Source organism: Schistocerca gregaria, chromosome 5 (assembly GCF_023897955.1).
Source record: "Schistocerca gregaria isolate iqSchGreg1 chromosome 5, iqSchGreg1.2, whole genome shotgun sequence".
In the NCBI taxonomy this organism is placed as follows: Eukaryota; Metazoa; Arthropoda; class Insecta; order Orthoptera; family Acrididae; genus Schistocerca; species Schistocerca gregaria.
Window position 1 is genome coordinate 110,971,379 of NC_064924.1, and position 288,358 is coordinate 111,259,736.

The window sequence follows — 288,358 nt, forward strand, 5'->3', positions numbered from 1 at the left end:
ACCATCTGAGCTACTGAAGCACGAGTCACGCCCGGTACTCAGAGCTTTACTTCTGCCAGTACCTCGTCTCCTACCTTCCAAACTTTACAGAAGCTCTCCTGCGAACCAGAAGAACTAGCACTCCTGAAAGAAAGGATATTGAGGAGACATGGCTTAGCCACAGCCTGGGGGATGTTTCCAGAATGAGATTTTCACTCTGCATCGGAGTGTGCGCTGATGTGAAACTTGCTGGCAGATTAAAACTGTGTGCCCGACCGAGACTCGACCTCGGGACATTTGCCTTTCGCGGCAAAATGCTCTGCAATCTCAGCTACCGAAGCACGACTCACGCCCCGTACTCACAGCTTTACTTCTGCCAGTACCTCGTCTCCTACCTTCCAAACTTTACCAGGCGTGAGTCGTGCTTCGGTAGCTCAGAAGGTAGAGCACTTGCCCGCGAAAGGCAAAGGTCCCGAGTTCGAGTCTCGGTCGGGCACACAGTTTTAATCTGCCAGGAAGTTTCACATCAGCGTACTCTTCGCTGCAGAGTGAAAATCTCATTCTGGACTGAATGCTGTGGTTGTTGTCGGCGGGGACAGGTCTGCTGATACAACCTTGCTGCCCGCAACCCGCTGCAGTTTCCCTTTCCGTAAGTAAACACCACGTCGGCAAGTTCGCGATTCGAATACGGAACCATTGTGTACAACACTGTATGGAATCCACTGCAAGGCTAATCAGCAAGAGAAGTGAATCGCACACAACATTACCAGTTATTACGGCAGAAGAGGGCGCTAGGGCATGCCGTATGAGGAACAGTGCCAGCCTCGAGTGGGAAACCATGCATACTGTAACCGTGGCTTCATGGCACAGCGTTGATTAGACCGCAGTCTCCGTAACAATATATGACTGAATAAACTGTGTCTAGCATGGAAACCATGCATTTCCGGACGTAAGTTCATTGGACCTTTTTTGTTCCGTGTCCTCTCATCGATCAATCCCTAGAATTTGTTCACAGTGGAAAAATTACCCTGTATAATAAAAGCATAGACACAAAGATCATGGATGTAATTATAATGTCACAGACTAATGTATGAGAAATATAGGTAAAATGAACTTTTTTTCTCCTACAGATATCATATGTTTTAATATAAGTTGACCATGAGAATTAGGGACTTGTGGGCGGTACAAAAGCGTTTAACAATGATAGTGAACAATGCGAGAAGCAGAATGTGAGGCAGCCAATAGAATGTTGGTTGGTTGGTTTGGGGAAGGAGACCAGACAGCGAGGTCATCGGTCTCATCGGATTAGAGAAGGATGGGGAAGGAAGTCGGCCGTGCCCTTTGAAAGGAACCATCCCGGCATTTGCCTGGAGCGATTTAGGAAAATCTCGGAAAACCTAAATCAGGATGGCTGGACGCAGGATTCAACCGTCGTCCTCCCGAATGCGAGTCCAGTGCAATAGAATGTGCGGCGACGCCCAGGGACGTAGCTTCGGAAGACGCAAATAGATCGCACTGTGAAGGAGACTTTTGATCGAGACGGCAACAGCGATACTTCCTAGTGGGTGAGTGAGCCGGGCATCTCGCGCCGGTAGCAGCCAAAGACGCACCAACCGCCGGATACGGCTAACGTGTAGCTCTGCGGCAGCGCCTCAAGTGTACATTTTCGGAACTGCAAGCTTGTTTACGTCACTGAGTGTGGAAGGTGATATTTTTGTCAAGCTGTTACTTACTCATACCGAAACTTCCGTGAGGCTAAGGTTCGTATTTATTTAGCAGTTATCGTTATCTTGTGCAGCCCGCCCGCTGTCGTTTGTGTCATGGCAACCACGATTTAAACACCCTACTAACCACACTGGGCATTTTGTAAGTGACGACTGTGGAATTATTATTTCCTTTTCTCATGAATAAATGTAATTAGTAAATTCATTTGAGTAACTGCGATCCAAAGGGATTTTGCTTTTGCCAATACATATACAGGGTGTTTCAAAAATGACCGGTATATTTGAAACGGCAATAAAAACTAAACGAGCAGCGATAGAAATACACCGTTTGTTGCAATATGCTTGGGACAACAGTACATTTTCAGGCAGACAAACTTTCGAAATTACAGTAGTTACAATTGTCAACAACAGTTGGCACTGCGGTCTGGGAAACTCTATAGTACGATATTTTTCACATATCCACCATGCGTAGCAATAATATGGCGTAGTCTCTGAATGAAATTACCCGAAACCTTTGACAACGTGTCTGGCGGAATGGCTTCACATGCAGATGAGATGTACTGCTTCAGCTGTTCAATTGTTTTTGCATTCTGGCGGTACACCTGGTCTTTCAAGTGTCCCCACAGAAAGAAGTCACAGGGGTTTATGTCTGGCGAATAGGGAGGCCAATCCACGCCGCCTCCTGTATGTTTCGGATAGCCCAAAGCAATCACACGATCATCGAAATATTCATTCAGGAAATTAAAGACGTCGGCCGTGCGATGTGGCCGGGCACCATCTTGCATAAACCACGAGGTGTTCGCAGTGTCGTCTAAGGCAGTTTGTACCGCCACAAATTCATGAATAATGTCCAGATAGCGTGATGCAGTAATCGTTTCGGATCTGAAAAATGGGCCAATGATTCCTTTGGAAGAAATGGCGGCCCTGACCAGTACTTTTTGAGGATGCAGGGACGATGGGACTGCAACATGGGGCTTTTCGGTTCCCCATATGCGCCAGTTCTGTTTATTGACGAAGCCGTCCAGGTAAAAATAAGCTTCGTCAGTAAACCAAATGCTGCCCACACGCATATCGCCGTCATCAATCCTGTGCACTATATCGTTAGCGAATGTCTCTCGTGTAGCAATGGTAGCGGCGCTGAGGGGTTGCCGCGTTTGAATTTTGTATGGATAGAGGTGTAAACTCTGGCGCATGAGACAATACGTGAACGTTGGCGTCATTTGGATCGCAGCTGTAACATGGAGAACGGAAACCCGAGGCCACTGTTGGATCACCTGCTGCACTAGCTGCGCGTTGCCCTCTGTGGTTGCCGTACGCGGTCGCCCTACCTTTCCAGCACATTCATCCGTCACGTTCCCAGTCCGTTGAAATTTTTCAAACAGATCCTTTATTGTATCGCTTTTCGGTCCTTTGGTTACATTAAACCTCCGTTCAAAACTTCGTCTTGTTGCAACAACATTGTGTTCTAGGCGGTGGAATTCCAACACCAGAAAAATCCTCTGTTCTAAGGAATAAACCATGTTGTCCACAGCACACTTGCACGTTGTGAACAGCACACGCTTACAGCAGAAAGGCGACGTACAGAATGGCGGACCCACAAACTGCATTGTCTTCTATATCTTTCACATCACTTGCAGCGCCATCTGTTGTTGAAAATTGTAACTACTGTAATTTCGAAAGTTTGTCCGCCTGAAAATGTACTGTTGCCCCAAGCATATTGCAACAAACGGTGTATTTCTATCGCTGCTCGTTTAGTTTTTATTGCCATTTCAAATATACCGGTCATTTTTGAAACACCCTGTATATGTCTCCTTGAATTCTTCCTGCTGGCGCTCCTAATCATTTTTATTGAATATGCTAATGCCTCACTCAAGTGAAATTTTATATAGCGTCAAAAAATGTGTGTGAATTCCCAAGGGATCAAACTGTTGAGGTCATCGGTCCCTAGACTTACACACTACTTAAACTAACTTATGCTAAGGATAACACACACACCCATGCCCGATGGAGGACTCGAATCTCTGGCGGAAGGAGCCACGTAGTCCGCGACATGGCGCCTCAAACCGCGCGGTCACTCCGCGAGGCATATATAACGTGTCAAATTGAAACAGATGGAAGTGGGACTTTAACCGATTATACTGAAATATGGGACCAAGGATCGAAAAAGCATATTTTTGTTGTGTTATGGACGTACACAGTGGACACCGCCTAACAGCAATACAGTACATGGTAAATGTTCAACGCGATGACCGGCAGTCTCGATGTATATATTGCAACGGTGCATGCAGGTCTGCCGCACTCTCGCGAAGATCCCGGTTGGCTGCTGTGTACTGGAACAGGCAGCGGGCGATAAAGAGCGTACACAGCTGACCACCAAACAGATATATTGTACACAACGTAGCTCATTTCACATGTGTTACGCGACGACCATATCAATCGCGCCGCGGCATTAACGTGTGCCGCACGCACACCGCTATCCTTGGTATCAGCTGTCCATTGCATCAGGCAGCTTGTGATGTGTCCATGATGAGGAGCATTTCTCTGTACAGCGTAAGACGCATAGTCAAAGCTCGAACGTTACTCGTCACGACAATTGGCAGACATGCATTTAATGTGCGGCCAGGCAGGATTTAGTGCCCGTAAAGCAGCACGAATGTACACGGAACACTTTCCAGCAGAAATCTTCCTAGCTGGAAGTTTATCTCGGACACTAACTTATGAGAGACGACAGAGACGGCGATGTTCACGCCACAGAGAGCCGGCCAAAGTTCCTGCCACAGATATGTCCCAAGACCAGACTTTGAGGAGACGGTGTCAGATGGTATGGCCGACTACCCTCCAATAAGCACCCGTCGACTTACCCTTGAAACGAACGCTTCGAAGGATACAGTGTGGAGATTCAAATGGCTCTGAGCACTATGGGACTTAACTGCTATGGTGATCAGTCCCCTAGAACTTAGAACTACTTAAACCTAACTAACCTGAGGACATCACACACATCCATGCCCGAGGTAGGATTCGAACCTGCGACCGTAGCGGTCGCGCGATTCCAGACTGTCGCGCCTAGAACCGCTCGGCCACTCCGGCCGGCCAGTGTGGAGATTACCGGTGGATCAAGTACTGCACTCCTATCATAAAGAACGTGTGTCTGCGTTGGGAAAAACGGATTTTGAGTATCCCATTCACTTCTGTCAATGGATTATACAGCATAGTGCTGTAGTACTGAACTTCGCACCGTTTGTATTGTTGGCGGATGAGGCCTCATTCACCCGTGATAGTGTTTTCAACAGCCGCAGCAGTCATATTTGGAGTGAGGACAATCCGCACGCCACCCACATCGGTGGCCACCAACAAAGATCCTCTGGCAACGTATGGGTGTACATTGTCCGAGATCACCTAATAGGACCTTATACGCTGCCTCCCCGTTAGACTGGTCCACATTACCTGGTGTTCCTGAAAACTGTGCTGCCATCGTTCTTAGGGACTGCGTTCCTTGTTGTCCGTGCAAACATGTAGTTTCAATACGACAGTGCACTCTGATGTTAATGTCCGCGAGCACTAGAACAACATCTGGAAACGGAAGTCCTCTTCCATGGCCAGCGCGATCACCGAATATCACACCTCTGAACTTTTTCCTCCGGGGCTATGTCAAGACGTCGGTGTACGAAAAACCCGGAGAAACGGATGAAGACCTGCTTGCTGGTGTTCAAGTTGCCTGTCTCCTGGTACAGGAGACACCAGAGCTGTTTGAGAGAGAGTGCGGCAGAAATCATGCTCCGTTGCCATGCATGCACTGAGACAGGTGGTCGTCACTTTGAATAATTACAGTGAGCTACGCTGTTTTGATGCTGCGTATACTGTGTATGCCCATAATACAGTAAATATGCATTTCCGACCATTGGGTCCCTGTCTTAATATAGTCTGTTGTGGACCCACTATCACCTGTTGGGCCTTAAAATTTCGACTACAACCTTAATAACTGAGCCCAAATTATTGTATGAAAAACATGCCAAAAATTACACTCACTTCTCACCTGAACTGTAGTTTGCACACACCATGAATTAAACGTCTCGTTGGGTAGTCGTCGCTGCACTCGACACTTTTTTTTAAATCTCATTTTGTTCGTTATTGATCGTTCTATTTGTTCAGGACGGACGTCGCACGAAGTTTGTTCGAGTTCAAAAAAATGTTCAAATGGCTCTGAGCACTATGGGACTTAACAACTGAGGTCATCAGTACCCTAGAACTTAGAACTACTTAAACCTAACTAAGCTAAGGACATCACACACATCCATGCCCGAGGCAGGATGCGAACCTGCGACCGTAGCAGTCGCGCGGTTCCAGACTGAAGCGCCTAGAACCGCTCGGCCACACCAGCCGGTTTGCTCAAGTTCATCGTTGATCCATTCACTCAGTTTTTTTTTTTCACAGAGGGCGGCTAACCTTCCGACCAAAGACTCTGAGCTACCATGCCGGCAACACTTTGAAGGACATGGATATCGCGACTCGTTGGAGCACAGTAAACGTCTCCAGCCAGCCAATGCCAAGTTTCTGTGTTGTCTCGCTAACTGGCTGCTTTACGTGCTGTTGTGAGAGATGATGCTCATGAATATGATGATTTTGTGTTTAGATCTCGAGATAGTTTTGTCACTGTTGTCGTAGTGTTTCATTATGAAATTAGTAAAGCAAAAAGAACTAAGAAAACATTTTTTTTAAATGTAAAGCCCGTTAAGACACAAACACACTTCTAGAAGAAGACTGGTTTGATGCAGCTCTCCACGCTAGTTATTCCTGTACAAGTCTCATCACCTCTAAATAACTACTGCATCCTGCATCCACTTGCATCTTAATTACATCTTCAGCAATGCTTCATTCGTCACTCGACCTTTCCATCTAATTTTCAAGATTCTCGTGTAACACCACATTTCAAAAGATTCAGTTATTTTCTTCTCCTATACAGAAATCTGGAAAGATTCTCCTCATAGTAAATGACGTCACCACAGTTCCGACAGACCAGTGTCGTCAAGGAGTTTGACAGTTTCTCGCTTCGGATGATCTAATAGCTCCGTTTATAATGCAAAAACGAAAGACATTATGAACATGTAAAACCGAAGTACACATGGCAAAAATCCAATCGGAACCATAAGGCGTTCGTTTTCGTTCGTTATTTATGTTATCTACGTTGTCGCTTCGTGGCCGAAGAAATAAGTGTTAGATTCCAAGGTTAACTTCACGTCAGGTAATTCCTCAGAGATTGGGTTGAAGACAGTTTTCTGTCTTATTCGTGCATGTTTGAGGAACAAAAAATTCGTATCCTATCAGTTCAGGTGTCTGTCTAGTAACGCCAGACCGTATGACGTCTTTCTTCTGATGACTCGATGGTTTTTAGTGTTTTTTAAGCTCAATAACAAGTGTTCATTTATCTATTATACTCAAAACTTACTTAACACGGATTTTTCGTCGGTCCATGGAAGAAAGTGATAGAAATCACCAAGGCAAAAAAAAGCATTTTTTTATTTTTCTGTAACAATTTCTGTTTCTTCATGAACCCATTTTCGGGTTCTTAAACCATTCTAAGGTGCCATCAAAGTCTAACAATCGCAGATAAAATAATTTTTAGACTAACGGAGGTGTCATGTAAGGGAATAGTTACGAGGTTTACACATATAAAGCTTATCATAAATATAGATTTCATAAACAAGTAAATTGAAAGTGCCTGGCTGATTAAAAGTGCGTGATTCAAACCCAGAACTTTGTCTGTCCAAGCATGTTGTTTTCTTTTAGTGTCAGTCCTCTGTACTGCTGTTATTTTATATGCTATAATGAAGACCAGTATTCAAGTGGTACAATTTAAGAAGCCGAAAGGACGTTCGTGAATAAATAAAAGTTGTTGCAAACATAAAGATAAGTGCTGCTGCAATTGACACGTTATTAACTCGATATATTTACATCACGACGAGCTAGTTTTAGCAATTTTTGCCATTTGCAAGTGATACCGCAATGATGGTACAATGTTTTGTCGTTCTCCGACTTAATACGCGCTGCGGGCGCACCAAAAAAATTCTCTTTTAAATGTTTTTAAAGTGTAAAACTGTATGTATGTCTCTAAGACGTCAATTGACTACACCCGAGTATGGTGAAGTATCGTGCGCAGCGTTTCCGCTTATGGTACGCTCTTTCGTCTTCTTCTGCATCTTCTTTTTGCATATTTTTTGCGGTTTAGCATCTGGCATGAAATTGCGGTAGTGCCATAGAATACATTTCCTTGAATCATGAAGTCTTTGTCACCTTCTACGGCAAATATTTCATTTTCCACAGAAATTTAAATTGCCGATCGTGAAACCTTAGTTACATACGGTAACTTTCACGTTCATGTTTTTGTGGCTGCGGATGTATTGTTTTTACGTGACAGGTTTCCTCAGCTTAGAGTAAGAGTTCGTGTTGCATCCAGTCGTTAAAGTCTCCAGTAGCGAGATAACGCAATCTTTTATTCCTGTCTAGATAGTCACTGTTTTGTTTTTAGTTTAGTGAATTCGACTATCGACAAACAGCTTTGCCTGATGTTGGAACTGCTCCTTATCTTCACGCTGAGAATATTCAAGTAGTTCCAACATTTTTTCAGAAGTTTTGATAGTACTTGTCCGAAAAGTCTATTAGGAAGTGCCTAATGATAACTTAACAGATGAAAGTGACTGTCATCCCACTCGTATGTAGTCAACACCCGTTACTCTCTACCACATACTGTCATCCCACTGACTACCTCCAATTTGACGCGGAAACGCATTGAGAACGTCTGCTGCGTACATTTCCTTTCCTGGGAAATTTGAACGAAACTTTTTGAACCGCTTTTTAGATCACTCGTTTAGTTGGTCCTTGTAGGTAAGGCATTTTTGGAAATAGTAAACATGGAGTGGGGGCTGATGGGTTGATGCGGTGTACGACGTTAAGTGAGGCACTGTAGGAAATGTAATTAGTAGTTTTTGGGGATATTGAGTGTATCTGGACAAGGGGAATCATGTCGCAGATGGCTTTTCGGATCTGCGACTAAGGAATCACGTTCAGCCTCATCAACAGTAAATTTAGGGTCTACCCTGTTGGATACATTGTTGAGAGCGTGTGGATTGCTTTTGTTTTGAATGTGAAGGACCATCTGGAAGTAAGAATACATATGGGACGAAGCTTATGGATGAGAGCTTCCGTAAGAGAACGAAGTGGAAAATAGAAACTGTAGACTTCATGACTACAGAGCCTTTGCGTAAAGGAGTTTGGTGATGTTCAAATTAGGGAGATACTCTTTTATTTGATAGGATATAGCTTTGTCTGGATGTTCCGTATTGTATCCAGGTTTTACACACCAGGTACAGTACGCCATACAAGAACGGTCAACCATTGGAGCCATCTTTTGGCGGTACGCAGCAGACGTTCTCAATGCGTTTCCGCGTCAAGATGACAGTATGTGGTATCCAGTAACAGCTGTTGACTACATACCAATGGGATGAGAGTAAGTGACAGCCAATAACGTCTGTTGACTAAATATGTCTCCCTCCCGCCAACATACGAATTAATTGTATTTTTTACACGGCTTTTGTCACATACTGACATTTCTGTATGTCGAACAAATTTGTTGAACTTTTATTGTTTATGATTTCGTCTGAAATACGAATCTTGATTGTGTTGAGGAAATGACATGACTTACTCGCGTTGCGTGTACGGCTCTTTCTTTATTTTCTACTTCTGCCACTTACGGTCATTTCTGTTATTGATATGAGCAACACTTTTGCACTATCTTTGTTACAATATTACTAATGTTTTCATCTCAAAGGTGGAATCTACGTTGTGGTGACTGACTGATCGTTAGTGTAGCCTAAGATCTAAGTTAGGATGGAAGATGACAATCTAATTTTGAGTTGGTGGAGCGAAAGAATGTAAAAGTGAAATCAGGTTGCGGTGACAGATTAACCTGCCTAAGCCAGAGGCTAGGAAGCTGATATTTTTATTTTCCATTATTTTTTATTTACTTGTGACCAGTCGCTGTATATAAAGGGTGAATAAACACGTATGCAAAATATCAGAGTGTTCAGATGAGGTAAAAAGAAACATAAAAAATATATGAGAAAAATGTCACAGGTGTACCGTTTCCATGTCTTAGGGGTCCATGAAGATTTTGACGTTAGTGACGTCCAGAGACGGTGGTTAAGCTATCGTCTGATGAATACGGTTTTAGAGACGTCGTTGAAAATATCGTCCACTTACATTAATGCCGAACTGCCATTTGCATGATAATATTTGCCTAACATGCACAAAACAACCACGTGTTTAAAGAAAAATCTCTGGAGCTTCAGATAAATGGACAACCAGGTCTTCTGCCGTATCGCTAATGCTGGAGAAGATCGAAGGCACTAGAAGAAGAGGACGTCAAAGGATGAGACGGACCGACAGTATCACAGCAGTGATGTGTTCCAACCTGGGAAGCCTACGGAAGAAAGTGCACGACAGTAGAAATTTGGCGTGCTTTGGTTCATAGGGTCAGGGGTAGTCGGAACCGACTAAACAAATAGAGAGAGAGAGAGAGAGAGAGAGAGAGAGAGAGAGAGAGAGAGAGAGAGGCCGTAGTGAATCTCAAATTTCAGCTCTTGCATCACACTCAGACGGCAGACTATTATTTTCATATCTTTTAGTGCAAGAATGACACGATGTAGGAGACACACAAACCTGCTGCGCTAGCTTTCATAGGACTCGTGGGGGACTTTTCTTCATGTCCGTGAGAAATTATGTCCATAGTTTCAGGGGTCCTCACTGTTGGCAGCCTATTGTTCTGCACATTCTGAACAAATCCTGCAGCCCACCATTTCTTATGCAGTTCTTGAATAGGGCTGGTCATGGGGAGTTTCCTACCAGGATACTTCGCTTGAAACGTTTCTTTACATTACTTGATGGAGCCTGGCTTTATGTAACACTCTAAAATATCAATTCGTTGTTCTAATGCTAACTGCCCCATTTCTGTAACAGTTCTACAATACGAGCTACAATACAGAGAGATCTGTGCCCAACTTTCTGATAAAATGCAGTGTAGCCAACTTTTGCGAAAATATTGCCACTTCACAAGCAATTGGATTAGAGATGACTAACTCGTATGTGAGGCGTACCACCCTGCATTTTGGAGATTAATACGGGGCATATTCGGAAAGTAAGATCCGATTAGGCGCGAAATGGGAACCACTGTGAAAATCTGATGGAACTTTACACAGATGCGTTGGGCAGTGTCTTTAGTGTGCCCGTCGAACGCTCCACTTCGCTCTTTTCAGATCAGAGCGCAAAGTAGTCACGTATAAATGCCTAAAACAACAGTGTCTCTCGCCAAGTATATGGATTTGGTGAGCAATTTCGCCTGAAGGTATGCCGACATAACTGTCATGCGTTTCTTTCTTCAAGACAATTTTCAGCCGCATTCTGCAGGGGCAGTGAAGACACTCCTGCAGCGTTTTCGATGGGAAGTGTTTGCTTACCCACAATGCAGCCACTAATTGGCTCCTTCTGTTGTTCATCTCTGCTCACACGAACCGCTGGTGACGAAGACAACATTTTGGCGCAACCACCGAAAGGCAGACCAGCACAGAGAATTGGCGGCGACTATATAGAGAGGTAGCTAGAAGGTGTGGTTAACTGTTGCGAATAGCCGGCCGCTTCAGTCCGGAACCGCGCTGCTGTTACGGTCGCAGGTTCGAATCCTGCCTCAGGAATGGATGTGTGTGATACCCTTAGGTTAGTTGGTTTTAAATAGTTCTAAGTCTAGGAGCCTGATGACCTCAGATATTAAGTAACACAGTGCTCAGAGTCGTTTGAACCACTTTCTTTTGCGATAAAAAAGTTTTTGATTTTCACTATGGTTTTAATTTCGCATCCCATCTGACCTTACTTCCCGAACAGTCCTCGTATATATAATAGTGATCATCGACGAATTACGATAGAAGTATTCGGCCAATAAAGGAGCTGGGAAGAATAACATTGCTATAATGCGGATGATCCCCGGATATGCGATTGATGACACTATTCGCGGCCACCGCGCTCTACAGAACTGCTAATGCGAGGACTACACAGGTGCGTGCGTGTGTTTGCGTGTGCGTGTGTGAAGTGGCTCGCGCCATTCCCACGGGACCTGCGGACAGCGGCGCGAGATTTAAAAGCCAGCGGACGCAGAGGCGCTGATGCTGGATGACATAATGTGTGGCCGCGCGGCCAGGCTGGCAACACTGCACCACCGCCAGCCCACAAAAGCGAGGCGCGGGTTGCGCGCCGGCCAGTTCATGGTCAGACACTCAGACTGACGACGACAGCGACAGCGGCCTGTGCTGTGCTCCGGGCTCCGTGCTGCGCTCCCTGACTCCGAGCACTGAGGTAGGTCAAGTCAGGCAGCCAGCTGTGGCGTCGTATCCGGCGCCAGGAGAGCTTCCACATGTTGCCTGAAATCCGTTCCACGTTGCGTATGCGCTCCACATTTCGGACAGCACAAATACTCACGTCTGATTTGTTCGAAACAGAGGGCGGGCGTCATACCGCATTACGTCCCGGATTTGATCGGAGTCTGTTTAGCAGACGACATTTAGCTAGTACTCATGGGTTTTTCGTTGTGCAGTGAAGTGTGATTATACTTTAAGGCGATTTATGTGCAGTGATGTCTGTATTTCCAAACAAAGCACAGTGAAATTTATAGATGTCTACAGCCAAACAGAGGTCATATACAATACCGCTTCGAAAGAATATCTGAAGAGGCTGGCAACAAAACACGACCTCTGTTGTGGTTGATCCTGGGCTGAGTGAAGTCGTGTCGACATCTTTTTTTTTTTACATAAAATAAAATACTAACGACTTAATGGGTGCTAACTAACCTGAGCATACGGGAACCACCAAGAATATACCTTAAGTTTTTCGCAGTTTCGGAAAATGTCACTGAAAGGCTTTGTTTCTAAAAGTGAAATAAATAGCGCAGTATGGCATATGACTCGCCGATTCTCAGATAATAGGTAATAAAATGTTATTGCCAACCTTATGGCTCCATAAATAGCATTTTATGCAAACGGCATATTGCAAGAGGTAAAGTTATGTTTCCGTAGAAGAAAATTAAAATCTTACCGTGACATCCTCCAGAAATTTTCAGATAAGACGTCATTTCCCTTCGTATTTCATGCAATTTAGTACCTGTACTATTTAGATACAATTTTGCCATTAGCCACCTTTTTTTCTGTCACCATTCACCTACTAAACGCAGCACAAATGCCGAAGGATTAAGTAGATTCTAGCAGAGTGCTTGGATAGTGAGGCAAGGTATGGATAGACTCGATACTGCACATGCGTAGTATACGTCTTTTTGCTTAGTCTACTTTTTGCGCACGTGATTTTGTCTCCATGCGTCTGTGCCTGCGCACGAGGGAAGAGGCATCGTGGTATATTATTTTTAAGTACCTGTGTGTGCGTTTTGCCATCCATCGAAGGCATTTTTCCGTAACGCTCTGCATTAATGCACAGTCGATGTCGGAATGTTAACGAACCGGACTATATAAGAAAAAAGTGTAACATACAATAATTGTTACCAGTAGATTCACAAGAGTCCTGAATGAGAAATAATACGGTAAAAAGCTAAACATTAGCTTGAAACTATGTACAGGATGTAGCAAGTGTAACTGCACCTATTTCTATTGTGGCAGAGGACGGTGTACTTAACATCATTACATCAGTATTTACATCATTTTCAGACAAGTAATTATAGCTATTGCAGGTTGTATGTTTTTAAGTTGGGTAGTACTTCCAAGTAAAAATGGCAAGAGCAAGACATAAATGCGTATTCTCCCCTGAGAATCAGGTCAGTTATTGAAGTGTGGACACAAAATGGTTAGTCTATATTGACAGGCGTTATCCAGTTAGTGGCACAGTTCCAACAGTGCTGAAAACACTAGGCTGTAACGTTTTTGTCAAAAAACAACCAACACATTGACGTGCACATATTAAGGTATCAAATATAAAAATATCTGCACTTATACACGTTAATCCCTGTATGTCAACACATGCAATTCTGTCATATTTCTCAAAATAGGATTTCTATGTTGTCTTATATCATTAAAGTATCTTGTTCGTTGACCAACAACAAATGTTGAGTTTCAGTGAAGTGATTAGAATACAACGGAATGGAACACCTTTCACAGGGGAGAATATGCACATAAAATATCTTTTTGTGTGTCAGCACAGCAGCAGCTGAATATCAAAAGCCACAATGGTCACATCATCTACATCGACATCCTAGCAAATACTTTGCCACGCGTGTGTAAACATATCTCTTGTATCTCAGTGCAAAAATCTGGTTGTAGATAACAGAGAGAAGACGTATGACGAATTGTCATGTAGCGTGAAATGCAGTTTGTCAGTTTGCAAGAGTACAAAATGAGCAAGACGTGTGGTAGCCTCTGTGGGTGGTACAAGAGACACATCTCTGTATTTGAAAATCTTTTTTATTGCGTTTTATCCGTTCGAATTGGAGTATATCTCTTGTGAATGACGTGTGTCAATTAATTAACATATACTACTGCTTCAGTAAGTCTGGAATTCCACGCCTACTCCCCTTTCCTAGCCCATTCCGCCTTCGTATTCTATCACAAATACAATGAGACGAGAACATCGCCATAGCTCAAGGACGTGGCGAAGACATTTGAACATGCACTCCAGCAAGGAGGTTAGTTTCGGTACATAGTTCTCATCATTGTTTCCCGAAATGACACTTTCGATTTGCAGTAAGATCACTGTCTCCAGAGAAGTAGCAAGCCTGACTTCTTTTGCGTACACAACTTGACTCAGAGCACTGCTTGGAGTCGATTTTAAGAATGTACATATACTGCGCTAGTGATCTACACAAGTAGTTGGACATTATTTACCCAAAAGAAGACGCCAGTTCTTGGTATAATGTCATGCAAAGCAGCAGAAAGTGCTTGGAAAAAGTAAGTGTTAAGAACGGTAAAATTTTAAGGTCGTTATCTGGAGCAAACAGGATGTAAAGAAACAGGAACGTACGTGGCCGGAGTGGGTTGGTGTTCTTAGGAAACCCTGTGACGTCAAAAGGTTCTCGCAACGCAAGGAAAGCGCGTGGCGCGCCGGCGTAAAATATTTTTTTCAAAACTATTGATTTCCCGGGAGCCTGTACAGTCAGTATGCAACAAGTGTTCCCGCTTCTCTATTTGCTTTCAAGCATTTACAAGCTTACAGAATTTGCGCAGTATATTCAAACTGAACGCAAGTTAACATAAATTGTTATGATACATACGTACTATGTAGTCAAGAAACTTGCGGCTGACTTCTGCAGTAATCTGGGGTATGGAGTGATCTTTTCAGACCAACAACAGTATTTTTCTGAAATTAACTGCGAATGTCCTAGTTTCGTAATTCAGTCGAGCATATAACGGTGAACCAATTTTTGTTACCTAATTAGTCACAGTTTTCATTTTGAGTTAATGGCACCATGTGTACATTTCACCGTCTTTTTCATTTCTACCTTCAGATAACATACAAACACTGCTCCTGATCATATTGTACATTCTGCTTTTAAACTGCCAGTACGCTATTTTTTTCTCAGATCCGTTGTGTGCCGTGAGAGTGGTGTAGCCTGGCCAAAACAGATGCAGCCAACCGTCGACAACCAGTGTGGTGACGAGTTTCCCTTCTCTGTAGTGAGCAACGTCGAACAAGGCACACTATGCAGTCCTTCGGAAGGTCTATCCATCCTTTGTTACGTTTGTTTCCTTGTGAAGCCGGGAAATCTAAGACACAAGCGGAACTGTATTTTACAGTCACACGTATTCATGGTTATGACACTATGTGAAAGAAGGCAAAGAGGTAGTGGGACGTTACGGGACCAACCACCAAGTTCGCTATATGGTAAGCTCAAGGCATTGAGAGGAGAAAGCGGTAATAAACAGAAGCTCATTAAGAGGCTGAATTAAGATGTAGTAAGTGTAAATTTTAATCCTTCATCCTCTAAACCGTTTCCCAACTATTAACCTATTTTTCGACCATATTGTTCCAGGTTGCAGTCTTAGATATACAGGGTGTTTCAGAAGTGGTGGTCGCTATTCAAGGATATGACATGGATAATCATTCGAAACAAAAACAGTCAAGTAAACATGGGGTCTAAAACGCATATATTAAGAGCTATGAACAATTCTTCTACTGCAAGCTCTTTGCTTTCCATATTTTGGGAAGTGGTAGTATGGACTAAAACAAGAAAAAAACTAATTTTTTCTCGAGAAGGCGAGTATAAGATTTCTTCGGAACACTTTGGAAGACTGCAATGGATTTGATAAGGAGGACCTATACAAGAAGCTTTAAAAATCTATTCATGAATTGTGCTCCAGTATCTGGTGTTATTGTCAGATAGACGGAAGACTTGTAACAAATTTGTAAGCACGCTGGGAAATCGTGACTGTGTGGTTTAGCGCACGCAAACGTGTAACACATCTTCAGCAAACCAGAATGGAAATCGGAAGAAGACGGCATTCGTTGTTCTCTATGTCCTGTTTAATAAATCCAGAAAATCGGTTGTCGAGTTGGGCGATGCAGAACTTCTACTACTTCCGTTGTACACCTCGAGTACATTTAATGACAATAAGATAAAAAGCGGTTAGTGTACGCTCCGTACATGCATGGAATATGACAGCAAGTGGCTAATGATGCTATGAAGTATTTTCGACCACGCACTGTACAGTGACTTGATGAACGAGCAGGTAGAGTACGTACCGCTCAGGTTTCCTGTCTCCGTGTTTTCCTTGTTAGACTGTGGAAACGTAGGCTTTGATAGCTGCGACGTCCTGCATTTTTTTTTCTCCTTGCTCGTTGCTGTGTCCTATCATTATTTCTCTTTTGGTGACCGTCAATGATTATGCAGTTTTTATTCGTGCCGTCCTTCGTGCGAATTGATTTAATGAGAACACATTCACGGCTACATATTCTGGTATTCCGTTTCCGAATTTTAGTGTTGTGCTTCTGTTAATAATTGGTATTACGAGAGGGCAGACAAAAAACTGATTTTGCTATTAGTACGCGATACCTTACTGCTCGGGCCATCAAGTAGCCTCCCTCTGTCAGTACGTTTCATACAAACAAGAAATTACTAAAACGGTAATCATTATAAAGAACACGCTAATTCATGAAACATTTGTCTGCCGACTTCCTACAGATTCTTAGCCCTTAGCTCAACTATACTTCTTGTTCATTGTCTTTATTCCCCATAAAAATTACTTTTTCAATTTTTTCTTTTTAATTTTTTTTCTGCTATAACCCGTCTGAAGCTACATGTTTTAGGTCTGGCAAATATCCTTTCGCAGTCCGCTTAATATCACTACTTGTGATTAAAAATTTGAGGCTTATCCTTATTATAGCTTCGCCGATGGTTATATGCGTTTAATGTTTTCTTAATAGTCCGATGAACTACTCTAGTTGTCTGTAACGCGACTTATCTGTCTCCGCACTGCATACAACTAAAGCTGGTTCGTGCTTATCTTTCGGCGGCGATAGCGTAGCAGCAGAGCTGCTGATACAGATCTGAACGCGTTATCAGTTTACTGCCCGGCACGTCAACAAAGCTGTTTGTCTTGGGCTCTCTAATAATATTCACGGATAGATTGACTCAGTAAGAGGAAGCGAAAATGGGGCGATTCATGTTTTAGAGTGCAATCAATAGCGAGGCAATTACAGATGGACCTCAAGCTCCAAAGTGGAATGGGTGTCTCAATAAATAGGAAATGTTATTACAAAGCAATTGCGTGAATAGATTGAGAGCTTGAACCCTATTCGTGTCGAATACGAGAAAAGTCTTAATCATTTGCCCATTAACTGCATGTAGGAGTAATGTCTACCAATATCAGCCTTATTCCATGTGCCAACGGACCGAGCGCGAAATTTCCGTTTACGTGGCTCTGTGCGCGCCCTTTACTACTGTTATGTTCTCATATTTCTTACTCGCAAGTTCGCATTCACGTGCAAGTCATCTAGCCTTAGCTTAGGGATCTCAATACCAAAGTGACCGGACCACGAAACTTCAAAATGAAAAATAAAGTGTTTTTTTAAAATTTCTTAAAATATTAAAAAGGGTACTCATAATTATTTTGTATGTGGGATTCGGCTTAATTTTTTAGTAGATTCTCTTGTTTCTGGCCCCGTTTGCCTTTTTTTTTTTTTTTTTTTGCATTTCAACGCTACGGGTTTCAATAGTGAGCAACAAAACAGGGCACTACTGCAACACAAAGGCAAGCAGCCAGCCAGTATGATCGCGTCGTATCTCGCTTTAGATGATCTGCTTCTGTGAGCAACCGACTGATGCTAGAGAGCTTATCCAGTACAGCAACTGCAGACGCCGACAACCTGACATTCAGCGTGAAGCAGCTACTTTTTGTGTCGCAGATACTGATTACTAGAATCCACTTTTAACGTACGGAATACCAGAGGCCGGCCGGTGTGGCCGAGCGGTTCTAGGCGCTTCAGTTTGGAACCGCGCGACCGCTACGGTCGCAGGTTCGAATCCTGCCTCGGGTATGGATGTGTGTGACGTCATTAGGTTAGTTAGGTTTAAGTAGTTCTAAGTTATAGGGGACTGATAACCTCAGATGTTAAGTTCCATAATGCTCAGAGCCATTTGAACCATCTTTGAATACTAGAGGCAGTCTAACAGTAAACTCCTCTACCATTACCACAGTATAAGCAGTAACCCAATATGAATAAGAATAAAATGGTAGTGTAGATGCTACCGACCAACTGTGAATCCTTCCAGTGTATGAAGTTTGCTAGTGGGTCTTGATGGGTACGAATTTAAGGCAATAGGTGTTAAGATGTACTCTTGGTATTGGCTAAGGAGGGAACATTCTTACTTGTGAAGATGTTGACGGAACTTGACAAGTATGTATAGGGGTCAAAGTAATGCAATAATTTTTTTTTTTTCATTTTTACTCGATTTCACTTTCAACGGGTAAAGCAAGCTCTGGAAGGTAATTTGACTTAATAGATTTTGAGGTATATTTTAAAACAATGGGGTATACAAAATGTTTCATATAGAAGTTAAAATGTAACAGACGTTCAATAAAACTGTATGAATCAATTTGCTGATAATCTGAAATTTTGCAAAATGCTACTCCACCATTAATTCTGCAAAATGGAATTTTTTCTGATCACGCAAGTTAAAGAAGCTTTCACGCCACATACATCCATGTGTAATATAGCTGGTTTCCTAAATACCATTTCTGGAAAATAAGCTGTATGCAATGCGCTGTTGGAGTGTTTTCAACATGTCTCATTATAACACCTAGAAGTTTATTATTATTCTAATGATTTGTTTTACTTATTTTTGTTTTTTATTGATGTTTCAAGTTTCAAAATATTTTTTTTAGTTCGCAATTTCACACACACCTCTCTCTCTCTCTCTCTCTCCCTCTATTACACACACACACTTTTAATAGGAAATAACTCATTATTACGATACAAAATGAGAAATGAGATTTTCGAAGGAAATGCTTAAAGCAACGTTTATTTTTCAACATGTGCATAAAATGAAAGAAATTTCTTCACGTAATACACACAGCGGTCAGTAGGGCTCGCAAATGTGACGGCAGATGCTCTAAATGTATAGACTTGTATCAAACATATTTAAGTACATTGGGAAACCTTCACAAAGAGAACTGATTATGTACTAGTGACAGCAGCTTGATGATATTATTTCTGAAGTGGAGACTGATGTCATCAGAACTGGATCTGAAAATCATTTCACATTTTCCCATTTTTTTCCGACGTCGAACGCCATATACGTCCATAGGCTGTTCTGCTGATCTTCTCGGGATTACCACGTGAAAAAAGTTACTTTTCCTGGGGTACGACTCTCAAAACGTTTCTTTCATACTGACCACCCCAAGAATCTTACAGTAATGAAAGTTTTCCTCCCGCAATGGGAAAGAAAACTTCTGTTAAATATCTTTTAACATGGTCAAACGTTCGGTTACCATATTTCGATGCTGTCACAAGAACATTTGGGGCTTCAAATTAAGCTTCTCTAATTCTCGGTTGAACTCTCCATTAATTTCTTTTAGAACTATGGAAAGAGGGTGGCCAATGTGAAAACTGTTTTGAGCGTCACACTTGAGAGCAGGTACAGTTATTGAACGTATATAGCTTTCGATTCTGGAAGAACATTTTGAGAATATTTTCAGATTTAACTCTGCTAAATGTTTATGATTGTCAGTCTCCATATGGGAAATAATATAATCAGCCTACAGTCACTTGTGCGTAATTGATTCTCTTTGCCAAAGTTGTCCTATGTACTGAAATATGCCTGGTGCAGATCAGGATTTGAGATGATCACCAACCACAATTTGATGGCCTGCTGAATTTTGTTTTACATTTTGATGTTCGTCGTGTGTATTATGTGAAAAAAATTCTTTCATTTTATGTGTATGGTGAAAAAAAGTTGTTTCAATCATTTCTTTGGCGATTATCGTTACTGTAATGATTTTGTTAATTTTGCAATTAACAGAATACATGAATGTGAAAGTGCAAACTAAAAGAACATAAATATAAGCCGTAAAGTAACAATTTAAAAAAATAGCAAAATAAGTCAAACAAATAATGATAGACATTTAGACATTATAATTAGGTATGTTGGAAATACTCCGGTAGTATATTGTGTACAGCTTATTTTCCAAACATGGTACTCCAGAAACAAGCTTTATTACGCCTGGATAGAGATGGCGTGAAAACTTCTTTATTTATAGAATGAGATTTTCACTCTGCAGCGGAGTGTGCGCTGATTTGAAACTTCCTGGAAGATTGAAACTTTATTTATGTTCTTATAAAAGTTTTTATTTTTAAAAATTAATTAAATGTGTTGAAGTATTTTACAAAGTTTCAGATTAGTACCAAAGTTGATAATCAGTTGTCAAGAACGTAAACTACATTCTAATTTCTATATGAAACATTTTTTTTATATATCTTGTCTTCGAAGGTATTCCCTCTAAGCCTTATATGCTAAGGGTCTGATTTACCCCTTAAAAGTGAAATTTGGCAGAAACGAAAAAATATTTATTGCATTATTTTGTCCCCTCTATACACCGGCCAAGTTTAATCAATATCGTTTATTTGTACCTGGAAATGTTCCCTTATCACTGTCAATCATGCTTTAGGTGTTCAGCAGCAATTTTGAATTGTACGACGCAGTGCATCACTATCGCGTCGTAATGGCAGCCCCTAAGAATTATTTAACTAAATTTGCTACCCATGCATTCCACAAGTAGAACATTTCCAGTCCAGAAGTTTCCCAGAGGAGCAACTTCACATGCTGCTTGGGACGACGTAGATAGCACTACACAGAAAAAGGTAGGAGGATGTTTACGCGTCGATTCTCAGAGTTATCTAAGTTGTTCTGCACATCCTCCAGCGACTATGTTTTTCTGAAAACGATAGCATCGTCGGGGAACAATCTGATAAGGCTGCTCACTTCGTCTTCTTATTCGTGAGCGTATTGAGAACGCTTCTCTGAGACACACACACGGTTATTTTAATTTCCTTTGAACGTTTGCAGTGCAGCAAAACTTACTGCTTTTTACTAGTCAAAAATTCGGGCCAGTCTCGTACGTGGAGACACTGCTTTTTATTTTATCTTGGTTAGTAATTGACAGTGTGATAGAACGCACTCGGTCTCAAAGACTTTTGTCACCTTCTGCGTCTACATACAAATTATATTCTACATCTACATGCATAATAGGCCTGAATCCCGTTTCCCAACGGAAGGAAAGAAAGAGACGGTGGTATAGAGAAGTAACAGATGAAGGACAAGCAAATGAGGCTGGTGTATGTAGAGCGAGGTCTGACAGAACGGGGAAACAGAAAATTGAGGATACAGTGCATTTCTTTTCGTGTTATGTCAGATATTCATGAACATTCAGGGGGACGAAGAATCTAGTAACGTAAAAATAGTTGGGTGTGACTGGTTTCAGGGCGTATTTCTTGCGGAATATTTCGTAAAATTATAGTAAGAATGCAGGTTACACTATGAATGTCTACAGCAACAAAACGTTTCAGCATCTAGAGGATGGTGATCTAGGTGATAAGTCAGCTGCCAGATTTGAAGATTTCAAGTTCTAAATTGTCAAAGACCATTTCATATTCGTATCATCTTGTCCAAATATTGTGTGCTGCAACTGTGGCAGGTTTGTCTGCGGTACGCTTTGTATCAAGGAGTGCGGTTTCCTGATAAGAGGTACTGACACCCCCCCCCTCCCCCCCCCCCCCCCCCCCCCCCCCAGCTTTTAAACGCCTTGGCTTTGCAGCGTTTGAGGCTTTATTTTGTGATTTTATTGAAAGCTGTAGTACATATTTCAGAATAAAATTCTGAAAAAGTTGCAAATACATTCTTACTTCGCTTTACCGGTTTCGACAAATGCTAAACTTCTGAAGATGACAAAATAATTTGTCTTAACTGGTAAGGCGAAATGAAAATATATTTTGCCCTGACGACTGAATTTTATACTGAAATTTTATATTTTGAAGCATGCTGTGCCACTATCAACTTTTATGCACAAACTGTCATCACACACACACACACACACACACACACACACACACACCAGCTTGAACAGTTATTTATAAAGAAATGTTAATGCCTAAACTCACTAGCCATGTTTATGAACCATAATAAAAGTTATCTCTAGGAGTTATTGAGGCACAAGGCACTTGCAGCCCAGCATAACCCCTGACATTCAGATCCGTGTAGGCCGCTTCAGCTTGAAGGAGTAAGAAAGATACACACAAACGTTCGCATTTATGGTACATATATATGGGATATATATTCTTACATAACGTCATACTCGTAGGTCGTACGATTAATCTTGTGTAAGCAAAGTTCCTAGGTATATTAGACTTTTTCACCAAACACTTTAACAGATTCATATCCATCATCTATCTCCCTATAGCAATCTCTAAAGTATATGATCACCTTTCAGGTTTACAAATACAGCCATTACAAATGTTAGTACAAGTCCTCAAATTAACTCCTCTCTAATCAAATAAGTGCAAAGACAACAATGTAAATTTAATATTAAATACAATATTTAGTTTTACGAGAAGCCTGTGCTCTTCAGAATGTCTTACTAAGATCTTTATTAGCAGTTATTAATTCAATTAGTACTGCATGTGCAGTGTAATGATGTGCAGTAAATGGCCAATGGTTTCTCCTAAATCGTGCTAAATCCATGCATAATTTAAAAGAAACGTTGTTTAGTAAGCGAAACTACGGGAAACAGTCAGAACATACTGGCAAAGGGAAGGAGTATTAGTGATTAGATACGGAGTACAAGTTCAGATTGGGAAGGAAAAGCACACTTTCCTTTTCATAGCAACGGTTCCGACATTTTTTCAGGTAGTTTAAGGGATTCACTGAAAATCTAAATGTAGATAATGGAACGGGTGGTTTGTTCTGCCATAAAAGAGACGGCGCTTCACGGTGTTCGTGCTCTTTATTTCTTTCAAGACATGATCATTTATTGGTTGTCCACTGCTGTAGACGTGCTCAAAATTTTCGTCCCACACGGTGCATTATTTGTGAGCGCCGCATTTCTGGAAAACGTTAGCGTGTTGGCAGCAGTGCTGTGGACAGAAGGCGCACGTGGCGCGCTCCGCGGCTGTTTACGCAGACGCGCCGTGAGGTCGGAGCCGCCGGCTGGAACGGTGCCTGGAGGAACGAGCGGTGCCGGTGTCACGGTCCGGGGCTCCAGCGCTCCAGGAAGCCCGCAGCAGAGCTGGTCGCCGACCCGCAGGCGTCTTCTCCAGTGGCAGCCTAGCGAACGGCACTTCTAACAGTCCGCTCAACAATGAGCGGAAACGTATTGTGCTCCTACAAGGCGGAAGTAGCTTGATCGTGAGCTGATACAGCACTCGTCTTGGGCACGATTGGATCAGTGTCGAACCTCAGTTCTTTTTGCAACATCTGGAGGCTGGAGATTGGCTTCAATTTGTACCCTGTAAGTCACGCTGTCATCAATCCAATTTTTTTTTTTTGGACAGCGCAAAGCTTCTCTATGCATGGTCCTATAGCGGAGGAGTGCCGTTGCCTTCCTCCGGCCTTTGAATAGACTCGCCGAGTTGAAGGAGGACGAAGGAGGACCTAGAGCTTAAGGTGAATTCAGAAATATGGTGTAACTAGGCTTTTTTCACATGGACATATGGAGGCGTGCTGAAAAGTAATGCCTCTTAATTTTTTATTTTGATCTCAATATCCGTTCAGTTATTATAAGTCATCCATATTACTCGGTCATCATTCTCGTTTCGCTGGCGCAAGTTCCAGCCCACTTCTACTAGAGGGCTCCAAATTGCAGCGTGTAACATGGCGGTGCGTAACGTAACCATGTCGGTGATTGAGAAACAGCGTGCTATATTGGAGTTTCTAACCGCAAAAGAGTTTCTCCACACATCGAGCGTCCCCAAGCGTGACAATGCCAGATGCATAAGAGCGTTGCGTCATCTGCAACAACTCGACGCCTTTGCTTCACTGTCATCGATCGTCCTCCATATAATTCCACTTGGCCCCATCCAAGATTCATCTGTTTCCAAAACGTAAACACACCTTCGAGGAGTTCACTTTAATAGTGATGAAGCGGTGCAAGCACAGGTGAGGTTGTGGTTCTGTAAACAAAGTTAAACGTCCTACAGTGACGAGACAAAGAAACTAGTCTGTCGGGAAAAATGTATTCATCGCCAGCGTGACTGTTGAGAAATAAATATGTAGAAATGAAGGTTAAAAATGTAGTGTGTTAATAACCTTTGTTTTATTTAAAAAGGGTTTAATAATTTTTTCATAAATTCGGAGGCATTACTTTCCAGCATTCTGTCGTACATTGCCAGAGGTAAAACAAGTGATAAATGTTACATAGAAATCTAGAATCGACCGGAAATCGAAGGCGGGACCTTTGGAATTGAAGTCTGGCATTTTTAGATGGACGACCGAGCCACCTAACATAATCTATTCAATGCCTCCATCACAGAATTTTAGATATTTTACTGTACTGTAGTCGTAACTGAGATTTAGATACTCTGCTCTTACTCTGGTTTCCAGTCCGAGGACTGGTTTCTTGCAGCTCTGAGCTCTAGTCTACCCTGAGCAAGCTTCTTTATCTCTCAACAACTGTGGCAACCTACTTGTACATAAATGTGGACCAACTTACAGTAGTAGATTTTTGGTCCTTGTAATTTTTGCTATCCCCACTTCCATGGATTACTAAATTGACTAGAATGTATTCATATCAAGTTGCTCCGTAATTTTCTTTCTTTCCGATATGGTTTCCATTTAATAATTAGCATTCTTTTGTAGCACCACATTTAAAAAGTTTGTATTTCGTCCCTGTCTGTAATGGCCATTGCCAACATTTTACTTCCGTACAAGACTACAAGTTCAGACAAATACTTTCAGTAGAGACTTCTTAACACTTAAATTTGCAATAAATTGTTGATGGTGGTCATCGAAGGCGCCGTAACGGCTGTGCGATACGTAAATTCCATCCTCTTGCCGACAGTGCAACCATATCGGGAGCGTATTGGCGAGGCATTCGTCTTCATGGACGACAATTCGCGCCCCCACCGTGCACATCTTCTGAATGACTTCCTTCAGGATAACGACATCGCTCGACTAGAGTGGCCAGCATGAACCGTATCGAACATGCTTGGGATGGATTGAAAAGGGCTGTTTATGGACGACGTGACCCACCAACCACTCTGAGGGATCTACGCCGAATCGCCATTGGGGAGTGAGACAATCTGGACCAACAGTGCCTTGATGAACTTGTGGATAGTATGCCATGATGAATACAGCCATGCATCAATGCAAGAGGGCGTGCTACTGGGTATTAGAGATACCTGTGTGTACAGCAGTCTGGAGCACCACCTCTGAAGGTCTCGCTGTATAGTAGTCGAAATGATGTTTACGTTGACCTCTATTCCATTTTTCTGTACAGGTTCCGGAACTCTCAGAACCGACGTGATGCAAGAATTTTTTTGGTGTATATTACCAAATGGCTTATGCCGTCAACCGGTCGCAGTGGAAGTTTTTCCTATATAACGGTTCCCAGAGGGAGCAGAAATCTGATTTTCAGTATTTCGTACAACTATTGACGCAATTTAACGTTGGAAGCTGTTCTATCTATGCAGTTGAATTCCTTAAGGAATATCTTTTTTGATGGGAAGGGGGTTGGCGGGGGATGTTACTGGTACCGTTAAGGGCTAGGCCGTGCACCCAGATACGCAGAGCTCTGCTAAAAGTGGGGCGCGTCAAGAACCGACTCGCCGACTTCACGCCCAGCTGCGCGCGGCATGTCGCCTGCTTCCAGAGCCGGGGTCAGGAAGCGGATAAACGTTACACCGCGGTCACGGCTCGTAACGGAACCCGAGATGCGTTTTCTTTCTCGCTTATTCGTGTGGTTTTGCACTGTTGCGGCACCATCTCGTCTCTTCACTCACTGAAGAGGTGTAAACGACAAGCTTATGGGAGAAAAGAGGCGTACAGAACCAGCGCGAGCCAAGTGACGTTTCCATGACGCCACTCGTTGCCCTGCACCTGTCTGAAATAAACTTGCAGAAAGTCTTGACAGGAAGTCGCTTTCTCCAGAGAAATGCTGTCATTAAGTGTGGAAGAGTTGTCGCGTTGTGTTCGTGAGCTGATGGGCTGAAATGCTAGAACGTGAAAATAATCGCTGCATAGAGCTGCTTTGAGCTTGAAAAATAGTCAACCAGCAGCCCATTTTGGTGTAGGAGTTACGCCGCGTGCTCTGTAGGGGCTGAGGTGGCATTCCAGTACTACAAATACTCTCTCTCTCTCTCTCTCTCTCTCTCTCTCTCTCTCTCTCTCTCTCTCTGCTCATTTGGCAACCAGAATGACGAACCAAAAAAATTAGTACACCCGCCTAATATCATGTAGAGCCCCCCGCAATCACGCAGAAGTACCGCAACAGGACGTGGCATGAACTCTATTAATGTCTGAAGTAGTGCTGAAGGGAACTGACACCATGAATCTTGTAGGGCTGTCCATAAATCCGTAAGACTACGAGGGGATTGAGACCTTTTCTGAACAGTTCGTGCTTGGGGAGTTTGGTGACCAGCGGAAGTGTTTAAACTAAGAAGAGTGTTCCTGGAACCACTCTGTATCAATTTTGAACGTGTGGTATGACGCGTTGTTCTGCTGGAATTGCTCAAGTCCATCGGAACGCACAGTCGACGTGAATGGATGCAGATGATCAGAAAGGATGCCTATCTACGTGTCAGTGTCAGTGTCGTATCTAGACGTATAAGGGTTTCCATACCACTCCAATTGCACACGCCCCACACAATTACACAGCCTCCACCAGCTAGAACAGTCCCCTGCTGGCATGCACGGTCCATGGACTCATGAGGCTGTACCCATACCCGTATAAGTCCGCCCGCTCGAAACAATGTGAAACGAGACTCGTCCGACAAGGCAACATCTTTCCAGTTATCAACAGTCCAATGTCGATGTCGACGGGCTGAGACGAGGCGTAAAGCTTTGAGTCGTGCAGTCATCAAGAATACACCAGTGGGCCTTTGGCTCCGAAAGTCCAATCGATGATGTTTCGTTGAATAGTTCGCACGCTGACACTTGTTGATGTCCTAGCATTGAAATTTGCAGCAATTTGCGGAAGGGTTGTATTTCTGTCACGTTGAATGACTCTCTTCAGTCGTCGTTGGTCCTGTTCTTGCAGGATATTTTTCCGCTAGCAGCTATATTCACCTTACACCCGTGAAATCGTCATACGGGAAAAGCCCTACTTCATCGCTACCTCGAAGATGCTGTGTCGCTTAGCTCGTGCGCCGATTATAACACCACGTTCAAACTCACTTAAATCTTGATAACCTGTCATTGAGCAGCAGTAACCAATGTAACAACTGCGCCAGACACTTGTTGTCTTCTTTAGGCGTTGCCGACCGCAGCGCCGTATTCTGCCCATTTACATATCTCTGTATTTGAATACTCATGCCTATACCAGATTCCTTGTCGCTTCAGTGTAAAAACTTTAAAAAGTGCTTTCATACGTCACGTATTCGTCAAAGTATACGCTATAAGTTACCGAAGAGAACGCCTCGATGTGTATCCTGGTCCTGGGTACACACTACCTGATTAAAACTATCTGAACAGCCGTAGGTGACGCGGAATTGACCATTAGATGCCGCGATAAGCTGACACGTCAGCATCAAAGGAGGTGGGGAACATTGAACTGTCGTTAGACAAGCAGTAACAGCAGACTGGGTTGGTAACAAGAGCAGAGAGAGTTAGAACGTGGAATGTTAACTGAGTAACAAACCCACCACAGACATTTCAACTCTGATGTGATTGTGAAGTGTCAAAGTGAAGGAACAACTACAACAGAACCACAACCAGACACGCCTCATGTACTGGCGGATAAGATGCAAATTATTCAAATGGCTCTGAGCACTATGGGACTTAACTTCTGAGATCACCGGTCCCCTAGAACTTAAAACTATCTAAACTTAACTAACCTAAGGACATCACACACATCCATGCACGAGGCAGGATTCGAACCTGCGACCGTAGCGGTCGCGCGGTTCCAGACTGTAGCGCCTAGAACCGCTCGGCATCTCCGGCCGGCGACGGATAAGGACTGTCGAGCATTACGGATGACGATTGAGAGAAATGGCTTGAAATCAGAGGAAAGAACCAGTCGTGATTTTCAAGCTGCTAGCAGCAGTGATGGTAGCACAGTGAGTGCGCCTAGAGAGTTCACGTATTTCTGTAGTCAGTGCCCGTAGCTGCCTAGATGAGTACTTGAGGCATTTTCGGTACTTTTTCTGTGACTCGACTTCCTTTTCTTCCAAACATTCAAGACTTTTCTTTTTAATGCGACTGGTGTTCTCTTCAATCGCTGAGTGCAGCATGTAGTTGTCGTCAGTCGTTTTGTGACAGATCGTAAGGGAGAACAGCGAAATGGTATAAGCCAAGGGTGGTTGTGAAAAACCTTTGAAATAAAGCGAAGTGCGACTGACTCTTCGTTTGTGTTTTTGGTAAATTTCGTGATATATTGGGGCATTTTGTAATTCCAATCCCAAAGAAATCAGGTGTCGACAGGTCTCAAAATTATCAGTTTAATAAGTCAAGGCTGCAAAATACCAACACGAATTCCTTACAGACGAATGGAAAAAGTGGTATAAGCCGACCTTGGGGAAGATCAGTTTGGATTCCGTAGAAATGTTGGAACACGTGAGGCAATACTGACCCTACAACTTATCTTAGAAAATAGTTTAAGGAAAGGCAAACCTACTTTTCTAGCATTTGTAGACTTAGAGAAAGCTTTTGACAGTGTTGACTGGAATACTCTCTTTCAAATTCTGAATGTGGAAAGGGGTAAAACACAGGGAGCGAAAGGCTATTTACAATTTGTACAAGAGCCATTGAGGTTTGCCGATATCGCTGTAGTTCTGTCGGAGACAGCAAAGGACCTGGGAAAGCAGTTGAATGGAATGGACAGTGTCTTCAAAGGCGGATATAAGGTGAACATCAACATAAGCAAAACGAGGATAATGGAATGTAGTCTAATTAAATCAGGTGATTCTAAGGGAATTAGAGTAGGAAATGAGACACCTAAAGTAGTAGATGCGTTCTGCTATTTGGGGAGCAAAATAACTGACGATTGTCGAAGTAGAGAGGATGTAAAATGTAGACTAGCAATGGCAAGAAAAACGTTTCTGAAGAAGAGAAATTTGTTAACATCGAGTAACGTGGACGATACATAGTTTAGACAAGAAGAGAATAGAAGCTTTTGAAATGTGGAGCTACATAAGTATACTGAAGATTAGATGGGTAGATGACGTAACTAATGAGTAGGTACTGAATAGAATCGGGGAGCAGAGGAATTTGTGGCACAACTTGACTAGAAGAAGGGATCGGTTAGTAGGACACGTTCTGCGGCATCAAGGGATCACCAATTTAGTGATGGAGGGAAGCGTGGAGGGAGACCAAGAGATGAATACACTAAGCAGATTCAGAAGGACGTAGGTTGCTGTAGTCACTCGGAAATGAAGAAGCTTGCAGAGGGTAGAGTAGCATGGAGAGCTGCATCAAACCAGTCTCTGGACTGAAGACCACAAAAATAACAACATTGGGGCATTGTCAGCACAACATTATAATGTAGTGCAAACTCAGAAATACAATCCTGGAAATTGAAATAAGAACACCGTGAATTCATTGTCCCAGTAAGAGGAAACTTTATTGACACATTCCTGGGGTCAGATACATCACATGATCACACTGACAGAACCAGAGGCACATAGACACAGGCAACAGAACATACACAATGTTGGCACTAGTACAGTAAATATCCACCTTTCGCAGCAATGCAGGCTGCTATTCTCCCATGGAGACGATCGTAGAGATGCTGGATGTAGTCCTGTGGAACGGCTTGTCATGCCATTTCCACCTGGCGCCTCATTTGGACCAGCGTTCGTGCTGGACGTGCAGACCGCGTGAGACGACGCTTCATCCAGTCCCAAACATGCTCAATGGGGGACAGATCCGGAGATCTTGCTGGCCAGGGTAGTTGACTTACACCTTCTAGAGCACGTTGGGTGGCACGTGATACATGCGGACGTGCATTGTCCTGCTGGAACAGCAAGTTCCCTTGCCGGTCTAGGAATGGTGGAACGATGGGTTCGATGGCGGTTTGGATGTACCGTGCACTATTCAGTGTCCCCTCGACGATCACCAGAGGTGTACGGCCAGTGTAGGAGATCGCTCCCCACAACTTGATGCCGGGTGTTGGCCCTGTGTGCCTCGGTCGTATGCAGTCCTGATTGTGGCGCTCACCTGCACGGCGCCAAACGCGCATACGACCATCATTGGCACCAAGGCAGAAGCGACTCTCATCGCTGAAGACGACACTCCATTCGTCCCTCCATTCACGCCTGTCGCGACACCACTGGAGGCGGGCTGTACGATGTTGGAGCGAGAGCGGTAGACGGCCTAACGGTGTGCGGGACTGTAGCCCAGCTTCATGGAGACGGTTGCGAATGGTCCTCGCCGATACCCCAGGAGCAACAGTGTCCCTAATTTGCTGGGAAGTGGCGGTGCGGTCCCCTACGGCACTGCGTAGGATCCTACGGTCTTGGCGTGCATCCGTGCGTCGCTGCGGTCCGGTCCCAGGTCGACGGGCACGTGCACCTTCCGCCGACCACTGGCGACAACATCGATGTACTGTGGAGACCTCACGCCCCACGTGTTGAGCAATTCGGCGGTACGTCCACCCGGCCTCCCGCATGCCCACTATACGCCCTCGCTCAAAGTCCGTCAACTGCACATACGGTTCACGTCCACGCTGTCGCGGCATGCTACCAGTGTTAAAGACTGCGATGGAGCTCCGTATGCCACGGCAAACTGGCTGACACTGACGGCGGCGGTGCACAAATGCTGCGCAGCTAGCGCCATTCGACGGCCAACACCGCGGTTCCTGGTGTGTCCGCTGTGCCGTGCGTGTGATCATTTCTTGTACAGCCCTCTCGCAGTGTCCGTAGCAAGTATGGTGGGTCTGACACACCGGTGTCAATGTGTTCTTTTTTCCATTTCCAGGAGTGTATTATGGAGAGGAAACCCAAATGCTGAATCCGAAAACAGATTTCGCACAGGGATAAATCAAGGGAAACAGACAGATTCATAAAAGAAATAACACTCAGAGACAAAAATGCTGCTTGCAAAGGCAAACTAGTCAACAGCTGACATGTAAATATCATCTCAGACACGCCATTCTTCCAAGACTTCAGAATATGATTGTATTCGGTGATATACGCATTTCAAATAACAAATTTTTAGTTTAACGGCTGCCACATAACTGTCTGGAGCGATTTCCTGAATTTAATTCACAATTTATACAATGCTTGGTTGCTCTCACAAATTACGTAGTTTATACGACTTGCTTTTTTGGTTACATATATTAAGTTTATTTATTTATTTCTTCGTGGGATACGTCATTGGTTTGCAAATATTGTGAATGCAGGCACACACACACACACACACACACACACACACACACACACACACACACAGACCACTCACACTGCTGCGGAAAATCAAACATAGGTTGCTGCTCTTGTAATTCCGGAAGCTGCGGAAGTGTAACTGCTGACCACTGTTTTCGCGTTTTTCAGGAATAAAATCAAAACACACTCAAGTCGAATGGAGTACACCAGCAATTACTGCAGGATAACTGAGACAGAATGCTCGTGTTTCGCAGTATTGCCGCCAGGGCGCAGTGGTTTTAGTCAGCAGTAGTTGTAGATACCAGTATTATGTTTCGTATTTTCGACAGGTTAATATTACCTCAGTTGCTTTTCTGAATACTGCAATATGCGACTAGCTGTGGTGACAATTTTGTTGTGTGTGTGAAAACGACTTCGTGCGCTTGCTTGGCACAGTGGGTGAGTATGTAAATGGAACCGAAAGAAGTTCACACAGTTGGTACAGTCTGAAGTACCCTGTGTCACGCACTTGAGTGACCTGAAGGATGTGGATGTAGTAGACGTCGATTTAGAACATGCTTCCTATTCATAACGGCAATTCCACATTAGACCGGCGAAACGGTCGATGATACAAATCAGGCTGAATCTAGCCGCTGGTATTTCCAGATGCGAATAGTGGAGCGCGTGGCCGGCTCTCCCGTGACAAACAGCAATCGTAGAAAGCGAGCGGGCGGGTGAGTGGTGTGTAGAAACCGGCGCCTAGGCAGGCGGGCGGGCTGCTCCACTGGGCGGCTGGGTTTCTGCGTGCAGTGGTCCGGCTTCACTTTCCCCGCGGCTTCGCGTGGGCGCCTACCTCCCGCCCCCTACCTGCTGCCCTCAGCTGTATACAGCGGTGCTCCTCGCCTCGCCCTGCCGCCTCGCTTTCGCTCACCTCCCGCGTGAAACCCACGCGCCCGGCGCCTCCCCGCTGGCGATGGCAGACGCCGGCACACGCAGCCAGTTTCTAATGGCGTGATACCACTCGAGTTGAAACAGTACAAGGCAGTACCTAATTTTGTAAAGTGTCGACAAACTTCATAAACTCCCCCTAATGCATTTACAGTTACATTAAGCGATGATGTAAGGATTTGAATGACCGAGCTTACGAGATGCGTAGGGGTATCCCTGAACGAACATTGTAGTTTCGCATTCTTAGCCACGCACTGTTCGGGAGTGGAACAGGGTTGGAGGGATCAGATAGTGGTACAGTAAATACCCTCCTCCACACACCATTAAGTGACTTGCAGAGTATGATGTAGAAGTACATAAGAAGGTATAAACGTGGTGAACAAATGTATAACAATCACAAATTGACAATTTCGACTTCCCTTGAAAACAAATAGAGAACACTAACTGCATTAGCATCTGTTGTAAGATATACGGTGCGAGTGTTTTGGGTCACATATTAAAGCTTTTGAAGCCAGCATATGGATTACATGCACCATACAACAGAAAGAAACACCTCGCCCGTTATTTAGAAATCTACAGCTATTAACCCTCCCAAACTTATGCATTCATGAAAGTATTAGCATTTTGTGCACCAGAAGGGAATTATTTAAGGAAACAAGGGCACAAGAAACAAAAACCACTTTGTGCTTGCCACTCAGTTGTTTGGCAGGGTCCTTAATGCATAGGAATAACATTTATAGGAACTTAGAAGGGAACAAGTTAATGTAGATGAAGTTACAGCCACTAATGTAGATGAATTTACATCCACTGAAAAGAAAGCTATACGAGGCACTTACACAGAAATGCTCTCACTCAGTAGATGAATTAATAAAGGACGTACTGGTCATTTGAGTTGGATATAACTTGTTACTTATCGCACTACGATTATCCAGCATTTTATTAATAAAAACATCATTTTAGTATTGGCATCATTTTATGGTACTGTAAAAAAATGACGTGGATTTCTGACGTAAAACGCAGTCAGGTGAAACTTTATTTTCACCTAACGTCTTATGGAACTTGCTCTTTGAAGTCTTAACGATATTTAGAAAAATTTAATGTTTGCTAATACCCAGTGCGACGTTAATGAAACGAAAAGACTTAATAAAACGCCAGCTTCATAAAAGTTTACTCCATCATTTACAACTTCAATTGCATCGAATTTTAATTGCCAATAATTTCTGCTGGCAAAATGCTGTCTATCAGTACTAAAAAGATTTGTGCTGTGCCATCAGCATTCATTAAAAGCACTCTATTCCCATACGAAATTGTTGTCAAGAGACCGTAAACTGGCAGTGATGAGGTGCTGTTAATCGTATTTTTCCGACCGGTTGGATTCATCTCTTATACTGCTTTCCAATTAAGAATTTAGTATCCATTTCATTTCATTGTTCTTTATCACTGTGGTCGCTGGCTGTCACTACGGAATATTCGAACGAATGTGAAAGTATTAGCAGAATTGGTACTAAATCTCCAACCTACGTCGTTGTAAACGAACTTTAGTGCTATGCGCATTCGTGACGAAAATGGTGTACTGAGTACTTGTAGCCGGCCGGTGTGGCAGAGCGATTCTAGGCGCTTCAGTCTGGAACCGCGCGACCTTTACGGTCGCAGGTTCGAATCCTGCCTCAGCTATGGATGTGTGTGATGTCCTTAGGTTTAAGTAGTTCTAAGTTCTAGGTGACTGATGACCTCCGATGTTCAGTCCCATAGTGCTTAGAGCCATTTGAACCTTTTTTGAATACTTACAACAGTTTTGCAGTGAATACTGGTGTTGCCAAGTCACCAATCTGTTCTTTATTATTACCTGCTTCCTCAAATCAACAATATCAGTGAATCGCAGTACACTGTTTCTTTCCTTATTTTTCAGTTCCCTGACAGGGGAAAGGACTAGCGGCAGCAATATGGCCGCATACATCCAACTACACAAAAGCTACGAAAACTAATTCAGACACCTTTGAAAAAGGTCGTCATAATTTTCGAAGAGTGTGGTCTACGGTCGAAACATATTGCGCTGATAAAATGTCGCTGGTGCTCTTGTAAATCGACTGGAGATTATATTCGTCATACGCTCGGGTAAACCGCTGGATGGATTAGGTTCATAAAAAGAAGATAATAAACACGGAAAACCAGATCTATGAGAAAAGTGGAAAACCCGAAGCAGAAAGGCGAGGAATTAATAGTGGAAGAGGGAGAAGCAAATCTTGCGATACTTATTGGCACAGTTTGTTCTGTTTTAGGGCGCAGACGCGCCCAAGTCTGAACCGTAGAAAACGAAAACGAAAAAGGAGTTAATAGCGACTACACTTAAGCCCAATCGACGGAAGGAAAGACAGCTAAAAGCAGAGACTTGGAGAAAGGTCCTTAAAATAATCCATAGAGACAACGAAGGTCCTGAACTAAAGATTAAATGTCCTTCGTCATATAGCTACGACGGAAAAAAAATAAAACATGGTCGATACTCCGTGCGTCGTTCGCTAAAACGGCCGATAACTCAGAGGGCAAACATAAATGAGAACGTAAGTTGTTAAAAAAGGGCATTCCGTCGGAAAACGGAGAACCGTTAACGGTTGAGGGCGATGACCACAAAGTGGTGGGGCATCACCACTTTAAAAAGAGGGTACCCAATACGCAACCAAGCTAAAATAATCTCCTCGTGGCGAGAGAGCGGAGAAGAGGTCGGCACTTTGGAGCCACTGCCGACCGGGATGGCCGAGCGGTTCTAGGCGCTACAGTCTGGAATCCCTCGACCACTACGGTCGCAGGTTCGAGTCCTGCTTCGGGCATGGATGTGTGGGATGTCCTTAGGTTAGTTCGGTTTAAGTAGTTCTAAGTCCTAGGGGACTGATGACCACAGAAGTTAAGTCCCATAGTGCTCAGAGCCATTTGAACTATTTTCGAGCCATTGTTGAGGCAATTAGCTAACATACTCAGCTGGTCGCCAGTGTAATATTTACGAGGATATAGGGGCGCTGTAACGAGTGGATATTTTAGAAGTTTCTGAAAACACGACCGACAGTCTCTTCAGCGATGGAAGTTGGTCACAGGCAGCTGACAGTGGTATACCAAGAGTGAGGGAAAGGTGGGGGGTCAGATCAGATTATGTGTGGTAGAGAGGATTCGAGTGTGGACTGAAGATTTTTAAAACTATTTCAGACTTAAAACGGAAAGGGTGTTTCCACTGATGAGTTGACATGAGGAGTCACTTTTTGTAAGGCACTCAGTGTAGCAGTGTCGTTGAATATGTACATAAATGTGATTAATTTATTCTAAATTCTCAGGCTGTGTGTGTACTTAAATTATACAACATGTTCATTTTTGGGCCTATGGTGGCACTACATTTATGTGAAGAAGATATTGACATTTTGCGAAACGATTATTACAGTTCTGAAGGTGACAGACTGTTGGAAGCAGTAAGGTGAATAAATTTCCTAATTCTGCAGCCCTAATATGCACCACAGTTGCTGAGAAAAGAATAGATTTGAATGCGAGGTCTGTTTGGAAAGTAAGGTCCGATTGGGTGCGAAATGGAAACTATTGTGAAAATCTGATGAAGCTTTGCACAGATATGTTGGGCAGTGTCTATTGTGCACATCGATCGCGTTGCGTCACTCTTTTCATCTCTGAGCGCACAGTGAGCACGTAAAAATGCTTAGAACTATAGTATCTCCGGCCATGTTTGAGGGCGTGGTGTGAGATTTCGCCTGATGTCATGCAGCCCACATAACATAGCTGTCACGCGTTTCCTTCTGCATGACAATTCTCGGCCGCACTCTGCAAGGTCAATGAAAATGCTCCTGCAGCGTTTCCGATGGCAGGTGTTTGATCATGCACAGTAGAGCCTGTAATTAACTCTCCCTGAGTTTCATCTCTGCTCACATGTACCGCTCGGTATGAAGACAATGTTCTAGCACAGACAAAAAGCTATAGACCAGCGTAGAGAATTGGCAGGAAGCACAGCGGGCTGCCTTCTATGACGATGGTGTTGGAAAGTTGGTACAACGCTCCTGCAAGTGCCTAAATCGGAATGGCGACTATGTAGAAAAGTAGCTGGAAGGTGTAGCGAACTGTTCCAAATATTACATTTTTTTTATTTTCACACAGATTTCCATTTTGAGACCGATCAGACCTTACTTTCCGAATAGGCCTCGTAAAATCGTAAAGCATTTACTGACTGCCTTGTAATCAGCCTCCAAAATGGCGCACTCTGGGCAGTGTTACGCTATAACGGAACGCCTGAAAGTCTGTGTAAGCCTTATCCACGAAGGTGGTAGCCTCCAAAGACCGCATTACCCAGAGAGACGCTGTGAAGGGACGGAAGCTTTTAGGGTTTTTATCTGATCTCTCGCTCTGAGGCGATTGTTGGCTGACCTGAATTTGCCCGTGAAGAGAAGTGGAGCTGAGCGAAAGTAGCGCTGACGGAGGTTCGGTGGCGCCTGGTCTCCTAGAGAGTCAGTGTCAAGGCTGGGTAGGCGCTATCGCAACAAAGGCGCGCCTCTCTCTCTCTCTCTCTCTCTCTCTCTCTCTCTCTCTCTCTCTCTCCGGTACAAACTGTTATGCTCCGGTCACGACCGCCGCTGATTCACCGGCCGCTTCTCACGGATCCTTGGAAGGCGGACGACTATATCTCTTCGGATGACGCTCAGGTTGTCAAGAGGCGACAATAGCTGGTGACGTGATGGGAAGGAGAGGCAGACGGATGTGAAAGCCGGTACTGCCATGTTCACAGTCAGTTGCTCGCAATTTTTCTAGTGTACGGGCAGTGTTTACATCCGTATCCACACTCCGCTAGCCATTTTACTGTGTGTGGCGGGGAATATCACCGTCATTTTTCCCTTCCCTGTTCCATTCGCTTATTGTACAAGGGGAGAACGACTTCTGGCTATCCTCCGGATGAGCTTTAATTTCACTGATTTTTTTTTCCGTCGTGGTCATACTGCAAAAGGAGGAAGTGATATGTTTTTGGATACAGGTTACGCCTCTTATCCAGAACACGGTTCTTTTTTTACCCAAATACGTTTCGGCACGAAACTTTCTGGCAGATTAAAACTCTGTGCCGGACCGAGACTCGAACTGGGGACCTTTGCCTTTCGTGGGCAATGTCTAGCATCTAAGTTACCCAAGCACGAACTTTCATATCAGCACACACTCCGCTGTATGAAAATTTCATTCTGGAAACATACCTCAGACCGTGGCTAAGCCATGTCCCCGCATTATCCTTTCTCTCAAGAGTTCTAGTTCTGGAAGGTCTGCAGGAGAGCTTCAGTGAAGTTTGGAACCTAGGAGACGAGGTACTGGTGGAATTAAAGCTGTGAGGAGTAATCGTGAGTCGTGCTTGGGTGGCTCAGATGGTAGAGCACTTGCCCGCGAAGGCAAAGGTCCCGAGTTAGAGTCTCGGTCCGGCTCAGTTTTAAACTGCCAGGAACTTTCATATCAGTGCCCACCTCGATACAGGGTGCATTCTGGAAACGTTTCGGCACATCTGTAATCAGTAGGTTTTGTTTACTGAACAACTTGATTTTACATTAAGTGGTTTTGCAGGAGCATCTGTATAGTACATGCGCAGATAGTTTGTCATGTTTTGTTGTGACTGGTCCTTCTTCTTTCGTATTCTGATGGCATTTCGCACACATATTAAATCTACTTTATGTAATTTCTGTTTAACAATGCCTTTTCCTTTCAGAAACCGCTGTGTACACGATATGTTGCTGGGCTATTCTAGAAATGTATGTTCCCTGAAACTGAAAAGTAAACTTCTGTGATACACAAACACATCTCTTGCGGAGTTTCTTGAGTGTCTCCTTGACGCTTTGGCTATTACTAAGCAATCCCTTGACGAAGCATGCCTCTCTTCTTTGGATCTTTGTATTTCATCTACTACTCCAACCAGTTTAGGATCCTATATTGATGGAGAAGTGTTTCGTAAGACACTTCTACGCGAATGAATTACATTCCATGTTCTTCCATTGAATCTCAAACTGGCATATTATGATTTTTCTACAACTAGTTTTTTATGTGGTCATTCGACTTAGGGATTTTCCGGTATTTAGTACACTACTGGCCTTTAAAATTGATGCACCACGAAGATAACGTGGTACAGACACGAAATTTAACCGACAGGAAGAAGGTGCTGTGATATGCAAATGATTAGCTTTTCAGAGCATTCACACAAGGTTGGCGCCGGTGGCGACACCTACAACGAGCTGACATGAGGAAAGTTTCCAAACGATTTTTCATACACAAACAGCAGTTGACCGGCGTTGCCTGCTGAAAGCTAGTTGTGATGCCTCGTGTAAGGAGGAGAAATGCGTACCATCACGTTTCCGACTTTGATAAAGGTCGGATTGTAGCCTGTCGCGATTGCCGTTTATCGTATAGTGACATTGCTGCTCGCTTTGGTCGAGATCCAATGACTGTTAGCAGAATATGGAATCGGTGGGTTCAGGAGGGTAACTCGTATCACTAGCAGTCGAGATGTCAGGCATCTTATCCGCATGGCTGTAACGGATCGTGTAGCCACGTCTCGATCCCCGAGTCAACAGACGGTGACGTTTGCAAGACAACAGCATCTGCACAAACAGTTCGACGACATTTGCAACAGCATGGACTATCAGCTCGGAGACCATGGCAAAACGTCAGTTTTTCGGATGAATCCAGGTTCTGTTTACAGCATTACGATGGTCGCATCCGTGTTTGGCGACATCGCGGTGAACGCACATGGGAAGCGTGTATTCGTCATCGCCATACTGCCGTATCACCCGGCGTGATGGTATGGGGTGTCATTGGTTACACCTCTAGGTCACCTCTTGTTCGCATTGACCGCACTTTGAACTGTGGAAGTCACATTTCAGATGTGTTACGACCCATGGATCTACCCCTCATTCGATCCGTGCGAAACCCTACATTTCAGCAGGATAATGCACGACCGCATGTTGCAGGTCCTGTACGGGCCTTCCTGGATACAGAAAATGTTCGACTGCTGCCGTGGCCAGCACATCCTCCAGATCTCTCACCAATTGTAAACATCTGGTCAATGGTGGCCGAGCAACTGGCTCATCACAATACGCCAGTCACTACTCTTGATGAACTGTCTTATTGTGTTGAAGCTGCATTGCCAGCTGTACCTGTATACGCCATCCAAGTTCTGTTTGAGTCAATGCCCAAGAGTATCAAGGCCGTTATTACGGCCAGAGGTGGTTGTTCTGGGTACTGATTTTTCAGGATCTATGCACCCAAACTGCGTGAAAATGTAATCCATGTCAGTTCTAGTATAATATATTTGTCCAATGAATACCTGTTTATCACCTGCATTTCTTCGTGGTGTACTAATTTTAATGGCCAGTATTGTATTTCCAGTGATTTGTGGCCAGTAGTGTACTCGGTGACACTCTCAAGAGTCGACAGGAGCATTTTGTCTTGTGTTTCCACAGGTATTTACAATTCCATTTTCAAAGTGCGTAGCAGGAGTTAGCCCCGACGAATACTGCTCATAAAGTCTTTCAAGTGACGCCTGATGTCGACAGAAAATGTCGGTTTGTTTCCCATTACTAACAATGATTTTTAAAACCGAATTTTACGTGTCCACTCGTTAGAGCGATCAGAAATTAGTGCAGCGCACCAGTAATTTTATCGATATGTATTAAATTTTGCAGTAAAATAAGAACAATAATCAGCTCTCTAGCAGCGATAGCCCTGGCCCGCGCGCCGTGAAGCAGCGCTGCTCGGGCGCTGCTGGAGTGCTCGTTGTACTTAGTGTTTTACTGTCCCTGATAATACTAAAGTTTCTGAACATAGTCACGTATCCAATTCCTTGAATGCTTCTTGCTGGCTGTCTTACTGTTATTTGAGCGCCGGTTCTGCTTTTCTCTGTCAACTTTTGCTACATTTCGGCATACGACCACGACCGCGTTGCCATCATCCGGCGAACTGACGAACAGACTGCTGATGGAAGTACGTGGAGCTTTTTCACACGCATCCCCCACTTGCAAGCCGCTGCACGTTCGTAGCTGTTCCGTCTGCGGTTATTGCCCAGCGGTGCGTATGGAGCTGTCTTCGAGGTAAGTGGCCAGGATCGCGTGCAGCGCCTGTGAGGAGTCAGTTCATCAGAGCATCTGGTGGCGCCAAAGTAGTCACCTGCCCAAATATTAACGCCCGTTTGAAACAGAGCGTCGGCTTAACATATGTAAAATTTCTTCATCATTTACTACGGCAGAAACTGTAAAGCCACGAAATTTATTGTTCGGACAGAGTACTAGTTCTGCTGAGTAAGTTTGGAGGAAGGATACAGAAGTGAGCAGGAGGCATTCTAGGGGAATATCAGTGTGGATTTCGACCAGACGGAGGAACAACTGATCAAATATTTGTGATAAGACAAAGAATTGAAAAGTTCTATGAATATGATATAGATCTGCATTTCCTATTCATCGACTTCAAACAAGCCTTTGACAGCATAAATCGGCAAAAACTATACAGCGTACTGAAAGAAGTTAGTATATGTGCTAAACTATTAAGACTAATCAGAATGACAATGACAGAGAAAAGAGTAAAAGTAAAGGTCCTTAGCAGAACAAGTGAAAGATTTGACTTTAAGGTGTGAAGCAAGGTGATAGTCTCTCCACTGCCCTATTCAATATAGCCCTGCATAGTGTAGTAAATAAAATCAACAAAAGAGGCACCATATTTATGAAAACTAGCCAGATATGTGCATACGTTGATGATATTGCTATAGTAGGAAGAAATACCAGTACACTCCTAAAAACATACCGGGCAATGGAAACAGAAGCCTTAAAAATTGGCCTCATAGTAAATGAAAACAAAACAGAATATATGGTAATGTCGCAATATGAGGCAAGAAGAACCCCTAAAAACCTAAACATCAATGGGAAATGCTTCAATGGAGTGTCCTCTTTTAACTACTTGGGAGCCCTAATAACAATTGATAACAGTATTGGAAAGGCTATAAGGGAAATAATACAAGCAGGAAACAGAGCTTACTTTGCAAACATTCAACTTTTCAAAAACAGCCTTGTTACAAGAAAACCTAAACTACTAATACATAATTCCCTACCCCGCCCAGTTATCACATACGGGTCAGAGGTATGGACCTTGACAGAACACGATAAAAATGCACTAAGAACCATTGAGCGGAAAATACTACGCAAAATCTATGGGCCAATAAGGGAGGAAGAAGACTGGAGAATACGCTACAATGCCGAATTACAGAAGTTAATACTAGGCAGGGACATAGTAAAATTTGGGAAATCAAAGCGAATACGATGGCTAGGACACTTGGAGAGAATGGCAGAGGATAGAATTCCAAAGAAAATGATGAAAGGTGTGATCCATTCAGTTAGGCGTAAAGGGAGTCCTAGAAGAAGATGGATCAACGAGGTAATAATGGATATCACCAGTATGGGAAACCGGGGTTGGAAAAGAGCAGCAAAAAAACCGAGAAGTGTGCAAGAAGATTGTTGAAGAAGCCAAGGCTCACCACGGGCTGTAGCGCTACTGAAGAAGAAGAAGTTTGGAGGAGAATTCTTTTGTTTTTTTGTTTGTTAAAGGAAGCCATGATGCATTTGCCTCCAGTCATCTTGAAAAAGGGAAGAAAATCTTGTTGGTTCCATTGCGACAATGTCTTATTCTGAAGGATAAGTCCACTCAGTCGTGTTTGTTCCGAAACTGCTAGCAGATACACAAAAAATAAACACAGCTGAGCGGATACAAACTTTATTCTTCGTAGAAAGAAAATAGGTAGCGAAAATCAGGAAGGTTGGTCGGCGATTTACACTGCATTGTTTCTAATTATGGGGATGTTTTCTATTAACATCGAGCTGAAATACCCTGGCAGTTCTTCGAATATGATAGCAGATCTGTGGACAGTATACAGTATCCGGCGAGAGGAGCCGCAGACACTGATGAATGGAATTACTGCTCGAAAATATTTTTGGGAAACTCAGTCCGCAGTTCGTGGTCGTGCGGTAGCGTTCTCGCTTCCCGCGCCCGGGTTCCCGGGTTCGATTCCCAGCGAGGTCAGGGATTTTCTCTGCCTCGTGATGACTGGGTGTTGTGTGATGTCCTTAGGTTAGTTAGGTTTAAGTAGTTCTAAGTTCTAGGGGACTGATGACCATAGATGTTAAGTCCCATAGCGCTCAGAGCCATTTGAACCATTTGGGAAACTCAAAGGTTGGGAAAGTATGACCTGTGTCACTGACACCTCAATATGAAAAACACCTCCAGTGGTTTTTCAGACTGAATTGTCAGCTCATATGACGTAGTAACATGTGTCGTGTAAAAAGATAGTAAACGTTTGCAACCGTAGCATCAGATACTGAGATCTGCCGAAGTACTGCAACTGACGGGTTGCTTTAAGTATTGTGAACGATACATGCGGTCTTACTATTGAAGCTCAGTAGTATTACTCTTATAAAAAGCCTTTATGACATGTGACAATAACGGGGATAAATAGCGTACGCGTATGAACTGCAGAGAAGACTACCACCGCACTTTTGAATTCATAAGTAGCTTTTCCTTAAGTTTGTCGAATGCGGAGCAGTGTGATTACGAATGACGTGATGGCATGGGCGCCGAGCAAGACAAAGCCAGAGGTCCCTTGAGTAGAAGAAGCGCTGTTTACATTCTCTGCATATAAATGGTTCAAATGGCTCTGAGCACTATGGGACTTAACATCTGAGGTCATCAGTCCCCAAGAACTTAGAACTACTTAAACCTAACTAACCTAAGGACATCACATACATCCATGCCCGAGGCAGGATTCGAACCGATGACCGTAGCAACGCCGCGGTTCCGGACTGAAGCGCCTAGAACCGCTCGGTCACAGTGGCCGGCGCGTATAAATGAGCAGTGTATTATGTTTCCACAAAAGAACAATATATGTTGCAGTTTCTTTGTTGAAATGTAATAAAATAAAAATAAAAGCCTTCAAATTAATGTGTGAGAATTTTTGCGCGATAACAACGTTGAGGTACTCGACCGAAGTGTGTTCTCACGGCCCGGGAGTAGTGCGAATATGGAAACAAAAGCTATTTGAAACAGTGGAAGTTATTGTTCTTGGCGCTTCCTGTCGCTCTATTCAGTCCCATAAATGTAGAAGTGAACGGAAGAGATACTCGTGTGTAAAGCGGAATGTCGCTTTAGAAACGCCTGTGCTGAAATTCTGTCCGTTTCTGACAACGGCCCCAGAATATTCATGTTGATATAACACCTTTATTTCAGCGTTCGTGATAATATGGTGGGGCATTTATAACTAAATGTCACGGAAATAACCTGCAGCAGTGCCATGCATATTTTCCTTCCTGTTTATTAAAATGTCAACACAGAGGAGAGTTTAAGGGTATTGTTATGCGTTTTTAACACAATTTTACTACTATTTTATGCCTGTACTATTATCTCTAAGAGTAATGGCATGTCACCTAGACTTATATAGACTCCCATTTGTATTCTAATGTCTGGTATTGATCTATAACGGAAATAACAGTGTATATTTAATATCATTTGTACTCGTTTGTACCATAAAAATTATTAATGTCAAGGTAAATTGCATATGAGTGGAAATGAACGAAATGTAACTACTTTTAATGAATTCATCCTATATATAATATGTTTGTAATATATTTATTTTGTACTCTAGATCACAGACTACTGATGTCTCACATTGTTTGTTTTATGTATGGTGTCATATAGGGCGTGAAGATGGCGTTGACGCAACTTCGAAACTACTAGCCAAATAAATATAAATTCTTAAGTACAGCTAGATATTATATGGTGAATGCTTTTGGATGACGAAGAAAATAATGGTAGAAAGTTGTAGGGAAACGCAGGGGCACAGAAAGTCTCGATTCACGCGCTTGCAGTTAACACTAAACATGAGCGTATGTAACCCTAGAGTACTTTGCACAAATACGTGGAAAGATGTGTTCTTTTATGACCATTGGAAGCAGTCACAGCTTTTGAATATATGGATGTATGCGTGCAGAGTGATTTCAAGGAGAAACAGTCAAGCAACGCTAACCATAGGAACTGAAGATTCCAGTCTGAGATCGGAAGAATACTTAAGACGCGTTGTCGACTAACTCTTTTTCGAAAATTACTTATGTACTGGTACTCGGCATAAAGTTCATAGAGGAAACGCGAAGATTCAAAGACGAACGGCGGGTTTCTTTACAGGTTTAGTGAAAAGGAAATCGTCAGAGAAATGCTTATCCAGTTCCAGTGGCGGACGCTACAAGGGAAGTGTGATTTACTCTTAAAATTCCGAGAGCTTGCGATACTGGAGGAGTCCACTAATTGTAACCTCCCCAGCATCACTGTTTCTGTATGAAATTTAGCCTAACTTTACCTCCCACTCTACAAAAATCTACATATTACCAAAACTACATACCCACGAAGGGTTATCCAACTTGAACCCGAATGCTAACCTTTGACAAAACATAACCTAATTTGACCTGAACTGTAACTGATCTGAGTGCAGCTGGCCGCAGTGGCCTTGCGGTTCTAGGCGCTACAGTCTGGAGCCGAGCGTCCGGTACGGTCGCAGCTTCGAATCCTGCCTCGGGCATGGATGTGTGTGATGTCCTTATGTTAGTTCGGTTTAATGAGTTCTAAGTTCTAGGCGACTGATGACCTCAGAAGTCAAGTCGCATAGTGCTCAGAGCCATTTGAACCATCTGAATGCAACTTGTCTTTATATTAAATGCGCAACTGAAGTAAAACAATTATCTGGCCCTAATCAAAATTTCCACTTACCTCGCGTCTTGACAACATTGTTGCAGATTTCTCGAAAACACAATAGCAGACAGCAAGCACTCAGCGGCTAATCTAGATTTCTGTTTCTAAGTAAAATTTCCAAACTGTTGCATGTGGTAATGACGAAACAGTGTGACGGGGAAAGAAACTATTCCTAAGAAATGATATTCCAAGACAACGATTTTAGAATGAAGTATGCATTCAAAAAGACAAGAGTAAAACTTCGCATGATCTTCACAGATAACGTATGTCTAAACAATACTATGCTTAATAAAATGAATGGTGATTTAAGGAGGGTACAATATTAACAGAGAAGTTCTATAAAGGCCAAACAGCTTAATTAGTTGATACGTAATGCAAGTCTCAGGGCAGTGACTTGGTCTTTCTCTTAGCTCTGAGGAAGTCAACAAAGTTAATTAGCTGACAATAATTCCGACAATCTAGCTGCACTGTGGCGCACACTTACGTCAGACTTCTTCTCTTTAAAAAAAAAAAAAAAAGCTAATAACATTATTCAAAACTTACATTCTTTTATATCAAGATAGTAACTGTTCTCGAAAGAACAGATACCATTGATGTCCGTGCAGCTTCTCTAGAATAAACGATAATTAATTGAAACCCTCAGCTGCCGATAGGTTTTGTTGATATACCTTGATGGGGACAGTTGAAAATGCGTGCCCCGATTGGGACTCGAACCCGGGATCTCCTGCTTACATGGCAGACGCTCTCTTTTTTTCCTCATTTTGTTCGATTTTGTTCGTTGCATTTACTCGGGGCGGACGTCGTAAGACATCCGTTTAAGTTCATTGTTGATCAATTAACTCAATTTTTTTATTACAGAGGGAGCTAATCGTCTGATCGAAGACGCTGAACTACCGTGTCGGCGAGAGCCACCGTGGACACAGATGAATAGCGCGACTGCAGGGACTTATCACTTGCACGCTTTCCGTCAGACCCACATTCCCAACTGTCCACAATTAACGATATAAATGAAGATAGTAACTGTTCTCGAAAGAACAGATACCATTGATGACCGTGCACCTTTTATAGAATAAATGATGGGCAAATATCTATTTGGTACATTACGTATGTAGATTGTGGACGGTTGGGAATGTGGGTCTCACGGGAAACGTGCAAGGGGTAAGTCCCTGCAGCCGCGCTATTCAACTGTGTTCTCGGTGGCTCAGATGGATACGTCGCACCATAGCTCTCCCATGTGTCGACCTTCATTCTTGATTACAGCTACGTCAGCTCGAACCTCTCCGCCACACGTCCACCTACTGCGGGCTGTTCCCCATAACGTGGTGGAAAACAAGTACCCTACGGTTCACTGGCCAAGAGTGTGGAAAACGATACACCGCCACTTTCTGTCATCCACGGTGCGTTCTAAGTGGTATCAGATCGCCAACAAAAAATATGCCACACGACGGCGACTTCACACTATTGGAATGGCAGACTCACCTTATTGCCCAGATTGTCACCTTTTGGATACCGATGAATATCGCTTTACTTGCGCATCATCGTCCGGAGTTTGGCGACCAACACAGAAGATATTGACTTGTTACCTCCGGGTCACACCTGATATGATTGACCATCAGACCCTACTCTGTCCAGATGAAACTTCCTTTCTGGCCGCAAAATATCATGCGCTTACATGGTTCAAAGGACTTACCGTCGCCTATATCTTTAGCGACGGAGAGAAAGAGCAACTTGATTACTGGTGGTTCCTACAAAATGCTTACAATGCCCTGGAACGCACACCGAAATACCGTACGCTCTTCGCCAATTATTTACGCAGCGTTTTCGTTAACCCCCCCCCCCCCCCCCCCCCCTCTCCACTCAGCTGGGGAGTGCTAAGCTCCGGTTAATGTTCTATGCCGCATCACACTTACGATTGAACGTCCTGCCTTGTGAGCCATGAACGAAAGAAGAGACAGGCTGCTGCAAGGATGCTGTTTTCCTTGAGGCACTAGCGAAGCAGAATGCCTCCGTTGCAGATGCCTTTCAAAGGCGCTGTTGGAGTTATCAGATAACGATGGCGAAGCACCAAGTGGAACCATTTATTGAAGAACCTTTTAGTTGGAATTGCATCAGTGATTTATATTTGTTTATGCCACCTTTGTTGTTGTAACATTTACTTGTAACACTTAGTTACTAGAATTCTCATTTGTACACGTTTCCTAAATGTAATCATGTAAGAAAAATAAATAAATACATTTTTAAAAATGTGGCGTCCAGTGCCATAAGCACTTGCCCTAGGCGGCCGAACTTTACCGATTGGCGGACTCCCGGCCCACAATGTCGTACGCCCATTTCATTTCAATATAAGATTAAAGCGATGCCACATGACTGTAACCTCTAAAAAAAAAGATGGACAGAGCGTCTGCCATGTAAGCAGAAGATCCCGGGTTCGAGTCCCGATCGCGCCACACATTTTCAGCTGTTCCCATCGAGGTATATCAACAAGACCTGTCGGCAGCTGAGGGCTTCAATTCATTATTATATTCTTTTCGTGTTTCAATATGGACATCACATTCATCCTTCCTGTCTTTATAACAAATCTTTCTTCATCTAACAGATACCATCACAAGTCAATACAGCACTGTTGCATATGTACATCATCTACCACACTTCAGCTAAGAGTGTATCAGACTGCGCTGAGGCGAAGACTGTGCCACGACAAGACCAAAGATTGATTAATAGCAACGTAACTTGCGCACCGACGACATACAAAAATCAAAATGCCATGACCACCTTACGTAATACGTTGCTTTATCTAGCAGAGTATTACAAAAACCGTTAAGGTTAAATTAGAAGGAGTCAAGCTCACACGGTAGGTTGCCAACAACTGCCGCGCGCCATTCGCTTCTGTGGAAGAGGTAAGGCGTTAAGTGATAGTGATGCACGAAGTACCTTCAACTACAAACCATAAGATAGAGTGCGGAGTGTAGATGAAAATGTAGATTTTAGAAGAGCTTGGCGATTGTTAACAGCTTGGTGAGCATGTAGACGGGAGCTATATCGAGGTTTCCCGTGCCTAGGTTTCTGCAGGACTGGTTGAGGAAGCTGATCAGGAATGATGTGCGGGCATTTGCCACGCCGGACATTTGCCACGATTTTACCTGCTCCGAAGGGTTGGGTCCCTTGTCTCCCCCTCCTCATCATCGCTGTTGCGCACTAAAGGTACTTACCGAGCCTTTCCGCTGGTTTACTTAACATAGGACCAGAATCTCTCTGGATTTTCCGCCACATTTCTTGTGAGACTTACGTTGTGGAAACTATTAAATGCATCTCACATTGAAATCCGCACCAAATTTCGAGCCTCAGTAAAACTTCACCAATTTGGAGATTTTGTCTTCGTCTAAATTATACGTGCCTTTTCGGTGCTCCTGCATCCGCTTTCTGTCGTGTTTTGTGAACCATGAGGGATCAGTTTCGTCTCTTATTAATTTATTTGGTATGAATCTCTCGAGTGCTGCTCATACTATTTCTTTGAACTGAAGCCACATATGGTCTTCACTTATTTGTGGCTAAGAGGTCAAGTGTGTTTCCGTAACCATTTACAATTTGAATGGCCTAGTGAACTAATTATTCAAAATAATTTTAAAAAGGCATTTAGAACAATTACGGAAGTTGTTTTCTGTCTACAATAGGGACTGAAAATGTATTTTTGTCAACATACGGACGGTAGATTGAAGTCACTGACAACTATAATTTTATGAGTAGCGTACGTATTTGTGATGAGACTCAAGTTTTCTTTGAACCGTTCAGCAACTGTTTCATCTGAGACCGGAGGTTGGTAAAAGGAGCCAGTTATTAATTTATCCCGCTTGTCGAATATAACCTCTGCCCATACTAAGTCACAGGAACTATCTGCTTCAGTGTCGTTTCTGAGCTGAAACACACATTACATTATTTTTCCTTAAGTTGTGCTTCTTGTTTCTGTTGTAGTGCAAATCATTACAATTATGGCTTTTCCCTCCAAAACCTAGGATGCTTTCTCTGTGACCCTGTAAATACCAGAGCTAAACAATGTAGAACAACAACTGACGTTACAAAAAAATGGTTGAAATGGCACTGAGCACTATGGGACTTAACTTCTGAGGTCATCAGTCCCCTAGAACTTAGAACTACTTAAACCTAACTAACCTAAGGACATCCCACACATCCATGCCCGAGGCAGGATTCGAACCTACGACCGTAGCGGTCGCGCTGTTCCAGACTGTAGCGCCAAGAACCGCTCGGTCACCCCGACCCGCCGTACGTTACAAGCATAGCAATCTGTATTACTTCATTTCCTTATGTCTAACATTTTAAAATTGTACGTCGTCTTTAAATGACATGTCAGTCATAGATGTTCTTATCTCTATTTATTGAACGTATTTTCAGTCATGTTTTGAACATTGTCCAGCTACACTTTATTAACCAATGTTTCGCCGCAAGGGATATCGCATTTTAGAGACTAAATTAATATGGAGTATGTCGTTCTTCTTTTGAAACATTCACATTCCCACTTCTTCTTTCCTTATTGTCTTTTGGGCAAGCAGTTGTAGTAATTAAAGTAGGCAGAAATGCAGTGAACAAAAAGAAATGATTAGCGTACATTCGGATTCTCTTTACAAGGTTCCTTTCTTGTTGTTCCCATGCCGATAGACTGTAGCGTGAAAGGAAGCTACCGTACAGACAGAGGTACAGTAGAGCGTCGATATCCGAAGTAATTGGGGGACATGGGTCTTCGAAAACTGGTTTGTTTGAATAATCGACTGTACATGTTTATTTGCAAAAAAGAAGTACTGTACAGTAAATTTATTAATAAAAACAGGCTGTTTTAGTATTACAAAGTAACATACAAAGGCAACTTCAGTAGGAATATATAGTAATAATGTCGTACTTGTCTCTCATAGAAAGGACAACATGTTTAAGTTGAAGCATTTTGTATCGCTCATCTTGGGGGGGGGGGGGGGGGGGAATCCTTCAAACTGCGCGGTGCGGCTCGCCTCAACTCTAAGCTGGCGCAGCTGTTGCTGTGAACAGCTTTGATACTGCCGCTACCTCTACTGCCAGTGCCAAGCCGACAGAAGTGTGCCGATTGTTGGAACACAGCCACTGGCCGCTTGGTCGGTCAGCAGCGCCTTGTGAAGGCCCCATTAGAAGAAATGTTCCGCCATCGGTGGCCCAGTGCGGTGACTACTGTGGGAGTGAGGGAGGATGATGGACGGTAGGGTGGGAGAGTAACAGGTGCGAGCGAGTACACAGTTCGGTTAAGCGGTCGTTCGGTTGACTGACGTTCGGGTAATCGACGCTCTACTGTATCTATATTTATACTACTCAGAACTAATTACATACTGACACAATCGTCGGCATTGCTTTCGTTTCCCAAAAGTTATAAATATTTCGATTTCGGAAAGGAAGATGTGTATGTCGCCAAGATGTCGAAGAAGAAGGTCCCTTACTGGTTGTATCGAGTAAGATGTGGAGACGGCGGTTTGAAAGCGGAAAGAAGAAGTACGAGGAAGGGCGTCAGTTACCCGAGGGATCTCTACTCAAGCTACCTGGCGAAGGGGCAAGTGTGGCAAATGTCCGGCATTCATGAGGAATGGCCAGGGGTTCGCTACACTTCAGTTGTGCCTGGCGCGGCTGGCTGCGAGGCGGCTGGCAGGCAGTCAGGCTGCGAACAGAGTGCGTGTGGGTGCCGCAGCGGCGGCGCGCTTCCACTCCCACATCCACTTGCACTTTCACTTTACGGTCAGTGCGCCCGCTTGCCGGCGGCTGTGGCCACCGCAGAACTGTGTAACACTGCTCGCCGCAGCCTCGAAGACTGTGGCGCAACTGCCGAGAGCCGTCTGTCCGGCGGCAACTTGTGCGTACATTTACACACCGCACTACGGTGCGCCCGAAGTTCGGCTTGCCCGTCCCGGTGACGGAATGTCCCGCTGCACCGTTACAGAGAGTTCGGTAGCGTTAGAAATTCCACTCTCCTCCTAGAGCCAGAAGCATTCAGAGTTATATAAACGGTAACTGCTTGGCCTTGTTACCCCACAGTTTGCGAGATAACGGACGATGCGGGCCACTCCCAAATTGTATAGCCACGGCGGATGAACAACCTCAAAAAATACCAAGCATGAACAGTTAAAATACGTTAACAGAGAGAACAAAGTTTGTTAATCGTCGGGACTGGGAGTGTATTAGGCCAGAAAGCATAAAATAATTAAGTAAAAACAATTCATGCATGAAAACAGTGGACCTCATACCACGGGATACATGACACACACAGTTAGAGAGAGAGAGAGAGAGAGAGAGAGAGAGAGTCCAACCATGCCATAATCATCTTTATCATCTTAACTGAAATAAACTCCGATGATAACAAGTGCAACAACATGAAACATTATTTTCTCTTGTCTACATATGCTATAAAGTGATAGCAGAAACCTATACAACCATTCCGGTTCATTATAATAATGACTTCGTGAATAGTATTAATTGCAGTCTCAGACTTAAAGAAGGAAATGTGGCTAATTCTTGGGGAAATAGCCAGATGTGGACATGTGTCACTTGTCAAGGTAACAGCTTAATCTAACTTTTTTTGGGCACGCCGGCCGTGGTGACCGAGCGGTTGTAGGCCCTTCAGTCCGGAACTGCATGACTGCTACGGTGGCAGGTTCGAATCGTGCCTCGGACATGGATGTGTGTGATGTCCTTAGGTTAGGTGGGTTTAAGTAGTTCTAAGTTCTAGGGCACTGATGACGTCATATGTCCCATAGTGCACAGACCCATTTAAAATTTTCTTTTTGGGGAGGTGGGGGGCGTATCTCTCTTAATAACAGAACTATGTGGGTTCTTTTTATTGCGCGAGAACTCCCTGACACAGCGGTTCAGGTATAATTCACATTCAAGGAGATTGTCACACAGTCGTTACTGAAATTCTTCCAATCCATATGTGGGATACAGCAAACCAATGCTTAACAGTACTAGTTAAAAACAGTCTTGGTTGCAATATTATTTTTTTTATTTTTGAATAACGCGTTTCGCCTTATTTAGGCATCTTGAGGTTATCTTAACTTGGTATTTCTTAGAAGGATCCTTTTGCCAGTCTAGCCAAAGGGCATCGTCGAATATATCAGGCCAGAATCGCCATCGTTAAACTCAGCAAAAACTTACTATCGAAGAAGCCTGTAGATTGAGTAGATCCAATAACTAATGAGAAGGTACTGAATCGAAGTGGGGAGTAAGGAAATTTATGGTATAACTTGACTGTGAAGGATTGGACCGGTTCAAGAACACACCCTAAAGCTTTGCGGAATCGTCAAATATAATTTTTTTTTGAGGGACGGGGGGGGGGGGGGGGTATGATGATATTATTTAGTTTGGGGGGGGGGGGGGCTCAACAGCGCGATTATCAGCGCCCGTACAAATTTCCAACCGTTGCTCAGCCCAATCTCGCCACTTGCAGGAATGATGATGAAATGATGAGGACAACACAAACACCCTGTCATCTCGAGGCAGGTGAAAATCCCTGACCCCGCCGGGAATCGAAACCAGGACCCTTTGCTAGCGAGGGTTAGGTCGAGGGTAAGCATTATAGAGGGAGACAGTAAGCAGGTTCAAATCGATGTAGGTTGTAGTATTTGTAGTTATGGAGAACTATAAGAGCGTTGCTCAAGATAGCTTAGAGTTCTGCATCAAACCAGTCTTTGGTTGGAAGACCACATGAGCAACGTTGCGCACGTTTCGGTGTGTGGCTCTTGTTACCGGTGGGGCAAGTGTTCCGTTTTGAACCCCTTTGGAGCATGTTGTAAGGGCGGGCGCAAGGACCTAGTGTTCCGCCGCAGGCCTCGAGAACTGGTGTCGAAACGCAGTCTGCCGCGGCCTCAGCTTGTCCCGTCCTGCCTGACCTCGCAGCCCGCTGACTCAGTGTATATCCACAGCCCGTGACTCACTCGCACGAAGCTGCGTTTCGCTGTATCACCATCAATTCGAAAGGTTCCGGCAGGAGTCAATATGGTAGCTACAAGAACCGATCTTGTGAAATGCAGCTTGCTCCGTTCGTTCTTGAGAACCGGAAGGCATTTAGGTAGCTTAGATGTGATTTGTCGCGTGTTTACTGGCTTCCAGAAAGCGTTTGATGCAAGGCCATGCGTTGCCTTCAGGCTGCGTGCCACCGTCAACGGTCATCAGACACTGTCACCAGAGGTCGCCCGATAACATCGCAGGATAGCCTTGTTCATAGTGCGTCCGATCTCCTCCGTCGGTTTTTGGCAGGTTCAAGGTTAGGCTAGAATCCATTCTGTGTGTGAAGTAGGTTAAGTTTTACCCTTTTAGGGTGGGGTAGATACTACGACGCCTCTGTGCTTGGATACGAGTGTTGCTTAGCGGCTTCTGCTATGAAAGAGACGCCGAATGCATGTGAATGAGCTTTCCAGTATCGCAAGGAACGTGTCGAGTACTATATACTCTATTCTCAGCTATCGGATTAACCAGACCAGTTTTACGAATATATGAGATGACAGGAGAAACGTTCTGTTACATACTAGAGATAATTAGTGGTGACGCCGGCCGCTGCATCAGAGCGGATCTAGGCGCTTCAGTCCGGAACTGCGCTGCAGCTACGGTCGCAGATTCGAATCCTGCCTCGGGCATGGATGTGTGTGTTGTCCTTAGGTTAGTTAGGTTTAAGTAATTCTAAGTCTAGGGGACTGATGACCTCAGATGTTACGACCCATAGTGCTTAAAGCCATTTGAACAACTTGAATTTGAATCAGTAGTGACCTTCAAAGGCAAGTTATAAACACTCTATATCACTGCATTTGTTTAAAGTTGTGCAATTACGTCAGTTAACCTTCAATGGCTGCCATTTAACGAATGAGTGAAAAACGAGCGTAAATTGTGGCATAAGATACTCTTAAAAGTTGAAATACCGTACACCACATTTGCTAACTACTTAACAGAATCACTACACGACTGGCATAAAACGCCAATAAGCAGAAGTAATAATAATTTGCAGACAACTACCAGAAGAAACATCCATTACAGTAGCTGTAAGCATATAAGATACGCCACACTCTTCACTTGAACTAATTATTTTTAAGGCTATATTCAAAGCCTAAAATTTCCAGTAAAAATTCTGTCTATTTACGGTTTCGAATAAACCTGCGATGCTATTCTCTGTAACTCAAATGGTTCAAGCGGCTCTTAGCACTATAGGACTTAACATCTGAGGTCATCAGTCCCTAGACTTAGAACTACTTAAATCTAACTAACCTAAGGTACATCACAAACATCCATGCCCCAGGCAGGATTCGAACCTGCGACCGTAGCAGCAGCGCGGTTCCGGACAGAAGGGTCTAGAACTGCTCGGCCACAAAGGCCGGCAACTGTAATCCCATAATGATGTTTTCATCCTCAGGATGCCACAAACTCACTCTTCCTTAGACTACCCTTACCAGTTTCTCACGCTCCACATTTCGTGTGCGAGTACGTTGGTCAATTTGACCTAAGAAAACAAACTGATTTCAGTTTCACCGATTGTCGTCCGAAGTCTGTACGTTCGAGAGGTAAGATCGGCTATACTGTGATCGCGCACTTAGTGACGTACTGATTTGAAAATATCGATCGGCCGCCTGCAGCCGATGTCGTTCGTCGGAGGGATCTAGCGTTATCGGAGCCACAATGACCGCAGCCTGAAAGCAGGTTGTGGGGCGATGTGTAGCAGCAAAAGGAAGTATCCCACGTGACGCGAGCCACTGTAGCGAGAGTTTCAGGATGCGCGTAAAACGTTTAGCGTTGTTTACCTTTCGGACTATATATATATATATATATATATATATATATATATATATATATATATATATATATATATATATATATTACGGCTCACCGGCCATTTAACCATATTCTTCTGTCCGGATGCACAAACAGTGCCCGAACTGTTATGGGAATCGGCAGAATGCCGCGAGTAATGAGTATATTGGGCAGGGGCACTATGAATGTAGTGCGGGACAATAAGTTGGGAATGTGGGTCTCATGGGAGGCGTGCCAGAGATAAATCTCTGCAGTCGCACTGTCATCTATCCTCCGTGGCTCAGATAGCTTGAGCGTCTGCCACGTAAGCAGGAAATCCCCGGTTGAAGTCCCAGTAGGGGCACATATTTTCATCTGTCCCCGTTGACTTACATCAACGCCTGTATGCAGCTAGGGATATTCATTTCATTGTAATTTCAGAGTAATTTTTATTTAGAGTGGCATAAAATAAATAGAGGTGTTACGTTAGGAAGCGACAGCAATAATTTCGAAGCATACAAATTGTTGTAGGGGGTCAGAAACAGTAACATAGTCGAACTGAGCCTGAATGGCATGTTCAACTCGAATGTCGCATTTCATTACTTGTAGCCAGTGGCGTTCCAGTCTCTCAGCAACCCACGAGGAGCTGTATCCAGTGGGTGAGAGATGTGAAGAATACGTGTTGGCCAACGCAACAGGCGAACATGCCGTGTATCGAGACAGTTCAAGAAGGCACGAGAAACATGCAGTCTTGCGTTATCTTGCTACAGGATAACGTCACGGTGAGCTCGGAGGTAGGGCACATTCACCGGCCTTAAGCCATCAGAAATGTAATGCCTGCTGTTTGAATTACTGACTGTGCAGACCAGAGGTGATCGTGTCGTGTACCCAGTGGCACCCAACATCCATTATGACAGATGCTGGGTTGGAATCAAGATGACGAATGTTATCTGGTAACATTCGTTCTCCTCAGAGCCATCACATGCGGATTCTTCCATAGAGATGCTCTACGCACAAACGGGACTCAACTAGAGAGGACGTGGTGCCTCTCCTGTGAGCGGTGTTGAACTTGTTAGCGTAACTACTCATGCCTCTACTGCCGCATCAAGGGAAGCCGCAGCTTTGTCCGACGTGCCGACACTCCGTAGGGCTCTAGACATTGCCACTAGGACTGTTGATATTTTTAGAAATATCGGGAATCGGTTTATATCGATACTTAATGAATACCATTACTGTGCGTCTGGTCCCGGCGAAGGTTCACGTCCTCCTTCGGGCATGGGTGTGTGTGTTTGTCCTTAGGATAATTTACGTTAAGTAGTGTGTAAGAATAGGGACTGATGACCTTAGCAGTTACAGTAAGTCCCATAAGATTTCACTGACATTTGAACATTTTTTTGAATACCATTACCGGCTCATAATCTATTGAGAAAACGTATAGATATATCGCGGGAAAAAATTTCGATGTAGCAGCCTATAAAAGTAACAGCTGCACACTGTATATATTCGTATACTGCCAGTTTTAGAATTTTATGTTTAGTATTGATTTATTATTAGATATTTTGTACATAAAAAAGGTAGCAGCCTGGCTATCCTCCCTTAGACTAAGATATGAAAGAAAAACGATGCATGTTCACGTTTGGCGACAACAACTTCGCTAGCACTGTTAACTGCCTGTAACTTGCACAATATAAGGTGTCGGATGGGTACGTTATTCGATTTCTTCATATGTCGGGTTTGCGCCGATTACGTCAGCGTTTCCCCTCACAAGTCTCCGACCACCGCAAAGATCAATCTCGTCATTTAGATTTATGTTCACCATCCTCAGCAATTGTTTTTGAAGAAGGCCGATGTGAAGACAACAGAGCACTCTGGGTGCATTAAACTTTTTTTAACGCACCTTGTGTGTTATTTGTTAACACCGGAAATCTTGTTATTCTCTCCATATCTCCATCGCGCAGTGCAATCGGACTTGTTCTTTTGTGCCGCATCTACTTGCTTCATACAGTAAAAAAAAAAAAAAAAATGGGTTTGAATGGCTTTGAGCACTATGGGACTTAACAGCTGTGGTCATCAGTCCCCTAGAACTTAGAACTACTTAAACCTAACTAACCTAAGGACATCACACACATCCATGCCCGAGGTAGGATTCGAATCTGCCACCGTAGCAGTCGCGCGGTTCCGGACTGAGCGCCTAGGGCCGCTAGACCACCGCGGCCGGCACAGTGAAAGCAAAATTATGTTCTACTACAATTTCAAAAGAACAACTTCAAATATTTATCGAAAATTGTGAAAGAAATATAGTGTAAAATAAAAATATCCGCACACAATTCTGCCGTTTTGATATCGATATATTAGGGAGTGAGTATCGTCAACATATATTGCTATATTATGGAAGAATATCGATATTTTATCAACAATCTTAACTGCCACACTATCGGTTTGGGTACCTTTCGGCTTCCTGATTTAAGGAATATCGGATGGCTGTACGGTCGTGCACAGCCCAGCGATAGTTTGTCCTCTCGGGCGCTAGTCATCTGGGACCATTGACATCCTATAACCCTACATAATGTTCAGTGTGGTCCTCTTGAACGCAACAACAGTGTATTCAGTAATGGCGGTACGATCGTGCACAGCTCAGCGAATGTGTGTCCTCTCGGGCGCTAGTCATGTAGGACCATTGACATCCTATAACCCTGCACGGTGTTGAGTGTGGTCCTCTTGAACCCAACAACAGTGTATTCGCATAACATTCGCGTGATGCGACGAACTTAAACAGCAATATCGCGGAACAATAAATTGCAGTCCCAATAGGTCACGACCCTGCAGTTGTTGAATTTCGACGTACACTTGTAAATGTTTGTCCTTCTTACACGAGGCACAGCATAATGTTTTCACCAATAACGAACCCACTGCGAAATATTTCTTTATACGCAGAATGTAGATTGTGGTACTTTTGGCCATTCCGTGCAGTTTTGCAAAAGTGCTAATCATATACCTGTTCAAGCATGTAATGAGCTTGATATCAATTTAACGTTTTCTGTATGCCATTCTCGTGATTTTTGGTAGCCTCGCCTGCTGCCCGCCTGGCGGCACGTGGTCCGCTGAGGCCAGAACCGCGAGAGTGGCTGTTGCCAGCCAGCCAGCGGCCGCGGCCGGCTGCTGGGCGCGGCTGTGCGCTCGCTGACCAACTTGCCCGGTCCACTGACCTAGAACGGCCGCCTCTGCCGCCGCCACCGCAACCTGATCGCCACGGCTGGCGGAGCGCCCCGCCACAAAAAGACGCGGCCCGCCAGGAAGCGATTCTTCACGCCTGCAGCCTCGTTTCTGCTGCGCAGCTGCTTTTTGATCAACTGAAAGGGTGCCTGCGGCCCGTCGCTCCAAAAGCCGTAACAAGTTCTCCTCTTCTCGATTGTAGAACGCTATTTTCTTCCGTGTATCCGTTTCGGCACGCGTGAGACCGGCGACCTCAAAACAATAATGTACAAAGAAGAGCCAAGGAAACTGGTAATCTGCCTAATATCGTTCAGGGCCCCCGCAAGCACGCAGAAGTGCCGCAGCACGATGTGGCATGGACTCGATTAATGTCTGGAGGAGTGCTGGAGGGAACTGACACCATGAATCCAGCAGGGCATCAACCGTAAGAGTACGAGGGGGTGGAGATCTCCTCTGAGCAACACGTAGCAAGGCATCCCAGATATGCAGGATAATGTTCATGTCTGAGTTGTTTGGTGGCCAGTGGAAGTGTTTAAACTCAGAAGCGTGTCCCTGGAGCCAGTCTGTAGCAATAATAAACGTGTAGGGTGTCACATTGTCCTCCTGGAACTGTCAAAATCCGTCGGAATGCACAATGGACATGAATGGATGCAGGTGATGAGATAGGATGCTTACGTAAGTCACCTGTAAGATTCGTATCTAGACGTATCAGGGGTCCCAAATCACTCCAACTGCACACGCCCCACACTATTCCAGAGCTTTCACCAGCTTAAACAGTCCCCTGCTGACATGCAGGGTCCATGGATTCATGAAGTTTATGGAATCGTGGATTCACATACAGTTGGTCCCGTTCCTTAGGATCTTTTTCCGGCCGCACAGCGATGTCGGAGATCTGATATTTTACCGGATTCCTGATATTCATGGTACACTCGTGAAATGGTCGTACGGGAAAATCTCCACTTCAACGCTACAGCGGAGATGCTGTGTCCCATCGCTCGCGAACCGTCTGTAACACCACATTCAAACTTATCTAAATCTTGATAGCCTGCAACAACAGATCTAACAACTGCGCCAGCCACTTGTTGTCTTATATAGGCGTTGCCGACCAGACTCCCGTAGTCTGCCTATTTCCATATATGTGTATTTGAATACGCATGTCTGTACCAGTTTCTTTTGCGCATCGTTGTATAAATGCTTTCTTTCTCCGTCGTTCGATATTCTTTTCACAGTCGGTGATCGCGAAACGGTAATCACGTGTTGTCATTCACCTTTGTCAAGTCACAAGCACATATGCCGAGGCCAGTACAGAAGATACATACAGCACATGCAACAGTAATTTTATACAGTCAAATAGGTAACGGATGAAGAAGATGTTTTAAAATATTTGGCTACAGAACCACCGCTCGCTGTAGCTAGAGGTCTCAGTGGATAAATAAAATGCTGTCCGAACCCGCAAGCCTTTTATCCGTATCCGCGGGTACTAGAATCTCGTAAACCATTTTACCCCGTTGGTACGTTTGGAGTAACGACGGCCAGCTGAAATCGCTTCTTTGTGTGGACTAAGGATGTGCAACGAAGATGCCGATAACGCCCACATTTTAATTCACCAGTCTCTCATTTTGATTAGGCGTTCTTCCAGTTACAACTACTGTCGTAATTATCTAAACAGTCCTTGTCAAATTGTATGAAGAACATTTCCTCAATATTTGGTAGTGAAATGAGTTCTTGCTAAAATTCAAGAGCGCAAGTAGGGAACGTTCTAACACCCAAACCTCCAGGTGTCAGGCACTCAGATCGGTACCAAACGCTGTATGTCGATAGAGTGTCAACCAGAACTCCGATTTAGTTCGTACTATCTGCTGTAGTGTAGTAGAACGAGAGTAAACAGTAATTAAAATTAACACCATAACAAAGAAGCACAGGTAAAGCGTATCGGTGAGTACCTGTTTGTAGGTTTCGTTTGGGTAAGATGGTGGAGCTCAAGATCGTCGTACCAAGGATTCCTCGTTCAGATTCCACTGACGACAATTTTTTTTTTAAACTGTAATTTGCTTCTCATACTTCTTCTTTTGCAAGCTTCATTTTGAAGCCTTTGTTCATGAACGTAATGTACTGTGTAATTGATCTAATTATTTTGTTTCTTATTACTATTATTAGGTTTGTTATGTATATTATTGGCCTATTATTACCTTTACAACAACTACTACTACTACCACCACTACCCCACCCCCCAACCACCACCATCACCATCGCCACCAGCACAACCATTACTTCCCTATGTGTGATGCAACTGTTTCTCTGTTTTTCTGTACTGACTGTATAGTTAGCTTTTTCTGTTCTCCCTATTGCTGGTGTTACTTTTAATTAACGTTTATGCCCGTTCTGCTAGACGACAGCACATAGTACGAAATAAATAGGAGTTTTGGTTGATACTCTATCGACACACAACGTTTGGCACCGATCTGAGAATGTCGCATCTGGAGGTTTGAGTGTAAGTGCTAAATGTGGCATTTGTCAGGAAAAAGAGAAAACAAGATATATCAGTTCGCACATAACTGATTAAATCCAAAAAATTGAGATTATGTTCTAAAACAACGGAGTTATGTTGCGCCTTGCATCACCGCAAAATGGTAGTGAGGCAAATTAGAAAATAAAGACTATGTGTCATATCAACAGAGTGACTGATTCTAAGTGCCAAGAAGACAGGTTTTTACAAGCTGATTCTTGCAGAGAAGGAAACAGCAACCAGTCAGTGATAACAACGCTATTTGTGTACATGAACAGCGCTGATACCGGTTTTGAACCAATTGGTTCATCTTTCTGTCCCCTTTTTTATATTGGAGACGGGGATAAAAGTAAAAAACTATTTTTTCCCAAGAACTAAAGCAAACAAGAACAAATGTAATATAAACTAGAACAGCTGTCTGAAAATGATCTAGTCGCTCAAAACCGCCAACGTCGCTGTTTATGAAAGCAAGTGGCATTGCAGCCATGACTGGTTGCTGTTTTTTTTCTTTGCAAAAACCAATTTGCAATTTATCAATAACCATGGTCTCGAAAATTTCAGTTTTCGAGAAAATAGGAAGAAGAGAGTTTCTGTTTCAAGTGCAGTTAACACTTGACGCACTATTTTTTGTTTGTGATAATACAAAGACAGGAATCCGTCTTTAGGTTTTTAGATAGTAGCGCTCTAGTCAACAGAAAACACTTCTGATATGCTATTTTGGAGCTAGATGTCAAAGAACAGCTCGGCACAATGATCAAGCGCCGTCTACTGATGCATGTTTTAAAGGCGCTCTCCATGATTTGTCGCCTGGATCAAGCCTGGCGATATTCTACATATAACCGAGAAACATTGAAAACGCGTTTGTGAAGAAATGGTATTAAGAAAGTTTTCGATTTCCGCCCTTCAATTCTCGTCACCTAAATATTAGCCATATAGTTGGTTTATCAGATGCACGTTAATCCATCATGTTATTAAATTTTGTTCACGTATTGTACTTCTCACAGTAATAACTGTTGCCTTATGTGTTTGACAATATTTTAAGAGAAACACTGACAGCATTTCTGATTTTATACCGAACATGTTTTATGTCGCACGTGATGAGCAAATAGCAGTTGCACTTTCATGGGAAAATTCCAGTGGATGAAATGTTGCAAAACAGTCTTCATGTCGCCATATGGCAGCTATAGGTAATTACGTTAAGTTACCTCTGATTATTCCAGTTGAGTCTACATAAACCGACTGCAACAGCTGTTGGTACAACGAAAGTAGAATGGAAATGTGGAGTTGTACGGAAAATAAGGAGGATTGACATGTCGCCGTCTTTAGCTCTTGCATGTGCCAAAAACTCTTCTAATGTTTGCGTAGTCAAGCCAATTTAGTGGCATTCTTCCGCGTTTGGTTCATCTATATCTACATATACATGGATACTGTGCAAATCACAGTTAAGTGCCCGGCAAAGGGTTAATAATAATGCCTTAAACAATAATTATTGTAATGCTCAAATAGATGGAAACCGTTTTATTAACACTGATTTTTAACTTTTAATTACAGAGTAATTGTTACTGCGGCCGCCCACAGGTATCCACATGCATGCAAAGTTTTAACCGCAAAGTAAATGTTACTGCGGATATCCGCGGATTCTAGCTGTAACTTTGTCCTGGTCGGCGGCAGCGTGCTTAGCTGGGAACATACTGCTTTGTCAGCCGTTCTGTGCTCTTTCAGTACGCACGCAATCACGCGAGATCGCCTCCAGCACGTAGCCCCATCTGTGTCGTTTCCGTCTGCACTTGGACACTGCTACACAGACACTCAACTTGCTTCCAGTTGGCCCAGGTCTCTGGATGGCTTGGTGTCAGCCTTTCATTGGAGAATAGCCAATCTTTGTATTGATGCCGCCCACCATGCCACCATCACCTTGCTTGCTCAGCCTCTTGACTGTGCAGATACAGGATGATTTTGCAGATGTTACGGCTTCCTCTCTCTCCCCCCCCCCCCTCTCTCCCCCTCTCTCGCCCCTCTCCTGCCCTCCCTCTTGGCTGCTTCTTGACTTCGTACGACTGGACGAGCAATTCTGGAAACACAGTGAAGCTTCTCCAGAGGTGTGAGTAGGAGACAGTTTGTGATGAGACGACTTTTTTCAGTAGGTGCTACAGTGTTAGTTTTAGAATACCAAGGTGAAATCACGGGGATGATCATATTTTGGCGCTAGTAGAACTGGGTTAATTGACCAGTTCTCTCTGTCTGCGGACGTGCTCTCCTAGTTGGTATGTTAATTAAGCAAGTTACGTAAGAGCTGTGAAATGTCCCAGCAAGATTATTTCCCTTGAGATCTAAAAGCGCCATTGACCTCCGTGCTCTTCAGATGGAGTGTATAAGTCAGTGCCTTGACGAGTTTTATTGCAGCTGGTTCTTCTTATTGTCGGCGGACAATGCTTCGCTGAGCTGCATTCCATAGTCTGCATAATTGTAATGTAGAGTATCTAGTAGCCACATGGGATCAAGTCCATGAGAACTTCAATGGCATAAATTTGGCCAGGATGCAAAAGAAGCGGAGGCGCAAATTTTCTGATCCCTGTGTTGTGTTATGGTGTTCTTCGTTAAAACACAACTAAGCGTGAGTGTTGTAAACAGAGATCCCAAGTTTAGGCATTATAAATCGTTAAAATGCGCACGCGAAAAGGTTGCAAGTAGCTAAAATAGGCAATAAAAGGCAACATAGTGGAACCTTACGATATGCCTGTTTATTTAGTAGGCTGCACAATTCAGATTGTAACACAATTCGGATATTTGCATTAACATCGTATTGTATTATATTGTAAAGTAAATTTAAATTTTTAAACAACATGCTGATTGTACTTGATAGAAAAATGCATCTTTCTTGAATGCCTATTCACTACATTTCTTATCGGCTTATTTATTGCACATGACAAACAAGTGCTGCTTTAAATTTTCTGGAGTCATCTTGAGTCAGATAATACATAATTCATCTTAGAAAATTATTTCTCATCATTTACAAAAAATGGTTCAAATGGCTCTGAACACTATGGGACTTAACATCTGAGGTCATCAGCCCCTAGAACTTAGAACTACTTAAACCTAACTAACCTAAGGACATCACACACATCCATGCCCGAGGCAGGATTCGAACCTGCGACCTTAGCGGTCGCGCGGTTGCAGACTGTAGCGCCTAGAACCGCTCGGCCACACGGACCGGCTCATCATTTACACGTTAAAGTGGACCAAAGCTAAGAAAGTGAAATATTGTAGGGTTCGTATCTATTGCCTCACAATTGTCACCGTCTGTAGAATTTTTGATATCTTTCTAAGTTTGTCAAGATTAGGTTTTTTCCAATACACCAACCCTAATTAATGAACGCCATTTCCATTGCACACTCTCCAATTTTTGCACGGCACCATTCATATTTTTAGTAATTTCAGCAAAGGCTGCCATGTTTCTTGAAGCTGACATGTCATTTGTTGCGGGAACCGGAACTCTGCCGCAATAAAAGTTAACTCATTTCTCAGTTTCGAAAATTCGAGGAGTTTCTGCGCTGCTCAGTTGAAGATGTTTCATCCTCCAACGCGATGACCACCTTATACTCGTGAAATCTGGATCGTAGTAAACTGCTGCTGAAATTCATGTCCTGCATCTCGTTATGATAGACTCAGGTAGCCGAGGTGTACCTGGTGCGACATCTGCATCCTTGACGGACCTTCTACAAAGACCTTATTTATAAATGGAAATCTGTTTGTCGACATCCGCAAACGAGTTTCAGATCTCTTCTGAGCCACTACCAAAACCATGTGCTACAGACATTTTATTCATATTATGGAGTGGATAACCTTCAATTCTGTAAGGTGTAAGTTTTCTGTCACCTATAAAATTGTTGTCATAATCTTAAATACCTCGCAAAATCATCTCTGCGAGAAGGTGTACTTAGAATGTTTTATTCACTTTCTGTTAAGATAGAACGCAAAGCCTCAGAGGGACATATAGCGTTTCAGTTTGGCAAGATACTCACAAGCGATCACCAGTCCAACAATAACTTAACGTTTTTTCATCTTTTTCTTTCACAGACTTCCACTGTCACCGCGACTAGTCTTGTTGCTTCACGTTTGACACCCAGCAACAAAAGATTGTAAGTATATAATCATTTTTCTGTAATAATAAGCTGACTGTGAAATTTGTTCTGTTTCTTCAGAAACCCCGGACAATTTTTACGGGCGTGTGGAAGTTGTAAGTAAAGAAATGAAATGAGCGTAGGGCATCGTTGGCCGGGAGGCCCGTCCGGGGAAATTCGGCCGCCAAGGGCGAGTCTTATTTCAGTCGACGCCACACTGGGCGGCTTGCGCGCCGTTGATGAGGATGAAATGATGATGAGGACAACACAACACCCAGTCCCCGAGCGGACAAAATCTCCAACCCGGCCAGGAATCGAACCCGGGCCGCTTGCATAGCAAACGATCACGTTACCACCCAGCTAAGCAGGCGGACGGAAATACGGAAATATAACAGGACAACCAGATTCGAACAAAAAAGCTGTGTCAGCCGTTAGAAATTTCATTAGAAATTCTAGGAAGACATTCATTATACACGTGGCTTTTCTTTGGACAGGTGCTGTGTGCAGAAAGTCAGTATGGGATATATAGGTCAGTCTTGACGCAAAAGTCTTGGACATTTCCAAAGGTGTCACACAATAAACTGTCGTCAGGATACTCTCTTAAAATTTACTGAGTCTCCGGACTGCAACAATAATTTGTTTCGGAACACGAGACATCGTGTAAATTCATAATTTACATTTTAATAATAACAGGCGCTCGTGTTGAAGATAACATGCTGTATGAGAAACACAACAAACCAGGGAAGTAGTGCCGCTCAGGAAAGATATCGTACCGAATGATTCCAAAAACTAATTCAGAATGTTTAAAAATTAACATTGTTGTGTACATAGTTCCGCGGGGTCAGCGCGTACACAAGTTTCCCACCAGAGCGCTCCCCACTAAGCACAACAGCGTAGGCGCAGCGCTCGTCCGTCTCCGCACTACGATATGGCGCTGCCTTAAGAGACGGACCAAATTCTGCTTCCGCCGATCCGCGTATTAATATGTAACGCAGCCAATGAGATTGCTGGCTAACGTAGAACCTTTTCTGCTCGCGGATCACGCTCGCGAAGTGATACCTGAACGCGCGAGGTATTATAACGAGTGTACAGACCTCCGATTAGTCAGTCTGCATTTGTCTGCACCAGTCTACATTTGTCTGTACCCGTCTATAGTCAAGTTTCAGTCTACACCTAAGAAGATTATCATATTCCTGTACATAGCCATGAAGATAAATGTATAGACACTTTGTCAAGTATCAGAGACATGTGAGAATAGGATTAACGTGCCAAGACCAAAGGAAGGTCACACTGTCAATTGTAAATACCATCCAGAATCAAGTTACTTAATGTTTATGCTTGTTATTATTTTACTAAATGTGTGTGAAAATTAATCAAGTTCTGTTTAAAGTTGGTCACCGTCATTTTGCTACTCTAAGCTTGCAAGTGGCATTTCTATCGTCTGACCTAACGTCAGAAGATAAACACGCCACAATAAGACCACGAGACATATTGCTGACACTCGCCTACTTCGTTAGGGCGACAAGTCAAATAATCTGATGGTGTGTGTACCGAAGGTCTTACAGTACGCACACCACAAACATGTTCCAATATTTGACAGTTTTTGAATGGAACATGAAAAAGTGTTTGATTGTGTACGTGTACGTGTGTGTGTGTGTGTGTGTGTGTGTGTGTGTGTGTGTGTGTGTTGTGTGTTTGTAAGTACCTTGCATCACACATCGCGAGATGGCTTGGTGAGTGTTCATATAAATGCAGATATCTTGGCACCGTCGCCGAATCCTTGAGAGGAATTTTTTGTCGCGCGCCCGATACTTAGATCTTGTCTGACCTTGTTAGAGATGTTCGAAACTTTCATCATACAAAAAGGGATATATATGTTGTCTCTGCATCATTTCGTTCTAAATTTCGCCAAGTAGCTCCCTTGACGGTTCAGTCACTAGTTAGGGTCACGCCTGCGTTCGGTTGAAAGAGAGAGAGAGAGACAGAGACAGAGACAGAGAGAGAGAGAGAGAGAGAGAGAGAGAGAGGATTGGGGGGGGGGGGGGGGAGGGGAGACGGGGTAGGTGCGGAAGGGTGAAACACGGTGCCAGAACATGGCTTGCTTCCTTCAGCCAGAGTGATCACCCATCAACTATGTGTCATATTCTCGAACTATGAGACGTTATGGAGAAATATAGAACTTAACCGAGACATTTACGCGAAGTCTCGTAATTGGGAACGGTACGCCGCAACTTCTCCTTCCTTTTCCGCTCATATTCTGTCGGCGAATTTGCCTGCCGCCACCACAGTTTGTATCGGCTGCCTCGACTTCTCGCTCCTTCTTTTGTGGCGTTTATTCTTCCCGTCTGGACTGTGTTTAAATCCTGTAGCTGCCTCCTTCTCTCGTCTTCTAGTGTATCCTTCGTCCGCTTTGGGCATCTCCGTGAGGACTGCACCTCATCTGGCGCTGACTATCGTTAGGCACCAGCTGGGCTCTCGAGCGCAGATGGGGCAACTGGTGAGGTCGTGAAACTGATGCCCTCATTTGCCAACACGGTGTTCAGCTAGACCTGCAAGAGCCATCACAAGTCTTGACGCCACTAGGCAGTGTCTACGCTTGTTTTCAAGAGTATTATTTAATCCTTTCGTTATTGGAAAAGACGATGGTGCTTTAACATCTTGTTGTCGATGAGAGAATTACAGAAATTCCGGTTGGGGGCGACGGGAAACTTACCAAAAGACCATCACTGTATTTGGTTTAAGTGATTTAGAGAAATCACAGAAAAGCTAAATTTCGATGACAGGATCGGGAATTGATCAGTGGTCTTCAGTGAACGAATATTACAGAGCGTCTCTACATCTACTCTTTGTAAATGGCAGTCAGTGGGTGGCAGAAGGAACTTCACAACGTACCATTGGATTTGGTGAGTGGAGCACGGGAAGAATGACTGCTTAGATACCTCTCCATGAGGTGTAATAATGTAATCTTATCGTCACTAGCCCTACGGGAACGATTCGTGGGGTTCTAAAATATTCCTAGATTTGTCACTTAATGCAGGTTCTCAAAATATTGTTTCGTAGCATTTTGTGGTATAGCTACCGTCTGTCTTCAAGTGTGCCAGTTCAGGTTTTTCAGTATACATAGGACGCTCTCCTGTGGGTGCAACAAACTTGCGAGCTTTCCTGCATCCTTTCTCTGCGTAAGCTTAATAACGCTCTCACAAGGAAACATAACCAACTCGACCTCATATTTTAAAGAGAAAAAAGAAAACTTGCAGATACCAACCCTGAGCAGTGGATACTGAGTGAAAATTTGGGTCATAATTCTGATATTGTGCAGTTATGACCTTATGGTACAGCTTTTAAACTATCGCGTGCAACGGTTGTTTGTCCCTCCCGCGGCCCCACAGCTGCCGCCTTATGCCTGAGCGCGAAGTGCTGTACAGTGGAGTTAAGAAGAGGTTTGCGAAACACTGTTTTCACTGTGAGAAAGGGCGCGGTTTCCAACCTGTAGCTGCTGCCAGACATTTCTTTACTTTGAACGTTATGTTTTGATTCGCCGGCCGCGGTGGTCTCGCGGTTCTAGGCGCGCAGTCCGGAACCGTGCGACTGCTACGGTCGCAGATTCGAATCCTGCCTCGAGCGGCATGGATGTGTGTGACATCCTTAGGTTAGTTAGGTTTAAGTAGTTCTAAGTTCTAGGTGGACTAATGACCACAGCAGTTGAGTCCTATAGTGCTCAGAGCCATTTTGTTTTGATTCACACATGCAGTGTAAATGAATGAAAGAATTAGTATATAACTACAGAAGTAGCGTCGCTGTTGTGCATCATTTTCCTTCGATCTTCAAATGGTTCTAAGCACTATGCAATGATATTTGCTCCTCTCTGGTTACTGTATTATCTACAGTACTTTGATCTCATTCAGGTGCTGCCTTTGCTGCACGTAATCGTGTCATTTGACAAATTCACGAAGTCCATATTTTTTACTATTTAGTTTATCTTCCCTGTGTGTGTACTACAAAATTTCGCGATCGATGCGTTTTCTGGTGCCTAGCGTTGCTGGATTCTGACGCTCAGGTTCCTCCCAGCGATTATTTCTGGAACTGGAAGGTCTGGAACGAAACTCCCACTCTTGTGACGCCAAGAAACGAACTGAGACAGTGACGTACAAGTCGTGGAGCTGGCTTGCAGCAGCCTGTGAGCCTTATAACATTTGCATGCTGACTTTGCCTTAGCTATTTTAGGCCCCGAGCATTAAATGTTACGTACCATCCCTCACAACTTTCTTCTCGCTGTGAGAACTTCTGGCGCCTTAAACTATCATCACCAGATGGACTTTCTTTAGTTCAAGGCGTCACAATCTACCAATGACCTACCCAAGCTAGGAGCAATCTGTTACCAATATCGAGCACAAGTATCCTGCTTTCAGTAACGTCTGGATTGCCACAATGTGAAGGAAACAGCGTTTTGCAAGAATTTCAGAATTTGACAAGAAAACCATCAACTAGCTAATACGTAGTTGCGATTAATGCTTCCTTTATGACGTCTTCTGCACCTGCAATGAGTCGCTGTATCGTGTACACGAGTGTATTTCGAAACACCATCCGGAGCCAGTTGTTGCCTTCTTACATTGATGAAATATTTTAGTCGTGCACTGTATCGTTATAAAGAGCGACACAGGGTACTTCCTTTGACACTATGTTTTACTTTCACGTTATTCTATTAACATATGAAGCTGGGAAGAAGGAATCCTTTTGTGTCATTCTGCTTGATGTTAGTGCTCTAAATGTATCTGCAAGATCTCTAAGATACCGATATGTAGAATACCGAAAAAATGTTTTTATATTTCATCTTGAAAAATGAGTTCTTGGTATTTTCTGTTTAGGTTTGCACTCTGAAACACTTGTCCCATCTTAGCGACACGCAACAATGAAGTCTACAGCACATTGGCGTTAAATCAGTGCGATGTGTGATGAAAACCTTAGCCCCGTATCTGAAATATAACGCAACACATCTGTGTGCTCGTAGCGTGGCTATTGTGTACGCTGGAACTGGTTTCCTGTGTCAGGGAGGTGTTCGTTTCCTCTAACCTGAAGACAATGGGCTGGTCTTCCCTAATCTTTCTAAACAAGCTGTGGCTGAGACCCTACGACGCCTGCACCAGGGAGAGTGATCTTCTCAATATGACAGGCTCCAGCACCTGTTGGAAACAAACTTTTTAAAAGCCCTGGTAGGAAATGGTGTTTACCGATGGAAAATTGTCAGTGAAATTACCTGCATGCAGCTATTGAGTCTTATTGGTCTAAAAATGGGTTGTTGAAACAATTTTCGCGAAGCACTTTGGAACCCGTCAAATCGGGGAAGCTAATCGACAGACTGGATTTGGGGGTGGGGGGAGGGCGATGTTTGATGTAGTGTCCTTTGTGGACAGATACTGGGTCGGGAGTATTATTGATTTCTGTTTGGGAGATTTAGTGATCCGCCGTAACCCGAGAAGCACTTCTCCCACAGCGAAAAACTGCGGCATAATTGGGAAGTGCGTACCACCCCCCCCCCCCCCACCCCCCTTGCACTGGTATAGTGTTCTGTAGTTTTTCTGGGTTTGTAAGCGAGGCTACTCATTGGTGAATGGCACGTGGTTTGTAAGAAGCAGCATGTGTCAAACAGTGGAGTCATTAGGTAGCTGGAGGTAGTGTTAGATAAATGTGACTAGTGAAGTTTGAGGCAGATAAATTTGTTTCGGTTTGGTGGAAACTTGAAGCGTATATATATTTTTTTTATCTGTTGAGTTTTAATTGTATTGGTGGCACATTGTTGTGGACATTATCGTTTAAAGTTATTAGAAGCAAGTTGGAAGCGGGTTACGAACTGTAAGTGGTGTTCAAAATCTTTGAAAACCAGTAAACCGCAACTCCGATTCCATAAAGAACCGAACTGTTATGTATAATATGTATATATTTCTTGCAGCCCCATGTTTATAACGTCATATCCTCTGAAATATTAGACACAGAGTGATTGAATTTTGGAGGTGCATTCAATGCCATTTATGGATACTGTCCGCATTATGTCTTGCGGATAGAGTTGGTAGAGGAGAAGTAATAAATTGAAACGTCATTTCTGTTACTGAAGTCTGACTGCACGTACAGTGAAAACGTAGTAAGCCATAAACTTTTCCCTGTTTCATCATTTTGTGGAAGGTGTCAACAAAAAACAAGTTGCAGAACGTTTTGAAATTATGTATAAAATTTGTAGGAAATCGCTAAATGCTCTCACTCTGTATCTACACACACACTCCGCAAGCCACTCGGGGCGAGGGATAGTACCCCGTACCACAACTAGTCATTTTCGTTCCTGTTCCACTCGCAAATAGGGCGAGGGGGAAAACGACTGTCTGTACGCCTCCGTATGCATCCTAATCTCTCTGGCCTTTTTTTCCTGGTCATTGCGCGCAATGTACGTTGGTGGTAGCAGAATCGTTCTTCAGTCAGCATCAAATTCCGGGTCTCTTAAAATTTCTCAATAGTGTTCCTCGAAAAGAACGTCGCCGTCCCTTTAGTGATTACCATTTGAATTCCCGAAGTATCTCCGCAATGCTTGCGCGTTGTTTGAATCTTCCTGTAACAAATCCAGCAGCCAGTCGCTCAATTGCTTCTATGAGGTAATCTGACCTGGTGCGTATTCTAAACGCTACATCAGTGCTCAACAACGGGTAGCACTGGTGCCCTATACACGGTCTCCTTTACAGGTGTGCCACATTTTCGTAAAATTCTCCCAATGAATCGGATCGGACGTGTCGCCTTCCTTACTAAAATCGAGTCATGCTCATTACATTTAATGTTGCTTCACGACGTTGGGTCTTAACATCTGAGGTCTTCAGTCCCTTAGAGTTACAACCTAACCTAAGGACATCACACACATCTATGCCCGAAGCAGGATTCGAACCTGCGACCGTAGCAGCAGCGCGGTTCCGGACAGAAGCGCCTAGTACCGCTCGGTCACAGAGGCCGGCTAGCACAGTACTAATGCTGTTCTCGAGCAATATGGGTTTGTTTTCCCTACTCATCTGCATTAACTTACAATTTTCTACATTTAGAGTTAGCAGCCGTTCATCACACCAGCTAAAACTTTGGTCTACGTCATCTCGTATCCTCCTACAGTCACTAAACGACGACACCTTACCGTAGATCACAGCAGCATTAGCAAACAGCCACAGACAGCTGCGTATCCTGTCCTCCGGACCACTTATGGATGTAGAAAACAATGGGGATCAAATCACACTTCCCTGGGGCATTCGTCACGATACCCTTGTTTCTGATGGACACTCGCCATCGAGGACAACATACTGAGATCTGTGACTTACAAAATCCTGGAGCCAATCACATATATGAGAGCCTTTCCGGAAGCTTATACCTTCGCTAACACTCGGCAGTGCGGCACCTTTTAAAATGCTTTACGGAAATCTAGGAATATGGAAACCAACTGTTGTGCTTCACCCATAGTTCGCAGAATATCATGTGAGAAAAGGGCAAGCACAGTTTCGCACGAGCGATTCTTTCTAAAACTATGCTGATTTGTGGACAGTAGATTTTCCCTCCTAAGGAAATTTATTATATTAGAACTGAGATTATGGAAATTTGTGGTAAGATCTTATGGGACCAAACTGCTGAGGTCATCGGTCCCTAAGCTTACACACTGCTTAATCTAACTTAAACTAACTTACGCTAAGGACAAGACACACCCATGCCCGAGGGAGGACTCGAACCTCCGGCTGGAGGAGCTGCGCGGACCGTGAAAGGCTCCTCGGAAGCAAACCTATGGTAAGGATAGTAGTTTGTAATCTTGCGGGTCCATTCTTTTACCCTTATGTTCCTGTGTTAAACTTTTAACGTAAAGTGTTACTTCTTCCTGAGTATGTTACGACAGCATTTAAAATTTTTTAATTCGGCCAATAATTATATGAGATGCTGGACATCAAATTTTTGTTGCCTTTGGAAGACGATAGATAGGCAATCTAGAACTGGGATCGTGTCCTGATTAGTCGCTTACTAATATAGATTATAATAGGCCTTGATTATTTACTGTAGAACAGAGAGAAGTTTAACCCTGTCTTGCAGGCAAAAGCGATGCTATTAACGCTTGCTTAACCGGATTTTATAGTGTTACGGCGAAACGCATTGCATGCAGTTGATTAGTGACGTAGGCACACTGCACATGAGCAAGTCATCGACTGCAGTTTCACATATACTAGACTTTCAGTCTTTTTGTGTGCGACGGGTTGTCTCTGAATTAAATTAAACATAGTGCCCATACTCTGACTCGGAGAAAGATTTCCCGGACATGTACCGCAACTGGAAATACCCCTGAAATATTGCCAACTGGATCTCCCACTACCCAACAACCAGATCGCCTGGTACATGGATGAAAAGTCACTGGCCGTACACCGATCACTACTGTAATAGCCTGCTCCGCCTGAGAGCAGCAGTCCAGACAATTAATCCAGATCCGTGAATAAACTCTTCCAGTAGTCTGTAAGGCAGGACGTCACGCAGTTTGTCGTGCGCTCCACCCATCGCTAAGTCGTCGTCCCACGTGAGTGAACTATTGGCGGACGCGGCGCGCAACGGGACAGCTGGAATATTCCAGCGCTCCAGCGCGAAGCGGATTGCGCGGACGCGGCGCGCAACGGGACAGCTGGAATATTCCAGCGCTCCAGCGCGAAGCGGATTGCGCGGACGCGGCGCGCAACGGGACAGCTGGAATATTCCAGCGCTCCAGCGCGAAGCGGATTGCGCGGACGCGGCGCGCAACGGGACAGCTGGAATATTCCAGCGATCCAGCGCGAAGCGGTGCGATGCAGTTGCTCCGTCCTGCGTGTGCTGCGCAGCTGCGTTACGCGAATTGTCGGCGCAGCGCTTGAGCGGACGTGCCGGCCGCTATGAAATACGATGTGTGTACCGTTTTTAAATTAAAAAAAGACGTGCTAATGTATCTCAATAATGTTATTTTCACATGAAAGCCTGTACCTTAATCTATTTTTCTACATAATTTCTGTGAATATTGAGGCATTTGTCATAAAGTTGTACCAGTTTTTGAATACCCTCATAGAAGTCTACTGCCTGACTCGTTAACCACTGCATCACCACTGTTTCGACTTCATTCATCGTCTTGAAGATGCTGACCGCCCAGGTGTTTCTTCAAGTGCATGAATAGATGGAAGTCACTGGGCGCAATATCGGGATGGTACGGACGATGATCTAGAGTTTCCCATCGAGAAGGTGTGATGAGATCTTTGGTCTGATTCGTCACATGCGGACAGGCACTTTCTTGCAGCAAAACGTTGCTCTTGCTCAACTTCCATGGACTGTTGCTTTGGTTCTGGTGTGACGTAGGCCACCCATGTTTCATCACCCGTAACAGTTTGGCTTAAGAAATCATCACCGTCGTTGTGGTACCGCTCAAGGAAAGTCGAAGCTCTGTCTAAATGTTTGGTTTTGTGCACGTCTGTCAACATTTTCGGTACCAAACGTGCGCACAATTTTCGGGAATTCAAGTGCTCGGTCACAATGCTATACAAAACAATACGAGAAATAGAAAAGTCATCCCGCAAGGAGGAAATCGTAAAGCGTCTGTTCTCTTTCACCTTATTGTCCACTTCCTGCACCAAACTTTCATTAAGCAGAAATCTTATAACAGCCCGTACTTCACAGTCAGCGGGACTCACGATTATCGGAGGCATCTTATACACTCAGTACACAACGTAAACAAGGAAGAATCATACTGTAGTTGCTTCAATGCGTAGATTAAGGTACAGGTTTTCACGTAAAAATAAAATTATTGAGATATCTTAGCAAGTCTTTTTTTAAATTTCAAAATGGTACATAATTAAAAAAACACGCCTCGTACTTTATCATCCGATTTTGAGAAAACTCTTCAGTGAAACAATTTGATTCTTTTGCAGATCACAGCCTAATATCTTTGTTCGATAACGGCCTGAATTTCTCTTCGTTATTTTGTCATACACTGTCGAGTCACATTAATGGTTCAGATGGTTCTGAGCACTATGGAACTTACCATCAGAGGTCATCAGTTCCCTAGAACGTAGAACTACTTAAACCTAACTAACCTAAGGACATCACACATATCCATGCCCGAGGCAGGATTCGAACCTGCGACCGTAGCGGTCGCGCAGTTCTAGACTGAAGCGCCTAGAACCGCTCGGCCACATCGGCCAGCCACAATCACATTAATATGACCACCAATGAAAAGCCAGAATTCCCAACTTTTGCAGCGCGGACCACTGCGAGAGATACAGGACGAGAGTCAACGGGTTTCTGGTAGGTAGCTAGAGAGATGTGGAGCCATGCTGACTCCAGGGCTGTAGTAGTACACAAAGTTTCGATGCTGAAGATTTATGGCGCTAACAGCCAAGACGAGATGGACTCCTGGATTCTCGATTTGGCTTAAATCTGTGGAGTTTTGTGGCCACGAGAGTATGATAAACTCGTGCTGGTGCTTTTCGAACCACGCACATACAAAGGAAGCTGTGTGTCACGTTGCATTGTCTTGCTGGTAAATGCCATTGCGCCGACGAAAAACAAACTGCATGTAGGGGTAGATATGGTCCCCAGAATGCACTCTAGTGTTGATCCATTGCGCCTTCCAGAATGACGAGATCACTCAGGGAATTCCCTCCATCCTGGACCCTTCCGACGATTGTTGCAGGGTATTTGTTTTCAGACGTTTCGCGATGTACACCTGTCTGGTCGAGCGTAAAACGAGATGCATCCGAGAAGGCCACCTGTCGTCACTCGGTGGTCTTCCAGTCGTGGCACTGGTTTGAAATTTGAGCTCCGGTCGGCAGTAAACAGCAGTCGGTATGATCGCAAGGACCAGGAGTCTGCTGCAGAGGCCTGTAAGCTGTACCGTTCCCTGTACTGTCGTTGAGGAGAGAGTGTCTTTAGCCCCTTGGTTCAGCTAGATGAACAGTTGCGCGTCTGTTCGCCTGTACACATCTCCACAGCCGTTGTTCGCCGTGTCATCTATGTCCTTTGGTACAGCACAGATGCCTCGGCGCCAAATTTGGTTAGCGGTACTTTGCCACGCACAGTGTAGTTTAACCATGGTGGCACGCAAACAGTTTACAAACTTAGCCGGTTTGGACATTCTTCCACCCTTGGCCCGAAAGCTACTGATCACGCACTTTTTTACGTCAACTAAATCACTCCGATACTGCATTACGAAAGCGACTGTACTGTTGTCCGTGTCCCACCGCTCCACACGCTTTATACAGGGTGTTACAAAAAGGTACGGCCAAACTTACAGGATACATTCCTGACACACAAATAAAGAAAAGATGATATGTGGACATGTGTCCGGAAACGCTTAATTTCCATGTTAGAATTAATTTTAGTTTCGTCACTATGTACTGTACTTCCTCGATTCACCGCCAGTTGGCCCAATTGAAGGAAGGTAATGTTGCCTTATGTGCTTGTGTTGAAATGCTACTCATTGCTCTACAGTACTAGCATCAAGCACATCAGTACGTAGCATCAACAGGTTAATGTTCATCACGAATGTGGTTTTGCAGTCAGTGCAATGTTTACAAATGCGGAGTTGGCAGATGCCCATTTGATGTTTGGATGAGCACGGGGCAATAGCCGTGGCGCGGTACGTTTGTATCGAGACAGATTTCCAGAACGAAGGTGTCCCGACAGGAAAATTGATCGGCGTCTTAGGGAGCACGGAACATTCCAGCCTATGACTTGGGACTGGGGAAGACCTAGAACGACGAGGACACCTGCAATGGACGAGGCAATTCTTTGTGCAGTTGACGATAGCCCTAACGTCAGCGTCAGAGAAGTTGTTGCTGTACAAGGTAACGTTGACCACGTCACTGTATGGAGAGTGCTACGGGAGAACCAGTTGTTTCCGTACCATGTACAGCGTGTGCAGGCACTATCAGCAGCTGATTGGCCTCCACGGGTACACTTCTGCGAATGGTTCATCCAACAATGTGTCAATCCTCATTTCAGTACAAATGTTCTCTTCACGGATGAGGCTTCATTCCAACGTGATCAAATTGTAAATTTTCACTATGAACATGTGTGGGCTGACGAGAATCAGCACGCAATTGTGCAATCACGTCATCAACACAGATTTTCTGTGAACGTTTGGGCAGGGATGTGTTGATTGGGCCCCATGTTCTTCCACCTACGCTCAGTGGAGCACGTTATCATGATTTCATACGGGATACTCTACCTGTGCTGCTAGAACATGTGCCTTTACAAGTACGACACAACATGTGGTTCATGCACGATGGAGATCCTGCACATTTCAGTCGAAGTGTTCGTACGCTTCTCAACAACAGATTCGGTGGCCGATGGATTGGTAGAGGCGGACCAATTCCATGGCCTCCACGCACCCCAACCATCTTGACTTTCATTTATGGGGGCATTTGAAAGCTCTTGTTTACGCAACCCCGGTACCAAATGTTGAGACTCGTCGTGCTCGTATTGTGGACGGCTGTGATACATTACGCCATTCTCCAGGGCTGCATCAGCGCATCAGGGATTCCATGCGACGGAGGGTGAATGCATGAATCCTCGCTAACGGAGGACATTTTGAACATTTCCTGTAACAAAGTGTTTGAAGTCACGCTGGTACGTTCTGTTGCTGTGTGTTTCCGTTCCATGATTAATGTGATTTGAAGAGAAGTTATAAAATGAGCTCTAACATGGAAAGTAAGCGTTTCTGGACACATGTCCACATAACATATTTTCTTTATTTGTGTGTGAGGAATGTTTCCTGAAAGTTTGGTCGTAAGTTTTTGTAACACCATGTTTACCGTCCACTGGTAGTGCTGCCCTCAGTGAGCGGTCATTACACCAAACATAGTCGGTGGTCACGTTAATGTGACTGGACTGTGTGGTTGCAACGGTACATCAACTTAAGTAATACACTACACGAAATTTTAAGAGTTTGCAAAGGTAAACACGCCTTATGTAGACTTTGAGTTGGGTTCACTTCAGGTGGTACATTCCTGGACAGGAAATGTAGCTAACATATCGGAATGGTATTTCAACGTGAGAGCAGAACTATCTATCTCCGTGTATGTCTACCGGAGGCACGTGTGCAGTTCTGTCATTGTGCAACGTGAATCAGTGATAGTAATAACCGTGGTATTTCATTAACGATTCAGTAAATCGAAACGAGATTATTTGTAAATGGCATCTCACAAAGAGATGTGATTAATACTCATCGACGTAGAACAATAGGGTTTTCGATGGAACGGTGTACTTCAACAGCATTTAATATCTTGTGAATGAAGACTGCTTTGGCACTGCACGCATTAATACTACAAATAGTCTGTTTGGGTTATTTGGCCGTAATGGAAATCTGTTTGTTGTTAAATCACAACATTTTATCGCTAATTAACTAAATACTTTAGTTATTTGCGGTTTCCATCGAGACCGTTTGTTAATTTACAAGCTTTAGAATGCTTTGCAGCTGAGTGCAATGATATTGATTGCCAAATTACCGAATATCCTTTTGATTAACCCGGATGCCTAACAAAGATAATAATTTAAAAGTGTTTAATATGAAATTAGTGCCTCCTTTGATCGGCCTACGTATCGTTGTATGAAACTTGGAATCAGCCGGAAAAGCTCCCTTGCGCAAAATACATCAGATGCGAACGGCAAAAACCCCTAACAACTGGTAAAATGGGACGTGCCTTATTCCTTCTCTCCACTTGTTTGAACAGACCAAATGTAAATGTACACAACGTTGTTGAACGGCACTATCCGAATTTCATACATTGTTACTTGAAACACAAACCGCAAACCACGTCCACTTCGCGCGAAAACATCAAACTGCTAATCGCGTCTGCTTCGCCGCATCGTGCGTCCATCGTGCGCTTAGGCTCCGATATCGGTGGATTCCACCGACGATCAAAGTTGGCCGATCTTTTCAAAGCAGTATGCCACTACGTGCGCTGTCACATGTAACCGATCTTACCTCCCGAACGTATAGGTTTCGGACGACAATAGGTGAAATGCAAATCAATTTTTTTTTATTCGGTGAAATTGACGTTTTCGTACACGACATATGGAGCGTGAGACACCGGTAAGTTTAGTCCAAGAAAGTGAATTTGTGGCATCCTGAAGATGAAAATATCATAACCGGGTTACAGTTCGCAATTTATGGACTCAAATCACAGGTTTATTCGAAACCGCAAATAGACAAAATCTTTATTGGAAATTTTACGCACAGATGACGACCTCAAAAAATAATTAGTTCAAGCGAAAAGGATGGCGTATCTTATATGCTTATAGCAACTGTACTGGATGTTTTTTGTGATAGGTGGTCATTAGTTGTCTACAAATTATTATTATTACTGTTTGAATGGCTCTGAGCACTATGGGACTCAACTTCTGAGGTCATTAGTCCCCTAGAGCTTAGAACGACTTAAACCTAACTAACGTAAGGACATCACACACATCCATGCCCCAGACCGGATCCGAACCTGCGATCGTAGCAGTCGCGCGGTTCCAGGCAGTAGCGCCTAGAACCGCTTGGTCACTACGGCCGGCTATTACTGTTTCCTGGCGTTCTATGCCAGTAGGATAATGATTCTGTTAACATGAAGTGGTTTGCAAATGTGGTGTTCGGTATGTTGATGATGATGTTTGGTTTGCCGAACGCTGAACTGCGCGGTGATCAGCGCCCGCACAAAGGGCCAAGTTTTTCACACTCCATTTTTTTACGCAGTCCAATATAGCCATTATCACGAATGATGATGATGATGAAATGATAAGGACAATACAAACACCCAGTCTCCGGGCAGACAATATCCATAAACCGGCTGGGAATCGAACCCGGGACCTATGTTCGGTATGTTTTTCCACTTTTAAGTGCTTCAAGTTTTCTATCTTATGCTACACTTTATACTTGTCTTTCACTCGTGTGCTAAATGATAGTTATTGAAGGTTAACTGACGCACGTCTGCACATCGTTAAATAAATACAGCGAAGCCGGCCGATGTGGCCGAGAGGTTCTAGGCGCTAAAGTCTGGAACCGTGGGACCGCTACGGTCGCAGGTTCGAATCCTGCCTCAGGCATGGATGTGTGTGGTCCTTAGTTAGGTTTAAGTAGTTCTAAGTTCTAATTCCCACAGTGCCCAGAGCCAAATACAGCAAAGCAATGTGTTTATAACTAGCTCTTCAAGGTCACCACGAATTATTTCGAGTATGCAACAGAATATTTCTCCTGTCATCTCATATATTCGTAAAACTTGTTTGGTTATTCCTACAACTGAGGACAGTGTGTGCAGTATTAGCCACCTTCTTTACGAGACAGGAAAGCTCATTCACATGGATTCGGCGTCTATTTAAGAGCAGACGTCGCTGTGCACCCCTCGTATCCAAGCACAGAGGCGTAGTTGTATCCACCCCACCCTAAGAGGTTAAAACCAAACCTACTTCATACATAGAATAGATTCTAACCTAAACTCCTTGACCCTGCCAAAATCCGGCGGAGGAAATCGGACGCACTATGACCACTCTGTCTGCCTATTTTACCGGGAGGTATCTGACGTCGGTGTCTGACGACCATTTTCGCTGTCCCTGTGAACGCAGGCAGAAGGCAACCGCATAGCCTTGCGTTGAATGCTTTCTGGAAATCAGTAAACACGCCAAAAATCACATCTAAGCTACCTACATGCTTTCCGGCTCTCAGGAACGAACGGAGCAAGCTGCGTTTCCCAAGAGTGGTACTTGCAGGAACCGTTGACTCCCGGGGGAGCCTTTGGAATTGATGGTGAGACAGCGAAACGCAGCTTCGTACGAGTGAGTCATACCCGTAGAGGCTAAAATGTAACCTACTTCACACATAAAGTAGATTATAACCTAACCTAATCCCCTTGATCCTGCCGAAAACCGACGAAGGAGATCGGTCGGAGTATGACAACGTATCGGCCGATATTATCGGGCGAACTCTGGTGACGGTGTGGGGCGCCCGTTGTCGGTGCCACTGTGATGATGTTCAGTTTGTGGGCCGCTCAAATGCGCTGTTATGAGCGCCCGTACAAATTCCCAACCTTTGCTCAGCCCAATCTCGCCACTTTCGCGAATGATGATGAAACGATGAGGAAAACACAAACACAGTCATCTCGTTGTTGTTGTTGTGGTCTTCAGTCCTGAGACTGGTTTGATGCAGCTCTCCATGCTACTCTATCCTGTGCAAGCTTCTTCATCTCCCAGTACCTACTGCAACCTACATCCTTCTGAATCTGCTTAGTGTACTCATCTCTCGGTCTCCCTCTACGATTTTTACCCTCCACACTGCCCTCCAATGCTAAATTTGTGATCCCTTGATGCCTCAAAACATGTCCTGTCCTACCAACCGATCCCTTCTTCTAGTCAAGTTGTGCCACAATCTTCTCTTCTCCCCAATCCTATTCAATACCTCCTCATTTGTTACGTGATCTATCCACCTTATCTTCAGTATTCTTCTGTAGCACCACATTTCGAAAGCTTCTATTCTCTTCTTGTCCAAACTAGTTATCGTCAATGTTTCACTTCCATACATGGCTACACTCAAAACAAATATTTTCAGAAATGACTTCCTGACACTTAAATCTATATTCGATGTTAACAAATTCCTCTTCTTCAGAAACGCTTTCCTTGCCATTGCCAGTCTACATTTTATATCCTCTCTACTTCGACCATCATCAGTTATTTTACTTCCTAAATAGCAAAACTCCTTTACTGCTTTAAGTGTCTCATTTCCTAATCTAATTCCCTCAGCATCACCCGATTTAATTGGACTACATTCCATTATCCTCGTTTTGCTTTTGTTGATGTTCATCTTATATACTCCTCTCAAGACACTGTCCATTCCATTCAACTGCTCTTCCAAGTCCTTTGCCGTCTCTGACAGAATTACAATGTCATCGGCGAACAGGCAGGTGAAAATCCCTGACCCCGCCGGGAACCGAAGCCGGGACCCCGTGCGCCGGAAGCGAAAACGCGACTGCGAGACCACGAGCTGCGGACGGTGCAACTCTACCCGCCACCGCGTGTAGAGCTTTGCGCGACGTCGCAGAATCTCCGAGGAGCACCGGAAACACGTTTCAGTAATACTGATCAAGCTTCGAAATAGAGAGACGTACAGTTGGTTGAAATATTTACTTATTTCGCTTGTAAAAGACGTCATAGCCGAAATGTTACTCCTGGAACTGCGACTGCAGACGTAAGACCACAAAAACAAACGCGACGCTTAGTTGCGGGCAGCAGGGCGGCCGCCGAGCGAGCACACGGGGCGTTGTGTAATTCGCGCCAGTCACGGCGGCAGGTGGGGTAATTACTACTCATCCGCGCCAACACCGAGGCGCTGCCTTTCATCAGCGCGGACGCTGCCGCTTTGCCAACAGTGAGTCATCAGTTTCTGCTTCTCCTTTACGGACGGCGGGTTCCGGGTCTGCTGGTCGCCGCTGACAAACTATCGGCCGGCCGATCGGCGGATCTCACGGGAAAGCGAGTCGGCCGGCCGTTGGCTCTGCCTCTGCCTCAGGCTTTGTCCAGTCCGACGCCGGGCCGGCGCCTCGCTAGCTGAGCGACCCAAGGCCGACCCGCCGGCCGCCGGCCGCTGTCCATTTACGGACGCGACGTCAACGCCGCAAACTGGTTCCCCCGCACTCTCCGACGACGATGCGCCTTGTTTGGATCAATTTTTTTTCCGCCGCTTGCCGCACGAGAAGTTGCTACAGCCTGTGCCATCGTCCCTCGGGAATATTCCCACGATCTGGATGCAAACCGACAACCAGCTGTTCGTTGCACATGGGCGTCGCGTCATGCTGCAGGCGAATCATTTGTTGACAGCCGAAGAACGGAGACGTAAGCAATCCAACTAGATCTTGGAAGTGCTGACTCACACTTTAGAAGCCATATCCTGAAAAAGTGGGAACACAGGTGACAAGATAGTACAGAATCCAGTAAACTAGGGGCCATCGAATACGCCAAGCCGGTTGGAGTGGCCGAGCGGTTCTAGGCGCTACAGTCTGGAACCGCGCGACCGCTACGGTCGCAGGCTCCAATCCTGCCTTGGGCATGGATATGTGTGATGCCCTTAGGTTAGTTGGTTTAAGTAGTTCTAAGTTATAGGGGACTGATGACCTGAGATGTAAAGTCCCATAGTGCTCAGAGCCATTTGAACCATTTGAATACACCAACCACCAAGATGTATCAGACCTGCGGCTACGAAGCCCACTAAGGGAAGGTATTGCTTTGTAACTTGTCAGGACAGCTGACGAACTTCTGCTAAAAGAACCGTCCCCGTAGTACGTGTGTGGACGAACGTTAGCGTTTCGCCGCATCCTCGAACATTCTACAGCCAGCCAAAGATCTGCGGCCACCAGTGGCTTAAGGACATGACCTGTCAGAGATTCAAATGGTTCAAATGGCTCTAAGCACTGTGGGACTTAACATTTGAGGTCATCAGTCCCTCATACTTAGAACTATTTAAACCTAACTAACATAAGGACATCGCACACATCCATGCCTGAGGCAGGATTCGAACCTGCGACTGTCGCGGCAGCGCAGTTCCGGACTGAAGCGTTTAGAACCGCATGGCCACAGCGGCATGCTGTCAGATTCTAGCTGATGATGACACAGCCACAAGTTGTCTGTCATTCTTCGTACGAACGAAGACAACGCCGTTGACTGTTTAAGGAGCGGACATGGGAGGGTTCGTCTCTCCCGCTGATCTACCCCCTGAGGCGCCACGTAATCCGTTACTCACACTGGATGACAAAATATCCCTATTTCTCTTACTGATGATACTAAACTAGCTGCAACTAATAGGCTGTCATTTTAAATTTTCCTCAGTGACCTTCGTTCATTTTTGAGCATTTAATCACAGTAAACTAGTGCTCAAGACAGGATCCATGGACTAATAATAATGTATTTGAGTCCCTATATATTTAAAATCCGTCGATATCATCAACATAATCAGCGATAGGACCGCTGTTTTTCTCTATATTAATAAATGATTTGGCGGACAGCGTGTTGAGCAATCTGCGGTTGTTTGCTGCTGATGCTGTGGTGTACGATAAGTTGTCGAAGGTAATTAGGAAGATACAAGACGACTTAGACAAAATTTCCAGTTGATGTGATGAATGGCAGCCACTCCTAAATGTGGAAAAATGTAAGTTAATGCGGATGAGTAGGAAAATCAAACCTGTAATAAAAGAATTTGAAGCCAGAAGAGCAAGGATGACAACAGCATTTTTAAAAATACTTTGTAACAACAGTATGGCCTTATTGTAAAGTTGTTCTTGTAATTCCATTTAACCTGTAGATGAGGTCTTACCCTCGAAACATGTCGCTAAATAAATAAGTAATACAAAGTTTGTGACTGGTAGCTGTAATTTTTTAAAAAAATAAACCTTTACACAAACTTGTAATGTTTGTATACAGTTCTGCTGGTGTCCTGCTTCACACAGTCAAGTGGTTTATTTACCTGGGCGTAACGTAGCAAATCGATATGACATGAGAAGTGTGGTAGGGAGGGCGAATGGTCGATCTCGGTTTAATGGGAGAATTTTAGGAAAGAGTGGTTCACCTGTGAAGGAGAGCGCATATAGGACGCTGGTGCGACCTATTCTTGAGTACTGCTCGAGTGTTTGGGATCCGTACCAGGTCGGGTTGAAGGAAGATGTCGAAGCAATTCAGAGGTGAGCTGCTAAATTTGTTGCCGGTAGGTTCGAACAACACGTAAGTATTACGGAGATGCTTCGGGAACTCAAATGGGAACCCCTGGGGGAAAGCCACGTTCTTTGCGAGAAACACTATTGAGAAAAATGCATTTTAAGCTGAATGTCGAAAGATTCCACTGCTTCCAACATACATCGTGCGTAATGACCACGAAGATAAAGCACTCCATCTTCAGGCGACAAGTGGCCCTTCGGGACCAGGAGGGCCGTGGGGTCAGCACACCGCTCTCCCGGTCGTTATGGTGGTTTTCTTTGACCGGAGCCGCTGCTGTTCGGCCGAGTTGCTCCTCAATTGGCATAACGAGGCTGAGTGCACCCCGAAAAATGGCAACAGCGCATGGCGGCTCCGATTGTCACCCATCCAAGTGCCGGCCACGTCCGACAGCGCTTAACTTCGGTGATCCGACAGTAACCGGTGTATCCACTGCGGTAAGGCCGTTGCCACCGCGAAGACAGGATACGAGAAGTTACGACTCATACGGAAGGGTATAGCCAGCCGTTTTTCTCTCGCTCTATTTGCGGCCGTTTTTCTCTCGCTCTATTTGCGCGTGGAACAGGAGGGGGAAAGACAAGTAGCGGTGCAGGTACCCTTCGCCACGCACCGCACGGTGGCTTGCGAAGTATGTTCGTAGATGGAGATGAAGATGTAGACGAACATCAGCAGCATATATAGATCCCCTCACACACACAGAAGGAAAATGAGAAGAAGGGAAGTGTAAGCTTACCGCTTTGTCATACTGACGAGCCAAAACATTATGATAACCTGTTTGTCACAGTCCTTTGGAGATTTCCGGAGGTATGTGGTACCAGATGTCTACGCATAGATCACGCAACCCCCGTCAGTTATTCACCGGTTGTGTCTCGGAGCATAGTTGGCATCCGGTAGCGTCCGGGTTCAGGTTACACAAATTTCGTGACTGAGAGATCAAGGAGGTCATCGTCATATTTCTAAAAACTCTGTAGCACGATATGGACTTGCGACACGGTTAGCCTGCTGGAGACTCCATCGCTGCCAGGCAAGACAACAAGCATGAAGGGATGCAGGCGGTCCGCAGTAATGTGAACGTAGACCACGGCTGTTGAGGAGCCGTAGATTACTACCACAGACCCCAAGGAAGGCCACGCGAATGTTGCCTATAGCACAGTACTGCTCCACAGCCTGCCACCGTGCTGGGATTGGTTTCGGGCATCAGTTTCTCTGAACGACACGACCAACGATCTGGTGGAATACGAAACTTGATCGACCCAATCAGGCAACACGTTTTCATTGAACCACCGTCCACTCACAGTGATCCCGAGCTCATTGCAGTGATAACTGAATGTTGTTGGATTAGCATGGGAAAACGTTCGTCTGCTGCAAAACCCCTGTTCAACAATTTCTGCTACACGGCGCGCTCAGTACACTTCTACCGGCACAAACATTGCACCGCGTCGTCATATCTGCCACAGATAGCAGCTTATCTTGCAGTGAGGAGTGGTCGTAATATTTAAGCTTATCAGTATGGGGCCGTTAGACACAGGAGGAAAAAGTCGAAGGAACAGTATCCACCTGATACGATCCACTGGAGGAGCGTACGTCGATAAATATGGCTTTACAAGGCGACGGGTTTCATCACTCCTATTCTACTGCATGCTAGAAGATCGTGTCTATTCGGTACTAGCGACACGTTCTCTTCGTCCGTGCTCCGAACTTGTAGCGTAAGTAACTTGATGATGTTTATCTCGTAGGCCTCTCCGTAGAGGCATTCAGTCCGTAGATGAAATGAAGCTGCAAAATTATTAGTGACTGTCGGAAAGCTTCCACTCAATAACGTACTCAACTTAAAAATTTTACTTTCACTTTTATTCGTCTTTAGCAGGCTTCAATAAGCCTGACAGTTAAGCAAGTACAAACGGAAATAATCAGCGCACGCATCAGACTAAACTCTACAGTACCTAACATACGCAGTTCAGTGCTGAAGTTAATTGTTCTATTCTGGCACCGAAAACAAAATTCACGTTTGCATAAATTCGACGTGGTTTCTACTAAGCACTTAACTGCAGTTACTTATTGGAGTATCACACACTGTAGCAATTCAGTTGAGCCAGTCTGCTCTAATGAGTACAGCCGTGTTCAACCATACGTCACTGCGATGACAATTAATTTCCACACTTTTGTTAATCATAACACAGTTCGATCCAAATTTTCCTTAATTGAACTCACTGTAACCAGTCAGAAGTTTATAAACATAAAAGTTCTTGAGTTTCGCGTATGTCAGTACGCGTATTTTCGCGTACATAACATGCAAAGTGGCAGCGTGAGTCACCACTAATAATGCACGCGAACGTAGCTCCTACTTGTGAAATTACAAACCGCGACTGACGATTTTATTTGGCGTCAGACCTCTTACAGACGGACACAAGAACAAACTGTTGTTTCGCAACCTACAATATGCTTTTAAAATTGACTAGACAGGAGTACACTGTTTTGTATGCACCCGTATGGCATCTGTTAAAATAGCAGAGAGTAATTTCCATGGTACTAGAGGGAGCTATAGAGGGTAAAAACTGTAGAGGAAGACAGAGATAGGAATACATCTAGCAAATAATTGAGAACATAGGTTGCAATTGCTATTCTGAGAAGAAAAGTTTGCCACAGGAGAGGAATTCGTGTGGCGGGCCCCCTCAAACCAGTCAGAAGACCGCGTAACAAAAGCATGTAGTTGGTGAACAGAATCTAATAGTGTTTATGACGAAATGTGCGATGGAAATCGGCAGTAGCTCTGAACTTCAAGTTAGATAATTTCGGAAGATAATTAGTTTCAAATAATTTAAACTACTTTCACGTAAAGTCAGAATGGTTAGTTTTTTGTCTGTGTGGGTTATTCTGTGGACTTATGCTTTCATGTATCGAACTATAGCGCTAACTTTAATTAGTTGTAATTTTTAATTAACATATTTTATAGCCAACTAATAGTATCAATGCAATCAGTACAATTAAATAATCTGATTACTAAATTCAAGAGAAATTTAGTGTAAATATGAACTTGAGATTTTAAAGTAAGTGTTACATACCACCAGATAAATATATGGAAAGTAAAAAAAAATAATAAACAAAAAAATCTGTTAATTCTTAGAGTAGAAAAACGTAACTGTTGGGCAGAATCCACCGGCTATGTCACGAACTACCGCCGAATGCGCGAGTCAATATGTGTCATCGTATGAACTTCTGCGTCAGCGATAGGGTTAATCTGATAACTGCCTTTCTCTGGCATTGAAATTTATTCGAGAACCATAAACAAAGTTTCGTCCCACCTGCGGCAGAGGAAAAGACATGGAAAAGTCCGAATTGCGCGGACAAGGGTTCACTATCGCCAAATGATCACGTTGTCACTTATAAATCGTTCGAAGCAACCGTCGGCACGGAGATTGTGCTGCGTGACTGTACGAGATTGCCGATTGTTTTTTTCATTTATTTATTTTTATAGTGACCATATTGAGGAGATCACTGGCAGTGAAAGTAAGTGTATCTTACGTTATTGTAACGTGAATTTGAGGTCGTACCACTGCTTTTATGAGTGGTTTCGAAATGAAACCGTTTGAGCAGAATGTATTTGGGGTATACATTTATCAAATTTTAGGTCCATTTTTTGCTTATTATTTATGAGTATGATTTCTCTTAGACATTGCGACTTTATGGAAGTTTCGAAATGTGGGACTGTGTCTAGTAAAAACGCGAAAGTGCTTTAAAATGTATTTCGAGAAATGTGGGTGATTGAAAAGCGTGTCCTTGTGGTTTGAAAGTGAAAACACGACTTAAAATTATTTATTTTCTTTTCGCCACTTTCTTCTTGTACTATTAGCTTATCACGACCATTTTGTGAAAAATTTAAAAAAATTTTTTTGTTATATTATTGGGACCCGAGGGATTAAACAGTTATTCGTTTCGCTCTCCATATGCGAATGGAACAGTAGGAAATACTAACACATGATGCAGAGTAAAATCCTCTCCGTTACGCTTGTCAGTGGTTTCAAGAGTGTGGATGAAGATGTAGAAACTGCGTGTGTCATTAACACGGATGTCGCAATCCGCGGCCAACCGCAGTCACATCAAGTACGTGCAACCTGTAATTCCTGTGTGGTCTGCATTGTAGCCACTGTGCCGCTCCAGTCACACATGCAATGGCCACTGTGGAAGGCGCCAATTTCAAGGCTGGTGTGGCCGCCAATCGCTACTGGTCTTGTCGGCGGGACGTAAAACGCCTGGGTGTCCTTGTTTCTCGCCAAATCAAAATTTGCCGCACCAGCACACAGTTCTAACTATGCTATCAACATCAGCACACAGTTCTAACTCTGCGATCAACTTTTCAAACAGCACACATTACGCTGCGGAGTGAACGATTCATCCTGCGCCCTCCAGTTTTTTAAAAAAAAAACCTCCCACATGCATGCTCTCGTTTCACGTAACTTTCCCGTATTTCCCCCAGGTAAGGACTCTGCTAAACGATAGACGATTTTTCTAGCGACAAGTATAATCTGAATCTGTGAAACGTCTAAAGAATCCAACCGGGAAACAATGGGATAGGTGATTACCAAGGATGCAGACATGTAAGGATTATAGTCAAATGCCTGTAGAAAATGAAATTCATGCGCCTAAAATCCAACAGCTTACCTGCAGGCTACGTATAACATAAAACCCTAAATATCGACAGGAATTTGTGTAATATTCGTAGAAAAATAGCCAAAGATAAACTACAAAATACCGGTGATCAGAAAGTCAGTATAAATTTGAAAAGTGAATAAATCACGGAATAATGTGGATAGAGAGGTACAAATTGACACACATGCCTAGAATGACATGGGGTTTTATTAGAACCAAACACAAATGTTCAAAAAATGTCCAACAGATGGCGCTTCATCTGATCAGAATAGCAATAATTAGCATAACAAAGTAAGACAAAGCAAAGATGACGTTCTTTACAGGAAATGCTCAATATGTCCACCATCATTCCTCAACAACAGCTTTAGTCGAGGAATAATGTTGTGAACAGCACTGTAAACTATGTCCGGAGTTATGGTGAGGCATTGGCGTCGGATGTTGTCTTTCAGCATCCCTAGAGATGTCGGTCGATCACGATACACTTGCGACTTCAGGTTACCCCAAGGCCAGTAATCGCACGGACTGAGGTCTTGGGACCTGGGAGGCCAAGCAAGACGAAAGTGGCGGCTGAGCAAACGATAATCACCAAACGACGCGCGCAAGAGATCTTTCACGCGTCTAGCAATACTTTTTTTTTTTTTGGTTCTAATAAAACCCCACGTCATTCAAAGCTTGTGTGTCAATTATTACCTTTCTATCTACATTATTCCGTGGTTTAATAAGTTTTCAAATTTGTACTGACTTTTTGATCACCCGGTATACGTGTCTAAAATATAAAAGACACACGGTGTGCAAGAGAATACGTATTTGCAGTGTGTGCTCAGTAGCACTACAACCATTCCATGTTTCCTTTGTCTCCTGTTGATTGCACTAACTCTCTGCCGTCCCTCAGTGGGTAATGTCCTGACGAACTCGTTGCTGCCTCCTTAGTGGAGGTAACTGAAACTGGTGTCGGCTACTTCTGTTAAACGTCTCCTCTTACGACCTTGCTCTGCTTCCTGCTGCACCACTCTTTTACTTTTCGGTGCCGAGGTCGCTGGGAAAATGAGCCGACCTTCTCGTTAACAAGGTCCTTCAGCTAAAACAGTCAGCAACCCGGAGATTGTGTTGTACGCTCCACAGCTTTGCAAGCCACAGGGCTGATGGAGGTGATATTCCTTCTCCGTCTATAGGACGGTTTTATTTTTCGTATCTGAGAAGGTCTCTGTTACTACAAACGTTACTTTTTCAAGATTTCGTCCCTTGAGCAAATGGACGTCAGTGGCAAAACGGCAACACAGTAATTACAAGCCAGAACGATACTTTATTCCGTAAATACAGCCACGGTGCACAGTTTTGCAGTGGGTACTTCCGAATCATAATGATAGCGAGTTAAAAATTTCGATTCCGCGTTTAGTTATATGCCTCTTATTTTATAATTTTGATGTAGACAATAATGATGTAGCCGGCCGCAGTGGCCGAGCGGTTCTAGGCGCTATAGTCTGGAGCCGCGCAACCGCTACGGTCGCAGGTTCAAATTCTGCCTTGGACATGGATGTGTGTGATGTCCTTGTTAGGCTTTCGTTCTAAGTTCTAGGGTACTGATGACCTCAGAAGTTCAGTCTCATAGTGAAAAAAATAGTGCTGTAGCTTACATTCTTTATTAAACGATGTATGTCCTACAGATATTATTTTAATGTTGAACACAAGAATTATTCCTGAATAGTAATAACCATGTTAACTGATTCTTCCGTCACTTCTTAATAGAACAACACTAGCGACCTCGTGATGTAGAAGGTCAACGGCGGTCAACAGGCTCGCTTTGTTCACGGTGATTAAAGCTGACATCTGTGGACAAACTCAAAACTGGAAATTTTCTTTCTGCACTAAAACGGAACTATAATTTATCACTTAGGTTGATTACGAGAAATTACCCTCGTACTGGCTAGAGAAGCAGACGAGATACCAACTGATGAGCAGTGTTGTTACCACTCGATTACCTATTACAGACAACACAGAGAGAGTGCAAACGAAAAGAAAATAAGAGGAAGGAAAAATATAAGAGTAAAATAAAGTCAGTACAATTAAGGAAAATGACACGATAAAGAATAAAAAAACTCAGATTTAAACCAGTCAGTTGAATAAACAAATAGTGATTTTGATAAAGACTTAGAAATAAAAGAAGCCAGCTGTCGAGATTGGAACTCACTATCCTTCTGCATGTCTGGACTGTAACTTATTAGTTACGTGCCGACCGGTGTGGGCGAGCGTTCTAGGCGCTTCAGTCCGGTACCGCGTGACCGCTACGGTCGCAGGTTCCAATCCTGGCTCGGGCATGGATGTGCGTGAAGTCCTTAGGTTAGTTAGGTTTAAGTAGTTCTAAGTTCTAGGGGACTGATGACCTCAGATGTTAGGTCCCATAGTGCTCAGAGCCATTTGAACCATTTTGAACCAGTTACGTTATAGCACCACTTAGAGTAAAAGCTTTATACTGTTTCTATTTCTCTACATATCCAGTCGCAGTGATGATTTGCTACCTTCAAAAACTTTGACATCGTGCAGTGCCGTATGAGGCGTATCTACTGTAAGTTGATCTCTATGATAGTCACAGAATGCGTGGCACGGAATACGTTGTACTGTGTCTGCGTGTTCTGTTTTTGGTATGGTTATCGTGTTTGATGAAATGAGAGAAAAAGGGCCAGACCCAGGGTTCACGATGAAAACATATCAAAAAAAGAAACACGAACAAGGAACTGGACGTGAAATGACCATTTGTTGCAGCAGTTCGGGAAGATCAAGTGTGACGCTGGGCGCGCTGTGATTGCTTGAAACGATCGACAACGCATGAAGTGTCAACTGACAAATACTTTTACACTGAAACAGCAAAGGAACTGGTAAAGGCATGTGTATTCAAATACACGGATATTTAAACAGGCAGAACTAGGCGGTCGGTAAGGCCTATATGACACAAGTGTTTGACGGTTACTACCGCTACAATGCAGGTTATCAAGATTTAAATGAGTTTGAACGAGGTGTTGCTGTCGGCGCACGAGCGATGGGACACAGCGTCTCCGAGGTAGCTATGGAGTGGGGACTTTCCATACGACCATTTCACGAGTGTCCGTAAATATCAGCAATCCAGTAAAATATCAGTCTCCGACATCGCTGTTGCTACAAAAATCTCCTGCAAAAACGGGACGACTGAAGAGAATCATTCAGTGCGACAGAAGTGCAACCCTTCCGTAAATTGCTGCAGATTTCAATGCTGCGCCATCAACAAGTGTCAGCGTGCGAATCATTCAACGAAAGATCGATATGGGCTTTCGGAGCCGAAGGCCTGCCTTTGACGACTGCACGACACAAAGATTTCCGCCTCTCCTGGGCCCGTCTGCACCTTTCAAATTGTGTCGAGCGAATGGACTTGTACGGGTATGGAGACAACCTCATGAATCCATGGACCCTGCAATCCAGCAGGGGACTGTTCGAGCTGGTGGAAGCTCTGTAATGGTGTGGAGCGTGTGCTATTGGAGTGATATGTGACCCCTGATACGTCTAGATACGCCTGTGGTAGGTGACACATACAAAAGCATCCTGTTTCATGATGTGCATCCATTCATGTCCGTTGTGCATTCCGACGGATTTGGACAGTTCCAGCGACACCCCACACGTCCACAATTGCTACAGAGTGGCTCTAGGAACACTCTTCTGAGTTTCAACAGTTCCGCTGGATACCAAACGTCCCAGAAATGAAGATTATTGAGCATATCTGGGATTTCTTGCGCTGTGCTGTTCAGAGGAGATCTCCACCCCTTCGTACTCTTGCGGATTTACGGAGAGCCCGGCAGGATTCATGGTGTGAATTCCCTCCAGCACTCCTTCAGACATTAGGAGAGTCAATGCCACGTCGTTTTGTGACACTTCTGCGTGCTCGCAGGCGTGCTCGCAGGGGCCCTACACGATATTAGGCAGGTGTACCAGTTTCTTGGGCTTTCTCCACATATCCGGTCGGAATGGTGATTTGCTGCCTTCAAAAAGTTCGACTTCATGCAATGTCAAAAAAAAAAAAAAAAAAAAGGTTCAAATGGCTCTGAGCGCTATGGGACTTAACATCTGCGGTCATCAGTCCCCTAGAACTTAGAACTACTTAAACCTAACTAACCTAAGGACATCACACACATCCATGCCTGAGGCAGGATTCGAACCTGCGACCGTAGCAGCCACGCGGTTCCGGACTGAGCGCCTTAACCGCGAGACCACCGCGGCCGGCCATGCATTGTCGCATGAACCTTATCTGCTTGTAGGTTGATATCTGTGACAGTCGTTGAATGTGTGGCGCCAAATACATTGTTTTGTGGTTGCCATATCTGATGAAATGCGAAAAATGGTCCAGACCCAGGATCCGCTATCGAAACTGTCAAAAAAGAAAACCGGACAAGGAACTGGAGGTGAACTGATAATATGTTGTCGCAATTCGGGGACGGCAAAAAGTTCGGGCGTGACGTAGATCGTTCTGTTTGGAGGGAACCGGATCCAGTGCACGACCTGTCAACTGACAAGTAATTTTTAGGTAACTACTCTCCTCCTGCCGTGTACCTACAGGTGTATCCGGTGAACACGGAACCGAATCACTCTTACGTCGCTTTTAAAGTGTCGCTGCCGTCGTTGTAGGCCAGCGAGCCCGTTAGCTGGGCAGAGACTGGAAGTGAGCGGCTGTGGCCCTTGACTTTGCGCGTCGTGACTCTGAGGTTCCGTGCTGTTGTTAATACTGTAAGTGCTGCAGCTGTTGCTACCGTTCATTGTGTTCGTGATCGCGAGTCTGCTGCAGGCGTGAGTGCGTGCGGCAACTGGCACACCGGGTCACGTGGCGCCAGCGGTCGGCCGGTGAACAGCCGACGAGGAGAAGAAGTGCAGTGTAGCAGACGCCGCCGACCCGCTTCCCCAGGTCTGGCGCCGGTCGCAGTAGGAGCAGTACCGAACCACCGTAAGCTGCTACCAGTCTGTGGATTCTGCGTCTAGTTCTGTTTGGAGAGCGAAACGTTACCAACGGAAATCAATAGTTTTTACAACTGCTGAGGTCCTATCGCCTACATCACTCAAGTTATACAAAAGTGATCTCTTCGTCCAGATATTTCTGAGTATTTCGGTATAATGATGGCTCATTACACAGTAGCAATATAATTATAATTTACTCGTGCTGTTTCTCAAATTATCTTTTGTGCCTGTGAAGTTACCAAAATTTGCTACATGTGAGCGCCTACTGAAAAGAATGCTTCCGAATTCATATGAAAACTCTTAGGGCTTTGTTTTACATTAACATTCGGTACCATTATTCTCCATGTCTGCATCGTTACAGCCCTGACGCTGGACGGCTCCGAATTGTAGCGTGTGACATTGTTGGTAGGTTTGAAACGCCGTAATCGAGTTTCCAATTCGAACAGATCGCAGACAAGTGCTGTGACATCAGTTTATTGTCATCGATCATGCTCTATATAGTCTCGATTTGGCCCCATCCGATGTTCATCTGTTTCCAGAAAAAGAACGGCTTCGAGGACTGGACTTTGGCAGTGATAAAGCGGTGCAGGCAGAATGAGGTTGTGGCTCCGTCAGCAAAGCCAAACACTGTTCAGTGATGGTGTCAACAATCTGGTCTCTCGGCGGGAGAAATAGGTTCGTCACCAGGGTGACTATGTTTAGAAACAAAAAAATGGTTCAAATGGCTCTGAGCACTATGGAACTTAACATCTGTGGTCATCAGTCCCCTAGAACTTAGAACTACTTAAACCTAACTAACCTAAGGACATCACACACATCCATGCCCGAGGCTGGATTCGAAACTGCGACCGTAGCAGTCACGCGATTCCGGACTGAGCGCCTTAACCGCGAGACCACCGCGGCTGGCTATGTTTAGAAACATGTAGAGACGAAGAACAAAGATTTAGAGTGTTCATAAAGTGTGTTAAGTTTAAAAAGCTCTAAGCGTTTTCTCGTAAATAATTCTGAGGTAGTGATTTTCATCACGGCCTCTCAGAACACAGAGAAGGCACCAATCCGCAGAGAGATGTAAAAGAAATTCAGTGTTTTCTGCCGTCTGTCCGGGAAGAGCTTAGAGCATGGTCGTTGTACCGCTCTCACATTGCATCCAGTGAACCCTGTAACGTCCCCTTAGAAAAATTTATGACTGACTGTGCTGATAAACCTCTTACATTATTTACTTTTCAAACAGCTGAGCAAAACTGAACGTACTCAGACATTTCGCTCTTTACCTATTCTGATCAACACTAAACTGACACACAATATTTTTAGCGCAACGCAATCTGACTTTTAATAATCCCTACAAAAGAATGGCCCTGACTAACATTAACCTATACCTTTCACAAATCACTTACCTCACAATAATCTTCGTTACTCGAACTACTGCAATACAGCGAGCGCCACTACTGCCAGCTAAATAAAAGATTCAAACTACTGAAGGCACTAACTACTGGTAGGCATAGTTAGCAAATGAAAGATTTTAACAGAGAACAAACAATGTATTTATCTTAATAGTGTTCAAAACTATCTCGAGCAGTTAAACAGAGAACCGACTCGTGGCGATATCATATTACACCTTCTGGTGACAAACAGACCCGTACTATTTGAAACAGTTAACGCAGAACAGGGAATCAGCGATCATAAAGCGGTTACTGCATCTATGATTTCAGCCGTAAATAGAAATATTAAAAAAGGTAGGAAGATTTTTCTGTTTAGCAAAAGTGACAAAAAGCAGATTACAGAGTACCTGACGGCTCAACACAAAAGTTTTGTCTCAAGTACAGATAGTGTTGAGGATCAGTGGACAAAGTTCAAAACCATCGTACAATATGCGTTACATGAGTATGTGCCAAGCAAGATCGTAAGAGATGGAAAAGAATTACCGTGGTACAACAACGGAGTTAGGAAACTGCTGCGGAGGCAAAGGGAACTTCACAGCAAACATAAACATAGCCAAAGCCTTGCAGACAAACAAAAATTACGCGAATCGAAATGTAGTGTGAGGAGGGCTATGCGAGAGGCGTTCAATGAATTCGAAAGTAAAGTTATATGTACTGACTTGGCAGAAAATCCTAAGAAATTTTGGTCTTACGTCGAAGCGGTAGGTGGATCAAAACTAAATGTCCAGACACTCTGTGACCAAAATGGTACTGAAACACAGGCTGACAGACTAAAGGCCTAAATACTAAATGTCTTTTTCCAAAGCTGTTTCACAGAGGAGGACTGCACTGTAGTTCCCTCTCTAGATTGTCACACAGATGACAAAATGGTAGCTATCGAAATAGACGACAGAGGGATAGAGAAACAATTAAAATCGCTCAAAAGAGGAAAGGCCGCTGAACCTGATGGGATGCCAGTTCGATTTTACTCAGAGTAGGCGAAGGAATTTGCCCCTCTTCTTGCAGCGGTGTGCCGTAGGTCTCTAGAAGAGCGTAGCGTTCCAAAGGATTGGAAAAGGGCACAGGTCATCCCCGTTTTTAAGAAGGGACGTCGAACAGATGTGCAGAACTATAGACCTATATCTCTAAGGTCGATCAGTGGTAGAATTTTGGAACACGTGTTATGTTCGAGTATAATGGCTGTTCTGGAGACTAGAAATCTACTCTGTAGGAATCAGCATGGGTTCCGAAAAAGACGATCGTGTGAAACCCAGCTCGCGCTATTCGTCCACCAGACTCAGGGGGCCATAGACATGGGTTCACAGGTAGATGCCGTGTTTCTTGACTTCCGCAAGGCGTTCGGTACAGTTCCCCACAGTCGTTTAAGGAACAAAGTAAGAGCATATGGACTATCACACCAGTTGTGTGAATGGATTGAAGAGTTACTAGATAACAGAACGCAGCATGTCATTCTCAATGGAGAGAAGTCTTCCGAAGTAAGAGTGATTTCAGGTGTGCCGCACGCGAGTGTCATAGGACCGTTGCTGTTCACAATTAACATAAATGATCTTGTGGATAAACATTTGAAGTTCACTGAGGCTTTTTGCGGATGATACTGCGGTATATCGAGAGGTTTTAACAATGGAAGATTGTACTGAAATGCAGGAGGATCTGCAACGAATTGACGCATGGTGCAGGGAATGGCAATTGAATCTCAATGTAGACAAGTGTAATGTACTGCAAATACACAGAAAGGAAGATCCTTTATCATTTAGCTACCATATAGCAGGTCAGCAACTGGAAGCAGTTAATTCCACAAATTATCTGGGAGTAGGCATTAGGAGTGATTTAAAATGGAATGACGATATAAAGTTGATCGTCGGTAAAGCAAATGCCAGACTGAGATTCAATGGAAGAATCTTAAGGAAATGCAATCCGAAAACAAAGGAAGTAGGTTACAGCACACTTGTTCGACCACTGCTTGAATATTGCTCACCAGTGTGGGATCCGTACCAGATAGGGTTGATAGAAGAGATAGAGAAGATGCAACGGAGAGCAGCGAGCTTCGTTACAGGATCATTTAGTAATCGCGAAAGCGTTACGGAGATGATAGATAAACTCCAGTGGAAGTCTTTGCAGGAGAGACGCTCAGTAGCTCGCTGCGGGCTTTTGTTGAAGTTTCGAGAACATACCTTCACGTAGGATTCAATCAGTATATTGCTCCCTCCTACGTATATCTCGCGAATAGACAATGATGATAAAATCAGATAGCTTAGAGCCCACACAGAGGCAAACCGACTATCTTTCTTTCCACGAACAATACGAGACTGAAATAGAAGGGAGAACCGATGGAGGTACTCAAAGTACCCTCCGCCACACACCGTCAGGTGGTTTGCGGAGTATGGATGTAGATGTAGATGGAGATGTAGATGAACTCAGCGTCAGAGACTTCTGAGTGTTTCGGTATAATAATGGCTCATTATACAGTACTAATGTAATTATGATTTATTCTAGTTTTTTCTCCAATTGTCTTTTGTTTCTGTGAAGTAACTCAGTCACCAAAATGTGCCACATGTGAGGGCGTAATGAAAAGAATGCCTGTGAATTCATATGAAATCTCTTAGAGCTTTGTTTTGACATATTAACATTCAGTATTTTTATTATGCATCTTCATGTCTGCGTCGTTGCAGCCCTCTACGCTGGATGGGTCCGAATTGTAGAGTGTAAACTGTGACATGTGCAACAAACCGACGCCTTCAGTTCACTGTCATCGATCATTCTTCATACAGCCCCAATTTGGCGTCGTCCGATTCTCATCTGTTTCCAGAACTCAAAGAACGCCTTCGAGGACTTTGGTAGTGATAAATCGGTGCAGGCAGAGCGAGGTTGTGGCTCCGTCAACAAAGCCAAACACTGTACAGTGATGGTGTCAACAATCTGGTCTCTCGGCGGGAGAAATGTGTTCGTCACCAGGGTGACAATGTTTAGAAACAAATATGTAGGCATGATGAACAAAGACGTAAAGTTTGTCTGGTTTAAAAAGATTTAAGAGTTTTCTCGTAAATAATTCTGAAGCATTGCTTTTCAGCACGCCCCCGTAGAACACAGAGTAAGGCACCAAACCGCAGACAGATGTAAAAGAAATGCAATGTTGCTGCTGCCTGTGCGGGAACAGCTTAGGGCATGGTCGTTGCACCGCTCTCCCATTACATTCAGTGAACCCATACGGGAGGTGCATATCGGAGAACACTTTATCAGCAAATTCACCCGTAATAATGCTTTGTCTCACTGTTAACGTATAACTAACACTGCCGAAAAAAACAAAGACAAAATAAACAGTACTGAATGTAAGATCGAAGGGCGAAAATAAATTGCGCATCACATCATTGTTGGCAACAGGAAGTACCCTGATATCTGCACTGCTGTCCAGATTATTTTCAATGCAATAACGATAAAGAGATTAAAGGGGTTAAGAAATCAAACTAATTGTAATAACTTTGTAACAGTCCACCAAATACCACAAATCATTTATGCGAAAACAGTTAAAAAATACCCCAGTACAGGCCAATTGGGGAGCTACTTGACTCGGAAGTTTCGGCCACGAAAACTGAGAAAGGCCGGGAGAGCGCTATACTGACCACATGTCCCTCCACGTCCGTATCCAGTGACGCCTGTGGATTGAGGATGACACGGCGGCCGGTCGGTACCGTTGGGCCTTCAAGGCGTGCTCGGACGGAGCTTAGATTTAGTAGTTCTTTTCACCCTGCCATCTTAATAACAAATCAGAACTATTGATTTGCGCAATTAGACATTGTACAGGGAATTTTGGCTATAATCTTACTGAAATAATGAGATTAGAAATTGTACTTTGTGATTGTTTGCTACAACTATAATTAGTTGTACAATAAACCGATTAATTATGGCTACTGTTCGTTATTCAATAATTTTCAGCGGGAAGTACAAGGGTCGTTTAAAAAGAGTGAAGAAACAGCAAGGATCGCACTACAAAAAGTTCAATAATCACATATCTGAAACGAAATATTGATTGAAAAATGGGTCACTTTACTTGTCTCCCTATTTTCTGTTATCAGTTGTTTGAGTCAGTACTTAGTCCTGGCTGTGGTGCTGTTGTCAGACATAGGCCTTACAACTATATCTATCGGCCGCTCTGGGTGACGGGCTCGTAGGACCATTCGTGTTACCGATCAGACGAACAGGTGCTCCGTATCGGTAATTTCCGCGCGACACGCTACCCGCAGCTACTGGACAACGTTCGTCTTGAGAAAGACAACCGTTTAGTCGTTGCGCTATGACCATGTCACCTTCTACGCAACCTACAACACTACATAAAACAAATTAGAATGAATTATCGATTGTTGGAAGAGAATTTTCTTCCCGTTCCCCTGGGCTTAATTCCTTAGCTTTCTGGATAGGGAACATTTTCAGGTATTGGTGTGTTTCTCACCCGTCGACAACCTGGAGGTGTTACCACAGCATGTGTAGGGCGTGTTGCCAATTCTGACGGCATTCACATGTGTTCGCTAGAGTTCGTGCTTCTCTAAATGGAGGGCTAAGTATGTGTAAGAACAAATGATGATCGCACTAGCACTCCTGTACTATTACCAGACGGCTATACTAGGACAGTGTGGCCCAAATCTCAACAAGTATTTATTTGTGGACTATACAAGAGCGACTTTGTCGAAGGAAACTGTGGGTCACGGAAGGGTATTAGGCAAACCACGAAACTGGAAAAATGTGTAGTGAAACGGTTGTCTGAACCGAACTCTTTCCAAATGAGAGTCCAATGGTTAACGACCACGGCATATCTCATGGTGAATTTATTTCCAGTCTCCTCGATAAAAAAATGGTGTTCAGTAGTAGCCACACTACATTCAGTATGCGGCAAGTACTCTCGTCCATCCTACAATAGGTGCCACGTAATTTTGCGTCAGATCTGCTTAGACATCTGCCACAATTATTGAACAACATGAAAAAACATAAATTAACTAAAACCTGCGACATGTACACACTTGATTCAACATGTAAATGTCACTAAAGGTTTTCGGATTTAGGTTATGACACGGTCGATATGCCTGCCTTCATTGGCGGCGATGATGTGGCGCAGACGAATAGCGAAATTCTGCATGACCCGCTGAAGTGTCGGATCATCGATGCTGTCGATGACCTCCTGAACAGCTGCTTTCAGCCCAGGAATGGTTTTGGGAATATTGCTGTACATCATGTCTTCAATATAGCGCCACAAAAGCGAGTCGCATGTGTTGAGATCCGGAGAAAATGTTGGTCAGTCGAGGCCCATGCCGATAGCCTCTGGGTACCCCCGAGAGAGAATGCGGTCGCCAAAGTGCTCCTCCAGGACATCATGCAGTCTCCTGCTTCGATGAAGTCGAGCTCCGTCATGCATGAACCAGAACTTGTTGAAATCAGGAGCGCTTTGGATAATTGGGATTAAATCATCTTCCGAAATCTTCACGTACCGTTCCGTAGTCACCTTGCGATCAAGGAATATCGCACTGATCATTCCGTGACTGGCCACTGCGCACCACACTGTCACCCGTTGAGGGTGAAGAGATTTCTCGATCGCGAAATGCGGATTCTCAGTCGCCCCAATGCGCCAATTTTGCTTATTGACGAATGCATCAAATTAAAAGTGGGCTTCGCCGCTAAACCAAACCATACTAATTCCCATCATGTCCCGTGGCCAGACGTGCAGTTTGAACGTCCCAACGCAAACCGTTCAGAAGTTTTGACGATTTTATTTCATATATTTGAATAATTGCCACCCTACATATTAGGGTTGGCACGTGTCAAGATACAGGAATATTAAATCGAGGAATGATGTGTTGAATTTTATGAAAGACATCATATTTACGCCAGTAACTGTATCACTTTCATTATTTCAAGACTGCAATTTAGGCCTTAGGCCATTATCAAGTGCAGATTTTTATGACTTTAAGCCACATCAACTAAAATGAGCTGACGCATTTATATGTGCTTCACTCAGATGGATTGAATTATTTTGGTGCTGGAATGGAGTTCTTTAAAACCTGGGGTATCTGTTCTCTGCAACCCAAGGTCTGTTGTGGAACATAAACACTCCTGTGGTTCACAGCGCGTCTTCAGGAAGGGAGTATGTCAAAGTTAGATAATATTCAATAACTACATCCGTTTGTGCTCTAAAACATTCAACAGTCAAAAGAGAAACAAACAAGTAAATACACACATCAAAAAAAGTTTTGCATCACCCCGGTTCCCAGAACTCCAGAAGACAGACGTTGACTGTGGATACTGTATCACATACACAGTCCCTTTGACTGTTCAGAGATGTCACTAAACCCACCCAAAGATGTAAACAACCACGCATGAGCAGCGCCTATCAGACGGAAGGGGTCCGACAGCCGATCAGTTCCAGGCATTCCACCAGGAAGGAGGTACACGGCTCGTGTTGTCTGTAGTTCAACCATTCCTAGACGCTCAATACTGCGGTTCGATAGCGTTCGCATAGTTAACCTTGTGCCAGGGAGGGCTCTCAACAAGGGAAGTGTCTAGGCGTCTTGGAGTGAACCAAAGCGATGTTGTTCGGACACGAAGATACGAAGAGTCAGGAACTGTCAATGACATGCCTCGGTCATGCGCCCATGGGTTACTACTGCAGTGGATGACCGCTACCTACGGATTATTTCTCGAAGGAAACCTGACAACAACGCCACCATGTTGAATAATGCTCTACGTGCAGCCACAGGACGTCGAGTTACGACTTAACTGCGCAATAGTCTGCATGATGCGCAACTTCATTCCCGACGTCCATGGCGAGATCCATCTTTGCAACCACAACACCGTGCAGCGCGGCACCGATGGTTCCAACAGCATGACAGATGGACCCCTCAGTATTGGCATCACGTTCTCTTCACCGATGAGTGTCCATTTGCTCCAACCAGACAATCGTCGGAGACGTGTTTGGAGGCAACCCGGTCAGGCTGAACGCCTTAGACACACTGACAGGGCGAGTGCAGCGAGGTGGAGGTTCCCTGGTGTTTTGGGGTGGCATTATGTGAGGCCGACGTAGCTGCTGGTGGTCATGGAAGGCTCCGTAACGGCTATACGATAAGTGAATGCCGTCCTCCGACCGATAGTGCAACCATATCGGCAGCATATTGGCGGGGCGTTCGTCTTCACGGATGACAATTCGCGCCTCCATCGCGCTCATCTTGTGAATGACTTCCGTCAGGATAACAACATCAGTCGACTAGAGTGGTCAGCATGTTCTCCAAATATGAACCAGATCGAACATGCCTGCTACGGCGAATCGCCGTTGAGTAGTGAGAAAATCTGGAACAAAAGTGCCTTGATGAACTTGTGGATAGTATGCCACGACGAATACAGGGATGCATCAATGCAAGAGGACGTGCTACTGGGTATCAGAGGGACCAGTGTGTACAGCTATCTGGATCACCACCTCTGAAGGCCTCGCTGTATGGTGGTACAACATGCAATGTGTGTTTTTCCTGAGCAATAAAAAGAGTGTAAATGATGTTTATGTTGATCTCAATTCCAATTTTCTGTACAGGTTCCGGAACTGACTTGAGGTGATGCAAAACTTTTTTTGATCTGTTTATCTGACAAGCCTTTTTGCTCCAGAAAGTCCAGAGACAGTGTATTATTCCACTGGTGCTGGGAGGTGTGATACTCCATCACTGCTTCAGGCTTCCCGCAGCTTCTATTGCAATTCAGATTACAAGCACAATTGGCTGTATTAATTTACAGTTTTAATTAATGATTGTATCTGTAACTTCGGATACAGCAGTTCTAAATTGATCTTGATACAATCGACGTTTAACTTCTTTTCAACTGCCTGTAGCAATGTTGCGTCATTCCTTCCCACTCGTCGGGGTTGACGCTGTCAATGTTTGCACAATTTTTAACCTTTTTCTTACGTATTTCAGACGTCGTGTTTTACTTCTACATCTATTCATCATATGCCAACCTATGGTGTGTGGCACTAGTACCATTATTGTTTTCCCCCTTCCCTGTTCCAACCACGAGTGGTGCGTGGGAACGTGGGAAGAACGAGAATGGATAAACTTCCGCATCTGCTGCTCCCTATAGTTTTCGTATCTTGTGAGACTTTTGTATCCTGGTCATTTGTCGAGGCAAATGCGGCTCGGATTAATATGTTGACCGACTCTTCTAGGAATGTATGGAGTCGGATTTTCAGTAACAACTCTCTCCATGATACGCAGCACCTCTTACAAGACTGCCACTAAAGATTGTTAAGCATCTCCGCAAGGCTATCGTGTTTACTATGCGAGTAAACGAGTCGCTGATGAAACATGCTGTTCATTGGAACTCTCTCTCTCTCTCTCTCTCTCTCTCTCTCTCTCTTTCTTAATCTAACATGGTAAGGGCCGCAGAACGTTGAGCAATACTCAGGAACCGGTCTTACAATTGCTTAGCAAGCCACTTCTGTCGTGGTTGAATTACATTTCCTTATTCTCCGAATGAATCTCAGAATAATATATACTTTTCCTGTAACTAGTGATACGTGATCATACTCTGTCGTGTGTAACTTACTGATGGGAGCTTACTTTGTTACCTACATCATTGTGTGGCTTGGTGTATCAGACTGTGGATCGTAGGTCTCGGGTCCCATCCCCTTATAGTCCTTGGATTTTTATCTGGCGCTTCGCTTGTTTCGTCTATGACAATGTTTGTCGATGTGAAAAATGCAGCGTTGCATTGTCGTTCGAAGTTCATTGCAACATCTCTACTCGACATTACTGCCGATAACGTGACGATGACAACTGCCTTTGACAAAAAAAATGGTTCAAATTGCTTTGAGCACTATGGGCCTTAACATCTGAGGTCATCAGTCACCTAGAACTCAGAACTACTTAAACCTAACTAACCTAAGGACATCACACACATCCGTGCCCGAGGCACGATTCGAGCCAGCGACCGTAGCGGTCACACGGCTCCAGACTGAAAAGCCTAGAACCGCTCGGCCACAGCAGCCGACTGTCTCTGACAGACAGACATTTCACGCAGGCATTGGATTTTAGGCACAGGTCATGAATGTTCTGGCGACTCATCTTGTCTTCTATAGCTGCCTTCCTTACACAAAAAATATCACACGTTCGTAGATCCGTTGACGCTGATGACACTCAGCTGGACTGCTACATCTACATCTACATTTATACTCCGCAAGCCACCCAACGGTGTGTGGCGGAGGGCACTTTACTTGCCACTGTCATTACCTCTCTTTCCTGTTCCAGTCGCGTATGGTTCGCGGGAAGAACGACTGCCGGAAAGACTCCGTGTGCGCTCGAATCTCTCTAATTTTACGTTCGTGATCTCCTCGGGAGGTATAAACAGGGAGAAGCAATATATTAGATACCTCATCCAGAAACGCACTCTCTCGAAACATGGACAGCAAGCTACACCGCGATGCGGAGCGCCTCTCTTGCAGAGTCTGCCTCTTGAGTTTGCTAAACATTTCCGTAACGCTATCACGCTTACCAAGTAAACCTGTGATGAAACGCGCCGCTCTTCTTTGGATCTTCTCTGTCTCCTCTGTCAACCCGACCTAGTTCGGATCCCACAATGATGAACAATACTCAAGTATAGGTTGAACGAGTGTTTTGTAAGCCACCTCTTATGTTGATGGACTACATTTTCTAAGGACTCTCTCAGTGAATCTCATCCTGGCATCCGCCTTACCAACAATTAATTTTATGCGATCATTCCACTTTAAATCGTTCCGTACGCATACTCCCAGATATTTTACAGAAGTAACTGCTACCAGTGTTTGTTCCGCTATCATATAATCATACAATAAAGGATCCTTCTTTCTCTGTATTCGCAATACATTACATCTGTCTATGTTAAGTGTCAGTTGCCACTCCCAAAACCAAGTGCATATCTCCTGCTGATCTTCCTGCATTTCGCTGCAATTTTCTAATGCTGCAACTTCTCTGTATACTACAAAATGGCTCTGAGCACTATGCGACTTAACTTCTGAGGTCATCAGTCGCCTAGAACTTAGAACTAATTAAACCTAACTAACGTAAGGACATCACACATCCATGTCCGAGGCAGGATTCGAACCTGCGACCGGAGCGGTCGCTAGGCTCCAGACTGTATCGCCTAGAACCGCACGGCCACTCCGGCCGGCTCTGTATGCTACAGCATCATCCTCGAAAAGCTGCTATGGAGATGGATATAATTTCATGACTGTTGAGCTATTGGCCGTGAATAATTAGCTATTTTCATTGATGCCAAAATGTTTATAACCTATCACCCAATGATCTAATATCATGCCTGAGATCTCTTAGATCTTAGCACAGGTCCAATCAGCCACTGGTCTTGAATTGTCAGTCTTCTGACTGGTTTATGCTTCACATCACGAATTCCTCGAGTGTTATAACCTTTGCATTTCAGAGCAGCAGTTGTATACTACGTCCTCAATTATTTGATGAATGGATTCAAATCTCTTGGCCTAGAGTTTTTACGCTCTGCAGATCCGTCTGGTATCACGGAAGTTACTCACTGCTGTCTTAATAGATGTCCTATCATCCTGTCCCTTCTTATTGTTATTTGTTGCGTATGTGGTTTTATTAGTCGATTCTTTGGAGAACCTCCGCATTCCTCATCTTATCAGTCCACCATATTTTCAGTATTATTCTATAGCATCACATCTAAAATGCTTCTATTCTTCTTTTCCCCGGTGTTTCCGAAGTCCACAATCACTACCATACAATGCTGTGTGCCAAACGGGCATACTCGGAAATCTATTCCTACAATTAAGACTGATGTTTGACACTAGTAGACTTTTTTGATAGAAATGTCTTCTTTGCCTGTGCTTTTTGTCTTCTTTCTTCAACTATCATACATTATTTTGCTTCCAAGGTAGCAAAATTTCTTAACTTCTTCCTCTTTGTGGTTCCCCATTTTGTTAAAATTACCTATTATTTTATTTCTGCTAGTGCTCTATAGATTTGTCTCTTTGGTTTATCCTTATTTCATATTCTGTTCTTATCCGACAGTCCACTCCATTCAACAGATCTTGTAATTGTTTCTCAGTGAAGACATCAATTTAGCAGCGAATCTTGTAATTGATATCCTTTCAGTGTGAATTTTAATCTTACTCTCGAACTTTTGTTCATTTGCGTCATTGCTTTTTCGATGCACAGATTAAACAGTAGGGGCCTAAGGCTGCATTCCTCTCATACATCCTTTTGAATCAGAGTACTTCGTTCTTGATCTTAGATTCTCGTTGTTACCTCTTGGTTGTTGTACATACTGAATGTTTGCAGTCTTTCCCTACAGCGCTTATCTACTTTTGTCAGAATTTCAAAGTACTTTCACCATCATAGATTGTCAAATGCTTTTTTCTAAGTTCTCAAATCATATGAACAAGTATTTTTTTCCGTGTTAGTGTTTTACCGCATTGCTAACTGGCATATCCCGCGAGGTGGGTTGAACCACCTTTCGGAAACGATGTTCTTCGTCTGTGAACAAGGGCATAATTCTTTTGCTGTGATTATCAAGCACGGTTCAGCTATAGGTCCCGCTTTAACCAGCTAGCCCAAGACAAAACCATCCGTCCCCAGAAGAACCGTGCTCGCCTGCGGTAGCCCACAAAAGCAAAATACTGTACCATATCAAGTAAGAAATTTTCAGTTATCGTCTAAATTGGCTCAATGGTTGGCACGGTGGCCTCTTATTTGTGAGGACGAGGGTTCAGTCTACCATCCGGCCCCATACACATGTAGGTTTACATGATCGCCCTGAATTACTCTAGACAAATGCCAGGGTGGTTGCTTTCGAAAGGGCACGAACAGTTTCGTTCCCAAGGCCTCTGATGACCTCGCTGTCGAGGGAACGCGTAACTCTGTCCTTTCTGGAATCGTTAGGGAATTCGGGCATTATCTCTCACAGCGAATAACGCTGTGGGCGACGGCCTCCGAGTGCAGCGGCGTTTGCATAGAGCTGTGCTAAGAGACAAGCAACACTGCGGAAAATAACCGCATAAATCAAAGTGGGAAGCACGGCGAACGTATCCGTGGGGACAGTCAGGCGAAATCTGGCGTTAACTGGCGACAGCAGCGGCCAGCCGACGCGAGAGCCTTTGCTAATGGCACTACATTGTCTGTAGAGCCTCTCCTGGGCTCGTGATTATACCGCCTGGAGCCTGGACGAACTGAAAACCGTCGCCTCGTCAGATGAGTCCCGATTTCAGTTGGTAAGAGCTGATGATAGGGTTCGGATGTGACGCCATTGACTGAGGTTGGAAACGAGATACTGTGCAAGCTGGTGGTGACTCCATAATACTGTGGGCTGTATGTACATGGAATGGACTGGGTCATACCGTCCAGCTGAACCGATGAGGCTTATGTTCGGCTACTTGTAGACCATCTGCACCCATTCATGGACCTTATGTTCCCGAACATCGATGGAACTTTTATAGATGGCCATGTCACCTGGCCACAATTGTTCCTTATTGGCTTGAAAAACGTTGTGACAATTTGAGCGAATGATTTGGCCACCCATATCGCGCGACATGAAACCCGTGGGAGTGGGACATAATTGAGACGTCAGTTCACGCACAAAATCGTGCACCGGCAACATTTTCGCAATTATTGACGGCTACAGAGGCAGCATGGCTCAATATTTCTGCAGGGGGTTCCAACGACTTGTTGAGTGCGTGCCTAGTCGAGCTACTGCACTATGCCCTACGATAGGAGGTCCGACACGATATTAGGAGATATGCCATGAGTTTTGTCGCAGGTGTTCAATGCATCAATTAGAGGCGAAGATTGTACTGGTAGTGTGCCCTTTGCATACTTTTTCCTTGCATATCGGAGAAGCTTTTGTCAATAAATGGAGTCTTTCTGGTGAATAAAATGTCCTTATCACCAAGACACTGTCGCTTACAGCTCCGCTGCGCTGTTTTTGCTGCTCTGCAGTTGCTCCTGAGGCAGCGGCGACAATTCACTCGCTATCGCAGTCCCGGCGAATATTCCCGCCGTCTATTGTACGCCCACCTGCGCAAACAGGGTTCGGCCATTGTCCGGCTACGGGGCTGGCAGAGCAGTGGGGCAAGGCGGGGGGGAGGGGGGGGGGGGGGGGGAGGGACGGCGATGAAAGAAGCGACCCGGCCGCTATCAGATCCCTCCCTCCCGTTCCGTTTCCAGGGCCCTCCCAGGGAGGCAGGCGGTGGGCGCCACGGCTGCGGCGTGCGACTCCACAGCCACGGCACGTGAACGCCTACCAGAGCTGTGTTATCTGATTCCGGCTGCCGGCACGACACGGCACACCACAGCGAGCGTACTCAGTGTTCACCGTACGCCGGGAACACTGCGTTACCTACGTACTGCTTCGTCAGAGATTTAACCGTTTCGCTGCCATTTGGACGCACGAGTCCCTTGACACTCTACGCGATCAAAACTCTCTGGACACTCCCAAAAACATATGTTTTTCATATTAGGTGCATTGTGCTGCGACCTATTGCCACGTACTCCATATCAGAGATCTCAGTAGTCATTGGACATCGTGAGAGACCAGAATTGGGCGCTCCGCGGAACTCATGGACTTCGAACGTTGTCAGGTGATTGGGTGTCACTTGTCATACGTCTGTATGCGAGATTTCCACACTCCTAAACATCGCAGGGTTCATGTTTCCGATGTGACAGTGAAGTGGAAACGTGAAGGGATACATACAGCACAAAAGCATACAGGCCAACCTCGTCTGTTGACTGATAGAGACCGCTTTCAGTTGAAGAAGGTCGTAATGTGTAATAGGCAGACATCTATCCAGCCCATCACACAGGAATTCCAAACTGCATCAAGATCCACTGCAAGTACTATGACTGTTAGGCGGGAGGTGAGAAAACTTGGATTTCATGGTCGAGCGGCTGCTCATAAGCCGCACATCACGGCAATAAATGACGAACGATAACTCGCTTGGTGTAAGGAGCGAAAACATTGGACGATTGAACAGTGGAACAACGTTGTATGGATTGACTATCACAGTACGGAATGTGGCGATCTGATGGCAGAGTGCGGGTATGGCGAATGCCCGGTGAACGTCATCCACCATAGTAAAAATGGCTCTGAGCACTATGGGACTTAACATCTATGGTCATCAGTCTCCTAGAACTTAGAACTACTTAAACCTAACTAACCTCACACACATCCATGCCCGAGGCAGGACTCGAACCTGCGACCGTAGCAGTCGCTCGGTTCCGGACTGAGCGCCTAGAAACGCGAGACTAGCGTGGCCGACCCACCGTAGTACCAACAGTAAAATTCGGAGGCGGTGGTATTATGGTGTGGTCGTGTTTCTCACAGAGTTCTTTTGCGTAGCAGTATCACAGCACTGGGCTACACTGAAGTCTTAAGAACCTTTTTGCTTCCCACAGTTCAAGAGCAATTCGGGGATGGTGGTTGCATCTTTCAGTACGGTCGAGAACCTGTTCATAGCACACGGCCTGTGGCGGAGTGGTTACACGACAACAACATTAGTGTGTTTGCTTCATCTCAAATTGTGCCGGACATTTCTTGCTGGATACTTCATGGTAAAACGTCCCCTTAGAACAATTATACATGACTGTGCTTAAACTGACACACAATATTTTTAGCGCAACGCAATCTGACTTTCAAAAATCCCTACAAAAAAAAAAATGGCCCTGACTAACATTAACCTATACGTTTCACAAATCGCTTACCTCACAAAAATCTTGGTTACTCGAACTACTGCAATACAGCGAGCGCCACTACTGCCAGCTAAATAAAAGATTCAAACTACTGAAGGCACTAACTACTGATCGCATAGTTAGCAAATGAAAGATTTTAATAGAGAAGAAAAAATGTATTTACCTTAATAGTCATAATATATATATCAGTTCATGACACCAATTCTTACAAATTTCAAAACTCCGCCATCTCTCTCCCCACGTCCACCACTGCTGGCGGCTCACCTCCAACTGCGCAACGCTACGCGCTGTTAGCATCCAGGTGCCGCTGCCCAACACTACAATGGCAGACAACAATACAAACCAGCCACAGACTGCACACGGCACAGCCAGTGATTTTCATACATGGCGCTACGTGGCGGCGGCGTTACCAATAAAAAAAAAACCTAAACAACCTACTTACAATGGTTAGGAGTAGTGTGATCACACAATATCGGAGCTTTTCGCCCAATTGCAGATATAGTCTTACTTTTATTTACTATGAATGTATAGTGCCAGTGTTCCTGCTACAAAATCTTCCTGTCTTTCGTAGCTACTTGCCTAACAAAGACCGTGGGAAATAAGCCTCACCAGACGCACTTCCTTGAGTGTCTCTTTTCGTGATATCACCGCATTAAGATCCGCATCCAACTGCACCATTGTTAGCTCATCATTGTTCTCTAAGCCATTTCATAAACAGACCGCTACGATCTTATCTCAAGCCTCATGGAACCTTCCTTAGCGAAGAGACGCGCTGTTCAGGCGGCTTATCATTCGGTTACCTACGCCCATCAGGCAGCCCCACACGCATTAGCTGCGACGCAGCTCACCTGGTGGTCTCTCTGTAGCATTTCCGATGTGTAGTATAACCAGGGAATCATAGTGTGCGTCCAAAGGCAGCGCAGCACGACCGCTAGTTTTGTGACGGCTCCCAAATCCAAGGTCCTCGGCGGTACTTTTGGGGCAGCCACCACAAATTGTACAAAGCGTGCTAGTGACCAGGATGTAGCTACACTCCTGGAAATTGAAATAAGAACACTGTGAATTCATTGTCCCAGGAAGGGGAAACTTTATTGACACATTCCTGGGGTCAGATACATCACATGATCACACTGACAGAACCACAGGCACATAGACACAGGTAACAGAGCATGCACAATGTCGGCACTAGTACAGCGTATATCCACCTTTCGAAGCAATGCAGGCTGCTATTCTCCCATGGAGACGATCGTAGAGATGCTGGATGTAGTCCTGTGGAACGGCTTGCCATGCCATTTCCATCTGGCGCCTCAGTTGGACCAACGTTCGTGCTGGACGTGCAGACCGCGTGAGACGACGCTTCATCCAATCCCAAACATGCTCAATGGGGGACAGATTCGGAGATCTTGCTGGCCAGGGTAGTTGACTTACACCTTCTAGAGCACGTTGGGTGGCACGGGATACATGCGGACGTGCATTGTCCTGTTGTAACAGCAAGTTCCCTTGCCGGTCTAGGAATGGTAGAACGATGGGTTCGATGACAGTTTGGATGTACCGTGCACTATTCAGTGTCCCCTCGACGATCACCAAAGGTGTACGGCCAGTGTAGGAGATCGCTCCCCACACCATGATGCCGGGTGTTGGCCCTGTGTGCCTCGGTCGTATGCAGTCCTGATTGTGGCGCTCACCTGCACGGCGCCAAACACGCATACGACCATCATTGGCACCAAGGCAGAAGCGACTCTCATCGCTGAAGACGACACGTCTCCATTCGTCCCTCCATTCACGCCTGTCGCGACACCACTGGAGGCGGGCTGCACGATGTTGGGGCGTGAGCGGAAGACGGCCTAACGGTGTGCGGGACTGTAGCCCAGCTTCATGGAGACGGTTTCGAATGGTCCTCGCCGATACCCCAGGAGCAACAGTGTCCCGTATTTGCTGGGAAGTGGCGGTGGTCCCCTACGGCACTGCGTAGGATCCTACGGTCTTGGCGTGCATCCGTGCGTCGCTGCGGTCCGGTCCCAGGTCGACGGGCACGTGCACCTTCCGCCGACCACTGGTGACAACATCGATGTTCTGTGGAGACATCACGCCCCACGTGTTGAGCAATTGGGCGGTACGTCCACCCGGCCTCCCGCATGCCCACTATACGCCCTCGCTCAAAGTCCGTCAACTGCACATACGGTTCACGTCCACGCTGTCGCAGCATGCTACCAGTGTTAAAGACTGCGATGGAGCTCCGTATGCCACAGCAAACTGGCTGACACTGACGGCGGCGGTGCACAAATGCTGCGCAGCTAGCGTCATTCGAAGGCCAACACCGCGGTTCCTGGTGTGTCCGCTGTGCCGTGCGTGTGATCATTGCTTGTACAGCCCTCTCGCAGTGTCCGGAGCAAGTATGGTGGGTCTGACACACCGATGTCAATGTGTTTTTTTTTTTCCATTTCCAGGAGTGTATGTCTGTTGGGCGAAAAATAATTAATGACAAGAATTGCGCCAACTAGAGTGAAGAGATAACTTATCTTTATTTATGACGAAACGTGCACCAACAATACAACTCCAAGTAATATCCAAGAGATATCTGTGTACTGTGCCTAGTCTAATACAATAGCAAATATCACACTGCAGTGGCTCCGCTATAAACTCGACGAAAGGCTAGCAATAGACAATCGACAGTACACTGTCCGTCTCGTGGCCATCGCTCCTCCTTATATGCAAAAGGCAGAGGGCGCTGCGGACCCGAGCTCCGCCATGGCGCGACCTCTTCCGTCGGCGGTAACGCCCTGAGACGCCGACGGCCGCGACAGGAACTGTGGCCAGCGATGTCACGGTCAGGGCGCGCGTGCGCGAGTTGGTTGGTTGGTTGGTTGGGTCCGTGGATACAACAGCCAGTTTTGTCAAAACGCGTAGTTGATGTCTCAGCTACGGCCGCACTTTGAATGGACTTTGCTGTCGTCTTCAGAAAATATTATTGCTAGATACCAATGTCATGTGACTAGGGCCTCACGTCGGGTGGACGGTTCGCCGGGTGCAAGTCTTTCGATCTGACGCCACTTCGGCCACTTAGTCGTCGATGCGGATGAAATTATGATGATTAGGACAACAACACCCAGTCCCTGAGTGGAGAAAAATCTCCGACCCACCTGTGAATCGAACCCGGGCCCGTAGGAGTGACATTCTGTCGCGCTGACCACTTTTTTTTTTGTAATCTCATTTTGTTCGGTATTGTTCGTTTCAATTGTTTGTGGCGGACGTCACCTGACGCCCATAGAAGTTCATTATTGATCCATTCACTCAGTTACCTCTCTGACTGAACACACTGAGCTACCGTGCCGGGATCCACTTAGCTACCGGGGGCGGACTATTGCTACATGAACTTAAAGGAACGCTGAACGATTAAACAGCATTACTACTTGGTGCAGTGAAATGTAGCTCGCTCTAAATGTGGAGAAACACAGAGTAATACCCATAAAAAAAGGAGAACTAGGTAATATCGGATAACAATTTTATCCCCTAAAACATCTGGAATGTGTCGCATCGTTTAATAAATTTTGAGTTAACAGTGGAAAGCAATTCGAAATGAGAACACGTGATGTTAGGAGAAGCAAAGGCGGGTGTCAGACTGAAATTGGTTAGAATGCTTCTCAGAAATTGTGTTGCAGATATAGATACAACCGCGTAGCGGATGCTGCCGCTGCCAAATCTACTGTATCGCTCTAGCGATTGGAATCCTTATCAGAAGGGCATAGCAACTGAATTCGTACCAAAGACGCTGCTGGGTTGTTATAAACCACAACGCCATGTTACAGATATGCTCAGCGAATTTAAATGTAAAATCTACGAAGGATGCCGGCGAAGTAAATTCAGAGCGCTGGTTTATTGTGATGTCTCCACCGTGTATCTCGCAGTCGTGAGAATGAGAGATTGGGGCGCATAACGAAGCATATATGTGGCTCCGTATGAGAATGGAGTAAAAAAGAAAATCGCCAAATTTTGGTACGAAGTATCCTCTGGCAAGCACTTGCGGTGTGTGTGTGTGTGTGTGTGTGTGTGTGTGTGTGTGTGTGTGTGTTTGCAAACATGGGAAGGTTGATCAATTGAGGTAAGGTTCAAGATGCTTCTCAGAATCTCTGTTTAACAACAGCTGTGTGCAGTGCATAGTCAGTCGACTATCGATATGTATGCTCGGCGACAAAGCCAGACGGTGTACAGAATGTTTTCTGAAGGCTACAAAACAGTTCACCGTGCCTTATTCGTTTTCGTATACGTTTCTGCTTAACATTCCCATCTTCTCAATCGTCATAGTTACAGCACGTGACGCTTTGATCACAGTAACAATTCCCGACATTGGTTGCACAATCCGAGATCGTCCAATGTGGCACATTCTCCGCGTCTGAGGGCTGTTAAATTTTCCGTTGTGTGAAGAACATCCTTCTTTTATTCTGCTCCCGTGGAAAGCTGAAGAGCCGCGAAGGTAACGGCAAGTGGAAAAACCCACGAGGCTGAGCTTTAATCTCCGTCCGTGTTTGGTAGGCAGTTCGGAAGCGAAGGTTAATACCGTGTAAGCCACGTGACGTACAGTCTTGCTCCTTTTGGTGGGAACTTAGTTTCTTGCAACGACGTTCTTGGATAAAATTTCCTTGCCTCGTCGGGTCTGAAAGATGCGCGGAGGTTTCGATGTCTTCCCCCTCCTCCGTCTGGGCTTGATTATTGTAACTAATGCTGTATTGGTATTTCAAATGAAGTGGTGCCGGCGTTTTGTACGAAACAAGCAGCCGAAGACCGTCGTTATCACGTGATAAGAATACGAAAGAATTCAGATGTTCGTACAAGGATTGTGAGAATGTCTACGTGGAGGTTTACTAGTGAGTCGCCATTGTCGTTGCAGTGTAAAAAGAGCCGACATACGGGCATGGGGAAAAGGTTCACACGGTGTTTTTCATTTACAAAAACTAAAATCGCAGCTGGAGATCTTATTTGTTAAACTGACATTATTTCATTTCATTTCATTAACAGTACAGAGGAACCCACCGAATAGAAATGTAAGTTGGCTCGGATGCTTATGAATCTAACACCAAAGACTTCTTATTGTTACAGTCTTATTGGTCTACAGTTATTAATGCTTTTTTTTAATAAATAATATAAAGAAAATAATATATGAAAATTTCTCTGTGTTTACAGCGAATTGATTGCTAAACTAACAGTTTCCTTCCTAATATGTACATGTAAAAGGGTGAACTACATTAGCCTTCTGCAGAAAGTAAATAAAAATCCAATGCCAGCTGACCTGACACAGGGGAGAAAAAAGTATTCGTACACTATTAGAAACGTAAACATTCAAACGACTAACGAGCCGCTTGCACAAAGGAACCCCTTCAGCGGCAAACTACGAGTACATCTCGTGCATGTTCGTTCTCCTACGCGATACATGACGAACAACAGCAAAATAGGCCGCAAAGGAAAGGAAACAACTTAGAGGAAAGGCAAACAGTTATCTCCCAATATGACAAGGGAAAATCGTTTTGAAAAATGCATTATGTGAACAAAAGTATCAGGTCACCTGGCTGAAAATGACTTTCAAGTTCGTGGCGCACTCCATCGGTAATGCTGGAATTCAATATGTTGTTGGCCTGCCCTTAGCCTTGATGGCAGCTTCCAATCTCGCAGACATACGTTCATTCAGGTGCTGGAAGGTTTCTTGGGGAATGGCAGCCCATTCTTCACGGAGTGCTACACTGAGAAGAGGTGTCGATGTCGGTCGGTGAGGCCTGGCACGAAGTCAGCGTTCCAAAACATCCCTAAGGTGTTCTAAAGGATTAAGGTCAGGACTCTGTGCAGGCCAATTCATCACAGTGATTTTATTATCGTGTAACCACTCCCCCACAGGTCGTGCACTATGAACAGGTGCTCGATCGTATTGAAAGATGCAATCGTTATCTCCAAATTGCTCTTCAACAGTGAGAAGCAAGAAGGTGCTTAAAACTTTAATGTAGGCCTGTGCTATAATAATGCCGCACAAAACAATCAGGGGTGCAGGCCCCCTCCACGAAAAACACCACCACACCGTAACACCACCGCTCCCAAATTTTACTGTTGGCACTACACACGCTGGGAGATGACGTTCAGGGAGATGACGTTCACCGGGAATTCGCCATACCCACACCCTGCCATCGGATCGCCCAATCGTCCAGTGTTTTAGCTCCTTATATCAGGCGAGGCATCGTTTGCAATTACCGGCGTGATGTGTGACTTACGAGCAGCCGCTCGACCATGGAATCCAAGTTCTCTCACCTCCCGCCTAACTGTCTTAGTACTCTAAGTGGATCCTTATGCAGTTTGGAATTCCTGTGTGATGATCTAGATACATGTCTGCCTATTACACATTGCGACCCTCTTCAACTGCCGGCGGTCTCTGTCAGTCCACAGACGAGATCGGCCTGTACGCTTTTGTGCTGTACGTGTCCCTTCACTTTTCCACTTCACTATCACATCGAAAACAGTGAATCTAGGGATGCTCAGGAACGTGGAAATCTCGCATACAGACGTATGGGACAAGTGACACCTAATCACCTGACCACGTTGAAAGACCGTGAGTTCCGCGGAGTACCCCATTCTGCTCTCTCTGCTCATTCTGGGGGTGTTCGGATACTTTTGATCACATAGTGTAGCTGATATTATTGGAAGAAGCTGGGCAGCCGCTCAATCCATAGAAACACATACACTTCATTAATAGTGAAAGTTGAGGGCGACTACAGAAGTAAAGGCAAAAAAAGGCGAACTATATTAATAGAGATGGTCAAAATGGTCATAAATTGACAGTGTCTGCATTGTCTGCTCATGTTAATGATCAAATCTGAAAGGAAATCATACTGAGTACTGTTCGTTAAAGCAGTGCAAGTTAAGGAACTAGTGCATCTAGAAGAAAAACGCCCACCAGCGAGAAGAACAAGAAATTGAGAGTTTCAAGAGCATATAAGCAAGAACACAAGTTTCGGGAAAAGGTACTGTTCACAGAGGTGAAAGTAATTTTAACATATTTGTAAATGATGGCGGAATTTTTCTGTGAAGACAACCACACAGTAAAGCTACATCTAGCGCTGGGCAAGTTGTTTTGTTGACGGTAACCTGCTTCGATTTTAGAATTTAAATATTCTAAAGGAAAAAAATGCAATAAAGTGTTGATAGCTTGGGCTTAGGCACAAATTACCACTTCTAACAACATACAGTTGAAAATGTTCGTCTGTTGTTGTTGCACCATACTCTCCAAGTTCTCAAGTTTCAAGAGCGAAGACCTTAATCCAACTGAACTCGTTTGGAGTACGCTTGAAAGTATGGCCAGATAAAAGGAAATACGCAGTAAGACTGCTCTATAAGAATGTCTACAATAAGAATGGAAAACCTTAAGTCTGGGACTACTCAAATATTGGTTCATTCCTTGCCAAAGAGGTTAACAGAAGTGACACACAAAGAGGAATGCCTTCAACATAGTGGCATTGTCGTTATATGTATGTACATTGTAATTTTCATTGTTTCTATGAATACTTTCTTTCCCACTGTGTGAAACCAGGTCGTACAGAATTTTTGTTTACTTTTTGTAGGAAGCTAATTTCGTTAATGGTTCAAATGCCTTTGAACACTATGGGACTTAACTTCTGAGGTCATCAGTCCCCTACAACTTAGAACTACTTAAACCTAACTAACCTAATGGCATCACACACATCGATGTCGGAGGCTGATTCGAAACTGGGACCGTAGCGGTCGCGCGGTTCCATACTGTAGCGCCTAGAACCGCTCGGTCACTCCGGCCGGGAATTTCGTTAATCTTATTACATATGTAGATTAGGAAGGAAATAACATACCGTTAGTTAACCAAATAACATCTCATTTGTGACCTTTAGTTCTAATGAAACACGGTGTACTGATCCTTTTTTACGTGACTGTATTTCTTTGTAATTGCTCAGCAAGGAGCGCCCACCTCCTAATGTACCAGCTGCTGTCGCGGAGGAACTAATTGATGCATAACCTCGTCTCGTAAATCGGTACTCGGGCAGGAATTACGTTTGGTCAAAATAATTCTATGTTTGCTTGTGAGACAGTGTTTGGCATCTGCTGATTTGTCCATACCACAGCGTCGGTATTCCGCAAAACATGTTAACACGGTATGTATGGAGAATATAACAGCTGTAGCACTAACAAGGAATTATAAAAGTTCAAAAACCCTGAGACAGGGACTGCAACTGAATACTCTGGGGAAGGTGTGTGTGTGTATGAAATTTTATGGAGACTTAACTGCTAAGGTCATCAGCCCCTAAGCTTACACACTACTTAACCTAACAAACACACACCTCCATGCCCGAGGGAGGACTCGAACCTCTTCCGGGACCAGCCGCACAGTCCATGACTGCAGCGCCTGAGACCGCTCGGCTAATCCCGCGCGGCTACTCTAGGGAAGGACAATAATAGATGGGTCATCATATGATGATAGGGCGTCTACGTGTAGTTGTTTCTTAGCGTACTTAGTGGTTGCGTGCACATGGAATATAGTGTACTTACATGGTCTGCGACTTTGCATGCCTTTTAGTTGTCGATCGAAAAGTGCCATATTTGGGACATTAGAATTCGTCGACTGGACGGCGATTCTAATGCGTACGCGGCGATGCTGATTTAACTTTCCAGTGGATTCCCTAAATCGCTAACGGCTTTTTCGAGATTTATACGACAGTTTTCCTACTGTCTTTCCCGCATGTCGAGCTTCTGAAGTCTCTAATGAAACTATCGTCGACAGGTCGCTACACCCTGATGTTGCGTCATTCCGCAACGAGTTTCCATCCCGCCGCTTGTTGGCCGTGCCCGTACTGACTTCTGTAAGAACACCCAAACAGACCAACTGTGCTCTGGCGTAGTGTCTGGGAGGCGAGCCCCGTTGTGAATGGGAGTGGAGTGTTGTGTGGAGAGAGCCTGGCTGGCGTGACTCAGGCTGCGCGTCCCGTTACACGCGTCTGGCTCCGTGACCGCAGCTGCAGCCACAGTCGCCAGACAGAAGAGCAGCCAGGCCGGTGGCTCTTCTGCCACGCCAAAAGGAAAGCTTTCTTCGCCCTCGATTCCTCTGGAGTGCCTCTGGGGCAGTGCCGCGACCGCCCCACGTGGGCAGCGACAATATTCTTAGATTACAGACCAGATGGAGTGGGCTGTTTCGCTGCAACTATATCTATAGATGTACTTTACAAGCCACTGTACAGTGCATGGTGGAGGGTTCATCGTATCAGTATTATCTCTTTTCTTCCCTATTCACTTAATGTATTGACAGGGGGGGGGGGGGGGGATCTACGCCTCTTAACCAGGCTCCGTAACCGATGTCACTAATAGGGCTGTTGATAAAATATCGATATTTTCCTTTTTATACTATATTTTTTTCGCAATTTTCGACAAATATTTAAAGTTTTTTTTATTTTTTTTTAAATTGCCCTAGAACATAATTTTACTTCAATCTACGTCTACATCTATACTCCGCAATCCAACATACGGTGCGTGGCGGAGGGTACCTCGTACCACAACTAGCATCTTCTCTCCCTGCTCCACTCCCAAACAGAACGAGGGAAAAATGACTGTACCAGCCCTAATCTCTCTTATCTTATCTTTGTGGTCTTTCCGCGAAATGTAAGTTGGCGGAAGTAAAATTGTACTACTGTCAGCCCCAAATGCTGGTTCTCTAAATTTCCTCAGTAGCGATTCACGAAAAGAACGCCTCCTTTCCTCTAGAGACTCCCACCCGAGTTCCTGAAGCATTTCCGTAACACTCGTGTGATGATCAAACCTACCAGTAACAAATCTAGCAGTCGGCCTCTGAATTGCTTCTATGTCCTCCCTCAATCCGACCTGACAGGGATCCCAAACGCTCGAGCAGTACTCAAGAATAGGTCGTATTAGTGTTTAATAAGCGGTCTCCTTTACAGATGAACCACTTCTTCCCATAATTCTACCAATGAACCGAAGACGAATATCCGCTTTCCCTACAACTGCCATTACATGCTTGTATCACTTCATATCGCTCTGCAGTGTTCCGCCCAAGTATTTAATCGATGTGACTGTGACAAGCGCTACACTGCTAATGGAGTATTCAAACATTACAGGATTCTTTTTCCTATTCATCTGCATTAATTTACATTTATCTATATTTAGAGTTAGCTGCCATTCTTTACACCAATCACAAATCCTGTCCAAGTCATCTTGTATCCTCCTACAGCCACTCAACGACGACACCTTCCCGTACACCACAGCATCATCAGCAAACAGCCACACATTGCTGTCCACCCTATCCCAAAGATCATTTATATAGATAGAAAACAACGGCGGACCTACCACACTTCCCTGAGGCACTTTATATGATACCTTCACCTACGATAAACACTCACCATCGAGGACAACGTACTGGGTTCTATTACTAAAGAAGCCTTCGAGCCACTCACACATTTGGGAGCCAATCCAATATGCTCGTACCTTAGTTAGGAGTCTGCTTCACTGTGTGAAGGAGTCTTCTTTCTTTTTGAGCTTTAACCACGTCCACTCATTCTCTTTGACTGTGCGTAGCACGTATAATTGGCACAAAGAAGAAGATTGCACTGAAGAGTGGTGGTGTGAAGGGAATACAAGATGTCCGACCTGAGTTACCAGCGATTTTTAACGCAACTAGTGTGCTATTTCTTCATATAGACGTTCTTCACAGACAGCTGCTGAAAATGATGAACAAAAATCGAAATGACAATATTGCTCCTTACGGTTGGCGGAGACGTGCGAGGAAAAATGGTCAAGTAATTGGGGTCCGCAGCTCGTGGTCTCGCAGTCGCGTTCTTGCTTCTCGAGCACGGGGTCCCGGGTTCGATTCCCTGCTGGATCGGGCATTTTCACCTGCCTCGAGATGACTGGGTGTTTGTGTTGTCCTCATCATTTCATCGTCATCCATGAATTGGGCGAGTTTGGACTGAGCAAAGGTTGGGAATTTGTACGGGCACTGATAACCGCGCAGTTGAGCGCCCCACAAACCAAACACCATCATCATCATCATCATCAACATCATCAAGTAATTGGCGCTCGGCGCTACCGACAGAAAATGCAACGTTTAATTCCGCCACGCAATTTTGACATTACAACTGCTAGGTCATTGGCGATTGCAGAAAGGAAACAGCAGGGAACTCGACATGAAATATTCCAGACAAATCCGATATGTGACGAAATCCAACGGAGGACCCATCGTAACACCTTTTATTGTTCCACTTACTTGCGATTACCATTGTTAGCAAAGTGTTTATCACCAGGCGTGAACGTGCATCGTTTTCCTTTCAGTTCTTTCTCTAAGGGGGATAAGCAGGCTGCTAGCTTGTTGATGTACAGAAAATCTAATAATAAATCGATACTTAAACATACAGCCCTAAAACTGGCAGTATATTTACAATGTGCAGCCGACACTATTTTTGGCCGTTACGTCGATACCATTTCCGTCCACACATTGATAACTGTTTTCGATGTATCGAGAACCGATAACGACATTTTTTTAAAGTATCAATACATTGGATTACCGATATTTTAAAACGTATCAAGACCTAGTCGTTAACACGCACCTATACAGTGGCGTTCGACTTGGAGGTAAGCCGGTTGGAATGCTGTTGGTAAATAAAATTTTCACTGCCAGTATTTGGCCGGCAGTGGGAGAAAATGCGGAAGCGAAAGTTTCTGATTGCCAGTCTTCGCGCCAGTGTCCGACATTGATAGTGATCCATCCGTGGGACTGGGACGTTAAGCTCTTTGGCACCCTTGGTGCTTTTAGAAAAAAATGTTCAAACGTGTGTGAAATCTTACGGGACTTAACTCCTAAGGTCATCAGTCCCTAAGCTTACACACTACTTAACCTAAATTATCCTAAGGACAAACAGACACACCCATGCCCGAGCGAGGACTCGAACCTCCGCCGGGACCAGCCGCACAGTCGATGGCTGCAGTGCCTGAGACCTCTCGGCGTCCTTTTAGAGATGAACAAGCTATGTGGCAACACTGGGTTTCATTCTCTCACATCCCTTCATCCATCACAACACAAACACAACATTACACACACTCATCTCAGTCGTTCACACGACACAGATACACACTCGACACTTTGTAACACGTTGGAGAAAGGCAACGGCTAACCACCTCCACTTGGACCTTGCTGCGGTGCAGCATTCCCGCATCAGCTCCATCTAGGCTGATTCCTTGAGTCTGGGACTATCGATCTATATGCCTCTGTACTTGTCGAATTATCTCTTACCTTACTTGATCTCATGGTGGTAGCAGCAGATTAAAACTGTGTGGTAGAGCACTTGCCAATGAAAGGCAAAGGTCCCGAGTTCGAGTCGCGGTCGGGCACACAGTTTTAATATGCCAGGAAGTTTCATATCGGCGCATATCCGCGTCGGCACAGCCATTTATCCGCGACGTCATTTCTAGTGCTGGCTGTTCGTCGACGGATACGGCGGCGTGAGCCGTTCGGTGAGGCAGGGCCAGGGCAGGGCGGTGTCAGCGACCTGGAGGCGAGACGTGGCCCTCCCGGCAGGGGCCTCCGTGTGGAAGCGAAGGGCAGGCTGGCCACGGCCACGGCGGGTCCAGACACGTCTCAGCCGGCGCACACCTGGAACGACGCTCCTCTCCCCGGTGGTCCAGCGAGACCGCTCGCTGCCGCCACGCTTTGCCGCGGAGCGAGTCCGCTACGAGGCGTAATTATTACGCGGTCGGAGAACGAAACGTATCCCGTCCACCTGTAATGCTTCTGGCTTTACAGCCAACGTATTCAGGTACAAGAAGCTCTTCTTAGGTCAGTGGCAAGATGACGTAATGAGGTACGGATGACAGATGTTTTGTTTGGTACTCGTATCGTGAGAAAGACCGCCTAAATTTTGTTCCTCCTCCGATTCGCTACTGTGTTTGTTAGTCGCACGCCAAAATGGCTATCTTTTGTTATTAATATTAGATAGACTAAACAGCGTATTTAATTGAATTTCAAAATGAAGTATCTCTTGCTGCGCGGGATTAACCAAGCGGTCAAAGGCGCTGCAGTAGTGGACTGTGCGGCTGGTCCCGGCGGAGGTTCGAGTCCTCCCTCGGGCATGGGTGTGTGTGTCAGGGGTGGACGCGGATAAGAGGGGCGTGGGGTCAGCACACTGCTCACCCGGTCGTTATGGTGGTATTCTTGACCGAAGCCGCTACGATTCGGTCGAGTAGCTCCTCAGTTCGCATCACGAGGCTGAGTGGACCCCGAAAAATGGCAACAGCGCATGTCGAGCTGGATGGTCACCCATCCAAGTGCCGACCACGCCCGACAGCGCTTAACTTCGATGATCTGACGGGAACCGGTGTAGCCACTGCGGCAAGGCCGTTGCCAGTACCGTACATGTGCATAGTAATTCCCATCATGCCCCGCGGCCAACTGTGCACTTTGGACGAACTAACGCAAACTGTTCAGAAGTTACGATTTTTTATCGTATAGTTCAATATTTGTCACCCCGTATTCTAACCGAATAGCATCGACGCTTGCTGTCAATCCACAGGGAATGAGGAAGAAACACTATCTTTTATTGTTATTGTATAGTGTTCAGTGAACTTGCTTGACACAATTTTTGTTTTAATTAGACTGCACAGCTGGTACAGTTCTAGTATGTTGTCGTAGTCGAGTACAACGAGAGGGCGTGACACGGCATGACGAGGTTTTGTTTGGTTGCGATATCTGCAAGCAGTGTCGTATCGCGCACCTGTCAGTGGCGTCAGATAAGCAGAGCCGTTGTTGCAGGTGGAGACGAGGAGCGCCTCCTAGTCGCAGACCGCGCCGCCACCGGCGCCCAGCTCCACGTGCGAACAGCGACGTGCTGCGGACAGGAATCCCCAGCAGCCGACTTCTGCAGGTATCTGCACTTCTATTTGCATATACTCCGTCCGCCCCACGTAGCTGAGTGGTCAGCGCGACAGAATGTTAATCGTAAGGGCCCGGGTTGGATTCCCGACTGGGTCGGAGATTTTCTCCGCTCAGGGACTGGGTGTTGTCCTAATTATCATCATTTCGTCCCCATCGACGGGCAAGTCGCCGAAGCGCCGTCAAATCGAAAGACTTGCACCAGGCGAACGGTCTACCCAACGGGAGGTCCTCGTCACACGACATTATTATTATAACATATACTCCGCAAGCCAACTTGATATGAATGTGGCAGAGGGCACTTCGTGTGCACTGTCTCTGGCCCATTTCGCGAACCGCGCGTGGAAATAACTGTTGTTGGTAAGCCTACCTGCGGTTCCGAATACCTTTTCACGAGAGATACGTGGAACTAAGCAATATACTGGTTTAACATTGTAGGATTACACGTCCTCGTAATTTTTACGGTAAGCCACTCTGTCATGCACAACGCTTCTGTTGTAACGTCTGACACTGTTGCTGGATAAGAATTACCGTCACGGCTTTGCGCTTACTTGCGATGAAAATCGCTGCCCTTCCCAATACCCCCTATCTATCTATATGCTAAGGGTGCCAGAGTGAGGAGCAATATTAAATCGAGGGTTTTATATGTTACCTCTGTCGTGAGAGGACGGTATTCCCTTAGGAACCTTCCAATGAAAGTACCTGGCATATTTCCTACCACTGGTTTTATGTGGTCATTCTATTTTAAATAACCCCGTGCACATAAACCCAGGTAATTAATGGATCTAACTGCTTCCAGTGTGTAATCGTACAGTAACGGGCCATTCCACGTATATATGCTCAATAACTTGTTTATGTTGAGGGTCAACTGCCCTCCGCCAGTCCCTCCACCAACCATCTATCTTCTTCAAGTGTTCCTCGTTTTCCGTGCGTTGTGACTGCCGAGCGGAGTGGCCGCACGGTTAGAGGCGCCATGTCACTGTATGCGCGGCCCCTCCTGTCGGAGGTTCGAGTCCTCCCTCGGGCATGGGTATTGTTGTGATCGTAGAAAATTTTAGTTTTTATTCTTGCGATCCAGCAAGAGGCGTACAGAGACTGCTTCCGGAAGTGGAAGCGTCGTTGGCAGCGGTCAGTCAATTGAGAAAAAGAGCATTTAGGAGGAAACAGTGCACGATACGTAAAAGGTAAGCGTAGAAAAATTTTGTGGACAGTATCCGCCCCCGGTACCTGAGTGGTTCGCAGCGCAAAACCACCTAACGGTAAAGTGTGCCTGCGGCTGTCGTTATAAACCAAAGGTTATGGATCAGTGTGACTTGAGGAGACGTGCAGGATGTCAGCCGGCACGGTAGCTCAGCGTATTCGGTCAGAGGGTTAGCTATCCTCTGTAATAAAAAAATAAACTGAGTGAACGGATCAACGAACAATCTGAACGGGTGTCATCGGACGTCCGCCATGAACAAATTCAACGAACGGTAACAAACAAAATGAGACAATAAAGAACACAAAAATGTGGTCAGCGCGACAGACTGTCAACAATCCTATGGGCCCGGGTTCGATTCCCGGCTGTTTCGGAGATTTTCTCCGCTCAGGGACTGGGTGTTGTGTTGTCCTACTCATCACCATTTCATCCCCATCGACGCGCAAGTTGCCGAAGCGGCGTCAAATCGAAAGACTTGCACCAGGCGAGCGGTCTACCCGACGGGTGGCCCTCGTCACACGACATTGTTATTTGTGGACAGTGTTCCGGAAATTTTTGAGCAGACCTCGTAAATTTGCGAAAGTGTAGCAAATGTTTCTTATCTGAAATATATTCGCCTACATCAGTGAAATATGAGAGCAGCTGAGGAAGAATGGCCGCAGTCATTAGCAATACGGTCTTAAAGTAACCTCGTGCCTTCCCGGCTGACAGAGATGGGTGTTACTCCGACAGTAGACGCCGGGCAGTGACAGCAGAGGGAGGTGTGATGCCAGGCAGCGGTGCCGGCTCCGGTCTCGCCGCTCCCACACAGCAGGGCCGTCTAGCGGGACCGGCCGGAGCTGTTTAACGTCCTTTTACGTCTACGGAGCGGAGCGCCGGAAACCCGTTAAGACGCGGTAATAATGGGAGGCGCACGTGCCTCCGTCGTGTCGCGGCTGGCTATATAGCTAGGCGCTAGACGCTGCAACAACGGCCCGGCTGGGAGAGAAGAGCGGGGCTCTTGTTTATCCCGCCGCTCAGCGAGACAGCACGCGCCGCCGAGGCTCCCCCGCCGGCAGCCTAAGAACTGTCGGAGAGGGGCTTCAGACGGCCGGTGAGCTGGGTCACCGCGCCATCGCGATAGCGGCCGCTGGGGAGGCTTCACTACAGGCCGGGCCACGAAAGGATCGGCCTATTTACAGCAGCCCGGAACCTGACTTCAGTCCGCTGCCTGCTCTGTGTAGTACACTAACCACGTATCGTTTCTCCTATGTTGATCATAGGCTAACAGGTGTAATAATTGCCGCGCGGGATAAGCCGAGCGGTCTTAGGCACTGTAATCATGAGAAGTGCGGCTGGTCTCAGCGGAGGTAAGAGTCCTCCCTCGGGCGTGGGTGTGTATGTTTGTCCTTAGGATAATTTAGTTTCAGTAGTGTGTAAGCTTAGGGACTGATGACCTTAGCAGTTAAGTCCCATTGGATTTCACACACATTTGAACATTTTTTTTTTTTTTTGGTGTAATCATTAGTTTCTTTTTCCCCGATAAGTTACGCTATAGATACTTGTACTGTGTTTCCCTAAACCCTTCCGTCAACCACATCGCGTTTATGTACGCTAAACTAAAATATGACAAATACACTGCGGCCATTAAAATTGCTACACCACGAAGACGACGTGCTACAGACGAGAAGTTCAACCGAGAGGAAGAAATACTGTGAAATGCAAATGATTAGCTTTTCAGAGCATTCTCACAAGGTTGGCGCCGGTGGCGACATCTACAACGTGCTGACATGAGGAAAGTTTTCAACCGATTTCTCATACACAAACAGCTGTTGACCGGCGTTGCCTGGTGAAACGTTGTTGTGGAGCCTCGTGTAAGGAGGAAAAACGCGTACCATCACGTTACCGACTTAAACGTCGGATTGTAGCCTATCGCGATTGCGGTTTATCGTATCGCGACATTGCTGCTCGCGTTGGTCGAGATTCAATGACTGTTAGATTATGGAATCGGTGGGTTCAGGAGGGTAATACGGAACGCCGTGCTGGATCCCAATGGCCTCGTATCAATAGGAGTCGAGATGACAGGCATCTTATCCGCATGGCTGTAACGAATCGTGCAGCCACGTCTCGAACCCTAAGTCAAGTTTGCAAGACAACAACCACCTGCACGAACAGTTCGACGACGTTTGCAGCAGCATAGACTATCAGCTCGGAGATCATTGCTGCGGTTGCCCTTGACGCTGCATCACACACAGGAGCGCCTGCGATGGTGTACTCAACGACGAACCTGGGTGCACGAATGGCAAAACGTCATTTTTTCGGATGAATCCAGGTTCTGTTTACAGCATCATTATGGTCGCATCCGTTATTGGCGACATCGCGGTGAACGCACATTGGAAGCGTGTATTCGTTATCGCCATACTGGCGTATCACCCTGCGTGATGGTATGGGGTGCCATTGGTTACACGTCTCAGTCACCTCTTGTTCGCGTTGACGGCACTTTGAACAGTGGACGTTACATTTCAGATGTGTTACGACCCGTGGCTCTACCCTTCATTCGATCCCTGCGAAACCCTAAATTTCAGCAGGATATTGCACGACCGCATGTTGCAGATGTAATAGGACCTTTCTGGATACAGAAAATGTTAGACTGCTGCCCAGGGCAGCACATTCTCCAGATCTCTCACCAATTGAAAACGTCTGCTCAATGGTGGGCGAAAAACTGGCTCGTCACAGTACGCCAGTCACTACTCTTGATGAACTGTGATATCGTGTTGAAGCTGCATGGGCAGCTGTACCTGTACACGCCATCCAAGCTCTGTTTGACTCAATGCCCAGGCGTATCAAGGCCGTTATTACGCCTAGAGGTGGTTGTTCTGGGTACTGATTTCTCAGGATCTATGCACCCAAATTGGGTGAAAATGTAATTAAATGTCAGTTCTACCTAGTATAATACATATGTCCAATGAATACCCGTTTATCATCTGCATTTCTTCTTGGCGTAGCAATTTTAATGGGCAGTAGTGTAGAACCTCCACCGTTGAACAGACTGAACCGCCAGAGAATCTGATATAAGCATGTGTATTCAAATACAGGTGCAGAATACGGCGCTGTGGTCGGCCTATATAAGCCAGCAAGTGTCTGGCGCAGCTGTTAGATCGGTTACCGCTGCTACAATCAAGATTTAAGTGTTTGAACTTGGTGTTATAGCCCGCGCACGAGCGGTGGGACACAGTATCTCCGAGCACTGATGAAGTGGGGATTTTCCCGTGCGACCATTTCACGAGTGCACCGTGAATATCAGGAATTCGGCAATACATCAAATCTGCGCCATCGCTGTGACCGGAAAAAGATCCTGCAATAAAGAGACCAACGGGGACTGAAGAGAACCGTTCAGTGTGACAGAGGTGCAATCCTTTCGCAAATTACTGCAGATTTCAGTGCTAGGCCATCAACAAATGTCAGCGTGCGAAGCATTCAATGAAACATCATCGATATGGGCTTTCGGAGCTGAAGACACACTCGTCTAACCTTGATGATTGCATGACATAAAGCTTCACTCCTTCATGTCCATTGCACATTCCAGCACGAGGACGTGACACCCTACACGTCCAGAATTCCTACAGAGTGGCTCCAGGAACACTCTTCTGAGTTTACCACTTCCGCTGGCCACCAAACTCCTCAGACATGAACATTATTGAGGAAATCTGGGATGTCTCGTCACGAGTTGTTCACAGGAGATCTCCAACCCCTCGTACTCTTACAGATTTATGGAGAGTACTGCAAGATTCATGATGTCCATCCCCTCCAGCAGTAATTCAAACATTTGTTGAATCCACGCCACGTCGTGCTGCGGCACTTCTGCGTGCTCGCGGAGGCCCTAACGATGTTAGGCAGTCGTACCAATTTCTTTGGCTCTTTAGTGTTTACCAACCACTTATCGTTTCCCCAATGCTGAAGAAGCCAAGTACTGTCAGGTCTACCACCACAGCATATTTCTTTTTCGCGATCAGTTACTCTCGTGTTTTCCTAAATCCTTCCTGCAACTATACCGCACTTGTGTACTCAAACTAAGATTTAACAAATACGACCTCCAGCGATAAATTTTTATGCTTTACAGTTGTAGCTTTCCTCAACCTCAAGACTGGTGTCAGCAGCTCGTGGTCGTGCGGTAGCGTTCTCGCTTCCCGCGCCCGGTTTAAAAAAAAGGTTCAAATGGCTCTGAGCACTATGAGACTTAACATCTCAGGTCATCAGTCATCTAGAACTTAGAACTACTTAAACCTAACTAACCTAAGGACATCATACACATCCATGCCCGAGGCAGGATTCGAACCTGCGACCGTAGCGCTCACACGGTTCCAGACTGAAGTGCCTAGAACCGTTCGGCCACACCGGCCGGCCCCGCGCCCGTGTTCCCGGGTTCGATTCCCGGCGGGGTCAGGGATTTTCTCTGTCTCGTGATGACTGGGTGTTGTGTGATGTCCTTAGGTTGTTGTTGTTGTGGTCTTCAGTCCTGAGACTGGTTTGATGCAGCTCTCCATGCTACTCTATCCTGTGCAAGCTTCTTCATCTCCCAGTACTTACTGCAACCTACATTCTTCTGAATCTGCATAGTGTACTCATCTCTTGGTCTCCCTCTACGATTTTTACCCTCCACGCTGCCCTCCAATGCTAAATTTGTGATCCCTTGATGCCTCAAAACATGTCCTACCAACCGGTCCCTTCTTTTTGTCAAGTTGTGCCACAAACTCCCCTTCTCCCCAATTCTATTCAATATCTCCTCATTAGTTATGTGATCTACCCGTCTAATCTTCAGCATTCTTCTGTAGCACCACATTTCGAAAGCTTCTATTCTCTTCTTGTCCAAACTAGTTATCGTCCATGTTTCACTTCCATACATGGCTACACTCCACACAAATACTTTCAGAAACGCCTTCCTGACACTTAAATCAATACTCGATGTTAACAAATTTCTCTTCTTCAGAAACGCTTTCCTTGCCATTGCCAGTCTACATTTTATATCTTCTCTACTTCGACCATCATGAGTTTATTTTATTCCCTAAATAGCAAAACTCCTTTACTACTTTAAGTGTCTCATTTCCTAATCTAATTTCATCAGCATCACCCGATTTAATTGGACTGCATTCCATTATCCTCGTCTTTTGTTGATGTTCATCTTATATCCTCCTCTCAAGACACTGTCCATTCCGTTCAACTGCTCTTCCAAGTCCTTTGCTGTCTCTGACAGAATTAGAATGTCATCGGCGAACTTCAAAGTTTTTATTTCTTCTCCATGAATTTTAATACCTACTCCGAATTTTTCTTTTGTTTCCTTTACTGCTTGTTCAATATACAGATTGAATAACATCGGGGAGAGGCTATAACCCTGTCTCACTCTCTTCCCAACCACTGCTTCCCTTTAATGCCCCTCGACTCTTATAACTGCCATCTGGTTTCTGTACAAATTGTAAATAGCCTTACGCTCCCTGTATTTTATCCCTGCCACCTTCAGAATTTGAGAGTATTCCAGTTAACATTGTCAAAAGCTTTCTCTAAGTCTACAAATACTAGAAACGTAGGTTTGCCTTTTCTTAATCTTTCTTCTAAGATAAGTCGTAAGGATTTCTACGGAATCCAAACTGATCTTCCCCTAGGTCCGCTTCTACCAGATTTTCCATTCGTCTGTAAAGAATTCGCGTTAGTATTTTGCAGCTGTGACTTATTAAACTGATAGTTCAGTAATTTTCACATCTTTCAACACCTGCTTTCTTTGGGATTGGAATTATTATATTCTTCCTGAAGTCTGAGGGTATTTCGCCTGTCTCATACATCTTACTCACCAGATGGTAGAGTTTTGTCATGACTGGCTCTCCCAAGGCCGTCAGTAGTTCTAATGGAATGTTGTCTACTCCCGGGGCCTTGTTTCGACTCAGGTCTTTCAGTGCCCTGTCAAACTCTTCACACAGTATCTTATCTCCCATTTCGTGTTCATCTACATCCTCTTCCATTTCCATAATATTGTCCTCAAGTACATCGCCCATGTATAAACCCTCTATATACTTCTTCCACCTTTCCGCCTTCCCTTCTTTGCTTAGAACTAGGTTACCATCTGAGCTCTTGATATTCATACACGTGGTTCTCTTCTCTCCAAAGGTCTCTTTAATTTTCCTGTAGGCAGTATCTATCTTACCCCTAGTGAGCTAAGCCTCTACACCCTTATATTTGTCCTCTAGCCATCCCTGCTTAGCCATTTTGCACTTCCTGTCGATCTCATTTTTGAGACGTTTGTATTCCTTTTTGGCTGCTTCGTTTACTGCGTTTTTATATTTTCTCCTTTCATCAATTAAATTCAATATTTCTTCTGTTACCCAAGGATTTCTACTAGCCCTCGTCTTTTTACCCACTTGGTTGTCAGCTGCCTTCACTACTTCATCCCTCAAAGCTACCCATTCTTTATCTACTGTATTTCTTTCCCCCATTCCTGTCAATTGTTCCCTTATGCTCTCCCTGAAACTCTGTACAACCACTGGTTGTTTCAGTTTATCCAGGTCCCATCTCCTTAATTTAGCACCTTTTTGCAGTTTCTTCAGTTTCAATCTACAGGTCATAACCAATAGATTGTGGTCAGAGTCCACATCTGCCCCTGGAAATGTCTTACAGTTTAAAACTTGATTCCTAAATCTCTGTCTTACCATTATGTAATCTATCTGATACCTTTTAGTATCTCCAGGATTCTTCCATGTATACAACCTTCTTTTATGATTCTTGAACCAAGTATTAGCTATGATTAAGTTATGCTCTGTGCAAAATTCTACCAGACGGCTTCCTCTTTTATTTCTGCCCTCCCCCCAATAGGTAGGTTTAAGTAGTTCTAAGTTCTTGGGGACTAATGACCATAGCTGTTAAGTCCCATAGTGGTCAGAGCCATTTGATTATCAAGACTGGTTTGAGGCAGTTCTCCATGCTAATCAAGCCTCTTCATCACTCCTTATTACCATACCTACATCCATTTAAACATGATTGCTGGAATAAACTCTTGGCCTCCCTCTACAATTCTTATTCTCCCACGCCTCGTTGCAAACTGCGCACTGTTGCCAGATCAACTACTTCTTGATGCCGCAGAATTTGTCTTACTTGTTTTAGTCATATTCTGACGTGCATTTCTTTCCTGCTCAAATAGCTACATTATGCCTTCTATAGCGCCATATTTCAGAAGCTTCTACACTGGGGTGGTAAAATTCATGAGATACCTCCTGTTATTGTGTCGTACCTCCTTCTAACGGTGTATGGCTGCAACGGGACGTGGCATGGACTTAACAAGTCGCTGAAGGTCCTCTGCAGAAATATGAGCCATGCTGCCTCTATAGTCGTCCATAATTGCAAAAGTATTACCGGCGCAGAATGTTGTGCGCGAACTGAGCCCTCAGTAATGTCCCATAACAGTTCGGTATTATTCATGTCAGGCTACCTGGGTGGCCACATCATTCACTCGAATGGTCCAGAATGTTTTTCAAACCAGTCGTAATTCCATCGCTGTTTGGGAACACGAGTGTCCATGAATGGTTGAAAATTATCTCCCAGAAGCTGAAAATATTTCCAGTCAATGATCGGTTCAGCTGATGGAGCCACCACCAGCTTTCATAGTTCCTTGTGGACAACTTGGGTCCATGGTTTCGTGAAGTCTGTGCAAATCCTACCATGAGCTATTGGCAGCCGAAATTGGGGCTTATCTGTCCAGGCCACTGTTTTCCAGTCGTCTGTGGTCCTGCCGTTAGCGTTATGAGCCGAGGAGATGTCGTGCCGTTAGCAAAGGCACTCTCAGCGGCAATCTGATGCCGTAGCTCATTAACGCCAGATTTCACCTTATTGTCCCAACGGAAGTACGTTTACATTGATTTCTGCGATTATTTCACGCTGTGTTGCTTGTCTGGTAGCACTGACAACTGTTCGGAAACACCACTACTCTCGGGCGCTGCGTTGTCCGTGGCGAGAGGTAACGCAGGAAATTTGGTGTTCTCGGCACACAGTTGATACTGTGGATCTCGGAATACTGAATTCCCTAACGATTTCCGAAACTGAATGTCCCATGCGTCTATTTCCAACTACCATTCGGCGTTCAAAGTCTGTTAATTCCCGTCGTGCGGCCATAATCACTTCGGAAACTTTTTCACTTGAATTACCTGAGTACAAATGATAGCTCTTCCAATGCACTGTTCTTTTACACCTTGTGTACCCTATACCACCGCCAACTATATATGTGCATATCGCTATCCCATGACTTTATGTCACCTCAGTGTATTATGGTTTTCTATGAACTGTTTATCGTCTATTTTCACTTCCGAACATGACTACAGTCCAAACATATCCTGAAAAGACTTTCTAAGAGACAAAATTACATTCGACGTTAAAAAGTTTCTTTTTTTATGAAAAGCTCTTAGCACCTAATATCTACATCTACATCCATACTCAGTAAGCCACCTGACAATGTGTGGCGGAGGGTACTTTTGAGTACCTCTCTCGGTTCTCCCTTCTAGCTTCGCTACTTCAGCCATCTTCAGTTATTTTGCAGCTTGCTGTGTTCTCTTTTTCTTGTCGAGCTCTGCGGTGTAATATCAGATGTAATTTCGTTCTTACATTTTGCTTTCCTTGTTCTTGAGTGAGAGGAAGATAAATTCTCAGAAGAATGAGTTTTTGCTGTCTGAAGGTTTGCGGCTTATTACACGAACACACTTTTCCGTAATTTCGTCTTACTCAAAAACAAGAAAAATATTGCTTTTTCAATGAGCGAAAAATATAAAATTAATCTGTGGGCTAAGCGGCAATCTTAAGGTGTTTTCTACTCGAATGATAAATCCTTATTTTACACACACCCAAAGAAACTAAAAGGTATTCAAAATTCATTTTTTGTATTTTTAAAGTGACTTGCAAATGACACTTGCTCATCGGTAATTCATTCTTTTATGTGTATTCATTGCCTCTCACTGATCACTACGAGAAGTACAGCTCCATACTTAACATTACTTGGTCGGTTTCCTCTTTTTCTACAGTTCTACATGCTCTGGAGCTATACTTAGCACTATCACATAGATACCTGCACGAATTAATTCAGTTGGTACCACATTAGAAACTTGTCTTGCTGTAAAGCCGAGCTTATCACATGGAAAGAGTTGGTGTCTGAAGCAAGTGATGGGAATATGCGTGTGTGCACTCAAAGTACTTGATGATGATGATGATGATGATGATGTTTGGTTTGTGCGGCGCTCAACTGCGCGGTTATCAGTGCCCGTACTAATTCCCAACCGTTGCTCAGTCCAATCTCGCCACTTTCAAGAATGATGATGAAATGATGAGGACAACACAAACACCCAGTCATCTCGAAGCAGGTGAAAATCCCTGACCCCACCGGGAATCGAACCCGGGACCCCATGCTAGGGAAGCGAGAACGCGACAGCGAGACACCAGATGCGGACTCGAAGTACCTGTGGAGATCTTTAAGGTATTTCCTACTAAAAGTAAGACCGGAGTTTGAGGCAGGGTCCAGCACACAGTCGTAATATGTCACATGAAATTAATTTTCAGATGGGTTGTCAATAACGTATTCGAAGTTTGCTACTGTTACTTAAATTACATTCTCTAGATGTCGAAATCGGTGTTTTGCAAAATGTGATATATCTGCTGGAATCTCGGCATACAACGGATTGCGTACATGTTTTACTACTTCTTTCTTTAAATTGTGAAATTGCCGTATTGTATGTCCGGTGGAGGGTACATTTAACATTTGTGAAAGAAAAATTGAAACTTGTATCTTAAGGGTAGTTGTAAAACGTATCCCAGTCGGAATGTTGAGCCAAGTAAAAGATACACTCTGGTATTTCTGTTGAAATTAAAAACTTCGTAGCACTGTGCGTATGTTATGTTTTAACCCAAGTCTCTATCTTCATTCATGTAAAAGAAACAGCCTCTAAAATGACCAGTATCTATGGAGCACCCTGTAACTGTGGCCAGACCCTCATCCAGTCTGTACATATTCTGGTGTTAAATCAAATCTGTATAGTACACAGGGTGATTCAACTACTCCTGCCTCTGGTTTTTATGCAACCCACAGCACCTTGAAATATCATGAGCAAGATATTCATTTTCTCTCCCTCGCTACATGCAAACTACATAGACCTACAGAAAAAAATGGACAGGGCGTTGTTCTGATCCTTGTTTTCGCTGGAGGCCACAGTTTTCGAGTTATTGAAGAAAACTCGCGATCGAAGGTCCTTTTTGTACGTTTTTCTTGAATAATTCGAAAACTGCAACGTGTAGCGAAAACGTATCTCAGTAAAAAAATTTAAGAGCCTTAAATTTCGTTCGAAAAGATCTAGTTCATTTTTCCTTTGGATCTAATAGTTTGCACGTAATGAGCGAGAGAGTAGGAAAATATCGCACGTGGTTTTTGAAGGCGTTGAGGGTTGCACAAAACACATAGGTAGGGACAGCCAAATTACAGTGTATATCTGCATGTGGTACATCGCTGGTCGTGGATTCGCTTGCTACCATTAAGAGTCTATAACTCCTACACTGCTTTCGTGTTAGCGATAGAGGGCTAAGATCTTTTATTGAGAACTGAGATAGCATAGGTGCCTTGTTAGAATTATATTAATACCTTCAGATGGTGACGGGCGTTGATATATATCAACGGGGACAGGTGAAAATTTGTGCCCCGATCGGGACTCGAACCCGGGATATCCTGCGTACATGGCATACGCCATCTGAGCATGTCCGAAAGAACAGACACCATATCCATATAAGTATACAGTTCTGGGAACACCGGCGATGACCTTTTCACACATTCCCTGAACTCTTAGGAGACTTGGTAAGAATGTCTTCCACGAGTAATGAGTGTGTTTGTGTGGGACACTACGAATGTAGTGTGTGGACATACAAGATGAGAATGTGGGCCTCAAGGGAGGATAGTCCCTGCAGTCGCAGTATCCTATGTGCCCTCGGTGGCTCAGATGGACAGAGCGGCTGCCATGCAAGGAGAAGATCCCGGGTTCAAACCCCGGTAAGGACACACATTTTCACCTGTCCCCGTTGATATATATCAACACCTGTTAGCAGCTGAAGGTATTAATGTAATTTTAACTTCGTTCTAGACGGCTGCAGGTCATCAGTGGTGTCTGTTCTTTCGGAGACGTTAGAAAAAACGGACACAATATCCATATAAGTATATAGGTGCCTTGTTGAGCGCGTGGAAGTAGCTGTACTGGTGGCCAGTAGACTGTTTTGACGGACCGTTGTCAAAGTGCTGGCCGTGCGTGCAGAGCTGTGTAGCCGCGAGGCGCGAAGCCCAGCAGCAGCGGATTATGCTTTCGCCGGAAAATTACGGAGAGGCGCATCCAGCGCGCTCATCCACTACACCATTTACGGCGGACAGCAACGTCGTCCCATCTTTCGATACTGGCAATTTTCCGTGAAATTAGATTCTCGCTCGTCTGCGTCGCGTAATTGAGGAAATACGAGGCTCCAAGAAATGGAGTTATCCAGCAGGGTAACACTGCTAACGCTGCAGCAGAGGCGGAGAAACGAGCTTTTCCGTGTCGAGGTCGGCGGGAGAGGTCGTTTCCTCAGGGCCAGGGTGCCCGACACCACGTGACGACTCAGGGTTACGCGGCTATGAGTGTGATTGTGCTCATTCGGCTAACTGCCCCCACACTGTATAAGCATAGTCTGCGTGCCGATGCGAATAAGTATTGAATTTATAAGCTTCGTACGGACTTACCATTCCTTCGGCAGATCTATCGTCGAGGCATGTGAGATAGTATGACGAGGAGCCAAGATAAAATCAACCGTGAGTCCACAAAGTTAGCCGGCCGTTGTGGGCGAGCGGTTCTAGGCGCTTCAGTTCGGAACCGCGCTTCTGCTACGGTCGCAGGTTAGAATCCTGCCTCGGGCATGGATGTGTGTGCTTTGCTTAGGATAGTTAGGTTTAAGTAGTTCTAAGTTCTAGGGGACTGATGACTACAGCAGTTGAGTCCCATAGTGCTCAGAGCCATTTGAACCATTTTTGAACCACAACGTTAAGCAAAACCAAGAAAAACACCACAAATACAAAATTTGGACGGGCGCTGGGAATGGCTGTCAAGATTTCCCCACGGTTCAAAATGGCTCCAAGCACTATGAGACTTAACAGCTGAGGTCATCAGTCCCCTGGACTTATAACTTCTTAAAACTAACTAACCCAAGGACATCACACACATCCATGCCTGAGGCAGGACTCGAACCTGCGACCGTAGCAGCAGCGTGATTTCGGACTGAAGCGCCTAGAACCGCTCGGCCACAGCGGCCGGCTCCCCACGGTTAGTGACTGCAATCTACTTACGAAAAGAGTGTCTCCTACTTCGAATATGTCCGCAATTCACTGATAGCGATAAGTAATGTGCTACAACATTGTCTCACTCTTACAAGCATTTCCGTTGCGCGTAAGGTACAGTCTCTCAGAAGGAATGCCTTGAGTGCGAGGTCGCAACTTCAATCCTTAGTAAGGCTCATTTGAAAGTGTTGTGTTATGATTTTGACGGGAAGAAGTTTAGCTAGTAATGACTCACCGTGTGTGACAGGGGGGTGGGGCGACAGAAAATGAATGTCCGTGACGCGCAGATATTAACCTTCTGTGGGGTACATGTAGTGTATTTCACAAAATGGACGTCGTCTACATTCAAGAAATGTTCAAAACTCACCATTAAGTTGCACGATGAGCACTAAATGAAAAATGGTGCCCCACAGCGATCACATAGGTTCGCTTCGTCACAATCAAAGGCGAACTCGTTGGGGATTATAAATGGTGCTGGCCATTCAGCTAGGTCCCCACTCTTAGCCGGCCGTTGTGGCCGAGCGGTTCTAGGCGCTTCAGTTCGGAACCGCGCTTCTGCTACGGTCGCAGGTTAGAATCCTGCCTCGGGCATGGATGTGTGTGCTTTGCTTAGGATAGTTAGGTTTAAGTAGTTCTAAGTCTAGGGGACTTATGACCTCAGATGTGAAGTCCCATAATGCTCAGAGCCATCTGAACCATTTTTTGTCCACTCTTAAAAAATGGTAATGGAATCATATTGGTATAACGGGGTGATGTGAACTGATGGAATATGATGGCATGCAACCGAATGATAACAGTTTGTCGTGGAGCTTTATCGTGGAACTGGCGGTCCTTTGAGACATAGCTGAGGATAGTGCGACAATGTTTTATAGAGACGAAAAGAAAACATCCTGAGGCTGAATTTATCTAGTGGTTCCAGGCCATATGAACTGTAGTGTTACACACTTTTCAGCAGGGATGGTTTGCTCTAAAGGTGTATCTTTTTATACAGAGACCAGAAATCAAGAAAAAACAAATTATTTTGACGAGCTATTGATGAGAAGCAGTACTCATACCGTAGTTGTAGTTCTCATAGGCTCATTTCCCACTCTTGCTTGCTGCGACATGAATATGTTCTACTGCCGTAGCAAAACCATGCACACAAGAAATAATCGTAGGGGCCAGAGCACCTCCAACTTCTCGCTGCACAACAAAAAAATAAATAACCTTCCAGCCAATTTACCATCCAGAACAATCAGCATACTTGTATTCGAATGTTTGTTAATCTTGATACAACTTTCTTCGTACCGTACCGCTAATTACCAGGGTTCCTTTCGTATGCGTTTCCTCTTCAAATCACGATTGATTGGAGTTGAAAACAATTTCCTTACTGAACGATGGGATAAGTTTGTCTATCTCGTGTGTAAATTTTATAGTCGATTCTGCAGTTTGTTGTGCATCGTCAGGTTGATAATTTGTTTGATATTTCGTTATCTTACGTCTTCCAATTAAGTAACGCTGTGCGAAATTATGGAACTATCCATTGCTCGTCTTGAAATCACTGTAAGCTATGTCGCGTGGAATTTGATATGCATAACGTAGGTCACTATCATGCACATCCTGTAAATTGTATCGAGCATCTTTGAAACGCGCAGACACCAGTTTTTGTACCAATTGCGTCTTGTCTTTCCTTGAATATCCGTAGTTTGCTGTGGACTATTTCTAAATGTTCATAATTGTTTTTTTACTATGTTGCGGATAATCTTCCATATACGTAATTACGTTTAGTACCCATTCCTTGGAGAGAGATCATCAGTTACTACGTTTCACTGGAAACGATATTTGTGGCTCCCTGTCCGAGAAGCATGATGATCTACATGGCTCTACACCTGTTTCAGGATCACTTTTACTTGTTAAGCACGTATCGTTATCATTGTGCTCCTCGTATACATTGTCCACACTGTCGAGCGTATACGCCACATCCCACTGACTTATCTTGCAGAAGTGCTAATATTTCATCTGCCACTTCCTCCTCAATCTCCGAAATATCATCTGTCACTTCTTTCACACTCTCCGAAATTCCTTGGGTTCCTTTCTGACAAAATGCCAGCTTCGTGAACTATTGTAGATATAATAAAATGTAAACTGCAGTTGTTTCAAACAAAATGCCTTTATTGCTTGCTGCACATCGAAATTTTTATTTTTATTTATGCATCCAGACGCGTTTCGCCTTTTTTACAAGGCATCTTAAGTGAGTGTCCAGAAATATTACATAATTTGTCCATTTTTACACACAGGTTATGGTTTCACATCTACATTATAGATTTGAAAACAGTTCCTTAACGGTTTTTTTTTTTTTTTTTTTTTTTTTTTTTTTTTTTGTGAAATGGAAAGCTACTTACAGGTAACTTCTAATTCGCTGCATCTAAGCAAACTACTTTTTCTCATCTGTCAACCAGGTGGACATCTTTTTAATACAGAGTTTCATTTGTTTTTACCAACATTCTCAGTTTTTCTGCATTCAACTGCTTTGTGTGTTTTAAAAATAATCTCTCTCTCTCTCTCTCTCTCTCTCTCTCTCTCTCTCTCTCTTTCTAATACACACAACCCCCCCCCCCCCCACACATACACACACATTCACAAAACAGTTGAATGCAAAAAACTGAGACTGTTGGTAACACTGAGAAAAACAAATGAAACTATGTATTAAAATGATGGCAGCTATAGTGATGTGTAACGTAAACAGTGAACTGAAAGAGAACTGTAAGATGTCCACCTAATCATCAGATGAGAAAAAGTAGTTTGCTTAGATGCAATGAATTAGAAGTTACCTGTAAGTATCTTTCCATTTCATAAAAAAAAGTTATGGAACCGTTTTTACATCTACAACCTAGATGTGAAACCATAACCTATGTGTAAAAATGGACAAATCATGTAATATTTCTGGACACTCACATAAGATGCCTTGTAAGAAAGGCGAAACGCTTCTGGGTGCATAAATAAAACTAAAAATTTCGATATGCAGCATACAAAAAAGGCATTTTCTTTGAAACAACTGCAACTTATATACAGCTGCTGCAAAAATGGCCACTACAAGAAACGTATTAAACTAAAATTGTGCTTTGTTTATCATTTGCCACTGCTCCACTTTGTATCAACACTACTAGCATTGTTGTGAGTTACTCCTCGACTAAGCAGCTCAGCTACGGTAAGCAGCATCATGCTGCGCTCACTGCTGAGTAGCCCAAGCCCTGCATCGTGTAGCCGTTACCAGCTAATACTGTGCTTGCGTCGTAGACAATATGTGGAGCGTCGAATGGCGTAAACATCGCCGGCCTTCTGCGGCATCGTACTCAGCGGGTTCCTTGTCATTCACAAAGTGACAGAGATCCTATTCGGACACTGTTGCGGAATAGGTTGCCCGGACGCCTTATTTTAATACACCAGGATTAGTATATAATTCGCAGAAAGGAGGAAAGAAGATTTAAGATACAAAGAGAGAGCTTCATAAATTTGAACAGTGAACAATGAAATACTTCGAGCAGTGTATAGACTACATAAAATGTCAGAATGCAAGACTCTAAAACTACTGCGAATAGCTCTTGTGCTGAATTGAAGAAGTGTGGTGATAGGAAACCTTCCAATACAAATTTTAAAATCAGGGGTTTGTCATCACATTTTTTAGTTCTTCTTGGAGCCCGTACGGAAGAGTGCGCACTATTCTGTAGATTGTTTAAACAAGTGTTATCCAAGAGCAATTTTTATCCATATAGTGTTCGCTAAATGAATGTAACAGTCCATTATGAATGAGTGCAGATTATTAACCACAAACACAACGAGGAAGTATGTACAGGCTGTTTCACAATTCCTATTACAACCTTGTATGAGTTGTAAAGAGGACTTGGTAGGTAACATTTTGTTTGGATATAAAATGTCTCAAGATGGGTATCCCTTTAGGGCCTCCCCCTTCACGATGCGCATATACAAACTGAGAAGTGGGCGCCGTCATCAGTGCCTGTTGTCATTATGACGTCACACACAACTTTCGTCGGACTGGAACAGCGGCTGCGAGAAACTGGCACGTTAACAACTGGGAGGGTTAACTGCGATGTTATAAGGACGCGTCGCACTTCCAAGAAGCCGTCCATCGTCGCGTAGAAGAGACCCCACGATGAATACTCCAAACATTACCCTTGCTCCTACAGCACACAAGTCAGAGCTCATTGTCTCCGCTGTGTACATACCGTGAAGTGGGAGATTCGAAAGCGATCCCATATTCGAACTTATATTGCATCCAAACAGTACATTTCAGGAGATGGATTCCCTATTAAAGCTTTATTTACTGAGTCTCTTTTACAGCTCCTAGAAGCCAGTAATAGGAACTGTGAAACACCCTGTATACGGGAATAGCAGTGTTTGATTCCCGAGGCGCTTCAACAACAGTCCGCAACGCCATTTCCCCACCTCATATTCGTTTTGAATACTTTTCTCGGGCTGAGCATTTTTTTTTTTTTTTGTGAATGCACAGAGCTGTACCGAAGTATGATGCCACGCCGTTTAAGTCAACAAGCTTCGGAAAAGAACCGACTTCACAACTCCTTAATGACATTAAAATAACTTCCCTGTTAGATAACACTGGATGACAACATTTTTGCCTCCTGTTTTATATGAAATAAACCACTGCTTTCCATCTTATTCCGTAATATTTCAATTTAACCAAAAATAAGACACGGTTCCGGAACAGCTCACACTCCGGTGGCAGTCTCAGAAGTTATGGAGACAATAGGATGTACTTGAAAAAGGTTGTGGGACGCTTCAAAAAATCTTATTTTAAAGCCATATTAGTTTCTCTTAAATAAACAAATTAATTCATATATAGATACATGCATGCAGCCAGAATCAGTGCACAAGGATCCGAGATAAAGAGGTGAAGTTACGTATCTAAGATGAAGTCAGTTGTATTTTTAGCATATAGACCATGAAATGCTTGGGAAACGTGACAAACTGAGCGGAAGTAGATAACTTCACTGTGTGTGACGGCCTGATATGTATAAATGCAGATAAAATGTAGGTAAGAAACGAACAAGTTTCTTATTCCTTGGGAAGCATCATCTGTGTGTTGGCCCAAACAAAAATGACAACTATCAGAATTTATTTGTGTGTGAAAATGGAAGAAATGCAAATGGAACTATAAACTCAACCACCAAAAATTACATGTGAAACTGGTGACTAGAACACACAAAGAGATAGGTACATTTTTATGTTGTTGGGAGAGGAGGGTTTGTGGGTTGTCAGAGTTGATAATGTGACCGCGTTGCTCTGTGTCCTTCACGTACGTGACACTTATTTACATCAGAGGAGTTTCTCTAGCCGCTTATTACGTCGTATTGCGGCCGCAGTATGTCGTAAGCTTAAAGTAACATTAAAACGGAAAGTCGAACGTAATGTGCGAGCACTCACCTAGCGCTGACGGGGAAAGTGAGTGCAGCTTGGCGCGGCTTCGTCTCAAGTTGAAATTATCGTTGCAAACTCATTTTCTTTCTCATAGCTATAGAAAAAATTAACGCAAGATCTTTGCTGCATTTCCATAATGTAGAGTGTACTAACGATTCCACTTCTTTTGAAAACGATTCTGCAGCGTGAGCCATGACCTCCATTTTTTGTTCTAAAACGGAAACACAGTGACCTAAAACTTTTCTTCACAGTAGTTTATTCCAAGTGGGCCCCGACGCGTATGTCGAACTTCATCGAAACCTGTGTTTCGCAGGGTCTGGGCTCTGCTTGAAAGACTTGAGCACGTATGTTCCACGTGGACAGACATGGACTTGAAACTTCCTGGCAGATTAAAATTGTGTACCGGATCGAAACTCGAACTCGGGACCTTTGCCTTTCGCGGGCAAGTGCTCTACCAACTGAGCTACCCAAGCACGACTCACGCCTCGTCCTCACAGCTTTACTTCCGCCTGTACCTCGTCTCCTACCTTCCAGATTCGCAGGAAAGCTTCTGTAAAGTTTGGAACGAAGGTGACGAGGTACTGGCGGAAGTAAAGCTGTGAGGACGGGGCGTGAGTCGTGCTTGGGTAGCTCAGTTGGTAGAGCACTTGCCCGCGAAAGGCAAAGGACCCGAGTTCGAGTCTCGGTACAGCACACAGTTTTAATTTGCCAGGAAGTTTCATATCAGCGGGCACACTCCGCTGTAGAGTGAAAATCTCATTCTGGAGACATGGAGTTCTCTGCGGCCATCTAAACGTACGAACCCACACTTTGATACCATCACATTCCGAAGGATGTGTGGTCTTCGTGCCAAGTGTAAACAAGTCGGCTAAGACTTTGCCACTCGGCTGCACAACATTTCATAACAAAAGCATGTAACGGTGGAGATAAAGTCGAGAATGTATTCCCTGCAGTGCATAACTGCAAAAGTCTGCCATCTGCGTATGTCCTAGTCCTTGGCAGAGCCGCTTGTTAGAAAATGTTGCCTCATCCTGTGAGTAACAGGACGAACATTTAAGAGCGTAGCTGTCTCTTTATCACTGGGTCTACATTACAAACCTTCTAAGTGGAATACGCGCTAGCGCGGTCGTATCAGTTTTTCTACGCCAGTACCTGTCTGCTGTCGATGTCAGCTGCTGTCACAGTGTCGGACACGCTGTTGACACGTTCGTACGAATGACATTGCAGCGCCAGAGCATTTAATATGGATGCATTACGACGCACTAACGCCGTAATAACACTGAACTTTCACGTCAATTCTTTGTTTCTTCAAGGTCTCTTTCTTTTCCATAATTCAAGAAAATGATGTGGAATCGTAAAAATCGCAGGCAACTTGTAAATTTTTCTCGGCTGTTTTACTCAAAGAGTATCTGTGTGCCATTGTCAGAGGTATCGTCACTTTGCATGATACTCGACGTTTTGTAAGCGTGTTTAAATCACAGACGTAATTATGAAAATTGAAGGCCACACATTACTGTTACTCTTGAGATTTTGTTTATTACCTTCGTCACTGCTTTGTACATTTATTCTCTTTATTTGGATAAACCGTCATTTGCAACAACGTTGTGTTTACGAAAACTGGCTTGAAAATTGTGGGTACTGTGCGATAACTTTCTTAGCTTTGCCGATGTCTCACATCAGATCTCTCCTCCCCCCCCCCCCCCCCCAAATCACTTCTCCCTTCACAAATGCACGTTTTCCTGAAGAAAATGGAATGGTACAATCATTGTTCACACCTTTCTGTTATTGGCCCTCAGCTTTATGAAGCTACTCGCTATACGACAAGCTGAAATGTTTGTTTCATCTGAAAACATTTGGAAATTTGTGGTAAGGCCGTATGGGACCAAACTGCTGAGGTCATCGGTCCTTAAGCTTATACACTAACGTAATCTAACTTTAACTAACTTACGCTAAGGACGACACACACACCCATGCCCGAGGGTGGACTGGAACCTCCGACGGGAGGAGATGCGCAGACCGTGATAACACGCCTCAACGGCGAGGTTACCCCGCGCGGCCTATGTTTCATCCACATGAACTTGAATATTCTACAAATCACTGTGAAGTACATGACCCAGAGGGTACCTAACGTTTTTCACCACACACTGTGATTTCTGCATAACGAGCACGGAAAGAATGACTGTTTAATTGACACTGCTTGCATTGTCTTCAGTCGTAACGCTGGTTTGGTGCGGCTGTGCACGGTAGTCTGTCGTGTGTAATACTCTTCTCTGCCAAACTAGTGATACCTACTTCATCTATGCTCAAGCCTTGGTCTCCATCTACAATTTTTACCCTCCACACTTCGTTCCATTAGTGAACTGATAATTCCTTGATATTTCTGGATGTGGCCAATCGACTAATCTCTTCTTCTGGTCAACTTGTGCTGTAAATTTCTTCAGTAGCATTACATTTCAACGCCTCCTATTCAATTCTCGTCTGAACTGCTTATCGTCCAAGTTTCACTTGCGTGCTATACTACACTCAAGACAAATACCTTTAATAAATACTTCGTAACGCGGAAATTAATATTAAATGTTATCAAAATCTCCTTTTTCAGAAATGCTTCTCTTGCTAGAAATCATTTTATACTGTATATGGTTCACTTTGGCCGTGGTCACTTACCTTGGTGGCCAAATAGCAAAACTCACCGAATCCTTTTATTGCCGCATTTCAGAATTTAATTCCCTCAGGATTTCTTGATTTAATGGAACATTGGTTTGACTTTTATTTCATGCATGTATCCTAGTTTGTCTTTCTACCCAGATTTTTCTCTCTCCAGCTTCCTCTAGTACCATGGACGTTATTACCTGTCCTGATCCTTCTGTTTGCAAGTGTTTTTGACATGTCTTTCACCATCGATCCTGCAGAGAACCTCCTTATCCTTTATCTTATCAGTTCACCTGCAAAGTGATAACCGAGCCGGACTCATTCTTTCCGGAAAACTGTGGACAACTAATGCAGATCCAACGAGTATTCCCAATGAACTCGGCTGCTAAATTAATAACTGTCGCGCAACGGGTTTATTAATATGAAAGTGGTGGCCCTGGTAACTGAGATCCTAGTGTTGGCCTTCACAAAATCAATAAGAGCTGAAACGACCCTTAGAAAAATTGTACATGACTGTGCTTAAACTGACACACAATATTTTTAGCGCAATGTAATCGGACTTTCAATAATCCCTACAAAAGAATGGCCCTGACTAACATTAAACTATACCTTTCACAAATCACAAAAATCTTCGTTACTCAAGCTACTGCAATACAGCGAGTGCACTACTGCCAGCTAAATAAAAGATTCAAACTACTGAAGGCACTAACTACTGATAGGCATAGTTAGCAAATGAAAGATTTTGATAGAGAACAAACAATGTATTTACCTTAATAGTGTTCAAAAGTCGTAACATATATGTCAGTTCATGATATCCAGTCTTACAAATTTACTGTCTCTGTCCAGATCATCCGCTCTCAAAACTCCGTCATCTCACTCCCCACATCTCCCACTGCTGGCGGTTCACCTCCAACTGCGCAACGCTACGCGCTGTTCACAGCCAACTGCCCAACACTACAATAGCCAACAACAATGCAAACCAGCCACAGACTGCACACAGCACAGCCAGTGGTTTTCATACAGGGCGCTACGTGCCGTTACCAATATAAAAACCTAAACAGCCTACTTACAGAGTATACTGCACAGGAAAGGCATTCATTAACTACTAAATTAAAATCTTGTCCCAAGTGCACCCAAAATTTATTCCAGGCATATTCATTGTGCATAGATCAGTCAAGTTTAACTCGGCACACGACAAAAGAAACATATAATAAGAAAAAAATATTAATAAAATGCAGTGTCATTAGTTTATTTGAGAAAATGGTGATGCAGTGGTTAACAATTCAGGCGGCAGACTTCTATGAGGAACATATTGAAAAACTGGTACAACGTTATGACAAGTGCCTCAATATTGGCGGAAATTATGTAGAAAAGTAGATTAAGGTACAGGCTTTCACGTAAAAATAAAATTATTGAGATATCTTAGCACGTCTTTTTATAATTTCAAAACGGTACTTAATTAAAAAACACGCCTCGTATTTTGACCACTATATTATATTAGTGGAACTCTACTTCCATGCTAGCAAATGGTTCAAATGGCTCTGAGCACTATGGGACTTAACATCTGTGGTCATCAATCCCCGAGAACTTAGAACTACTTAAACCTAACTAACCTAAGGACATCACACACATCCATGCCCGAGGCAGGATTTGAACCTGCGGCCGTAGCGGTCACACGGTTCCAGACTGAAGCGCCTAGAACCGCACGGCCCATGCTAGCATTATTTCTGTAAATACGATTACTTCAGAAATACAAAAATCAAACGATGATCATGTAAAGGATTAATTGACAACCCTTCGTAGGTACGCTGGAAAAGTGAAGTTTATTATAGTCCCAGGAAGCGGCTATAAAGGTGTACAATAGAGCAGGAGCGTGCGTCCAGCTTTTTGCACGAGCTTCTCCCCGCGCCTCTCCTCGCCTTGAACTTGATGCCGAGGCCGACGCTGCGAGGAGAGAGACCATGGGAACGGCGCTCTGCCCACGACGCACAAAAAACGCGGCAGAGGGCGTCCGTAAACAGAGACATTACTCGGCAAAGCGCCATTACCATAGCAACCGGTTCCGAGGCCTTCCTTTTTCCACGGCGTCGCCGGCTGCCGCGGGGACCACCTGTGCGTTCTCCTCCCCCTCCTCCTCGCCGAAAGACGGGGAAACACTATCTGGTGGCGGCCGCGCTGCCGGCGTAAATCTCCGCAGGAGCGTGGGAAACACGCCGAGAGCGGTCTCGCAGCCGCGTCTGCCGCAGAACGAGGGTTTAAGGCCCGTGTTACACTGGCGGGCGTTCATGCCCAAGTAGACTTCTCGGAATGGGCTCGTGACACATGTCAGCGCGTAAGGAATGGGGTGCACACTGTTTACTACTCTCAGACAGGAATTTTCGCCGGTAGTTGCTGCATTTTAGTGACTTGCGAGGACTTCCCCTATGTGTTTGAGAATTTTGTAGCACAAGATGAAAGTTAAATACACTACTGGCAATTAAAATTGCTACACCACGAGGATGACGTGCTATAGACGCGAAATTTAACCGACAGGAAGAAGATGCTGTGATGTGCAAATGATTTGCTTTTCAGGACCATTCATACAAGGTTGGCGCCGGTGGCGACATCTACAACGTGCTGACATGAGGAAAGTTTCCAACCGATTTCTCATACACAAACAGAAGCTGACCGGCGTTGCCTGGGGGAACGTTGTTGTGATGTCTCGTGTAAGGAGGAGAAATGCGTATCATCACGTTTCCGACTTTCATAAAGGTCGGATTGTAGCTTATCGCGACTGCGGTTTATCGTATCGCGACATTGTTGCTCGAGTTGGTCGAGGTGCAATGACTGTTAGCAGAATATGGAATCGGTGTTTTCAGGAGGCTAATACGGAACGCCGTACTGGATCCCAAAGGCCCCGTACCACTGGCAGTCGTGATGGCAGGCATCTTATCCGCACGCCTGTAACGGATCGTGCAGCCAAGTCTCGATTCCTGAGTCAACACATGGGGCGTTTGCAAGACAACAACCATCTGCACGAACAGTTCGACGACGTTTGCAGCAGCATAGACTATCAGCTCGGAGATCATGGCTGCGGTTACCCTTGACGCTGCATCACAGACAGGAGCGCCTGCGATGGTGTACTCAACGACGAACCTGGGTGCACGAATGACAAAAGGTCATTTTTTCGGATGAATCCAGGTTCTGTTTACAGCATCATGTTGGTCGCATCCGTTATTGGCGACATCGCGGTGAACGCACATTGGAACCGTGTATTCGTCATCGCCATACTGGCGTATCACCCGACGTGATGTTACACGTCTCCGTAACTTCTTGTTCGCATTGACGGCACTTTGAACAGTGGACATTACGTTTCAGACGTGTTACGACCCGTGGCTCTACCCTTCATTGTATCCCTGCGAAAGCCTAAATTTCAGCAGGATAATGCACAACCGCATGTTGCAGGTCCTGTACGGGCCTTTCTATATACAGAAAATGTTCGACTGTTGCCCTGGCCAGCACATTCTCCAGATCTCTCACCAATTGAAAACGTCTAGTCAATGGTAGCCGAGCAACTGGCTCGTCACAATACGCCAGTCACTACTCTTGATGAACTGTGGTATCGTGTTGAAGCTGCATGGGCAGCTTTACCTGTACACGCCATCCAAGCGCTGTTTTGCTCAATGCCAAGGCATATCAAGGTTGTTATTATGGCCAGAGGTTTTTGTTCTGGGTACTGATTTCTCAGGATCTGTGCACCCAAATTGCGTGAAAATGTAATCACATGTCTGTTCTAGTATAATATATTTGTCCAATGAATACCCGTTTATCATCTGCATTTCTTCTTGCTGTAGCAATTTTAATGGACGGCAGTGTATGTATGAGAGCTCAGAAACACTTTCCGCGAGATTTTTCCGTCGCATTTCTTAAGGAAGAAGCTGCGATGGACTTACACTTTTAACTCTTTTCACTGGCAAAGAAAAGACGTAAACGACCGAGTGTATGTTGGATACGAGTGTGTGTTAGGCGGCGGGATGATTTTGGATCATTCAAGAATCTCAATGTAGAATTTGTGTAGGAAAATCCGCAAAAATACCGAAATGTTAGTAGAATGACGGTGATGGAGGTAGAAATAGTACTCCTTGTAACTAGAGCCAAAACAGCCACGCTAGATACTATTCCGTGTACATCCTTTAGTGTCAAAGGCAGCCTGCTTGTGACACGAAGGTTTCTAGCATCAGGTACGTTTAATCTCTTTAAAGTTTGGTAAAATCTCAGTTACGATGAAACAACACTACGCCAGGTTTCATCTTGATACCTTTTCTCGTTCAAAAGCCAAAAATACAGCTGGTGTCCCGTAAAAGAAGCATTTTTATACATAACTTTTTTTAACATTTTTACCTGTATTGAATTAAGGAACCACTTGGAACTCCTCTAGGCCTTTTTTCAACACTCAATATAATAATTAATTAATAAATACTACGTCATACAAAATAATTGATTTAGCTACTTAAGTGAAATGATAATTTTTCAAGTTCCGAAACAATTACTTTAAAACATACTTCACTTTTTCTCTATGTTAGACAACTACTTTGCCAGATACCTTAAATTTTTTATATTGCGGTAAATTTCTTCTGTGGAAGCGTTAAAAGTTTTATGCATTTCAGCCAACAAACTTTGCTTCTTATCTCAGTTCCTTTAATGCAGTAACTGTGCATTCCATATCGCTGGCATTTTCTCGTACGAGCTAATTGAATGCAAAACATCGTCGTGAGTCCGCTTCCTGACAGCCTTTTTCATTATTATTACTATTTTTTTGTCGATACATCGCCGACATTCACTTCACAGTGCGTATCGATTGCGAGAGTAGCATCAATTGCCCCGACAATGCCAGTATACATTTGTAGAGCGATATGCTGTAGAGTTAATGTGACGCAGTGGATAACGTGTCGGATTCGCACATATATTTTAGTATTAATGTGGTTAGGTTGGGTTGTTTTAGGGAAGAGACCAGACAAGGTCATCGGTCTCATGGGATTAGGAAAGGACGGGGAAGGAAGTCGGCCGCGACCTTTCAAAGGAACCATCCCGGCATTTGCCTGGAGCGATTTATCGAAATCACGGAAAACCTAAATCAGGATGGCCAAGAAGATAAACCAGTTCTCGCCCCACTTACACTACACTAACGGATTGCCTATGTTAGTTTTTCCTTCATCATTATTTTGTTTCCTTTGTTTTCGTGATACATTACGAAGGGTGGAGAAGGACGTGATATTTTGCCTGCGAGTTTTCTCCGACGAGACAGAACAAATGTATGAAAGCGAAGAATATTTTTCTCACAGTACCTGCAACAAAGAAAAAAACCACAGTACGCAGACGCATTGCGCAGAAATAAGTACAGTACGTAAAACTATTTAAAAAACGCGAAAAATATTAGCAACTTATAAAATTTCAAGAAACAGTGCCCAGAATGGGGTATAGAATAATTTAGCCTCTACATATCAATTCCACACAGACAAATAAAATTTGTCTATTAACTGCTTGTACAGGGGTGATTAGTAACAGTCTTTCCCACGGGAATGAAAATAAACCTTCGTATATGACAAAACAGATAGCGGCCAGTAACCTCCACCCCTAGACTTCAAAGAGGCGGACTACCATGTATAAAACATCTTTGTTTCAGGAAAAGCTAGTTTCACACGCATATCACTGTTCCTAGTGTCATATCTCGTGAACTGTGTTCGTACAATGGTATGATTTTGCAGTTACATTGAGTGAGAATATGGACACTGTCTGCAAAATGTGTTGACGGTATATTCAACATGAGAGAATTGTTAAATTAAAACGCTGTGCCTGACGCTGAAATTTTACTGAGTGAACAGTGAACATTTTTCATTATTTTGAGCGAGGAGTCAGCGAGAAAGTTTTTCTAAAGCGATTTAAATGTTTAAAATACAGGGTGATTCAAAAAGAATACCACAACTTTAGGAATTTAAAACTCTGCAACGACAAAAGGCAGAGCTAAGCACTATCTGTCGGCGAATTAAGGGAGCTATAAAGTTTCATTTAGTTGTACATTTGTTCGCTTGAGGCGCTGTTGACTAGGCGTCAGCGTCAGTTGATGCTAAGATGGCGACCGCTCAACAAAAAGCTTTTTGTGTTATTGAGCATGGCAGAAGTGAATCGACGACATTTGTTCACCGTGCATTTCGAACGAAGTATGGTGTTAAACCTCCTGATAGGTGGTGTATTAAACATTGGTATAAACAGTTTACAGAGAATGGGTGTTTGTGCAAAGGGAAAAGTTCTGGACGGCCGAGTACAAGTGATGAAAATGTAGCACGCCTCCAGCAAGCATTTGTTCGCAGGCCAGGAAAATCGACTCGCAGAGCTAGCAGAGAGCTGCAAATTCCACAATCAACTGTATGGAGAGTCCTACGAAAAAGGTTAGTTATGAAACCTTATCGTCTGAAATTGGTCCAAGCACTGTCTGCAGCTGATAAGATTAAAAGAATCGATTTCTGTGATTTTATCCTTGCTCAAATGGAAACAGATGAATCTGTCGTTTCAAAGATTGTGTTTAGTAATGACGCAACTTTCCACACTAACGGGAAAGTCAACCGTCACAATGTCTGTATATGGGGCATTGAGAATCCGCGGGAAATAACTCAGTATGAACGTGACTCGCCTAAGGTGAACGTTTTCTGTGCCATTTCAGCCAATAAAGTTTTTGGTCCCTTTTTCTTCGAAGGTGCCACTGTAACTGGACTACAGTATCTGGAGATGTTAGAGAATTGGCTGTTCCCTCAGCTCGAACAAGAAGCACAACAATTCATATTTCAGCAGGATGGAGCGCCACCACCATTGGCACTTATCTGTCCGTAACTACCCGAACGTCAACTACCCGAGGCGATGGATCGGCCGCCAGGCAGCCTGTGACAGAGCACTTCATCACTGGCCTCCAAGAAGCCCTGATCTTACCCCCTGCGATTTTTTCTTATGGGGGTATGTTAAGCATATGGTGTTTCCGCCACCTCTCCCAGCCACCATTGACGATTTGAAACGAGAAATAGTAGCAGCTATCCAAACTGTTACGCCTGATATGCTACAGAGAGTGTGGAACGAGTTGGAGTATCGGGTTGATATTGCTCGAGTGTCTGGAGGGGGCCATATTGAACATCTCTGAACTTGTTTTTGAGTGAAAAAAAACCTTTTTAAATACTCTTTGTAATGATGTATCACAGAAGGTTATATTATGTTTCTTTCATTAAATACACATTTTTAAAGTTGTGGTATTCTTTTTGAATCACCCTGTATATTGGAAGTCAGTAAGTGCTAGGTCTCTTGATTATTGGTTGATAGAAGTCTGAGTAATTTGCGCCACGCGAGCTACGCTGCCTCTGTACACACACACACACACACACACACACACACACACACACACACACACACAAACACGTGTAATACCTGTCTTACATTGTTAAAGCTTTAACGTAAGAGAATCCGTCTTTATGCGTGGTTTATGACATCATCTTAAATTTTTAGATCCGTCAATAATTAGGCCTACTTGGAATACTAAAAAAAATGTAAATGTCGTGTGAGTAGGGCCTCCCGTAGGGTAGACCGTTCGACGAGTGCAAGTATTTCGATTTGACGCCACTTCGGCGACTTGCGCGTCGATGGTGGGATGAAATGATGATAGTTAGGACAACACAACACCCAGTCACTGAGCGGAGAAAATCTTAGACCCAGCCGGGAATCGAACCCAGGCTCTTACGATTGACATTGTGTCGCGATGACCACTCAGCTACCGGCGGCAGACAATATATATACTGAAACTCAAATTATTAGTATAACTTCAACATTATGCTGGTATCAGGAACAGAAACTCAATACATTTCTAATTTATTAATTAAGATTTCCGTCGAGTTGCGTACCGTGTAGCAGTTTTATGAGTGACTAGTTTCGATCATTTTTCATTCACTCTCAAATGTTTGATAATTCTTTATGTAACTAAACATTTTGTATTTCATGTTTTGTTAATAACATTGTATCTTCTAATGTAAGTAATGGCTTGTGAATAAACGAAGATGTTCGAAACTTGTCACTCAACAAATTACTGTATGAAGCTCTGGCGCAAACTTTAATTAATAAATAACAAACCAAATTACTGTTGCCCCTGGAAGCCTTTAGATAGAGAGCGACTGACCGTTTTAGCCATTTAGTAATACAGATAGTAAACGCTGACGAACTACATGAGACTCCAAGAAGTATCTAATTATCAGCACCGCTTCGGTTTGCGTCTCTCGCTGTCTGGTGTCTCTGTCATGGTCCTTCGGCGTGCGTCTGTATGCACTTCCAGTGAATAACAAGCGGTCCGTGCATTAATATACCATTCTGCCAAAGTGAAGCAGTCTCGAACGTCTTTCTCATCGTAATGAACAGAATAAAGTTTTTGCTCATTCCCTGTGAAGACTACATTTTCGTAAGAACGCCCCTTCTCTGCTACGAGTGGCACTTGAGATGTTCTCCTACATGCACTGACTGCTCCTGTGTCGCATCCCTCTTGCCCTGCTCCTCTTTCTGGCGAGTACCCACTTTGCTGTTCGTAGCACGGCATTCTCTGCTGAGCCCTCCGAGCTTCTGCCATTTCGACCTGAAGTCCTTTGAAGACAACCATGTTAATATCATCTTTTCTGTGTATACATAATTCCTTAGCGTTTTGATGCAAAGAAGAAGTTTCCGAGACCACATTTATTTCTCACAAAGATAAATTTTAGTATTTTCTATTTTTACTTTGGTAAAAAAACAGGTAAGGTAATGAGCCCAAATTTCGTCCCTTAGTATGTTAGGACCGGTAGAAAGCCCTCGAAGGTTACGGAAAAGGTTTGAATTGATGTATAAATTCCTGAATGTAGTCTCCACTTGCAGGCAAGCTACAATTACATTTTCACTATTTGACATAAACATTAACACTGCAAAAACAGAAATACAACAAAAGTGTTCCTAATTTCGTCCTTCAAGAAACACTCTCAAAGTACATCAGTTTAAATGTATTTTTCCGTTCTAACACTTCGAAACCATTTCACTATTACAAATCACTTAAGGACCTCGAATGATCTATGTTTTCAAGTTAATGTCAGCCTTCAAAAGTGTGTCACATATGAATGGGTATGTATGTGTGAAGGACGATGTTTCGTCATACCATTCCAAGTATTTCGTGCAATTCATCCTTTTCTCTCCACTGGCGTGTACCCATATGAGAAGAGTACAACAGACTTTACAAATAGCGAATAAAATTATATTTCAATAACAGCTCCACATTTCGTTCCCTGACTATACTAATTGCACGACAACATACGACTGAAATAAAAGCCAATATTTGAGCTTAAATCAGTGTCCACGTAAGGAATAGCAGGATATTATTCAGAATGATGTACTAAATCAGCTCAGTGAAAAAAAAAAAAGAAAAAAAACTTAGCTTGCATTCTGAAGCTAAACGTGCTGCACACAATGGACTCCCTCAACAGAATGAGGTCACCCATGTGCACGCAGTTAAATAATAGTTACTGACTCCGCAAACCGTAAAGTTGCACGTGGACGGAATTAGAGGCCCTAACCTTACTGTCTCAATGTAAAAGTCCTGCTATAATTTTTGAAGTAACGCCCCCCCCCCTCCAGTAACACCTGTATTCAAAAAAGTAACGTCGCTATATAGCTATAATGAAAAAATGACTGAACAGTGCCGGCCGGTATGGCCGTGCGGTTCTAGGCGCTTCAGTCGGGAGCCGCGTGACCGTTACGTCGTAGGTTCAAATCCAGCCTCGGGCATGGATGCGTGTGATGTCCTTAGGTTAGTTAGGTTTAAGTAGTTCTAGGCGACTGATGTACTCAGATGTTTAGTCCCATAGTGCTCAGAGCCATTTGGACTGAGCAGTATAGTGTAATTATTAGAGAGATAGATAGTGACCCATCGAACGGGGTGCCTAAGAATAAATGTCTAAAAATTGTTGAAAATCAGCACAAAATACAAAGTACTGCGCAATTCGCTAACGACTGCAATGTTGCGTAACCTAATTTCGAAAGGTTTCCGAAGTTCTCGGATACTTCAGAAGGGATGTAAGATTTCTCAGTGTACTTTGCTTAGGAATAAACTCTAAGTATCTTTTGGTGTACCTCGCAATTACACTGCTAGTTTGAGAGCACTAATGAATGTAAGTAGTCGCGAAATGTATTTTCTGGGTTTGGAGTTACTTCTTAGTTTGCGAGGACGAAAGGCTTCTTTTGGCCACTTAAATGTTACAGAACATCGCATTCCAGTTTTATTTTATATTTATTTTTGGAACATAGGTGGAAAGGTTTGCAATGTGCCCGTAATCCTTTGGTCATGCAATGAGTATATATGAATTTTAAGCGCTACACCTTGGAATTCTTTTTTCGAGCTAAACAAATGTTAAGTTTGGCACTGATTTAAGTTTTTGAACCCTTACATTAAACTTAATAAAATATGTAAATGGGCGAAAAAAGGAGAAACTAAATACAATTTTCATGCGTTTCAATTTTTGTCGCTACTAACGATAATGAGATTTTTTAATTATCAATCCGTGAAAATTCACTTTCATGTGCTGCAGTGATCTGGCTACTGAGTAGAGTTCACAGGTCTACTTTTCTCTGCCATCAACTTATAACATTTTCCATTCTAGTCAGCGTTATGCAACCAGTGAAGGGATCAACCGCCGTATGTAGTTATGTATGATTATTACGGACAAACTGCCGAAACTCTGAAGGAAAGAATGAAAATGTTTGCATCAAAATTATATCGAACGTCGTGGCGTCTCGTAAGACAGTGGACGCGCATAGGAAGGACAGCGGTTCCGTGGTTTCCTTTAATTGCTGGGATGGTTGCTATGAAAAGGGCACGGGCGATTTCCTTCTCCCATGGAGAGCTTGTGCTGCGTCACTAATGATGACGACGCGATGTTAAACCCTGATCTCCCTTTTTCTCCTTTTTGCACAAAAATTACAGTTGTAGTACTAGCCTCGTTGTCTGTCAGAGGAAGGATTGTGCAGATGGATCCCCGGGCGACATAGATCCATCGTTCCGAGTGCACCATTACGCTGCCTCTTGGCAGTGTCAGTTTTCAGAGATAGTCCGACATTTTGTGACACTTTTGACGCAGAAATTAATGCTTTCATGGACAAATAACGGGCAGGTTGTTCGTGCTGCACGAGCGTGATCATTACGATAACGCTCTACACGTGGCTGCTTAGACGATTGTGTTGAAGGTCCCCTTTCTGCAGCCGGGACTGCGGAAATACGGTTATTAACTATTGTAATAGCCACCGAAGAACACGTTTAGATTTAGAGTGAGCTCAACTACGAGAATTCTACAGTGATGTAAAATGTTTCAGCTCGCGATTGCTCGCGCGTTAGAAAAATCTAACAGTTATGATTTTAGTGGAGTATTTTAATTTAAGTACATTGAAGTGTTGATCCAGAAATGCTTTCTTTGATAACTCTACCTGCAATCGACGCGTTTTTCGTCTGTCAAATGACAATTAAAGCTTGCTACACCGTTGGTCAAAAGTACTGAGCGCCCTAGATAACTTTGAGTGTTGTGAAAAATAAGTAAATGAAATAAACAGAAACAATTTTTTCGAGTTTATAATATTTATTAGTAATATAAAATCAAAATTTCGCGGGCCCACCCTTTGCCCTTATTATAGAAGAAATTCTTTTAGGCAGAGAGTACGCTAGCTTTTTTACAATCTTATGAAGTTATGGCGTTCCATTCAAGGTGCAGGCGGTCTTATTAATTCTTGACTTAATTGCGTGCTGCCTGACTTGGGCTTCAATAAGCCCCATAAATGCTCTATGGGGTTAAAGTCCGGTGATTGGGCGAGCTAGTTCAGAAGCTCGATGATATTTTCCCGAAGCCAAGTCACTGTGCTGTCAGATTTATGGCAGGTTGCGTTATCGAGCTGGAATTTAGCGCCGTCCATGTCTGTATCGAGAGATAGGGTCGTAAAAGAGGGCAGTAAAACAGATTCTACGACCTCTATGTACTTCGTGCAATCCATGCGGTCTTCACAAACGACCATTTGTCCCATGCAGCCCCAAATCATGATGCTCCCTCCACCGTGATTTATGATAGGCACACTCTGGGTTGTATCCCTCGCTCATCCGTCGAGAGACACAGGTCAGACAAGGTGTACCAAAACTCTGAAATGTGAATAAATATTGTAGAGAATTCTTTCGCCAGTTTTAAATTAATACATTTTGTTTTCTACCCAGATTGGTATGTACTGTCAGAGCATCAACTTGACAAACCTGCATGAATTTTTGCTTCATCAGACCACACGATATTTGATCAATTTTGTTCGTTTAACGTTTGGTGTTTAGAGTCCACTCATGTAGTGCTACTCTGTTCTTGTCAGAGAACTATGGCTTCTTCCTGGCTTTACGGCTTTCTAGACCTTTCATGATGTCGTCTACGAGTGGTACGAGCAGATACTGTTTTGTTAAAACTTGCAAACAATTCAGCAGAGAGATACAGAGACGTTTTCTTCCTTTTTTATTAACGATTCTCTTAGTACCATTCGGTTCTATGGTATGTTGTGGTCTGCTTGCTCCCGGTTCTGGGCCTGTTAACAAGCGACCCGGTCATGGCGAATTGCTCAATAGCATCTTGAACAGATCGGGGTGAACATTTTACAGTTTTCGAAATCTTTACCAGCGATTTCGCTTGCTCATTCAAAAGCTTTGTCTGCAATCACTTTTTCTAAATTAAGGTCGTTTCTTTTAGGCATAATGCAGCAGTACCACACATGTAAACAGGAAAGTAGCACTAGATTTGTGACATGTGTCCACAAAGAGCGAACGTAATGAACTGATTCGTACACAGAAAAAGGTTCAACTGACAAATTTTAGTACAGTAGATGTTTGATTGATGTCTTTGAGGTGAACCATTGTTTTTGACCTTTTTCGATGTTGACAAAATATTTTTTATACCAGAGGGTTTACTTACTGTTATGCACGTCTCACATATGCAACATTTATAGGGTGCTCAATACTTTTGGCCAAGGGTACAGTAGCGGCTCTTTTTAAAACAGAGCGCGTAGTTAGATTCTTTTCTCACAGGGGATTCAATACGTAACAATGCCTTCCGTATTCCTGAAACCCCGCCTCGCTTCTCTCTGAGACTGTTTCTTTGTGCTAGTAACATGTGACTGGGTGTAGGGTTTTACTCTGAATGAAGCAGTTGGGTACAACAACGAGTACGTGACATGCTTTGTCATTTGTGAAAATTTACGGTAAAGGAGTCATGTTAGACGAATGTCGCGGCGATTAAATCAGGCTGGTTTTTATGTTTGCAAGCCAGTCAATTGCATCCCACCTCAACCAGACCATTGAGAAGGAGGTCGTTGGTGTAGGCAGCATGTTAGGTTTGGTCAGAAACAATGGTCCAGAGTGATACACTCCTGGAAATTGAAATAAGAACACCGTGAATTCATTGTCCCAGGAAGGGGAAACTTTATTGACACATTCCTGGGGTCAGATACATCACATGATCACACCGACAGAACCACAGGCACATAGACACAGGCAACAGAGCATGCACAATGTCGGCACTAGTACAGTGTATATCCACCTTTCGCAGCAATGCAGGCTGCTATTCTCCCATGGAGACGATCGTAGAGATGCTGGATGTAGTCCTGTGGAACGGCTTGCCATGCCATTTCCATCTGGCGCCTCAGTTGGACCAGCGTTCGTGCTGGACGTGCAGACCACGTGAGACGACGCTTCATCCAGTCCCAAACATGCTCAATGGGGGACAGATCCGGAGGTCTTGCTGGTCAGGGTAGTTGACTTACACCTTGTAGAGCACGTTGGGTGGCACGGGATACATGCGGACGTGCATTGTCCTATTGGAACAGCAAGTTCCCTTGCCGGTCTAGGAATGGTAGAACGATGGGTTCGATGACGGTTTGGATGTACCTTGGACTATTCAGTGTCCCCTCGACGATCACCAGAGGTGTACGGCCAGTGTAGGAATCGCTCCCCACACCATGATGCCGGGTGTTGGCCCTGTGTGCCTCGGTCGTATGCAGTCCTGATTGTGGCGCTCACCTGCACGGCGCCAAACACGCATACGACCATCATTGGCACCAAGGCAGAAGCGACTCTCATCGCTGAAGACGACATGTCTCCATTCGTCCCTCCATTCACGCCTGTCGCGACACCACTGGAGGCGGGTTGCACGATGTTGGGGCGTGAGCGGAAGACGGCCTAACGGTGTGCGGGACCGTAGCCCAGCTTCATGGAAACGGTTGCGAATGGTCCTCGCCGATACCCCAGGAGCAACAGTGTCCCTAATTTGCTGGGAAGTGGCGGTGCGGTCCCCTACGGCACTGCGTAGGATCCTACGGTCTTGGCGTGCATCCGTGCGTCGCTGCGGTCCGGTCCCAGGTCGACGAGCACGTGCACCTTCCGCCGACCACTGGCGACAACATCGATGTACTGTGGAGATCTCACGCCCCACGTGTTGAGCAATTCGGCGGTACGTCCACCCGGCCTCTCGCATGCCCACTATACGCCCTCGCTCAAAGTCCGTCAACTGCATATACGGTTCACGTCCACGCTGTCGCGGCATGCTACCAGTGTTAAAGACTGCGCTGGAGCTCCGTATGCCACGGCAAACTGGCTGACACTGACGGCGGCGGTGCACAAATGCTGCGCAGCTAGCGCCATTCGACGGCCAACACCGCGGTTCCTGGTGTGTCCGGTGTGCCGTGCGTGTGATCATTGTTTGTACAGCCCTCTCGCAGTGTCCGGAGCAAGTGTGGTGGGTCTGACACACCGGTGTCAATGTGTTCTTTTTTCCATTTCCAGGAGTGTATTTTGCGACGAATCGCGCTTCACTCTGGAAAGCCATTCTGGCCGCCATTATGTGTGGAAAGACAGGGAGAGGGGGGGACACATTACACTCCACCTCTATTACGCATTTGCTGTTTCATGTCGTCCTGTGATTATTCCTATCCAGCAATGTCTCCGTTCCTCGTCAGACAGTGTATAACCACAACATTTTTTGATGGGAGGACTGTTGTTGCAGGTACCGCCATGGAGTCGTGGCTGACGGACGTGAAGCGGGTGCGCATCCCGAGGCCCAAGTTCGCGAGCGCGCGCTACCCGCGGGAGCCGCCCAAGGACTACTGCGGGGGCGGCGCCGCTTCGGCCGGAGACGCCGGGCGTCCCGACGCCGACCAGCAGCGCAGGGACGCCGCCAGGGACCTGGCGCGCGCCACCGAGGAGCTGCGCATAGCCGTCCGGGACAAGCTCTAAAAGGCGCTCCGGTGGGCCAGCCCAAACCTCCGGCCCTGGAAGTCTCGCAGGGCCCAGGTTTCCGTGTCGAGGACACTTTTTTTCTCTCAGTGACTGACTGATGCAATGCCTTGAGACCAGCGGCGCCTGCTTTCAAGCTAGGCCACATATTACCTCAGGGAAGCTGCGTCCGCGACTTCAGTGCTGTTGCTAACATTTTTGTTTCCTAACTAACAAACCAGTGACAAAAAAATAGTTGAGAAAAGAGTGTCTCACTGGCCTGCAGAGTCCCCTTCTATTTTGTGCAATGTGGACCCGATTTCAGTGTTAGAAGCAGTCATTACATTCATCAAGCGACCGTTAATGCGTCACCAGTTGGAAGTGAATGTGTAGCGCTACGATGAAGACTGGCGGCACTCACATGCTGCAGATTTTAATTTACGGACTTTACGACATTCCATCTGTGCTTCCAGAGTCACTTTTTTCGGTTTGTTTTCTTTAGTCATCCCCTTTCGTAATTGTCCTGTAGATGGCTACAGCGCACTTCCTAGAACTAACTAACGTGGATTTAAACAAGCAAATTCAAGAAAAGAGACAAAGCATCGCTCTCGGCAACAGTTGTTATAAGAGATTTCAACGACTCATAGAAGCTTGAATTACAGCTCCCACTGTTTCACAGCCGTTAGTGACGTAATTTCTCAAGTTCTACACACTACGCAAACACTGAAAGCCCGTTTCTCTGCGAAACATTACCTGACCACGAATATAAATCATGTCCATCACGATCGCCAGACCTCAGCCCATTTGTTTCCTTTCTGCGACTGTTCGTTAAAATTTCTTATCTGCAGTACCTGTAATCTACTTCGCCAAATTGAAGTAGTCGTTATAGACCTATTTCAGGGTAAAATGTTTGAGTTTTTAGAGGTTACGAAGATATGGCATAATTTTAATCAATTTAATCCTACTTCTACATTTATTTTGTAAATATTTCTCAATTACTCTGATATCTAGCAGTGTAATAAGTCGCATGAATGTTTTACGTTGTCACTTTATTTCCTACTGAGTATATGTTAACACAGTACCGAACCAAAAGCGCGAACGTATTTGTTGAGAACAATTTTCATAGTTTTATACTGTCGTTACAAGTTCACATACATTTTTAAACAAATGAAAACATATAATCAGTTGTTAACAATTTTGTACACACTAATGTAAATAAAACAAAAATAGACAATTCCTCCTCCAATTTATTTCCTGTACTTTCCCACTGCGAGTTTCGATTTGTAACGGTAAGTATAGAACTTCAAAGGCACTGTTACAGTAAAGAGTGAATTCTGGAAACAATCATTTATTCGTCATATATCTTTAATGTTTCATACTCGGGTCTTCTGCAACCGTGTGCTAAGTTTAGGAAGGCCAAAGTAATATCACAAGAGGGCTTTTCCAGCAATCAACATTTGTTGATCGTTCCAGACAGAGAGAGATCGAATAACTTCAGTTAACTGAAATTGTGTATCTGAATTACTTCGTAAAGATTTCTAGCTCCATCTGCTTTCCGGCAGAATAGTGTCTGTAAGTGCAAGTCAACATAGAGCCCAGTTGAAAATTTGAGAAAGATTTTAATTCAGGAAGTCTTCACGTGCACGTTACGAGCCAGACAGTAAGAGGTGTTTAATGAAAATCGTGGTATTTATAAGTACTTGTGGTTCCTTTGTTCTCTGGACTTCACGCGAGAAAACGTTAGCTTATTTGAAGAAAAGTACCTTTTACAGAACTGATAACCTGACGCTGTGATAACTTCAAAACGCTAATTCTAGTTTCACAAGGATCATCCTGCATGATAAATTTGTGTTAAATTTTAGAGAATAAGAGTTACTTCGTCAAATTGTGACTGCAGGTTCACAAGCATTTCGAACAATTGTAACGGTAAGTACATTTTGCCTCGTAGATTTTGCATGACAGTTGCTTTATTCCTTTTCTAGAGTACTTTATTTTTGTATGCGTTGCTTTTAGTTGTTCGAGAATCCAAACCTGCTATAATGGTTTCGCTGATCGTGACATAGAAATGATTTACATTACAAAGTTTTCTTGAAGACTATTTACACACATCAAAAAAAGTTTTGCATCAACCTGGTTCCGAGACCTCCTGAAGACAGATGTTGACTGTGAATATTGCATCACAGACACACTCCTTTTGACTGTTCAGAGATGTTACTAAACCCGCCCACAGATGTAAACAACCATGAATGAGCAGCGACTGTTAGACGAGGGGGTCCGACAGCCGATAAGTTCCAGTCATTCCACCAGGAAGGAGGTATACGGCTCGTGTTGTCTGTAGTGTCTGTAGTTCAACCATGTCTAGACGGTCAATACCGCGGTTCCATCGCGTCCGCATTGTAACTATGTTCCAGGAAGAGTTATAAACAAGAGAATTTAGCAGGTGTCTCGGAGTGCACCAAAGGGATGTTGTTGCTCGGGAAAGGAGACAGGAACTGTCGATGACATGCCTCGCTCAGGCCGCTCTAGGGCTACTACTGCAGTGGATGACCGCTACCTACGGATTATGGCTCTGAGGAACCCTGACAGCAACGCCACCATTTTGAATAATGCTTTTCGTGCAACCACAGGACATCGTGTTACGGCTCAAACTGTGCGCAACTTCACTCCCGACGTCCATGGCGAGGTCCGTCTTTGCAATCACGACACCATGGAGCACGGTACAGATGGGCCTAACAACATGCCGAATGGACCACTCAGGATTGGCATCACATTCTCTCCACCGATGTGTGTCGCATATGCCTTCAACCAGACAATCGTCAGTGGCGTGTTTAGAGGCAACCCGGTTAGGCTGAACATCTTAGACACACTGTCCAGCGAGTGCAGCAAGGTGGAGGTTCCCTGCTGATACGGGGTGGCATTATGTGGGGCCGACGTACGCCGCTGGTGGTCATGGAAGGTGCCGTAAGGCCTGTACGATACGTCAATACCTTCCGCCGCCCGATAGTGCAACCATATCGGCAACATATTGGCGAGGCATTCGTCTTCATGGACGACAATTCACACCACCATCGTGCGCCACTTGTGAATAACTTCCTTCAGGATAAGAACATCACTCGACTAGAGTGGGCAGCATGTTCTCCAGACATGAACCCTATCGAACATGCCTGCGATAGATTGAAAAGGGCGGTTTATGGACGACGTGACTCACCAGCTACTCTGAGGGATCTACGCCGGGTAGCCGATGAGGAGTGGGATCAACAGTGCCTTGATGAACTTGTGGATAGTATACCACGATGAATACAGGCATGCATCAATGCAAGGTACTAGAGGTACCGGTGTGTACAGAAATCTGGACCACCACCTCTGAAGGTCTCACTGTAGGGTGGTACAACATGCGTGGTTTTCACGAGCAATAAAAGGGGGCGGAAATGATATTTATGTTGATCACTTTTCCAATTTTTCTGTATAGGTTCCGGAACACACGGAACTGAAGTGATGCAAAACTTTTTTGATTTGTACAGTATACATAACTCTCCCGCCCCATATATAGTTTGGAAGACTAGCTTATTACGTTCGGTAAAGATAAGCATAGGTGAAGCTTCCAGCATTCATTCATAGTATATGGCAGAGGCAACCATCACCAAGGCATTTTTTGCACTTTAAAACATTTAAACATTCTTTCAACATACATAGCACGAAGAATCTCTAACTGTGGTGTGGCTCTACATCTACATCTACCGCCATACTCCGCAAGCCACCTGTTGGTGTGTGGCGGAGGGTACCCTGAGTACCTCTATCGGTTCTCCCTTCTATTCCAGTCTCGTATTGTACGTGGAAAGAAGGATTGTCGGTATGCTTCTGTGTGGGCTCTAATCTCTCTGATTTTATCCTCATGGTCTCTTCGCGAGATATAAGTAGGAGGGAGCAGTATACTGCTTGACTCTTCGGTGAAGGTATGTTCTCGAAACTTTAACAAAAGCCCGTACCGAGCTACTGAGCGTCTCTCCTGCAGAGTCCTCCACTGGAGTTTATCTATCATCTCCGTAACGCTTTCGCGATTACTAAATGATCCTGTAACGAAGCGCGCTGCTCTCCGTTGGATCTTCTCTATCTCTTCTATCAACCCTATCTGGTGTGGATCCCACACTGCTGAGCAGTATTCAAACAGTGGGCGAACAAGCGTATTGTAACCTACTTCCTTTGTTGTCGGACTGCATTTCCTTAGGATTCTTCCAATGAATCTTAGTCTGGCATCTGCTTTACCGACGATCAACTTTATATGATCATTCCATTTTAAATCACTCCTAATGCGTACTCCCAGATAATTTATGGAATTAACTGCTTCCAGTTGCTGACCTGCTATTTTGTAGCTAAATGATAAGGGACCTATCTTTCTATGTATTCGCATTACATTACACTTGTCTACATTGATATTCAATTGCCATTCCGTGCACCATGCGTCAATTTGCTGCAGATCCTCCTGCATTTCAGTACAATTTTCCATTGTTTCAACCTCTCGATACACCACAGCATCATCTGCAAAAAGCCTCAGTGAACTTTCGATGTCATCCACCAGGTCATTTATGTATATTGTGAATAGCAACGGTCCTATGACATTCCCCTGCGGCACACCTGAAATCACTCTTACTTCGGAAGACTTCTCTCCATTGAGAATGACATGCTGCGTTCTGTTATCTAGGAACTCCTCAGTCCAATCACACAATTGATCTGATAGTCCGTATGCTCTTACTTTGTTCATTAAACGACTGTGGGGAACTGTGTCAAACGCCTTGCGGAAGTCAAGAAACACGGCATCTACCTGTGAACCCGTGTCTAAGGCCCTCTGAGTCTCGTGGACGAATAGCGCGAGCTGGGTTTCACACGACCGTCTTTTTCGAAACCCATGCTGATTCCTACGGAGTAGATTTCTAGTCTCCAGAAAAGACATTATACTCGAACATAATACGTGTTCCAAAATTCTACAACTGATCGACGTTAGAGTTATAGGTCTATAGTTCTGCACATCTGTTCGACGTCCCTTCTTAAAAACGGGGATGACCTGTGCCCTTTTCCAATCCTTTGGAATGCTTCGCTCTTCTAGAGACCTACGGTACACCGCTGCAAGAAGAGGGGCAAGTTCCTTCGAGTACTCTGTGTAAAATCGAACTGGTATCCCATCAGGACCAGCGGCCTTTCCTCTTTTGAGCGATTTTAAATGTTTCTGTATCCCTCTGTCGTCTATTTCGATATCAACCATTTTGTCAACTGTGCGACAATCTAGAGAAGGAAGCACAGTGCAGTCTTCCTCTGTGAAACAGCTTTGGAAGAAGACATTTAGTATTTCAGCCTTTAGTCTGTCATCCTCTGTTTTAGTATCATTTTGGTCACAGAGTGTCTGGACATTTTGTTTTGATCCACCTACCGCTTTGACATAGGACCAAAATTTCTTAGGATTTTCTGCCAAGTCAGTACATAGAACTTTCGAATTCATTGAAAGCCTCTCGCATAGCCCTCCTCACACTACATTTCGCTTCGCCTAATTTTTGTTTGTCTGCAAGGCTTTGGCTATGTTTATGTTTGCTGTGAAGTTCCCTTTGCTTCCGCAGCAGTTTTCTAACTCGGTTGTTGTACCACGGTGATTCTTTTCCATCTATTACGATCTTGCTTGGCACATACACATCTAACACATATTGTACGATGGTTTTGAACTTTGTCCACTGATCCTCAACACTATCTGTACTTGAGACAAAACTTTTGTGTTGAGCTGTCAGGTACTCTGTAATCTGCTTTTTGTCACTTTTGCTAAACAGAAAAATCTTCCTACCTTTTTTAATATTTTTATTTACGGCTGAAATCATGGATGCAGTAACAGCTTTATGATCGCTGATTCCCTGTTCTGCATTAACTGATTCAAATAGTTCGGGTCTGTTTGTCACCAGAAGGTCTAATATGTTATCGCCACGAGTCGGTTCTCTGTTTAACTGCTCAAGGTAGTTTTCAGATAAAGCACTTAAAAATATTTCACTGGATTCTTTGTCCCTGCCACCCGTTATGAACGTTTGAGCCTCCCAGTCTATATCCGGCAAATTAAAATCTCCACCCAGAACTATAACGTGGTGGGGAAATCTACTCGAAATATTTTCCAAATTATTCTTCAGGTGCTGAGCCACAACAGCTGCTGAGCCCGGGGGCCTATAGAGACATCCAATTACCATGTCTGAGCCTGCTTTAACCGTGACCTTCACCCAAATCATTTCACAATTCGAATCTCCGTCAATTTCCTTCGATACTATTGCACTTCTTATCGCTATAAACACGCCTCCCCCTTGACTGTCCAGCCTGTCTCTGCGGTATACATTCCAATCTGAGTTTAGGATTTAATTACTGTTTACATGTGGTTTCAGCCAACTTTCTGTCCCTAGTACTATATGGGCGTTGTGACCGTTTATTAATGAGAGCAGTTCTGGGACCTTTCTATAGACGCTCCTGCAGTTTACTATTAGCACATTAATATTGTTATTCCCTGTTGCATTTTGCCTACTCCTGCCTTGCCGCGTCTCAGGAGGCGTCTTGTCGGGCCTAGGGAGGGAATTCTCTAACCTAAAAAAACCCCATGTGCACTCCACACGTACTCCGCTACCCTCGTAGCCGCTTACGGCGTGTAGTGCACGCCTGACCTATTCAGGGGGACCCTACATTTCTCCACCCGATAGCGGAGGTCGAGAAATTTGCACGCCAGCTCTCCGCAGAATCGTCTGAGCCTCTGGTTTAAGCCTTCCACTGGGCTCCAAACCAGAGGACCACGATCGGTTCTGGGAACGATACTACAAATAGTTAGCTCTGATTCCACACCGCGAGCGAGGCTTTCCGCCTTCACCAACTCCGCCAACCGCTTGTACGAACTGAGGATGACCTCTGAACCCCGACGGCAGGAGTCATTGGTGCCGACATGAGCAACAATTTGCAGTCGGGTGCACCCAGTGCTCTCTATCGCCGCCGGTAGGGCCTCCACATCTCGGATGAGACCCCCCGGCAAGCAGACAGAGCGAACACTGGCCTTCTTCCCCGACCTTTCCGCTATTTCCCTAAGGGGCTCCATCACCCGCCTAACGTTGGAGCTCCCAATAACTAATAAACCCCTCCCCCCGTGTGCCTGCTCGGACCTTGCTGAAGGAGCAGCCACATGTCCACTCACAGGCAGAGCGGGCGATGCCACACGGCCAGCCTCCACATTTACCCTCCGCCTCGTGCGCCGCGAACGCCGCTGAACCCGCCACCCGCGAAGATGTCTCGACAGCAGGGACAGTGGGTGAAGCATGTGACACCTGGGGTGTACCTTGCGACGCACCAGACTCCCCTCTGCCGTTACACTCTGAGGCAGCAGCCTGAAGACGGCTGACCGCGGCAATCAACACGCTCAGCTTTTCGCGAAGAGTGGCCAGCTCCTCCTGCGTCCGTACACTCACCGCGAAACAGCCGCCAGCAGCAATTGTGCATACACTTTAGTAAGTCTAATATTATTTTCGAAGTGCCTGCAGGAGCGACGTTCGGAAGAATAGTGAATATTCGTGGTTATTGTCCTGAAATTCGGAACTTTCTAAACATATTTGTGGTCATTTTTCAAAGATCTGTCAATAACCATTTCCTTATTACCATGTCCTACAAAGCAAACAAGGCCGTGGTCACGTGCACAAACTACAGCAGAGGCCATGTGATGGTTCCAGTTGACGTCCCTACACACTGCTACTCCTAGAGACTCCTTCAATGACTCCAGTTGTGACATGTCACTCTTGCAGTCAGGGGCGTCTTCAGTGATACATTTTTGAGGAGTAGAAATTTACACTTCTCTACAATGAAACCTAACTGTCAATCTTTGCATCAGACTGATATTTTGTCTAGACATGAAACCTTTTCTTAGAGTCAACCGCGAAAGGCTTAACTTTGTAGTTGTTGTCTGATAAATCGTCAGTTGCAACGTACTGTGGCTGTGGTGAGTTATTCTCAAGGGATTCCAGATGGAATTGTCTTCAGTGGATAACACCCCATCATCAGAGCTTCCTCTGCACTAAAGATTACTCTTTCGGAAAAGGGCGCGTTGCGAACGGAAGGGTACGATAAAGACTTGTATGACATCATAATAAACGTCTGATACGAAAATTATATTGATGTTTTGGTTAGATAACACACTATCGAGGGAAAAGTAAGAGTGTTGTATCTACAGAGAAGAAACACATCGGACTTCCATACTCAGTGCATATATGTATAAAAATCAATAAGTGCAAGGCTATTACACCGTTCTTCATCACTAGTATTCAACGATAAAGATAATTCTGATTAATAATGACTACAAGAAAATCACTATCCAGCACCAAAATTGAGAGCTGGGAACAAGCTTAGCCGCAAGGCCAAAATGAAAGGTAATCAAAGTGGACCCCTCACGTAAGTGCGCAACTACACAACGGGTCTGAAAACACGGAGGCAGAGCACACGCACTACAGACACAAAGGACCACATCAATAATATGGTATTACATGGTATTCGAAACATAATGAAGCAAGGCATTCGAATAACATGGAGAATAAATAGTAAAACACAAAGAAGACTAAGAATAAACAAGAGAACAGCGACTGATCGTAACTGATCCACTTAATATAGAAGCAATGTATTCGATAGCAAGGGTGGAATATACAATTTCTGTCAAACCCAATAAATAGGGCAAACACGCAGAAATTTTCAAACTAGGTACACATAACACACAAAATCTAGAAAGACTTAGAGTTCACGTTCGCAAGACAGTTAATAAATGCAACCGTCACTCCACAAATATCGAAACTGTTGTGGACATTTTGAAATGCTGCAATAGCTTACACGTACACTGAAGTTAGAAGGCTATTGCATAAAAAAGAGTAGTGGAAGACAAAAAAGTACTAAACGAACATACAAAACACACTTCACTTCTGTAGAATACGCACGCACATGCACACACACACACACACACACACACACACACACACACACACACTGACCAATGCCTAACGAACGTAACTCGTCAGAATTTCCATTGTAAGTTTCAAAATCTTGCGACAGGTAATAAATCAAGAGAGACACGTCAACAGGGAGTTACCATAATATTTTAACTACCACCAGCCATAGTGAAAGTCTTGTATTTTCTGTGTCTTCGGAGCAAATGATGTCGAACAACTTCATGAGTACACGACAGAACTCGTTATAACCTAGTGCCCTCCAAAATTTTCTCACAAGACAGTCGCAAATTACATTTTCATACCTCATGTGTACAAAGCTGACAAAACAGTACCGTAAATATCTTTGGTCCTCGGTAAAACTGCTGACTTGATCAAAACCGACTTTATACCCGCTTATGAATCACGTTGGCACCTAAACAAAAGATATGACAAACTAAGTACTAAACACGTTAGCTGCGAAAAAAAAAACGTCATGAGCGACTGATCGTAACTATCCATTTAATGTAGAAGCAATGTGTTCAATAGCGTCCATAACGCATAAGCTTAATTTGAAACGTCCCCTTAGAAAAATTATACGAGACTGTGCTTAAACTGACACACAATAGTTTTTAGCGCAACGCAATCTGACTTTCAATAATCCCTACAAGAGAATGGCCCTGACTAACATTAACCTATATGTTTCACAAATAACTTACCGCACAAAAATCTTCGTTACTCGAACTACTGCGATACAGCAAGCGCCACTACTGCCAGCTAACTAAAAGATTCAAACTACGGAAGTCACTAACTACTGATAGGCACAGTTGGCAAATGAAAGATTTTAATAGAGAACAAACAATGTATTTACCTTTATAGTCATAATATATATATCAGTTCATGACACCAATTCTTACAAATTTCAAAACTCCGCCATCTCTCTCCCCACGTCCACCACCGCTGGCGGCTCACCTCCAACTGCGCAACGCTACGCGCTGTTAGCATCCAGCTGCCGCTGCCCAACACTACAATGGCAGACAACAATGCAAACCAGCCACAGACTGCACACAGCACAGCCAACGATTTTCATACAGAGCGCTACGTGGCGTTACCAATAAGAAAACCTAAACAGCCTACTTACAAATTTGCCGTAACTAAATTACAAGTATAGCTTGCTAAATTTCCTCACCGGGTAAGATCGTATAATAGATCCTATTTTCGACAATCCCTGCAACTGCCGAACATAGAAATAAGTACGAGAGGATTTGGGGGAATACTGAAGTCGTGCTGTGGAGTAGCGGCCATTGGAACTAAATGGATACACTTTGCATTTTATGTGAAATGTGGATTGCCAAATCAGCAGTGCATACGACGAGACTGGAAAAAGGCGCAGGTCACTTCAGTCTTTAAGAGCGGCCGTAGAATACAAATCTATCTCAGTGATGTAAATTTGTGGGAAATTACGGAATACGTGTTATGCTGATGCACTACAACGTTGTCGGAGGCCGTAAAAGTCATCCAGTGCAACTCGAGGAAACTTGGCGCCCTTACTTTCCTTGAGACAAGTTTTTAGCATAGTAAGGCAGCTCGTAGACGACGCAGTTTTGGACAGTATGTTAGAAAAGAGTTAAGGTATGAAAGACGAAGGTAGTTTGTCGACGTGGCTGGTTATCGTCCGCCAATCGTCAATTTTATCCGGACAGATTTAATTAAGATGGAACGACCACATCGCGTGAGGGATGTGTGAGTCAGTAAGACATAGTTTGACCAGAAAAATACGTAGTGTAGTTCAACCACAAGAACTTAGCTTAGAGAAGTCATGTTCCGATTTCACAGAGCTATGAGAATATTTATAAAAAAAGCTACGCTCTTCATTAGAGGCGGATTTAGTCAATGTGAGATCGCTACGGAAACAAAACGGTGGTGATAAGCATTTATGCATTGCTGAGAGTCCACATTTCAAAACGAGTCGAGTAACTTAATCCAATTTATACCTAGTGTTACAACAATGACGGTGAAATTCCAACTAATACACACCAATACCGACAATCATTCATTCAATGCACAATCTGCAGACTTGTTATTCGCTGCGGGGCAGTCGTGATATTCAACGGAAAACGTTTTTCAGTGACAACAAACACCGAATCCACGATGCTCAGCTCCTAACGCATCATATTTGTGAAGAGCGTGGGCTGTGTTCCCTAAGATTAGTAAATTCATTTAATTTTCAGGGAGAAGATCGTCGTAATAGGCATTACCGAGACAAAACAACTTTGTTCGGAATGCAACGGGGAATAGTGGAAATGAATCATTTTAGTTGTGAGGTAAAATGCATGTTCAGAAATCATAAAATATAGGTGCTATTTAGAAAATACAAAAATTACGTGCAACACGACTTTCCAGAAAGCTGCCGATCTAAGTGGATGAAGGAAATTTTGTAGCTTATCACTTGCCAATTTTCATTGGGCGTTTGGTAACTTGTATTTTGTCTTATCGAATATAATCATGGTTTTGTGAGGTTAAGGCAGTAAAAGCAAAACTTAGTATTCTAGATTAAAAAATAAGTTAATTAAAGAAACATTTTGCTGCAGACAGTAAAGATAGTTGTCCATTGAGTTAGACGTACATATGACGTGTGTCGGAGAATAATTCTGATTCCCGATTGTGTTGTTATAAAAAACGCCTTGTGGAAACTGAAGTAGCCGGTTGCTGTGACCGAGCGCTTCTAGGCGCTTCAGACCTGAACCGCGCTGATGCTACAGTCGCAGGTTCAAATCCTGCTTCGGCATGGATGTGTGTGATGTCCCTAGGTTAGTTAGGTTTAAGTAGTTCTAGGTCTAGGGGACTGATGACCTCAGATGTTAAGTTTCATAGTGCTCAGAGCCATTTGAAGCATTTTCAGGCTGCAGTAATGTTTTGGCAAGTTCCCTAAAATCAAGCTGGTATAAATTCATCGCCAATGTTGTTCATTTTTAGGCAAGTACTGCTGAAAGAGTGCACAATTCGAATGAACTGATACGGTAAAAAAAGGAAGAAAAAGGAAAACAGCTGTTGATCATTTCTTACTGTTACCTGCACGCAAGAAACAATAACGAAACAGACTAAAACATCTAAAGTTACAAATTCTCAATAAGGCACCGGTAGTACATTTGGTTGCTTCCATTATGAATTAGAAACATTTTGGGACAAAATACGTAGTGTTTTGCTTGCATAATAACTCCATTGTTGTGTACGTACGTCACTGTTTCTCATTCTGCTTGACTTGAGGACAAAATATTTTAAGAAATTTACTCGAAAGTGAATGCGCAAATAAGCGTTGACTTAATACTGTTTGATGCACTGTTTCCTAAAATTAAGGATGATGTAGTTTCTGTGGGAAACGAGAATAGTAAGCGAAGATTTTTTTCTGCACTAAGAGGAATATTCAGCAAAAGGCTGTCAAATATTTACGCTACCAGGAAACAAGAAGACAGTGACAGGAGCGTCCATAGAGAACGGGCAGGGGCGGGGGGGGGGGGGGGGGGGGAGGGGGAAGATGTTGGCGAGTACCGTACTTCCCATCCATCTTTCTTCCAACCTTTCAATGAAGTTTTAAAAGCAAAACAAATCTGCGTGGATATCCACATCTGACCGAATAGCTAATTTGTTGAAAACTTCGACATCTGAGAGAAGCATAAACTTCCAGGTAGCGTCATGCAATCCTAATGCCAACAACTTCAGCTAGGTTATCTCACCACTTCAACAGTTGTGTACACACACAACGAGTTACTACAGAGTTGCTGCATATACAGGGAGTTAGGCGAACAGGTATAGCTATTTTTATTATTGGTACCTTAATATGTACCAACTTCAGTGTGTAAGTTGTTTTTCATCTGTGTCTAACAGCCTTCTCACAAACACATCACTTAATTTAGTACCTGATATTTTCTCCACAGCCGTAACTGAACAACGAAGTGGACTACGCCTGTCAGAATAGACTATCCTCTAGCCTCCACGGATCCACACTTCATTACTTCACCTACTGCGCAGGGGTGGAAGACCTCCAGTGGCTTGTTCTTGCCACACATACAAACCAACCTAAATACATACTCTTCGTCATAGCCATCATTATTAGTCTGCAAACGAAGTAAAAACTGGTGTAATGTTGTTCAAAACACTGTCCTCAGACATCACTTAAAATATCTGTACTTAAATCCCTGCTTCGCTGTATTTATATCTATACGTCGCCAGGCACCTTACGATGTGCGGCGAGGTTCTTCTGGTGTCAGCATAAATTCCCCACCTCCCTGTTCCAGTAGCGAATGAGGCTTGGGAAGACTGTGCGGTTGGTCCCGGCGGAGGTTCGAGTCCTCCCTCGGGCATGGGTGTGTGTGTGTTTGTTCTTAGGATAATTTACGTCAAGTACTATGTAAGCTTAGGGACTGATGACCTCAGCAGTTACGTCCCATAAGATTTCACACACATTTGAACATTTTTTATGCTTGGGAAAAACGACTCTGGATAAATTTCCATAGCAGGTCTAATTTTTACGATTTCCTCACTGTGCACATTTCGCGTGACATGTGTTGGAGGAAGTAATATGCTCTACAACTGTTCATGGATTGTAAGCTCTCGGTATTCCAATAGAAAACTTCTCCGCGATACACAACTCCTATTCTGGATCGTCTGCCACTGGAGTTTGTTGAGCTTCTTAACACTTTCGTGCTTACTAAACGATCCAGTGACGAAATGCGTCTCTCTTTGTCGGCTCTTCTATACCTCTTGCATTAATTCAACCTGGTAAGGGTCAGCGACCGATGAGTAATACTCAAGAATTGATCTTACAAGTATTTTGGAAGACCTTACCTTCTGCGTGAATTCCTAAGTCCATATTCTCCCAATGAATCTCAGGCAGTCATTTGCTTTCTTACAATTATTTTTATGTGGTCATTATACTTTAGATTTCTCCGGACGGTTACTCTGAGGTATATTACGGCTGTTAATCTTTTCTCTCTTTCATAGCTTCATAGCGTAATCGAACCTGTTTGTGCGCAGTACGTTAGATTCCTTTACGTTCAGTGTCGACTGCCAGAACATTTCCCCATCATCGGTCCTCCGAGAATCTTGCTGCGTATCGCCACCGTCATTCGGCTTTGGTATCTTCCCACGCACAAACGCGTCGGTTGTGGTTCTTATGAAGCTGTCAGATTTTCTGGAGCAGAGGAAAGATCATTCGTAGGACTCACTAGCGCAGTAAGTACACTCACCGGCCGGAGTGGCCGTGCGGTTCTAGGCGCTGCAGTCTGGAGCCGAGCGATCGCTACGGTCGCAGGTTCGAATCCTGCCTCGGGCATGGATGTGTGTGATGTCCTTAGGTTCGTTAGGTTTAATTGGTTCTAAGTTCTAGGCGACTGATGATCTCAGAAGTTAAGTCGCATAGTGCTCAGAGCCATTTGAACTAGGGCCTCCCGTCGGGTAGACCGTTCGCCGGGTGCAAGTCTTTCGATTTGACCCCACTTCGGCGACTTGCCCGTCGATGAGGACGAAATGATGAGGATTAGGACAACACAGGACCCAGTCTCTGAGCGAAGAAAATCTACCCAGCCGAGAATCGAACCCGAGCTCTTAGAATGGACATTCTGTTGCGCTGACCACCCAGCTACCGGGGGCGGACAGTAAATACACTGAACTGTGGATAGTGATCAAATAACTAGTTGAGGGTGTTCATGAGTTCGTCTCTAAAACTGGAATATGTTACGTATACGAGCCCTGTTGCAGTTATCATAGTTAATTGACCATCACTCTACGAACATACTGTATTAATTTAAGAATACAGTCGTTAATGTGTAATCATACAATGTATATAATCAGCGCTTCCTCGAGTTCTCATCGCAGTTCGCCGCTTTACCTCCGAGGATGTCTCTCGCAGTCGGAGACGAAACGTCAGGAGTTTTATACTTCGACCACGGCCTTTCAGCATGGAATTTTGAAGGGAAGATGTTAATGTGTAAGTTACAGGCCATGTGGTACGTATAATGTCGCTTTGAAAACACAGCATTCAGGTCTCTTCCCTCCGCAGTTTCTGACACGCGTAGACTGCCTCTGAACGCAAGGAGCGCCCAGCAGAGCTCGCGCTTCGGCCTCCCACGCACCCTTTTATTAGTCCGTATTCAGTCTCGGCGCTATTCAAACTTCAGCCTGAACCAGTGCAAGACTGGATTGCCTGTCGAGCACCCTCACACGGAGTATTTGGCGAACTTGTTGAAGAATTTCGCACGGCGCTGCGCTCCGAAGACGCTGCCTAATGAGGCGATGCGGAGAGGGGAAAGTGCCTGCGGGAAAGTGAGGGAAAGCGACTCTGGCAGCTGCTTTCCACCGTCGTCTCGGGGGACTCGTAGAGCGGAAGGCGGGCCACCTGTTCTAAGCAGCGTCATTTCCAGCGAATGTGCGAATAACCAGCACGCCCTGACTCAGCTACTGCGGAAAGCGGCGACCACTGGAATCACGCTCAACCGCTCGTAGACTTTTTTCCTGAGGTAATGTGTCCTGAAGTAAGTAGAGGTGTAACATTTTCATGGATATGTCACTTATTTATAATCTCTGTAGCAGAGACGGAAAACTGGAGACAAGCAAAACAAAAAGAAGAATGTCGTCCCGCGGTTGTTTTAGATGATATATAAAACCTTCCGCCCCGATAGCCGAGTGGTCATCGTGACGCATTGCCGTCATACTGGCCTGGGTTCGATTCCCGGCTGGGTCGTAGATTTTCTCCGCTCAGGAACTGGGTGTTGTGTTGGCTTCATCATCATTTCATCCCCATGCGGTGCGCAAGTCGCCCAATGCGGCGTCGAATGTAGTAAGACCTGCACCAAGGCGGCCGGACTTGCCCCGCAAGGGGCCTCCCGGCCAATGACGCCAAACGCTCATTTCCATATATAAAACCAACTACCAATAAATGATTTGACGACATTTTTGTTTCAGACATTTGATTTTGTCTTGTCATTGCCGATTTCTAACATTTTGTTCACCAGATAGCTGCATTATATCGACAGGACGACTTTTAATCATAACGAAGGACATGAACACAGAAATCAGTCGCAGTCCAACTCTTTTTTTTTTTAATCTTGCTTGTTAGGCGTAAAGTCAATTTCTTGCACGCCAGTCGGGAAGGATAGAGCATAGATGGCTGTGAGAAGATGTCAGTCAACTGCACGCCGACCGACCTCTCTCCAGGACAACAACGCGACAGCAGCCGCTCCTATGCAGAGAGACATAAGCGCGGCGTCAGCTTCAAGGCTGGCAACTTGGATACAAGCGTCAATGTTAATCACTTGCTTACACTGTCTATGTAACACGGACTTGGGAATTGGTTTACTGAAGAGATTTCTTATTTTGTCTGTCGCCCCTTGCTTGCGCCACGTCTGTGGTTCAAATGGCTCTGAGCACTATGGGACTTAACTTATAAGGTCATCAGTTCCCTAGAACTTAGAACTACTTAAACCTAACTAACCTAAGGACATCACACACATCCATGCCCGAGGCAGGATTCGAACCTGCGACCGTAGCGGTCGTGCGGTTCCAGACTGTAGCGCCACGTCTGTGCAGCACAAAGTTAAATACTGTATTTTTTCATTTAGTAATAAAACTTGTAAATACGATTTGTTTAAACTGATGTCGAGCGAACCGAGAAAACAGGTTTCCTAGACACAACCCATATTTGACGACAACTAGGCTGGATTTAACATTGCATATGCAGATTTCAGCTATAAACAGCCACCTTCACAGAATTTGCGTGACCTACCATTCGCCTGCATCTACACTTACGTGGATACTCTGTAAACACATTCAGGTACCTGGCAGAGGGTTCATCGAACGACTTTCACAATTCTCTATTATTCTAATCCAGTACAGCGCGCGGAAAGAATGAACACCTATATCTTTTATTGTGGTTATTGTTCCTCCCTATGTAGGTCGGTGTCAACAAAATATTTTCGCATTCGGAGGAGAAAGTTGGTGATTGGAATTTCGTGACAAGATTCCGTCGCAACGAAAAGCGCCTTTCTTTCAATGATTTCCAGTCCAAATCCTGGATCATTTCTGTGACAGTCTCTCCCATATTTCGCGATAATACAAAACGTGCTGCCTTTCTTTGAACTTCTTCGATGTACTCCGTCAGTCCAATCTGGTGAGGATCGCACACCGCGCAGCAGTGTTCTAAAAGAGGACGGACACGCGTGGTGTAGGCAGTCTCCTTAGTAAGTCTGTTACATTTTATAAGTGTCATGCCAATAAAACGCAGTCTTTGGTTTGCCTTTCCCACAACACTTACTATGTATCCTTTCAATTTAAGTTGTTCGTAATTGTAATACCTTGTTATTTAGTTGAATTTACGGCTTTTAGATTAGACTGATTTATCGTGTAACCAAAGTGTAACGAGTTCCTTTCAGCACTCATGTGGATGACCTCGCACGTTTCGTTATTTCGTGTCAACTGCCACTTTTCGCACCATACAGATATCTTTTCTAAATCGTTAAGCAGTTTGTTTTGATCGTCTGATGACTTTATTAGTCAACAGAAGACAGCGTCATCTGCAAACAACCGAAGACGGCTGCTCACATTGTCTCCAAAATCGTTTATATAGATAAGGAACAGCAAAGGGCCTATAACACTAGATTGTGGAACGCCAGAAATCAGTTCTGTTTTACTTGATAACTTCCGTCAATTACTACGAACTGTGACCTCTCTGACAGGAAATCACAAATCCAGTCACATAACTGAGACGATATTCCATAAGCACGCAATTTCACTAAGAGCCGCTTGTGTGGTACAGTGCCAAAAGCCTTCCAGAAATCCAGAAGTACGGAATCGATCTGAAACCCCATGGCAATAGCAGTCGACACCTCATGCTACTTGTGTTTCACAGGAACGATGTTTTCTAAACCCATGTTAACTGGATGTCAATAGACAGGTTTCTTCGAGGTAATTCATAATGTTCGAACACAATATATGTTCTAAAATCCTGCTGCATATCGACGTTAACGATATGGGCCTGTAATTAAGTGGATTACCCCTACTACCTTTTTTGAATATTGGTGTGACCTGTGCAACATTCCAGTCTTTGGATACGGATCTTTCGTCGAGCGAACGGTTGTATATGATTGTTAAGCATGGAGCTAATGCATCAGCGTACTCCGAACCTAATTGGTATACAGTCTGGACCATAAGACTTGTTTTTATTACGTGATTTGAGTTGCTTCATTACTCCGAGGATATTTACTTCTACGTTACTCATGTTGGCAGCTGTTCTCGATTAGAATTCTGTAATGCTTACTTCGTCTTCTTTTGTGAAGACATTTCTGAAGGCTATGTTTAGTAACTCTGTCTTTGATAGTATCTCCATTGCTATCGCGCAGAGAAGGCATTGATTGTTTCTTGCCGCTAACATACTTCACATACGTCCAGAATCTCTCCGGATTTTCTACCGAGTTTCGAGACAAAGTTTTGTTGTGGTAACTGTTATAGGCATCTCGCATTGAAGTTCGCGCTAAATTTCGAGCTTCTGTAAAAGATCGCCAATCTTGGGGATTTAAATTTGGCATGTTTGTTTCATTGTTTCTGCAACAGTGTTCTAACCCGTCTTGTGTGCCAAACTTCTAGCAGTACATGTCATTACTTGGCTTGACTGGTATGTTTTAAGTGTCTGTGAATGTGCCTTATTTGTTTAAAGGCATTCTTTGTTTTTAGTATTGCAGAAAATGCTGAATGATTAAATGTGTCACTATGTTGCGTGTTTTTCTAATCACATTTGTTAACTGAAAAATACGATTGCACATTAACGTCCCATGATCTGCGTGCCCTGATAGAAGGCGCAAACGCTACAGCGTCAAAGAAGTACAATATTTCCTGCTATACGGAAAAAAGGGAAGGAATCCTTCAAAGCAACTAGGGCACATTTACTAGCGCCACGGCATCCAAACTTTCAACGTCTTGTTAAAAGGTCGTCCAGTGCCACCATCCCATGCCGAACAGTATGTCCGAAGCCAGTAACGGCAAGAAACAATGCATACATATTATAAAAATGTAAGTACGTATGTTCCACATCTCCTAAACCACCGAATCGATTTCAACTAAACTTGGTACACGTATCAGTTGCTGTCTGGAAAAGAGCCATTGTCGATATAAGACCCATCTCCGTCTCATGGGAGTTTGGGTGGGTGTGAAACACTATTGTGACTCACGACGTGCAAATAGCCCCACTATATACATCCAGTATTTGAGAATGAGAGCAGTTAGTGACTTGCAACAAACTTTACACATAATTTCAAACCTTTACAACACTTCTTCTCGCCGGCACAAACTGATGAAAGGAAAAAATTCTATGATTTACTACATTTTCAGTGTTCATAAAGTTAAACTATCGCATCAAGAATAAAGTTTTAATTTATTATTTCTTTACTGCTAACACGTTTACCAAGCAGTATTCAAATATACGACTGAACGTACCTGCAAAAATATATGAGTGTACGAATATTTCAGGAGATATGACGTCGTAAACATTGAGCTGAGTGAAAACACAACTGCAGGGCGAAATTCGCTGGAAATACTGGTAATATATGTATAGAAATATAAGTGGAATATGTTAAATATGTGTGAAATATATGTGACAAGTGGGTACGCGGGCAAAGCCGCGGATGAAAAGCTTCTCCTAAACCCATGGATCGATTTCAACCACGATTAGTACACATATTACTTACCATCCGGAAATAAACACTGATGGGGTAAGAAGCACCGAACTCCTATTGGGGTGCATAGAAAGAAGAATGAGGAGGAGATAGACAGAGAGAGAGGGATGCAGGAGGTGGACACAGATAGGAGAAAGTAGGAGGTCGACAAAGGGAGGAGGAGAAGGAGGAGGAGGAGATGGAAAGAGGGGGTGAGGAGCCAATGGAATGAGATAGGGGGAGGAGCAGATGGACGCAGAGAGGGGGAGGATGAGATGTATAGAAATAGGATGAGATGTATAGAAGTGGGGGATGAGGAGGGGGACTAACAGAAGATTGGAAAAAATACATGCCCGGGCGACGCCGAGTACTCAGCTAGTAAAATTTATATTTTAAAAAATCATCAATTTATTAACTGGGGGCAGTTTTTATAACATACTTGAACCTACAAATCATAGAGAACAACATTCAGAACACATAGAAAAAACCATGGCAATAAATGACAAGAAGAGAGAAACAGAGATTAATAAGAGTTTAACGACACGATAATGTCAATGTCATTAGTATCGAATGGAACGAAGTTGGAATGGCCCCTTTAAGGAGCCGGCGTTCGCTTCAGATGGTTCAGGGAAACTACGGAATATCTGTATTAGGTGATCTATTTGAACAATTCTCTCCGCAAACAGGAGTCAAGACACTTAACTAACGGGCCACTCCACTAGGTAGGGAGTCAGAATCCTTTACAAAGCACAGAAAGGGCTAGAGAACTGACTTTAACTACCTCTCCAGATCACAGAATCTGATACTGAATGTCTTCACGAAAGAAAGTGCAGCAGAAGCTAAAATCAACGTCAACTGAAATCCTTGCCAATTTTCCAGCACTAAAATTCATCAAATAAAAAGGCCGCGGTCAAAAATATGTCGCGAATTCTCTAAAAATCTATGAAAAAATTTGTTGCGATAAACTGAAATCTATTAGCGCTCCAAAAAATCAGAAGGCAAACTACGAAAGAGAATGCGTAAATTTGATCGAACAGTGGTACTAAGTCAAAAGGACTGTCTCCAACGCCATTTCCCTCTCTCTTCTAAGTTTCTAAGTTAATGCAATGACAAATGCATGGTTGTCTACAAGACGGGCCACACAAAAATTCCCAAGTATCTTGCGACTAACTGTAAGAAAGATGTGAAACAATAAACTGCATGTGGTTTGCAGAAATGTTACGAAAACGATGTGCAGCTCGAACACTGCAAGCATTGTGATTTAGATGCCACACACTGTACATAAACACGTCTTGCGCAAGAAAAAATAGTCGAATAAGATTTATGGCAGACAGCAGTAAAGATTTTCCTAATTTTAATTATAAGAAGGCATTATGCCTCACTGTCATCAATGGCTTGTTATTTGCTCTTATTACTGCCGCCACAGCAGTAGAATAATTTTTCACGTTGCCTGATGATCAGACGGATTGAAATTGATGGAAATGATGGTTTGTTCACTAGCAGCTCACGTTGTTACAAAGAATAATTCGTTAAATATTTACGAGCAGTAGGGGACAGCCTGCCCAAGATACGATAACTGTTTACAATGTTCCATAGTTGAGCAGGGCAAGTCAAGTGGAACAATGTGGTACAACATTCGTGCGGTCTATCAAGCCGGAAAACAAGTCGAGCTGATCTACGAAAGTTACCTGAGATACAGCGCACGCTCTCTGCGAGTACATTCACTCCCTTATGTTCTTACGCTACCTACTTGAAAATAAATCGTATTCTTGAAATTTATTATTTCGTTGACATTAGTACTTTAACCTAGCTCATAGCGGTAATGAAAGAAAGATGACTTTTGTAACAGTTATAAAAAACTAATTAGTTTACAATTATATCTAAGCTGGTTAAGGGACTTCTGCAGATTAATTTAACGTTGTTTCCCGGTTCGATAGACCACAGATATCCTGTATCAAATTTTTCGTAAGCATCCCGTCTGATCACCCGGATCAATTCATGTCAATTGTGCATTCCGACGGACTTGGGCAATTCCAGCAGGACAACGCGACACCCCATACGTCCAGAATTGCTACAGAGTGGCTGCAGGAACACCTTTCCGAGTTTAAACACTTCTACTGGCCACCAAAATCCCCAGAAATGAACGTTATTTAGCATATATGGAATGCCTTGTAACGTGCTATTCAGAAGAGATCTCCAGCCCCAGTGCGGATTTATGGACAGCTCTGCGGGTTCGTAAGTGTAAATTCCCTCCAGCACTACTTCAGACATCAGTCGAGCCCTTGCTATGTCGTGTTGCGGCACTTCTGCGTGCTCGTGGGTGTACCAGTTTCTTTGGCTCTTCAGTGTATTACGCTTGTATTGGTTAAAAACAATCTTGGTTGCAATTTTATTTTTTTTTTATTTTTCAACGACGTGTTTCGCCTTATTTAAGCATTTTCAGGTTATCTTTTCTAGATGGACGAGAGAGACACCAAGATCTGCATAACGCGTTCCCGTTCACAGGAGCGAGTAAGAGAATAAGACGGGGGCTCAGGTAGGATGCTTGTATTTGTTGTTTATCGTTCCACCGAGCGTGAAAGAATAAACAGTGCCTTTGAACCATTATGTCTCATTTGTGTTTTTGGGGAGCTAAAATAATATGTTGTATCCTCGGTAATTAAGAGGGGAAATGTCAGACTACCGGTCCAGACGGTACCTACGATTTCTGCTGGCAGAAAACAAGATTTGTGCCTACCACTACGGTTTATCATGTGAAACCGTGACCCATTGACTATGTTCGATGTCAACATGCAATAACCATTCATAGGTGACAGGTGACAGTACCAGCAGTGGAGGATCCGCTAAGCGTGTCCAGAGGTCGCGGAAAACAGTGCAATAGTTGTCGCAATACAGAAACGGTGGAATTGATCCAAGTCCCGAACGGCATGATCATTGGCTTTCGGGTCAAGAGTGGAAGTATATTCGAAATTGCTAAGTCTGCAGTCTGTTCGCGCGTCGCCGTGGTTTGAAGTATGCAGTCCATGGCAAAATCGTACTATACAAAACCGGCACCGAGGCAACCGTGGTGCAACACGGGCCGTAGACGACATGGCTGATCGACGGCTGTGGAGATTTGTACCAGCGAATCGACGTGTAACTGACTGCGCAGGGGCTACCAAATGTCTCCTCAACGATCGTTCAGTGTACGCTGCTGCATATGGGCATCATCGAAAGGCGTCCGTTTCATGGGACCATGCTGACTGCTGCTCAGCAGCGACGACGGATGTAATTTCCACGCCAATCCGGCGACTGAGGTACACTGACTGGGGACAGGTGATCGGCATGAAACGTCTGAAAGCAAACGTCCTGCGACAATCGTCGGAAGGGTCCAGGCAGGAAGATGAAGCGTTGTGGTCTGGCGAATGTTTTCGTGGCATTTCCTGGGTGATCTCTCACTATGGAGGGCACAATGGATCAATACAAGTATGCATCTGTCCTTGGGGACCATGTACTCTACATGCAATCTGTTTTTCCTCGGCATAATGACATCTACCAGCAGGACAATGCAACGTGTCGCATAGCTCGCAGCGATGTACGTGGTTCGAAGAGCAGCAGGATGAGTTTACCGTACTCCCCTAGCCACCAGGCTCCTTGGATTTAAATCCAATCTAGAATCTGTGGGACCACATCGATAGGACTGTTCGCGCCATGGATCCACATCCGGGAAATCAATGCAGCTGGCCACGGCACTGCAGTCGGCATGGCTCCACATCGGTTTCGGTACATTCCAGAATCTCACTGACTCTGTTGCTGCACGTGCCGCAGCGACACGCGCTGCAAATGGTGGTTGTTCATGCTTTTGACCTGTGGTCACATTAATGTGACTTGCGTGATGACTGGGTGTTGTGTGCTGTCCTTAGGTTACTTAGGTTTAAGTAGTTCTAAGTTCTAGGGGACTGATGACCATAGATGTTAAGTCCCATAGTGCTCAGAGCCATTTGAACCAATGTGACTTGGCTGGGTAGTTCATGCTGGTATGTGCACAAGGTATCAAATTTAACTATAGACCCAGAACCAAATGTTTAGATGAATCAGTTCTCAGTTTGTTGGAAATAAGTGCACGCCGGATTCACCCGATGACGCTTACTAAAAGACTAAACACCAAAGATGAACGTCCGTGGAACAATCGCTTGACCAGATCATTGGCGCGGCTGTAGGCAGAGTCCAGCCATCTTTCCCTGTGTCACTAGTAGCAGGCGGCTCGTGATGCCAGAGCCCTGGCCGCATTTCACCTCCGGCAAGGATCCCGAGTACTCATTTGATAGCAGGCTGAGTGGATCTGGGGTCTTCCTGAAGAGACTGGAATCAGGAAACTTCCCAGCCTCCATGCAGGATTCAAACCCAGTACCTCTAGGGCTCGCACCTAATGCTCTACCCGCCAGCCCACCATGGCCAAACAGTATACCACTGTGATGGTTAAACCATCTTCCAATTTGACGACTGTTATTCTTTACTTACATGCCAGTCACGTTCTGCTTACATAACAGTTAGATTAAGATGTGAGACTGTAAAGGCAGTAGGTGAATTTTGCAATTTCGTCCGTAAAATTACTGACGATAGCTGTTGTAGACAGGTTGCAAAATGCAAATCGGCAATAGCAGCTACAGCACTTCCGAAAAAGAGAACTTCGTTAATGTATAATATAAATGTAAGTGTTAGGAAGTCTATTCTGGAGGTGTTTCTCTGGAATGTAGCCTTGTACGGAAGTAAAGCGTGGACGATACGCAGTTCGGACATGATTGCTTCTCCAAAAATCATACACTCACAGAAAAAGAATTGCGACACGAAAAAGTAATTAATGCAGAATAATGAAATTTCGGGAATACATTTTTAAGGTAACATATGTAATTAATTAATAGTGGAAGATCACAAGATAATCTACACGCGAGATAAACATTCCAAATGTGGAATGATGGTCCATTAATAACCAGTGTAACCGCCAGAATGTTTAATGTCAGCACGCAAACGTGCATGCATTGTATTGTACAGGGACGGATGTCTGTTTGTGGGATGGAGTTCCATGCCTGCATTTGGTCACTATAGGGACGGTTAACGCAGTGCGTGCATGACGCTGGACGTCCTCCGATGATGTCCGATATGTGCTTGACTGGAAACAGATCTGGTGATCTAGCAGGCCAAGGCAACATGTCGGCACTCTTAAGAGACTCTTGGGTTACAATATTGGTATGTGGGCGAGCGTTATTCCGGTGGAAAAGACCACCTGAAATGATGTTCATGAATGGCAGCACAACAGGTCGAATCACCAGACTAACGTAGAAATTTGCAGTCAGGGTGCCTGAGGTAACCAAGAGAAGGCTCCTGCTGCCATACGAAATCGCACGCCTGACCATAACTCCCGATGTACGTCCAGTGTGTCCAGCAGGCAGACAGGTTGGTTGCAGGCCCTCAACTGGCCTCCTCCTAAACAACACACGACCATCTCTGGCACCGGCACCGAGGCAGAACCAGCTTTCATCAGCAAATACAACATACCTCCACATTCCCCTTCAATGACACTACTGAAGTGGCAAATGGGTGTGGTTTGGGATCAGTGGAATGCACGCTGTTGGGCGTCTCGCCCGGTGCTGTCCTTGAAGTACCGATTTGTAACAGCTGGCTGTATCACTGTAGCGGCAAATAGTGATCATACTGCAGCTGCAGATGCAGCTACGATGCGCTAGAGCCATATGCCGCAGAAAATGGTCTTCCCTCTCGGTTATGCGACTGTAGATCCCCAGTGACCACCTACACTGCTTTCAAATCTTTCTGCAGTTTCTCAGGAGGAACATCCAGCTTCTCGTAGTCCTATTACACGACCTCCTTCAAACTCAGTGGGGCAACGGTCTTGCCGCAGCGGATACACCGGTCGCCGTGAGATCACCGAAGATAAGCACTGTCGGGCGTGGTCGCCTCTTGGATGGGTGACCATCCATGCCGCCATGCGCTGTTGTCATTTCTCAGGGTGTACTCAGCCTCGTGATGCCAATTGAGGAGCTAGTCGACCGAATAGTAGCGGCTTCGGTCAAGAATACCATCATAGCGACCGGAAGAGCGGTGTGCTGACCCCACGCCTCTCCCATCCGCATCCTCTCCTGAGGATGACACGGCGGTCGGATGGTCCCGGTAGGCCCTCGTGGTCTGACGACGGAGTGCTTCAAACTCAGTGGGGTGCTGATAATAGCGTCTTAATCGCCTTAAAGCCATTCTTGACTAAAATGAGCTCACCATGTCCAGTCTCAAGGGTAACTAATGTGCATTTAAAGCAAACCTGATTTGTATCATCATAGTGGCGCTACTAGAGCCAACCTTCTGCTACTTTCGCGAAATTTGACTAGACGTCTTCTTTCAGATGTAGGAACACGCCTACCAACTTTCGTTTATGTCGCACAACTACTTTTTGACGTTGCAACTTTTTTCCGTCAATGTACAAACGGATAGCATCCACGAGAACGACATATACGCATGAGAAAATCGACAGTAGTTGTGCATAAGGAGCCATTTCGGTATTTGCCTGGAGCGATTTAACAGACATGGCTGCATTACCTTGCAAATTCACACACACTGTTCATTACTGAAGCTTGTCCACGCTCACAAGCATGAGCTCTATATAGCAAATAAACAGTAACTTCGAAATTTTGTGGTATTTTATAGATAATAACTGATATGTGGTCTATTAGAATCACCCAGAAGACACCGTTCTCCAGTACACAACGCACACTGAAGCCCGTCAGGGGTCCCACCTCTTTTAGCTTTTCCCGTTTCTTCTTAGCAGTTTGGTTGTTGCTATGTGCCTTGGAGATTGCGTGGTTTGCAACATCGCTTTCTAAAGTTTTGGTAGATGTACTGATTTTTCGTGTGATACGGTTGTATCCATAATAAAACAGTGGAAGACGCAACTGGAGAACTAAGAAGGCACTAATCTCTACCTTCTAATCCTACCCACTGTTTTCACTGACTTTCTACGAAGTGCACTGTTACAGAAGTACAGGAGCTGCAAAGGCTATTGATTGCATGCGCACTTCTGTTTCGCCACGTGAACTAACTCCTCGTCGGGATGTTCCTACAACAGTTGACATTTAACTCGAAGTTTAAAAACGGGTGCTTTGTTGAAATGTTGCAAAGTGTTAGCAATGCCATGAGTCACACCATGTGAGGTACTATTATTTTATTTTTATTTACACGTCAAGTTCACGAGCAAATCTCCAGGGTCATGGACAGTGTCAATACATGAAATTTCAACATAAAAGTAATAATAGATAAAAATAAAATGTTTATGAAGCCGAAAAAAGTCAGCCCATAAGTTTAAGTAAATGTAGTCAATAATACAAGAAGAAACAGCTTAATTTTTCAAGGAACTCCTCGCCAGAATAGAAGGAGTGACCCACGAGGAAACTCTTCATTTTTGATTTGAAAGCACGTGGATTACTGCTAAGATTTTTGATTTCGAGTGGTAGCTTATTGAAAATGGATACAGCAGTATACTGCACACCTTCCTGCACAAGAGTAAAGGGCGTCCAATCCAAATGCAGGTTTGTTTTCTGCCGAGTATTAACTGAATGGAATCTGCTTATTCTTAGGAATAAGCTAATATTGTTTAGAAAAAAAGGCAGTAAGGAGTATATATATTGAGACGCCAGTGTCAAAATACCCGGACTCGTGAACGGGGGTCAACAAGATGTTCGCCAACTTAGACCACTTATTGCCCGAACCGCCCGTTTCAGCGAATCAAAATAAGCGAAGTAGACTAATTTCGTATCGAACTATCGCTCACTTCAGACACCGTTCGAATAGTAAAAATGGCAGCATTAAGTCTTTGAACAAGATCCTGAACGTGGGCTTCCCACGACAGTTTGCTATCTATCTGAACACCTACAAATTTGAACTGTTCAGTTTCACTAAACATATGCCCATTCTCTGTAATTAAAATGTCCGGTTTTGTTGAATTGTGTGCTAGAAACTGTAAAAACTGAGTCTTACTGTGATTTAGCATTAGTTCATTTTCTACAAGCCACGAACTTACGTTGTGAACAACGAGAAATAAAAAGCCGATTACCTCTGCGCAGAACTAAATCGACAAGGAGATAGAAATTAAAAAGAAAAAAAGAAAAGAAAAAGACTGGAGGAACTGATTTCTCCAATATTTATAAGAAACTTGGAAATCATAAGCTCCTGCAAAATGGTGATGACAAGATCTTGTATAAAAACAAGGAAAATTAAAAACAAAATCCGTAACCATGACATAGAATGGTTCAGAAGCACGGGAAATTGATCAATTCTAGGCAAACTACGAACACTTTAAATCAGATCTTCATCAAAAATTGGTCCCAAACGTGACATATTTCATAGTTCAGGAGTATACGAAGTTACCTGCAATGACTATGACCACTAGAGTAGATTTTACCAGAGTACGACAGTTGTCAGAGTGCGTATTAGAACACCAAAGCACCCTGTGCAAGTTATTAAGTGCTGCACGTTGCACGCAAGGAAAGATTGCTCGATGTACTGGGAGAAATCAAATACCTCCAACTAAATGAGCACCGCCAGTTCGGTCAGAACTAATTTTTGTGTTTCCGACAACCTACTTCAAGTAGAGCACATTTAATGTTTTAATATCATTAACGTGCCAAAAGAGAGCAAAACTCAAAACTTCCACACGGACGGCTGCCGACACAGTTTCTCCGTCTTCCGCGTGCCCCAGTGCCCGACTGCGCTCGTGTTTCGACATTGGCTCTGTCTTCAGGGAGCTGGCTACGCAGCCATCGTTTACGGCCGTTAGCGCCCAACAATATTTGTAATATTATATTAAAGGTCGGCCCTTACCAGTTTTCATTTATTAAAAATACATAAATTACATTTCTTGGTTCATCCATTGTTTTAATGATTACTGTTTGACAATTAGTTTCTGTTGTTACTTAATTTGGGCTCAGTTCTTGTGAATTTTATACTTATATTGGGATTATCAATATCACACAGTTTCTCCGTCTTCCGCGTGCCCCAGTGCCCGACTGCGCTCGTGTTTCGACATTGGCTCTGTCTTCAGGGAGCTGGCTACGCAGCCATCGTTTACGGCCGTTAGCGCCCAACAATATTTGTAATATTATATTAAAGGTCGGCCCTTACCAGTTTTCATTTATTAAAAATACATAAATTACATTTCTTGGTTCATCCATTGTTTTAATGATTACTGTTTGACAATTAGTTTCTGTTGTTACTTAATTTGGGCTCAGTTCTTGTGAATTTTATACTTATATTGGGATTATCAATATCATGCACGTTTTTGTACTTTTCATCATAATATTAGTCCTTCTAATATTTGTTTCCCAAAATTTTAGCTGTTTTTCCATGTGCGCCATCCGTCAGTTATAATTGACAAACCACGGTGGTCGCGACCAGCCTTACGCTGCGATTATTCCCCTACTGGTATTCAACGCTGTCATGCTTTGACCACACTATTAATACTGACAGGTATTAGTAAAGATGCTGTTGTGGTTAACGCTGTACATAAATACCAATTACAGTGCAAGCATGGTGTTCTTTTTACTATTTTTAATGTTTTAATAGTTTTATAAAAATGTACTTTTTTGAGATATTGTTATGAGGTTTCCACGTTAACTGAAAGACAATTTTTTTTTATTTTTTGCATTTATCTGGATACTTCCTAGTCACCTAGTTGCTATCAAGTCCATTAAAATTTATGGTTAAGTAGAAGAAATTCTGCTCATTCTAATGGTTTGTCTCTAGCTATGGCTACATGTCATCTGTCTTACTCTCTCGCAATTATAGCTGATAATATTTTAACCATCCTGATTTTTCTCAGTTATTCAATATTCCTCTATGCCACGTTCATAAATGCTATTTCCAGCTGACGGGATCTGCTAAAACCTGATATGGGTCGGAAGCGATTTGGGTTGTCATATGCGAAGAACTCGCTGTGGTAACGGACTTTATATGACACTTGCAAAACTGGCATCATATCTTTTTGAAGGATCTGCGATCGTAGTTTTGCGTCCAATAACCGAGTATTTTGTTGCTACGACTAGGAAAATGGTGGTGTCACTAGATTCTCTCAACAATGAGGGCATCCATTTTTTTGTTGTATACTGACTCATGTGAAAGCTGACGCACATAATCCGGCATATGCAAATTAACGATTGGATAGTGTAGTATATGACAGCTTAAATCGCTTCCGGCCCACAGTAGTTTTTACCAAATCCCATCAGCTGGAAAAATTTATAGTAGCAATTTGTGGTTAAGATTACAGAGGGCAGCGTCGTCCGTTGTTTGACCAGAAATATTACACTAATCCCATTTCATAAAGATGTGTCACTCTAAGTGAACTATTTGACCAAACGCAGTGACAACTGGGCACTGGTTTGTGCAATATTACCACAACACAGGACGACCGACCTCTAGCCAATGTGACTGTATCACACCCCCACAGGTGGGCCGTGTTGACTGAAGGACACATCGTTTGCTGCAGGTTGGGATGATGGCTTGTACGTCACTATGTGGGATTTTATTGTCGAGACCACAAACGTCTAGACGAGAATGTGCATGCGAATGCCATCACTGGCATGCTGAACGACTGAATGTAGCGTTTTCGATAAACGTTTTCTTATGGTCTGCAGTGATAATTGCGCATGTGACGGATGCTACCACGTTCACGCCAAAGTTGCAGCAGAATCGTTGAGCGGCGTAGCGAAAAAAGAGCCAGTTGTGATGGTTTGGGTTGTTACTGGATACGGTATACGGTCTCGATTGAGACATACTGTGGGCAGTGCCAACAGCTGCTGCCACACCCGGTATGTTTTAGTATCAGAAATATTTAGCCTCTTGAGGAAATTGTACATGCCATATTTCAGCAGGTTAGAGGCCACCCACATGACGGATGTTCACGTCTTCTTCGAAGAACGACGGCTTGTACGTTTGCCTTACCTGTCACGCATCGAATATTTTGGAAATAAGACTGATCAATTACTTTTTCGAGAGGGCCATCCAATAATCACTGATTGTGTGTTCATGTCTAATATAAAAACTGCTTGGTCAAGATTCGACAGGAGCCTATACAGGACGTTTTATATTTCATATGACGATGTTCTGATGTTCCGATTTCAACACGAGAAGGATTAATTTCTTTACGCCGGATGTTGTCGCTGTTGGTCATGTACTTTTTACCAACTCCGGTTTATTCAAGCAGTTTACGGGCATGCAGCCGGATCAAGTTTTCGACAACAGCCGATATTGCAACAGGTGAATTGCCCGTAATGTTTGAGGCACAAAATCAACGAAACGCAAGTAAATTTAAACCGTCGGTAGGTGGGGCTACGCCAACCAACAATCATAATACGGTATATGAAAAAAAGCGCATCACTCTGTTGTTTGACCAGGGAGAGAAAGAGAACAGCATTACAAGCAAAAAGCTCCGTTTCTAAGGTTATTTGCTAATTCAGTCTCAACTGCTTCATTAATAACACTATCCCAATACCTGAAACTGCACGCTAGATCCACTGTATTCCACAGGATGACGGATAAAGTGTGCGTGACGCTTATGCTCAGTACACCAGTTCTCTAAGGTCCTTATGGTCTGACAAATGGACGAGTTTCATTCAAGTTACAACACCTCTGATTTTTTTCCTCTAAAAATTTTTATTTTGCTTTAAAATACACGTGCACTTGTTGTGAACGTGTGACAGGGCTGGGAACACTAGCGGTAGCGGCGAGAGCGAGGACTGTTTTTGATGCTTAAAATGCCGACATTTTCATTACGAGAACAGCGTCGAATAATTCGTTTTCTCTATTTGTGCGGTGTGATAATATTGAAATTTATTGTCAGTTGAATGAGACATGAGATCATGGTTTCATGGATATGTCCAATGTGAGTTCGTGGGTGACACAGTTCAAAGAAGGCAGAACGTCGTTTGACAACAAAGCAAGACAACATTGGCTATGCACAGCGGATGTGACGACATGATATAGGTAGTGGAAACAGTTGTTTTGTAGGATCGCTGAATGAGTGTGGAACACATTGTGTCCAAAGTCGGCATTTCCATGGGACCTGTTAGCACAGTCCTGCACGAAGACATGAAAATGCGAAAAGCAACCACCAGGTGGGTGTCACGAGTCCTGACGGAGGATCATAAGGCTGCGCATGTGGCATTTTGCCAGGCTGTGATGACGAGTGATGATGGCATGAATGGAAAGTGCTGAAAAAATGATAGTAGCCACGCTTTGGGGCAGCGATGGTGTAATCCTTACACAGTGCGTTCCAAAGGGCATTAGGGTGACAGGTGCATGCTTCGAAGGACGAGCTCCAGCGCTGCGTGAAAAATGGCTGGGAAAGTTGCATGTGTGCTCTTTCACGAAGACCAGCACTTTCTGTGAATACAATGTCACAGTTTGTTGAGGACAACATCTTCTCCTGTCGACTTTTGGCTGTTTCCACAGACGAAAGTCAGTCCCGGCTGTCGCACGTTTATTAGCCATGCCGCTACTTCATCAGCGACTTTCCAGTGGTCAGATCCGACTCCTGAAGGTGCGTTCGCTGTGGCCTTAGAATCTTGGGGCGGAAGTTGTGAAACATGTGTACGGCTGCAGGGAGGTATTGTAACTTGAATACGCCTCGTATGACATGCGATAACTACAGGGGACATGGTAGAGGCACAAATCAATATCATCCTTTACAGGACCTAAAACAGCTCTAACCTTAGATGGTGTTCGAAAACTACGCGCCTGCTACGGTTGCAGGTTCGAATCCTGCCTGGCGCATGGATGTGTGTGATGTCCTTAGGTTAGTTAGGTTTAAGTAGTTCTATGTTCCAGTGGACTGATGACCTCAGATGTTAAGTCCCATAGTGCTTAGAACCATTTGAACCACCTGTTCGAAAATCAAACTTCACACGTATTTACGCATAATACGACCAATCCTGTCGGGAATGCTTCCTGCATAAAGCAGAAAGGCCGCAGTCTTAGCTGCCACCAGATTCACGGTTGATCGTTCTTGCTTTGCGAGTCAGATTTGTCTTTCACTATAACTACTCAAGGGAAAGGAGATTTCCAGGTGGGCTAATTAGCTGGCAAACATTCGTGGTATCAAATGACTTGGAGCCTATGAAACAGGATAAGCAGTAACCCTTCACGTTGAGCCACGTGGTGACAAATGTTCAAATGTGTGTGAATTTTTAAGGATCCAAACTGCTGAGGTCATCGCTCACTAGACCCATTCGCTACTTAAACTAACTTACGCTAAGGACAACACACACACACCCATGACCTAGGGAGGTCTCGAATCTCCGGCGAGAGGGGTTGCGCAATCCGTGACACGGCGCCTTCCACCGCGCGTTCACGATGGACGTGGTGACAACTTTCAGCCTGAAGTTTCGCATCTGTTTCCCTACAAAGTACTACCGACCTCCATCCTGATCAACACATCAAGGAAGGGAAGGATGCTATCCTTTCGGGTGGCGCTATTTAGTTACGGTGTATGTGTTGTCTTTCTACATTCGCCGTATTAAGGTTCTTGGTCGGCGTAGACTCGCCTACGCAGGGTTTAAATGTCCTTGTAGTGCGCTCTCTTGTTGTATTCATGGGGCGAAAATGATGAGGTATCCACCTGTTGAAATACCTGCGGTTATCGCCGACCGGTGCATACTTGCAAGTTATAATATTCTGTACGCCGGGAGACATTCACGTGAGTTCTCGAAAAGTACCTTTTGTCTTCGAAGCAAGTTGCACACTGGAAGAAACAAGTAAATATTACAAAGAAGCAGCTTTGACAAAGGTGGTGGATAAGAAGCTATGAGACATGGGAATACTGCAGGCGAATATTACTCTTCCTGGTGCACCTGTGAAGAGAAGTTAATACGTGAGAGATGAGAGGGGTCGTATCCACTCACCATGTTGGCGTCCTCGGAGAAGGCGGCGTCGGCGTCGTCGTCTTCGGCGCTGCCGCGGCGGCTGGCTCCCGGGCTGGAGTGCCTCCGGCCGCCGGCGCCCGCCCCCGGGCCGCCCACGTCCACCCCCGAGCCGCCCCCGCTGCCGCCGCCGTACTCCTGCGGGCAGCAGCCACACACACCGTCTCCTCGGGTCGCACAAGTCGCCGCGCTGGCCGTGTCATATGAGCAGCCGGTGGGAGAGTGGGAGGTGGCAGGGAGAGAGGAAACGGCCGGCCCAGGTCTGTGTGCGCTCTCCACCAGTGAGCATGTAGTGCGTACCATCGCCCTTAGGAATACGGGATGCTGCATCTACAGCTATAAACCTTAAGTCACCGTGTGGTGTGTGGTGGAGGATAGTTTGTGTACCACTGTCACTTCCCCTCTACTCCAGTCGCGAATGCTTCGCAGGAAGAAGGATTTGCGGAATGTTTCCGTATGGGCTCGAGTTCCTCTAATTTTATCTTCATCCTTATTGGGGGAGCGATATGTATGTTGAATCTTCTAGTAGTGTAGGCTCTCGGATGTTTAACAGTAAACTACATCGTGATGGATAACGCTTCTCTTGCATCACCACTGAAGTTCGTTCATCATCTCTGTGACCCTTCCGCACTTGCTAAATGAACCTGTAACGAAACGCGCCGGTCTGCTTCTCCTCTATCATATTTATCTGGTATGGGTTCCATAGTGACGAGGAATATTCAAGTATTGGTCGATCGAGTGTTGTGTACCTCCTTTTTTGATGTCCTACGTTTCCTAAGAATTCTTCCACTGATTCTCAGTGTTGCTTCTGCCTTTCCTGCGATTAGTTTTCTGTGGTCTTTCCAATTTAAGTCGCTCCGTACACACTCTCATAGAGATTTAATTAAAGTAACTGCTTCCGCTGACTCTTCTGTAGATCACTCAGTGAGAGGTGTAACAGGCCTTTCTCTCTACGTAGTGTACGCACTCTTTGATGTCTTGATAAAAAACTGTAAGTTTGTAAAGGGATTGTTACCTGGGACACTCTAAGGGACAGGTTCAATTTTGGTACTGCGGGTGCTTTCGTTCTGCGCAAAGTGTGAATCTTAAATCTCAACTAAACCGTTATGTTTAGTAGATAATAAGCGGACGTAGATTAGTCTGTCCTCTTTTTGTGGCAGATGGAGATGAAAGAGAAGGGGACCAGGAAATGCAATGTCTGCACATAGTCAACTACTCTCGAACAACACCAAGGGGCGACGGACTGTACCTTGTCATATTTCACACTGAATTGGCTGGTTTCCGTAGTGATAAAATGGACTTAAGTTCGTGCACTGGTAAGTATGCTGGACAAAAAATTACTCGCCCCCATGACACATATCGGTAATATTGTGTCACACAGCCTCCAGCCTTAACAATGGAGTCCAGCTGAATAGGAAGAGAGTTAGTTTCTTCTGGTATGGTATGTACAGTCTGTTACGGTCCAGTTACATGTTGTTTTATTCCCCAGAAATTTTTTTACATGAAGTATAATTTCGGAAAGTATTAATTTCAAATAGTTGCCGATTCATGGGAGATACTGACTGAGTGTTAAAAACACTTTGTTGCGTAACAATTTGTCCATTTTATTTGGACTGTTGAGCTCCGTGGCCGTGGATAATGATATTTCACTGAAAAAATACAGCAACCAGCCACTTTTTAATGCGTTTTTTATTTACGCCAATATGCATTTCGGGTTTGCACCCATCTTCAGCTGGCAAATTACATGGATCTTCAGTTACTACAGTAGTACAATCTCGACAGCAGTTTGGATGCTGCAGCAAGCCTGTGCAAAGCAACGACTCCAATCAGTTACTTCAATTTCGCGAGTTTAAAGTCACACACTATCAGCTGTTCATTTTACTTACTTTCTCCTCTCCTTGTTTTTTCCTGGCTTTTCTTCTTTTTTGCAACGACACAAACACTTTTATCACGTATTTTGCACAGGCGCACTGCGTTATCCGCCATGTTGTCGACTGACAGTTTTTGTTTACATACAAATGTTTTATCTATGGACAGAGTTATATTTTTACGAAAGTTTTGAGGTTCTAAGATAAGCTATTGTTTTCTAAATATTGACTTGGCTGATAGAAGTAGTCTAACATAACACATTTATACAAAGCAGTAATTCATACATTTACAATATAACAAAGATATAATTAAGATATTAGAATTAAGATTTTTATGTTTTTTACATGCATTTGCTGGGTTTATAACAGATTATGTTGTTTGTTGATTGTGCTTAGTAAGTGGTTTGATAAGTAGAGTGTGGAAGTTTTTTAGAAATATTCGGTTTGGCAGCTCTGTTTGGTCGTTAAGTATGTCAGAAGGGGATGCATGTTTATGTGAATAAAGTTCGATTTCTTCTAGGAGGTTCATTCTTTTTCCTTTGTTGGCTAAGTGGAGAACTTGTAGGTTATGGGATATGTCTGTTACTTGATGTTCTTCTTCTGCCACATGTTGGTCGAATGTGGATTTATTTAAGTTTTTTAAACGAAGAGCATCCATGTGTTCTCGAAACCGTATGCTGAAGTTTCTCCCTGTTTGGCCTATGTATGTTTTTGGACATGAGTTGCAGTTAAGTTTGTATATTCCTGATTGATTGTACGGTTTGGTATTATTTTTAATGTTATGGATAGCTTTGTCCTTTATTTTGTTATTTGTATAGTAGCTGATTTTGATATCTGTTCCTCGGAACAAGTTTGCTATTTTATATGACAGCTTTCCTACAAATGGCAAGCTTACATATTTTTCTTTTGGCTGTGTTGTGGTATTCTTTAATGTAGTTTTGTTATTGTGTTTGTTTATGTGGGGATTTATCTTAGAGTTTAGTTCATCTATTAATTTTGGATTGTAACCATTATTGTAAGCAATTGCTTTGATGGTGTTTAGTTCTTCTATTTGGTCAGCTGGTTGTAGTGGTATTTTGTGCATTCTGTTTAGCATTGCTCTGTATGAAGCCGTCTTATGTTGATCCGGGTGGCAGGATGACTTATTAATTGTGTTATCTGTGTATGTTGGTTTCCTGTATACTTGAAATTTGTGTTTGTTGTTGGAGCTACTTATGCAGAGATCCAGAAAATTTAAACCTACTTCTGTTTGGTGTTCTACAGTGAAGATGATGTTCTGATGCATTTTATTCATTTCTTTTGCAAGGTTATCAGTTTCTTCTGCTGTGCCATCAAATAAGACTATTATATCATCAACATACCTTCTGTAATAAATTATCTTGTTTACCATCTGGGGGTTTTCTTTAAAAAATTTACATTCTAAGTTATTGATGAAAATATCTGCTAGCAAACTGGCAAGGCAGCTCCCCATAGCCAGGCCCTCTTTCTGCTGGTACATTTTGTTATTAAAAGAAAAATACACTAGTACTATCACACAACTATTTTTCTTTTAATAACAAAATGTACCAGCAGAAAGAGGGCCTGGCTATGGGGAGCTGCCTTGCCAGTTTGCTAGCAGATATTTTCATCAATAACTTAGAATGTAAATTTTTTAAAGAAAACCCCCAGATGGTAAACAAGATAATTTATTACAGAAGGTATGTTGATGATATAATAGTCTTATTTGATGGCACAGCAGAAGAAATTGATAACCTTGCAAAGGAAATGAATAAAATGCATCAGAACATCATCTTCACTGTAGAACACCAAACAGAAGTAGGTTTAAATTTTCTGGATCTCTGCATAAGTAGCTCCAACAACAAACACAAATTTCAAGTATACAGGAAACCAACATACACAGATAACACATTTAATAAGTCATCCTGCCACCCGGATCAACATAAGACGGCTTCATACAGAGCAATGCTAAACAGAATGCACAAAATACCACTACAACCAGCTGACCAAATAGAAGAACTAAACACCATCAAAGCAATTGCTTACAATAATGGTTACAATCCAAAATTAATAGATGAACTAAACTCTAAGATAAATCCCCACATAAACAAACACAATAACAAAACTACATTAAAGAATACCACAACACAGCCAAAAGAAAAATATGTAAGCTTGCCATTTGTAGGAAAGCTGTCATATAAAATAGCAAACTTGTTCCGAGGAACAGATATCAAAATCAGCTACTATACAAATAACAAAATAAAGGACAAAGCTATCCATAACATTAAAAATAATACCAAACCGTACAATCAATCAGGAATATACAAACTTAACTGCAACTCATGTCCAAAAACATACATAGGCCAAACAGGGAGAAACTTCAGCATACGGTTTCGAGAACACATGGATGCTCTTCGTTTAAAAAACTTAAATAAATCCACATTCGACCAACATGTGGCAGAAGAAGAACATCAAGTAACAGACATATCCCATAACCTACAAGTTCTCCACTTAGCCAACAAAGGAAAAAGAATGAACCTCCTAGAAGAAATCGAACTTTATTCACATAAACATGCATCCCCTTCTGACATACTTAACGACCAAACAGAGCTGCCAAACCGAATATTTCTAAAAAACTTCCACACTCTACTTATCAAACCACTTACTAAGCACAATCAACAAACAACATAATCTGTTATAAACCCAGCAAATGCATGTAAAAAACATAAAAATCTTAATTCTAATATCTTAATTATATCTTTGTTATATTGTAAATGTATGAATTACTGCTTTGTATAAATGTGTTATGTTAGACTACTTCTATCAGCCAAGTCAATATTTAGAAAACAATAGCTTATCTTAGAACCTCAAAACTTTCGTAAAAATATAACTCTGTCCATAGATAAAACATTTGTATGTAAACAAAAACTGTCAGTCGACAACATGGCGGATAACGCAGTGCGCCTGTGCAAAATACGTGATAAAAGTGTTTGTGTCGTTGCAAAAAAGAAGAAAAGCCAGGAAAAACAAGGAGAGGAGAAAGTAAGTAAAATGAACAGCTGATAGTGTGTGACTTTAAACTCGCGAAATTGAAGTAACTGATTGGAGTCGTTGCTTTGCACAGGCTTGCTGCAGCATCCAAACTGCTGTCGAGATTGTACTACTGTAGTAACTGAAGATCCATGTAATTTGCCAGCTGAAGATGGGTGCAAACCCGAAATGCATATTGGCGTAAATAAAAAACGCATTAAAAAGTGGCTGGTTGCCGTATTTTTTCAGTGAAATAACTTTGTTGCGTACCGTCGACAAAGAACTTCCAAGTCAACAAAAGCGTTGTAACCATTTTACACTCACTTGTTTATACGCTGTAAAAATAGAAAGGGGTGAAGTCGGTAGATATGACGTACATGTGTAAACCAACAAATGATAACAGTTTCAGAAAAACTGGATGATTTATTCAAAAGAAAGATCTTCACAAACTGGACAAGTCAGTGAGACGTTGGCGCACCTCTGGCACTCATGCAAGCAGTAGTTCGGCTTGGCATTGAGTGACAGAGATACTAGATGTCCCCCTGAAGATAAGGTGCCAAATTCAATTAGCGCGTAAAATCGTGAAAGTCCCGACCTGGTAGGAGATCCTCCCAAAATGCTCCAAAAATGTTCAGTTTTGGAGATATCTGGCGACCTTGATAGTCAGGGTAGCGTTTGGCAAGCAAGAAGACAAGCACCGAGACGTTTCGGGTTGTGTGACGGTGTTCTGAGAAGATACATCAGTGTGTGAGTGGACAGCGATGCTCACTTTGGTTGCCATAAACTGTGCTGTAGAGCGATTTTGTTCACGAAATACCTCAGGCTTGTCTTCAAAACGTATGTCAGTGATCACGGAGTGCTTACTACTGTAGATTTTTTGGGCTGGTCTACGTGACAGACGGTTTTTTACGAGGCCAGAGGTTGCTCTTCCCGCCATGGAGATTCAAAAAAGTAACAAGCGGTTAATGGACACATCACCAAGTAGGCAAATTTAAATATTTGGGTGTGGGGGCAGAACTAATGGGGATGCCCATTACTTAATGTGAAGTAAATATATTTCTAACCAGTGGACTGTTTAACTGGAATTTGTAAAGGGACATCAAGTAGTTTCGGTTTTAAGGCGTTGAAGCAGCGTTTATGCAAAATAGCGCGACTCCGAAGCGGGTATATAAGCACCGACATGCAGCCAAAGGATCAATGTGGCACTCGTGTCTTTGCGACGAACTTGCAGTAAATGCGGAAACGTGAACTATGGAGATGTTTTACCAAATGCATCCAAAGAGGACAAACGAGATGTTATTCTTTTCTTGGTTGGTGCAAAACAAACACCGGTACACGGCCAACAGAGAATGAAGAATGTATGTGAGACCGTATGTCTACCGAAAACCACCCTTGTAGAATAGTGCTCCACGTTCCGCGTTGGTCGCTATCCAACACAAGATCCTGGTCGATTTGGAACGCCAGCTTCATCCACTACGGACAAGTGGGTTGTTGCCGCTAGTGGGGCGGACCAGTGCGTAACCATTCGTGTTCTAGCAAAGGATCTCGAAATCTACTTTGGTAGAGGACAACACACTATCCGGCAGGAGTTAGGCTACCGTAAGGTCTGTAACTAGCGGATACACCGGCCTTGAATGCCGAACGGAAAGCAAATAAGATGACTGGTTTGCCTGAACCATTTGACGCGTTCCGATGCTGAAGACAACACGTTCCTTGAGCACATTGTTGCAGGCGAAGAAAGCTGGTGCCATGACTGGAAACTAGAGTTGAGAGTGATGTTATCCACCGTGCCCTCGTCTCAAGAAGTTCAAGAGCCAGACATCTAAGGAAAGGTGAGGCTCACCCTTTTCTTTGATTACTGGGGCCCGCTGCTTATTGATTTCAAGGGACCTGATGTCTCCATCACTGGGAAACAGCATTGCGCAACGCTGGAGAAATTACGGTTTGCAGTTAAGTCGAAACGTTTGCCAATCCAAAAGTAGTGGGAGAGCACCCCCTTCCCTCACCCCCGCCGCACTCCACTATAGTCCTCAGTCCTGATTCCTCCTCATGTGATCATCAAACCCTCAGTTCCTTAAAAAAGGTCTTGTACGATCGGCGACGCCTGTCGGACGAGGATATGGAGAGGGCACTTAAGGACTCCTTCACGCAGCAGAACACCGGATTTTACAAACCTGGTAACTTCAACCTGGGGCGTCGTTGGCCTAATTGCCTCAGTGCCCACGGTGGTTTTTCTTGATTGATATATCGATTCTGGACAGAACCCCGTTCGAAAATAAACTTTTCGGTGGTCCCTATTAATGTGTTCTACATTATTCAAGAGTAGTTCTGCATCCAAACATTTGGTAGTAGATAGCAAAGGTTGAAGTTATCGTCTTGCAGGAAAGCTTTTCCGGATGTTGGTATTCCCGAAGTTGAGAGGTCAGATTTACCACAAAATTGTTCTCTATTTGGTAATTACTGATTTAAATTTTAGTCGCTTTACGCCCCTCATAATCTTCACATCATTTATCGAGAAAGTTATAGCTTTTCCGATCCGTGAACGTTGCAAGGAACCACCTGCTGGGCCCATGTAGAGTGTTAATCGTGTACGGTTTACTTTCTTCCTAATGAAATTATTTCGAAACATGTCTTGAATCAGAGGGGTACGACCAATGACAAATTTTTCCATATATTAAAATGTGGTTATTGACCTCAATCAACATTGTTTCACTAAAACATCCGTGTAGGATGTAGATTTCAGTAACCAAATAAAATTTTTTCCTGTATCGCTTTGGTACAATGATGTGACAGCAAAACTATGTGGATCTCAAGTCATCTGGGCCAGGTGTACGCTGACAAATGTCGCGCTTACGGCTTTGAGGATAGAAAGTAGGGAATATTACACTGACGTCATTAACAGTCTGTGAGACACTGAGAAGAATTATGCGTTCTGATCTAGGTCACTGGGCACTTTTCACCATCAGCTCTCCTCTCATTGTCGATTAAACAATTAACGATAAAAACTTGCTGTGCCACCAGAACACTAATGGGCTACTGGGGACTGTCGTTCAAGCGCTACTGCACTGGCGTTCGTCTGTGGTGTCATACACATTTCTTCTAAACTGGCTCCATAACGTACTATCAGTACGAAATAAAAATTCATATTTTATGTAAAAGATTCAATAGTTAGAAGACCAGTAAAATCAGCCAGGCGGCCGCGGTGGTCTCGCGGTTCTAGGCGCGCAGTCCGGAACCGTGCGACTGCTACGGTCGCAGGTTCGAACCCTGCCTCGGGCATGGATGTGTGTGATGTCCTTAGGTTAGTTAGGTTTAAGTAGTTCTAAGTTCTAGGGGACTAATGACCACAGCAGTTGAGTCCCATAGTGCTCAGAGCCATTTGAACCAAAATCAGCCAGATGGACATAGGCACGGCACATGGGACGGATGAGTGATGCGGAATTAGCTGAAAGGATGTTGAATGGAAGTTCAGGGGATGAAAGAGGCTGCAGTCGATCGGTATGCAGACAGATAGGTAGAGCCACGGAGGAACCGGAGAAAATGGGCTCTGGGGAATGGTAACCCTGAGTGTTGGCGCACGGTAACTGACGTAGAATCGGAGAAAGGGCCTGAGTACGGAATGTAATTCAAAGCTACAGAACAAGAACAGGTCTTGAGTCTAATTACTGCTTCAGCGTACAAGGTGTGCAGTGTGCCAGTACGTGGCAGGCCTGAAGGTAGGAAATAAACCATCTGACCAGACCACGAAGTGCGAGGCGAGTCATCATGAGCGTTACTGCATTGGTGGGCGGGACCAGACGGGAACTCATCGCTTGTTTGTTACGTAGGTCAGTGGCGATAATGCACTGTGAACAAGCCGGAGAACCTTAGAAGATTTACCACGCAACAGGAGAGTGAGGTAGCGGTTTCTGGAAGACTGGTAAACTAAACGTAATTGCGGAATGTCATTGGAATGGATATTTCTTTGGGAATTTTGTGAGTTTCATTTAGTGAGAGACAAGATTTAATTATGTAAGAGGAACGAAAGGTGTTAATAAATATTTCGACTGATCAGATGAAGAATATAAGCTTGCCAGTCAAATTTAAAGTATTCCCAGCACGAAATCTGCCACACGTCAGAGAAGCGAGACCATGCACTACACACGTATGCCTGATCTAATGAACACTTGCCGGAGGCTCATTCAAGGCTTCGGTTCTGAGAGTGAGTAACGGCTGTCCGCCAGAACCATTGTTGGTAGATACGTGACCCAACTGAACTCGACCAGTGCCACACAAACAAGAGGCATTGCCCAGTAAGCTACTATCTTGTGAGTGCAGCATGAAGTGTTCGACACATGCACATTGTTTACGTTTGAGCGGGTAGCTTAGTCCACTAATGTACCAGAGTTAAGGCTGTGTACCAAAGCTCTGTTAATCTCAAATAACTAACACCCAGCAAAATGATACTGACGATTTTATTGGTGTATCATAGAGAGTGAGCCGGCCGGAGTGACCGTGCGGTTCTAGGCGCTACAGTCTGGAACTGAGCGACCGCTACGGTCGCAGGTTCGAATCCTGCCTCGGGCATGGATGTGTGTGATGTCCTTAGGTTAGTTAGGGTTAATTAGTTCTAAGTTCTAGGCGACTAATGACCTCAGAAGTTAAGTCGCATAGTGCTCAGAGCCATCATAGAGGGTGACGGAAAATTGTTACTTGTAAAAATAATGCATCACCTTGTCAACGCAGTTTTCTCAATCGCTGAAGTGAACCACAGGATGTGCGTTGTTATTTGAAGATGGCCACTGGCCGCCGAAGCCAGTAATTTTGCATTGAAATTGATTGCGACTGTGACGGAAAATTAGTTATTTTCGAAACAAGAATATGAACTGTCACTTGCGTCTCCACTACGACCGAAATGATGCGCTTACCAGAAAAAGTTTTTAAAGTGTGATTCAATCTATTTAGCAATATCCCAAAAGAGTTCAGTTTTGTGGACTTAAAGAATCATGATTTACTTAAATTATATTCCTAATGCTGGTGTATCTTACCGATCTTACCCGTCTATTTCTGTTACTGAAAACGGCAGTAAAATAATGCCACCACAACATAAATAAGCTCCCCAAAGTACGTTAAACAAAAGTAGTACTACTTAGAAACTAGTTTCCCAATGTCGGCCTTTTAAATGTACTATTAAATAAGTAGATTTCCTATGTGGCCCTACAAAACTGCCACTGGAAGTGCTTAACAGGAGTGTAGGGGAGAAGACTCGGACAGACGTAGCTAATAGCGAGTTTTCGTGGTTTTACTCGTGTGTATCATCATATGTGCATAGCGATGGTTGGATTCCTGGATGTTTTTTAATCTTTAGACTCTGACGTGTCGTATGCATCCATTTCCTAACGACCCGACGATGAACGATAGGTTAAATATACACAATAGTACCTTCAATGATGAATTGGCAGACAAGTGGAGATCACTGAACCGTTTATGTGTGGATATTTTTAAGAACAGGAGAGTTCGCTGACCGACACAGCCTGCCTCACGACGCCGATTCACTGAATGAAGACCTAGAGCGTTCGTGGCTTTTATACTGTCAGTAACTTTTGGTAGCGAGTTTTTTTTTCTTTATTGTAATTTTAATCACCTCAATACAAGGTTGGCTGGCAGCAGATTTGTACGTCGCTTTTCCAAGAATCTGTAAAGGAACTGACTGTGAGAATAAGCGGCATTTAAAATATTAGAGAGAATCTGGTATAGATGACTATGATTTTATAGGTTACCACAGTATCACTTGTTGTGTTACCATCTTCCTAGCCCGTAATATCCTTATGCAAAGTATATTTATCCTATCTTCCGTATAGAACACTGAAAATAGAATATCTTATAAGGTGCTGTTTTAGCCTTCAGTATGACGTATCAGAAGGATCCGAAAATTATTGAATGTGCCTATTCTGTATCTGAGAAGAAGTGAATTCTCCGTAATATATGTGGCATAAAGTCGCGTAAAGTCGTTCTAAACATCGAATGAGAAGCATGCGTCAGTTTTTGCTGTATCGCATAAATAAGCCTGCTGACAGAACGCACGTTAAGCAACTTAAGTAGATTTCAAATCCTACTTAGTCCTTCATTCTCTAATAACTTATTCTCAGTTGTTTCCCAGTTTTCTGTTTTTACTACGATATCCTCAAATATATTATTGTATGCCTCTCGCTGTGGTACAAAAAAGCTGTCATTATTCATTACTGATCAGAGGAAGCCATTTTTGCAGGACTAAAAGAATCTTGTGCGGATACTTTGTAGGCATGGATTTCATAAAAGACACTTACGAATGAACAAATCCAGAAAAGGGGATGTATTCTTTACATTGTCATAGTTGTAAATGAAAAGCCATTGTTTATTGTTTTACCGTGTCGTGGCGTAAGATTTATTGGTAATTTGGTACATGGAATCAAACCTGAGTTTCGAATATTTTCCGTTTGAATCATCCTTGATTAACTGCAACGTACGTTAACAGACTGTCGTTGCAACTAATATCTTTGTTGAAACACTGCATGAAAAGCGGCAACGTTGAACTCCCCTCGGTCACACCCAGACTTACACTGCGCAACGTAATTAAAGAGACAGTTTTTTGAAACGCAGTAATTGTCTCTCAATACACCGCAGAAATTTGAAATTTGAATCAAAGGCGCCTACAACTTTCCTTCGTAACGGTGGGAAAGAACGGCGCCCTGCTACGTCACCGTAGGGATCGGGGACGCTTCGCACAGGAAGGTGGAGGAGTTTAAACGTCCCGTCGACATCGAGGTCATTAGAGATGGAGCATAAGCCCGGTTTACAGAAGGATGAGGAGGGAAAGCGACTGTGGCCTTTCGGAGGAACCGCCTTAAGCGATTTAGAGAAATCACGGAAAATCTAAATCACCGTGGCCAGACGCAGGTTTGAACCGTCGTCCTCCCGTTTGCGAGTCCAGTGAACCAAGCAATACGCTACCCAGCTCGGTGCCTTTGGGTCCTGATATCGCACAGATTTTCATATGTCACTTTAGGCTGTACATGCACATCTTTTTCAGTTAAGTTAAATTTCAGGAATAAATTTCAATATCTAAAACTGTAGTCCGTTATCAAATATAAATATAATTGGCAAGGAACTATTTTCTCTGATTTGTTCTGTAAGAAACATCGAAACGCCTTCCACCCTCTAGAGACTTCTGGGCCACTTTTAGTGCACCCCAAACTATCTGAGCAACTAACAATAACTTTTATTTCCGATCCTTGATCCATCATGTACTTTGTTTTATAACTGTGCTAATACTATACTGATCCATTGACATATGTTCAGACACGAAGGAAAAAGACACCAGCGTATTGTGACCAATACAAGAATTTCCAAACAAAACGATTAACTGTATTATTCATTAACTGCTAAAAGAAACATTAATTCCGCTTGAAGCAGAAAGAGGAAAAGAGGAAATAAATGTTTATTCGTGTATCTACGACAACAGGAAAACATTTTTGAGCACATCCACTATCGCAAAAAGTGTTTAAGCATTGTCCAGCCCGTCGTGCATATCATCGAATCGGAACAATAGAGAAAAACACGTTTTTGTTACAAAAATGTTTCACTACTTTATTCATGAACACTAATTTTTGACTATCTTTCCATTTCAGGTGATGAGACTGACTTTGTTGTCTAGTATCCGAAAGATTTAATATAAAATGAGATACTCCATTCAATTGGTCATGAACTGTATTGTAAAAGACATTTAGTAGTGAACAAGTGGTAATGTGGTAAGTCTCGGTCATCCTGCATTATGGAGGCGTGAGAGCACTCACATTTAAAAAATTGCCTGTCTGGTAGCTCTTTGTCATGTGGTATACTGGGTGGGTCAGACCATCCACCATTTACAAAAAAAAAACATGCTAATATGGTAGGTGTTGACATATAGTGTACTGGAGGGATCACAACATTTACCATTTACAAAAAAAAAAAAAAAAAAAAAAAAAATCTACAGGTTGGTAAAACTAGTCGAGAAAATATGACATGTACCTTAACATAGGCAACACAGCTTACATCAGCTGCCCCAGGAGTGGATGATGAAAGTAGGGCTGCCTACTTTAGGAAGCTTGGCATATTTTATGGACCAGTCTTAATTTGCCCAGCCTGTAAAATTTCTTTTTGGTAAATGAAAATGCTGTGACCTCTCCAGTACTCCATATGACCTATAATATGGTAGGTAAGTCACTGACTTACTGGAGAGGGCAAGACAAAATTGATATTTACTACACCTTTATTATTTACTGGACAATTTTTGAAGTGCGTCCAGAGTTCAGTGATAATTATCCTGGTATATAGCACATTTGAGCTAGTAACTGAAATGCACATGAAGTTTCGACAGGAGTCAAAATTACTTATATTTGCAGCCCCCCCCCCCCCTCTATTTCTTCAGCGCGTTGTCCATTACTACGAGAGCTAATTGCAAAGTGAGGTGTGATAGGTTACGAAATGTAACGACAATGAAAATCCGATGAACATTTGCTCAAATGGTTGGGCAGTATGTTTAGTACGCCTGTCGATCGCGTTACGACGCACGCACTAAGCACAGAAAGATACATGGGACAATGCAGTCTCCCGCCAAGTTCGGTGCCTGCTGCAAGGTTTCGGCTGATTGCATGCGACCCCACATGACATTTCCTGTCATTCATTTCCATGTTCATGAGATATATCGGCCGCACACTGCAAGAGCAATGAGGACGTCCCTGCAGCGTTTTCGATGGGAAGTTTTTGATCATCCATCATGCAGCCTGTAATTGGTTCCCTCTGACTCATCTCTGCTCACTGAACTACTGGCTATGAACATTAAGCACACACTAAGCACAGAAAGATACCTGGGACCATACAGTCTCCCGCCAAGTTTGGTGCCTGCTGCAAGGTTTCGCCTGATTGCATGCGACCCCACATGACATACCAGTAATGCATTTCCTTCTGCATGAGATATATTGGCCGTACACTACAAGGGTACTGTGGGCGTCCCTTGAGCGTTTTCGATGGGATGTGTTTGACCACCCATCATGCAGCCTGTGCTTGGCTCCCTCTAACTTTCATCTCCGCTCACTGAACTGCTCACTATGAAGAAAACATTTTGGCACAGACAGCAAACTGCAGGCCACCGTTGAGAAGTGCCGGAGTGGCTGCCTCTAATGATGAAAGTATTGGAAATCTGATACAACCCTATGAAAAATGTCTAAGTCGAAGCGACGACTGTGTGGAGAACTAGCTGGAATGTTTAGTAATCTTGTACATAAAACATTTTTAGGTTTTCACTGTGATTTCCATTTCGCGACCAGTTGTGTACATAGTTCCGCGCAGTCAGCGCGTACACAACTTTCCCACTAGAGCGCGCCCCGCTAAGCACAACAGCGCACGCGCAGCGCTCGACCATCTCCGCACTACGAGATGGCGCTGTCTTAGAAACGGACCATATTCTGCTTCCGCCGATCCGCGTATTAATATGTAACGCAGCCAATGAGGTTGCTGCCAACGTAGAACCTTTTCTCCTCACGGATCACACTCGCGCAGTGATACCTGAACGCTCGAGGTATTATAACGAGTGTAGAGACCTCCGATTAGTCAGTCTGCATTTGTCTGCACCAGTCTATAGTCAAGTTTCAGTCTGCGCCTAATAATATTATCATATTCCTGTACATATCCATGAAGATAAATGAATAGACACTTTGTCAAGTATCAGAGATATGTGAGAATAACATTAACGTACCAAGTCCAAAGGAACTTCAGATGGTCAATTGTAAATAGCATCCAGAACCAAGTTTTTTCATGCTTGTTATTATTTTAATAAATATGTGTGAAAATTAATCAAGTTCTGCATAAAATTGGTCACCGTCACTCTGCTACTCTAAGCGTGCGAGTGGCACTTCTGTCGTCTGACCTAACGTCAGAAGATAAACACGCCACGACAAGACCACGAGACATATTGCTGACACTGGCCTACTTCCTTAGAGCGACAAGTCAAATAATCTGATGGTGTGTGTACCGAAGGTCTTACAGTACGCACACCACTGGACTGATCGGGCCTTACTTTCCGAACAGCCCTCGTATGTCAACAATCAGCCATCAATGGTGCGGACTTCCCAGATGTAGGCCAGAGTGTATATACAGTATATGTGTGTACGCGCGCGCGCGTGTGTGTGTGTGTATGTGTGTGTGTGTCCGTGTTATGTGCTGGGCCAGCAGGAGAAGTCGGGAGCAGTGGAGCGCGGGGTGGGGGCGGTGTCGGTCGCGGGTACCTGGTCGGTGTCGTCGGTGGCGGAGAGCGCCAGGTCTGAGGAGGCGGCGCGCCGGCTGGAGGCCCAGGCGCCGCCCCCGCAGCCGCCCCCGCCGCCCGCGGCCGCCGCCCCCCTGCAAGCAGCGAGACAGGCGGCTGTAGCGCCTACAGCCCTCGGGGCCACTGCGGCTGGCGCGCTCCGGGGCGGATGCTCACCTACTGCAGCCGGGCCCGTCCGCGCCCAGACACACGCCCGAGTCCTCGCTGGGCGTCCTGAACTCGTCGGGTTCGCTAAGCGGCGCCGCCACGGCCACCGGGAACTGGCACGGCCGCTGCTGCGAAAACACGCCCACGCAGCCGCCGACGCCGGCGCCCGCCTCCCAGCCGCCCGCGCAGACCGGCGCCTCCTCGCCCTACACACAGCCCTCTCTGCTTCACAACACACACCACACTCTCGCTCTTCCTCGCCGTATCTCTCTACTTATCAGCCGTCTGCACGCTGTTCTCACCAGTACCCCACCTGTCACTACACGAGACTCTTTATAACACCTGTCACTAACTTCGAAGCCTAGAGCTCGACATATTTGCACAAATATCCCTAATCAATATCTGCGAATCACGAATCCAGAATAAGATTTTCACTCTGCAGCGGAGTGTGCACTGATACGAAACTTCCTGGCAGATTAAAACTGTGCGCCGGACCGAGACTCGAACTCGGGACCTTTGCCTTTCGCGGGCAAGTGCTCTACCAACTGAGCTACCCAAGCACGACAAACGCCCCGTCCTCACAGCTTTACTTCTACCAGTATCTCGTCTCCTACCTTCCGAACTTTACAGAAGCTCTCCTGCGAACCTTGCAGAACTGGCACTCCTGAAAGAAAGGATATTGCGGAGAGATGGCTTGGCCACAGCCCGGGGAATGTTTCCAGAATTAGATTTTCACTCTGCAGCGGAGTGTGCGCTGATATGAAACATCGTGGCAGTTTCATCTGAGAATCATGTTCATTTGAGTGTGTCTTTACGTTCCGCAAAATCTGATAAATACATGATGCAGACCGCCCACTCGAGCACGTTAACGTAGCTTATTCACCTGTGTTTACAAACTGAGCTACTCTCACACTGGCGATTTGTCGACCTTCCAATCTGGGTGATTTGTGAAGCCACCCTCTCCAATACTGGCGAACTGTAGCATGTGCGAAGCGTAACTAGCGTGGAAAATATTTCGTACAACTGAAGATAGGTAACCCAGTGTACAGCATCCACCACAGATGATGTAAGTTGGGTTGCCTAACTTAAGGTGTATGAAATATTTTCCAGGCGAGTTTCATTTTACCAAAAATGTATCATTACGACATCAAAATTTGGTTAATTAGAGATTAACAAGTCTTTGAGGATAGTAATTAAATTTGACAGTGAACACATGGTGTGTTGGGGGTGGGGGGTGGGGGATCCCTCGGTTTTTAAAATAATTGAAAAGCCACGATCGCTTTAATATCGTTTACTGGAGTGTGCTGAAACCGGTCATCTAATAAACGATATTGAAGGGATCATGGCTTTTCAATTATTTTAATTAAATTTGACTATAGGTTAACTCGTGATTTTACGTGTTTTCCAAGGGTGGACGAGAGATACCAAATAGACATTAATGATGCCTTGGTAGAGTGCATAATTTTTGGTGGTTGTAATTGCAGTTAATTCAGAAGTTAGTAACTGTCACCAAGATGGCGTTTTGTGTTGTAACATAGCCCTTTGTGCTATGTCGAGACGGTATTTCACACAAATATAAAGCAGGGAGGTGACAGTGAATCTGTTTTGCCTGTGTCAGGCAACCTAACGTAACCGAGAAGTCTGTCCAAAACTGTTCAAATGAGCACAGTTAGATTGGATATGGAGAGTAGAGCCCTGTGCGCAATCGGACGTTTTCTTCCATTCATACGGTTTTATATAACGCCCATAGCAAGAGCTCTACCTCACTGGTATCCGAGTTGTTCTGCCGTCAAGACATGTTTCCGTGGCTGGTATAGTCATTCGCCAGACCACATGGTCCGACCGTCCAGGTGCTACTGAGTGCTACGGGCATCAAAAAGTCTAGTGTTGGTGTTTGGTCGGAGAACGAATTAATGACCCTGTCGTTCGCTGGTTGCGACAACCAGATTATCCGGAATTACAACCGCAGCTCGTAATTACGATCGCGTCTGGACCACCGAACCTACATGCCGCCGATAAAGTAATCTGCTACATTCTACTGCCATGTACCGTCACTAGACAGTACCTCTCTCACACTCCTACATGCTTTTTTTTACTCGTTATGTATGGGTCCTGTCACTACTTTTGAGTGTACTTTTTATTGATCGGTCGAGAGTTGTTCCTTGGTCCAGTAATAACTATCTCATATCCAGGCACTTCTGCCGCCTATTTCAGTGCCTTTTTATCGCGTGATATGCTATCCACTAAATTTATCTACATCTAATACCGGCTCCCAGGTTGATGCCATATTTTTCGATTTTCGAAACGCGTTCGACTCAGTTCCGCAGTGTCGCTTGCTCCAAAAAGTGCTCACTTACGGTCTATCCGATTACATATGCGGTTGAATAGGAAGGTTTCTAACAGACAGAGAGCAGTATGTTGGCCTGAATGGCGTGACGTCAACAGAAATAAGCGTAACTTGAGGTGTGTCCCAGCACTGCTTAATAGGTTGGCTGCTATTTATGATTTACATAAACGATCTCGTTGATGGCATTGACAGCTGCATTAGACTGTTTGACGATGATGCTGTAGTCTACAGGAAAGTAGTATCACACGAAAGTTGCGAACAAATCAATGAGGACTTGCAGAAAATAAATACGTGGTTTAATGACTGGCAATCTCTCAATATTAGTAAGTGTAATTTACCGCGTATAACAAGGTGAAAATCCTCATTAATGTACGAGTAAAAAATAAATGCCCTGTCTTTGGAAGCGGTAAAATCCGTCAAGTATCTGGATGTGACTATTCTAAATGATCTCAAATGGAATGATCAGATTACACACAAGTAACGGGCAAGGCGAACTCTATAGGTAGAATCCTGAAGCAATGCTGTCTGTCAACAAAGGAAATTACTTACAATACGTTGGCTCGTCCCGTCTTTGAGTATTGTTCGTCTGTATGGGACCCTTACCAGTTAGGTCTGATTCAAGAGATTGATAGGGCCCAAAGAAGAGCGGCAAGATTCGTGACTGGTACATCTAGCCATTGCGAGAGCGTTACAAATATCATAGAAAGTTTGAAGTGGGACACACTTGCAGATAAGCGACACTCTAAACGGAAGGGGCTGCTCACTAAATTCCGAAATCCGATCTTCGCCGAGGATGTAGAGCATATATTATTCCCACCAACTTTTAAATCACGCAATGATCACCATACAAAGATAAGGGAGATTAGAGCTCGTACTGAGGCGTTCAGTAGTTTTTCCCTCGCGCGATCCGCGAGTGAAACAGAGGGGGGAATATGACTTTGGCGCGAATTGTGCCCTCCGCCACACACCGCTTGGTGACTAGTGGAGTATATATATATATATATATATATATATATATATATATATATATATATATATATATATATATATATATATATATCTGCACATCTACAAATTGCAAAGTTTTAAGAATAGGCTTGTATTGTACAATGGTGGTACTTACATTCTACCGTGATGTATATCCTTCTTAAATAGTCCCCTTCTGACTGAACACCCCGACTCCAGCAGTGTTTCCACTTTTGGAAACATTCCTGGAAATTTTTTGCCTGAACTGTATTAAGGACGCTCTCCGTATTTGCCTGGATCTCTTCAATCAAGTCAAGTCGCTTCCCTTCCAGTGAAAATTTCATTTAGGAAACAGGCAGAAGTCTGCAGGGGCCAAATCAGAGGAATATGGCGGTTGTGAAAGCACAGGAATTTTGAATTTGGTCAAAAATTCAACGACAGAGAACGCATGACGAGCCGGGGCATTGTCATGGTGTAACACTAACTCTTGTTTTTCCACAATGCAGGCCTTTTCTTCCACGCCTTTTCACGCAAACGCTAAAGGACACATTTTTAGTATTCCTGGTTAATTGTCTGTCCTCCAGGGGTAAATTCATGATGCACAATACCTGCAGAATCGAAAAGAAATCACCAAGATTGTCCTCACCTTCGGCCAAATTTGGCGCGCTTTTTTCGGTTGTGGTGATACTGGAGTCTTCCACAGTGAGACTGGACTTTGGTTTCAGTATCATATCCATATACCCAGGATTCGTCACCTGTAATTACACTACTTCAGAAATCTGGGTCACTTTTAGTCCGGTTAATCAGTTCTTGGCACACTTCAAGACTTTAATATCTTCAACATTTCGCGGCCCTGTCAGCAACTGTGTGAATATTAATTTTAATTTTAATAATTAACAGCCTCAGTTGCATTGTTTATCTAGAATTTACCTAGTTTTCAGTCGGGATAACCCAACCTTCTTCAGAATAACAATATCTACCGTTTGTCCATAGTGGACATCGTCAAGCTAAGACTACAAACCCATAAATTATCGTCAGACTATAAAATTTATCTGGAACTGCCTCAGCCCCATTTCGCGACTGCGATGGCTGCCGCATCGATGAAAGCAGATTCTGCTTGCACGCAAGTGATGGTCGTTTGCGAGTACGACTTTGGCCTGGTTAGCGCTGTCACGTAGAGTGCATTCGTTCAGGACGCAACGGCCCCAGGAGTGCACTAAGCTACAACTCTCGTTCGCCTTTGGAGTTTGTGTAGGAGACCTAACCAGCGCTCGGCACGTGCAGAATGTTGTTAGATCCGTTCTTCTGCCGTTCTTGCAACTGAATAATGCTCGCCCACACACTGTCCTTGCAACTCAACACACTCTGGAACATGTGCAGCAAATTACATGTCCAGCACGATCTCCTGACATGTCTCCGGTCGAGCACGTGTGGGATATGATGGGACGAGAAGTGACTCGTACGATTTGTCAACCAACAACTCTTAAAGAACTAAGTGAACAGATAAAGCAGCTGCGGAATAACGTATCCCAGGAGAGTACTGGCCATCTGTAAGATCGACTGGATGCCACAGTCAGCGCCAGCATTGCCACCCATGGTGGCTAAACCTCATCCTAATATGGGTGTTTCTAGAATGACATGTTCACTCTCCAGCGGAGTGTGCGCGGATGTGAAACTTCCTCGCAGATTAAAACTGTGTGCAGGACCGAGAGTCGAACAAGGGACCTTTGCCTTTCGCGGGCAAGTGCTGTACTATCTGAGCTGCCCAAGCACGACTCACGCCCCGTCCTGGTTCGCAGGAGAGCTTCTGTAAAGTTAGGAAGGTAGGAGAAGAGGTACTGTCAGAAGTAAAGCTGTGAGGACGGGGCGTGAGTCGTGCTTGGGTAGCTCAGATGGTAGAGCACTTGCTTGCGAAAGGCAAAGCTCCCGAGTTCGAGTCTCGTTCCAGCACACAGTTTTAATCTGCCACGAAGTTTCATGGGTGTTTCTGCATGGGTTGATGCCAGGTACCTCAGAACCCCTTGTGCTATTGCTCTGTAAATGTAATCTTTTCGTGTGCTCCATATGCACTTTTGGAACAATAAATCTTGAATGAATTAGAAACCCCTAAAGGTTGTACTATTTTTTCTTACAGTGTAATTCCAGAGATTTTCTGTGTGATTAATATGGGGAGTTTCAGTGGACCATTCGAGATGCGACAGTGCACCTGAGTGTTCATAAAACGTGGATCGGCTTGAACTGTAACCTTCACACACTGCCAATTAAGCCTCATTCAGCCAACGGTGAATCAGTGTCATACATATTTGAAAAGAGGCAAAATCGCATTCGCCGGCCCATACTACATGCTTCCACATGTTGTTTGCTGTAGCGAAGAAGTACTGTTTCGAGCAATAACCTTTTCTTTATGTACCCGACTGCAAATATCCATTGCGTCAGAGGTGCCTGGTATCAATGAATTGTTTTCTAGGAACTGCTGAGTAATATCTTTGTCGTTCCGGTACGGAGAGACACTGACGAGCCAAAACATCAAGGCCGTGTTGGACCACCTTTGGAAAGCAATACAAAAGTGATTCTGTGTGGTACGGATTTGACAAGTGTTTGTTTGGTTTATCTGAGATATACACGCTGGTCGGAAAGAGTAGGAAAAGCTGGAAAGATGTTGCAGGGGAGGCTGTGCTGAGAAATAAATTATATATGCAGACTGAAGTGCCGACCGAAAATTTGTACTAAGGCCTGAATTCGAACCCAGTCCTCCCGCTCACCAGGCAGATGGAATAACCACTACACCACCCTGGCACAGTGGCTTGGCGCAACTGCACGGACTTCCTTAGAACGCCTCTCTCCAGAATACAAATTCCTACTGAAGCGTCAGTCCACTTGGCATTACCCCTAAACTCGAACAAGATTGCAGAGGATCACCAAGAGTATTGTAATGGCTCTTCAGCATTAAATGAAACGGGGGATCCTGCCTCAAACCTAACCTAGGCATAGGCGTTTTAATTAAATGAAACTTTATAATTCCAGAGACCTTTTCAAGTCTCATATCCATGTTGTATATATGCAGAGTAACGTTCAGAATCTCGGTTTTCGTACAACATTCAATTCGGTATATACATGTTTCAGACTTGAAAAGGCCTCTGGAACCATATAGTTTTCTTTGAGAAATAATTGCTAAGAAAAAAGGTCGATACGTTGCTTTGTTTCGACTTATTTAGCATTGACATCAACCAATCAGGTTTTCGCACGTGCAAATTGAAGCAGCCTGCCAGAGGCAGTATCGCCAAACGTGTTCTGTGTTTGGTTTCACCCAACACAATAAACGTAGGTTTGGTCACTAACTAAAATTTATCACTTAGAAAAAGGTACATTTTTACTGATAATGAGCATTTGAACAAGTGGTAACTCACGGATCCAAACATGTCTGAGCATTATCGCATTTTAGCGCCTGCAAATCTGTGAATTTTCGCTCTCAACGACCTGATTGGCTACCTTCAGTGCTAAATAACTAGGAAACGATGCAACATATCTTATTTTTTTCTTAAAGATTATTTCGCAGCAAAAGCTCCTCTTAAACAGCCTTACAAACTTCCCAGACTGTTTCTGACCACCCTCCAATTCCCATATATTCTGGCCGGAAGGTTAATGGGTGCGGAGTTGGCGCGTCTCAGACGTGTTCCAAGGATTAGAGATTTGGAGAGTTTGATGACAAAGACTTGAACGTGAGGTCTCTGTTAGGCCCCTCAAAGCACTGTGAATTGGTCCTTTTGGCATAGTTAACCTGCTGGTCGACGCCGTTGCTTGGAGCAAAACATCAAAGATTAAGGCATGGATGTGGGGCACAATATTGTTCATGTAGATCACAGCTGTCATGGTGCCTAGCATCACCACCATAGGTGAATGTCCGCCATAGCACAGTACTGTTCCCATTGACCCGTGTCCCTGACGCAGTGTATGTTCCGAAGACACGTTCGTTTCGATGCTGGCATATTAGGACACGGCCATCAACATAAAAACATGATTCATTCGGCTATACGAGACATTTAAATGGGTTCGCGGTCCAGTTGCGGTAATTCCGAGCCCACTGAAATCGTAATTAAAGATGTAATGGGTGTCAACATGGGAACACGTGGCAGTCGCCTGCTACGGAGCCACGTGCTCAACAATGTGCGCTAGACGGTGTGCTTCTTAACAACTGTCTCTGCCCCCATTTGTAAACCACATCTGCCACATATGACCAACTATCACGCTTTTCAGTGCAGGCAAAAGCTCGACCCCCCACGTTCGACGATGCGCAGCGGACGCCCAACACCTTGTCGACTGCTAGGGATTTCACCCTCCCTTAAATTCGTAGTAATAGACGGAAAGTCATCGAGTAAAACAGAAGTAATATCCGGCGTTCCCCAAAGAAGTGTTATAGGCCCTCTATTGTTCCTGATTTATATCAAAGACGTAGGAGACAATCTGAGAAGCCGTCTTAGATTGTTTGCAGATGATGCTGTGAGTTAGAGTCTTGTAAAGTCATCAGATGATCAAAACGAATTGCATAATGATTTAGATATCTGTATGGTGCGAAAAGTGGCAATTGACCCTGAATAAGGAAAAGTGTGAAGTTATTCACATGAGTACGAAAAGAAATCAGCTAAAATTTTGATAGCGCGATAAATCACACAAATCTGAAGGCTGTAAGTTAAACTAAATACTTCGAGATTACTATTACAAATAACCTAAATTGGAAAGATCACATAAATAATGTTGTAGGTAGAGAAAAAGAAAAATTGCGATTCGCTGCCGGAACATTTAGAAGTGCTACAGGTCTACTAAAGAGACTGCTTACACCACACTTGTCCGCCCTATTCTGGAGTATTGCTGTGTGGTGTGGGATCCGCATCAGGTGGGACTGACGGATGAAATCGAAAAAGCACAAAGAAGGGCAGCTCGTTTTGTATTATCGCGAAATAGGGGAGACATGATACGTGAATCATTAAAAAAAGGCGTTTTTCGTTGCGACTAGATCTTCTCATGAACGTTTCATTCACCAGTTTTCTCCTACGATTGCGAAAACATTCTGTTGGCATACACCTACACAGGGAGAAATGATCATCACGATAAAATAAGAGAAATCAGGACTCGCACAGAAAAATTTCAGCGCTCATTTTTCCCATGTGCCATTCAGGAGTGGAACGGTAGAGAGGCAGCATGAAAGTGGTTCATTGAACCCTCTTCCAGGCACTTTATTGTGAATAGCAGAATAATCACGTAGATGTAGATGTAAATGCTTTCCTTAGATGCACACTAATGTACCACGCGAGGAGCCATTTCCGAGACGATCTCGCCCAGACGCAGGATCATAATAGCAATGTCACCTTTGTCAAAGTACCTTACATTAATTGGATTCTTTCATTTGTGGTCACGTATCGTTGCTCCGCTTACGTAATTTCCTTCCCGCGTCACGCGTCCTAAACGCTGAAAGGCGGAGCTCAGTATGGCGATGGGCACTCGTCCTAATGTTTTGGCTCATCAGTGAACTACGCGGTTCATTTACCGCAAAGCATTCATAAGCCTGGTTTCGTCTATACGCCTGGTACAAGTCCTACAGCAACTACAGCGCTTGAAAGTGACCAACGCGCTCTTTTAGGGGGCTATGAACACACTCTACGAAGAAAACGAAGGTAAAAAATAGACGCTCCACGAAAAAAATAGACGAACCGGGCGGAAATCGGTACATGTGATGTACATGTAAAGACAGTATCAGATGATTTATTCAAGAGAAAGAGCTTCACAAACTGAGCAAGTCAGTAATGCGTTGATCCACCTATGGTCCTTATGCAAACAGCTTTTCTGCTTGGTGCCGAGTTTAGATTGCTGGACGTCCCCCCTGTAATATATTGTGCCAATTTCGTCCAATTGGTGCGTTAAATCTTCGAAGCTCCGAGACGATTTAGGGGCGCTGCTGTTAATACTATAAACGTTCTCATTTGGGGTGAGGACCGGCGACCTTGCAGGTCAATGTAGGATTTGGCAAGCACTAAGACAAGAAGTAGAATCTCTCGCCGTGTGCAGGCGGGCATTATCTTGCAAATGTAGGTCGAGGATGGACTGCCGTGAACGGTAACAGAACGGGGCGTAGGATATCATTTGCGCAACGGTTACAGTACAGTGTACGTCGACGATATTCTACGCTCCGCTTTCTTGCCCTTCTTGGCAAGCCATCCCGGGCTTACACTTCAGGAGGACAGTGCCACCCTGCACACGGCTTGAGTTTCTACTACTTCTCTTCGTTCTTGCCAAACCCTACTTCGGCCAGCAAGGTCGGCGGATCTCTCCCCAACTGAGAGCGTTTAGAGCTTTATGGGCAGTGCCCTTCAACTAGCTCGGGATTCTCACGATCTACAGCGCCAGTTGGACAGAATTTGTCACTATATCCCCCAGGAGGACAATCAACAGTCCTATCAATGAATGTGTAGCCGAATAACGGCTTGCATAAGAGCCAGAGATGAACGAACGCTTTAGTGAGGTGCTCAATTTGTGAAGCTCTTTCTTTTGATTTAATCATTCAATTTTTCTGAAATTATAATTCTTTAGAATTAAGTCACACCTACCGACTTCTGTCCAATTCGGAAAACTCTTTCATTGCGCGTCTGTTTATTTAGTGTGGTTACCTAGTGTCACCATAATATTTGAATATTTCTCCGTTTACATTCGCTATAGCCTCCAATGGATACGCGGTTTTTGACGTTTGGAAATCTCTGTCTAGGTCCCTCAAAAACAATTGAAGTCCTAAAAATTAAGTTGTACCCAGCCAGATATGTGCATCAAACAGGAACAGATATTGTAGACCGTTGACGGAATTCAACTTATTCTTTTCCTTTGCGATCACTGACTTGTGCTGTCAAGGTTCCCACAAAAAAGAAAAAAAATGCCACAGATTGTCTCAGTTCTTCTAAATGTCGACCATCTGGAAATTATGTTCCACTCAGTACAGTCAAGACTGATCGCAGATTCTGAAGAGTAGTGCGAAATTTAATAAAAAGTAGAAAACCGGAAAATGTGAGTGCTAATAAGATTTTACAGCCTAAATCAATCCAAATAGTATGGGAAAGCTAATGAATCAGAAAAAGTAACATATTTCTCTCCCAAACATGACGTCCCACTTAAACGTCTCATCACAATTATCCGGCACGTGATCAATATGGATTATATATTTTCACCCACGCGAAGGTTCCCAAAACTTGTGCCGTACCAAACGCTTCAACTTTCTTTACTCACTGGGAACTGCGCACGTTTTTCCTCCTGTGTTCTCCATGAGATAAGTCCAGTCTTGTGACTACCTCATAAACAAGGAAATGCCAAGTAAGAATACATTAATAACATGGATTACTCTGTTCGTCTAGCTAGTGAGTCGAACAATGCGACTTGACTTTCCGCATTTACATCAATGTCAGTCTCAAGGATAAAATTCTTTGCGAAGTATAATATAGTGAGACAATAACATAGGGACCTTCGTAGAATTTGAGCAAACTGCATTGAAAGCTAAGTCTTTGTGGCTCACGTTTGCCGTAGTTCATTCTCAGTATTATGTTGACACATATATCTGAAGACAGCCAAAAATTTGCGACTGTTGCAGCCTTCAGAGGAACTGCTCATCTGCTGCTTCTTTGCAGGAGTTCCTACTTCAGTCAATATTGATAAAGGCGGGCCGAAGTGCTTAGCGTGTAATTGAATGTGTTTCCGAGCCAGTTATGATGCTACTATGATGAGCTTAATAACATGTCAATGATAGTACCACTTTCGTAACCGTTGTAGGTTATCTCGCTGCGATGACTGAATAAAATCTTCTCGTGCTTCCAGACGCGTCCAGTGTTCATGCAGCCCTGAGTTTTCGATGGAGTGCTCCGTGCCATCGTCACGTGGTAACTGTCTGCTGTGTGTTTCGACACTGAAGCGCCAAAGAAACTGGTATAGACATGCGTATTCAAATACATAGATACTTAAACAGACAGAATACGTCGCTGCTGTTGGAAACGCCTATATATAAGACAACTAGCGTCTGGCGCAGTTGTTACATCGGTTACTGCTGATACAATGACGAGTTATTCAGATATTAGTGAGTTTGAACGTGGTGTTATAGTCGGCGCAAGAGCAATGGGTCACAGTATCTCCGAGGTAGCTATGAAGTGAGGATTTCCCCGTGCGAAAATTTCACGAATGTACAGTGAATATCAAGAATCCGGTGAAACATCACATATGCGACATCGCTGCGGTCGAAAAAAACAGGACCAACGACGACTGAAGAGAATCGATCACGTGACGTAAGTGCAACCCTTCCGCAAATTGCTGCAGATTTCAATGCTGCACCATAAACAAGCGTCAGGGTGTGAACCATTCAACGAAACATCATCGATAAGGGCTTTCGGAGCCGAAAGTTTACTCTTGTAACCTTGATGATTGAACGACACAAAGCTTTACGCCTCGCCTGGAACTGTCAACACCGACATTGGATTGTTGATGACTGGAAGAATGTTTCCTGGTGCAACGAGTCCCGTTCCAAATTGTATCGAGTGGATGGACTGCTGTGGAGACAACTTCATGAATCCTTGGGCTCCATTTGTCAGCAGGGGACTGTTCATGCTGGTGGCGGCTCTGTATTGGTGTAGGGCGTTTGCAGTTGGAGTGATATGGGACCCCAGATACGTCTTGATACGACTCTGACAGGTTCAAAATGGTTCAAATGGCTCTGAGCATTATGGGACTTAACATCTGAGGTCATCAGTCCCCTAAAACTTAGAACTACTTCAACCTAACTAACCTAAGGACATCACACACATCCACGCCCGAGGCAGGATTCGAACCTGCGACAGTAGCGGTCGCGCGGTTTCAGACTGAAGCGCCTGGAACCACTGGGCCACAGCGACCGGCGACTCTGATAGGTGTCACGTACGTAAGCATCCTGTCTGATCAACTGCATCCATTCATGTCCATTGTGCATTTCGACAGACTTGCGCAGTTGCAGCACGACGACACCCCACACGTCTAGAACTGCTCCACAGTGGCTCCAAGAACACATTTCGGGGGTTAAACACTTCCGCTGGCCACCAAACTCCCCAGACATGAACATTATTGAGCATACGTACTTCAGACATTAGTCACGTCCATGGCACGTCGTGCTGCGGCACTTCTGCGTGCTCGTGGGGGTCCTAGACGATGTTAGGCATGTGTACCAGTTTCTTTGGCTCTTCAGTGTATTTATGCTTTTATTTCTCCAGGTGAAGTAGGCTGCTCGTGTTCTGATCCACTGTAGTCAGCGTCTCGTCAACTAAATACCAGATGAACTGGTAGAGAGAGAGGAAGTTAGAATTGGCAATATTTAAACGGGATTTCCAGGATGTCCAGAAAAAAGTTTGAGAGGTTTGTGTACTTTAAAGTGTGAATGTGCCTACAGAGTAAAGCGGACGACTCGTTCCACGTGTCCAGTGTATCTGCGTATCTGCGTTACTGCCGACAGCAGGCTTGCCGCCATCCCGCTGCTGGCCCCGTCCTCATATAGCCATGGTACTGGCTGTGACGTCACTGAGGCTGAGTCCGGCGCCGTTTAAGGGAATCTTTCCGTCCCGCTTCTGCCACGCGCGCTTTAACCACGCTTTGGCTGGTTTCTATGTATACTGTGCTTAATTGCAAATATTATTTATTGTTGGGTGTTATTTAGTATTTTTATTCGATATTGTACGTTTATATTGACTTACGAATTAACAACGACTCGACAATAGAAACATTAGCGTAAATAAACGTCGCATTCGTTGCAAAGAAATTGATTTTAATAAACAAAGGCTGCCCTGCAACCTACGAAGGGTAATTCAGATACATTTGACGAAACTTTTTAACGTTGCGAACAGCAGGAAGTATCCGCTATTCGTGTTACAGGGAAGTTGCTCTTGAATACACTATTCGCTACAAATTCGTGTCAGACTTACAAAATACCTTCGCCACCGAAATTTTATAATCGAGAACTTCTGGTGTGAAGGAAAAGAGAACACAGTTAAACTGCAAAAACAGCGAAAGGTATCTTGTCTATATTTAATGGGACACTGTATGTGAAATCCGCTGACATTTGACATTTTCTGTTTTCTACTCCATAATGTTCTTTGGAATTTCTTGAGACCTTCAAATAATATTTTGAATGTTGACGTGTGACTGTCAAATTTCGTGGTTACGCAAATACTGCCGCAGTTGAGCAGTCATTTCTTGGGAACTACACAGTCTAGAAGGCCGCGAATTGCTTTGTTTTGTGCCTACTACTACGTCTCAGAAGTTGGCATTACGAATAAACAAATCAGTCCTTTGTTTCTGATACTAGTTTTCGTTGCAAGTAGTGTGGTTATCAGTTATTTTTGTAGTAAGCTAACTTCTATTACTTTTTTAAGTGAATAAAACGACTAAGCGTAAAAGTAACTTCAACAAACGCAAATTTGCGGATAACAGATATGTGAGACCTGCATTTTCTTCTGAAGTATTTGAAAACACGTGTGCTAGCAGAGTCAAGCTTTGTGTCAACCTCCACCAAACACTTGGCGTAAATATAGGCAAGTTGAATTTTCTGGCACCCTGCATGAATTTACACATAAACATTCCCTTCCTCTGGCAGAAATGAAGGCAATCAAACCTATTTACAGAGATGGGGCAAATCCTGAGCTACTAAAATGTATTTGTTGGCCTTATGACTCTAAAGTTAGCAGTGTCTGATGCTTTAATAACTTTTAATGGTGGGAACTATGAAAGACCTAAGATACTGGAGAAGTTAGGGGTAAGACTTGGACAGAACACAGCTAAAGGAGTGTGGTAACTGGATGAGCTTCGTGTACGTGAAGCAGAGTTAGTTGCTCAGCAAATGACAAAAGAAGCAAGACCAAAAAGGAGGAGGCAAGTACTGAACTGTTGTGACACTGAAAGAGAGACACAGATCACAGATTATGAGCCAGAGCAGTTCTAGTGCATAAAAGACGCAGAAATGTAATTCTGTACAAGAATTTCTAATAAAAAAGTTTTAAACCTCAATATCTCTGAGCTACATTTTTTGCAATAAATGACCAGTTTTCTAAAAAAACTACTGATAGTAGAGACATGAAATTTTCACAGCATGCCAAGTGTGAGATTCAACACGTATGTAACTAAAATAATTAAAATTTCCTGAGTTGTTTTGTTTTTATGTTCATTTATTTACAAAATTCTGTCAAAAAATTGGGTGTTTGAAAAAAAAAGATGCCTCTCAATACAATTTTAATAAAAATTCTTGTTCACTGTGCCTAGAAAGGGACATTCGATAATAAGGGAAAATTGTAACTTGGTGACTTAAAAATTTTCCAAGATAATAGATCACAAAATTCGATATTTTAACATTGGAGGCATAGGACATAGAATGTCCCCTTAATACTTTTAGTTTGTCATAATAGTGCAATAGATTCGAAGGTTTGGTAATAAAACACCACTAAGGAATCGATACATGATCGAAAAGATCAACACTAAAAGATTCATTCACCTATCCTACGACTGCCATTGTTGTTCCCGGTAAATAGAACAATGGAACCAACAAGAATTTCTAAGGCCGGCCGCTGTGGCCGAGCGGTTCTACGCGCTTCAGTCCGGAACCGCGCGACCGCTACGATTGCAGGTTAGAATCCTGCCTTAGGCATGGCTGGATGGGATGTCCTTAGATTAGTTAGAACAGTTCTAAGTTCTAGAGGACTGATGACCTCAGAAGTTAAGTCCCATAGTGCTCATTTGAACCAAGAATTTCTAACAGTTGTAACCAGACTGGGTATAACTGCTTCGTGAGGAGACACTTGCGAATTATGCAGTACTATTTAGTTACTAAAGGCCAATCTTTATTAGATGGAATTTGAAAGCGTTCATAATTTTATACTTTCAGCTTTATCTCAGCCTACTGCCACCTACTTCTTTGAGGTGGTATTCATTTCATTGCATATGTTTGTTCTGAAAGGCCTCAGTGTGCCATACGTTCACATTTATATACTTTGTGATATGGTTTGTGTTTTCTTGTGTGTATGTATTCTCCCATTCAATATTTTAACAGAAAATTTTCGCTTTAGGAAGACTGGAATGATTTCAGTGGGTACATAACCCTGAAAAATATTAACGATCAGTGATGCATTCCTATGCTAATAAACTACCTGGAACTATATGAAAGTGGATTGTAAGAGTCTGAAGATGTTAATAGTAATAAACGATAGTATGATTCGAACTGAAAATCATTTTAGTAGCTGCTAGTATTTCACAATACTACAATGAGATGACGAAAGTCATAGGACTGCGATATGCATATATACAGATGAGGGTAGTATCGTGAGCACCAGGTACAAAAGGACAGTACATTGGCGGAGCTGTCATTTGTACTCAGGTGATCCACATGAAAATGTTTCCAATGTGGTTATGTCGGCATGGTGGGAATTGGGAGACTCTGAATGCATAATGGTAGTTGGGGCTAGACGTGTAGTTTCAGAAATCATTACGGAAATCAATATTCCGAGATCCACAGCGTCAAAAGTGTGCCCAGAATACAAAATTTCAGGCATTACCTCTCATCACAGGTAACACAGTGGCCGGCTGCTTTCACTTAATGACCGAGAGCAGCGGCGTTTTCACAGTGTTGTCAGTCTTAACAGACAAGCAACACTGCTTGGAAGACACGCAGAAATCAATATGCGACGTACGACTAACGTATCCGTTAGGACAGTGAGGCGAAATGTGGCGTCAACGGGCTGTGGCAGTAGATGATCAACGTGAGCGCCTTTGCTAAGAGCAGGACATCGCCCGCAGCACCTCTACTGGACTCGTGGCCACATCGACCTGAAAACCGTGTCCTGCTCAGATGAGTCCAGATTTCAGCTTGTAAAAGCTGATAGTAGGGTTCGAGTGCGGCGCAGACCTCATGAAACCATGGACCCGTGTTGTCAACAAGACAGTGTGCAAGCTGGTGGTGGCTCCGTAATGGTGTGGGCTGTGTCTACATGGCATGGACGGGATCCTCTGGTCCAACTGAGGCGATCACTGATGGTTATGTTCGGCTACTTGGAGACCGTCTGTAGCCGTTCACGGAACTCACGTTCCCATACAACCGTGTCATGTCACCGCGCAACAGTTGTCTGCGATTAGTTTGAAGCACTTTCTGGACGACTCGAGCCAACGATTTGACCATCCAGATCGTCCGACATTAATCCCATCGAACATTTATTCGACGTAATCGAGAGGTCAGTTCGTGCAGTGCATCGTGCACTGGCAACACTTTAGCAGTTATAGATGGCTAGAGAGGCAACATGGGTCAATATTTTTGCAAAGGACTTTCAACGACGTGTTGAGTCAATGCTACATGGAGTTGCTGCACTGTGCCAGCGAACATCAGGTGCAAGACGATATTAAGAGGTATCCCATGACTTTTGTCACTTCACTTTATATTTAACGAGAAATATTGCATTGGTGGTTCATGTGTGTATGATGAAAATCGCCGGATGTTGAAATTATTCATTTTTACGCAGATGATGGACAGAAACTAGTGACATGGTTGTATCGGTATTTTTGTCCTCTTTCTTCCATATAATATAACGACTAAAGCATGGGGAATTCGTTTGTATGATAGACTGTCCATACCACTTTGTCACCATAATACACTCCTGGAAATTGAAATAAGAACACCGTGAATTCATTGTCCCAGGAAGGGGAAACTTTATTGACACATTCCTGGGGTCAGGTACATCACATGATCACACTGACAGAACCACAGGCACATAGACACAGGCAACAGAGCATGCACAATGTCGGCACTAGTACAGTGTATATCCACCTTTCGCAGCAATGCAGGCTGCTATTCTCCCATGGAGACGATCGTAGAGATGCTGGATGTAGTCCTGTGGAACGGCTTGCCATGCCATTTCCACCTGCCGCCTCAGTTGGACCAGCGTTCGTGCTGGACGTGCAGACCGCGTGAGACGACGCTTCATCCAGTCCCAAACATGCTCAATGGGGGACAGATCCGGAGATCTTGCTGGCCAGGGTAGTTGACTTACACCTTCTAGAGCACGTTGGGTGGCACGGGATACATGCGGACGTGCATTGTCCTGTTGGAACAGCAAGTTCCCTTGCCGGTCTAGGAATGGGAGAACGATGGGTTCGATGACGGTTTGGATGTACCGTGCACTATTCACAGTCCCCTCGACGATCACCAGAGGTGTACGGCCAGTGTAGGAGATCGCTCCCCACACCATGATGCCGGGTGTTGGTCCTGTGTGCCTCGGTCGTATGCAGTCCTGATTGTGGCGCTCACCTGCATGGCGCCAAACATGCATACGACCATCATTGGCACCAAGGCAGAACCGACTCTCATCGCTGAAAACGACACGTCTCCATTCGTCCCTCCATTCACGCCTGTCGCGACACCAGTGGAGGCGGGCTGCACGATGTTGGGGCGTGAGCGGAAGACGGCCTCACGGTGTGCGGGACCGTAGCCCAGCTTCATGGAGACGGTTGCGAATGGTCCTCGCCGATACCCCAGGAGCAACAGTGTCCCTAATTTGCTGGCAAGTGGCGGTGCGGTCCCCTACGGCACTGCGTAGGATCCTACGGTCTTGGCGTGCATCCGAGCGTCGCTGCGGTCCGGTCCCAGGTCGACGGGCAAGTGCACCTTCCGCCGACCACTGGCGACAACATCGATGTACTGTGGAGACCTCACGCCCCACGTGTTGAGCAATTCGGCGGTACGTCCACCCGGCCTCCCACATGCCCACTATACGCCCTCGCTCAAAGTCCGTCAACTGCCCATGCGGTTCACGTCCACGCTGTCGCGGCATGCTACCAGTGTTAAAGACTGCGATGGAGCTCCGTATGCCACGGCAAACTGGCTGACACTGACGGCGGCGGTGCACAAATGCTGCGCAGCTAGCACCATTCGACGGCCAACACCGCGCTTCCTGGTGTGTCCGCTGTGCCGTGCGTGTGATCATTGCTTGTACAGCCCTCTCGCAGTGTCCGGAGCAAGTATGGTGGGTCTAACACACCGGTGTCAATGTGTTCTTTTTTCCATTTCCAGGAGTGTAGTACCATGGCAGATTCGCTCGAATTCCTGGTTGTTTCACTCAACGCCAGAATTATTCGCCATAAATGTACGACAGCTGGTGATCTCTGCTTGGTCTACACGTTCTCACCACGGAGAAGCCGTTTTGGCTGACAAGTGTATTGCTTGCGTCTGACGCGTGTTGCATGCATGACACAAGCGCTGCGCACGAACCAACGCCATGTACGCCGACCACGATCGACGCGCCTACTCTGCAGCATTACATGGAATTTCGCCATTGGAGTATTGGTTTTACTAAAAATACAGTACAGGGTGTCAAAAACACAACTGGCACAGAAAATTCAGGCCAGCGGACCATAAAGGAATTACCCGAAAGGGACCGAGATAGGTAGATTTGATGTACTTGGACAGACAAAGAAATGATTACAACTGCAGAAAAATTGGATCCTTTATTCGAGAGAAAGGGTTTTACAAATTTTTGGCCCAGCTCTAGCCATTATGCAAGGAGTTATTCGGCTTGCCATTGATCCACTGATCATCGGGGCTCAGTACGAAGCGGGACTTACCATTGATGACAATTTTACTCCAGTCAGTGAGATTTCAGGCCGAAGGTATGTCTGGAGACGCTCCACACAGCAGTGGGGTATGAACCTGACTGTCACACGCCATATGGCCCAAAAACCAGAAATGATGGTCTGGGCTGCCATTTCATATCATACCAGCAGCCTTTACGTTGTCATACGTGACACGCTTACAGTAGAACGGTAGATGGAAGATAACCTACAACCCACTTTGCCGGTTCTTCATAGCAAGCTATCCTGGCCTTACACTTCAGCTAGATAATTACCGCCCGCGCATGGCAAGAGATTTTACTGTTTGTCTTTGTGCTTTCCAAACCCTAGTTTGGCCAGAAAGGTCGCCTCAACATTTGAAGCATTATGGGCAGGGCCCTCCAAGCAACTACGGATTTTCACAATCTAACGTGCCAGTTAGAGTTTGTCACGATATCGCTCGGTAGGACATGGAAGACCCCTGTCAACCAATGCCAAGCCGAATAACTGCTTGCACTAGGGCCAGAGATGGACCAGGGCGTTACTGACTTACTCAGTTCGTGAAGCTCTTTCTCTTTAACAAATCATCGAATTTTTCTGTAATTGTGATCATTTGTCTGTCTGTGCACGTAAATCACATCTACCGATTTCCGTTCCATTCGTATAATGTTTTCGTGGATCGTTTTGTCTTAGAGTGTATTTCATGCACCGTAAGGTAGGCAACCCAGCTCACGCCATTCGGTACTGGTGCGGTTGATGCAAGCTGGGTTGACTATCCTAAGACCAAGAAATATTTTTCGGGTCAGTATTATTTTGGCCGTCTAACAAAACCGAGGTACGATTTATCTTTTCAGACTGATGTGTCAGAAGCATCTGCCCACAAAAATGTGTACAAACTTAAACGGTAAACTTAAAAAGTAACGACAGTGCATCAAATCGCTAATTCAGCTACTGTTGCTTTAAGTCAGTACTGGTGTTTGTACATGGCTGAGAGTTTGATCCATCGAGGCAAAGACGGAAAAAAAAGGTTCACGAGTAGGGTTAAATTTCACGGTTTTTATTTATCGTATGGCTAGGGCCCCTGATCGGGCAGACCGCTCGCCGGGTGCCGGTCTTTCAATTTGACGCCACTTCGGCGACCTGCAGTCAATGAGGATGATAAGATGATGATGAGGACAGCACACCACCCAGTCCCTGGGCGGAGAAAATTCCTCGACAACTGGGAATCGAACCTGGGCCCAAAGGCTTGACAATCCGTCACGTTGACCATTCAGCTACCGGGTCGGACAAATTTCAGGGTGGAAGAATACCAATTATGAAATTCGCTGATGACACTGCTATCCTCAGGGAAAGTGAAGGAGAATTACAGAATCTGCTGAATGAAACGAACAATGTAAGGACTGATTACGCAGTGAGAGTAAACCTGAAAAAAGAATCAATATTAATGAGAGGTAGAAGAACTGAGGTAGAGAGAAACTTAACATCAAAACTGTTGATCACGGAGTAGCAGAAGTTAAGGAATTCTGATACATTGCAAGAAACGTGATCCAAGACAGACGAGAAAAGGAGGACATAAAAAGTAGACTGGCATAGAGAAAGAGGGAATGTTTGGCCAAAAGAAACAGGTATCAAACATAGGCTCTAATTTGAGGAAGAAATTTCGGAGAATGTGTCTTTGTGGCACACTATTGTTTGGTAGTGACTCATGGACAGTGGGAAAACCGAAACAGAAAAGAATCGACGTGTTTGGGATGTGGTGCTAATGAAAAATGTTGAAAATACGGATGGGCTGATAAGACACGGAATGAGAAGGTTCTCTACAGAATTGGCGAAGAAAAAGACATTCGGGAAATACTGTCAAGAACAAGGGACAAATGGTTCAAATGGCTCTGAGCACTATGAGACTTAACTTCTGAGGTCATCAGTCCCCTAGAACTTAGAACTACTTAAACCTAACTAGCCTAAGAACATCACACACATCCATGCCCGAGGCAGGATTCGAACCTGCGAACGTAGCGGTCGCTCGGTTCCAGATTGTAGCGCCTAGAACCTCTCGGCCACTCCGGCCGGCAACAAGGGACAGGAATTATCTTCATGATACAAGAGGGAAAGATAGACGGTCCAAACTGTAGGGGAATACAGAAAACAGAATACCACCAGCAAATTATTGAGGGCGTAGATTGCAGGTTCTACTGTGAGATGAAGAGGTTGGCGGGAAACGAGTTTTCGGTGGGCCGCATCAAACCAGTCAGAACACTGATGATTCAAAAAACAAAAAAGTAAATGAAGCATGACTGCATTTCCCGAGGTGCGTTAACGTGAAAAGCAATTGATGTTGGTTTTCTGGAAACGGTGATGAGTTACAGCACGATGTGAGAACTGATGTGTTGGGCGCAACTAGCGCAGCACGAATTAATAGGGCAACGTTTTCTCCACCGAACCAAACAATTTTTTCCAAAGAACATACAACTAAAGATAGAACTACAGTTACTTTGCGCAGAAAAATGCAAGAGTCGACACCTCCAATCTGTCCATTAGCAGGTGTTTCTACACTCCTGGAAATGGAAAAAAGAACATATTGACACCGGTGTGTCAGACCCACCATACTTGCTCCGGACACTGCGAGAGGGCTGTACAAGCAATGATCACACGCACGGCACAGCGGACACACCAGGAACCGCGGTGTTGGCCGTCGAATGGCGCTAGCTGCGCAGCATTTGTGCACCGCCGCCGTCAGTGTCAGCCAGTTTGCCGTGGCATACGGAGCTCCATCGCAGTCTTTAACACTGGTAGCATGCCGCGACAGCGTGGACGTGAACCGTATGTGCAGTTGACGGACTTTGGGCGAGGGCGTATAGTGGACATGCGGGAGGCCGGGTGGACGTACCGCCGCATTGCTCAACACGTGGGGCGTGAGGTCTCCACAGTACATCGATGTTGTCGCCAGTGGTCGGCGGAAGGTGCACGTGCCCGTCGACCTGGGACCGGACCGCAGCGACGCACGGATGCACGCCAAGACCGTAGGATCCTACGCAGTGCCGTAGGGGACCGCACCGCCACTTCCCAGCAAATTAGGGACACTGTTGCTCCTGGGGTATCGGCGAGGACCATTCGCAACCGTCTCCATGAAGCTGGGCTACGGTCCCGCACACCGTTAGGCCGTCTTCCGCTCACGCCCCAACATCGTGCAGCCCGCCTCCAGTGGTATCGCGACAGGCGTGAATGGAGGGACGAATGGAGACGTGTCGTCTTCAGCGATGAGAGTCGCTTCTGCCTTGGTGCCAATGATGGTCGTATGCGTGTTTGGCGCCGTGCAGGTGAGCGCCACAATCAGGACTGCATACGACCGAGGCACACAGGGCCAACACCCGGCATCATGGTGTGGGGAGCGATCTCCTACACTGGCCGTACACCTCTGGTGATCGTCGAGGGGACACTGAATAGTGCACGGTACATCCAAACCGTCATCGAACCCATCGTTCTACGATTCCTAGACCGGCAAGGGAACTTACTGTTCCAACAGGACAATGCACGTTCGCATGTATCCCTTGCCACCCAACGTGCTCTAGAAGGTGTAAGTCAACTACCCTGGCCAGCAAGATCTCCGGATCTGTCCCCCATTGAGCATGTTTGGGACTGGATGAAGCGTCGTCTCACGCGGTCTGCACGTCCAGCACGAACGCTGGTCCAACTGAGGCGCCAGGTGGAAATGGCATGGCAAGCCGTTCCACAGGACTACATCCAGCAACTCTACGATCGTCTCCATGGGAGAGTAGTAGCCTGCATTGCTGCGAAAGGTGGATATACACTGTACTAGTGCCGACATTGTGCATGCACTGTTGCCTGTGTCTATGTGCCTGTGGTTCTGTCAGTGTGATCATGTGATGTATCTGACCCCAGGAATGTGTCAATGAAGTTTCCCCTTCCGGGGACAATGAATTCACGGTGTTCTTATTTCAATTTCCAGGAGTGTATAATGACAGGAGCTATCAACGAAAACGTGTAGCAGACGCTTAGCGATGTGTGCTCTGACAGTACTGATATCGAATTGGTCACTCAGTGCACTACCGTTACAGAGTAAGGTTTCAGTTTGAGTGTGTGCACCGCTTTGGGAGCTGATTCTGCTGACACGCCAGTGGGAACTGCTGCATGACGAAAGGATTTTCTTTTGTGTCCTTTCCAAGGCCGCCCCTAATTTGGGTAGATCTACTAGAACGGAAACGCGACCTGCAGGAGTAAGAAGAATGTACCGGAGCGTATGCGGCGATCGGGGCCTACCTGCTTGGTACTTGTTCCCTCAAAACTCCGGGCACAGGGTTTGCGTTGGACGCTGTGGAAATATTGAAGTACACTGTCTTAGGAATCCAGCAAAACGGCCGACGTTAGCAACTAACCAGTGCAAACTCCATTTTGTCTTACTATTGCTGCTCTGACTGATGTGATTGTTTCCGCCTGTGAAGCACACAGTCATTGTCAGCTTGTAGCTGACGGGGGAACTTTTGCTCTACTCTTCTTTTTATGCCTACCAACGTAATTCAAAAAGTCCGGAAGCTTTACGTGTTTATATCGACCTTCCTTCTTTTTTCTCCGTTTTGAACCTCAGAACTTCATTTGTTACTCCGTAAAAATAGATGCACAATATTTGTTCGGAAGTATCCGGACATGAATCAATAGACATTAATTTGGAGCGTGTCTATCCTTCGCCTTTATGTCACCTTGATCTCTGTTAGGGATAGTTTCAATGTGGTCTCTAAAGGCCTGTGGAATCGCACCCCATTCTTCTTCAAGGACCTAAACTACAGATGGTGGTGAACATTGGGGAATTCTTCCCAAAGGTGATCCATCGGGTTCAGGCCGGGGTTGGGGAGGTCAGTTCATTTCAGGAATGTTGTTGTCCACTAACCATTGCATTACAGATGCGGCTTTATGACAGGGTGACTGTCAGGCTGGCACAAGCTGTCATGATCTCCGAACCGCTACTCTACTGTAGACAGCACAGGATGCTGTAAAACACGTTCGTATCCTTCCGCATTTACCCTTCCTTAAGCGCAATAAGGGGACCCTCTACAGCAACAATAACTCGTCCGAACTTCACCTGTCGGTCTTGCATATGATGACAGGTAACGTTCTTCAGGCATTCGTCAAAGCCAAACCCTTCCTCTCGAGGGTACAACGTGATTCATCACTTCATACCATTCGTGTCATCCACTGAGCAGTATCGTCGCTCTTTATGTCACCTCAAGCATCGCTTAGCATTCACTACAGAAATGTATAGTTTATGACGAGCTGCTCGACCTATGTACTCCACTGGTTTTGGCTCCCCATTGTGCTAGATGGACTTCTGATTGCGTGGTAGTGTCTGGATACTTTTGATAAGATAGTGTATGCTGCAGAGTTTGTAGTAATATAGCAAATACTAAATGGTTTTGACGTTAAAATTCAAAAATGGTTTTAGAATTTTGCTGTAGGTGGAAAAAAAGTGAGCGGGCTCCCAGAAGCCACAAGGGTGCGGAAGACGTCTTCACTGTGGAGAAAATTATTGGGAACAATCACTGAGTGCCACTTAAGGATACCTTACAGTAGCATTGCACAGCCGGCTGCGTCCAAAATCCCGCACGATTACCTCTGAATCAGAAAGACTTCAGTCCAATGAGTGTCTCACACTTTGACAGCCAGCTGAAGGGGATATCATTGCTGAATGGAAAAAAACTTACAGAACTTGAGAAATTTGAGTACAGAATTAGCTTTAGAAGGTCAAAACTGCCCACAGTTGTTGCTTCTACTATGGGTCACAAAATTTATTGATATCTCCGGATAACAGATGTATCCATTTAAATTTGCAGTTAAACAGGAAATTCTACATGATTTTAACAGAGACTGCAGATTCATTTCTTTCAAGTCGATGAGAGAAATTCATAGATGAAGACGTGACGACGTACTGTGCCAAGTTACTTTTGGGGCACTCTGTCTATGTACTGACACAAGCGTGCAGTACGATGTGTAATACTGTTATGATATTTGGCACAGTTCTTACGCGAAAGAACACTAACAAAAACCTAATAAAATTATTTTAAAGTACGGAATGTGTCTGTTCTATCACTCTTCAAGATCATTTAATTCTAAAACTCTTCATTTGTGTTCAGTCGATGATGGAAAGGTTCAGAAACCCAAGTTGCTGAAGAAGCATTGCCATGTAACAGACAGACATGTGCAGCGGATAGAACAGTCCACCTGTGTTCGCGACTGGGGACTGTATATGGAAAAAAGGAAAAGCTTTATTTATAACTATTTTTTGCTATGAATTATTGTAAATCCAGATCAGTTTGGAACTGTATCTACAAGAGGAAACCCAAAAGTAACACGAATATCTTTCCTGTTCTCGGACGGGCAGCACTGCCCCCGTCACGAAGTTTTCTGACTCACTTTGTGGGCTGTGGGAATGCATGTTAGGCAGAAGTCTTTGTTTCTGTATGTGCTTCATGTATCCGGTGATTTTGCAGTTGAAGACACGAAAGAACAATGTGCTAATACGAAGTTCTATTTTTAAGTGGGAATCCGTTTGGGTATGAGACAGGCATCAAATAACAGTGGGAATAATGAAATGTTTCTTCACTGTGACCAAGGAAGGCAAGGCGCATGAGAAAAATGAGGGATAAATTAACATACAATTCTAGGCGTTTCCGGTCGATTGATTCAGTCCCGCAATTTCGACGAACTCATCTGAATGCAGACCCGATAACTTCATATTACTTAACTCTACGCCAAAGACAATGAAATCACATACTGAGAACAGTCCTTTTCTTCACATGAAAGGAGTAGTCCCCTTTGGTCTCGTTCCCCAAGGTGCTACAATTTTAATTTTAATTACTAAGAAAATCGCGTGAAACAAGAAAAGAATCTTCCTTTGTAGAGCTGAAATGATAGTCTCCTCAACTACATTAACATATCCAGTCGAACAATCAGTGAGTGTTAAGCAGTTCTTAGGCAAAAACATTTCGATTCTATTTTAATACCCTCCCTATTGAGCGGTTTAGCTCCTGTAATTTTTACTGTTCCGCATTTCGAAAAGGTACCTCAAAGTATTTTAGGGACAGAAAGAAGCTGTTATCAAGCTGCAGGTTGGTTTAAACACCACAGAGCTGCACTAGGCATTGTCCTGCTGGAACTGGTATACTGTTGCCTTTTTATTCACTCATTTAAGCAGGTCATTATAGGCAGACGTACAGTTTAATGTAGATACCGAACCATGGTTCAACTCGGCATCTTTCAAATTAAGATTTATTGCCAGATGTGTAAGAAGTGAAAGGCGAAGAGACTAATCCTTGGACTGACAACCTGTCTAACACGAGAGATTTTACTTCGTAGTCTAGCGCTTTACTGTTGATTGACCAAAAAATTGAACAAATGTGTTAAGTGCTTGAAAGTGATAAATTCGAGTTATATTTGTATGGGGGAGTGGGCTTCGTTTCTGGAGACGTCCAGGATCTGTATTACATTGTTTGGTTCTATTGTTGATAACTGAACGCAAAACAGTTCCTGGATGGGACAAAGGAAATTTGGAAATTTGTGGTAAGGTCTTATAGAACCAAACTGTTGAGGTCATCGGTCCCTAAGCTTACACACTACATAATCGAACTTAAAGTAACTAAGGACGACACACACCCATGTCCGAGGTGGACTCGAATCTCCGACTGGGGCAGCCCCGCGGACCGTGACAAGACGCCCAGACCGCGTGGCTATCCCGCCGCGGCTTGAGTGGGACGATAAAATCTAGGGTAACTGAAAGACAAATGTTTTGCAGAAGATAATGTGTAACGTGACGTGTTGTAGTTTGTAGATTCCCCACTGCCACACTAAAAGGTCTTTTATACAGCGTGGGCAGAATGAAACTGGCCCAGAAAATGTTTCAGGCACCGTAAGATACGCAGCACAACTTACATCCTATTCCTTGGGTGAGGGAGATGTGAGTTGGGTGGCTATCTTTAGGTTCATGAAATATTTTCTGTGCCAGTTTTATTCGCCAACCCTGCAAGAGTCTACTTCTTGCATAGCGCTATTAACAACACTTTTCGTGTTCTCGATGTATGATATTCTGTTACTTCGCCATTGACCAACCTATATAACACAAATTCTCTTCAGTGTAATGAGATCAATGTTCAATGTTCGTGTGCATTGAAGTATCTGACAAAGGCAGTGCAACGAACGTCGTGTAATGGTTTTTGTAGTGTGAGTAAAATGTTTCTTTGTGCTAATATATTATATACTGTAGTCGCTACAAAAAGGAAGATATTTTAATTTCGTAATTGTATACATACACTACTGGCCATTAAAATTACTACACCACGAACAGGACGCGCTACAGACACGAAATTTAACCGACAGAAAAAAGATGCTGTGACATGCAAATGATTAGCTTTTCGGAGCATTCACACAAGGGTGGCGCCGGTGGGGATACCTACAACGTGGTGACATGAGGAAAGTTTCCAACCGACTTCTCATACATAAACAGCAGTTGACTGGCGTTTCCTGGTGAAACGTTGTTGTGATGCCTCGTTTAAGGAGGAGAAATGCGTACCATCACGTTTCCAACTTTGATAAAGGTCGCATTGTAGCCTATAGCGATTGCGGTTTATCGTATCGCGACATTGCTGCTGGCGTTGGTCGAGATCCAATTACTGTTAGCAGAATATGGAATCGGTGGGTTCAGGAGGGTAATACGGAACGCCATGCTGGATCCCAACGATCTCGTATCACTAGCAGTCGAGATGACAGGCATCTTCTCCGCATGGCTGTAACAGATCGTGCAGCCAGGTCTCGATCCCTGAGTCAACAGATGGAGACGTTTGGAAGACATCAACCATCTGCACGAACAGTTCGACGACGTTTGCAGCATCGTGGACTATCAGCTCCGAGACGGTGGCTGCGGTTAACCTTGACGCTGCATCATAGACAGGAGCGCGTGCGATGGTATACTCAACGACGAATCTGAGTACACGAGTGGCAAAACGTCATTTTTTCGGATGAATCCCGGTTCTGTTTACAGCATCATGATGGTCGCATTCGTGTTTGGCGACATCGCGGTGAACGCACATTGGAAGCTTGTATTCTTCGTCGCCATACTGGCGTATCACCCGGCGTGATGGTATGGGGTGCCATTGGTTACACGTTTCGGTCACCTCTTGTTCGCATTGACGGCACTTTGAACAGTGGACGTTACATTTCAGATGTGTTACGACCCGTGGCTCTACTCTTCATTCGATCCCTGCGAAACCCTACATTTCAGGAGGATAATCCACAACCTCATGTTGCAGGTCCCGTACACGCCTTTCTGGATACAGAAAATGTTCGACTGCTGCCCTGGTCAGCACATTCTCCAGATCTGTCACCAACTGAAATAGTCTGGTCAATGGTGGCAGAGCAACTGGCTCGTAATAGTACGCCAGTCTCTACTCTTGATGAACTGTGGTATCGTGTTGAAGCCGCATGGGCAGCTGTACCTGTACACGCCATCCAAGCTCTGTTTGACTCAATGCCCAGGCGTATCAAGGCCGATACTACGACCAGAGGTGGTTGTTTTGGGTACTGATTTCTCAGGATCTATGCACCCAAATTGCGTGAAAATTTAATCACATGTCAGTTGTAGTACAATATATTTGTCCAATAAATACCCGTTTAGCATCTGTATTTCTAGTTGGTGTAGCAATTTTAATGGCCAGTAGTGTAACTACGAGAGCGTGCTGAAAATAATGCCTCCGAATTTTTTATTCTGTTTTAAATACCGGTTGAAGTGTTACATGTCAAGCATATTATTCAGTCGACTTTTCCACTTCGCTGACGCAAGATGCAACCCACTGTCACCAGAGGGCTCCGAGGTCCAGAGTAATAGTACAACGTCGTGATGTGTAACGTAACTACGTCGATGCGAGACAGAGCCTCACAAAACCGAAAACACGAGGTTGAAGAGTTCGTCCACAGCAGTAGCACCCTATCCTTCAGCACGACAATGTCAGACCACACACGAGCAATGCGACATCTGCGAGAATCCGACACCTTGGGCTCACTATCATCGATCACCCTAGGCTCAGTCCTGACTTGGCACCATCTGATTTTCATCTGTTTCCCAAACTCAAAGAACACCTTTGAGGACCTCACTTTGAACGTGATGAAGCAGTGAAAGCAGAGATGACGCTGTGGCTCTTTCAACGAAGTCAAACATTCTACAGTGACGGCATCAACAATCTGGTCTCTCCTTGAGAGAAACGAGTTCGTCGTCAGGGTGATTATGTTGAGAAATAAATATGTATTAACGAAGAATAAAGATAGAATGTTAATAAAGTTTGTTTATACAAAAAGGTTAAAGAGTTCTCACATAAGGCTTTCGGACGCATTACTTTTGAGCATGCTCTCGTATTTTGTCAACCTTAAGTTAGTTTGCATTTCGTATCGTCTATGAAAGATTTTGCAGTCATTGTATTCTTTCTCACAGTATGTCACGAATAATCTCAAAGTACGAGGTGCGTTCACGTAAAGGGAATTTTAAAATCTCATTTGTTTTACTAGTCCAATTCGTGCTACTTTTCAGTTGTTATGTGGCTAAACATGTTAGGTTAGTATCTGTACAGTGTAGGTCTGTTGTCAGTCGCTAAAAACGTTACATACGTATGGCAGTATCGGCCATTATTATTTTTTATAACATTGCATCAATTTGTATTAAATTTTGCTGTAAGTACGGAAAAAGAGCACTAAGTTTTAGAATAATTAATTATAGTATTTGATGAGTCTGTGTAAATCAAAGGTTTACGAATGGTACAAGCTTTTCGATGAAGGTCGTGAAGACGTAGAAGGTGCCGAGCATCCTGAACGCACCGGAACATCATCAAGAGACGAAACCGAGACAAAAATGAAACAGACGATTATGAACGCTCACCGAACCACAACCAGGCAAGTTGCTGATGATGTTAGAATACCAACTGGTTCATGATATGAAATTCTTTTGGCGTGTCTTGAGTATGAAGCTTGTGACAGAAAAATTTGTTGAATTTCAAACAAAAACAGCAAAGACTAAAAGTTGCTCAGAAGCCTCTAGGTGAAGTCAAAAACAATGGAGAACCACTGAAGTGTGTCATATTAGCCGATGAGACATGGGTGTACGGATATGGTGTCGAAAATGATGCTCAGTCGTCCCAGTGAAAGCATCCTCGATCACTAAGACTGAAAAAAGTTGGACAGGTGGTGTCAAATGTGTGTTCTTTAGTTTTGACGTGCAGTGCACCTCAGCTGTTGCCACCAGGTCAAATGATCAACAGAAAGTGCTGCTTACAAGTTCAAGCTACTTGCGGGAAGAAATCTGAACAACTCCAGGATTTGCGACGAAGACTTCATGGCTTTTGTCCCACTACAATGAACCTGCTCACTCCTCGTCGATCTTCCGTGAATTTTTGGTCAAAAGAAATACTGTAGTAATGTCCCAGCATCCATATTAGCCATATATGGCCCCATATGACTTTTTTATTCCCATAAGTGAAGAAAGCCTTAAAGGATCGTTTTTTTAGAAGCATAATTGAGATTAAGAAAAACGAGGGTTGGAAAATAGTGGCAACTATTTATTTACAACCGATACAAAAGTGTTACATGTTTGCAGCTGTTGCTGTCCTTCAGAGTAGTCTCCAGCGCTGTGTAGAACCCGTTGCCAGCGATGTGGAAGGCGTAGTATACCGTTACCAGAGCCTTTTCTGTTGATGGTGCAAATGGAGCGGTCTACAGCCTGTCGAGTCTCTGGAACAGCTCTGAAGCGAAATAAAAGTCACAAGTATGGTGGATGGTACAGTACATCCCAGACCCATCGACCGAATAGAGCAGCCACACCTTGCGCTGTATGTGCCCGCACACTGTCGTGAAAAATGATGGGTGGGTTGCGCAGAGAGTGTCGCCGCTTCTTTCGCTAAGCTGGTCGCAGGTGATGCTCAAAAAACGAACAGTAATACTGTGCACTGACGGTCTGCCGTGGAGGAACGTAATGCGTCAGAACAACACCGTCATAATCGTACACGAGAATAACCATAACTTTCACCATACTGGGGCTCTGACACACTTTCGATTTTCGCGGTGACCCAACCCTTGTATATAGCCGAGAGCTCTAATATCTGTCCCAAAGATCGAGTTTCCCAATTGTTTCGTGAATTGGGAAGAACGCTGGCATAACTGAATGATATCTTATGGGGACCACTTCGGAGCCGTGCGGGATTAGCCGAGCGGTCTTGGCGCTGCAGCCATGGACTGTGCGGCTGGTCCTGGCGGAGATTCGAGTTCTCCCTCGGGGATGGGTGTATGTGTTTGTCCTTAGGATAATTTAGATTAAGTAGTGTGTAAGCTTAGGGACAGATGACCTTAGCAGTTGAGTCCCATAAGATTTCACACACAGAAGCGAACTACTTCGGAGGGTATAATATTTGCCGACGAATAAATAAAATTCCTTCCAAAAAACAACAATTCTTCTTGTTTTTGGAACACATCTCGTGTAGTTAAACAGCTACTTTACGAGAGATAAATCTGAATAAGATAATGGCATTGCCTTTTTTTTTTTTAAAAAAAACTAAGGTGTACTTCTCTAAAAAAGTGGCTTCTTAACGATGACGTTGAACATGTTCACATTCTTGAGTGATAATTGAAATATACGAAGATATTTTGTAGACGACGTATATAGGCCCTTGACAAACGATTGAAATATGCTCCTCAGACCTTTTAGAACTTGGGCGTGCTTGGCAGACAATCACTGGAGTGATCAAAGATAATGAATTCGAGAAAGAAAGAACTGTGCTAGTCCAGAATGAAATTTTAATATAAAGACCTGACACAGAAACCCAACATATGTGTGGAAAACAGATAGAGGGCAATAACAGCCGAGTAGAAAGCATGTGATGAACACGAAAATGCTGGTACCGCAACTGCTGCAGCCAATCTACTGCTACAATTGCCATTTGTAAGGGAGCACTCTGACTTGCAAAAATACAGTATGTTAAATTTCATTTACCGACGTGATCTGGAAATTACTGAAAAATAATTACGTATTATGACATTTCTCAATGGTTTCTGAGCTTCAGACTACCGGTGTAAAACCCTGAATTCTCGCACTGCACGATGCAGTGTTCTCTTGTCACTGTTTCCATTGGTTTCTGGGACAAACGCTGAATCACCAACTCAAAGCCACTGAAACATAATTTAATATACGTAGACAAAATTCGTATTGACTATATGCAAACACTTGTAAATATCACGTGTGCATGAGTACAAAATTAATTTTATTTCTTGATAAAATTACAAAAAAATGAAACACAAATACAGTGCTACAATCATGTGTTCCTTGTGCGACATGTACATAAATTAAGGACAACTGATAGCCCTGTGAGTCGCAGAAAAAAACTGGACTTCAATTGGAATGGTGTAGGTCTGTCACCGGTATATTTTGAGGACTGCCCCGCATATTTAATCACATTTTCAAACACAAGGAGAGAAACGTTGATAGCGTGCCTAAGAGCATTGTGTCGGTGGTGGAATGAAAACTGCTTTTGCCACTTTGAACCAAACCGTCGTTTCAGCACGCAGTTTACTTTCAAAGTTAGTCTGATCTGCAATTTTATCGAAAGATTCGCGAGAACTAGCGATCTTACTCTCTGCATATGTACCAAAACATTCAGAACTCATATATTTTTCAGACATGTATTGTTTTGCAAAATTAGATCTTATGCTGATTAATATAATACCACGTTTGCCTTTTTCCAACTCATCGTTTGGCTAAGAAAATTCGGATTAAAGCTCATTGTGTAGTTTATAGCAGGAAAAAACATTAAAAAAAAACGCAAATACTTCCGATACGCGTTTACGCCGTATTGTGGGATCGCTTTTCCACCAACATATTTCACTTTCATAATGGAAAAATGAAATTAATTTTCAACTGGAGAGCTACTGATACGTACACTTTACATATCACCTTCGTTCTTCAAATACACCACCGCTCTTTCTCTGTCTGAAGAGGAAACTATAGTTCCTGAATTATTTCTCAGTGACAACTGTTAATGAAATACACTCCTGGAAATGGAAAAAAGAACACATTGACACCGGTGTGTCAGACCCACCATACTTGCTCCGGACACTGCGAGAGGGCTGTACAAGCAATGATCACACGCACGGCACAGCGGACACAACAGGAACCGCGGTGTTGGCCGTCGAATGGCGCTAGCTGCGCAGCATTTGTGCACCGCCGCCATCAGTGTCAGCCAGTTTGCCGTGGCATACGGAGCTCCATCGCAGTCTTTAACACTGGTAGCATGCCGCGACAGCGTGGACGTGAACCGTATGTGCAGTTGACGGACTTTGAGCGAGGGCGTATAGTGGGCATGCGGGAGGCCGGTTGGACGTACCGCCGAATTGCTCAACACGTGGGGCGTGAGGTCTCCACAGTACATAGATGTTGTCGCCAGTGGTCGGCGGAAGGTGCACGTGCCCGTCGACCTGGGACCGGACCGCAGCGACGCACGGATGCACGCCAAGACCGTAGGATCCTACGCAGTGCCGTAGGGGACCGCACCGCCACTTCCCAGCAAATTAGGGACACTGTTGCTCCTGGGGTATCGGCGAGGACCATTCGCAACCGTCTCCATGAAGCTGGGCTACGGTCCCGCACACCGTTAGGCCGTCTTCCGCTCACGCCTCAACATCGTGCAGCCCGCCTCCAGTGGTGTCGCTACAGGCGTGAATGGAGGGACGAATGGAGACGTGTCGTCTTCAGCGATGAGAGTCGCTTCTGCTTTGGTGCCAATGATGGTCGTATGCGTGCAGGTGAACGCCACAACCAGGACTGCATACGACCGAGGCACACAGGGCCAATACCCGGCATCATGGTGTGGGGAGCGATCTCCTACACTGGCCGTACACCTCTGGTGACCGTCGAGGGGACACTGAATAGTGCACGGTACATCCAAACCGTCATCGAACCCATCGTTCTACCATTCCTAGACCGACAAGGGAACTTGCTGTTCCAACAGGACAATGCACGTCCGCATGTATCCCGTGCCACCCAACGTGCTCTAGAAGGTGTAAGTCAACTACCCTGGCCAGCAAGATCTCCGGATCTGTCCCCCATTGAGCATGTTTGGGACTGGATGAAGCGTCGTCTCAAGCGGTCTGCACGTCCAGCACGAACGCTGGTCCAACTGAGGCGCCAGGTGGAAATAGCATGGCAAGCCGTTCCACAGGACTACATCCAGCATCTCTACGATCGTCTCCATGGGAGAATAGCAGCCTGCATTGCTGCGAAAGGTGGATATACACTGTACTAGTGCCGACATTGTGCATGCTCTGTTGCCTGTGTCTATGTGCCTGTGGTTCTGTCAGTGTGATCATGTGATGTATCTGACCCCAGGAATGTGTCAATAAAGTTTCCCCTTCCTGTGACAATGAATTCACGGTGTTCTTATTTCAATTTCCAGGTGTGTATGTCACAATTACTCGCAGATTCTTCATGAGAATAAATAAATTCAGTTCCTTCCCGCTAATGTCTCATGTAGTCCTTACAAACTTCTTGTCTGCAATATTTAAATGTTCGCAGAAACGTTTAGCCAACATTTGGCGCATCCATTACTCCTCACGCGCGTTTCCTGGTCATGTATTCAGTTAACGTCTGTTGTACATCTTCGTAGCGAGCTGAAAAACATTCACCGGGGCCCCGACCACCTCCTCCGTGAGATGAACTTACAGAATGATTTGGGGTTGGAGCAGATCTATAGTGAGATCCACATGTTTCTATAACTTAATATAAATTAAGAGAAAGAGCCGCGCAAAAGAAATATTTGCTTCCGCATTCAACAAACCCTTGATCCCTCTTCAGTGGGCACCGCTCCAGTACTGAATGCACTTGTACTCGCTCGAAAATGCACATCATGCTCACTGAAACAACAGACAGCGAATGCAAGTGTCTGTCTCTCAGTTACAAGCGACAGTTCAGGGATCATCTGTCTTTACTATTTTTTTAGGTAACTTCCATTGTGTATGGCCAGCTGAGATTTGCCACGTGTACTGTATGTGGCGTTATTACGAAAGGTAAAAAGACACATTAGTTTTCGACCTGACAAGTTCGGCCTTCTGCATGTTAAGACTGTCTCTGTTGTTCAATAAATGCTGTAGGAACGTCAGAGTGACGAAAACGTCTTCGGACTATCGTGCATCGACAAAAAGGCTGGTTGCTCCACTGGACATGGGACGGCAAGTGCGGTACTTGTGTTTCACTGCTGGTGCTGGCGATCTAAGGGTGCGTCACATGCTCGGTGTGCAGTTCCTAGTCGATAGCGGCATAAACATTGATGCCCCGATCGACGTAGGGAGCGGCAACTTGTTGCTCGTCCCGTGGCGACCCGAGTAAAAATTTCGGCGAATGCTGCGTCCAGAGTAAAAGTTACGATCGTTAGGATATCTTTAATGGAAGCTCTTAGTCTACCAGGGGTGCCGTTTCTCAGTCTTATTCTCTGTCCTCATTGCTTCCAGTGGCGTAACGAAAGATGTGACAGACAGAATTAAAGTCCCAAAGTTATAAATTTACAGAAGGCCGCAGGTTCTGTCTTGGCGTCAGTGAAAGTCATTTGCGAAGGCGGCATCGACCGGAAGAATGACGGCTATTGGAATGTATCAAGTAATGACATACGGTGGGTTAATGAAGAAGATCTTCAAAATTCTGGGCATTCTACAGGATACTACTTTAAAACGTTTTTCAGCAAGGAACTATTTTCTGGAAAAATAAAATACAGTTTATAGAGCAGTCTGAAAATTATGTTTCTTTTCCTGTTCTTGTGATAAACTTTCTATAAATTCAGTAGACTAAATAAAAGAACGTAAGAGTTTGAGGAACTTTATTCACAACTACAACCAAATTAAGAAATTAAATCTCTGTTTAGAGAGCCAAAAAACTGCACCTCGAATGTGTAGACCTCGAACTTCGTTACGGATCGTGCAGTGTCAAACCATGTTTTGCTATGCTTTAAAGGCAGGCGGTAAATTAGCTCATTGACTGTTTCCACCAGAATTATGAATACAAAGGATTTTATGTAACCATTTAAGGCAAAGAACTGTAAGGGAATTATTTCAGGAAAGCTTGTAGCCCAAGGACCGGACAGCCCATTTCAACTACTATGTGTTTGAAGACGCCTGTGAGACATGCTGGAGCACAGTCATACTCGTACTGTACTACTGTACTAACGTGCGTGTGAAATGGAGAGTGCTCTACGTATGCTAGGTCATTATGCTAATATTAGGCACTGGTAATAAGGGCGTTCCAGTAAGATGGCATCCAACAACTGTGACCCAAACGTTTCTTGTCTGACTTAGTAACGTCTCTTATATGGTCTTACAGGTGATGTGCGGATTTTCAGCAGCCTATACGTGGCAGTTGCGGGAGTAAAACGAGATTCAGTAGTAAACATCAAGATTTCTGCAGAAACTGGGAACTGCAGTAGGTCGATGAAAGCAGAGTTATGAAAATTGTTGTCTCGGTTCAAAATCTGGCTGTCTCATAGCTTGATCTGGTTGAACATGGAGTGTATGTAGGTGCTCCCCGTGCTGCACACCACCAAATACACGTTCTTGATGCACTGTGTGGACAGTCGCTCGTGGGTTGGCAGCTATACATTGCAAAACGTGCTCTTCAGTTACGGGTGATCGTGTTATCCTCCACCCTGCCTGATGTGTGTCGCCACCTGCCACATTTCTTGTTGCTCTCAGTCAATATCGGTTTGCATGGAATTCGTCTGGGTGTCGTTCCACATACTGCCGACGGGTTACACTGGGATCCCTGTGAGGTTATCAGTAACGCAAAACTGTATCAGCACATTCTGAAAATGTGTGGCTATCCTCCATCAACACCGATTGTTTTCTAATGAGTTGAAGACGATCTGCAAATTTGTGTATGCAGAGCCTAACTTCACGATAAGCAGGCAATTTTGAGTGCAGCGGTACCATAGCATCAATGGTTAGCATCGGAGTTATGGAAGGGACAGCAAATCCAACTCATAATAGTGCTGTAGATACTTAATTTCTCATTTTAAAGGCCACAGGTTTGTTGATGTTCACATTTCCACACCTCTCTCAAAATTTCGGAAAACATATTTGGTACATCAACTTACGTTTAATGAAGGGAACGAGAAGAATTCAGGATACGTGTAGAGCACTGTCCTGCCTGCTCTGGCGCTACCCTACAACGTCAGGGAGATGTACTCATCCAGATCGATGATGGTCGCACAACACTTATCGCCACGACGTTCATCAATTTTCCTGGCCAACTATACTACTTTCACGTGTGAGACGTGATAGCCTGCACTGCGAAATCCCTGACAAGAAATGGAATCAGTGTGGATCACTTTCTTTCCAGATAACAGATGACAATTCTATGATCGTATCCGACAGGAGAACTGCATTTTAACTAGAAGGGACTATTCACACCGAAGATCCTGAAGTTGCTGTTACTGCTTCCCACGGGGCAATAAGGCTTCAAGCTGTACAGCGCTGTTGTTTCGGTTGCCTCTTCAACAGGCGCTCGGCGGCGAGACGACGTACGGCAGAAACCCTAGTTCGCTCCGGCCTACAGAGGGCGACAACTTCACCGCCCTTCTTGGCATCACCTGTCACTTGGCCGGAAATAGAGTGTTTATCGGTATGATTTCTACCGCAGGGTATCTGTATGGGCTTCACAGTCCAACAAGCAGAGTTAACAGAGAAGTTTATCGGCGGATCTACTTCCGGGGACGACGCCTCACTTCTAGTTACGACGAGCGCCAGCGGCGAAAAGCCAGAGACCAGTCGACGGCCGCTGTTCGTCCGTCAGCTCATCCCTTCGCAACTGGACGAGGAAGAATTTCTTGAAAGTGTTTACAACCAGATATGGACTTTGATTCAGAGAGATGCTTATCAAATATTGAACCTGACGTCGCATTAGAGCTAAATACTGCGTATAACTGATTCTGTAATAAATATTATTAATTTTGACACTGAACTGTCACTCAGTTGTGAGTCGTAGTCACCTTGGCAAAATCGATACAATCACTTTCACACATAGCAAGTGCTGTAGCGCGCTGAAGCCTAGCAAAGCACTGTGCTAATGTGTCCCTAACAACAGAGCACAAAACAGCAGTTGGTGACACTTGAAGTGTGGTGAGTGGCGAGTCGAGGGCGGTTATGAGTTGTGCCAACGCGCACTCTTCACGTCCACACTACATTCCATATCGTACAGATGAACACAAAATTGAATTTGAATTTAAAATCAGTAGATGAATTTGCGGTACATCTAGAAGAAAGGTGATATTTTTCTGAGAGGGAAGATGTAATTTATCATCATCACAAGTCTCTGGGGTCATTGGTAGAGAACTGTGACGTCATGAACCAAGCGTCTCCATACAGCACGATTAGGAGCTCGTCTTACAGCCTGTTGATGTAAGACCGTCTTGATTTGATGTATCCACCTTTTCCTGGGCCTCCTTCTCGGTCTCGTGCTCGCGATCTCCCATGATTATTTTCTCTGGATTTTCCTCATCTGTTCTCACAATATGGAAAATCTTTTTGTTGACCAGACACAAAAGGCGCCTCAAGATAATGAGTTGCTAAATAATTGACACATTAGTTCTTCTTTCGATAAACTTTAGGTGCAGCATCTTGCGCCACCATCGACGCTCGGCTTAAATGCATCATAACGTTGCTTGTCTTTGCCCTTACAGGCCCATGTTCAGTAACCGTAAAAGAAGACGGAAAACACGAGTATTTCAACAAGTCTGATTTTTTGTGAAGTTTCTTATCACTCTGTTCTAACAGATCTTGCTGAGCTTCTTTCTCACATTCCCCAGGGATAGTTTGCATTTTAATGTTGTCACTTCTCTCAGTCCTGTCCCTCCAGGAGATCCGAGTGGAGAATAATTTAGAAGGAAGTAAGCCATGAGGTTCTTCATGGGAAAAATTTCGGTGGTGGTTTCCCATTGCCTTCAGATGACATCAAAATAATGCCTGCTCGCCGACTCAGTGTCGTGCTGGGGTTGGTTACCCTGCCATCCACTTAGTTGCTCGGCTTAAGAGAAGCACCACCTGTATGAAGGAAACTGGAAAATTGGGACGACAGAGGCTAAGAGGACTCTACTGCCATGTTCTTGTAACTTCGGAGGGAGGCGCAGCAAACCATTATGTTTTAGTTCTTAGCACCGCCCAACAATGAGAGAGCCCTATCAAGCCATGGCATAAGAGGAATACGAGCAGAGACCTTGGAGTAGGGGGGCAGCACTAAGTCAGAGAGTGATTGCTAGTTTTCCACGTGGGAAATCTTTTCGGGATTCAGAAATGCCGAGAATGTTCTAGAACTGTGGCGTACGTGGACACCCAGTTTCCAGAAAATGTAACACTCAGTAATGAGGAATCACTGTAGATGATTGTCAATCTAGGTGTCTACTCATCATGACTTATAAATTACCGGAGACCCTAATTTTCAGCATCAACCAAGAGCTCATGGATGGAATTATCTGTGTCGAGTAGAGTGGATTTGGAAAAAATCGGAGTCGCTGCGATCAAATTGAATCTGGATTTCAGAGAAACTTCGCATCGATTGTAGCTGTCGTTGATCTGACAGTAGTTTATGATACAGTATGGAGAGAAGTCCTACTGCTCAAGTTTGTTGATATAATTCCATGATAGAAGCTACCACATTTACTCAACAACATGCTCTTTGGTCGACTGTTTTCATTCATGGAAGGTGTAGAAACCCGAACAGTAGTCTGCCTGAAGAATCAGTAATGACCCTTTTCCGTTTAATTTCTATATATTTTATTGTAACTCCAGGCAAGGACCACAGAAATGTGGAGTGTCATGGGCACCGTTACGCCCTACTTGTTGACATGTATATACATCGTGTCTCTGAAGTGTCAACATCTGGGGCGTAATGATGTCTATGGTAACCAAAATTTTTGATTTTGTGACGAAGCTTGCATCGCTGACTGAAGTGACTGTACTATCTATACATGCGACAACACAAATTATGTGGTACATTGGATTTACTCTGGTCTGAAAATGGTCACCTTTGACTGAAATTAACTACCTGATTAACGAACTTTTGTGGTTCATGACTGGATTTATAACAAATTAATATTTCTTGGATCTCTGTGGAACTTTATTGCGAATATGTCGCAACTCGTGAGTTAATTTGTATGTCCATGACATTCCAGCTACTTGCTCCAACAAAATCCAGTAATTGACCCAGCATTAGACTGTCACAACAAAGATATCAACCAACTCGTGAATTTAAATCGTATATCCACGACATTCCAGAAATTTGCTACAAGGGAAGCCAGTAAATGACTCAGCATTAGTCTGACACAATAAAGATATCAAGAGATGTCAAAGAACGCACTCAGGAGATCTCAGCATACTGAACGAGTTCTTTTGCAAATGGAGACTCCAACCAAACAGGTGTTATTCTATAGGGCGGTAGTTCCCGGTAACTGTGTCCTATAAGTCTCACCCTCGATAGGACACCAAGCACTGCACTAAACTGTCGAAGAAACTTGGCTCAAGAGTAAATCTACTCCACAAAATGTCTCGACACTGGGGAGCAAATGGAGATACGCTATGTAATGCTGCAATTTCACTTGTGTACTGAGTGTTATTCTCCCGCGTGGAAAACAGTGCATATACAATTGATTTAGATGTAGGTCTCATTGACACCATGAGGACTATTAGTGGTGCTGCAAGATCTGCTCCCAATCAGGAGTTACTTATTGTACTGAATATTGCCTTCGGATCTCGCAAGACAAGGTAACAAAGTGTAGAAAATGCATAAGAATTTATTTCTAAGTAGCGATTTCCAGAAGCCGCCAGCTATACGCCACAAGACACGAGCCATATCGTGATGAATCTGGGATCACATACTTCTTCGATGTCACCGAGAAGTGAAAAGAACACCGCAATTAACATCCACCCCGGAACGCCCATCTAATTCAAAACCCAACTCCGAAGATTGCTAGGTCTGGTCTTCCCTGTCGCGCATAGTCGAGAATTAACCGTATCCGAACGGGACAAGGCAAGCCACATCTTGAAAAACTGGTGTTATTGCGAAGTTGCTGCTTGTGACTGTGGTCGGTGAAGAGGAACGGAGACCTTCCGGCTCCGTGCTTTTAAAGCTGATCTGAAAGACTTGCTCGAAGTTGTACGGAGTGCTACGTCCTGGTTGTCAAGTTTAAATGTTAACCTTTCAGTTCATTGTGTATGTACATGTGTATATTCTGTCACCTCAAAGCAACAATAATTTGCGAAGGCATCCCTCAGCCGAGAAGATGGACTTGTCCATCGGAGATGAGTGGAGAGATAGAGCTGTATAATGAAATAGTTTTGACAAAGAAATAAAGTAGGAATGAGTTCCGGGGTAACTACACGTTGGAGTTCGACGCCGGAAAAGGGTGTTAGTAAAGCTTAGCTTCGAGTCGGCTACAATATATGTAATGGCGAAGACCGTCACAAGAACTGGAACGAGGTTTCAAACAGTGATGACAATACCTTGTGCGGGGGTGTCTGATTCGGCTTGCAGACTGCGTGGAGACTGTGCTGGCAGACAACAGAGGAAGAAGAACGTCGGGCAGTGATCGCGGCCAGCATAGTCAAGTAGCAAGCCCGCCATTCGCAGAAGCTTCCATACACGAGCAAGCCGTTACATTTTGCACCAGAATTTAGCTGGAAATGCTTAATATTACATACAGAATGTCACACTGAAAATATATATGCGTATAATGTACATAGATAACGACACGCTTTTGATCCACAAGATTACGGAGTGAGTTGCAACAGCAATACACTGTACAGCTGGTCCAGACGGAGGTTCGAGTCCTCCTTCAGGCATGGGTATGTGTGTTTGTCCATCGGATATTTTAGGTTGAGTAGTGTGTAAGCTTATGGACTGATGACCTTAGCAGTTAAGTCCCACCAGATTTCACACGCATTTGAACATTTTTTGAACAGCAATAAATAAATAGCCCTTTAGATTGCAGAGGACTTCCCGAAGTTGTTTTTAAATGCACATGCAACAGCGAACAATGGAGCTAGAAACTGACATGATCACAGAAGACTTCGTATCAAACCAAGAAAGTACGGTTACGTCGCGTGCTGTGCTTGCACCGTTTCTGATGTTTACCAGTGTGTGTTTTACACTACTGATGATGACATGAATGCGGTACAGTGCAACTTGTGAATGCATAATACTATTTTAACTTTGTCAGGTGCATTTTCTTACAGTAAGCGCGCCGTTCTGAATGTTGTACTTATTTTTAAGAATCGCGTTGCAGAATAGGTCCTTACATTCGAAGAAGCAAGGACCATATAAAAATCAGACTAGTACCGGCAAAAAGTGCATCTCTGACCAAAAAAAGTCGACTAGTATCAAATTCAAGCCTTAATATGAGGAATACGTTTCTGAAAATCTACGCTCGGAGCACAGTAATGTATGCTAGTGAATCATAGACTGTGGGACAAAAAGGAATAGAAGAGAATCGAAGCGTTAGAGTTGTGGTGCTATAGAGAAGTTATGAAAATTAAATGCTGATAAGAAAAGGAGTGAGGAAGTTCTTCGCAGATTCGGTGAAGAAAGCGACATAGGAAAACACTGACAGTAAGAAGAAACAGGATTATAGGACGTGTGTTAAGACATCAAGGAGTACATTAGCTTCTGTGGTACTACAGGGAAATAGTTGAGGACGTTAGGCATAAACGCTACTCTCAGATAAGGACTTTGACTCAGAGAGGAATTCGTGGAGGACTGCATCAAACCAGGCAGAAGACAGATGAAAAAAAGCCTCCTATAACGCGTGATATTGTGATTATGGCAATGTTTTATGGCGATGAAATTTGCAGGGTATTTATTTTACGTTTTAAAATTATGAGTTTCTTCTACATTGGTTTACAACTACCCCGGATTTGATGGTAACTTAAGGCCTTTTACTGCTTCACTCCTTCGTTGCTCCTGCTACCTCTACATCTACATACATACTCCGCAATCCACCATACGGTGCATGGCGTAGGGTACCTCATACCACAACTAGCATCTTCTGTCCCTGTTCCACTCCCAAACAGAACTAGGGGAAAATGACTACCTATAAGCCACTGTACGAGCCTTAATCTCTTTTATCTTATCTTTGTGGTCTTTCCGCGAAATGTAAGTTGGTGGCAGTAAAATTGTACTGCAGTCAGTCTCTAATGCTGGTTCTCTTAATTTCCTCAGTAGCGATTCACGAAAAGAACGCCTTCTTTCCTCTAGAGCCTCCCACTCGAGTTCCTGAAGCATTTCCGTAACACTCGCGTGATGGTGGAACTTACCAGTATCAAATCTAGCAGGCCGCCTCTGAACTGCTTCTATGTCCTACCTCAATCCGGCCTGATAGGGATCCCAAACGCTCGAGCAATACTCAAGAATAGGTCGTATTAGTGTTTCATAAGTGGTCTCCTTTACAGATGAACCACATCTTCCCAAAATTCTACCAATGAACCGAAGACGACTATCCGCCTTCCCCACAACTGCCATTACATGTTTGTCCCACTTCTTATCGCTCTGCAATGTTACGCCCAAATATTTAATCGACGTGACTGTGTCAAGCGCTGCACTACTAATGGAGTATTCAAACATTACAGGACTCTTTTTCCTATTCATCTGCATTAATTTAAATTTATCTATATTTAGAGTTAGCTGCCATTCTTTACACCAATCACAAATCCTGTCCGAGTCATCTTGTATCCTCCTACGGTCACTCAAAGACGACACCTTCCTGTACAAAACAGCAGCACATTGCTACCCACCCTACCGAAAACATCAATTATGTAGATAGAAAACAACAGCGGACCTACGACACTTCCCTGGGGCACTGCAGATGATACCCTTACCTCCGATGAACACTCACCTCGAGCAGTAATTCAACTAGAGCTGGCTATTGAATGAAAATCTTTGAATGCACGTTTGAGCAGGATGACAACTGAAAGTGAGCTCATATACTTGCCGTCACAGACCAGAAGATCGTAGCTACGTGTCTGTACCATCAAACTTGTTTCGAAATATAAATCAATGGAGTGGAGTACAGTGGAGCATTATTGGAGTACAGTGGAGCATTATTGTACTCCCGATTTACACTGGACAGAAGGAGAGAAGAATATTCTGTTCATTTCGCGAGTCTAGATGAAAACACAGTTCCAAATGTGCGTTGGAAAACCAGTTCAAAGAGAAACTCATGCAAAATCAGAACTCATAGTAGAGTCGCTAGCGACAGACGTGCGCGGGGCGTTATTGACAGCACCATACAAGGCTGCCAACCAAAGAGCCGCCACTACACGGCCTTATTTATGGCACCTTGCCAACCAACAGGATCAACAGCAGCAGTAAACGATGTAACAGGAGTAGGACTCGTTCTGGAAAGGATGGAAGGGTAGGGAGTGAGTTATCATGAACAGGTGAAGGGTCGTTGACATTACGGACAGACAGAAATCCAAAGTCAACAACAGCAGTTTAGGTTTATATTCCGACGTCACAAGCAGTGGATTAAGTGCTAGAGAAAGTATATGGGGATATTGAATGGTAATAAAATATGTGGAGGGAGATAATAATCATGAGAGATTGGAGGGCTCAGGAAATGCAACGAGGAGTTACAGCAGAATATGAAGTCGATAGTAAAAATTAGAGAGGAGAACGACTAACCTACTTTTGCGAAGGAATTTCTGTTAATAACAGCGAATACACTGCTAAAAATCACAAGAGGAGCAGGTAAACATGGATATGACCTAGAGACACGGGAAGATTCCAGCTGGATTACATCACGATCAGACAGACATTTCGAAATCATTTATAGGACAGTACTCTGTATCCAGGAGCAGATACAGACTCGGATAACACTTTTACAAAGATGAGCGGTAGATTGAATTTTAAGGGAATCGGCCGGGAAAAATCAATGCGGAAAGAAGTGGGATATTGTGGTGTTGATGAGCGAGGTGAATCTGAAATTGTTTAAGTCTTTAGATACTGTGTTAATTAAGACAACAACAGGCAGTTCAGCTGAAGAGGAACGTAAATCTCTGAAAAGAGCAATCACAGATACTGGACAAACATTGATACAAGGAAGATAACTACGAAGAAACCTAGGGTATCACAAAATTACTTCAACTGAACGATGAAAGAAGAAAGTATGAAATGTTCGGAAAACACAGAAGTTTAGCAACATAATTAGGGAATGAAGTAAATATGAAGTGTAGGGAAACCAAAGCAAACTGATTATAGAAATAATAATAAAAAAACAGAACAAATTGAAAATGAAATCTCTGTTGATCCGTTAAGGAGATGGGACAACGGTCGGTAAAATATTTACCAAGTATCGATGTATTAATTGTCTGTAAATGGATCGCATATGGGCCTGAAGATGGCATTACTAAGATGCCGAAACTAGTTGTCTATGTAAAGTAACTTCTCAGAACATACGACTCTTTTTCATTTGCTAGGTAAACAAATGAAAATGAAATAGTTATCAGAAACACTTAGTCAGCACTTAGAAAAGCCCAGCGAGCCTTCGGTGACATTAAAAGCAACGCGTCAATTATAAGAGTGCAATAAGACTTCCTGCTAAACGTAGAGGTGATAGATGGAAAAAGTACAATAATAGCCTCTAAGAGAGGGATGAACTGTCTGATGACGTGACAGGAGAAGAAATAAGAGTTGACTGAAAAGACGTAAGGGATCCAGAATTAGACTGAAAGATCAACAAAGCTTTAGAAGAGATGCGATCAAACAAAGACGAAAGGACGTATAGCACGCCATTGGATTTTCTAAAATCATTGGGGGAATAGAAAACAGCTACTCAGTTTGATGTGTAGAATCTATGAGACTGGACACATATCACCAGGCTTTCGGAAATACCTACTGAAGATAGGAAGCTTATGCATCCAAGACGCGAAGAACAATAATATGCAAAATAATGAAAATAATACTGAAGATAAGTTACCTTTCGGCAAGGTAAAGGCACCAGCAAGGTACTTCTGATTTTGTGCAAGACTTATGAAAAATATATCTACATCACATCAGAACTCAAGTCACCTGAAGGTGGGTGGTGGAGCGTACTTCTGGCACCGTGAACTGATCACTCGCCATTGGCGCGCGGGAAGAATGATTGTCGGTAAGCGTCTATATTAGCTATAATTTCTCGAATTTTTTGACTCTGCTCATTTCGCGAGGTGTATGTGGGAGGGAAGAAAATGTTGTCCGACTCTTCCCGCAAGTACTCTCGCAAAATTTCAATAGTAAACCTCTCTGTGACGCACAATATCTCTGTTATAGAGTCTGCCATAGGAGTTTGTTGAGTATCTCTGTAACGCTCTCTCGCCGAGGAAATGCTTCCGTAATCAAACGCGCCGCTCTTCGTTGGATCTTCTCTATCTCTTCTATCAGTCCTATCTTCTATGAAGATCCGTTCATGCCATTTTACCACAGAGAAAAAGTGTACAGTAATGCAGAACGCTGAGAGAAATTATACTCTCTCCCATATTTCTCGATAATGCAAAACATGCTGCCTTTCTTTGAACTTTTTCGATGCACTCCGTCAGTCTTGTCTGGTAAGGATCCCACACCACGCAGCAGTATTCTGAAAGAGGACGGACAAGCGTAGTGTCTCCTTAGTAGGTTTGTTAGATTTTCTAAGTGTCCCGCCATTAAAGGCAGTCTTTATTTAGTTCCTTTTAGTACTCATGTGGATGACCTCACACTTTTCGTTATTTAGGGTGAACTGCCAATTTCCGCCCCATTTACATATCTTTTCTAAACCGTTTTGCAGTTTGTTTTGATCTTCTGGCGACTTTACTAGTCTATAAACGACAGCGTCATCTGTAAACAACCAAAGACGGCTGCTCAGATTGTCTCCCAAATCGTTTATGTAGATAAGGAACAGAAAAGGGCCTATAACACCACCTTGGTTAGCCAGAAATCACCCTAGTGATAACTCTAGCTCTTCTGAACGAATATTGTGTATGTTGACAGGTATTAGCCACTTTCATCAACCTACTCGACACGTAGTACTCTACAGTATGCAAAACATTGCACTTTGTGTAATTTCTTATTTTCCACAAAAAGTTCCATAACTACACACAAAGTATTGATGGAAACTCCATACCTATGCCTATACAGGTTAGTTTTCTTGTACCTTGTGATAGTTTATCTCACTAATCGATTCTAAGGGACTGTGCATACTGTTTAGGCGGCTTCTCCTAACCTAAGGGCGTGGTTTGTTGCATTGAGATGTTCTCACAGTAGTGCCTACCATTCCAGGTATGGCATTCTAACTGCTGCCAACTCGAGGAAGTACTTACGTGCAAGTCTGGAAGTCTGTAGGTCCCACTCAGGAGTCCGCCAATGCCAAATCGAGCGAGTAAACATTACCTGAACCCATGGCACTCAGTCTACAACGGAGCAGTTCAACCGTTTCCAGTCTGAGTGTGACTAGATTAGAGCCTGCTTTCACTAGATACCTCACACCTTTGTGGTGAGGGAGCTTACTGGCATTTATACTACTGTCCCCTCAACCTTCAGAGGTGCCGACGATACCGTGTGCTGTCCAAGTCATTAAGCATGTAACGCCTTTCATAAACAGTAATCGCTTTTGCGAGGGAACTGGGAAACACCCTAAAGAAATGTTAAATCGCTGGTAGAAGTTGTCGTGAAAGTAAGAGAATTCCTTCATATAGCGAAGGAACTCAGGACCTGGCAGTGAGAGTGAGTGTGGATCCATGAAGCTGGGACTTAGGCAGCTGCCATGGTCCTATTCCATCACGTAGCTTCCACTTTAACACCTCAGGGAAGGGATTCGCAATTGAAGGACACGTGTCTGACATATCTTTGCCGTCTAATACGGCCGGGAGTATCTCGTCAGTCCTAGCAGATAATCACTGGCAGTAATTGGGTGCTTTCGTTAGTCACTGTACACTTAATGTTTCCATTGATGAAACATCTACACGCACATGCAAATTGCAGAAACGATTCCCTGTCCTATGCCTTTCACTTGCCGAAGGTACATCTGTATGCCTCTATTTTGGTCTAATCTCTTATTTTATTCTCATTAGCCTTAAGCAAGATATACGATGCTAGTCTTAGAATGGCCACACTCTCGTCTTCGAATACAGGTTCTCTAAATTTACTCTCTGTAAGAACTTTATGGTATTTCTTTCGTAGATTCCCGTTCTAGATCCCCCTAGGGTTTCTGTTACACCTGTACACTGAAGAGCCAAAAACGTGGCACACCTGCCTAATGTCGTGTAGGGCCCGCGCGAGCAGGCAGAAGTGGAGGGAACTGAAACCATGAATCTTGCAGAGCTGTCCATAAATCCGTAAGAGTATGAGAGGGTGAAGATCTCTTCTGAACAGCACGTTGCTTGGCATCCCAGATAAGCTCAATAATGTGCACGTCTGGGGAGTTTGGCGGACACCGGAAGTGTTTAAACTCAGAAAAGTATTCCTGGAGCCACTCTGTAGCAATTCTGAACGTGTGGGGTGCATTGTCCGGCTGGAATTGCCCAAGTCCGTCGGAATGCACAATGGACGTGAATGGATGCAGATGATCAGACAGGATGCATACGTACGTGTCACCTGTCAGAGTGGTATCTACATGTATCAGGGTCCCATCCACCAGCTTGAACAGGCCCCCGCTGACATGCAGGATCCATTGGTTCATGAGGTTGTCTCCACACCCGTAAATGTCCATCCGCTAGATATAATTTGAAACGAGACTCTTCCGTCCAGCCATCAACAGTTCAATGTTGGTATAGACGGGTCCATGCGAGGCGTAAAACATTGTATTGTGAAGTCATCAAGGGTACACGAGTGGACATTTGGCTCCGAATGTCCATATCGATTATTTCCGTTGAATGGTTCTCACACTGGCACTCGTTGATGGCCCAGCACTGAAATCTGCAGCAATTTGCGGAAGGGTTGCACTTCTGTCACGTTGAACGATTCCCTTCAGTTGTCGTTGGTCCCCGTTCTTGCAGGATCTTTTTCCGGCCGAAACGATGTCGGAGATCTGATGTATTACCAGATTCCTGATATTCACGGTACACTCGTGGAATGGTCTTACGGGAAAATCGCCATTCCATCGCTACCACGGAGATGCTGTGTCCCATCGCTCGTGCGCCGAATTTATCACCACCTTCAGATTCATTTAAATGTTGATAACCTGCCATTGTAGGAGCAGTAACCGATCAAACAACTGCGCCGAACACTTGCTGTCATATATAGGAGTTGCCGACCGGATTGTCGTATTCTACCTGTTTATATATGCGTGTATTTGAATACGTATCCCTATACCAGTTTCTTTGGCGCTTCAGTTTATAAGGGCAGTCTATTGTCACGCCTGACCGCTAGGGATTTCAAACGGTGTACTTAAACTTGTATAGTACCTTGTACACTATCTCATCAAGAGGACCAGATACGCCTATGTATTGCGGATTTGCCTGCTAGATGCCATGAGAGGGAGCCTCAGCAATATTAAAGAAAAGGACGCGGAGAGTACTATGTCGCCAGCAGAGCAGCAGTATCATCAGAATGGGGCAGTTCGGAAACCTCAGTGGCTTCGAACTTGACACTTGAGTAACAAGTTCATCCGAAACAGTTCAACCATTCTAAAGCTGCCCATGTTGGAAGGAACAAGCGCAACTAAACCAAGACCAGGCAGAACTTACATACTGACCAGCAAGAATCGTCGAGCTCTGCGGAGGCTGATTGTGAAAAATCGCATGAAATCAGCGGAAGTAATCACTCGTACATTCCAATGTACTACCAGTTGAATTTTCAACATCATCAATAGTTTTTTTGTCTTCTATAAAACAGAAAAATGCTTTTTACTACATGTACACATACAAATTTGAGTCTTTAAGACAGTGTTTACATATTTGAAAAACAGACAAAATTTTGTATGTATATCTTATTCGCACGTGCTGTGGATTTTATGTACTTTAATGCAGTTGGTCTGCTTTTCAGTTTGTCATCTGCAGCTATATAGAACTTAATGTAGAACAGTTATTTACTGCGAAAAATTAGGTCACAGTATATTATGATTATGTCCACCATTAACTAACAGGATATGTTTCACTTACTTTTGCCGATTTCCCCATTATCTTCACTTCAAAGGCCTGCACAAAGTAACTTTTCATGTCACTGTTTTTCAAACAACAGAAACAAGATGGCAGTTATATGAATAGTTGAATGGTTTCTGGGCGGGAGTATTGAATCTTTATGGTGTATATGTGTCGTTTAGTGAGTGTGTGTGTGTGAGTGTGTGTGTGTGTAGGTGTGAGTTTTATTCGTTTAATTATTACTTTTTGCTACCTTATTTATATATTTTTATTTAATGTATGTGTTCGGGAGGGACGTTTCGGGTGTTATGGTTTGGTATTGTCTGATAGTTTTTTGAGGGCAGATAACAGAGTTCTGTTGTAGAGAACTGTATATTCATTTATTACTTGTTTTCCTTCAATTATGGTTTTTTGGGTTTGATAGTATTCTGCAATTATTAGTTTTTGTGAGGTCTGTTGCTGCACTTGAGTATTTTGTAATGAGTGTTGATATTTGTTGGGATGTGTTTCATGTCCATATGGTGTTCAGCAAATACAGAAAGACGGCTGGAACTTTTTAGGATTCTTCTGTGTTGTGTTTATCTGCTATTAAAGCTTCAGCTTGTCTGTCCTATATAAATTGATATGCTGTCTTGGCATGTCAGTTGGTAAATACCAGACGTGTTGCGTTTGTCTGTGCTTGTGTTGGTTGCTCTTAGTTTTCTCTGTATTGAGTTGTCTGTACTGAAGGCTGGATTTAGTCTTTGTTTTCTGAACATGTTGCCTATTCTATAGGCTGCTTTGTTGTTGTAACTGAGAGTATACCATTTACTTGTTGTTAGGCATGCTTCTTGTTCATGTGTGCTTGTGTGTGTGTTCTGTGTCCTTGTGTTATGTGTACTTATGTTGTGTGTGTCTATTTTTGTAAGTTGGTGACAGGTTGTTTGTTTTTGTCTGCTGGGTGTCCTCTTTATTTTTGTTTTAATTTTGTGATTCAGTTTCTCTGTAATGTTTGTATCATATCCATTCCCTATAGCTATTTGTTTGATTGTCTATAATTAATTTTTGTAGTTGTCTTCACTGAGCGAGTTTTGTTCAGTCTGTGCAGCATATCCTGGAAACCAGTTAGTTTGTGCCAAATCGGATAATTGGATTATTTGTGAATGGCTGTGCTGGTGGTTGTGACTTTCTTGAATATGGAATTCTACTGTTGGTTGTAGCCTTCGTGTATTGTAAGATCAAGGAAATTTAAGATTTTGTCATTTTATGTTTCTATGGCCAATCTTATTTGTGGGTGAACTGTTCTTATATTATTGTGGAGTTGTTTAATGCGATTGGGTGTTTCATCTAGAAGACATATGATGGGGTACAATGATCGAGCAGCTCCTCATCAGCAAACATTTCTGTAGTCAACGATGTTGTAAAGAGCGACAGTGGATGACTGGAAAAGAGTGATTTGGAGTCATGATTCACGCTGTAGCCTCTGTCAATCCGATTCAAAGATTTGGGTTTTTCGAACACCTGGAGAACGTTACCTGCCATAATGTGTGGTGCCAGGAGTGAAATACAGGCTAGTGGTGTTTTTCGTAGTTAGAGTGTGGTCTCCTTACTGCACTTAAGGAAACGCTAACTGCATAAGGATATGAACACATTGCACTGTGTACTGACTACAGTAAGGGAACAGTTCGGAGACGATGATTGTATTGGCATCACTATGTACCTTGTCATAAAAAAGATGGATGAGACAATTGTCCGTGGACAACAACTTATCTGAAATAGACGGGTCTGTCAAGAATCCTGATTTTATCCCAATGGAACACCTCTGGGACCAGTTAGAACGTCTATCTGGCTGTAGAGCCATGCGTTTAACGCCACTACTTTCTTCAGTTTCGGAGCTTGAGGCACAATGGGCTGCCATTCCTGCACAGACGTTCAGATACGTCACTGGAAGTGTCACCAGCAAAGTTCAGGATGGCCACGCCGCATACTGAAGTCCACTGCCAAGTGTTTGGGACTTCCGATCAGATAGTTCAGTTGATTTCCTTTGCAGGTGCACTGCGCATTCCTAGAACTCGTGAAACGATGTCTCTCATTCACCTTCACTACTACTGATCTTAATTGACTGTCTGATTTCATTTTGCCTCCTGGTATTATCTATAAATACTTAAACTACGCGACGCGCTCGAAACGTTTAGCGATAATGTTGTAATTAAATGTTATTCAATTCTTTCTGTTTGTTTTAGGAATTTTTTGAACTTACCCACGTTCAGAGAGAGCTAGCATTTTATTCGCATAATTAATTGTTGGCAGTTACCATAAAATTCTCAAAAAACTCTCTTAGGTCACCAAATTATATTTTAACAAAATTTCTTATAAAGAAGTTAGTTTCGACTCACGAAATTGTTCAAGTTAAACGAACATAAATAATTCCAGAAAGAATATCTCACTCCGCAACTGGGTGTGCGCGGACTTGAAACGTAATTAAATGTTTTTATTAAGGCGGATAATGTACATATAGCGAACATTTCGTGTCTTGCACTACGTATTTTATTGCTGTCAGTTGTTCCGTTATGAACACGCTGCGTTGTTATTAGTCTACGTCGTAAAAACATTCAGTGTTGCCGTCTGTCCTGTTGTATGTAACATTACTGACATATATAGTGAATTAACTGTTATCTAATATTTAGAAAAGGGAGCAGTTCCATCGCCATATAGTGTCACACTATTATGATATTTCAGCTGTGTGGGTATCATGATTTCCTATGAGAAAGGCGGGATCCAACAAAAGCCTGGGAAACCGATTCCAAAAAGCACTAAACAAGTATGGCTCCCCTCCCAGGTTCCGAAGTTAGCGTTCTCTACATTAAGACATATTCCGGCGAAAAGACTTTTGGACTGGATGCCAGAGATATACCCCTAAGATATGGAAGCCATGACGATACAAAGTCAGAAATGCAGTGGAGAAGTAAATAGGCAATCTAGCTTATACTACTAAAGATTATTTTTATTATTGTGAACAGTCAGCATATTTGGAAGGCCATACATGTGCTGACATTTACCCCTTTTGTACAATGATGAGCCAAAACATTATGATCTGCTTAACAGCCTATCGGCTCACCTTGGGGAGCTATTTCGGGTAGCATCGATTCGGCAAGTCTGCCATAGGTGTTTGAAGGTATGTGCACGAGACGAATACCCAAAAGTCAGGCAATTCCCGTAAATTATGGACCAGAAGCTTCTGTGTGCGGAGCTGGACCCGATACCGTCCTAGATGTGTTCCACCGGCTACAGATCAGGGGAATTTGGTGGCCAAGAAATCAACGCTAGTTCACTAGCTACTTACATGACTGTGTACATCACGTTCCTCTCCTAGAAAGACTCATCTACGGTAATATGCACAGCTTTTTTGAATCTTACTTAACAAAAAGAATGCAAAAGATCATGCTTAATAATTCAAACAATGTCGCACGAGTAGAAAGTTTTAATGAGTGAGGAAAAGAATTACAAACGATGTGTCACAGGGTTCAGTCTTGTGTCCACTTCTATATGGGAATGACCTTCCACTTAACTTACAACAAGCAGAACTTATACTTATTTCATACTACACTACTGTTATAACAAATCAAATTAGACAGAAAGCAACAGAAGATATGATAAATGGCATTTTCCAAAGAATTATAAAGTGGTTCTCAGAAAATGGACTCTCCCTAAGTTTTGAAAGAAAAAGCACTGTATTCCGTTCTGTATAATAAATAAAGTCATACCAAAAATGGACATAGCGCGTGAGCAGGAATAAGTAAATTGAGCAGAAAGCTCCAAATGATCATAACTTGAAATGGAAGAAGTATATTACTGAGCTTCCGAAACAATTAGAATCAGTTACTATTGCTCTTAGTATAATTTGCTAATCTTGGAAACTATCGTGTAAACCTCGTAATATTTTTTGTATATTTCCACTCAATAGTGCCGTACAAAATAGTTTTCTGGGGTAACTCGTCACTTAGAAAGAAAGTATTCATTGCACAAAGTAATGTGGTGTCCACACGTGGACATGTCGTAGGTACCTCTTCAGGGTTGTGGGCATTTTAATTGCGCTGTCACAATACATACATTCGCTACTGAAATTCATCACAAATAATACATCACAATTTGAGATGAACAGTGATGTCCATGCCCAGAACAGTAGCAGGAAACATGACCTTCATTACCCATTATTAGTCAGTGGCTCAGATAGGAGTTCAATATGCAGCTCATTTTAACATAAAATGTCTTACAGGTAGCAAAGCACTTTTTAAATCTAACTTAAAATCGTTTCTCCTGGATAATTCCTCTTTCTATTCCACTGACGGTTTCCACTTAAAAATGATAGCCAGTAAAAAAAAATCATTGTTTTTAAGCGTAGCTGCAGGAGTAGGAGTGAAATAATAATGTATTCATTAATGTTAACATGAATCATGTATGCATGTCCTGTAAACTGGCTCGATCCACATCATTTGGATGAAAGAAGTGTTCAGATGACCTATGTATTATGTAAATAACTAGATAACTATTCCTAAAACCACAGTACGATGATTCTGGCGTAGTAGCATGGGCAGTTATCCTGCTGAAAGGAGGGAAGAGATGAAGCATAAATGGACACAGATGGTCCCTCAACAATCTTCAGGTAATCCACCGCAGTCATAATGCCTTCGGTAACCAACACAGGTCCCATGGGATCCCATGTAGATAGCATTATACTACCACCACCGGTCTGCGCCCGTGGCGCAGCAATTCGCTTGGATAACACTGTATCCAGACATGACTATCCCCTAGTGTAGCAACAAGTGCGATTTATCCGACCAGGTGCCCCACGGTCCAATGTTGATTATAATTTGCCTTCTGTAACCGTATTTGACAATGTCAATATGGGAACACGATGGGGGTTGTTTGCTGAAATGGAGCCACGTCTTCGACAAACTTCCGAAACACTTGCGCCCGCGCCAGCAGTGCACTGCGCTGCCAGATCGGCCACAGATCGCCGCCTAAGCTGCTTCACAGAACTGGCGAGACTCAGATCTCAACGTTCTGTGATGCTGGAGACGTCCAACACTTTGACGCCTTTCCGTTGTATCCTGTCCTTCAACAATTTTTAATAAATGCTCGCGGCTGTGCTTCGTTGTTTCCGACCAGCTCCTTCCTGGGCGCCGGTGCATAACAGTGTGCTCTTTTGTAGAAGTTGCGTGTGTCAGTGGATTTCCCAATATGCGGCCTGTGACGTCGCTGAAATGATTCGTCTCTGTTCCACTTATACAGGGTGGTGAGAAACAGTCTTAGGAGCTTTTAAGGCTGTTGCACGGTATGTTGTGCTGAGAAATAACTGTTCGGATAAAAAATCGATACGTTGCGCCGTTTCCGATTCATTCAGGATTTAAGTTAGCCAATGAGGTCGCTTCGCGCGAAAATTCAAATGATCCGCCAGAGACCGTATCGCCAAACTTGTTCTTCATTTGCTTTCCTCATACTGAGCAAACGTAGCTTTTGCTTACCTAGCTTAAATTTATCACTCCCAAAAAAATGCACATTTTATCTGGTCATCATGACCATCAGGATTTCCTTCCAGCGAGCCGGTTAGGAACTTCGTGAATGATATGTCTCCATTGGTTTCTGTCTTGGTATAACTTTTCCCTCTCCACTACATCTCCTCTTGAGATCTTTCTTAACCTGGACTGTCCATCTCTTTCTAGGCCGCCCAATAGGTCTTCTTCCTAGTACCTCCATCTCCAAATACTAGCGTGAAGTTCGTCTCGGGCGCATTCTCTTCACATGACCGAACCACTTCAATTTCAAAAGCACTCTTTCTCTCCTCTGTAGTCAATATCACCTGCAGGGCTCTTCTTACATAATCATTCCCGACTCTCTCTCTCCTAGTTTTTTGCAGAGCTGACCTAAGGAACTTCATTTCACATGCTTGTATTTGACTGTCTTTTCTCTTATTTATGACACAGGCCTCTGGACTATATACTATGACTGGCAGGAGGTAAATTTTATACATGGTCTGTTTTCTCTTTGAGGGACTTACTTGTCCCAGATTAGATTTGGTAGTTGGTGGAAGAAGCTAGATCCTTCTGTTTAAGACTTCTAGTTTGGAACTTCCATAGCGTGATATGTTGCTACCCAGATAATTGAAGATTTTCACACATTCAACCTTCCCCCCCCCCTCCAAGGTGTGGGTGTCCTACTCATCTTCATTGCCATTTTATCTGGTAATCAGCATTTAAACAAGTGGTAAGGCACGGACCCGCAGATGTCCGCAGTATCGTAATTTAGCGCCTGCAAGTACTTGAATTAGCGCGCAACGGCATGGTTGTCTATTATCAATGCTAAATAGCTCGGAAACGGCGCATCGTACCGAATTTTTTTTCTTAATAACTATTTCTCAGCACAACATCCCCTATATCACCCTTACAAGTTTTTCAGACTGTTTCTGACCACTCCAAATAAACCTTTTCTGGGTCGTGTCCACACCAGGACGGTATTCAACCTCGCGATGGGCAGTAGTCAAAATGATTTGAATCATCAGCGTTCTTTTTGAATGGAACAGAAAAAATAATAATAATCATATAGCGATTTATCCACCTTAAAATTTTCGGTGTTTTGTGACATGTCCATATAGAAAAAAAATATCACTTCAGAATTCTCCGTGTAGCAAACGAACTTTGACATGAAACTTCCTGACGTATTAAAACGGTGTGCCGGACCGAGACTCGAACTCGAGACCTTTGCCTTTCGCGGGCAAGTACTCTACCAACTGAGCTACCCAAGCACGACTCACGCCCCGTCCTCACAGCTTTAATTCCGGCAGTACTTCGTCTCCTACCTTCATAACTTCACAGAAGCTCTCCTGGGAACCTTGCATAACTAGCAGTCCTAGAAGAAAGGATATGGGGGAGACATGGTTTAGCCACAGCGTAAGGGATGTTTCTAGAATGAAAATTTCACTCTACAGCGGAGTGTGCGCTGGTATGAAACATCCTGGCGGATTAAAACGGTGTGCCGGACCGAGACTCGAACTCGGGACCATTGCCTTTCGCGGGCAAGTGTGGAAGGTAGGAGAAGAAGTACTGGCGGAATTAAAGCTGTGAGGACGGGGCGTGAGTCGTGCTTGGGTAGCTCAGGTGGTAGAGCACTTGCCCGCGAAAGGCAAAGGCCCCGAGTTCGAATCTCGGTCCGGCACACCGTTTTAATCCGCCAGGAAGTTTCATATCAGCGCACACTCCGCTGTAGAGTGAAAATTTCATTCTATAACTTCGACATGTTTATTAGATCTCCAAGAGGGAAAAACCACAATGTGATTAGTGGGCGCAGACTTTCAACAAATCACATGCGACGCGGCGACATAGTTCTGCAGAATTATTGATTTCAATGCTAAGATGTTTTCCTGTCCTCCAAGCAGACAAGTGAACAATTGTGTAGAACTATACTAGGAGCATAAACGGCTTCTCCGCGGGCCCATTACCATAAAAAAAATCTAAATTACCTGATTCCTACGTTTTTGTGGGTGAAGAGATTTTGTTACCTAAATCTGAAAGAACAACGTGAGACGACTGATAAATGTAAACCTGTTAGGTGGTAGGATGCTGTGTGAAAACAGAGAGCAGATCACCCTTGATATTGACATCATTTTTACAGTGATTGAGCTGTTCTCTTAGTCTCACAATGGAACAGCGTCATATCTCAGAAGGAAACTAGGACTCAAGATAGATCCTTAGAATCTTTCTACTTTTCTACAGGCAAAAGGCATACAAATGGATTGTTTGCTACAGAGTACATAGACTTTAAAATTGAAGTTATAAAGCCCTACAGAAAGATCTTTATACAGAGAAATTGTAATCTAAAACTGCAGTGTTGTGTAACTTGATTTCTTTGAAGTAAAAAAAAAAAAAGGTAAAGAGCGTAAGACTAAAATGAAAAAACATGCAAGGCTACTGTGAGTGTTGCGTAAATAAGTGATAAGACAAAATTCAGCGTCTAACACATGGTGTGCAGTTTGAATGACTGAAAACGTGACACAGATGGAGATGAAAAGAATTATTCCTCAAGCTGGTTTTATGTTGCAGTTATCTAGAAAATTTTATTATTTTGTTGGTTACAAGACGTTTGTGATATAAATTTCAGTACTAAATTAGTGTATATTTTTTATTGAAGGTTCCTCAAATGGTGAAGTAAAGAAATATACTGTTTAAAACACTGTTTTTATGGTTGTTTTATACTGTTTGGTGAACTGATAAGCTTATAGCTTCAAAAAATTGTTAGATTTAACCTCTAATGTTCGTACTCAACGGTGATACAAGCTAAAAGCCTCTTTTGCGTATCTGACTGTTAGTTTTAGCAGTTATTCAGCATATTCTTCTGTTATCAGCAACGAGTTGCTTTATTATGTTTGTCTTTTTGTGCGCCATTTGAAGATAATTTGTTTTTACAAGAAGCTGGTAAATAAATTATATAAGCATGGCAAACGAAGAAAAAGTGATTAAAGAGAACCAATATTTTATCAGAGTTAGAAAATACTGTAATGTTTACGAACTATCTGGCTATTTATATAACGGGTGAGAATCACGTACTAGTAGCACCGACGACGAACAGTTTACGTGTGGTTTAGGTTTTAAATAGTCATGAGGTTTCATTGTTTTTGTGTTAATATGTTTATCATCAGAAACGGTTACATACGACAAGCGTACGAAGGACTGCGTGCTTCAGCGCCATGTTTGACTGACACTGGAGATAATGCAAAAAATCACATGACCTGAAAGATTAGAGAAAAAGTAGCTACTACAAAAGATGTCTTCTAGATCATTGCATAGTACTCAGTACTCCAATGAAACGTTCTAGGAACGATTTAAAAGTGATCACTTGCCCTAGCGAAAGAGTGGTTATACGTGATTGTGTTATAGGAATGATTGTGTATATGTACTACAACCAGTCGCAATATTTGATAGTTATTAATCACATAACCTTCCTTTATTTGCGAAGCGTTTCGAGCTACTAATTTTCATCTTCAGGTGTCGAGGCATATAAACAGTTTCAATGTTATTAACGTTACTAAGACTGTTAACTTGATTATCACTAGTTTGTTGAATTGCTAAGGGTTGCATGCTATACAGAAATGAAAAAAAAAGTTGTATTTTATGTTCACCGCCAAGAGATTTGCGAACTTGTGAATGTTTCTTGACGATATACCCCCAGCGGACACAAAACAACAAAATTACTATGAATAAGAATGCTATCTCCATTAATAAGTTTAGCGAAACACACTAGACATCAGTACATTTTTTTGGGAAGGAATGTTGCAGAAGTTTTCTCAGTTCATACGGTCTTGACCTAATAAAGATCCTAGATACCCAAAAAACTAGTTAATGGCCTCAGTAATATAAATAATATCTAAGGGATTTGAATCCCTTTGTGCTTGAGGAAGGAAGGACAAGGAATTCTGCTGTAATCTTTCGGAGGAGCCATTCCGCCCTTCCTCTTGCGCGATTTAGGGATTGCTTATTTCGGGTTCGATTCCTGGCTGGGTCGGAGAATTTCTTAGCTCAGGGACTGGGTGTTGTGTTGTCCTCCTCCTCATCAGCAGCATCATCATTTCATCCCCATAGACGCGCAATTCACCAAAGTGACGTCAAATCAAAATACTTGCTCCCAGGGAACGGTCTACCCGACGGGAGGCCCTAGTCACACGACATTCATTCCTTCATAACAACCTGCCCTGTGTCAAAGCCGGTTATGCCAGTAGATTTTTCCAATAGTGGCCCGAAACACTGCTAGTGTTTGTCCGTTCGTTTCCGCTTCGTTTATGTAAGCTACGCAAAATAATTACAGGGTGAATTTTTTTAAAACCTGTCATTTTCCCCCATTGCGACGCAGAAGATCGAAATTTAGCTCAAAAGTCCCTACAAGCTTCCTCTGTACAAAAGCGTGGCGCCCTGCTACTTCACCGTAGGACTCGGCAGGGCTTCAAACAGCGAGGTATCCACACTGCGAAAAAACGCCAGAGCTCAGAAGTTCATGTCATGTGTAAGGTGGGTTAATATTATCAAATTGGCACCAAATTTCACCAAAATTCTGCGGAGCGACACGGTGCTCGTGCCACACTATGAGAAGGACATAACACCCTTCCACTTTACAGATGTATTAAACTTTCTCCTGACTCCTCTGTGATGGAGGGCAGAACCGAGATGCCCAGAAGTGAAATCACGCAGGCTTCTTATGGGTGGCGAAAGAAAATATTTCAGACTCATCGCCACTTTGAATCGACACGTAAAGGCCTCATGAGGTGGCCTAAAGGTCATTAATGAAACCATCCGTGGGGCATTGTTTACACACAATTCGCAGTTTGCTGTGTGATGTGCAACAGAACGAAATTCTTGACAACTTTTGAAACTGCTGACACCCTCGATATGCTCCACCCCTTCTCTAAGGACATCGTGGAGCTACGACCCCACTGAACGTAATCTTACCCCTCTGAAATGTAGTGAGACCACAGGAAGGAGTGACTAGGGACCGTTCAAAACCATTAGATGCAATGTGAACGTCAGCCAGAGCACTTTAAACGTGAGCCTTATAGAGACCGACTCCCAGGCACTGCGAGCGGGCAAACCTTCGAACTGGTCAACAGAATGGCTTTAAGCTGGCGCTCTAGCGACCGCTTGTGGGAATGTGGGACCTGAGAGGTGTCGAAGGAGTTGACTGCGTGCATGTGTGTAGGAAATGGTCTAGCGTTGTCCCTGTACCAATACCTTTTTAAAGTACTTAATGAATGTTATGGGTACTAGAGGGACGCGTTGCCATTTGATTCGTGCACGTTGCACCAATTACTCCCTTTCCCCACCCCCCACCCCTGTCCCATCAGTGATCGCACCAGAGGAGGGCGGAAACAGGACGGCTGAGAAAGCACCACAACGACCTACTCAGAGAAAGATTAAACTGCTCTCGGGGGCGTGAGCAGTATCAAAAGTTAGCAAGAACGTCGTTCTGTTGCACGCCGTACTGAAAAATATTATTTTCGACTCTTAAGTTTACGTCAATGAACGCCCCAAAGGTAGAGGTGGGTTACTGACGCACTTCCTGAGGTCTTTTTCTGGCGATTCCAAGTGACGATGTGTCTGAAATGTTTCCCTGGGCGTCGCGGTTCTGACATCCATCGCAGTGGTGAAATTTTGTAATGATTTATTGTCATTTATCCACCTTACACATGTCATGAATTACTGATCTCTTGCTGTTTGAAGCGCAACTGAGCCCGATGGTGAAGTTGGATGGCGCCATGCTTTTGCACCGTTACAGAGGAAGACTGTAGGCACCTTTGAGCCAAATTTCAAAATTCTGTGTTGCAATAGAGGGAAAGGAAGTGTTCCTTTAATTTTTTGTCGCAGTATACTTTCTGTACAGTGCCGCGTAGTAGCAACGTTACCAGGCGGTATCCTACACACAACAAAAAAAGTTTTACATCACTCCGGTTCGCAGAACTCCGGAAGATAGACGTTGACCGTGGACATTGCATCACAGACACAGTCCCTTTGACTGTTCAGAGGCGTCACTAAACCAGCCCCAAGTTGTAAACAACTATGCAGGAGCAGCCCCCATTAGACGTAGGGGGTCCGACAACCGATCAGTTCCAGTCATTCGACCAGGAAGAAGGTACAGAGCTCAGGTTGTCTGTAGTTCAACCATGCCTAGACGGTCAGTACCGCGGTTCGATTGCGACCGCATTGTTACTTTGTGCCAGGAAGGGTTCTCAAGAAGGGAAGTGTCCAAGCGTCTCGGAGTGAACCAAAGTGATTTTGTTCGGACATGGAGGAGGAACAGAGAAACAGGTACTGTCGATGACATGCCTGACGCAGGCCGCTTAAGGGCTGCTATTGAAGTGGATGACCGCTATCTACGAATTACCGAAACCCTGTCAGCAACGCCACAATGTTGAATAATGCCTTTCGTGCAGCCACAGGAAGTCGTGTTACGAATCAGACTGTGCGCAATAGGCTGCAATATGCGCAACTTCACTCCTGACGTCCATGGCAAGATCCACCTTTGCAACCACGACTCCATACAGTGCGGTACAGATGGGCCCTACAACATGCGGAATGGACCGCTCAGGATTGGCATCATGTTCTCTTCACCGATGAGTGTCACATGTGCCTTCAACCAGACAATCGTCGGAGACATGTTTGGAGGTAATCCGGTGAGGCTGAACGCTTTAGACACATTGTCCAGCGAGTGCAGCAAGGTGGAGGTTCCCTGCTGTTTTGGGGTGGCATTAGGTGGGGGCGACGTACGCCGCTGGTGGTCGTGGAAGGCGCCGTAACGGCTGTATGATACGTGAAAGCCATCCTCCAACCAATAGTGCAACCATATCGGCAGCATATTGGCGAGGCATTCGTCTTCATGAACGACAATGTGCGCCCCCATCTTGCACATCTTGTGAATGATTTCGTTCAGGATAATGACATCTTTCGACTAACCAGCAGTTTCTCCAGACATGAACCCTATCGAACATACGTGGGATGGATTGAAAAGGGTTGTTTATGGATGACGTGACCCACCAACCACTCTGAGGGATCTACGCCGAATCGCCACTGAGGGGAGTGGGACAATCTGGACCAACAGTGCCTTGATGAACTTGTGGATAGTATGCCATGATGAATACAGGCATGCATCAATGCAAGTGGGCGTGCTGTTGGGGGTTAGAGGTACCGGTGTGTGCAGCAATCTGGACCACCACCGCTGAAGATCTCGCTGCATGGTGGTACAACATGCAATGTGGGGTTTTCATGAGCAATAAAAAGGGTGGAAATGTTTGTGTTGATCTCTATTCCAATTATCTGTACAGTCCCTGAACCCTCGGAACCGAGGTGGTGCAATCCTTTCTTTGATGTGTGTATTTCGAGAGTGGCAGTGGTAATAATGCTTTGTCTCTCAGTGTAAATGTGGATGTTTATCCCACTGAGCGTTAGTCTGCTACCTGGCACTGTGTCCCCTCCGACTCAGTGGCGTTGTCCATATTACATCTACAGCATACTTCGCAAGCCCCCTAATGGTATGTGTTGGAGGGTACGTTTTGTACCACTAACTGAGCCCTCCAAAGCTGTTCCACTCGCGAATAGCTCGTGCGAAGAATAATTGTGGGTAAGGCTTTTCTGTATTGGCTCTAATATCTTGAATTTTTTCCTCATGGTCGTTACGCGAGGTGTTTCCAGGGGGACGTAATACGTTATCCGACTCTTCCTGGAAAGTGCTCTCTCGAAATTTCAGTAACAAATCTGTGAGGAACAACGCATCTCCTGTAACGTGTGCCAATGGTGTCCGTTGTGCATCTCTGTAACGCTGCCAGCCGCGGTGGTCTAGCGGTTCTAGGCGCTCAGTCCGGAGCCGCGCGACTGCTACGGTCGCAGGTTCGAATCCTGCCTCGGACATGGATGTGTGTGATGTCCTTAGGTTAGTTAGGTTTAAGTAGTTCTGAGTTCTAGGGGACTGATGACCACAGATGTTAAGTCCCATAGCGCTCAGATCCATTTGAACCATTTTTCTGTAACGCTCTCGTGCCGATTAAACGATCCCGTGACGAAACATGCCTGCCTTCGACGGACACTCTATCTCTTCTATCAGTCCTGTTTGCCAGGGATCCCAGAGAGATAAACAATACTCAAGAATAGGTCGACCAAGCGCCTTATAAGCCACCTCCTTCGTGGATGTGTTACATTTCCTTAAGATTCTTACTATGGATTTAAGTCTGTCATATGCTTTTCCCACCACTTGTTTTATATGGTCTTTCCACTTAAGATGGTATCCCCTAGATATTTTACGGCAGATACTATTTCCAGCGGTTTGTCATGAATAGTGTCGCTATACAGTAGTGGATTTCTTTTCCTATACACAATATGTTACATTTATTTACTTTCAGGGTCAACAGCTGGAGTCTGCACCATTCATCAGTTCTCTGGAGGTCAGTCTGCAAATTGTTACTGTCTTCTGGCGTTGGTGTTTTGTTACAGACAACCGTATCATCTGCGAACAGCCTTAGAGAGCATCCGACGCTTTCTATTAGATCATTTATATGTGTTGTAAATAGTAACAGTCCTGTGACACGTCCTTGGGGTACACCGGAAATTGATATGTTCAAATGTCTGTGGATCGCATACAACGGCTGTGCAGATGCACTCTTACTGCAGCGCTACCTGTTTTCTGTATGCTGCATGCTGCGGAAAGGTGACAGCTATACCCTGATGAACCAAAACTTCATAACACTGCCTGGTGGTGTTACGCGCATATGGCGCGGGACTTGTTCGAAACCATATGGTGCTACATACCTTTGGAAACCTACCAAGGACTTGCGGAACCCCCGTCAACGGATCGGTGCAGTATTTTATGAAGCAGGACGACATAATTTTTTGGCTCATCAGTGCACATGCAACAATTACCAAGCCTATCATCCTATTTGCAGTCGTTGAAATATTCACATTTCTTATGAATACGTGGTTTCCTGTAATGTCCTTAATACCTCTTGACACTTATTTTGCAGTTAATTAGGCTCCTTACAAGGGACGCCCATACTCAAGTGATCGCCCGTTTAGTTAGTCTTTCGCACGATTGTAGTACACTGTAGTACAATGCACTTTTCAAGAGTTATCGAGAGATCGAGGTTCAAAGTTTTACGAGACAGTTAAAAGGTACTGTGATTGGCTGGATGACTCAAGAGGGATGTTCGACCGCCTGTTTGCAAGTTCTTTCATTTGGACACCACTTCGGCGACTTCACGCTCGCAACCTACCCTATTGGTCGTAAAGGCGTAAAGGGAACTAAAGTTTAACTATGGAATCTCAACCCCGTTTCATTCCTGGCATATCTTCACATGAATGACAGATGAAGTCTTGCATAAAGGCAGACTGAAAAATTCCGGTGTCTGAACGGTATTCGATACCGCAACCTTACGATCTCCGAGCTCGCACTTTACCAGTTTCCTCTCTCTCTCTCTCTCTCTCTCTCTCTCTCTCTCTCTCTCTACTTTTTTTTTTTTTTACTGTAGCTATGGGTTTGGTGACAGAGAAGCAGGGGTCAGATCTCGAGGTCTGGCCACGATGTCCCCGCAGCTTTATAGGTGGGACTGACTTTGGGAAATAAGGAATGGTAAAGCACATTGAAATCACAGAAATAAGGTTTTCCTCTTTTTTCCAATAGCGAAAAACTAAATAAACAATGAAAGCCTTTTCAGGGAAGTAAGGGGCGGGAAAAGAACGGGGGGGGGGGGGGGGGGGCAGAAAGCCTGCGGCCCTTAGAGATCCCTGTGTCACATTGCGCATCAGGCAGATGGCGAACTTTCGCGAGTACGTCTTCACGGAAAGATGTATTAGTTTCTCAATGTGTGGTTCTGCATGGTATGAGTCTTCGGTTCATGCGCGGATGTTGTCACCTATCCACGACGCTCCACGTGCACATAGGGTCGCGGAAAACACTGCTTAGCGACTGTGAGATGAACTGCTGATCCTTCGAGTTGCGAGCAATTTTGGTACGCCTTTCTTGCAAGTAATTCCAGAAATCCAAGACATTTTTGGTACCATAAAGAAATAGGTAATGAACTGCGTGTCCTTTGATTCATGCGACTGTGTTGGCTTCCGCACGAGGGTAGTAGGTACTGTCTGGGAGAAAGTGGGCCTGTGGATTGATATGTGCTAGCGTCACTTGGAGAAAGTAGGCCTCTCGACAACAAAGTCGACGTGCATCTGTGCCCGGTGTTTTGCAAGCAGTGCAAATGGATGTGTCTGCCATTTTGATCCAGTGTTACCTTGACTGTGTCACCTGTTTACAACTGACCGTTGTGTAATGCGTAGACTGAATATCAGTATCGTACAGGTCCGTTCACATCGTTTTTACACGGCCTTCCATCGGACGTGGGGATGTTTCGTTTCTATGACGTCGATCCCCTTGGAGTCACGACTGCCGCGACCGGGAACCAATTTTTCTGCAACACGGGCCTAGTAAAACTAGAGTGCAACCAAGAGCGGCACGGCCACCAAAACAAAAAGTGAGTAGATTTTTTTAATAAAAAAAGGGAGATAAGGAGAAGAGATAAGGAAAGGACAGAACAGAGTTTATTGTCTATTATAAATCATACAATCAGCGTTGATCTTTATTTTACAATTGCCATTGCCAACTTTCGCCCAAATAAAGGGGTACTCATCAGCATTTAACTTCTTCTTCCTTCTCGTAGTCAAAACAAATGGCATGCTTGGAACAAGAGTACCATAAGGCTGCTTTGCCAACAGTCCTGTAGTCTCAGCAATACTCCATGTCTTCCAAGCCAAAATGTTAGCATCTGGAAATGCTTCAAGGCCACCATAATCTGCTTGATTGCCCCATACAACAGCAAGTGCCAGCCAGGTACTACCTCCAAACACTGCTTGTACATCACAGGTAAAGTTCAGATGGAGTCCACGAAAAACATTTGGACCTCCAATCAATTGCTGTTTATTAGTGCGTTGCCGTAAGGCGAGACAAACATAGGAAGATTAGACAGAAAATGGGCTAAAATGGTATAACGAGGGTATCGGGCAAGCCCTCCACAGCTTGAGTTGTGTGTTCAGGAAGAATGCCACAGCCCTGTCATTGACATGAAGGATCCAGAGTCCCTTCGATTATGGGGACGGCGAGGCATCTGTAATTGACCTTGAATAATATGTTGTTGGTGACGGAAGATCCGAAGGGTGCTAACAATCGCTACAGAATCATGATTGGCAAAGATAAGACCTTGGCCAGATGAGGGAAACGAGAAGCAAGATCAGCTCTGACAACGATTGTTCATTGAATGATGTCCATGTGCCGCAGACGTTGGTCGACAGTGAGAGACCTAACAGGATGCAGAAGGGGTTTATGGTTAAGGGACACTGCGCGCCTTATGTCGGTAGTGAATTCGATGCCTAGCCACTTCATTGTCAGAGGGAAGCGACACACGCCAGAATGAGTCTTGCATCTATATTTGTAGCGACTGAAACTTCAACATTAAGGTCGTTGCCTGAGGCCATACCCTACACACGTAGCCAGTCCAGTACACTAAAGCAGAATTACCAGATCGCCGGTGTGGGCTATTTATTGAAACGTAGTTCTATGGAGCATCATTACTGTTATCTTCTGACGAATGCCGCATAACTGAGATCGAAGCACCAGTGCACACAGCACAGTCGATAACGGGCATTCCTGCCACAAGCGTGCAATGGGTTCAAAATGGCTCTGAGCACTATGGGACTTAACTTCTGAGGTCATCAGTCCCCTAAAACGTAGAACTACTGGTACGTAAACCTAACTAACCTAAGGACCACACACATCCATGCCCAAGGCAGGATTGGAACCTGCGACCAGAACGGTAACGAGGTTCCAGACTGTGGCGCCTAGAACCGCTCGGCCATTCCGGCCGGCCGTGCAATGGGAATGGGGCGCATGAGTTGGCTATTGACCAGGACTTTGAAGATCGTTCCTCGAAGGAATACCCCATGTTCAGGAGAGAGTGCATCAAGTAATTTGCCCGACCCGATCGACGGCTTGGTTAAAGTCTAGGAATGCCAGAGCACCCGGTAAATTGTCCATCTTCGCCAGGGCTTTCATATAGAAATATCTGCTCAAAACAGCTTGGATACTGTATGGCTCCACTAAAAATGCATGGTCATATGACCTGACACTATATAGCGTCCGAAGGATTTTTGCTGCCAAGAGGCGGGTGAATATTTTCATGTCAGAATTGAGGAATGTTACAGAACGATAAACCTGAAACCGTGCTCCACCTTCCGGTTTTGGGATGGGGCGATCACCCCCTCAACAAAGGTAGCGGGAATTGACGTCCCTGGGGACAACAGGTCTTGACAGATGGCTCGCCAATGCGGTGGGAGTAAATACTGGAACGTTCGATGAAACTCTAAAGGGACTCCTTCCAAGTCTAGTGATCTATGGGTCTCGCCTTTTATGATGACGTCAAGCATTTCATTCTCAGTAACTTCCGCCATAAAGGCGGCAGCCACGGTGGGGAGGGTGACACCACTTAGGCAGTATGGTCCGTTGAGGCAGTTGGCCGCACCTCTACATCTCGCAAGGCGGATGTGAGGTGACGAGAGACATATATCCTATAAATGAGCCTGTATGAATGATGAATGCCTCGTATGATGGGTGAACCTGGGACCAACTCATTTTAGACGTTCCCAAGTATACACCAGTCCAAGGTCCCGAGCAAGACTCTATAGTTCAGTGCACAGAGAATGTCGCGGAAGAGCTGGTCCTTTGGGGCCAGTACGCTGTTAAAGATGTCATGTGTGCCCTGAAAAGGAGGAGCCACATTTTCGTGAAGAACCGCTTGCAGTCTTATCGGTGTGTGGAAACGAACTAGACAGAGCATAGACACTATTAATTGGAACTCAAGCACTGTGAGCGCCCTTCTTCTAGCACTGGGGAGGTAGAGCACATCAGCATATGGTCCTTCTCAAGGAGTATCGTGACACTGCTACTGCTGGGTGAAGTGTGGGACATACATACACTATAACCATACATATCATGGAAGGCTGCTGTGCTGATCTCTTGGAGAAACCCTACATCGATGTCTGCTGCGTTTAACGTATCCTGTAATAACTATAAGATAGGGTGCGTGTATACGTTGTTGTCATTGATGGTCGCAATTCGACATACCTTAATTTTGCCTCCTCTGTGAAAGTTCACCATCTGCCACTGAGGTGGAAAGGCAGCCCGCGAGCTGTGGTACAACAGCTGCTGCCTTTTTTTAATTTAGAGTCATCAGTCATCTGACTGGCTTGATGAGGCCCGCCCCGAATGCCTTTCTTGTGTGAGCCTCTTCATCTCAGAGTAGCACTTGCAACCTACGTCCTGAACTATTTGCTGGACGTATTTCAGTCTCTGTCTTCTTTTACAGATTTTGCCCTTTACAGCTTCCTCTAATACCATGGAAGTCAGTCCCTGGTGTCTTAACAGACGTCCCATTATCTTGTCCCTTTTCCTTGTCAGAGCTTTCCACATATTCCTTTCCTTTCCGATTCTGCACAAAACCTCCTCAATCCTTAGCTTATCAATCCACCTAATTTTTAACATTCATCTGTAGCACCAAGTCTCAAATGCTTCGATTCTCTTCATTTCCGGTTTTCACACAGTCCATTTTTCACTAACAAAGAATACCGTGTCCTCGAATCAAGGATTATGTTAGATACTAGTACACGTCTCCTGGCCAGGAACGGTCTTTTGCCACCGCTGGTCCGCTTTTGATGTCCTCCTTGTTCTATCCATCATTGCTTATTTTGCTGCATAGGTAGTAGAATTCCTTAATTTCATCTACTTCGTGACCATCAGCCCTGATATTAAGTCCTCATTTCTGCTACTTCTCATTACTTTCGTCTTTCTTCGACTTACTTTCAATCCATATTCTGAACTCATTAGACTGTTCATTCGATTCAGCAGATCATATAATTCTTCTTCACTTCCACTCAGGATAGCCGTGTCATCATTGATACTCTTTGGCCTTGAATTTTAATTCCTCTCCTGAAACTTTCTTTTATTTCCATCATTGCTTCTTCGGTGTACAGATTGTCCAGTAGGGGCGAAAGACTACATACCTGTCGTACACCTTTTTTAATAGGAATATTTTGTTCTTAGTCGTCCACTCTTACTATTCCCTCTCGGTTCTTGAACATACTGTGTATTACCCGTCTCTACAGATAGCTTACCCCTATTTTCCTTAAAAATTCTAACATCTTGCACCATTTTACACTGTGGGACATTTTTTCTAGATTGACAGATCCTGTGAACGTGTCTTGATGTTTCTTTAGTCTTGCTTCCACTGTCAACCTTAACGTCAGAATTGCCTCTCTGGTGCCTTTACCTTTTGTAAAGCCGAACTGTTCGTCATTTAACACATCGTTGTCTTTTCAATTCTTCCGCGTATTATTCTTTCAGCAACTTGGATGCATGAGCTGTTAAGTTGATTGTTCAATAATTCTCGCACATGTCAGCTCTTCGGAATTGTGTGGATGATATTTTTCCGGAAGTCCGGTGGTATGTCACTAGACTCATATATTGTACACAGCAACATTAATGGTTGTTTTGTTGCCACTTCCCCAATCATTTTAGAAATTCTGATGGGATGTTATGTATCCCTAAGACCTCCAACGTTCTTCTAATACTAGATCCCCCATCTCTTCTAAATCGACTCCTATTTCTTCTTCTATCACATCAGATAAATCTTTCCCCTCATAAATGTCTTCAGTGTACTCTTTCCACCTATCCGTTCACTGTTCTGTATTTAACAGTGGGATTCCAGTTGCACTCCTAATATTACCACACTTGCTTTTAATTTCACAGAAGGTTATTTTGACTTTCCTATATGCTGAATCAGTCCTTCCGACAATCATTCCTTTTTCGATTTCGTCACATTTTTCATACAGTCATTTCGTCTTAGCTTCTCTGCACTTCCTTTTCATTTCGTTTCTCAGTGACTTGTATTTGTGTATTCCTAAATTTCCCTGAATATTTTTGTAATCCCATTTTTCATCGATCAACTGAAGTGTTTCTTACATAACCCGTGATTTCTTCGCAGTTACCTTGTTTGCACCTATGTTTTTCTTTCCAACTTCCGTGAATGCTTTTTTTTAAAGGTATGTTCATTCCTCTTCAACTGTACTGCCTACTCAGCTATTCCTTATTGATGTATCTACAGCCTTAGATAACTTCCAGTGTATCTCGTATTCCTTAGTACTTCTGTAACTCCGTTCTTTGCTTACTGATTCTTCCTGAGTAATCTCTTAAAATTCAGCCTGCTCTTCATCACTACTATATTGTGGTCTGAGTCTGTATCTGATCCTGAGTACGCCTTACACTCCAGTATCTAATTTCGGAATCTCTGTCTCACCATAATTTAATCTAACTGAAATTTCCCGGTATCTCCTGTCTTTTCCTCGTGTGATTCTTGACCAAAGTATTTGCTATTAGTAGCTGAAATTTTCTTTCAGAACTCAATTAGACTTTCTCCTCTCTCACTCCTTGTCCCAAAGCCATATTCTCCTGTAATCCCGTAACCTGTTCTTCACTCCTTCCCCTATTTCTGCATTCCAGTCCCCCATGAGTATTAGATTTTCATTCCCTTTATGTACTCTATTACCCTTTCAATATCCTCATACACTTTCTCTATCTCTTCATCTTCAACTTGCGACTTCGGCATTTATACCTGAACTGTCGAGTCTGACAAAAGAACAACCCTATGACTGAACTGTTCACAGTAACTCACTCTTTACCCTACCTTCCTATTAATAACGAAACCTTTTCCCGGTATACACTTTCCGCTGTTGTTTTCTAGCTTCCCTAGCACCTTCAAGCTTCTGAAATTCCACAACCCTACTCGTAGAACGTTATACATTCGTTGGTCATTCAATCTTTTTCTCCTGATCACCCCGCCCTTGGCAGTCCTTTCGCGGAGATCCGGAAGGGAGGCTATTCCGGAATCTTATGCCAATGGAGAGCGCTTCTTGGCAGTTTTTCAGTTACAGGCCACATGTCGTGTTGATACACGTTATGTTTCTTTAAATGGAGCGGTTCGCATTGCCTTCTGCACATGTATGTCGTTGATAATTGCTAATTCTTCCGCCTCATGGGCAGGTTCCCACGCAAAGGACAGCCGGCATGGGTGGCCGAGCGGTTCTAGGCGCTACAGTCTGGAATCGCGCGACCTCTACGGTCGCAGGTTCGAATCCTGCCTCGGGCATGGATGTGTTGATTTCCTTAGGTTAGTTAGGTTTAAGTAGTTCTAAGTTCTAGGGGACTGATGACCTTATAACTTAATTCCCATAGTGCTCAGAGTCATTGTTTTGAACCACGCAAAGGACAAGAGAATGCCCTCAAACTGTGTCCACTTCTCCGCCCTCTTTGAAAAGGCCGTTGGCAGAATGAGGGTGTCTGCTTATGGCGTAAGTCTTCGGCCACGAATGCTGATTATTAATGAAAATTTAAGCGGTGGTGGGTTTCAGAACTAGGATCACCGACATTTTCATTAGTAACCAAGGACGCTACAGGTGCCTGCGTCACTATTGCGGTCGTTGTTCCTGCATAACGTAGGGGACCCCCTCATGCTTTTAATCTTTGGCCATCGACATCGAAGCTTCTTTCCATGAGGTATGAGTGGGCAATAGTTGTAGGGAGGTATTGCCCATGATGGCGCATCACTAAGTCGGGGAAGACATCAGCATTGTGTTGGCTGTGGGGGGTGGGGGTCAGCTTGCGGGGAAGAGACGTGGCTGTGAGTGGGGTGTCAGGTGCCACGCCCTCTGAACCCGCGGAGTGTTGTGGTGCCCTCGGCTGTCCGCCACCGTAGCTCAGTCGACAGAGCGCCGGCTTTTCATGCCGAAGGATCCAGGTTGGATTCTCGGCTGGGTTGGAGATTTTCTGGGACTTGGTGTTTGTATCGTCTTGGTTCAAATGGTTCAAATGGCTCTGAGCACTATGGGACTCAACTGCTGTGGTTATTAGTCCCCTAGAACTTAGAACTACTTAAACCTAACTAACCTAAGGACATCACACACATCCATGCCTGAGGCAGGATTCGAACCTGCGACCGTAGCAGTCGCACGGTTCCGGACTGCGCACCTAGAACCGCGAGACCACCGCGGCCGGCCTGTGTCGTCTTCATCATCATCATTTCACCCTCATCGACGCGCCAGTCGCCGAAGTGGCGTCACCTCAAAGCCTTGCACCAAGCGACGAGGTCAACCCGTCGGGAGGCCCTCGCCACAACGACATTTCATTTCATCTTACATGGCTGACGTTCACGAAACACAGTCATTGGAGGGTGTTCGACCCGTCACTTCTTATGTTTCCACGGCACGTGTTGCTTGCGGACATGTGCCTCAGAATCGGAATGTCGGTGGTGGGTTGCCATCACATCCCTGTCCTAAAGGGAAGGAGAGTTCAGCACAAACTTAGCATCTATGTCCATCATATCGAAAAATGGGGCAATCAATGGCTGCTATTGAACAGCGTCCAGCTGTTGCTCGGCCACTTATTATTGTTCAGATCTGTCTTTGGTGTGTGGAACATGACGACTCAGGAGAGAGAGTCTGCCCTCTGTCTGCCGAAGTTACTGGCCTCACCACCGCAGCCTAACTGAGGGGGAGAGGGTCATGGCCATATGACTGCGACTGATCGCCCAGCGGGAGCTACATGAGGTGTCGTGGCACTCCTGGCCACATCTGGAACTTGTTTGTGGCTGTCATACATTATTACTGCTCGGCAGCCACCATTGTTGATATATAATGGCATTTGTTAGCTCCATCGTATCTTAGTGTCCCTGCTAAGGGCCAGATACTGTGTGAACATGTTCCATATTTTGACTACGTGGTTGAGCACTTTTCCACATGGTTGCAAGGCAGCAATGACTACATCTGGTGCCATTTGAAAATGAAGCCCGAAGACGCCCAAACCTAGTAGGGACCCAAAATTTCATCAAAATGAAATATTTGTTGGTGCAGGTAAATCAACTAAAGAGTTGTTAATAATTTTAATTAAAGGATGTCTTAATCATAAGGGTTTATTCATTAGTAAGTTATCTTATTTTACGAATAGGCCCCTGACAAGCCCTGTGTCACTGAGAGTGACCAGTCCTATGTGTTCCTCAGCATGTTTGAACATGCCCTGGCTCCTTCATAGTCAAATGGTTCAAATGGCTCTGAGCACTATGGGACTCAACATGTGAGGTCATCAGTTCTCTAGAACTTAGAACTACTTAAACCTAACTAACCTTAGGACATCACACAGATCCATGCCCGAGGCAGGATTCAAACCAGCGACCGTAGCGGTCGCAAAGTTCCAGACTGAAGCACCTAGAACCGCTCGGCCACAACGGCCGGCTCAAGCATAGTCCAACTGAAAATTGAACTTGGTAATGGAATTTAGATATGCGTGACCCATGGCATGTCTACCAATTGCACTAAGCGATGGCAAAGAGGTAAACAGATTGCATGCACCCGTGAACACTGTGGACAGTATGTAAACAAAATGTCCTCGCCACTTCACTGCAAAAACAGACTGACCACGAGGCTACAAAAACTAACACGATACCGTTGTCTAATATACGAAACCGTGAAACATCGGGTAGTGGCGTGTATTTGCAATTGGCTAGGGTGACAGGGTACAAGTGTGCGCTTACTGCATTTCAGTCTCATCAGATTTTTTCTTTCTTAAGGTTCCACAGAATCCTCCTACAACGGTTCGTCTGTGGCCAATGAAGCTCCATTAAAAAATACACTATACACATCTTTGTGGCCTACAGTAATGAAAATGAGAAGTAATCAACTGTTAACTCCATCATTTCAAATGTCGCGTAGGCAACCCCAGCCTAATCCACAAATGGGGCATCAGATGGTTGTTATTGAGGCGTCAATAGCCATAGAAGAAAAGTGTACATTATTCGAGGCAGGTATAAACCGATGGGACTTCACTGCGAAACGCCCATAAAATTATCAGCAAATAAATATCCATTTGAACGTGATTCCTTATTACACCTCGTTTATACCTACCCGCGAACGTCCCACTTTTATTATACTTATCATCCATTTCCAAGAAAACATGACTCACTGCAACTATAAAAGTGTTTGGTGTAAGATGCGAAGAATTATAAAAGAATTACAAGACTTCAAAGTAGTACCATCAGACTTGCGGTCCGCCGCATCAGTCGGTTGCACTAACGCCGCGCCTTCGTGGCACGCGCTCTCGTGTGGTATTCAACAGACTTGTAAGGCTTTGAATATCGATTTTTCGAACACGCTTGAGATGTGAATCGTACCAAAGCAGCATTTTTTTGAACGTAAGTATGTGCTGTAACCGTACGAAAGTGGAGCAAAATCGGTGACACCGTCCGTTTATGCTTCTCTTGTTTGTAAAGGAGAAACTGATAGTTCAAAGGCGTTCACTGGTTTTATCGCCGACCGCTTGTCGGCTACAGCATGGACGGAAACACCGCAGAAAATACGCCGACTGACAAAAAAGTTAATCACCCAGACGACACGGTCGTTCTTCCAGGTACACACAATGGACGAGTATATAAATAAAGTTGCAAATCACAGTGATACAGCCGCCATCAGATGAATACTTGAATCCTTGTGCGACCTCCTTCGGTGCAAAAACAAAGAGATCACTTTTTTTTGACGGAAAAAGTACACTGGCGTCTGTAATGAAGCAAATAATTGGATCGCTTCACGTTCGATACCGAACAACTGACTACAAACTACACATTTCTAAGAATGTTACGCTCTGCCTGCGGTGATAAGAACAATGATGCTACTGAACAGATAACTATTACTAGTATTTAAAACAACCATGTCTCCGATTACTCTGGGCAGACCCACTGCTGATTACTATACGTGAAATTAAACTACCTCTACCACGGCAATACTGCCGCTGTTCGAGTGGATAGATAGCTAGATAGATTTCAGCCAAAAGAAGTGCTTGAGAACTGTGTATCAGATCTGCGTCGAAGAAATTTTGACATGGCCGTAAATCTCTACAAAACTACGCTTTTGCTGCAGAAGTGAGTTTAGCATATAACGGAAATATCTTTAGATGAAAATGTAGTTCACGTAAACCGGGAAATCAAGAAGTCGGAAACGAAACATTCTTGCGACAATGAGTTCGACGGCTTCGAAGCTGCGCTAGTTAGAAAGGAACAGCACAAGAAGGAATAAACTGATAGCAAAGAAATGGAAACAAATAGATAAAAAAACAGTGCTAGAAGAGTGTACACAATGGCGGTAAACAAACCAGGCCGCCAGAGTAATTTGACCACATTTATAAATACAGAAAATTTATTGGAAAGGAAAGTGTATTGTTAATAACCTACAAGTAAGGTGTGGTACAGAGAAGACATGACAGTAGTCGTTGTGTTAGCTCCAAAATAGCTGTTCTCGATACGAAAAAAACTGGTAATATAAGTACGAGGGCTGTTCGTTTATTAAGATTTGATCAAAAATGTTTTACTTGCAGTGGTTACCTACACCGTCCATCTACTTCTCTTCATATTCGTCGCTCCGTCTTAGACATTTGACGTAGCGCTATTCCAACTCTCCAATACCGTCGTCATAGAAGGTAGCCGCTTGTACTTTCCGTCAGTTTTCGAAAGTAACCTGCAGCTCGCTGCCTGTGTCAGAATGTTGTCTTCATAGCTAGCGGATCATGTGAGCAGAGATGAACTCAGTGGTAGCCAGGTAGTGACTGTTGGGTGGGTGATTAAGCAATCCCAATTGTATAACGCTCCAGGAGCCTTTTAATTGCATCCGGAGTGTAAGGCAGAGAAATTATTGTATGAAGAAGAAAATGCATTACAGTTACGCTATGTGGGCTGCATGAAATCAGGTGAAATCTCTCAGCACGTACTCATACATGGCAGGCGGCACTATTGTCCTAAGCATCTTTATGTGCTCACTGTGCGCTCAGAACTAAAAGGAGCGAGGTGACAGCCGGCCACGGTGGTCTCGCGGTTCTAGGCGCGCAGTCCGGAACCGTGCGACTGCTACGGTCGCAGGTTCGAATCCTGCCTTGGGCATGGATGTATGTGATGTCCTTAGGTTAGTTAGGTTTAAGTAATTCTAAGTTCTAGGGGACTAATGACGACAGCAGTTGAGTCCCATAGTGCTCAGAGCCATTTGAACCATTTTTTTGAGCGAGGTGACACGATCGATGGGAGTACTATAGACACTATCCAACACATCTGTGCAAAATTTCATTAGGTTTTCACTGTGGTTTCCATTTCGCGATCGATCGGACCTTCATAAACGAAGAGCCTCCTTATTTCACAGGCTTCACAAGGAATTAAGAGCAAAAAGCACTTAAAATGGTAACACTTTTAGTGTTATTGATTGACTAAAAGACTTTCATCCTTCAAGTTTGCTCCAATTTCAAAGGAAAGAGGTGTCGTCCAGATCAGGAGAATTCAGATGAAGTGCAATGAAACAGTTATTACAGTAATCGTAACACATACTGAAGTTCATTTATAGCATATTCAGCACAAAATCAAGCCCTTTTTGGAGATACCATTCTCAGCATTTGCAAACTATAGAGAAAACAGTGCCATATAGCAATTTGTCTAAGAATGAGTGATATTTGTGACGAATACACAGCCAATTTCTCTGACCGATATCGGTGTGTTTTTTCATTATTGGAGCAGTGACAAGAACCACTGCATATGCTTCTCTTAAAGTCTTTCGCTGGCACCCTTCGTAATTTAATATCTTGTCGAAGCATACTTTATTTGTAAGAGTCGTAGTACACGTGAAACTGATTTGCGGACTAATAATGTAGATGTCAATGGTTTTCGAAGAAAGTGATGCACATAAATCGACGACCGTGATCAACATAGGCAACGAGCGCGCTCCAAAGAGTTATACAGAACGGATTTGGTCTTTCTTAGCTAGGCGAGTCATTTTACTTTGAACGTGCTGTAATCTCCTGGTGGTGCACAATACAATCAGTGCTAACAAAAACAAATAATCCTAGTCGTGAATCCAGTTATGTTCCGCCGAATGTATGCAAAAGTTATATCACAGAATTTATTTCATCGAAATAAAGTGAAAGGGTTGGAGCAAGGAAGTGATAAACCACTAGAGGGTAATTTGACTTATATTGTATTACACTGCCCAGTCACATTAATGTGACCACCACCTGTGTTCGAGCTGGCCGTGGTGGCCGAGCGGTTCTAGGCGCTACAGTCTGGAACCGCGAGACCGCTACGGTCGCAGGTTCGAATCCTACCTCGGGCAAGGATGTGTGTGATGTCCTTAGGTTAGTTAGGTTTAAGT

At 44.1% G+C, this 288,358-nt stretch overlaps 1 protein-coding gene, 1 long non-coding RNA gene and 1 other non-coding gene across 3 annotated transcripts in view; 1 reads left to right on the plus strand and 2 right to left on the minus strand.

Moving 5' to 3' along the window:
- Positions 1-12,003: 12,003 nt before the first annotated feature.
- On the plus strand, positions 12,004-162,710 carry LOC126272463 (uncharacterized). Its single transcript, XR_007549225.1, has 4 exons — positions 12,004-12,098; positions 65,065-65,126; positions 124,430-124,541; positions 161,265-162,710. It is a non-coding gene; the product is annotated as an uncharacterized LOC126272463 (long non-coding RNA).
- Positions 162,711-210,188: 47,478 nt separating this feature from the next.
- The window catches only part of LOC126273249 (whirlin-like), a 509,290-nt gene continuing 431,120 nt past the window's right edge, over positions 210,189-288,358 (minus strand). Inside the window, exons 7-8 of the mRNA XM_049976794.1 lie at positions 210,455-210,651; positions 210,189-210,372 (exon numbers count right to left, since the gene is read on the minus strand). Coding sequence (XP_049832751.1) covers positions 210,189-210,372; positions 210,455-210,651 — 381 coding nt within the window. The remainder of the gene's footprint in view (positions 210,373-210,454; positions 210,652-288,358) is intronic.
- Trnas-cga (transfer RNA serine (anticodon CGA)) lies at positions 210,931-211,005 on the minus strand. The gene has a single exon. It is a non-coding gene; the product is annotated as a tRNA-Ser (tRNA).